Source organism: Bubalus kerabau, chromosome 6 (assembly GCF_029407905.1).
Source record: "Bubalus kerabau isolate K-KA32 ecotype Philippines breed swamp buffalo chromosome 6, PCC_UOA_SB_1v2, whole genome shotgun sequence".
Taxonomy (NCBI): domain Eukaryota; kingdom Metazoa; phylum Chordata; class Mammalia; order Artiodactyla; family Bovidae; genus Bubalus; species Bubalus kerabau.
Window position 1 is genome coordinate 53,002,315 of NC_073629.1, and position 288,358 is coordinate 53,290,672.

At 38.5% G+C, this 288,358-nt stretch overlaps 1 protein-coding gene, 1 long non-coding RNA gene and 2 pseudogenes across 22 annotated transcripts in view; 3 read left to right on the forward strand and 1 right to left on the reverse strand.

Annotated features, from left to right (window-relative positions):
* The first annotated feature begins 88,957 nt into the window (after nt 1-88,957).
* On the forward strand, nt 88,958-219,457 carry ZNF644 (zinc finger protein 644). Of its 21 annotated transcripts, XM_055585188.1 has the most exons (9): nt 119,139-119,571; nt 119,759-119,862; nt 120,350-120,950; nt 150,208-150,265; nt 160,873-160,933; nt 196,963-200,000; nt 200,182-200,787; nt 216,848-216,950; nt 217,746-219,457. In XM_055585188.1, exons 5-9 carry the CDS (start codon nt 160,890-160,892, stop codon nt 217,936-217,938), a joined length of 3,984 nt encoding a protein of 1,327 aa, XP_055441163.1. In that variant the 5' UTR covers nt 119,139-119,571; nt 119,759-119,862; nt 120,350-120,950; nt 150,208-150,265; nt 160,873-160,889; the 3' UTR covers nt 217,939-219,457. The 21 variants fall into 21 exon arrangements, with proteins under 21 accessions (XP_055441175.1, XP_055441165.1, XP_055441169.1 ...); XM_055585190.1 differs by lacking the exons at nt 119,139-119,571; nt 150,208-150,265 and adding an exon at nt 118,857-119,127; XM_055585187.1 differs by lacking the exon at nt 150,208-150,265.
* Nucleotides 95,859-97,983, forward strand: LOC129655148 (ATP synthase subunit alpha, mitochondrial-like; annotated as a pseudogene).
* Nucleotides 168,702-169,226, reverse strand: LOC129655149 (ferritin light chain-like; annotated as a pseudogene).
* A 61,180-nt stretch (nt 219,458-280,637) lies between the features above and the next one.
* LOC129655150 (uncharacterized) overlaps nt 280,638-288,358 on the forward strand; it is a 12,962-nt gene continuing 5,241 nt past the window's right edge. Inside the window, exon 1 of the long non-coding RNA XR_008715787.1 lies at nt 280,638-280,809. This is a non-coding gene — a long non-coding RNA (uncharacterized LOC129655150). The remainder of the gene's footprint in view (nt 280,810-288,358) is intronic.

A 288,358-nucleotide genomic window follows, 5' to 3' on the forward strand; every position in this document is an offset into this window, starting at 1 on the left:
GTGACACATGAGCTAACTTTGGAAGGAGAAAGAGGAGTCAACTCAGGTGAGAAAAATGGAAAGACCCTCCCATCAGAGTGAAGAGAGGAACAAGCAGATCGGGGTGGCTGGAGGCTAAAGTGGGTGCTGGAGATAGTAGAAGCTGATGATGAGGCTGGAGAGATTGGGAACTAGAGGGTGCAGGGCCTCGTGTGCCATGCTAAAAACGTGAGCTTGGAGAACAGGAGCCATCAGTAGGGTTTGCAGTAGAGAAATGTTCAGTCAAATGTGCAGCCTGGAGAAGCCCTTCAGGGGCTAGCTGGGTGGAGGGTGGGTTGGAGTGGGCAGGCCTGAAGGAGATTGTCTGACTTGCTACCTTGAGGTTTGTTCCTATGCCTTTCCCAGGTTACTGGTGATCACTAGGACTCCCCAAGACCTAGGTTACCAGAGTCATGCTGATGGTCCACACGTGGCCACCAAACATCCACCCCTCCTCCCATGTTAGCTCTTCTTAGTCACCCAGGTATTTCCCTCACCCCAAGTCCATGTACTTCAGGGGAATCTTGGCTGCTTCCGTGGGGCGTGAAACTCAGGCTCCAGTGAACGAACACAGCTCCATCCCCCAATCACTGTGTTTGCTTTCAGAAAGGGCAAGCGATTTGATTCAGGCTGCTGAGATCCAAGGCAGCATTTGGGGGGACGGCACAAAGGCGGGGGTGAAAGTTTCATTCTAGAAGGTGAAACATGCAGATACGAGGGCTTGATCTGCTGCGACCGTTTTCCAGCAGAAGGGAAGGCAGTCCTAGGACAAAGCTGGCTGGAGAGCAGAAAACATCAGGAAAGCAGACCCAAGACCCCGCTGATAGAAGGGAGTCAGATCAAGCCAGACCTGAAGCACATAACCCTTTCCTCAGAACAAATCCCTGGACTTTTCAATTACATAAGCCAGCAAGTTTCCTGTTTTCTAAACTTTTATTTTCTTGTTCTCAAAATCTCAGTGCTCAGGGGCAATAATCTAGGTCACAGTGGCCAGAACCGACCGTTTCTCAACATGTAAAAAAATTACTGGAGGTTTTCCTGACATCGTTTTTTAAAACTTAAAAGAATTTTAAATCCATTTTACGTAGCTCTCTGCACTTTTCACTTTCATGCATTGGAGGAGGAAATGGCAACCCACTCCAGTGTTCTTGCCTGGAGAATCCCAGGGACGGCGGGGCCTGGTGGGCTGCCGTCTATGGGGTCGCACAGAGTCGGACACGACTGAAGCGACTTAGCAGCAGCAGCAGCTGCTGGCAGAAACTTGCCTCTCCAATCGTCGTGTCTGAGTCCCTTTAACGCAGTGGTGTGCTGCCACCTGCTGGTCACAGCGCAGAAGACCGAACCCCAGAACGTAGATTGAGATTGTTAACGATGGGAAACGGCCTGAAGACCAGCATGGGGAATAAAGGAGAAATTCATTTTCTGCTAATGGATATTTAAGAGATGTTTAAATTTCAGCTAGCATGCAATATTTTTGTAATTAGAAAAAAAAATAGGCGTTCACTTTGGGAAATATAATATTTCCTATCTTGTCATGTTTATTGTATGCTCCGTTGCCTTTGACTCTTTGTGACCCCCATGGACTGGAGCCCACCAGGCTCTTCTGTCCATGGAATTTTCCAGGCAAGAATATCGGAGTGGGTAATCATTTCCTTCTCCCAGGGATCTTCCCGACCCAGGGATCGAACTCACATCTGTTGCATCTCCTACATTGGCAGGTGTTTTCTTTACCACTGCAACACCTGTGATGTTGATTATACTTGGCTATTTACATCAATACCTGCTATTTCCTTGAAGAGCAACAACCACAACAACCACCCCTCAACAAAAACTCCTCTTTTCCAGAACATCTGGGGGCACGCACACACACACACACACCACACACACCACACATACCACACACACCCCCCACACACACACACCCCACACACACACCACACATACACACCACACATACACCACACTCACACACCACACACACACACACCTGGGTATACACACACCACACACATCACCCACACCACACACACACACACACACACACACACACCTGGGTATACACACACCACACACATCACCCACACCACACACACACACACACACACACACACTCTTTGCCCCTACTAACTCTGCCTGAATCAGCAACTACTTATTTTTACTCTCTTTTCCTAGGCAGACAGCCCATTTTATGTGGGTTGGATCTTGTAGGCAGAAATCAGATCCTAGTCCAGTGTCTTTCTGTTCAGGAAACACTGATCAAGCTCTCCAAGCACTCTCCTTGGAGTCTCTCTGTAAGCTTGATGCAAGGAATAGCTACAGACTGCCCCCCCTCCACCAACCCTGTGAAGGATGGGACTTGATGGCTGCTCACTATAAAAATTCTCTTTGCAATCCTTTGTCTTTTCCAAGTGGTTAAGGAATTTGAGTCATTTTCCCTGTTTTGATACTACTTTAAAATTTCTGCACAGAAAATTTAGCATCTATTGGATTCATACCTTATACAAAACTGAAATAGTAAGAATTAGATCACAGAGTCCCTTCTGGCCTCCGCTTCAGGTGGTCCTGACTAGAACCAGGAGACTAGCAGCGGCTGCATCCCACCAGCAGGTGGCGCCCAAATCAGCCTTATTGCCAGTGCTCTGCCTAGGACTGAGCTTGGAGCCGGTGCCCCCACCATCGCCTTTCCCCCAAATCCTCCTCCACTACAACCGCCTTCAGCTCGACAGTGTTCTCGCCTAGCGGTTACCTGGGCTTTGGCTTCTCTTCCCCAGTTAGCCCTGAAATTCACAGAGGCCCTGTTAACCTGCCCGAGATCTTTTCCTGTGTTGCCCCTACCCCCACCCCCTCGCCTCTGGCTGGGGCTGACTTGGCTGGGCACTTCCTAGATGGACTTCTACATTCTGCTCCGCAGAGGAGCACCTTGCATTAATGTGACCACACCCAAGCTTGGATTGCCCAGGTCCCTTTGGACAGTCAACCAGACTCACAGGAGTTCACTCTGTGGCCCAGCTTGTTTTCCCGGGATCCTTCCCAGCTGGTCCAGAAACTTCTTCCTTCCTTGCTTCAGTGCTGAGGCTGCTCCAGTACATGTTCGTTTATGGCCTGGAGCCTGCAAGACCCAATATGGTCTGGTCCTCTCCCAACCTCATCTCTTAACCTTTCTTTTCTCACCAACCACATTGACTTCCTCCTTTCCTCAGATATGTTCAAAGCTGCAGGAAACAGCTCACATCTGCCACAGGGCCTTAGCACCACTTTCCCCTCTGCCTTCTGCACTCCAACTCATGGCCACTCCTATCTTACCATTCAGGTCTCAGCTCCAAGTCACCTCCTCAGAGAAGCCTTCCCTAAATGTTCTTAGCTAGACTAGTGACCACCATCACTTTGTAGCTCCTCCCCTGTTGTCTTTATATGCTTGTCACTGTCTGAAAATTTCTGATTATATATACTTTTTTAACTTGTGTATTATCCATATAAATAAGCTGTCAGGGAACTCACCTGCCTTGTTCACTGGTGTGTCCCCAACATTGAAAACAGCATGGCCTGTAAAAATATTGCATCACTGTGCTGAACACCCAAAACTAATTTAATATTGTAAATCAACTATACTTCAATAAAACATCTTGATATAGATATTTTTAAATAAAAATTTAAAAAATAAATTATGTAAAGTTTAAAAAATAAAATTAAATTAAAATAAAAAAATTAAATAAAAATTTAAAAAATAAAGCAGAGCATGGCCCTCATGGAACATACTCAGTATTTATGGAGTGAATGACATGTGCCTCAGGCCAGCCTGGCTGAGTGTCGTATCCCCTGCATCTACAGTTCAGTTCATCTGCCTAAAACAGCGCTACATCAGCTACACCCAACTGCATTTCTTAGTCTTCACCCCCTGCATATTGGTAGAACCTCCAGGCGCCCTTGGAAGCCAACCATCCCATTATTTGAAGAGTCTTCAACTTGAGCCCACTAAACTGCTAGATGGTCCCTGACGACTCCCTCCTGTCCCGTGGTGAGGCGGGGTGTCTGTTGCTAAGGTTGCACCAGCTCCAAGCAGGTACCCAGGCCTGCCATGGCTGCCATCACCCTCAGATGTCACCCACATTGTGTGAGGTCACCTTTCCCTGTGTCACAGCTGGGTGTTGAGGGCTCCATGGTATGGACAGCCCCTGCCCCTGCCCTGTGTTAAACTGCTTCTTGTGACCAGCATGTCCTTCTCCATTTTCTCCATCTCTCATTCTTTAGAAATTAGCATTCATGACTGCTATGGACTGAATGTTTGTGTCCCCCAAAATGCATATGCTAAAATCCTGATCCTCAAAGATGATGGTATTGGAAGCTGGGGCCTTGAGAGGTGATTAGGTTTTGATGATAGAGCCTCATGAATGCTATTAGTACTTACAGGTGGTGCAGTGGCACAGAATCCTCTGGCCAGCGCAGGAGACACAGGAGACACAAGAGACACAAGAGAAACAGGTTCAATCCCTGGGTCAGGAAGATCCTCTGGAGGAGGAAATGCAACCCACTCCAGTACTCTTGCCTGGAGAATCCCATGGACAGAGGATCCTGGTGGGCCACAGTCCCCGGGGTCACAAAGGGTCGGACACAACTATTCACGCATGCTTTTATACAAGAGACCCCACCAAGCTCCCTCGTCCCTCCTGCCACTTGAGGACACAAGGAGAGGTCTGTGACCTGGAAGAGGGCCCCCACCTGACCATGCTGGCACCCCGAGCTCAGACTTCCAGCCTCCAGAGCTGTTAGCAGTGCATTTCTGCTGTTTACCAGCCACCCAGACTGAGATAGGAGCTGTGAAACCGCAGTGGACTTGGAGCAGGAGACCCGCAGCACGCTTACCTGCGTGGGGTGCGGTGCTCGCATCTTGGTCCATCTTGCCCAGCCTCCTCAGCACTCTGTCTCCTGAGCCCCATGGATCTCTGCTGGCTGGTTACACCAGGCACCTTACGACCCCTCTGCTGTGGGCACTGGAGTCAAGTGTATGTGGGCTCAAACCCTGGCTTCCCCACTCACTAGCGCTGTGTGACCTAGGGCAAGAGGCTGACCTCTCTGAGCCTCGGTCACCTCTTCTGTAAAACGAGGTTGATAATAGTATCAGGCCCATAGGGTTGCTCATATGAGGTGCCTATGAAATAGCCAGTGTACACAAAGACTTTTCTAAAGGGCCTGGCAGGGAGTTATCATCTATCAACTGCAAAACCCTAGGCTGCTTCCAGCATTACTCTCATCTCTGGGTAGAAGCTACGTTTGGAGACAGGAACTAATTTCCTGCAACTTTCTATTCCTGCACCTAGACTGGTGCTTCATGCACAGTGGCTGCTCAGATATCTGCTGAAGTAAGTTATTTGATAGCACTAAATTTTCTCTTCTCATTTAGATTTTATCTTTGCAGAAGATAAAAATTACATTGTTTTATAGCATGACTTTATAGTTGTGAAATATAAATAACATAAAATTCACCATGTTAACGGTTTTTAACTGCACAGTCAGTGGCATTAAAAACAGTCACCTTGTTGTGCAACTGTGTGGTTTATTTTAAACCCTAGCAGCCAGCATGTGACCAGGACTAGAAGCTGAGTCTAAAGTAGATATGGATATAAAGTAGATACTCAGTGGATATGAATAAAGGAACCTCCACCAGCAAATTGACTCCATTTAAATAGGGACTCTTCCCGTCCACCTGTACTCAGCAGAGTCCCTGGACATAGTCGGTGCTCAATTAATGTGAAATGAGCCACCAGCAGACATTGCAAACTGGGGGGGAAACAAGACAGGGCCTTCAGACAGCTACTTAAGACCCAGAAAGTTGTTTTTGTTTTCAGTGTGTGTGTTGTTGTTGGTTTTTTTTTTTTAATATTTATTTATTTGTCTGTGCTGAGTCTTAGTTGCAGCCCATAAGATCTTTAGTTGCGGCATGTGGGATCTAGTTCCCTGACCAAGGACTGAACCCGGGGCCTCCTGTATTGGGAGCAGAGAGTCAGACCCAGGACCACCAAGGAAGTCCTGTTCTTTAGTGTTTATCAAGCATTTTGAATAAGTTGCCATCACACATACACACACACACACACACACACACACACACACACACACACACAAATCCGTATTGTGGAATGAAAAACTAGAAGACTCTGGCAACTCTGGACCTGGATTCTCGGGTGGCAGCACCTCTTTTGCTGAAAGATGCTGCCCTGAGGACGGGCCGTGTGCTCTCCGGGCCACTGTTACTGGCCCACGATTACTCCCCTGATCCTTTGGGTATCTGAGTTTGAGATCCCTGCATTAGAGTCAGAAGAAAGGGGCTTGAGGCTCACTTCAACTTAACAGTAAGTCAGTCAGCCCTTTGCACCGCCACGTCTTCATCTGTAAGATGGGAAAGACGGCAGCGTCTTCACCAGGTTTTTCTGAAAGGTATTACAGGATAACGTACAGGAAGTAAGAAAATCCAAAGGCTGCTATATAAACAACAGTCCTCTTTCACGGGCCTACTGTGCCCCAGTCTTGTGTGCTCACACTGAGGATGTATGGCTTTGCCTGCCATTTGGCACTGCTGGGTTCTTGCACATCAAATACTCACCAGGGAAGACACAAGCATCTGGAAGAGCTGGGGCGCTCTCTGGTTAGCACACAGCAGCTGACGGCTACCCTTGCCACCTGAAAGTCCTCTCAAGGCCTTCGCCAATGCCCTGCCAGGCGAGGGAGGGAGGCAGTTGAGAGCAGCTGATGCAAGCACAGGCCTGCTCTCCAGCATCTCCATCTGAGACCTTTCAACACACCAGGCAGTGGCCAGACCGGCACCTGACCCCATATTACCCGTCAGCGCAGGAATGCACTGCTCATTCACTACATCTTCAAACCAGCTCCTGTGATACAATTTTGGGCATCAAAGCACCACCAGTTTCCCTCTCTTCCTTTAGAACCACGGCTTGGTTTCTGGGGTGACGTTGCAGCCACAAAAGCTAGAGGAAATAAGAGCACTTTCCCTTTAAGTCCTTTTGACAAACTCCTTTCTCCCCATTCACCTCAAAGCTCAGGTCAACTGTGTTTCATTAGGAGCATCTTGATACTGAAAAAGAATTCAAGACAGGCAATAAATAGAAAGGTAAGTCAGGTGATATACGGTTTTGAAATAAAACAAGTTTGCATAGTAACTGGTTCCAGATTGCCTTACAGTCTTGCTTGGCAGGTAGAGATATATTCCTGATAGTGAACCAGATGTCACACTTGCTTTTCTAAGACGTTTGCTTTTATCTCCAGCAGTTCCTGATGGAATAGATACAAAGGAAAGACTAGAGCCTTGTTTAAGCATCCTGACACCGGAGAGGATCTGATCATCTAAGAGTCTCCAATCTAGGTCTTAACAGCTTTCAAAAATCAAACACGTTAAAACAAAACAAAAGCACTGAGAGGCAATTGAGGATTTCGCCAGCCTCTGTGTAAGGATAGATAAGGGCAAGAACCACCTACAGTAAGAGATGTGCGGTTTAGCTCTTCTAGAAGAAAATAAGGCCTCCAGAAATTGGTTACTGGATTTGGAGAGAAAAGGCGGAGTCATTTGACAACACTTCATTGTAACAATGAACCCGGAAACTCCTCTGAGACCTCTTTTAGCCAGGAGTGGCAGCCTCCTCCCACCGCCCCAGATGGATGGCAACATCCTGCCCTGGCCTTTCCTGCAGCTCCCTTTCATTCTCTCCCCTTGATGGCTCAGACAGTAACGACTCTGCCCGCAATGCAGGAGACCTGGGTTCAATCCCTGGGTCGGGAAGATCCCCTAGAGAAGAGAATGGCTACTCACTCCAGTATTCTTGCCTGAAGAATTCTATGGACAGAGAAGCCTCGTGGGTTACAGTCCATGGGACTGGACACGACTGAGCAACTAACACTTACTTTTTTCACTTCTCTCCAGTGCAGTCTTGGTTGGACTTTCTGGATTAGCAAATGCCAAGTGCTCAGGCTCCTGGCCAGTCATACAAACTCTTTGCAGACTGGTGCAGGCAGGGCAGCACGGCACCGAGCCCCTCAGCAGTGCTAACACACAGACCTTCCCTTCGTACCTCTGTCATTAACAGAAACCAGCTCCCAACTCCTGGTCCCAGAGCCTCTGAGCTCAAGATCTCCAGAGAGACTGTCCATCCTGCTCTGTCAGCTCAGGGCAGACAGGAGCATCTCCTCTGACCATGCTGTCTGGTCTCACTCTGAAGTCAGGGGGTGCACAGTGGAGTGGCCATGGGCTGGCTAGACGCTCTGCCAGGAAGCTGACACTAAACCTGACTTTTTAAAATTGTATTTATTTATTTTTAATTGATGATTATTTTACAGTATTGGTTTTATTTCTGTCATAAATCAGTATGAATTAGCCATAGACGTACGTATGTGCACTCCCTCTTGAAACTCCCTCCCACTTCCCAGCTTTCCCCACCCCCTAGGTTGTTACAGGGCCCTGGTATGAGTTTCCTGCCTGCCTCAGCTCTGATCAGTTCTATGGGGAAAGCTCTGTGGAGAGTGACTCCCAGAAGAGAGGCAGCATTTATGGGGGATGGGAGCCTGAGTGGTGAATTTAGGGGCTGTGGTTGGGATGGGGTTGTATTCGTTTTTGATTGCTGTGTAACGAATTACCACAAACCGAGCGGCTGAAAACAGTACAAATGTGTGATCTGTGGGTAGGAAGTCTGACAACAGGTCTCACTGGGCTAAGTCAAGGTGTCGGCAGGGCTGAGGTCTTTCTGCGGGAGAATCTGTTTCCTTGCCTTTTCCAGCCTCCGAGGCCACCGCCATTTCCTGCCTTGTGGCCCCTCCTCCACCTTCAAAGGCAGCTGTGTTGCTTGCTCTTAGCACCCTTCTGTCATCACAACTTTCTTTCCTGACCACAAAAGGAAAGGTTCTCCACTTCTAAGGACTTACTGGGCTCTTCTGGATCATTCGGAGTCATCTCTCCATCTCATCATCCTTAACTTGAGTCCTATCTGCAAAGTACCTTATTGTGGGTTGAATTGTGTCTCCCAGATTCAAAGCTGGAAGTCTTCAACCCCAGAATGTGAACTTATTTGAAAATCGAATCGTAATGTAGTCAGTGAAGATTTTGTCCTGAAGGGCAGGCCTTAGTCCAATATGATTGATTTCCTTATTGAAAGAGGAAATTTGGACCCAGACACAGACACACATAAAGGCAAGATGATGCAAAGAAACACAAGGAGAAGGTCCAAGTCCAGGAGAGAGGCCTGGAACAGACAGTCCAGGAGAGAGGCCTGGAACAGACAGAGGCTTTCCTCACAGCCCTCAGAAGGACCCATCTTGATTTTGAACCTGTAGCCTCCAGAACTGTGAGAAACTAAATTTCTGTGGTTTAAACCACCCAGTTTGTGGTACTTTGTTACAGCAGCCTCAGCAAACCAATAGACCCCTTCTGCCACGCAAGATAACATATTCCCAGGCCCTAGGGATTAGGACACGGACGTCTCTGGGAGGTCATTATCCTGCTGACCAGAGGTCTCATCAGTGGATCCCAGTCAGTGTTATTCATTTGACTTTGTCTTAGGACTGTCCTCAGTGGCTCTCGTACCATAAATTAAATAACAGACTGGATCATAGACTTGTTGCTCAAATAAACACCCCTGAAAGCATGAGAGGAGACTCAAACAACTGGGCCTTGTATGGGAAGCCCGTCCAGCTTCAGACACTGTACTTTTTGTGAGCTACATGCAAAGGTGCTGGCATTTACTGCCATTTTTGAGAGGGAGACATTGTGTTTGCAGAATTCAGTGAATTGGACATTATTGGCTATTTTCTCAGAACAAATAAAAACGAATAGCAGCGATGTCAGCAAAATAGTGAGATAGGAGTTTTCTCTTGTATTTCCACCAAAGGGCAGCAGTTAAGACAGTCGCCCACAGAGGAGAGTGCCTTTGTCGCCATTCAGGAGTCTGGTGAAGAAGGTCCACACAGCATCGGAGGAAAAACAAATCCAACACCAGACACATTGAAGAGGGTAAGAGGAAGAGTTTGGAGCTGTATGGATTCACTCATATGTGGAATTTAAAAAAAGAGAGAGAAGGAAAAACTGGAACTCTAGAAACAGAGAGTAGAATGGTGGTTACTGGGGGCCAGTGCGGTGGGGAAGATGGGGAGGTGATGGTAATAGGGTACAAGTCTTCCGTGATGGGATGAGCACACTCCGGGGAGCTAACATACAGTGTGGTGACTGTAGCTCAAAGCACTGTGTTTGTGCTTGGAAGTTGCTAAGAGAGTAAACCTTACCTGCCACCACACAAGAAAGGTAACTACGTGTGAGGGGTGGATGTGTTAATGAACCTAATTATGGTAATCACTTCACAGATATGTCAAATCATCATATTGTAGCTTTAAATATATACAATTTTGTCAATTACACTCCAATATAGCGGAACAAAGGTTATAAGAATCTTGAAATTGCAGAATCCAAATAATTATGAAGATTCACTACTCTCCTCCATATTTCATCTGTTTATGAAAAATATAGTTTTTAAAATGTGTAAACAAGGACTTCTCTGGCTGTCCAATGGTTGAGACCCTGTGCTTCCAACACAGCGGGTGCAGGTCCAATCCCCAGTTGCAAAAGTAAGATCCTACAGGCTGCTACAGTGTAGCCAGAAAAAAAAATGTGTAAACATAAAAAAAAGAAACCAAGAAACTGCTATCCACTATGTTACCCTCACTGCACAAGAGAGGTTGCCTCCCCTAGATGACAATGAGTAAGCGTCCCTCTCGGCTCTTTAGAGCCATCCCACCACCCACAGGTGGACCATGAAGAGGTCAGCAGGGACCCTTTGCCCTGCTTGTGGGTTTAGTTAGGCCAGATGCCAGAGGGCAGAAACTGACATAATATAATAGTATGTAAGATAAGAAAACAGCGGATTAACCAGACGAGTAAATCTGTGGCTGATAATACAACAACGGGCTCATGCTTACTGCAAAAAAAACTGTCCACCTTCTCCATTTCCCCTGCCATTACCTTCAGCACGTCCTTCTCCTCTTTGATTTGGACCTGCAATATTCCTAGGGCTTCTCAGGTGGCTCAGGGGTAAAGAATCCACCTGCCAATGCAGGAGAAACAGGAGACAGGAGTTCAATCCCTGGGTCAGGAAGATCCCCTGGAGAAGGAAATGGCAACCCACTCCAGTATTCCTGCTTGGGAAATCCCATGGACAGAGGAGTCTGGTCCATGGGGTCGCAAGGAGTTGGACACAATTTAGCATGCAACAATATTCCTACTTGTTTCCCTGTTTTGGTCCCTTGCTGCTTTTCATCCTCTAGCTGTTGCATTTAAAATCTGGAAAAAGAAAAGCAAACACAGGCATACACACAGACACACACATCTGACAGTGTCATTCACCTGCTTAGGCTTTTAAATGTCCGGAGTCCCCCATAACCCAGAAAGCCCAAGTTTCTAACTGCAGCGTACGAGGCCCACTCCAAGTGGATTGAGCCTGCTTTTCCAACTTCATCTTTCACTGTGCAACAGGGGGAGAGCCTATTTCAGAGTTTCCAAAAGTCTGGTCACTCTGCACTAGAACTAGCATTCTTGAGTCCTTGTGAAAAGTCCCAGTCCTCATGACTCAGAGTCTTAACAAGCACCTGAAGCAATGCTTACGTGTGCAAAGCTGGGGGCCTCTATAATCAAGGGTCATGGTTCTGTTTCCCTCAGTCTCAAACACCGTTCTCCTCTGTGTCCACTTCCTCTTTTGAGGTAATGATCACAGGGCATCTTCTCCTTCTCAAGTGAAATACATTTCCCCCTCTTTCTATCCTTCTAACACTTTATACAGACCATCATAACACAGCTTTGCTCTACAGATGTTTGCTGCAGATCTGTCTCTCCTGCCGAATGAAGAATTCCTTGTCGTTAGGAACCATATCTTGTTCGTTGTTTCCCCCTGAGTAACTACACAGTTTCTCTGTATAGCTGACCATTTTTCCCTTTCGCCTTGGCCACTTAATGTGCTTAGAGTCAAATTCACAGCTCAGGTATCACAATTACGAAGGCTGTCATTGGCCGTGTATCCATGTCTTCTTTTCACCCTAGACGTGACCTATTTTAATTTATATTTGCCTTGCCCAGAGTTTTCAAAACCTGTATTTGGCCATTTTATTTTATATGTTTCTGCTATGAGCTGCCTCAGATCCTTTCTGGAAGAAGGTGAGAGGGAGATAAATTATTCATCTCAGTATTCCTACCACCCAGGACAGCATCTGGCAGATAGAAAATACTCAATAACGTTTTGTTAAATTTAATCAAAGGAATAAAGTTATGTGGATTCTGTGACAATTATTGGACTCATCACTTAGAAGACTTTCTTCTTGCTTATTTCTGATTTTTACTGCAGTGCTCAAGAGCTAACACTGCTAGGAGAGGGTCTGATGGACCAGGATCTGTTATAACACAAAATTCATTTGATTTCAGCAACTTAATTAGCTCAATTTTCCACCTTGGTCTATGTGCAACCTATTTTAGGAACTCAAGCTACTCAGAAACACTGTAATCTAGAATTAATCTTACGAGATGGTGAACAGGGAGCAATCTGCCAGGAATTTGGCAACGGAAGCAAGGATAACATGTCTCAGTCAACAGGGAGAGAGGTGTGCAGACGAGGTTGCACAGGGTGGAGCAGGGGCCGGCGCACAGGGGGCTGAGGAAAGGTCTCAGAGATGCGGAGGTGCCTCAGGAGACGGTGGTCCAGCAAGTGTGAGGAGCCATGCGGAGGAGCAAAGCTCCTGTTTCCTGAAGACACAGCCCTGTGCTGTCCCCAGGTGCTGCTGGAAAGGTGAGTGTGTCAAAGATGTCAACGTCAAATAATAAAACTATGAAGAGATAAGTGAAACATCTTGAAAAAGGAAAAAAAGTCACTTTTTTAAAAGTTGACATCTAATGTTTTCTTAAGAAAAGCTATCTTTTCCATCCTTAAGCATTATAGCTGAAGAAATAACGGCAGCACCCAAATCTCTTTAAATTGGAAATTTTTTTCCAGGAAACACACGAACATGTGTGGTCTTGTCACCTCAACTCTCTCAGCAAGTCCCTCACGCTTCCAGTTAGCTATTTTCAAAGCATCGTTCAATTGGAATTTTTTTTGCTTTGAAGAAAAATAAAGGGAAGCTAATCTATCAATTGTTACGCAGCCAACGATGTATAAAACCACGTCTTATTTAAATTTGCTTCCAATGTCTTTGTTTCAATCTAAAACATTGATTCAGTGTGTTTTCTCTGTGAAAACCTAGAGAATCTGAGATCATTCTTTAAACAACATAAAAGAAAAGTACTGATATTAAACAATGAAAATGGGAAGTTTGTCAAAATGAGTTTGCTTACATTATTAGCATGATATCCGGCCCATTATAACAAAACATGGCTCTTTTCCCCCAAGTGAAATTAACAGAGGAACCGTGAGCTATAGTTTGGGATACCTGCTGTGCTCATGCTGTCCTAGGTCACTGAGTTACTAGTCCTGGCTGAGGGTTTGGTCTCAGTCTCAAAGGATTAGGTGTTAAGGGTAGGGCAGTCACCCAGTCAGCTGAGTTAAGGGGGCCTGGTTACCTGGGGTCTGAGGGTCAACTGGCAGGTTATCCCTGGTGGCTCAGACAGTAAAGAATCCACCTGCAATTTGGGAGACCTGGATTCAATCCCTGGGTCAGGAAGATCTCCTGGGGAAGGGAATGGCTACCCACTCCAGTATTCTTGCCTGGAGAATTGCATGGACAGAGGAGCCTGGCGGGCTGCAGTCCATGAGGTTGCAAAGAGTCAGACACAACTGAATGACTAACACTTCCACACTTTCACACTGATGGGTTATGTCAGAGTAGGATCAGGGCCAGGGGTTATGTGTCAGCCCCTCCAAGGCAGAGGCCTCCTGCTCAGCCGCAGCAGAGCGGAGAGTCCTACATGTTCCTAGTCTGTCAGCCCCAGCCAGTGGCACCAATCCCCTCATTCTTAACCCATGGACCACACTGTGTGTTCAGGCAAACAGTCAATTCAGAGGAACCTAGTATGTGCCGTGAGATTAGCCTGCCTTCTGCAAGCCTGGGGATGCAGGTAGGGCAACTTGGAAGCCTCTCTGTGCCCTTGAGGCTGTCTGCGCCTTCTTTTAATCCTTCTGCAACCCCCTAATTTCTGAAATCTTGTCACTGCTTCTAAACACTTCCTCTGCAATGCTCTTGTTTCCCATCTGCAACCTCAGCTCCTCCATGACACCTTGTCAAACTTGGGCCAGCCCCATGTGTGCATGCATGCATGCTCAGTCCTTCAGTTGTGTCCAGCTCTTCATGACTTCATGGACTGTGGCCCAGCAGGCTCCTCTGTCCTTGGCATTTCCCAGGCAAGAACACTGACCTGGGTTGCCATTTCCTTCTCTGGGGGATCTTCCCGACCCAGGGATCAAACCCTCGTCTCTTGCACCTTCTGTACTAGCAGTGGAGTTCTCTAGGACTGTACCACCTGGGAAGCCCCAGGCCAGCCCCATCCCAGAGCCCATGTCTGACTTGAAAAACAGATGCACCGCTTCCCTTCTCACATTTAAAACCAGGGACCTGTCTGGTTCATCCTTGCTTCAGTCCAAGTCCCTAATAATTCCCTTCCATGCTGTCTCATGTCTCTCAAAACTGCTCCTGTTACAAAATCAGATCATAATATGGGAATGGCACCACATTCCTATGTGGACAGCTCAAAATGCAAGAGTATTGACATTCCAGGGCCACTTGTGATGAAGGGCAGATGAGAGCTGATAAATACGTATTTCCTTCTTTCATCCCCTGTGGACGTTCTAAAACACTCTTCATATGGATCCTCAGAAAATTCCACAGGGTCAAGACCTATTGCCCATGCTGTGGTCAACGTAGCAACAAATCCTTTTGTTGGCTTCCCTTCCTTCTCTGTTGCTTTTCCCTCACTCCCGCCCCCTGCGGCCACATTCTCAAGTAAACTACTTGTATGTAAGCCTTTGTCTCAGGCTCTGATTTTAAGGGGACTAGGGAGGTGGGCAGAAAATAAGTGACCATTTTTTGAGACCACCACTCCACTCGAGTAGTATAGCTCCCTGCTATGGACTACAGTGATTTTTTTTTTGTCTCTATTCAGTTTTTTCATCCTGAAGACATGATAGGATCCTAAACCTCCTTCTTCTTTCAAAGTCACTACAGATTTAAGTGTCATGAAAAGATTAGGAGGAAGATCTGATCTTGGCAGAACATAGCCAACATCTCAGCCAAAGCCTTGGTAAGGGCGGGGCCTCCATAAGGCAGATGAAGATGTGAATTTGGATAGAAAATAAGAGCTACTCCTGCTATGAAGATATAATAATTATTTTGGGAAGAAGACTCTCTCAGGACTGACATAGCATGCAAAGATTATTGCTCATCACATAAATGCAGGCATCTGGGCTGAGGCTGCAAGTCTATCTTCAACCTGCTCCCTTGGGCTTCTCCACATCTCTCTCCCGGTAGCAGTCAAGGGTCCAGACCCCTTGTTTCCTTAAACGATGGTTACTTTTAATCAACATCATTGCCTCTTCTCCCCATATACACTCTCAATTAGTAGGAGGGCAGTGTCATCACTGTAGTCTGAAGATGTGCCGAGGGAAATCAGGAAGATGAAACAAATCAAGAGAATCCCCACTGCTGCCCCATTTGCATCTTATCTCAGCAGCTGAGGTGTACAGTGAACATCCCCGAGTGCCTTCCTTGATTTCCCTCCAACTTCTTGAGCACGGGCAGAACAGGAGTGTGCCAGCCTCTTACCAAGCTCTGAAATAACATTTATTCCTTTTTCCAGATGCTTATTTAGAGGTGATTTTATATGGAGACTTTCTGCTAAAATGGGTGTTATCTTTCCAATTATTTTCATTCTGTTGACCTGTATTTACTTTTGGATGAAATAGTTTATTCTTTAAGAATCCCAGACTTGGAATAAAATCGTGGTACCTATAATAAATTACACAAAAGACACTTCCTGTTTTTCTCCTAAATCTAATGGTAATCTAATGATCGCTCATGAGTACCCCAAATCACTGCAGCCAGAATCATCTCAGTGGTCATTAACCTGATGTCAAAACCAGACAAAGACATTATAAGAGAAGAAAATTACAGACATATATGCCTCCTTTAAGAATGTGCAAAACTCCTTAACAAAATTGACGTCATAACTAAGTGGGGTTTATCCTAGACTTGTGAGATTAGTCACATGAAAGAAATCAATTAGTATAATTCACCACAACAAAAACTAAAAAAAAAAAAACAAACCACGTATGCTCATCATAATAAATATTTTAAAAGCATTTGAGAAAATTCAACATCCATTTACTATTTTAAAAATATATATTCTAGCAAAGAGGGAATGGAAGAGGATGCTTTCAAACTGATAACGAGGATATCATCTCAAAAAAATTACTGCTAATTCACCGGGCTTAATGGTAAAAGAGTGTATGTTTTACCTTTAAGACCAGAAACAAGGAAAGGTTGTCAGCTGTCACCACTTCTGTTCAGCATTGTTTTGGAGATCTTAGAGTAATAAAGCAAGAAAAAGAAACAAAGTCTACAGCATGTAGACTGTAAAAGAATAACTAAAGCTGTCTTTGTTTGCAAAATTGTCCCTAATCATTCATGATAGACAAACCTTAGATATCTACAAACTAGAGAAATAGTTCTTGCAAACCTACAAAACAGATTTTGTGACATAGACTCTTTGTGACACTATGGAGTGTAGAACGTCAAGCTCCTCTGTCCATGGGATTTTCTAGGCAACAATACTAGAGTAGTCTGTCATTTCCGACTCCAGGGGATCTTCCTGACTCAGGTATTGAACCCATGTCCCTTGTGTCTCCTGCATTGGCAGATGGATTCTTTACCAACTGCACCACCTGGGAAGCCCCGCAAAACAGATTACCGGAGCTAATTAATAAGACAGTTTAGTGAAGCTGTAGGATATAAGGTCAATATACAAAAGTCATTTGTTTTCCTCTATACTAGCAATAAACAATCAAAAATTGAAATTATATCATTTAGAATCCTATCAAAAATATGAAATACTTAGAGATAAACTTAACAAGCTACATATAAGACCAGGTCAATGAAAACCATATACCATTATTGACGGAGTTAAAGAACACCTAAAAAGTGGAGAGATGTAGCATGCTAATGGATTAAAAGATTTAATATTGTACAGTCTTCCCAAATTAATCTATAGATTCAATGTAATCTCATCAAAAATACCATTTTTTTTTTTGTAGAAAGTGACAAGCTGATTCTTAAGTTTATACGAAAGTACAAAGGGCCTAGAAATAGCAAAAACAATTTTGGAAAAGAACAAAGTTGCAAAACTTATGCTACCTGATTTTAAGGTGTATCATGAAACTACAATTACCAAGAGACTATGGTATTGGCATAGACATGCAGATCAATGTAATAGAACAGAGAGTCTAGAAATAGACCCATAAATATAGGGTCAGTTAATTTTTGATGGGGATACCAATGCAGTTCAATAGGTAAAGGATAATCTTTTCAATAAGTGATGCTTAGGAAAAAAAGAAAGAGAAAGAGAAAGGAAGAAGAGAAAAGGGAAAAAAAGGAAGAAAGAAAAAGATTTTGACCAATATACCATCAGATCAGATCAGTCGCTCAGTCGTGTCCGACTCTTTGCGACCCCATGAATCGCAGCATGCCAGGCCTCCCTGTCCATCACCAACTCCCAGAGTTCACTCAGACTCATGTCCATCGAGTCAGTGATGCCATCCAGCCATCTCATCCTCTGTCGTCCCCTTCTCCTCTTGCCCCCAATCCCTCCCAGCATCAGAGTCTTTTCCAATGAGTCAACTCTTCACATGAGGTGGCCAAAGTACTGGAGTTTCAGCTTCAGCATCATTCCTTCCAAAGAAATCCCAGGGCTGATCTCCTTCAGAATGCACTGGTTGGATCTCCTGGCAGTCTAAGAGACTCTCAAGAGTCTTCTCCAACACCACAGTTCAAAAGCATCAATTCTTCGGCACTCAGCCTTCTTCACAGTCCAACTTTCACATCCATACATGACCACAGGAAAAACCATAGCCTTGACTAGACGAACCTTTGTTGGCAAAGTAATGTCTCTGCTTTTCAATATGCTATCTAGGTTGGTCATAACTTTCCTTCCAAGGAGTAAGTGTCTTTTAATTTCATGGCTGCAGTCACCATCTGCAGTGATTTTGGAGCCCAGAAAAATAAAGTCTGACACTGTTTCCACTGTTTCCCTATCTATTTCCCATGAAGTGATGGGACCAGATGCCATAATCTTCGTTTTCTGAATGTTGAGCTTTAAGCCAACTTTTTCACTCTCCACTTTCACCTTCATCAAGAGGCTTTTTAGTTCCTCTTCACTTTCTGCCATAAGGATGGTGTCATCTGCACATCTGAGGTTATTGATATTTCTCCTGGCAATCTTGATTCCAGCTTGTGTTTCTTCCAGTCCAGCGTTTCTCATGATGTACTCTGCATATACGTTAAACAAGCAGGGTGACAATATACAGCCTTGACGTACTCCTTTTCCTATTTGGAACCAGTCTGTTGTTCCGTGTCCAGTTCTAACTGTTGCTTCCTGACCTGCATACAAATTTCTCAAGAGGCAGGTCAGGTGGTCTGGTATTCCCATCTCTTTCAGAATTTTCCACAGTTTATTGTGATCCACACAGTCAAAGGCTTTGGCATAGTCAATAAAGCAGAAATAGATGTTTTTCTGGAACTCTCTTGCTTTTTCCATGATCCAGCAGATGTTGGCAATTTGATCTCTGGTTCCTCGGCCTTTTCTAAAACCAGCTTGAACATCTGGAAGTTCACGGTTCATATATTGCTGAAGCCTGGCTTGGAGAATTTTAAGCATTAATTTACTAGCGTGTGAGATGAGTGCAATTGTGCGGTAGTTTGAGCATTCTTTGGCATTGCCTTTCTTTGGGATTGGAATGAAAACTGACCTTTTCCGGTCCTGTGGCCACTGCTGAGTTTTCCAAATTTGCTGGCAGATTGAGTGCAACACTTCCACAGCATCATCTTTCAGGATTTGAAATAGCTCAACTGGAATTCCATCACCTTCACTAGCTTTGTTCGTAGTGATGCTTTCTAAGGCCCACTTGACTTCACATTCCAGGATATCTGGCTCTAGGTCAGTGATCACACCATCGTGATTATCTGGGTCATGAAGATCTTTTTTGTATAGTTCTTCTGTGTATTCTTGCCACCTCTTCTTAATATCTTCTGCTTCTGTTAGGTCCATACCATTTCTGTCCTTTATCGAGCCCATCAATATTAAAAAAAAATTTGAAATTTGAAATGGATAATAAACCTAAATGTAAGAAATAACACTATTAAAATTCTGGGGAAAAAAGCACAGAATGAAAGCTGAATGACCTAGGATTTGGAAGATATATATATCGGAGAAGGCAATGGCACCCCACTCCAGTACTCTTGCTTGGAAAATTCCATGGACGGAGGAGCCTTTAGGCTGCAGTCCATGGGGTCGCTGAGAGTCAGACATGACTGAGCGACTTCACTTTCACTTTTCACTTTCATGCATTGGAGAAGGAAATGGCAGCCCACTCCAGTGTTCTTGCCTGGAGAATCCCAGGGATAGAGGAGCCTGATGGGCTGCCGTCTATGGGGTCGCACAGAGTCGGACACGACTGAAGTGACTTAGCATAATATATATATATATATATATATATATTTATATTTATATGGAATAGCTTCTAAAATATATATATATTTTATTGCTTTATTGAATTTTGCTGTTTTCTACCAAACCTCAACATGAATCAGTCATAGGTGTACATATATCCCCTCCCTTTTAAAACTCCTTCCCATATCCCTCCCTATCCCTCCCCTCTAGGTTGATATAGCACCCCTGTTTGAGTTTTCTGAGCCATACAGCAAATTTCCCTTGGCTATCTATTTTACATATGGTAATGTAAGCATGTTACTCTTTCCATACATCTCACCCCCTCCTCCCCTGTCCCCATGTCTATAAGTCTATTCCCTATGTCTGTTTCTCCATTGTTGCCCTGTAAATAAATTCTTCAGTGCTATCTTTCTAGATTCCATATATATGTGTTAGAACACGGTATTTATTTTTCTCTTTCTGACTCACTTAACTCTGTATAATAGGTTCTAGGTTCATCCACCTCATTAGAACCGACTCAAATGTGTTCCTTTTCATGGCTGAGTAACATTCCATTGTATAAATACACACCACAACTTCTTTATCCATTCATCTGTCGATGGACATCTAGGTTGCTTCCAAGTTCTAGCTATTGTAAATAGTGCTGCAGTGAACAATGGGATACATGTGTCTTTTTCAATTTTGGTTTCCTCAGGGTATACGCCTAGGAGTGGGATTGCTGGGTCATATGGTGGTTTTATTCCTAGTTTTTTAAGGAATCTCCATATCGTTTTCCATAGTGGCTGTATCAATTTACATTCCCACCAACAGTGCAAGAGTGTTCCTTTTCTCCACACCCTTTCCAGCATTTATTGTTTGTAGACTTTTTGATGAGGGCCAGTCTAACCAGTCTAACCTGTTTTAGGTGATATCTCATTGTAGTTTTGATTTCCATTTCTCTAATAATGAGTGATGTTGAGCATCTTTTCCTGTGTTTGTTAGCCATCTATCTGTAGGTCTTCTTTGGAGAAATGTCTGTTTAGGTCTTTTCCCCACTTTTTGATTGGGTTGTTTTTCTGGTATTGAGTTGTATGAACTGCTTGTATATTTTGGAAATTAATCCTTTGTCAGTTGTTTCATTTGCTGTTTTCTCCCATTCTGAGAGTTTTCTTTTCACCTTGCTTATAGTTTCCTTTGCTGTGCAAAAGCTTTTAAGTTTAATCAGGTCCCACTTGTTTACTTTTGTTTTTATTTCCATTACTCTAGGAGGTGGGTCATAGAGGAGCTTGCTTTGATTTATGTCATTGAGTGTTCTGTCTATGTTTTCCTCTAAGAGTTTTATAGTTTCTGGTCTTATATTTGGGTCTTTAGTCCATTTTTAGTTTATCTTTGTGTGTGCTGTTAGGAAGTGTTCTAATTTCATTCTTTTACATGTAGCTGTCCAGTTTTCCCAGCACCATTTACTGAAGAGGCTGTCTTTGCTCCATTGTATATTCTTGATTCCTTTGTCAAAAATAAAGTACCCATAGGTGCATGGGTTTATTTCTGGGCTTTCTATCTTGCTCCATTGGTCTATATTTCTGTTTTTGTGCCAGTACCATACTGTCTTGATGACTGTAGCTTTGTAGTATAACCTGAAGTCAGGAAGCTTGATTCCTCCAGTTCCATTCTTCTTTCTCAAGACTGCTTTGGCTGTTCGGGGTCTTTTGTGTTTCCATATGAACCGTGAAATTTTTTGTTCTAGTTCTGTGAAAAATGCCATTGGTAATTTGATAGGGATCGCATTAAATCTGTAGATTGCATTTGGTAGTATAGTCATTTTCATAATGTGTATTCTTCCTACCCAGGAACATGGAATATCTATCTCTCCATCTGTTTATGTCATCTTTGATTTCTTTCATTAGTGTCTTATAATTTTCTGTGTACAGTTCCTTTTTCTCCTTAAGTAAGTTTATTCCTAGATATTTAATTCTTTTTGTTGCAATGGTGAATGGGATTGATTCCTTAATTGCTCTTTCTGATTTTTCATTATTAGTATATAGAAATGCAAATGATTTCTGTGTATTGATTTTGTATCCTGAAACTTTGCTAAATTCACTGATTAGCTCTAGTAATTTTCTGATACTATCTTTAGGGTTTTCTATGTACAGTATCGTGTCATCTGCAAAGAGTGAGAGCTTGACTTCTTCTTTTCTGATCTAGATTCCTTTTATTTCTGTTTCTTCTCTGATTGCAGCAGCTAGGATTTCCAGGACTATGTTGAATAATATTGGTGAAAGTGGACACTCTTGTCTTGTTCCTGATCTTAGGAGGAATGCTTTCAGCTTTTCACCATTGAGAATAATGTTTGCTGTAGGCTTATCATTCAGTTCAGTTATATATGGCCGTTACTATGTTGAGGTAGGTTTCTTCTATGCTCATTTTTTGAAGAGTTTTAATCATAAATAGGTGCTGATTTTTTTCAAAGGCTTTTTCTGCATCTATTGAGATGATCATATGGTTTTTATCTTTCAGTTTGTTAATATGGTGTATCACATTGATTGATTTGCATGTATTGAAGAACACTTGCATCCCTAGAATAAACCCAACTTGATCATGGTGTATGAGCTTTTTGATGTGTTGCTAAATTCTGTTTGCTAAAATTTTGTTGAAGATTTTTTCATCTATGTTCATCAGTGATATTGGCCTGTAGTTTTCTTTTTGTGTGTTGTCTTTGTCTGATTTTGGTATCAAGGTGATGGTGGCCTCGTAGAATGAGTTTGGAAATGTTCCTTCCTCTGCAATTTTTTGAAAGAGTTTTAGAAGGATAGGCATTAGCTCTTCTCTAAATGTTTGATAGAATTCTCCTGTGAAACCATCCGGTCCTGGGCTTTTGTTTTTGGGGAGATTTTTGATCACAGCTTCAATTTCAGTGCTTATAATTGGGTTGTTCATAATTTCTATTTCTTCCTGTTTCAGTCTTGGAAGATTGAACTTTTCTAAGAATCTGTCCATTTCTTCCAGGTTATCTATTTTATTGCCATATAGTTGTTCATAATAGTCTCTTATAATCATTTGTATTTCTGCATTGTCTATTGTAACATCTCCTTTTTCATTTCTAATTTTGTTGATTTGATTCTTCTCTCTTTTTTCCTAGATGAATCTGGCTAAGGGTTTGTCAATTTTGTTTATCTTCTCAAAGAACCAGCTTTTAGTTTAATTAATCTTTACTATTGTTTCTTTCATTTCCTTTTCATATATTTCTGCTCGGATCTTTATGATTTCTTTCCATTTACTAATTTTGGGTTTTTTTCCTTCTTTTTCCAGTTGCTTTAGGTATAAAGTCAGATTGTCTATTCAATGTTTTTCTTGTTTCTTGAGGTAGGATTGTATTGGCATAAACTTCCCTTTTAGAACTGCTTTTGCTGCATCCCATAGGTTTTGAGTTGTTGTGTTCTCATTGTTTTGTTTCTAGAAAATTTTTTATTCCCTTTTGATTTCTTCAGTAACCTGTTGGTTATCTGGAAATGTTTTGTTTAATCTCCATGTGTTTGTGTTTCTTACAGTTTTTTTCTTGTAATTGATATCTGTCTCATAGTGTTGTGGTCAGAGAAGATGCTTGATACGATTTCCATTTTCTTAAATTTACTGAGGTTTGATTTGTGACCCAAGATGTGGTCTATCCTGGAGAATGTTCCATGTGCACTTGAAAAGAAGGTGTATTCTCCTGCATTTGGGTGGAATGTCCTGAAGATAACAATGAGACCCAGCTCATCTAATGTATCATTTAAGACTTGTATTTCCTTATTAATTTTCTGTTTTGATGATCTGTCCATTGATGTGAGTGGGGTGTTAAAGTCTCCTACTATTATTGTGTTACTGTCAGTTTCTCCTTTTATGTCTGTTCGTATTTGTCTTATGTATTGAAGTGCCCTTATGTTGGGTGCATAGATATTTATGATTGTTATGTCTTCCTCTTGGATTGATCCCTTGATCATTTTGTAGTGTCCTTCCTTATCTCTTGTAATCTTCTTTATTTTAAGGTCTATTTTGTCTGATATGAGGATTGCTACTCCAGCTTTCTTTTGCTTCCTATTTGCATGAAATATATTTTTCCATCCTCTCACTTTCAGTCTATATGTGTCTTGAGGTCTGAAGTGGCTTTCTTGTAGACAGCATATATATGGTCTTGTTTTTGTATCCATTCAGCCAGTCTGTGTCTTTTGGTTGGAGCATTTAATCCATTTACATTTAAAGTAATTATTGATATATATGTTCCTATTGCCATTTTCTAATTGTTTGGGGTTGATTTTGTAGATCTTTTTTCTTCTGTTGTATTTCTTGACTATACGAGTCCATTTAACATTTGTTGCAAAGCTGGTTTCGTGGTACTGAATTCTCTTAACTTTTGCTTGTCTGAAGAGCTTTTAACTTCTCCATCAGTTTTGAATGAGATCCTTGCTGGGTACAGTAATCTTGGTTGTAGATTTTTCCCTTTCAGTACTTTAAATATATCCTGCCATTCCCTTCTGGTCTGCAGAATTTCTATTGAAAGATCAGTTGTTAAGCATATGGGGTTTCCTTTGTATGTTACTTTTTGCTTCTCCCTTGCTGCTTTTAATATTCTTTCTTTGTGTTTAGTCTTTATTAGTTTGATTAGTATGTGTCTTGGCATGTTTCTCCTTGGGTTTTTCCTATATGGGACTCTTTGTGCCTCTTGGACTTGATTGATTGTTTCCTTTTCCATGTTGGGGAAATTTTCAACTATAATCTCTTCAAAAATTTTCCCATATGTTTCTTTTTCTCTTCTTCTTCTGGGACCTCTATAATTCAAATGTTGGTACATTTGATATGGTCCCAGAGGTCTCTGAGACTGCCCTCAGCTCTTTTCATTCTTTTACTTTATTCTACTCTTCAGAAGTTATTTCTACCATTTTATCTTCCAGCTCACTGATTCATCCTTCTGCTTCAGATATTCTGCTATTGATTCATTCTATAGTGTTTTTAATTTCAGTAATTGTGTTGTTTATCTCTGTATGCTTATTCTTTAATTCTTCTAGGTCTTTGTTAGTTGATTCTTGCATTTTCTCCATTTTGTTGTCAAGGTTTTTGATCATCTTTACTATCATTATTCTGAATTCTTTTTCAGGTAATTTTTGTATTTCCTCTTCATTTATTTGGACTTCTGTGTTTCTAGTTTGTTCCTTCATTTGTGCAGTATTTCTCTGCTTTTTCATTTTTTTTTTCAAGTTATTATATTTGAAGTCTCCTTTTCCCAGCCTTCAAGGAAAGTTGAATTCTTTCCTTGAAGAAGGTTGAATTCTTTCTTTCTTCTGGTTTTTGTCCTCCTAAGGTTGGTTCAGTGGTTTGTGTGAGCTTCGTATAGGGTGAGATTTGTGCTGAGTTTTTGTTTGCTTTTCCTCTGATGGGCAAGGCTGAGTGAGGTGGTACTCTTGTCTGCTGTATTTTTGTTTTGTTTGTTGTTTGGATGAGGCATCCTACGGGGGTGCTACTGGCGGTTGGGTGATGCCAGGTCTTGTATTCAAGTGGTTTCCTTTGTGTGAGTTCTCACTATTTGATACTGCCTAGGGTTAGTTCTCTGATAGTCTAGGGTCTTAGAGTCAGTGCTCCCACTCCAAAGGCTCAGGGTTTGATCGTTCCCTAGGACGACCTCCAACACTGCTGATCTCTGGACCTGCTGTGGGGGCAGCTCAGATTCTAATCTCATCCTACTCCTGTGTGTTCTTGCCTCCAAAGTCCACAGCTATCAGGGCTAGTGTGTTTTCTTTTGTGGGAGCTCTCAGTGTCCTTTTATATATTCCATAGACACAGAGTCTGCCTAGTTGATCATGTGGATTTAATCTGCAGCTTGTACAGCTGGTGGGAAGGTTTTGGGTCTTCTTCCTTAGCCACACTGCCCCTGGGTTTCAATTGTGGTTTTATTTCCACTTCTGCATGTGGGCTGTCCACTGGAGTTTAGCTCCTGAGGCTGCCCTGAAGGGCTTGGGTTTGCCCTTGTGAGGGCCAGGTGTGGTGGTGGTGCAGCTGCTTTGGTCACAGGGTTTCTGGCAGCACCAGGTACTCAGGGGGGTTGGCGGCTAGGGTAGTAGGAAATATAGTGCTCTAGAAGGGTATGGCAACCAGTATTGGCCAATATGCTCCAGTGTTCTTGCCTGGAGAACCCCCTTTCTGACAGACAAGCCTGGCAGGCCACACTCTACAAGGTCACAAAGAGTTGGACAGGACCGAAGTGACCCTGCATGCATAAACACAAGACTTTTTTTTTTTTGCCTGTGGCAGCTCTGCCCCAATGAGAGATGAGTGTGAAGGTGGTGCAGCTGTTTGGCTTGTGGGGACCCTGGTGGCGCCAAGTGTGCAGGGACACATACTGCCTTCGTGGCAGGAGTTACGGCCCTGTCAGAGTCTTTTTTCGAGCCTCTTGTAGCTGACAATCAGAAGTCCTCTTTGGCCAGTCTTTCCCTGTAGCTCTGCTGGTTCAGGCACTTAGAGGGATCCCTTGCCTGGGGTCCTTCTCTGTTGTTTTATGCATCAGGCACATAGAGGGGGCCCCCCTGACTTGGGTCCTACTCTGTAGATTGGCACATCAGACACTTAATGGGGCATGCTGGGTGGGGTCTTACTCTGTAGTTCAGTGTATTTGATAGGCCAGCCACACTATTGTTCAGCTGCTGAGGAGAGAGAGAGGCTATGGTGATGACCACCCCGTACACATGACTCAGCAGTATTGCCTTGCTTCCATGGCTGCCTGGCTTTCCTCCATGGGGATTTCCCACCATGATCTCCTCCCTCACATCCCCTCAATCTGTCTCTCCACAGTCAACAGCAGCCCTCGCCCTGGCATTGCTCCACAGTCGCTAACCTCCAGCTCCCAGCCACTGCCCCTTCCAGGAGACCCGCGTTCCTGCCTGGCATATGTATGGCTGTGGCAAGGATTGTCTGATTCTCATTCCATTTATGCTGCCACAGATCAGCTGTTTCACTCTCAGCCTTAAATGTTTCTTCTCTGACTCAGTCAATCGCCCCACTGTGAGGATCGGACCCCTGCTTCAGTTCCCCAACCCGCCGAGGGCAGGTCCAGTCCTACTAACACTCCTGTTTCCCCCCCTAGTTCCTTTGTCCTACCGAGTTTTCCGTGGTTCTATATATTCTTTTCCACCAGTCAAGTACTCCTGTCCTCTCCCAGCTGGTGTTCTGAATGCACTTCTGTGTCTGAAGGTGTATTCCTGATGTATCTGTGGAAAGAGAGGTATTCCACGTCCACCTACTCCTCCACCATCTTGTTCTCCCCTGGAAGATATTTTTTAAATGTTACTCAAAGAACACAAAATAGGAGAAACAGATGGGGAAAAAATATCAATTTTGGACTTCACCCAGATTCAAAGTGCTTTCTCTTCAAAAGGGATTGTTAAGAAAATAAAAAGGCAAGTCATAGAGAGAGAAGTATTTATAAATCATGTTATACATAAAGAACTTCTACAGTGGTGTCTTAGTCTACTTGACTACCATAACAAAATTGCACAGACTGGGTGGCTTAAACACAAAACTTTATTTTCTCACTACACTAGATGCTAGAAGTCTAAGGTTACGGTGCCAGCATATTGAGTTTTGGTGAGAAATCTCTTCCTGGCTTGCAGAGGGCTCCCTTCTCACCATGTCCTCACATGGCAGATTAAAAGAGACTCAGCTCTTTGGTGTATTTTTATAAGGGGGCTAATCCCATCACAAGGGCCCCATCTTCATGGCTTCATCTAAACTTAACAACCTCCAAAGGCCCCCACATCCAAGTACCATCACACTAGGGGTTTGGTTTTCAATATATGAACTGGTGTGGAGGAGGATACAGTCAGTCCACATCAAGTAGGAAAACAAACAATCCAATTAAAAATGGGGAGACATGGTATCTCATTGTGATTTCAATTTGCATGCAGAACTACCAGTGATTTTGAGAATATATTCTAGTGTTCACTCACTATTCCTAGTTTCCTTTCTGATGCTTTTAATGGAATATGTTGCTTTTGTTTTTGTTATTGATTTGTAGATGCTCTTTATATCTTTGGATGCTAATTCTTATTATTTATACACCTTGAAAATATCTTCTCCTATTATACAGTTTGTCTTTTCAGCTGTATAATACTTTTGGTGAAACATAGTCCTTAATAAAATCCAACTTATTGATGGTTTTCTTTATGATTTCCTATTCTTATAATTTTAAATTCTCTAGTCCAATGATGTAAGATATTAATCTAAGATTTCTCTTAAGAATTAAAATATTATATTTCATATTTAAACCATAAAAAATGGGGAGAAAGATTTGAACAGTCACCCCACCAAGAAGATAATACAGATGGCAAATGAGTGCATGAAAATATGTTCTACAGGATTAGATACAGGAAATGCACACTAAAACCAAGATAAAACACAACTACACACTCACTAGAATGGCTATAATAAAGAAGATAGATAATATCAAGTTTGGGAAGGATGTTGAAGATTGGAATCCTCATACATTCCTTGTGGGAATGTAAAATGGCAGAGCCAATTTGGAAAACAATTTGAGATTTGTTTTTAAAATTAAGCAACAATTTACCATCATATCAGACCAGATCAGTCGCTCAGTTGTGTCCGACTCTTTGCGACCCCATGAATCGCAGCACGCCGGGCCTCCCTGTCCATCACCAACTCCCGGAGTTCACTCAGACTTGCATCCATCGAGTCAGTGATGCCATCCAGCCATCTCATCCTCTGTCGTCCCCTTCTCCTCCTGCCCCCAATCCCTCCCAGCATCAGAGTCTTTTCCAATGAGTCAACTTTTCCCATGAGGTGGCCAAAGTACTGGAGTTTCAGCTTTAGCATCATTCCTTCCAAAGAAATCCCAGGGCTGATCGCCTTTAGAATGGACTGGTTGGATCTCCTTGCAGTCCAAGGGACTCTCAAGAGTCTTCTCTAACACCACAGTTCAAAAGCATCAATTCTTTGGCGCTCAGCCTTCTTCACAGTCCAACTCTCACATCCATACATGACCACAGGAAAAACCATAGCCTTGACTAGACGAACCTTTGTTGGCAAAGTAATGTCTCTGCTTTTCAATATGCTATCTAGGTTGGTCATAACTTTCCTTCCAAGGAGTAAGCGTCTTTTAATTTCATGGCTGCAGTCACCATCTGTAGTGATTTTGGAGCCCAGAAAAATAAAGTCTGACAATGTTTCCAATGTTTCCCCATCTATTTCCCATGAAGTGATGGGACCACAATTTACCATATGGACCAGCTATTGTAAGTCTAGATATTTACAAAGAGAAATGAAAGAATATGTCCATCCAAAGACTGGTACATGAATTGTCATTGTAGCATTATTTACAATGGCCAAAAAAGTAGAAACAATTAAATGTCCATGAACTTGTGAATGGATAAACATATTGTTCAGTTCAGTTCAGTCACTCAGTGGTGTCCAACTCTTTGCGACCCCATGAACTGCAGCACGCCAGGCCTCCCTGTCCATCACCAGCTCCTGGAGTTCACTCAAACTCACGTCCGTCAAGTAGGTGATGCCATCAAGCCATCTCATCCTCTGTCGTCCCCTTCTCCTCCTGACCCCAATCTCTCCCAGGATCAGGGTCCTTTCCAATGAGTCAACTCTTCGCATGAGGTGGCCAAAGTATTAGAGTTTCAGCTTCAGCATCAGTCCTTCCAATGAACACCCAGGACTGATCTCCTTTAGGATGGACTGATTGGATCATCTTGCAGTCAAAGGGACTCTAGCCTTCACTAGACAGACCTTAGTTGACAAAGTAATATCTCTGCTTTTCAATATGCTATCTAGGTTGGTCATAACTTTCCTTCCAAGGAGTAAGCGTCTTTTAATTTCATGGCTGCAATCACCATCTGTAGTGATTTTGGAGCCCAGAAAAATAAAGTCTGACACTGTTTCCACTGTTTCCCCATCTATTTCCCATGAAGTGATGGGACCAGATGCCATGATCTTAGTTTTCTGAATGTTGAGCTTTAAGCCAACTTTTTCACTCTCCTCTTTCACTTTCATCAAGAAGCTCTTTAGTTCCTCTTCCCTTTCTGCCATAAGGGTGGTGTCATCTGCATATCTGAGGTTATTGATATTTCTCCCAGCAATCTTGATTTCAGCTTGTGCTTCTTCCAGCCCAGCGTTTCTCATGATGTACTCTGCATAGGAGTTAAATAAGCAGGGTGACAATATACAGCCTTGATGTACTCCTTTCCTATTTGGAACCAGTCTGTTGTTCCATGTCCAGTTCTAACTGTTGCTTCCTGAGCTGCACATAGGTTCCTCAAGAAGCAGGTCAGGTGGTCTGGTATTCCCATCTCTTTCAGAATTTTCCACAGTTTCTTGTGATCCACACGGTCAAAGGCTTTTGCATAGTCAATAAAGCAGAAATAGATGTTTTTCTGGAACTCTCTTGCTTTTTCCATGATCCAGCAGATGTTGGCAATTTGATCTCTGGTTCCTCGGCCTTTTCTAAAACCAGCTTGAACATCTGGAGGTTCATGGTTCATATATTGCTGAAGCCTGGCTTGTAGAATTTTGAGCATTAATTTACTAGCGTGTGAGATGAGTGCAATTGTGTGGTAATTTGAGCATTATGTAGCATTGCATTTCTTACGGATTGGAATGAAAACTGACCTTTTCTAGTTCCGTGGCCACTTCTGAGTTTTCCAAATTTGCTGGCATACTGACTGCAGCACTTTCACAACATCATCTTTCATGATATGAAAGAGCTCCACTGGAATTCCATCACCTCCACTAGCTTTGTTCATAGTGATGCTTTCTAAGGCCCACTTGACTTCACATTCCAGGATATCTGGAATTCCATCACCTCCACTAGCTTTGTTCATAGTGATGCTTTCTAAGGCCCACTTGACTTCACATTCCAGGATATCTGGCTCTAGGTGAGTGATCACACCATTGTGATTATCTGGGTCGTGAAGATCTTTTTTGTATAGTTCTTCTGTGTATTCTTGCCACCTCTTCTTAATATCTTCTGCTTCTGTTAGGTCCATACAAATTGTAGTATATTCCTATATTGGAGTACTATTTAGCAATAAGGAGTAAGTTACTCATAAATGCAAAAAGGACCAAATGTCAAAGGCATTATATATGTGAAAGAAATCAAACACAATTGACAACATATCTATAATTCCAATTATATGAAATTGTGGAAAGGGAAAACCTGATTGAAAGCTGTTGGCAGGAACTAAAGAGTGGGAACTAAGTATTAACTGTGAAGGGGCACAAAGAAACTTTAGGTAGTGATGAAACTCTTCTTTACCCTGATTGTGGTAATTACAGGACTGTGTGTGTATGTGTTCAGAGAAGGCAATGGCACCCCACTCCAGTACTCTTGCCTGGAAAATCCCATGGGCGGAGGAGCCTGGTGGGCTGCAGTCCATGGGGTCGCTAAGAGTCGGACACGACTGAGCAACTTCCCTTTCACTTTTCACTTTCATGCATTGGAGAAGGAAATGGCAATCCATTCCAGTGTTCTTGCCTGGAGAATCCCAGGGACGGGGGAGCCTGGTGGGCTGCAGTCTGTGGGGTTGCACAGAGTCGGACACGACTGAAGTGACTTAGCAGCAGCAGCAACGTGTGTGTGTTAGTAGCTCAGTCATGTCCAACTCTTGGCAAGCCTATGGACTGTAGCCCACCAGGCTCCTCTGTCCATGGGATTCTCCAAGAAAGAATACTGGAGTGGGTTGCCATTCCCTCCTCTAGGGGATCTTCCCAACCCAGGAATCGAATTCATGTCTCCAGCGTTACAGGTGTATTCTTTACCATCTGAGCCACCAGAGAATCCACCAGAGAAGCCACCATGGAAGTGCCTGTTACACATATACTGTGAGAAGTTATCAAATCACACAGTTAAAACTGGTCAATTTTATTATATTTAAATTATACATCAATAAATCTGACAGAAGAAGAAGGTGAGGTGGATGGGGAGGAAGTAAATGAGGAGGAGGATGGCAGTAACACCACTGCCCACTGTTACCACCATCACCAAGTAGGAATGATACTATATATGAGCTCAAGACTTTCTATAGTGCTATAGTAATCAAGATGGATGGTACTGGTGAGCAGATCGACCTAGAGATCAATGAACCAGAGTGCCTGGCTACCAGGAGCTCATTACCACCACATCTACAGGGGCTGGGGATACGTGCTAAAGACCACTGAGCACTCTGTTCATTTCTTTTCTCTCTTTTAAGTGTGGAATGAGGAACCTAATCCTTATACAACTAACAGAATAAAGATCAACAAATTGGAGAAGGACATGGCAACCCACTCCAGTATTCTTGCCTGGAGAATTCCATGGACAGAGGATCCTGGTGTGTTACGGTCCATGGGGTTGCAATGAGTCAGACACGACTGAGCTACTAACACACACACACATACACAATCTTAACTGGAAGGATACACAGATGATAGTGACTATCCAGTTTACCATACAGGAATCCTGCCCATTTTAGAGCTGTTAGGGTATAAGTGTACAATGTGGAGAGCCTTCCTGAGAATGGAAATTTAATTCACAGGATGCAGAGCTAAGACTAAAGGGAGGGACAGAACCTCCTGTGTGATATTGGGCTCCTGGATCTAGCTATACCTGAAGCCAACATCTCCTTGGACTGCCTAATTATTTGAACTAATAAATCCCACTTGCGTATAAGCAAGTTTGAGTTGGGTTTCTCTTCCTTGTAAAGAAAGAGTCCTGAGTGAGACACGTGTACTCTGGAGCGACACTAGTGAAGCACTGACTTATGCACATATTAACTGGGAGCCGTAGGGCAGATCTTTTAAAGCTCTGGCCCAGGATTCTGACCTCTAAGTAGAAGAAGTTGGAACAGGACAGGAGTTTCTCAGAAGACTTGCACAAAGCTAAGGCACTACAGTGACTTCAGTGGGAATGAGGAAAGGGCACAATAAAGGACCCCAGCTTCTGCCTCAACTCAACTAAATTTCTTTTCAATGTTGAAATCACATACAGAGTTTGATTTGAAAAAACTTCCTTTGTTTTACAAAAATGCAAAACTCTGTGATCTCCGCTAGTTCCAAAAATTCCAACATTGTCTGTTGATTTCTGACAGGTGGTGAAGCACAGGGCCTCGCACTACAGTTTTTCAGACTCCTGGAGTCTGAATCCACTTTACCCCTTACTATTTGTGTGACCTTGAACAAGCTTCTCTGTGGCTTGGTTTCTTCATCAGTAGAACACAAGCAATAATAGTACCTACTCCAAAGTATTGTTGTAAGGGTTAATTGACAATATATGAAAAACCCTTCCGTCTATGTCTGGCACCTGGCACATGCCCAATAACTGCCAATAACTGTTAGCAACAGTGATGACAATGACGATGATGATAGGCCTGGGAGGTCACAGTGAATCTGGTTTGGCTTCATCAGCTCACCAAGAAGTAAGCTGGAAAAAAGAGACAAAAGTCAGGTCACCAATTTATTCCCTGTAATTATGTCAGTAGGTTGGGGGTAGTGAAAGATTTGGCCTCTGTTCTGTTTCATTTTTAATGTAATCATCTTTTCAGCTAATGACTTGTCAAATAATAATTGTGTGCGTGGTTTAAATAAAATTTTTCCATACTATGTTAATAGCATATATACATTTATGAATTAAGAAAATTAATAAAAACAGAAATATTAACGCATTGGTAAACCTAACCACCAAAGACAAATGCTATTAACATTTGATTATTGCATATTTGATTTGGAGTATTTTATTCCAGGTTTTCTTTTGTCATTTAAAAATGTATATAAATACATATGGAAAACTTTATATATATATTGTGATGTGTGTGTCCTTTTCTCAAATAAGGTTATATTATGAGTAATTTTTCATGAATTAAATGTCTTTTGAAAACATTTTTTCTTTTAATAATTCATCATTTGGCTCTATTATAATTTATTTGCTAAGTTCCCTATAATTGAATCTTTCAATAGTTTTACTTTGAATCTAATATAAATCAGATCAGATCAGATCAGTCGCTCAGTCGTGTCCGACTCTTTGCGACCCCATGAATCGCAGCACACCAGGCCTCAGACTCACGTCCATAGAGTCAGTGATGCCATCCAGCCATCTCATCCTCTGTTGTCCCCTTCTCCTCCTGCCCCCAATCCCTCCCAGCATCAGAGTCTCTTCCAATGAGTCAACTCTTCACATGAGGTGGCCAAAGTACTGGAGTTTCAGCTTTAGCATCATTCCTTCCAAAGAAATCCCAGGGCTGATCGCCTTTAGAATGGACTGGTTGGATCTCCTTGCAGTCCAAGGGACTCTCAAGAGTCTTCTCCAACACCACAGTTCAAAAGCATCAATTCTTCGGTGCTCAGCCTTCTTCACAGTCCAACTCTCACATCCATACATGACCACAGGAAAAACCATAGCCTTGACTAGCCGGACCTTTGTTGGCAAAGTAATGTCTCTGCTTTTGAATATGCTATCTAGGTTGGTCATAACTTTCCTTCCAAGGAGTAAGCGTCTTATAATTTCATGGCTGCAGTCACCATCTGCAGTGATTTTGGAGCCCAGAAAAATAAAGTCTGACACTGTGTTCACTGTTTCCCCATCTATTTCCCATGAAGTAGTGGGACCGGATGCCATGATCTTCATTTTCTGAATGTTGAGCTTTAAGCCAGCTTTTTCACTCTCCTCTTTCACTTTCATCAAGAGGCTTTTTAGTTCCTCTTCACTTTCATGCTGTGATAAACATACCTGACTGGGATACTATTCCCAAAGGTGGAATTTCTGAGTCAAAGCCTGTGATCACATATAAGGCTTCTGATACATATCATCAAATAGTTTTTCAGAAAGTTTGTACCAACTTACACGCAGCACTGAACATCTGTAAACAGCAATTGTTAGAAATTGTAACTACTGATTTTCGTTATAAGGACAAGTCAGGGAATCAAGCTGTTGATTGAGAGAGCTTTGTTTGAGAGAGTAAATTTATTTATTTATTTTTTCTTTTTTCCCTATCATTTCTTTTTTTTTTTAAATTTTATTTTATTTTAAACTTTACATAATTGTATTAGTTTTGCCAAATATCATAATGAATCTGCCACAGGTATACATGTGTTCCCCATTCTGAACCCTCCTCCCTCCTCCCTCCCCGAGAGAGTAAATTTAAAGTTTATGAAACTAAGATTTTTAGGGCCAGAACCCTTAAAATTTACAAACTTTGTTTTAAAATCATTCTTATTGCAGTGTAAGATGAGAACTTCATCATATTACACAAGGACTCAGTTTACTAACTACAAAATAAAGAAAAACTATTATTATTATGTTAACTGCAACTTCTTAGCCAAGACTTTCATGCCACGCATCATAAAGGGCCAACATCCTATCACTTCAATAGAGTGGCCAATAGTGTGATTCCATGGGTATCACATGATGTTGACTTCATTCTGGTTCTTGAACAGTGAATGCTTTCTGACTTAGAGCAGCAGCCTCTGGTTCATTAGACATGAACACTTGAATTCAAGTGTGAAAGACAATATGAAAATATTCCTTACATGTCTTTCCTTCAAGCCCTGGGAACCTTAAGTAGGAAAGTATACCAAGGTGCAATTCTGTGATTGGGATACTGAAAGTTGAAAAGCAAAATGGCATCATCTAGAATTTAAAATAACATTTTAAGGCTCAATTTCGGTTCCCTAGGGCAGTGGTTGTGTGCTGCTTGACTCTCCACTTCCCCATGAAACCTGAATATGGAGCTGATGCGATCATTTCTCAGCCTCCTTTTCCTCAGCATGTCTTTGCTAGTATTAACATATAATTATTTGTGCCTCTCTTACTCTGCAAGGTTTCCAATTTCCCTCACCCCTCACACTTGAGAAACAGAGTAATGATTCTGAATTCTGACCTCTCTTTTCTCCCTAGGTTCCTTTAGATCAGAGGAGTCAGGCTTAAACTGTAACTGAAGTCTTAGTTTTTCTACTGACTGAAAGCTATCTGGAGTTTGACTCTCTCTGCCAAGGGTCTAACCAAGGAATTCTGCCAACCTTTGGACCAGGGAGAAATTCCTTAAGGAAGGAATACCTGACTCCACATAACAACCCGGGGAAAGAGCGGAAGTCTAGCCCCAGATACCCTTTGAATTTGTCCCTTTGAAAATTCATTTCTTTGTTTTCTGGGTTTTTTTTGCAGCAAGTAAGACATATTTTTTTCCTTTTAATTATAAAGGTAAAACAACGTATCATAACAAAACAAAATCAAATACAATAGAACTATAAAAAGTAAAATTCTACACTCACCCAATTTATATATATAAAACAATATATATATATACACACACACACACAATTTGCATTTTACCCACTGTGTATAATTTTTTTCATTTCTTTGTTTTCTATTTCATATTGCCAAGTCACGCCCAGGCGTATGTTTGAGGATGTGGGAGGGGTGGGGAGAAGTCAGGGGATGTCAGGACTGGAGCATAGGTGCATTGAGGGGAAAGCCCTGTCTACCCACAAGCCTCTGAGTCCCACATGGAGAGTTCAACAAATATTCGTGGACTGTACCAAGTTTCGAGCACATACCTTAAAAAGTAACAACCTGTTGTTGTATGATGAGCAGTTCCAGGCACTGTGATTATTTCTAATTATTACAAGAACTCTCTTTGGCAGGTGAATCATTATTCCCACTGTACAGATAAGGAAACTGAGGCCTGAAGTAGTTAAGAGACTTGGTCAAAGTCACTGAACTAGTTTAAGGGACTGGATCAAATAGTTTTTGCAGAGTGCTGAGCTGCAGGGCGGAGCATAAGTCAAACTCCAGGAAAAGAAGGGAAAGGGCAGCAGGCATCTCTCTTTAAGGGCTTAGCAAAGCGCCTTTCCCAGCCAAGTCTCTACTCAGGCACCGAGGCAATTGTGTCATTGTCAGAGAGGAAGGAATCATTGACCTCCTTTTCAGACTCTCAGCTCTCTGAGACCATTTAGGTCCATTAGGAAGTGGGTGGGAAGGGCCAAGACCCAGAATGGCTCTCCTCACTGCTTATCTGAGGCTTTACCCACCCTGAAGAGATCAGCTAAAGATTAGAAAAGCTCATTGTACCCATCAAGAAAGGCAAGCTGTTATGACCACACCACAAGTATCGGTTGCTTGATGCAATAAGAATTTTTCTCATTTGTGTCACAATCCAATGTAGGTAGGAGGTGGGCCTTCCCTCTGGGCTGGCCCTCTTTCGTGGCTCTTGTCGTCCTTGGTGTTCTCTCCATTCAGCCAGTAAATGAAAAAAGAGCAAATCTTGCATCTGGGAGGGTTTAGCAGGCCAGGCCTGGAAGGGGTCCACCTTGCTTTCATTGTCCAGAATTCAATCAGGTGGCCACAGCTAGCTGCATGGGAGGCTGGAGAATGTAGTCTGATTGTGTGCTCAGAAAGCAGAGCACTCAGGAATTCGCGTGGCGGTGCAGTGATGAAGACTCTGCACTCCCAGTGCAAAGGGTGTGGGTTTGATCCCTGGTCGGGGAACTAGGATCCTATATGTTGTGTGGTACCGGCCAAGAAAATTAAAAACACAGGGCACTTATTGACACTTGTGGGTTTTAGAAGTCTCCTCTAAGAGCAGCAGCTATCCAGGGGCCAGTTCTCATTTTGCAGTTTTGTCCTGAATTTATCACAGGCACTAGAATTTTAGGTCCCTATAACATATTATATACTCGAACGTACTGGGTATACTTTTCTTTGAGGTCACTGCAATTAGCATGCTCATAGACAGGGTTGGGATAGAAGGGGTTAGTGGCAGTTTCAAGTAGCTAAAAAAATTTTTGTGGCTCTTCAGGGCTTTTTGTCGTATTTTGGTTGCTGATTGACTGGGTTCTGACATGTTTTACTTTGTTTTTTGTTTGTTTGTTTTGCTGACATTAATTGTAAATTTACTGCATGCCGAATGCTGTACATGTGTTATCTTTGTTAATCCTCATAGCATCCCTGGGAGGTGAGTACCAGTATCCTGCCCATTTTACACGTGACCATGGACGCTTAACCAGGTTATGAGACTGACCAGGGTCACAAAACTGTAGGTGTGAGATTTGAGATTTTAACCCAGGTCTCCAGGTGGTGCAGTGGTAAAGAATCGTCTGCAAATAGAGGAGATGCAAAAGACTCAGTTTCTATCCGTGGGTCAGGAAGATCCACTAGAGTAGGAAATGACAAACCACCCCAGTATTCTTGCCTGAAAACTTCCACAGACAGAGGAACCTGGCAGGCTATGGGCCAGGGGGTCACAAACAGGGGGACACAACGGAGCACAAAGACACACACACACAAACACACACTGCCACTCCAGACCCTGTGCCATGTACTCCATTCAGCTCTGGCTGGCAAACTGGCCAAAGCTGGAGCCCAATCCAAGCCTGGGATGGTTCTCTGATGTCCATACACCTCTGCTGTGCAAGGCGACAGCTGTTGACACATTGAGGTCACCTTGTGTCCCTCTATTGAAGAAAGCTGCGGAGGCGTATAGGCTTCTACTAACGTACTGACCAGGCTTCTACTGACGTACTGACCAGGAAGGGCTTGTCAGTGTTGCAGCAAGTCTTCCTTGAGTACCAAACACGTGCTTTCATGTTCATACATTTTGGTCCAAAAAATTTTTAAGATTAATCTCTTCCCAAATTAATTCATTTTTGTTCACTGCCCCCCAAATCTCCTAAATAATTTTTAATTCAGTGGGATATTTCAAAAGGAATGCTGTAGCAGCTCTCTTAAACCACCATGGTTACAGGCTAGTCAGATCTTTCATTACATGCTTTTAAATACTTAGGATGCCCTGGGAGTGAAGCACTGGGTCAATTAGGGCAAACTGACTAAAGGTTAATTTAACAGAGCCCTGAGCAGATGCTCTGCCAGTCCTTGAGGCTTGATGGTCTAACAAGCTGAGCTACTCTGTGTAAACACCATTAAAACTATAACTGGACCTGGGTGGTAGACTTGCCTCACCTTTAGAGAATCATTTAAAGAACCCTATTAGGGGAAACCATTGAATGGGAGAGTGGGGAGCAGAAGTCAGAGAAGGGGGCTGTTGAGCTATTGAACTCTAATGAACTATAAACAAGAGCTTATTATAAGTCCTACTCCCAGTACTGTCAGCACGTGACTTCCCTTGAGGTTTTCTCTATAAGCAGACCTTAATCACACACCTGTCTTTCTATGGCATCATGCCACTCCACTTGCCTCTGGCTCAAGTAACTGGAAGGTGTGAAGAACAGATTTTGAGACCACAGTGCTTTAAAAATGGATTTGATTACACAAGGGGGACTTAAGCAGCATGAGCCTGAGACCACTCAGAGGTGGTCCCATGGCTCAGGAGTCAGGCGTGGAGCTGCTTCCAGTCCCATGCACTCTTTTCCAGCAGTGACAGCCATCATGGCGACCCACAGCCATATGTTAATTTCTCAGGGACTCATTACTTGGTTTTCAAGTTATTCCCATGAAAGTAGGGGGAACCCCATGAGCACTTGAGTATCCTTCTTGTCTGGCTCTATGGGTCTATATCCTGGCTGCGTATCAGAATCACAAGGGTAGTTGCTCAGAATACTGATACCTGGGGCCCTCCCTAGAGAGATGGTATTTTTCCACAAGCTTGCTGGGAGGACCTAATGTACAGCACAGGCTGAGAACCATGGGAATGCCCCCTACCCTTCTCCAGAAGGGTGGGGTGGTTTGGCCCTGGACATCTTGGATATAGAATAGAAAGGAGACGGGTCTAAGAGCTGCTTCTGTGGCCAACAGCAGCCACAACAGCAGACATTTAGGCTGTACCTAAACGTCTTCCTGGACAGGGAAGATGGTGGGGTTAAATAATCCTTGGGCAGCTCCCAACCCAAGTCCTTTGCCTTTGCTTCTTTCTGCCACATTGCTTTACTTCTCGCCATATGACAATTTAATGAACACTTACTGAATGTTTTCTATATGCCAGGTGCTGGGCTGGACACTGTAGAGAGAAAGCAGGAGAAAGAAATGATCATTGTCCTCACAGAATTTACCAATCTTCACCAGGGAAGCAAATGCATTTGTACTGAAATCAGCTTCCTAACTAATAAAACTCTTATTAAAGGTTCCAAGGGATGAGATAAAAACAGAACTACATAATATTGTCAAATATTATTAGTGTCTTTACATGTGTACACACACACACACACACACACACACACACACAGACTTTTTCAGAAACAGGAAACAGCTGATCATAGATATTTTAGGTACCAGTCACAAGCCTGCTATCTTTTTAATATGGAACCTGTTTGTGGGAAAACCTGGGTGAGTGAAAGTTTAGTTAATGTCCCAGAGTCATTCAAGTTAGTCCCAAATGAACAGGAACCTCCACTAGGCCTTTTCACATGATTTTTTCAAAACATTTATTCAGTCAACTAAGATTTGAGTCCTAGTATGTACCAGACACCACGCCAGACACTGAAAACATAATAGTGAGCCCCTAAAGCCCATCCCTACTCCATCAGTGCTTAAAATCTAGCAAGGAAGACAGATGTGGATGTAAAATGACTATTGCAGTAAGTGAAGGTATATGGGTTTCCCTGGTGGCTCAGTTGGTAAAGAATCCGCCTGCAGAGTGGGAAACCTGGGTTCGATCTCTGAGTTGGGAAGATCCCTTGGAGGAGGGCATGGCAACCCACTCCAGTATTCTTGCCTGGAGAATCCCCACGGACAGAGGAACCTGGCGGGCTGCAGTCCATGAGGTCACAAAGAGTTGGATACGACTTTGAGTGACACAGCACAGCACAAAGTGGAGGTGTATATGAGGTATGTGAGAATGTTAAAAGGGAAACAGACCTAGGAGGTCAAAGAAGGATCCCTGAGAGTCTGGCCATGAACCTGGGCATCATATCTACAATGTGATGGCCTGGTAATGAGGTTGGGGAGGGGGTATATTCTAGCCAGAAAGAAAGTAGGAGTGAATTACTGAGGATGGGCTGGATTGCTGGTTCTCAAAGTGCAGTCTTCATTCTACTGTGAGTACCAGATATCCTTCCAGAGGTTCCTCAAGGCCAACATTATAATTTATAAATATATGAAGATGTTATTGCCCTTTTCAGCTGGACTGACATTTGCACTGATGATATAAAAGCACTGGAGGGAGGCACTGCTGAGCCCTGAGCACAAACTGAGGCAGTGGCACCAGACTATACTCACAGCCACTGCATTCTTTTTCCATGCACTTGTGGGGACAGGGGGAGTGAGCCTTATTTAGAAATGCCTTTAATTAAGCAGTAAAAGTGATTTCTTTTATTAAATCACTATCCTTGAGTACACATCTTTTCAATAGTCACTGTGACAAATGGGGGGTGTGCACAAAGCACTCCTAACTGCATACAGAAATCCCATGGCTGTTCGGAGGAAAAGCACTTGTTTGATTTTTTGAGTTGTAAATGGAACTGGCTGCTTTTATCATGGAACACAGTTTTTACTTGAAAAAGAACTACTGACAAACTATGCTTATTCCATCTTGGGTTCTTGGCAGGTTTGTTTTTTTTTCTTTTTTTTTGAGAATGAATAAAGTGAATCTGTCACTTCAAGGAAAATAACTGACAGTGTTTGTTGCCAAAGATAAAATTCAAGCTTTCAAACAAAAATTAGAATTTTAGAAAACTTGCAGCCACTGTTATGAGCTTGACAGTTTCCCAATACTTACTCTGGTGTGATGAATGATGATGCTAATTAATATGATTTTAAAATATTATATAATGAAGTATGTCAACATTTGGAATATCTATATAAGTCAATGAACCAATTTTTCCCAAGTAACTAGTGCATAAGGTCACCAAATCATGCTTGGCTGAATGATCCATTCAAAGGGCAAGATACTCTAATGGATTTTAACGCTAACAGAGTATGGAAAATTCATTGATATTGTTGCAGAGTTCGTGTTATGATTAGCTTTTTAAAAACTACCACTTGTCAAATTTTGATGTAGTATCCAAAAAGAATATTCACAAGCATCAGAAAAGACTATTAAAATACACCTCTTTGAAACTGCATTATCTGTGTGCAGCCAGATTTTCTTCTGTACCTTAGCACAACAGAATGGACTGCAACTGATTGAATGCAGGAGTGATATGAGAATCCAGTCTTCTTCAATTAATTCAGAGATTTGTAAAAAAGTAAAATAGGATCATTCTTCCTAGTTTCCTTTGAAAGCTATTTCTCATAAAACTTGTTGTTTATGTTAAATAATGGTTGTATTGTTATTTTAAAAGGAATTAATATGTACATATTAAAAAATTTCTTTCAAAGTCTCAGTTTTAATATCTGATACGGAAATATTACAGGATGTTATCCACAGAAGTAAAAGCTCTTTAGGATTATCAGTAATTTTTAAGACTTTAAAGAGGTCCTGAGACTCAAATGTTTGAGAACTGCTGGACTAAATTATCTTGTGGTAATGAAATTTCTTGAATCTCAGTGGCTAAACAGAACAAATGTTTATTTCCCTGACATGCACAGACAACCAGGCAGCTCTCTAAAGACAGCTGTTCTCGCAGCTCTCTAAAGACAGCTGTTCTCCATGTGCTGACTCAGCAACCAGGTTCCTCCAGCCTGTGGTTCTGCTTTCTCAACATATGGCCTCCATGACTGCAGCTGTAGAAGAGAAAGCTGGATGATGGCACACCAGCTCCTAACTCTTCTGCTACGTGTCACTTCAACTCACAGCTAACTCAGCAGAACTGGTCACATGGCCCCACCCAACTGCAAGTGGGCTGGGAAATGTCAGGAAGTTTGTGAATATCTGGTGAGCAGCAAATAGCTCTTAACATGGCAATAAAAAGAGCTTGTGTTTAGAACTTGTAATGAGAAGCTCTGTTGGAAGAACTGATGGAGCACATAAAGTAAGGTGAAGTCTAGTACAAGAAAAGGCAGGAGACACCTGTAGGGGCCAGACTCTGCTGACTGGCCTCATAAGCTAAGATAAAGATTGTGGGCCTTTTCAGAGCAACCAGAAGACCGTAGGTGTTTTATTTCATTTATTTACTAATTTTTTTGGCCGTGCCACACAGCTTACAAAGTTCCCCAACCAGGTATTGAAGCTGTACTCTCGCTAGTAAAGTGTGGAGTCCTAACCACTGGACTGCCAGGGAATTTCCTAAGGTGGATGTTTTAAACCACAGGTGACAATAATCAGCTCTATCTGTTGATGAAACTCTATAGTTATAGAAGGAAACGAATATAGGGAGACAGGAATGGAAGCAGCAAGGTGCTATGCTGATGAATCAGATCTTTGGGGAAAAACAAAAGCCTTGATTTCTGGTACTTGACAATTTCTGTAGAGTAAATTCCCCCACCAAGGCCAGTTTCAAGCTTATCAATTTGATGTGCCAAACACAGAGTTAGGATGCTGCTGCTACTGCTGCTAAGTTGCTTCAGTCGTGTCCGACTCTGTGCGACCCCAGAGACAGCAGCCCACCAGGCTCCCCCGTCCCTGGGATTCTCCAGGCAAGAACACTGGAGTGGGCTGCCATTTCCTTCTCCAATGCAGGACAGTGAAAAGTGAAAGTGAAGTCACTCAGTCGTGTCTGACTCTTAGCGATCCCATGGACTGCAGCCCACCAGGCTCCTCCATCCACGGGATTTTCCAGGCAAGAGTACTGGAGTGGGGTGCCACTGCCTTCTCCAAGTTAGGATGAGACACACACAATCAACTTTGTGAGCCAGCAGAGTGCGTTTGGTGCCACCAAGGCAAGAAAGCTAGTTAGGAGGCTGGTGCAGATGAAAGATGATGGTACTCTAAATTTTCCTTTCCCCTGAGCACACAGCTGGAACTAACCTCACCTCCTATGCACATGAGTGCCTGAAACCTGCCTTCACCACCACCTCCACCACAAAATACCACCAAGACTTTCCAACTATCACTACGACAGACCTATATCCTTTATGAATCTTCCCAAACCATGCTTGCAAACACCCTCAGATTTCTGGCATAGCCTTCCTTCGCAGCTGTTGCAAGGACAGGACAGCCCAGAAAGCTGCCAGAAGGGCCCTGCTTGTGTTTTCAGCCCCCCTTGATTTACATGAAATGATTCACAAGAATCAAAACAGTTACAGTCTATAACTACAGGTTACAAAAACGTTTTTGTAAGCTTGTGAACAGGGTGAAAACTTCAGTTTACTGGCTCAGCAGGAAAAAATCCGCCTGCAATGCAAGAGACTTGGGTTCAATCCCTGGGTCAGGAAGATACCCTGGAGAAGGAAATGGCAACCCACTCCAATATTCCTGCCTGGGAAATTCCATGGGCAGAAGAGCCTGGCAGGCCACAGTCCATGGGGTTGCAAAAGAGTTGGACATGACTTAGGGACTAAACAATAATAATGACAACAAACAACACTGAAAGGAAGCAACCAGATGCCTGTCTTACAAGGATGAAGAGTGGAATGAGGGTCCCAACCCAGGGCGATCTCATGGAAGTTACCAGTTACCTGAGGCTTGCAGCAGCAGCCAGACATGCCCCCTCCTCTATCCAAGCTTGGGTTTAGTCAGCTCACCCAGACTGTTTTTTCCTTCTGCCTTCCTCTCTGCTCAAGTTTCCAGAGCAGAATAACAGCTTGTGTGCACCGGAAATGGAGTCCAGGGTGCTGGTACTTAAATAACTCTGCCTCTAAACACAACAGGTGTCGCTCACAATCTAGCTCTCAAATTTTAACTGTTTCCCCCTCCCAGAGGGCCATATGGATGTTTTATTTCAAGAGCCTGCCTCACTGAAATAATTATCCCCTCTGCTCTCCCTTCCTTCTTCTCATTGTCTTTTTTCTCTTCACATAAAGCCACAGGCTGAAGCCTTCCTCAGCAGCTTCACCCCACCCCCACCCCAACACATCCCCGATGGTTCTGGAAGTTACTGACCCATGAGCAGACTGAAACGTTGCTGTGCTGTCTCCAAAGTTCTTTCCTCTTGGACAAACCTGTAGGACAAAACTCCCAACAGAAATGAGGGACTCCAACCAAGTTCAGTCATAATATCGGCATCTCCATTAATAAATAAGTGGTGTTAGTTGCTCAGTTGTGTCCGACTCTTTGCGGCCCCATTGACCATAGTTTCTATCCATGGAATTCTCCAGGCAAGAATACTGGAGTGGGTTGCCATTCCCTTCTCCAGGGGATCTTCCCAACCCAGGGATTGAGCCCAGGTCTCCAGCATTGCAGGTATATTCTTCACTGTCTAAACCACCAGGGATGGATCAGACGGTAAAAGAATCTCCATTAGTGGTCTCACATGAAACCCAGATCACCAGACACTGGAGTATTCATATAAAGGCAAACAAAGGTAGATGTGTAGGCACATAGCGAAGAAAATGCCACAGAAACCTATGTACCACCAAATGCAAACATTCTCTCTCGAGATAAATTAGAAGTTTGAGACTGAATAGCAGGAATTTAAAATTTTCTGTTTTAGGAATTTGAGTTTTTATCCCTATATTCACTGAAATCACTAATCAAGCAGAAGACCTGAAAGCAAAAGAGGATATATACCACTTTATTTTTCTGCAGTCGCTTAATCCAATAGCCTTAAAAATGCAGGTACAAATCCCATGTGACTAGACCGAGAGCCCAGCTTCTTCTACAGCTAAGTAAGAACATCTTTAAAAAGATGGTCTCTTATCGCCACTGTTTGGTGAAATAAAGCATGTTTTAACATCACATGTTTCCGTGAATTTGGCATGATGAAAACTCACTGCATTATATGTTTTTATGACCAACTAGACAGCATATTAAAAAGCAGAGACATTACTTTGTCAACAAAGGTCCGTCTAGTCAAGGCTATGGTTTTTCCAGTGGTCATGTATGGATGTGAGAGTTGGACTCTAAAGAAAGCTGAGTGCTGAAGAATTGATGCTTTTGAACTGTGGTGTTGGAGAAGACTCTTGAGAGTCCCTTGGACTGCAAGGAGATCCAACCAGTCCATCCTAAAGAAGATCAGTCCTGGGTGTTCATTGGAAGGACTCATGTTGAAGCTGAAACTCCAATACTTTGGCCACCTGATGCGAAGAGCTGACTCATTTGAAAAGACCCTGATGCTGGGAAAGATTGAGGGCAGGAGGAGAAGGGGATGACAGAGGATGAGATGGTTGGATGGCATCACCGACTCAATGGACATGGGTTTGGGTGGACTCCGGGAATTGGTGATGGACAGTGAAGCCTGGCGTGCTGCAGTTCATGGGGTCACAAAGAGTCAGACACAACTGAGCGACTGAACTGAACTGAACTGAGACAAGGAAAGGTGAAAATTATCATCCACTTAACAGTATTTGAGAACCCAAATCTCAGAGCATCCAATACAATCTAAGAGAAGTAGATGGTATATAGTAGGTAACCCCTTTGGACCTGTGGAGAGATGAAGTCTCAGAAGGATCAAACAACTAGCCAAAGTCACACAACTAGTAATGTCAGAGCTAAAGTTCAAACCCAAGATGCAACTCTTTCTGTGAAAAGAAGGCCAGAAGGATAACAGCAGATTTTCCAATGCCCAATATTGAATAAACTTTAGTAGGCCTGTTCCTCCGGCTGTATCAGGCAATTTTCCTGTTATGTGGTTTTTTTTTTTTATTTCACAAAGAGGCCTACTACCAGGTAAAGAGATTCTGGAGTAGACTGCATCCCCCTTGTAAATTATTAGCTTCCTTGATTACAAATCAACCTCATAGAGTTTGGCTATCATGGATCAATTTCCTGAGGCCTCTGAGGCACTGCTGGGGAAATGAAGAATGCGTTGTAGTGTTTTTAGACCTGAAAAACCTGATTTTCCAGTCATAGACCTCAGAGGCAATGAACATGCTAGCAAGCAGTAACAGGGTTGTGGGGAACACTCTGGTTACCTGTGACCAAGTATGGGTGCACACCATCCACTGGCCAGCGGGATGGGTCTCCAGTAGGTCTTTTCAGCTGGGTGATGCTGGTACTGACTGTGACCTTGGGCATGTCACTACACCCTCAGTCCACCTGCAGTTTCTTCATCTATGAATGCCAAGGATTTGGATAAAATTGTCTTGAAGGGCTTCTTCAAGGTTGGCAAACAAAAACAACAGCAGCAACCAGTGACACTGACAGGATATTTTCTACTGCAACTACAGGGATCAAGCATTCCTGCTGTCAGGTTACACACGATCTGGGAACGAGGCAAGCCCTCTTTCCTTCATTTTTTTCCCCACTTATTTTTGTCCTCCACTTTCACCAGTCCTCAGCAAGACAATAACTGGGCCAGCCAAAGCCATCGTGCTTTGAGGAGTTCCCATGCTTGATTGTGTGTGTGTAGATGGCTCAATGGTAAAGAATCCACCTGCCAATGCAGGAGACATGGGTTTGATCCCTGGGTGGGGAAGATCCCCAGGAGAAGGAAATGGAAACCCACTCCAGTATTCTTGCCTGGGAAATCCCATGGACAAAGGAGCCTGGTGGGCTATAGACCATGGGCTTGCAAAGAGTCGGACACGACTGAGTGACTGAACAAAAACAACATGCTTGGCTGAAAGGAGGAAATGGCGATGCTTCACATAGTCAGCAGTGCATAGCATCCTACAAGCACTCACTGAGTGGTAATGTTATCACAGGCCTGTGTCTACTGCTTGATCACCTCCACTCATTTAAAAGTGTGACCTAAGCTCACAGCCCCAAAATGTCCCCAGAAGGGACTTGTTTCCCACCCAACTGGTTAGCTACTATTATCACACAGCCTCAGCCTTCTTATTCCTCTGTGTCCCATGGGCTTGGGCCTCGAGGTGACTCACAGCCAATCAGAAGCATGCCAACGTTCCCAGTTCCCAGGGGCATGGCCTCTGGATGCTCCTAAGTTCAGCACTGGAACAAACCTAGGTGGGCTCTATTGCAGCAGTTGGGGAAGCGGAGGAGAGAGGGGCAGGGAGAAGGACCCAGTATCCTTCCAATAGTGACCCTGGCCTCTAACTTCCTGTCTCCTGTGGTGGCCACTAGAGGCAAATACCATTCATTCCATTGCCTTCATCCTGTCCTTCTCTCTCTCCCTTCCTCCTGCTCTTAGGCAGTGTGTGGATTCAGGGTGGAGAGAAGTCATGTTTGTACCCCACACATGTACCACTAGTGTTGGGGTTGTGAGTAGTTCCATGGGAGGGCAACTGGGTAACAGAGGGAGAGAAGAACTATTTTTCAGTATATATCCTTTCACATAACTTTATACCAAGAGCATGAAATGCTTGTTCAATAAAATAAGTTTTTTTTTTTTTTAATTTAAATAATGTTTAATTAAAGTCATCTGACACAGATCTGATTCTATTTTCTGTTAGGGAAATCTTGGTGTTTCTTTGGTTTTGGTTTTTTTTCTTTTAATGTATATCAGATACCATCTCCAAGTTTCAGGTCAAAAATATTCTTTCTGTATCCATCTAAAGTCACTTTTGGTGGTCTGCCTTGAAACCACTGAGTATATCAAAGAAGAGAGTTTGGAGAGTTGAAAAGAGGACAGGATTTAAAGTAAAGCCAACTTAAGTCTGAGTCCTGGTTCTACTATTTACTGGCTTGAGTAGGATTCTCAAGTTCATAAGGCTCAGTTTCTTCATCTCTCTAAAAGAAAATCAAGTTAACCTCCTTATGTAAATCACAGAGTGCAGAACATATTCTCTGGAATTAGGTTCGATTCCTGCAACTGTCACATCTTGTCTCATCTCTTGAAGTTTCACTTTCTTCATCTGTAAAATGGGGATACTAATAGTGTTGGCCTGAATTTTAAATGAGATGATGCATGGAACATCCTCAGTAAAATAAACTGTGCAGGGAAATAGCCACTTAATTTTTGCTCTTCCTATCAGGATGTTCTTGTGAGAATAAAGTAAGATGAAGTACCTGGTCCTAAAAAAACATGCATGTGTATTTTCAAAATTTATTTCCCCCTAGATTCTTTGTTGTGTGTGTGGAGAAATTCCCTGCTATCCGGCCTTTTAAACTGCTCTCTGTATTCATGAATTCAGTCTTCTTTTGCCTGCTCATTATAATGCTCTTCTGTGAAGAAATCAGACTTACCAGGTGGTTCAGTGGTAAATAATCCACCGGCCAATGCAGGAGACCCAAGAGATGTGGGTTCAATCCCTGGGTCAGGAAGATGCCCCGGAGTAGGAAATGGCAACCCACTACAGTATTCTTGCTGGAAACTTCCATGGACAGAGGAACTTGGTGGGCTACAATCCGTGGGGTCACAAAGAGTTGGACACAACTGAGCATGCACACACACGAAGTAATCAACTGGAATGACTAAGAAGGAGAACTCAAAACTTCTCTAATGTGGGCCAATTCTTTGAAGTTTCATCAGTCCATGCATCCATCCATTCATCTATTCATCCACTGAAAATGGCTGGTCCTGGGATTGCAGAACTGATTAGCACAGATGTGGTCCTTCCCCTCAGCCATGAGGAAGTAGCCTCTCTGAGGAAGTCAGATGTGAGGAAGGTATAAACCCCATCTTCTGTTGCATTCTCAGACTAAGACGCTTGTAAGAAAGTTGCATTTACTCACCAAATACCCGCTAAGTTTTGGGCTGAGTATCCAGGAAAAACTCCAATTAAATAAATTACAGTTCCACAGACAAAAGTGGGAAAGGCAGCCCCTTTAATGTTATGTATCTAAGAATCACTCTTACTCTGAGGTTAATGATGCCATTCCCTCAGAGCTTATATAACATACAGCAACTTATTGGTATTTCAGGCATTGTGGGCCTGAATGAAAATGCCAGAGAAAAGTCCAGAATTTTTCAGATTTCCTTTACTCTCAGGCTAATGTTCATCCTGTAGGGGTACCTGAGACTGAATGTGGCCAAGCAGGCTAATGGATTTGGAAACAGCAAAGAGCCATCCAAATACAAGGCATAAGTGCCACTATTGCAGCTGCCGCCAAGAGCTTCTGGTGACCTCAGTCTGGGTTTGTATGACTGGAGTTGGATGGAATTACATCTCAGCCGCTCAGTCAGTCAACAGTAACAGAGCGTCCCCTGACTGCCAGTGCTGGGATACTGCCCTGATAAGGAAGACTGAGGAGACTCTCTAGACAGAGGAGGTGGGGCCGTAAGCGAGGATGCAGGACATTCCAACAAAGCAGAGGGCTTAGGCCTGTGATGCTGAACTTGCTCAAAGTGAACTCCGATAAGGTCTTCCTGTGTCTAGAGCCATGCTGCCTGCTTGTTCACAGAGCTGGTCAGAAGGCAGCGTGATGGAAAGAAGGACACAGGGGGCCAGGGAAACACGGGATAAGCTCACAGCGCTCGATGACACATCAGTATACGTGTCTAGAGCTCAGACTGTTTAGTCATTGAGGGAGGAATTGTGAAAAAAAAGGTAAAAGGATGTCTAAGGACACTCCAGTTCCAAAAGAAGGTCTGATTCAGAATCAGAGAACAGGCACTGCCATAAAGACCCTTCCCATCACTCTGACGTGTACTTGACTGGCTCTAGCTCTCTTTCTCTGTCACACACAAACACAGACACAGACACACACACACACACACATCATTGCTGCAGAGTGAGAACACAGGTCATTGGCTTCCAGTCATGCATTTCATTCCAGTATTACTGAATGACAGTGGTGGGGGGGTCTTCTTGGCCCTCAAAATCCAAGCAAAATTGTATAGTGTCTGCCATATATGTCATGCCCCAATTCCCAGGAGCTGTGGAAGTTGAAGTGTTAGTCATTCAATCATGTCCAACTCTTTGCAAGACCATGAATTTGCCCAACCAGGTTCCTCTGTCCATGGGATTCTCTAGGCAAGAATACTGGAGTGGGTTGCCATTCCTTTCTCCAGGGGATCTTCCTGACTCAGGGATCAAACTCAGGTCTTCCAAATTGCAGGTGAATTCTTTACCGTCTGAGCCACCAGGGAAGCCCAAGAATACTGGAGTGGGTAGCCTATCCCTTCTCCAGGGGAACTTTCTGACCCAGGAATCGAACTGGGGTCTCCTGCATTGCAGCTGGGTTCTTTACCATCTGAATCACCATGGAAGTCCCTCCTGAATATATCTGATACCATATCCGAATATGTGTGCCTATAAGTGACCTCCTCCACCCCTTAGCTCCAGGGCAAAGGATTATGTCATATTTTCCTATGTCTGGTCCCAGTCTGGGTTTCCCTGGTTGCTCAGTGGTTAAGAATCTACCTGCAGAGCAGGAGACGTGGGTTTGATCCCTGAGTTGGGAAGATCCCCTGGTATTTTTGCTAGGAAAATCCCATGAACAGAGGGCTATGGTCCACGGGGTCACAAAGAGTCAGACAGGAATGAGCGACCAAGCAGCAACAGCAGCAGTCCCAGTCTACACCTGGTATCTAGTAAGAGTTCAAAATTATTGGATGAATAATTTCTTCCTAAATAAAATGAAGGGAGGAATGGTGCCAAAGTTTCACTGAGATTACTCTGAATGACAGGTCAAGGCCAACTGAGGAGAAAAATGTGTCGAAGTCAATAAAAGTTGTTTCTCATCCAGGATCTTCCCTGCCCTGTCTGCTTCTGGTACCTTTGAGAGTCCCAGTCCAACCCCAGGCTGCTGAGACATTGACTGGCAACAACATTGTTAATTGGTAGAACTTCAACACATTTGTTCCCCTGACTCAGGCTATTTGCTTTAAGAGGCTTATTCCACTTCCTCTCCACCCTTCCAACTAGATCAAGTAATACTGCTCCACACAGCCCTCCCCGCCCAGGCTAATCCTTTACCCAACCAGATCCAGAACTGACCTCATAGCTCTCTAGCTGGGTTCACTTAACGCTTTGTGAGAACTTGCTTCCACAAACAAACACTCTGCAACTCTTTGCTTCTTGATCTCACCCCACTAGATGCTGAGCATTTTTGTAATTCCTCCCTCAACCCCAGTGCCTAGCTCAATGCTGGAAACACAGGAAGCCTTGGTAAATGTTTGCAAAATGAATGAATAATGAAAAAATGGAGTGTGAGTGCAGTCATTTTGAGGTTCAATGAGCAAAAGTAGCAGAAATGCTTATGGCCAACAAGGAGAGTGTCAAAAAATGTATTAATCAAAGGAAAAGTGGAGTGTTCATTTGGCATTGAGCAGATATGTCATTTGACAAAGCATGCAGAGAGAGGACTGGGTTCTCTAAACACCAACTCAATGTTTTCTCATAGTGTTTTTATCATCTCTGTCAAGTTGTTTTTGTTTGTGTTTTGCAGCCTTTGGGGAATTACAACATTGGGTCATTGTGTGCTGGGTTTCACAATTCTCCCCCTTTCCCATCAAGAGTGTACCATGAGGCACGTACAATGACTGCTTTTTATAAATCCAAGAATGTAAATTATATTAGTTTTGCAAACTTCATGATACTCCTTGGACTTGGACGTAACTGGCAACACCTGCGGCTGTTTCAAAATCAGACCTAAGAATGGTGTCTTCGCAACGTGTTCAGCAGGGCTCCCTCAGTTAAGAAAGAATGCGCAGTTCCCCGCCTACAGGTCTTCTTTAGATGTGCCTCTGCTCCTGGGCTTAGAATTTGTGTTCAATTCAGTAGGAACCTAGGGATCAGTGGCAGGATGGTCCACATTATTGAGGAGTCCAAAACCTAGGCAGAAGTAAGCATTTTCCTTCAAAATAGTCCATTAATTTAGGCAAAGAGTTTTGACTTTAATTATCAAACTAATTGTTTTCTACACATGACTTTGTATAGACCTCTGGCATCCAAAACTAACTACTAGTCACTTAGGACTACTGAGCACTTCAAATGTGGCCAGACTGAATTTTGAAAGCTTAGTACCAAAAAAATCTCAATTTTAACATTGATCACATATTAAAATAACATTTAATGTATTAAGTATATTAAATATATTATTAAAATTAATTATACCTACTCCTTTTTTTAAATGTGGCTACTAGAAAACTTTATATTACACACATGGTTTGCATTATATTTTCACTACAGTGTAGCCAATGCCTGTACATTCTCAGCAGAGTAATGAAGCAAAAAATCATACAGATTGGATCACTAACAGAGTGAAAGAATTTATTCCAGGGGAAAAAAGATAGTCTATTTTAGATAAAAACAAAATTTTGCTTAAATATAAATTCTGCCATGATTTCCATTTCACAGTGCAATCCACCAAATGAGCTAATGCTCAGAGTTTATAACGAATGAAAATCACTGACTATTATAGCATTAGTGGGCACAAAAAAGATGTCAAACTGCCATTTCCTCTTGAATGAAACACCCTACCGAAACCTTTGGACTGTCATGATTGTTTTATGTATTTTCTTCCATCATCTCTGAACTGTGAGCTCCTTAAGAACAGAGACCTTGTGTTAATCATCTGTTGGAGTGGCCACTCAACCTAGTATGCCCAGGAGTGAGGGGTTTCTGGGCCATGGGACTTCCAGAGCTAAAATTAGAGGACAATTAGGATCTGGTTGGTCATCCTAGGAGGGGAAATATCCCCCAAATCCTTCAGTATTCCCTCTGTTTGATATGTGATAAGTGCTCAATAAACGTTAAAAACTTGTCCTGAAAACTGTGGACTTGCTTTGAATGCTTTTCCCATTTGTGTATAGATAGCCCTGATAGAACCGAAGTCCCTTCAAAATTAAGGAAGGATTAGTATGAGGTGTTTTAAAAAACATAACGATTGGCTACTGCATTTGAGACTCCCTGCCCAGTATCAGCACTGCAAGAACTATCTTTGGTTCCTGTCAATGAAACTTTCATCTTCCTCTCCTTGGCTCCATCCCCACCAACTTCACCAGGGCCCTAACCTGCCCCTGCTGACTTAGGGGGCCTTCACCATTGCCAGGATCCTACTCAGGTCTCCTTCACTACTCCTTCAACAACAGCTAGTTGTTTGAGCTAAAAGAGTTCCGATATATATTGTCTATCAAGCAAATGCACTACAGTTGTATGTTTAGGGTGGGGGAGAAATGAGGGAAATATGTGACAGATAAAAGAGCTAAGAAACAAAGAATTCTTTGATCTGCTACTGACTTCATTCAGGAAAAAATATTACTGTACGTGGTACCTGGACTGTGTGACCCTAGCTCAAGGCCATGGAGTGGTTAAGAGCCTGGGCTCCAGAATCACAGTCCTAGGTTTAAATCTAGCTCTGTAAACTGATGAACTTCTCTAGGCTGAGTTTCTTATCTGTACATGGTAACAAGTGTACCCACCTCAATGGCTTATTCTAAAGAGTAAATGGATGGATGTAAGGTGTTCTGTGCAGGTCTTAGCACATAGGAAGTGCTGCATGTAAGCGCCAACCATAATATCCTGTCATTCAAGGCCAAGAGAAAAAATTGGTACAAAGAAAGATTATGGACTTCAGATGAAGATCTAGAAATGTTTTTCAGGCCCATGCAATTGTGATCCTAGACAAGTAATTTAGTCTCTCTGAGCTTCAGTTTACCTTTTTGTCAGGTAGAACCCCATATTGTAGGACTGCTGTGAAAATTAAATAGGACATAATTGAGTTTGGTATCCCAGCACAGAGTGATCAATCAATATAATCAGTAAGATCTTTTTTGTATTCAACTTCTCTCTTTCTCCAATCTGAGAAACCCACCAGCTTTCCTATCTTCCAGCACATTTTGCATTCCCAACTCCCATGTATACAGTCCAGTCCCACTATCTCATCTCTGAAAAATGAGTCTTCCTAGCACTCAGCAACAGCTTGAACACACCTCCTCAAATGTTCTTCCCTCTTCCAGGCAAAGAAAGCAATTCTCTTCTTAGTTAATTGTCCTCTCATTCTATCCACTCTGATAAGTGAAGTGCATTGCTCTTGGATAAAACAGTTAAAAGATACCAGTAATTCATAGAAAATGGAAACATAGAGAAAAGTAATGATAACACAGTGAATTTCATAAACTGATTTACATATCCTTTCTCCTTTTGGAAATTAGTGCTAATTTAAAAAAAAATTTTCTATAAGCATGGTAATGGAGAAGGCAATGGCAGCCCCCTCCAGTCCTCTTGCCTGGAAAATCCCATGGGCGGAGAAGCCTGGTAGGCTGCAGTCCATGGGGTCACGAAGAGTCGGGCACGACTGAGCGACTTCACTTTCACTTTTCACTTTCATGCATTGGAGCAGGAAACGGCAACTCACTCCAGTGTTCTTGCCTGGAGAATCCCAGGGATGGGGGAGCCTGGTGGACTGCCGTCTATGGGGTTGCACAGAGTCGGACACGACTGAAGTGACTTAGTAGCAGCAGCAGCAGCATAAGCATGGTAAAGATATATGATAGCTGCTATTTTTCAAAGTCTTTCCTTGGCAAAATTAAAAGTAGTCAGGCCTGTGTTGATCACCAAAATGTTTTTGGTTTTGTCTATTTGTTTTCCTATTTTACTGGTTGGTAAAAAAACAAAAAAATCTTGGAATTACTTACAGTATACAATAGAAAGAAAAGAAATAAAGGAGATGGAGAAGGAGAGATGTAAGAAGGGCTGGTCAGAATTTGGATTCTCCATGTGACCACCATCTGCTGATTAGATGGGGGCCCCAGTAATTCTGTCTAGGTTGCTAACCAGGTACCCATGTAAGACTGTCTATAGTTAAGAGTACATTTGGCTGTCTGTATCTGTGGGTTCTACATCACAGAGTCAATCAACCACAGATTGAAAATATTTGAAAAAAATTCAGAAAGTTCTAAAAACCAAAACTTGGATTTGCCAGCATGTGCAACTATTTACATATCATTTACATTGTATCAGGTGTTTATACATAATCTAGAGATGATTTGAAGTATACCAGAGGATGTGTATAGATTATATGCAATACTATGTCATATTGTATAAGGGGCTCGAGCACACACAGATTTGGTATCTGTGGAGGGGTCCTGGAACCAACCTCCTACAGACTCTGAAGGACAACTATAAATTCTCTTGCTAGAACCTATGAATGATCATCTCTTTCTACTTTGTAACAGGTAAGGCTGGCTCCACCAGCTCTAAAGGAATGATTTTCAAACTTCAAGGTGCATCACAAATGCCTTAAAAGATAAACTCTGGAATTTAGGGCCCACCCACAGACACTCTGAGTCAGTTCTTTTGGGGTATCTACATTTTAAACAAACATGCTGGAAATTGCTGATGCTGGTAGTCCTCAGGCCAGCCAGACCTTGCAAACACAAATACTGACCGTTCTGCTCTCTCCTGTATCTCCACAGGCTGCCCTGCCCCTGCTGCTGCTGCTGCTTCCAAGTCGCTTCAGTCGTGTTGGACTCTGTGTGACCCCATAGACAGCAGCCCACCAGGCTCCCCTGTCCCTGGGATTCTCCAGGCAAGAACACTGGAGTGGGTTGCCATTTCCTTCTCCAATGCAGGATAGTGAAAAGTGAAAGTGAAGTCGCTCAGTCGTGTCTGACTCTTAGGGACCTCATGGACTGCAGCCCATCAGGCTCCTTCGTCCATGGGATTTTCCAGGCAAGAGTACTGGAGTGGGGTGCCATTGCCTTCTCTGCCCTGCCCGTAGCCTCCATCTTTTCCAGTGTCTGTTCTGATACTACACCTGTTTTCACATTTGTGCTCCTCAGGTTTTCCTTGCAACCTTAGTAATGAAAAGGCTCTGATGGTTCTAGATGGTAAGTTCTTCTACCAAAGTGAGGTCTTATTCCAGGTCTTGGCCATGTAGGAATTTTGAATGTCTCGAGGTCCTGAGACAGAGCAGTACACCTTCTACCTTCTCTGTCGCTATTTCCAACACACATCTGCTGCTAAGTCACTTCAGTTGTGTCCGACTCTGTGGGACCCCATAGACGGCAGCCCACTAGGCTCCTCTGTCCCTGGGATTCACCAGGCAAGAATACTGGAGTGGGTTGCCATTTCCTTCTCCAATGCATGAAAGTGAAAAGTGAAAGTGAAGTCGCTCAGTCGTCCCCGACTCTTAGCGACACCAAGGACTGCAGCCTACCAGGCTCCTCCGTCCGTGGGATTTTCCAGGCACGAGTACTGGAGTGGGGTGCCATTGCCTTCTCTGAACACACATCTAGTGAAAGGTAAATGCTTCTCTGTGCCACTGATGCTGTGTGAGAAACAAGGGCGTTATTTCTTACAACAGGTGTTTCTCACCAGCTCACTCACAATCAGAACTCTGAATTCAGTACCCCAGGTATCCAGAAGCCACAGAAAAGAAAATGTGGCTTAGAGAAGCTTCTACTCTGGTCAGTTTAGAAAAAGCAGAGAAACTAATGTGGAAACTAGCTCTTTTGTTTTATCAAAAATCACTTATTTCATGGAGTTCACCTTTAGCCTTTGTTAATCCATTTTCTGGTTTTAATCACCACTTAGTGTGGCTGTCATTTTAATTTGCAAAACTCTTGACCAATATTCATGCAAATAGACCCCCCAAAAGGAAAAGAACATTTCTTGGGGGCCCCCTCTGGCAGACAGCATTCTGGTGTTGATCCAGAGTCATAAAGACTTTTGAAAACAGTTCACACGTTGGAAAAAGCTCTCAGAGATTGATTTAAAAAATGCCAGCTAGGATGCAACCTCGCTCCTCAAAGACTTGAGTTTCTGGAAAAGTGAATTTTAGGGGCCTAGAAATCCTGAAATAAAACTTAGATTTGGTGAGCTTAGGAAAGATAGGTGAAGCAAAGAATTTCTTTGCTTTACACACAGAAATAATTGAAAAAGGAGGCTGTGAGTAAAGGGTGTGGGGGAAGGGTGTTCATGCCTGTGTTGAAAGAACAGAAAGGGACCATATTTTGCTTTTTAAAATTTTTTCTTGGTACAAGGCAGATGGGCTGTTGATTGACACTAAATAAATCCTTGAATAAATGAATCTCTCTAGCACTGGGGAGGGGGTGATGATGGAGGGAGTGGGGGATGGTGGGAAGTGGCTTGTGCATATGGAACAGATAACTTTTTAAGGAAAGGGGAATTAAAAGCAAGACCCTCAGGGCATTTAATAACTGTGGCATCTTATTCTTGCTTTATGTGATTACTGGGAATTATCTGCTAAAAGCAAGAGCCCAATCTAGTATTTCTGTTTGACTTGCCCTTTCTTTCCTTTCATTTACAACCTTGAGCCTCTTCCATGATTTTCATTTGGTTAATGATGGACAAACCTGGAGTGTGAAAAAGTTTTCTGATCTATGGAAGATTTGACACAACCAATCTTCTCTAAAAAACAGGAACTGCCAGATTCAGCTTTTATAAAATCCCAGATCCCAATCAGAAGCATTTAAAAGCAGATCCATAACATACTCTGCAGCCAGCTGCAGTGGCCTAAAGCACGGAGCCGCGGAGGCTCAGGAGAGCCGGCCGGTGGCAGAACATGGGCTCCAGTCCAGGCCTCAGCAGGAAACGCCAAGCTACTCCATCCCAGGTGATCTCTGCAGAAAACTCAGTGACTCCTGCTTGCGAACCAGGCAAATGCTATGCTTTGTCTCAAACATCACAAATCACCTCAGGGAGAAGCTGTATTTCAAAAAGGAAAGATCTCTTTGGGGGGTTTCTGGAGCCAGAAGGAAAGGGAATTTTAAACCGAAGCCCAGCACAGGGAAAGTTTAAACTCCTAAAACTTCATCTTGGTGATTCCAGACATATGGGATAACCTGAGAAGGCTGAAAAGATCATACATAGTATTCTCAGGAATTGTGATCCCATGGAAAGAGCGAGGACTCTGGAGCCAGTTCCAAAGGGTGCGTTTTGGTTCTGGTCAGTTACTCATGTATAGTTTGACCTGGGACAAAGTATTCAAGTTCTTTAAATCTCAGGACTTTTACATAACACAAATAACATGTCTCTTGCAAGGTTATGGTACTTTTAATACACTGAAATATCCTTCTTTGCTTATATAACAGCTCAGTAAATATTATTTTTCTTTTCCTGCTCCCTCTGCCTTCCTCCCACCTACCCAACAAATACTTAGCTGAACCAAAACATATCACTGCTGCTGTGCCTACATGCCTCAGGAATTTATTTCAGAATGTCATAGAGGGATAGTTTGAAGAAACCTGCTAACTTCAAGGAATTACCTTACCAAATAATTTGGCAAAACTTGCAAACTCTAAGGGCAGCTGTTCCAGGTGGGGACCATAATTTGCACCTGATCTAAAGTATTTCACCACCAGAGAACCTGCTTCACAGTCCTGGTCTAAGTCCCGCTAGAAACAAGAGAAGGCGGGTCCCCACCAAGTCTGTAGTCAGAAGGTGGAAAGCCAGACAAAAGAGAGAAGCTGAGGAGGCAATGGGGACAGTGTGGACCCCAGAGAAGTTAGACAAAAACCCAAGACAGGGGGTGAGCCCACAGGAAGGACATGTGGATTTTAGAGGCAGAGTAAAGTCAAGGGAGGAGTGACTCTTAAGACATCCCCAGGAATTCTGTTGCAGGGACTTGAGAGCAGCAACCTTCTCAGAAGGGTGGTTTGAGGCTATGCTTACATAGGAGTATGTATTAATAAAGTTAACTCACACTTGATACTCATTAAATGGAGGCTGTGCCAGTGGCCCAGCTCAGGCCACAAATCTAAACCTAAGTCACCCTGCATTTACAGGAAACACCAATCACAGTCCTCCAGCTCCACTTTAGCTAGCTTGTCGTTATTGTTGCTGTTTAGTTGCTAAGTCATGTGGGACTCTTGCGACACCATGGACTACAGCCCCCCAGGCTCCTCTATCCATGGGATTTCCCAAGCAAGAATACTGGAGTGGGTTGCCATTTCTTCCTCCAGGGGATCTTGCTGACCCAGGAATTGAACCCACATCTGCACTACAAGCAGATTCTTTACTGCTGAGCACCAGGGCTTTCCTTAGCTAGCTTACCTTGCCCTAGAAAATAGACTTGCTAGCCTTGTAAGGAAATCTCTGACCTCCTAGTCAATCATGCCCTGTTTCCTAGTTGCTGCTTTTATCTGTTCTTGCCCAAAATCCCCTGGGAAGATTGTTCCACTGCTTATAAGGCACTGTACGCCTGCAGTTCATGGATTGTTTTCCCTTAAATGAAGGGCATCACATTTGTAACTAAGTTGTTTTTGTTTTGTCATTTGGCAGTATAAAAATGGGGTAATAACGTCAATGAGACCCAATAAAGATAATGAAAGAAGGAATGATAGAGTTTAAGGGAAGAGGGTAGCTGAAGCTTCTGCTCCTGAGCCTTCCCTGAAAAGAGGGGCAAAGCACAGTGATTGCTAAGACAGAGACTTGGGAAAATGAGCCAGTCCAGTAGAAGAGAGGTGGGGTAGGGGATAGAGTCTGCAACATAGGGAAAATTTCGGCCTAAGAATCTGTATTTTTTAAAGCTTCCCCAAGGATTCAGTTTGGGAGCTTCTCCATCAGTGGCATCCTGTTTTGCATGAGAGTGAGCCAGCATGCCATCTGCCCGGTCTCCAGGCCTTCTCTCATTGTTATGTAAAGCCCATGTCCGTGCTCACAGGGTTTTCTTATGCATAGACATTAACAAAACATTATAGGCACAATTCCTAAGGACCTAGAAAAATGTTTCAGCTCTGAAAAAAAAACCGACTGTAAAATAGGAAAAGAAAATTGGCAAAATTCAAATGAATAAATGTTTGAAAAGAAAATGAAAGTGTTAGTCACTCAGTTGTGTCCAACTCTTTGGGACCACCTCCCTCCTCCACCCCTCCCATGGACTGTAGCTTGCCAGGCTCCTCTGTCCATGGACTTCTCCAGGCCCTTCTCCAGGGATCTTCCCACCTGGGGACCAGGGATTGAACTCTGCTCGCATTGCAGGCAGATTCTTTACCATCTTTAAATGGCTGCAAAATTTAACTTTGTGTCAACTACTTAAATATATCTCAGCTCATATATTGTTGCACATAAACCATTGCCAACTATTTAAACTCTGTTCCTCAGCTGCTTCTTCTATACAATGAGTATGTAATAATGGTACTTTTCTCATAGATAGTTTTTAATGCTCACTTGACATTGGTGGAAATAAACATGATGTTCCATGTAAAGCACGATAGAAAAGGCCCCAGGACACTGTATGCCAGTGTAATGTTATAAATGATATTGTTAGTAATAAGGAAGATGACAATGACGAGAAAAGCATGCATTTGCCATGTAAAACTTGGCAGAGAATTCTGAAGAATTCTCAATATACTAACCACTTATCATACTGATATTACTTTCTCTAAAATACGTTAGCCTGTCAGTCCAAAGCTCTCTATGAATAGACTCCAGCTGATGAGGACCTGTCACAGTGCTTTCAGATCACAAAGTGGGCCACGAATGTTCACATCCATAAGCTTCTTTATTCCTTATTGCTGCCCCTGAAGGTAGGCAGCGAAGGCAGAGTAATGCAATGGGGAGGACTAGGAGAATCAGGCTGACTTGAGGGCTCCCTCTGTGATTTCTAACAAGTCCTTTCACCTTTGTGGGCTCAGTCTGCTCACAGGTGAATCAGGAGAGAATTCCTGCTTTGTGGAATCCACAGCCCTGTGGAAATCAAAAGGGAGGCTGTGTGTCAGAGTGCTAAACCACAGCGCCCACATACAAGTATCTGGCCTGCCCTCATTTTAGGAGATAAGGAAACGAACATTGACAGAAATGGCCTGACATGTGCACAGTCTTTCAAGTGAGAGAGGCAGGACAGGAAACTGGGTCAGTGTGCCTTCCTCCACACAGCACAGCTTCCTGAACCGCTAACATTCCCTGCAGGCTCTTCACCACAGAGGCAGAGAAAGGAGACTAGGGTCACACAGACCCCCGTGATCAGGGTTTTGTAAAGCCGACTTAGCCAATAGATCACTGCATCCTGGCCCCACAGGTCAGGCCACTACCTCTCTGTGGGAAGCATGGCTTCCTGTATCAGCCACTGAGCCAAGCCAGAGACCTTTGGGGATATTTAACTCTTTGCTACATCTCAATTTACCTCGGGGTTGTGAGGTGCAGTGGAGCCTAACATTCCTGCTGATGCACTTGTAGTTATTATGAATTGGAGAATTCATTTCTGCTTGAATTCAAGATGACAACAGCTACCATTTGCTGAGTGTTTCATATCGGTGCTTCACCCACATTATCTCATTCTGTTCTTACCATGGCCCTTTGAGGATGGAGGTGTTATTATTATCCTCATCCTTCAGGTTTGAGAAAATCTGGGTCCTTACAAATTAGGTAATGCTTCCTAGGTCATGTAACCATGTCGGCTGTCTGAGAAGCCAGCCCCCTTTACCACCCCAGGGTTTCACAAGAAATGGCCTGCAGACCACATGCATCAAAATGTGTCCACTACCTCCCTCGTGCCCCCTGACCCCCTGCCCCAGAGTAACCTACTAATCAGATGGTGGTGGGTGGGAACAGTGGCAGCCCAGGAGTTTGCATTTCAATTAGGTCCACAGTTGATTCCCACGATGTCCACATTTAAGAACCAACCAACCATACCCCCTAACCTTCCAGACACATTTTCATCAAAGGACAGGCAGGGAAAGGAGCAGTTCAATTTTCAATTCCAAATACATCTTTGGCATCATCATGGACAAAAAAAGCCAAGTCTCTTTCCCCTTAAAATTTGCTGAATAACCTACACAACTCTCTTTAGTAAGTCTGAGAAGGACAAGGTTGTTCCTGTTGACTGACAGGGATTTTAGCATGAATATTTAATGGGCAGGGCAGCTGGTATACTTGGCTAATGTAATATTTCAAGCTCTACTTTCATACTGAAGGGATTTGCTCTCCCTTAATGCATGTCTACATCCTGTCCGAGTCCTTCCAACAGCATTTTCCACACAGATAATGCCAGTTCAGGGAGCCTCTTTTTCCCAGCTCTCAATTTAAGATAGCACTTATTCTTATCTTGAGATAAAAGTTTTTTTTGTATGCTGATGGAATGCCACTCGGCATTGTCTTGGATTTTATCATTTCCTGTCCAAGCCCTCCATGCCCTCTTGGTTACAATCCATTGACAGAATCAGCTTTGCTGATGTCATTCAGAAGAATCATTGACACTTTTCCTTCTATACCTGTATCTTCCTCCGTCCTTTTCTCTTTTTCTCTCTCTCCTTTCTTTCTACCTCTGCTTTTCTATCTCTCCTTCCAGTCTCTGATGTTTCCCAACTTACAAAATATTTGGGTCCAATATTGTACTTGGGGTTTGTTTAAGCCAATTAGAGAGACAATTACACTTAATGGTGAAAGAGGAAATCCATTCCCCTTTAGATCAGGAAGAAGGCGAGTTCTCCTTTTACCACTTAAATAAATAAATAAATGCATTCACGTTGGAGAGGAATGGGTAAAACTGTCTTCATTCACAAATGGTATATAGAAAATCTCAAAGAATCTACAACAAACCATCAGAACTAATAAACAGTTTGAGTTAGGCCACAAACCAATTGTATTTTTATATATTAACATCAAACAATCCAAAAATAAAATCAAGTAAAAAATTCCATTCACAAATGGAATTCATAGTACCAAAAATATATGTAGGAAAATAAATTTGATAAAAGAAGTGGACGACAAACACTAAAAACAACAAAACATAGACGAAACACATTAAAGAAGATCTAAATAAATGGAAAGCCATTCCAAGTCCATGAATAGGAAGACTCAATTTTGTTCAGTTCAGTTCAGTCCAGTCACTCAGTTACGTCTGACTCCACGACCTCATTTCCTGCAGCATGCCAGGCTTCCCTGTCCATTACAATTCTCTCACAAATTGATTTATAAATTCAACACTTCTATCAAAATCTCAGCAACCTTTTTGCATATATTGACAAATTGATCCCAAAGTTTATATGGAAATGCAAAGGAACTAGAATAGTCAAAACACATTTTTTAAAAAGAACTAAGGTAGAAGACTTATACCACTCTATATCAAAATGTACTATAAAGTCACAGTAGTTAAGACAGTATTGGTCCAAGAGTTTCCATGCAGATCAATAGAACGGGATTGAGAATCCAGAAATACACCTCATATTTAAAGTGATCCGTTTTTTAACAAAGGTGCAAACACAATTCAATAGGCAAACTGTAGCCTTTCCAACAAATAAGCACTGGAATTGGATGCAGAAAAGTGAACTTACTTCACAAAGTACAAAAAAGAAAATTATCTGAAAGACCTCAATATAGGATCACAGACCATATAACAGCTAAAATTATAAAAGTTTCAGAAGAAAATATAAGATAAAATCTTTGTGACTTTGAATGAGGTAGATTTCTTAGATACAATGCCAAAAGCAAGATCATTTAAAAAAATACCAATACATTGCACTTCACCCAAATGAAAAACTTTGCAATGCCAAAAAATTTAAAAGTGCTGTCAATCTGCTAAGGTACTTGTATCTAGAATATAAAACAACTCTTGTAACTCAACAATAAAACAAATAGTGAGGGACTTCCCTGGTGGATCAGTGGTTGGGATTGCACGCTTCCCGCACAGGGGGCTCAGGTTCCATCCTTGATTGGGGAACTAAGATCTCACAAGAAAAACCATGAAAATGTGTGGTAAAGCCAAGAAAATGATAATAAAATAAATTAAAAATTAAAAACAAATAATGAAATTAGAAAACAGGCAGGGAATTTCAATGGATACTTTCCCAAAGATATACAAATGGTGAATATACACATAAAGCGCTACTCAACATCGTTGGGTGTGTGCATGCTAAGTCATTTCAGCAGTGTCTGACTCTTCGTGACCCTGTGGACTATAGCCCATCAGGCTCCTCTGTCCATGTGATTCTCTGTCCATGGAGTGAGTTGCCATTTCTTTCTCCAGGGGATTTTTCTGACCCAGTGATTGAACCTGTCTCCTGTGCCTCCTGCATTGCAAAGAGAATTCTTTATCACTGAAGCCACCTGGGAAGCCCCACTCAACATCACTAGTCATTAGGAAAATGCAAATTGAAACCACAATAAGATACCAAAATTACATCTGCTAGAATGACTAAAATAAAAAAGATAATAGCAAATGTTGGTGAGAAAATAGAACAGCTGGAAGCCACTTATACTGCCAATGGGGATGTAAAATGGTGTCCTCACTTTGGAAAACTATTTGCCAGTTCTTCAAAATGTCAAATATAGTTATCATATTGACCCAGCAGTTCCACTCTTAGATATCTACCCAGGATAAATGAAAATAAATGTCCACACATTTATATAAATGTTTGAAGCAGTATTATTCAAAATAGCCCAAAAAGTAGAAACAATCCAAATCCTCAACTGATGAATGGATAAGCAAAATATATATAGATATATAACAGAATATTATCATCAGTAAGAAAAGAATGAAGCATTGATATATGTTACAACAAGGATGAGCATCTAAAACATTATACTAGGTGAAAGAAGTCAGTCACAAAAGACCACATAGTGTATGACTCATTATTATGAAATGTCCAGAATAGGTGATTCTCTAGAGACAGAAAGTAGATTTCCAATTGCCAGGAGGTAGGCTGAGGGCAAAATGAAGAATGACCACTAAAGGGTATAATTTTTTTTCTAACCCATATCCTCTGAAGTGGAATTGTGGAGTCTTAACCACTGGACAGCCAGGGAAGCCCTAATGATGTTTCTTTTGAGGATGATGAAAATGTTTTAAAATAAGAGTATGGTGATATTGCACAAATATGTAAGCATACTAAAAGCTATTGAAGTATACACTTTAGACAGGTGAACTTTATGGTGTATAAATTATGTCTCAATAACATTTTTTAAAAAACTAATAATAGCAATAATAGCAGACACTGTTAAGAAAATGAAAAGATGAGACAAGTTGGGAGAAAATATTTGCAAATCACATATATGGTAAAGAAGTTCTATCCAGAATAGATAGAGAACATTTATAACTCAATAATGAAAAGACAAATGACCCAATTATAAAACAGGGAAAAGATTTAAGTAGATATTTCATGAAGGAAAACAGACAAATTGCTAAAAAGCATGTGAAAAGATGCTCAACAGCATTAGTCATTAGGGAAATGCAAATTAAAAGTACGATGAGATACTTAATCTCATTAAGTATTAGGCCATCTATTAGGATGGCTAGTATCAAAACGATTATACTCAGTGTTGGGAAAGATACATAGAAATCAGAACACTCAGACTTTGCTGATGAGAATGTAGAATGATACAGCCAATTTAGAAACAGTTTGGCAGTATCTTTAAAAGTTTAACATAAAGTTATCCTAGAGTCCAGTAATTTGCTCCCAAGAATATAAAGAAATGAACACATACATTTACACAAAAGCACCCTTGTGAATCATAGCAGCTTTATCATAGTACCAAACTGGAAATAATCCAAATATCAGCTGATGAAGGATAAACAAATGTGGTAAAATACAAAATATTTTTTCTTTCTTAATATAAGAAATATTTATGTGCAATGTTATTTAGGAAAGGCAGGAAAGAAGAAAGAAAAATAAATGAAGGGTGGGGATGGAAAGATGGAAGGCACAGGAAAGAAGGAAAAAACTACTAAAAAAACTACTCATATTGTTTGGAGACAATTTTTCACAAGCTGAGGCTGATTGCCTTTGTTTCAGATCATCTCTTAAAGGATGACTGTTTAGCAAACAACTGAAAGATTGAGATAGTGCCTTACCTTGGAGCAGAAGAATTATTTGCTTGATGTCTAGTTTAATAAACATAATGTCTCAAATAATGCCATTTGCAATGCCATGGATGGACCTAGAGACTGTCATACAGAGTGAAGTAAATCAGAAAGAAAAAGACAAATATCATATAATATCACTTACATATGGAATCTAGAAAAATGGTACAGATGAACTTATTTAAAAAACAGAAATAGAGTCACAGATGTAGAGAACAAACATGTATATCAAGGAGTGAAGAGGAGGTGGGATGAACTGTGAGATTGGGACTGACATATACACACTATTATATATAAAATAGACAGTTAATGAGAACCTATTATACTGCACAGGGAACTCTACTCAATGCTCCGTGGTGACCTAAATGGGGAGAAAATCTAAAAAAGAGTGGATATATGTATAACTGATTCACTTTGTTGTACAGCAGACCCCAACAGAACATTGTAAAGCAACTATACTCCAATAAAAGTTTAAAAAAAGAACCTATCTCCAGGACAAAAGTTGAGTAGGTTTGCTTACAGCTCATTACAAAAAACTAGGGTTTCCTAAGCTCAGGATTCCTCAATTTTAACATAAACCCTGTGCCTGTGCAGCACACACTTAGGCCCACTTGCATCACCCCTGTGGGACTGGAGGGGCACAGGGAATTGGCACAAACCTGACGCTCCTGCTGCCTTCATTCCGTGAGTAATGAAGTCCTTTCTCCCCGACCCAGGAGGCATGTGTCTTCAGTTAATAGACATGAAACTGTGGCGCATTAACTTTTTAGCTTACAATCAGGGTAAATTATTAGACTTTCCATAGCTATTGACATACAAACTACAACATGGATGAATTTCAAAAATATTGTGATAAGCAAAAAAATAATTGAAAGTGTTAATCACTCAGTCATGTCCGACTCTTTGTGACTCCATGGACCATAGCCCCCCAGGTTCCTCTGTCCATGGAATTCTCCAGGCAAGAATACTGGGGTGGGTAGCCATTCCCTTCTCCGGGGGGTTTTACCAACTCAGGGATCAAACACAGGTCTCCTGCATCAGGCAGATTCTTTATTATCTTGGCCATCAGGGAAGCCCAAGAAGCCAGATGCAAAAGACTACCATTTGGTTCCATTACATGAAACAGCCAGAGAAGCTAAATTCATAGAGAAAGAAAGAAAATCAAGGGTTCCCTTGGGCTGAGAGTGAAAGAAAGATTGATCAAAATGAACATGAATAAACTTTGGGAAAATGATAGAAATATTCTAAAAGTGGTTTGTAGTAATAGCTATGAAGTGTTAGTGTTAGTCGCTCAATCATGTCCAACTCTGTGACCCCATGGACTGTTAGCCCTCCAGGCTCCTCTGTCCAAGGAATTCTTTAGGCAAGAATACTGAAGGGGTGGTCATACCCTTCTCCAGGGGATCTTCCCAAGTCAGGGATCAAACCTGGGTCTCCTGCATTGCAGGCAGATTCTTTACCATCTGAGCCACCAGAGAAGGAATAGCTAGACAAGACTACTAAAAATCATTCAACTGTATGCTTACAGTGGTTGAATATTTTTGGTAATCAAATTATACCTCAATTAAGCTGTTTAAAAAATACAAGAAGATACTATTTCACCCTCACTAGAATAGCTAAAATTTAAAAGACTAGAAGGACCACCCTAGTGATCCAGTGGTTAAAACCCAGCACTTCTAGTGCAGGGGACAGAGGTTCGATCCCCCTATGAACTCCCATGAACCCTATGCTGAGTGGCCAAGAAAAAAAAAAAGCTTATTCAATAATAAAACTGTTAAAAAAACTAAAAAATAAATTTAAAAGATAAAGACTGGCAACAGCATGTGTCTGCAAAAATGTAAAACAATGGGAACACACATGCATTACTGGCAGGAGTATAAAATGGTGCAACCATTTTGAAAAACCATCCACCAGTTTCTTGAAAAGTTAACATACACCAAACCTATGAGCCAGTAATTCTGCTTCCTGGATATCTACCCATGATAAATTAAAATATTACCCAGCATGCTCAGTCATGTCTGACTCTGTGACCCCCATGGACTGTAACCTACCTGATTCCTCTGTCCATGGGATTTTTCCATGCAAGAATGCTGGAGTGGGTTGCCATTTCCTCCTCCAGGGGATCTTCCTGACCTAGTGATCGAACTCAAGTCTCCTGCATCTTCTGCACTGGCAGGCAGGTTCTTTACCACTGAGATACCTGGGAAGCTCTGATCATCAAAGATATGAACTTGAATGTCTATGGCAACTTCATTCATAATTAGTCTAAATTGGAAACCTACCCAAATATTCATCAACAGGTAAAGGGATGAGAGGCTTCCCTCATAGCCATTTGGTAAAGAATCTGCCTGCAATGCAGGAGACCCAGGTTTGATTTCTGGGTCAGGAAGATCCTCTGGAGAAGGAAATGGCAATCCACTCCAGTATTCTTGCCTGGAAAATCCCATGGACAGAGGAGTCTGGTGGGCTACAGTTCCTAGGGTTGCAAAGAGTCAGACACAACTGAGCTACTAACACTAGACTAGACTCAGTTCAGTTCAGTTCAGTTCAGTCCCTCAGTTGTGTCCAACTCTTTGCAACCCCATGAACCCCAGCATGCCAGGCCTCCCTGTCCATCACCAACTCCTGGAGTTTACCCAAACTCATGCCCATCGAGTCGGTGATGCTATTTAACCATCTCATCCTCTGTCATCCCCTTCTCCTCCTGCCCTCAATCTTTCCCAGCATGAGGGTCTTTTCCAATGAGTCAGCTCTTGGCATGAGGTGGCCAAAGTATTGGACTTTCAGCTTCAGCATCAGTCCTTCCAAGGAACACCCAGGACTGATCGCCTTTAGGATGGACTGGTTGGATCTCCTTGCAGTCCAAGGGACTCTCAAGAGTCTTCTCCAACACCACAGTTCAAAAGCATCAATTCTTTGGCACTCAGCTTCCTTCACAGTCCAACTCTCACATCCATACAGGACCACTGAAAAAACCATAGCCTTCACTAGATGGACCTTTCTTGACAAAGTAATGTCTCTGCTTTTTAATATGCTGTCTGAGCAATGGCACCCCACTCCAGTACTCTTGCCTGGAAAATCCCATGGATGGAGGAGCCTGGTAGGCTGCAGTCCACGAGGTCGCTAAGAGTTGGACACGACTGAGCGACTTCACTTTCACTTTTCACTTTCATGCATTGGAGAAGGAAATGGCAACCCACTCCAGTGTTCTTGCCTGGAGAATCCCAGGGACGGCGGAGCCTGGTGGGCTGCCGTCTATGGGGTTGCACAGAGTCGGACACGACTGAAGCGACTTAGCAGCAGTAGCAGCAGCAGCTGCTGCTGCTGCTAACTATGCTGTCTAGGTTGGTCATAACTTTCCTTCTGAGGAGTAAACATCTTTTAATTTCATGGCTGCAATCACCATCTGCAGTGATTTTGGAGCCCAGGAAAATAACATCTCTCATTGTTTCCACTGTTTCCCCATCTATTTGCCATGAAGTGATGAGACCAGATGCCATGATCTTAGTTTTCTGAATGTTGAGCTTTAAGCCAACTTTTTCACCCTCCTCTTTCACTGTCATCAAGAGGCTTTTTAGTTCTTCTTCACTTTCTGCCATAAGGGTTGTGTCATCTGCATATCTGAGGTTATTGATATTTCTCCTGGCAATCTTGATTCCAGCTTGTGCTTCATCTAGCTCAGCGTTTCTCATGATGTACTCTGCATATAAATTAAACAAGCAGGGTGACATTATACAGCTTTGACGTACTCCTTCTCCCATTTGGAACCAGTCTGTTGTTCCATGTCCAGGTCTAATTGTTGCTTCCTGACCTGCATACAGGTTTCTCAAGAGGCAGGTCAGGTGGTCTGGTATTCCCATCTCTTTCAGACTAGACTAGACTAATGCTAGTAAAACCACCACACACTACAAAGCCTTTTCTATTCTTCGAGCCTTTTTTGCCATTACATAATTATATATTGGAAAACAAACAAAAAACAGCAATGTTTTAGGTGCTATAACAGAGGCAGTTACAGAGTGGGAGAATTGGAAAGGAGTACCTTGAGAGTCTGTTGAACTATGAGGACATCAAAGCAGTCAAACCTAAAGGAAACCAGTCCTGAATATTCATTGGCAGGACTGATGCTGAAACTGAAACTACAATATTTTGGCCACCTTCTGCAAAGAAATGACTTTTTGGAAAAGACCCTGATGCTGGGAAAAGTGGAAGGTAGGAGGAGAAGGGAATGAGAGAAGATGAGGTGGTTGGATGGCATCACTGACTTGATGCACATGAGTTTGAGCAAGCTCCAGGAGTTGGTAATGGACAGGGAACCCTGGCATGCTGCAGTCCATGGAGTCAAAAAGAGCCAGACACGACTGAGCGACTGAACTGAACTGAACCACCCAGTTAGACACACTTCAAAGTTTGAGGGTGCAGTCCCCAAGACTGGCCTCGAAAACTGCAAGTTTCCAAAATCACCCTCAGGTTCTAGAATTCATTAGAATGACTCAGAACTCACAGAAAGCTATTACTCTCATAGTTAGAGTTTAATTACAGGGAAAGGATATAGATAAAATCAACCAAAAGAAGAGAAACATAGGTCTGAGTCTGACAGGATTTCAAATTTAAAGTTTTCACTGCCCACTCTCCATGTTGTCAAGATGCATTAATGTGCAATGCATGTGGAGTACTGCCAACCAGAGAAGCTCATCTGAGTTTCAGGGTCCAGAGTTTTCACTGGAGCTTCACTACATAGGCATGCTTGACTGACTGATGGATCACCATGTGGGTGAACTCAGTCTCAATGATGCTGCATGATCTGAACCCCTTACACTATGTCACATGGTTGTGACGAAGTCACATGCTTCTCCTGTGACCAGACCTTACCCTAAGGTTGTTAGATATGGCCAACCTTACCCTAAAGCCTTGTGTGGCCAGCTCCTGCCCGACACAAACACACCTCTGTGACAGTGTCCCCCAGAAGCTGAGGGCAAAGGCTAGACTTTCTCTTTGCATAAAACCAAATTCTTAGTACACAGGACCTAACCCAGATGTAGGAGTCAGCTAGGGTTTATGGTTAGGACTGAGATAAGTTGAAGTGTTATTGAAGTCTATGAAAAGTCTGGCAAAATCCGTACTGGATATATGTATATATATATATATACACACATATATACATATATCTAAGTCATATCTTTACATATTTAAATATTAATGGCAATAATTTTTACCCCTAGACTTTTGTGTTATCCTGGCCACATGTTTCTTCTTTCTCCTGTTACCTCCTTATGAATATTTCATGCTTTCCTAAAATTAGAAGGTTTTTAAGGGTTTGAAAGAAAAACTTGAACTGAAGGTTAAACACATACATTTCACTTTGAAGAAAGTAAAATAATGGCCAAAATCAGGTTCAGAAGTGTCTCTTATTTTAGTAATCTATGTTTTGTCTATATTGCTGTAGATAATTGAGAATTGTCCAAGATGGGTTTTTGGAAATGTTTAATTTTACCTGATTTTTATAAGATAGTCATTTAGCAAAAGAAGTTTTCAAATAATTTCTCATTTCAGCAGTAATAGGTGAGAAAAGAAGATCAAATCCTTGAACTATTTACTTAGCTGAACAGAAATACCCTTTTTTGAAATAATGGATATGCAAGATTTAGCCATTAAAGGGTTAGGGTAAAATGAAAATCCTCTCAGTAATAGTCAAAATATGAGAAAATCTTTCAGGGAAATTAAACACTTGATCAAAAAGAGGAAAGGGTTATTGGTGAGAGCTGAGATTAAACATCAGAGTTTTCTGAGAAGAGACCTCAATTATAAGAAGCAGACAGTTAATAATATCCTCTCAGGGATCTGCTTTTCCTTAAGACATAGCTTTGGGGAGATACAATAGTTTCCTTTTCTTTTTGTTAAAATAGAAAAAGTGCCTCACCTTTGAAAACTGTGAAGAAAACTTTAAAATTTTGAAAAAAAAAAATCAGAACCAAGAAGGAAAGAATTTAGAAGTATGCTTCCAGTGTAATCAAAGAGAAAGTACCACCCCAAATTAGGATCTGTGCGTGCATGCATGCTCAGTCCTGTCCAATTCTTTGCAACCCCATGGACTGTAGCCCACCAGGCTCCTCTCTCTATGGAATTTTCCGGGCAAGAATACTGAAGTGGGTTGCTATGCCCTCCTCCAGGGGAATCTTCCCAACCCAGGAATCAAACCCACGTCTACTGCATTGGCAGGCTGATTCTTTACCACTGCACCACCTGGGAAGCCCAAATTAGGGTCTAAGACGTTTTAAAGTATACTTCCATTAACTATTGTTTTGTAAACTGAAATATAGAAACAAATCAGAAGCAAGATAATAGAGATTCATACTTTTTGCATGAAACTAGCTAAGCACTTTTATGATTTGGGCACTCTGGCTCATAAGAAGACACGAATTCCTAAAATGAGTCAGTTATTTGAAGCCCTAACTCATCACGTGGCTCTAAAGAAAAAGAACCACTTTCTCACACTGCATTTCTCTATTAGGAAGAATGAGAATACTTCACAGTCAAAATGTTACCATCATTATCATTACCCATCATCATCATCAACACAACTACCACACACTAAGTACCAACGATGTGCAGGTGGTATTCCATATGCTTTTCCATAGTTACTTAATTTCATTCTCATAAAGGCACTAAAGGTTAAAGTATTATTATCCCCACTTTTGAGAAAAATCAGGCACTCAGAGAATTCACAGAGTCAGTAAGCAGCAGAGTTAAATTAAAACCTAGTTCTGTGGGCCTTTATATGTCTCCACTCTTCATTCCTGCTGCTGCAGCTCAATGATTTAGTGGTTCCTGGAAGCAATGGTATCTGTACTGCAGCCAGTGTTTAGGATTGGTACTTACCACACTTGTGTTCAGGATTAATTTAGTGCCAGAAAGGGATCAGCCATGACTGTGGGCCTAAGGCTGACAGAAGATGAACCCCACAACTCAATGGGGAATGTGTGAAGCAGATCATCTTAATGTGGTTATGAAAATAATTCTGCTGCAGTTTGGGTCCCAGCAGCAGGTTGACCAATCACTGAACTGGGCTGAATGAACCATTAGGTCCTGAGCCAAATCTCTCTCACACTCTACCCCAACAGCACAGGTCAATAAGAGCTACTTGATACCTCAAAAAATTCAAAGTTCTTTCTATTATTATAAGTCCAGCATGCCTTCTCTTCTAGTATACTCTCAGGTAAGTATACAAAAAGTATTTCATTGATGTATTTAGTCAGAAGGCTTTGGTGGCAGGAGACAAAAATCTCGATTTTTGCCTAAGGAAACATAATCTATTGACTCACATGGCTGAATGGTAAGAAGCGCGAGGGCAGGATAGAGCTGGCTTGAGGAAAGACTGGATGCAAAGGCTCCAGCACCATCAGAGTTGCCTCCCTGTCTCTTCACCCTCAGAGTCCTCTTTGTTTCTTCAAGGGAGGCACTGGTGACTGCAGGCTCACACTCTCAGAGGGCTGCAGGCAGAACCGAGAAAGTATGTGAATCTCTATAGCTTCACTTTGGAAAATCCTAAGAAAGAGTTGTGATGTTTCAGCTTGGGTCATGTGCCAATCTCATGAGCCCATCTCTGGGGCCAGGGATGAAATCACATAAAAATAAGGTCACTGGGACCAGGGTTTAGAGAGCAGCAAAGAGGGGAGGCTCCCCCAGAGAAGGGGAAGACACCCATGTGGACATCAGAATTACCAGCAGAGTCTCTAGTCCTGAAGAAAGTCATGGCAACCCACTCCAGTATTCTTGCCGGAAAAGTCCCATGGACCGAGGCACCTGGCGAGCTACAGTCCATGGGGTCGCAAAGAGTTGGACACCACTGAGCGACTAATACTTGTCTATCCAAGGATCATATTTGAAGCAGGGGCTAGGCACTGAAGTTGGCCTGAAGGTGAAACATTACATGACTCAAAGTCATCCTTGAAAAATTTCTAAAATGGGTACATCGGGGAAGAGGAAGAGGAATAACTAATGAGGCGGGGATCAAAAGACTGAGTGGCAGCCGGGAGCCCCGTGAACAGAGCGAGTGTAGGAAAGCGGCGAATTGGAGGGAGCAGCAGAGACTGACCGGTAGCCAGGCTGATAAGGTTGACAGACGGACGCAGCCCTGGATGGATAACCTGAGAAGGCGCCGGAGAATGTCGCGCTGGTTCCTTCCGCCTTTCCCTTTCGAAGTCAGGATTTTGCCTTTTCCGTGGAGCCCAAGAGAGACTGCTGGCACTTTAGCATAAGCTAAGATTTCCCACTAGGGAAGGAAGATCAACTCAGTTCTGAGAAGGGAGGAAGCAAGCACCCCATCACCATGACGCCTCCATTCTCTCCCATACCAGTCTTTGGCGCCAAACCCAGCCCTTGCCTCACCACCTCCTCTCCTTTCTAGCATGGCGGCTATTTTGACAGTCTGACAGAATAGAGACTGGCATCTCCCAAACTGCCGGCTCCCCATCTGGAACACTGCCGTGTTCTGCGTTGCACCATGATCCTGGATGTGCAAACGGCAGTCGTTTTTGCAGTGATTGTAGTCCTCCCTGCTTGTCAATGTCATACTCGTCTTTTTTCCTGGGAAAACGCCGGTAGGAGACCAGCCACTGGAGCTGATGTAGTATCTTGCTTTGATTTCACCCAGAGAACCTCCAGAAGAAAAAAAAAAATCTAGAGAAAAAAATAAATATTCTTAAGGGGGTGGGGGGGGGCATGGGGGCATGGAAGAGACACATTTAATGAGCTTCAACGTGGCCTTGCTGTGATATGTATGACATCACTATATTTTTTCTGAAAATCTTGTTACCTCTTGTCTTTTAAGTATGTCTATGAATGTAGTTGCTTATTGCTTGAATAAAATTGTTGATAAAGGAAAAAAGCTATCAATCAAATGGGTATATAGTCATAATTCTTAGTCACAATAAGTATTGAAAAACACTGAGTTTGATTAGAGAACAAACTAAGTGTCTATAACTGATGTTTGGGTATTCAAAGGAGCTTGCTTTTAAGACAGTCATCACATCCCTTCCCAAGAATGGGAGATGCAGAGAATATTCTACAATGTGTCCTTCGTAACCACAAGGTACACTCTATTTTTTTTTTTTTTTTTTACTTTCCTTACTTTATTTTTTTTGTTTTGTTTTTGTTTTTTTTTAATTTTATTTTATTTTTAAACTTTACATAACTGTATTAGTTTTGCCAAATATCAAAATGAATCCGCCACAGGTATACATGTGGTCCCCTTCCTGAACCCTCCTCCCTCCTCCCTCCCCATTCCATCCCTCTGGGTCATCCCAGTGCACCAGCCCCAAGCATCCAGTATCGTGCATCGAACCTGGACTGGCAACTCGTTTCATACATGATATTTTACATGTTTCAATGCCATTCTCACAAATCTTCCCACCCTCTCCCTCTCTCACAGAGTCCATAAGACTGTTCTATACATCAGTGTCTCTTTTGCTGTCTCGTACACAGGGTTATTGTTACCATCTTTCTAAATTCCATATATATGCCTTAGTATACTGTATTGGTGTTTTTCTTTCTGGCTTACTTCACTCTGTATAATAGGCTCCAGTTTCATCCACCTCATTAGAACTGATTCAAATGTATTCTTTTTAATGGCTGAATAATACTCCATTGTGTATATGTACCACAGCTTTCTTATCCATTCATCCGCTGATGGACATCTAGGTTGCTTCCATGTCCTGGCTATTATAAACAGTGCTGCGATGAACATTGGGGTACACGTGTCTCTTTCCCTTCTGGTTTCCTCAGTGTGTATGCCCAGCAGTGGGATTGCTGGATCATAATGCAGTTCTATTTCCAGTTTTTTAAGGAATCTCCACACTGTTCTCCATAGTGGCTGTACTAGTTTGCATTCCCACCAACAGTGTAAGAGGGTTCCCTTTTCTCCACACCCTCTCCAGTCTATTTTTTTTTTTAATAGGAATCTTCTTTCACTTTCATGCATATCAATAAAATCATTTGTTGTGACAAAAGAGATAGGTCAAAGTACATAGCACAGAGTCTGATGGTAGAATGTACTCAATAAATGTTTGCTGTGTCCAAATCTTCCTTGAAAGTAGAGAACGTTTTTTGTTTGGAGTGGCATTTCATGTTGAGGCCCCTCTAGACAGCAATCATTTCCTGTTGACTTGGGTTTGGTCACCTGAAAGTCAGTGGAATCACATGTGACAGAAGTTTCTCACAGCATGGGTTTTGTGACAGGAGTGGCAGTGTGAGGGGTATGAAATGACCTAGGATGGCTTGTGAAGCCTGAGTTTCTGCCAAAATTAGCCACGAAGCTCTAGGCTTCAGTTTCCTCACTGGCAAAATCAGGATGCTAATATGTCCCCACCCATAGGGCTGTTGGAGAGGAATTACATTAGATAGCATATAGCTAACAAGCTAGCTTGTATTAAGCTCTAAAATAATGGGATTTCTTTCCTTTCTGGAAAAGGATTACATTGTGCCAAACCTCAGAACACCAATACTCAGAGAGCTGGAATGCCCACTGACACGTCTGGCATGAAATGATTAAAGCAGCAACTTTTGACTTGAGAGCAGAAAGATGGCATGCAGATTTTCATTGCCTTTTCCTTAGGCAGGCAGAGCTATCTTCTCAGTTTCTAACAAGATGCCAAATTATAAATATATTGAATTGTGCCTAGTGAGAGAAAAATTATTTTTTGACTTGGATTTATGTGCGTGCATGCGATGCAATGTTGGTGGAGACAGCTATTGAGTTAGAGAAGCACGTGTTTATTTTGTTTTAGATTAATTTATTTATTTTCGTCTGTGCTGGGTCTTCATAGGTCCAGGCGGGCTTTCTCTAGTTGTGGGGAGTGGGGCTACTCTTTGTTGTGGTGCACGGGCTTCTCACTTCGCAGTGCCTTTTCTTGTTTTGGAGCACAGGCTCTAGGGTGCAGGCTTCAGAAGTTGCAGCACATAGGCTCTATAGTGTGGGTTTAGAAGTTGTGGCACATGGGCTTAGCTGCTCCATGGCATGTGGAATCTTTCCGGACCAGAGATCGAAGCCATGTCCCCTGCATTAGCAGGTGGATTATTATCCACTGTACCACTTGGGAAGTTCCAGCATGTGCTTTTAAAAAGCATCTTGGACACATTGCTGACTGCTACATATATTCATTTGTTCATTCATTTACACTTTATAACTTGTTCTACAAATAATTTTTTTTTAATGTTTTACAGCTTAAAGTTGAATTTCTTCCTTTCCCAACACTGGTATTAACCTCTTTAACCTTTCCTAATTGATTGCTCCAAATTAGTAAACTTTTCATTATAAAGTAGCTTGTATATATATGTGTAATACATATTATGATTATACCATTTGATACCATTAATACCCTTCTGGCCCACAGAAACCCAGATGTGGCATAAATTTTCATAGCACATGGCCCCCAGAAAATACCTGGCCTGAAGATGTAAGCCAACATGGGATTAATTTGAAGTAATTCAATCTCTTGGAAACATTGTCTTATATAATTGCCTTAACATTATAGTACTGATTGGTTAATTCGGATAGAAATGATTTTTTTTGGTAAGTGTAAATTAGAATCCTGTGCTGATTTTGCAAAAGAGATAAGGTTATTCATTTCATTTTAATGACCTTTCAGGACTCTAGTTCAATTGTCAGTGAAATATAAGACTGCCCAGTAAATTGACAACCAGGCTTAATGAGTTTCTTTGGGGGAAATTATTAGTAGACGGCTAAGCCTAAGCAACAACCTTCACTTTAAAAAACATATATCATGTGATATTTATTTTCTTGGGCCATGCATTTCATATCATTGTACAACTCTGGAGTACACATTCCCTAGAACAAATGGAACACTCTTGATTGTTAAATACATTAAAACACCTGCACACAGCAAGGTCCAGGATGAATTTCCAAACTCTACCTAGAAGATGGCGTAGCACATACGCAGGGAAACCAGTTATCCCACTTGAACACAGACACTGTGAATCTAATACATCCACCAGAATACAGGACAAGCACACGAAGATATATTAAAAAGTTTAGGAAATAAGAGACATTTGAAATTTGTCAAATTTGAAATTTGACAAGGCTATGACCTAGCCACTCAGTATACTAGATCCTACCACCTCTTTGCCTTGTTTACATTTCTAATCAGAGAAGTAGCAAGTGAATTGTAATTTGTTTGCCAGAGTGAGAGTGAAAGAGTGGAGTATTCAAGAAAGAGAGACTAGTATATATATATATATATGTGTGTGTGTGTGTGAGTGTTTCTAAAGAGGATGAGGGTACCAAACATAAAGTCAAGTTCAGGAAGTTAAAAAGAAATTGCTACCTTCTTCAGTCTTAATCATTTTAAAAAGAAAGCTATGGGGAAGAGAGATGATGAGAGCACACAATTATTGAATACTAGGCACTCCTCTCGGAGAAGGCAATGGCACCCCACTCCAGTACTCTTGCCTGGAAAATCCCATGGACAGAGGAGCCTAGTGGGCTGCTGTCTATGGGGTCACACAGAGTCAGACATGACTGAAGCAACTTAGCAGCAGCAGCAGCAGCAGGCACTCCTCTGACTCCTACTGTATATTTATATTTTATCTCATTAAATTGTTATGACTACCTGAGAAGTACCTATCATTATCCTACTTTTGAAGGGAAAAAAAAAAACAACAACCCTGAAGTTCAGACAGGTTCAATGACTTGCCCAAAGTCCCCCAATTTTTAAGTGGCAGGGCTAGGGTTTGAACCTAGGCCTGGTCCAGTTCTTTTCTTTTCTTGTTTTTAAATTGAGATGTAATTGAGATATAACTGCACAACTTTAAGGTATATGACATTTGATTTGATACATTTGCAATACTGCAATATGATTAGCTGCTGCTGCTGCTAAGTCGCTTCAGTTGTGTTCGACTCTGTGCGACCCCATAGACCTACCAGGCTCCCCCGTCCCTGGGATTCTCCAGGCAAGAACACTGGAGTGGGTTGCCATTTCCTTCTCCAATGCATGAAAGTGAAAAGTGAAAGTTATCTAACAATTCTATCATGTCACATAATTATCATTTCTTTTTTTTTTTGTAAGAAAAATTAGGATTAGTCTCTTAGCAACTTTGAAGTTTATAGTACAGTATTGTTGACTACAGTTACTATTGACTATAGCTACATTGGGCTTCCCTGGTGGCTCAGTGGTAAAGAATCCACCTGCAATGCAGGAGCTGCAGGAGACATGGGTTCAATCCCTGGGTCAGGAAGTTCCTCTGGAGGAGGGAATGGCAAGCCACTCCAGTATTCTTGCCTGGAGAATCCCATGGACAGAGGAGCCTGGCGGGCTATAGTTCATAGGGTCTCAAAGAATCAGACATGACTGAAGCAACTTAGCACGTGTGCATAGTTACATTAGATCTCCAGACTTATTTATCTACTGGTTGCAAGTTCATAACCTTAAACAACATCTCCCCAATTCTCCAATTCCCCAGCCCCAAGTAACCACCATTCTATGCTCTGATTCTGTGAGTTTGGCTGTTTAGGATTCCACCCATAAGTGAGATCATGTAGAATTTGTTTTTCTCATTCTGACTTACCTCGCTTAGTATAATGCTGTCAAGGTCCATCCAGGTTGTTATAAGTGTCAGGATTTTCTTCTTTCTTGTGGCCAAATAATATTCCATTGTATATATATTTACACACCACATCTTCTTTATCCATTCATCCATTGACAGACACTTAAGTCGTTTCCATATCTTGGCAATTGTATTGCTGTGATAAACAAGAGAATGCAGCTATCTTTTCAATAACTCATTTTCATTTCCTTTGGATATATTTCCCAATGTAGGATTGGTAGATTGTATGCTAAGCAGGATTTTTGCAAACAGGGAGATGTTGATAATATAGCTACTCTCTGAAATATTTTCTCTGAAAAGAGTGAAAATGCTGCCTACTGAGGTATCTCACACCAAACATGATTCTGAGTTACACCCAGTCACGGTTATAAAAGGCAAGCTGAAGCCGTTAACATGTTAGCTCTTTTGTGGAGAGTGACTTTCCAATACCAGAAAAGTGTACTGAACAGAACTGAGGTGAAATTGTTCTTGTACTCTATTCAGAGAAGGATTTTTGTTTAAGTTTCTTTGGTAAACTATTTGATAGAAGAAACTGAGGTACAGCATTTGTTCCTATAGTACAGTTTTAGAACTGAAAAACAGCTTCCATCACCCAAGTGTTTCCCTGCCAATATAAAACACAGCACAGGGAAACTGTGAACAGCAAGATTCACAGAGGGGGTTGCCTCTGTAGAGGTGACTTTATTCTGATATATAGTCCAGAGGGCCCAGGTTTCCTGCCCCTGGGTCCACATTTACTTTCCCTGCTCTTCTCCTGCAGCACCCCTCCCCCACTCTGAGACAACTGATTCCATCAGACATTTTTAAGCTATTTATAGTGAAATGAGAGAACACACAGGGTCACAAAATAGAAATTTGGTAACTATTTTAATATTGAATCTTTTGGCCCCTCCTTCATGTCACGTCTAACACCCCATCTCCCTTCCCCAGAGTCAAGGTTTTCTCAATCATTTCTAGCCTCCTTTTCTAGTGAACTCAGGTTTCCTCTCTCAGGCCCAGAGTCCTGGCCTCAGGGAAAGCAATCTTGTCATTTAAATCTCAGCTCTCTCCCTGCCCCTAGTCCCACCCAATCTATTAGTGTAGCCATTTCAACCTGGTTTTCCACAGCCAGTGCCATGCTAGAGCCAACTCATACTGTCTTGAAAGAGGTGATTGTAAAATTTTCAGGAAATTTGCAAGCAAGGTATGGTTATTATTAAAAATTATATACACTTACAATTAAGAAAATTATATAAAGATAATAAATAACAAAAACTCATCACTTCTTATTTTTACTACATTTTTTATGTGATTTTATTTTTTATGTGATTAACATTATTTACAGCTATTATATCTGTATGGCGGAAATACTACATAACAGTGTGCCACTGGGCATCTCTTCCCGTCTGAGATCAATGACATCACACTGGTAGCTTGAAGTTTGACATGGTGGAAGTATTTACATCACTGCTACAAATCAGGGTTCCTCCTACCATACTCTCTGAAAGCAGCTGTGATGTATTTACCAGCATTACATTATGCAGGTCAATGGGAAAACCCACCTATTCTCTCTACAGTGAAGAAAACCACAGAGTGCTACATTTTGTAATGAGTTTAAAGTCACAGTGGTCCATTTCAGTGGGAGCCTCAGTGCCGCTCTACAATCTTACTATGATTTTCTGATCAGTTTTCTGTGCTATGCTCCATACTTTTTTTTTTACTTTCTCTGCTTCCCTCCAGCATGTAACCCTCCCCCTCCTTCCTCCTTCCTCTCAAAGTGAGTGAAAGTCGCCGAGTCCTGTCTGAGTCTTTGTGACCCCATGGACTTCTCCAGGCCAGAATACTGGAGTGGGTAGCCTTTCCCTTCCTCTCAAAAGACTGTGTAAATTCCTACTTCACAGAGAAAACAGAAGCCATCCAAGAAATGCTGGTTTAACTTCCTGGCTCCAAATCCTCAAGTTAACTGTGTGTGCGCCTTGCCTTTTCCTCTTAAAATAAGATAGGTATCCCTCTCTCTAAGGCTTATTTTCCCATCTGAGTCCTGGTCCCAGGTACTTCTGCCTCTTCAAGAGCTTCCTTTTCTTCTTTATCCTGACATCTGTGTCTTGTACTTTCCTTTCTCTGTTGTCTCATCTCTTGCAGTATTTTAACTCCTATAGCTCTGTCCCATCTAAGCAAACAAACATTCTCAGTCTCACGTCTTTCTATACCTACTGCCTTACCTCTTCCTTTCACTTCACAGCCAGACTTGAAAACATTCATCCAAACTCTTCCAGTCTACTTCCTTTTCTCCTTCTCCCCTCAACCTGTTGCAAACTGATTTCCTTCGAAGTTCCACTGAAATGTGTTAATGCCTCCAGTGGACTCCAAGTTACTAAGTCAAATAGCAAATTCTATGTCTTTATTTTACGTGATTTCTCTCTAACATTTGAACAGGTTTGACTCTCTACATTTGAATCACTCCCTTTTTGAAATTCCTTATTCCCTTGGTCTCTAGGACATCACCCTCCACTTCTTCCCCTTATGCTTCTACAGCCACTACTTAACCTTCTTTGAACTTTCCTTTCCTCTTTCTTTGGGGGTAAGGGAAGTATCTAGAAAAACAAATTTTCTTGATAAAAGCTGGCAGTGATTTTTCTGTATTACTCTTCTTCTTACTGTGATTATCATCAGCAGCAAAACAACCATCAGTCCTTCCAGACACAACTGGATGAGAGGAGGAGAAAAAAAATTCTAAAGTGTGTCTATATTATTAGAAAGTAGTGGAACCAAGGATGGAAACCAACACTTATTGATATTTATTGTTAAATGTCAGCATTATGTTAGACATAGGTCTTCTCTTGTGGCTCAGCTGTTACAGAATCCACCTGCAATACGGGAGACCTGGGTTCAATCCCTGGGTTGGGAAGATCCCCTGGAAATCCCACTGGCTACCCACTCCAGTATTCTGGCCTGGAGAATTCCATGGACTGTATAGTCCATGGGGTTGCAAAGAGTTGGACACGATTGAGCAAACTTCACTTTATGTTAGACGTTCATACATAATCCTTCTTAATATTTACAGTTATGCTGCTGCTGCTGCTGCTAAGTCACTTCAGTCGTGTCCGACTCTGTGTGATCCCATAGACGGCAGCCCACCAGGCTCCTCCGCCTCTGGGATTCTCCAGGCAAGAACACTGGAGTGGGTTGCCATTTCCTTCTCCAATGCATGAAAGTGAAAAGTGAAAGGGAAGTTGCTCAGTCGTGTCCAACTCTTAGCGACCCAGTGGACTGCAGCCTACCAGGCTCCTCCACCCATGGGATTTTCCAGGCAAGAGTTCTGGAGTGGGGTGCCATTGCCTTCTCTGTTTACAGTTATACTATAAGGTAAATATTATCAATATCATTTTACAAGTGATAGAATTGTTTATGTTGTTTTTTTTTTTAAATCAGTACTATCTTTTTGTTGTTATTGGCTGTGCTGCATGGTTTGTGGGATCTTAGTTCCCTAACTAGGAATATTATCTTTTTGTTGTGATTGGCCATGCTGCATGGCTGTGGGATTTAGTTCCCCAACTAGGACTGAACCCAGGCCCTTGGCAGTGAAAAGAGCCGAGTCCTAACTACTAGGCCATCAGGGAATTCCCCCTACTATTTTTTTCTTTTAAAATAAATTTGTTTAAATAGCCCACAACCCCTGGGCTAGTAAGTAGCAGAGGCAGAATTTAAACCTGCTTCTTCTGACAGAGGGCTTCCCTGGTGGCTAAAGCATCTGCTGGCAATGTGGGAGACCTGGGTTTGATCCCTGGGCGGGAAAGATCCCCTGGAGAAGGAAATGGCAACCCACTCCAGTACTCTTGCCTGGGAAATCCCATGGACAGAGGAGACCATGGGGTCGCAGAGAGTCGGACACGACTGAGCGACTTCACTTTTCTTCTGACTCCCAGGACAGTGCTCTTTCCAGAGATAGCCTACCTCATCTCATCTGCTCTTGGTTTATAGGGATTCTGTGGAAAGCAACTAAATGCTTCTTTTGAGTGTGTTAATTTTGGGGAGAAATGTCTTATCATCATTCAGGAGCAATGGGTTGGTAGTCAGACTTGATGGCCTCCAGGGAAGACTTTCCAGCATGTCAGTAACTCACCAAGCACTTCACAAGCAGGTTATTTTCAGCCCTGCTGTCTGAGAAACTATATTCTTGCCAGTGCATCCAGCAACAATTTCTAGGGGACAGACTCATAACAGTGAACTCAAAAGACTGGTATATAAAACAGACTACAAATTTATATAAATATCAAAATTCTGATATTCATATACTATGAGATATGAAATATCTCTATGAAATATATATGAAATATCTCTATGAAAGTATGAAAATATCTCTAGGAAAAATTTAAAAATTTTTGTAAAGTAAGTTTTTTAAAATTTATTTTTAATTGGAGGATAATTGCTTTATAGTATTGTGTTGGCTTCTGCCATACAACAATGTGAATCAACCATAAGCATAGGTATGTCTACTCCCTCTTGAACCTCTCCACCAACTCCTTACCTGATTCCACCCCTCTAGGTATTAGCACATATATATGGGATCTATAAAAACAGTACTGATAAGCCAATCTGCAGGACAGAAATAGAGATGCAGACATAGAGAACAGACTTCGGACACAGTTGGGCAATTAGAGGGTGTGATAGATTGAGAAAGTAGCATTGAAACAGATATATTACCATATGTAAAATAGACAGCTAATGGGAAGTTGCTGTGTAACACAGGTAGCTCAACCTGGTGCTCTATGTAAAGTAAGTTTTTAATCCTCAAGTTATTAAGAAACTGAGCAAGGAAGCAGAGCCACGTGAGCCACATTGATTTCTTTCTTGCTGGAGCAATTGAACTACCTTCTTGCTAACAGAAGGGAGGATGGAGAACAAATGTCAGGTACCCTTTCCCTTTAGTTTAGGGTAGATATCTCAAGGCAAGTTCACAGTCTGTGAGCCTCCAGGTTGACCATTCATCCCCTTTCTGCTTACATAATATGTTTTGTATCACTCAGATGATATAAATTTGGGCTGAAAAATAGCACAAATGCTAGCTTGTGACTACAAGTTTCATAGAAATGTTCTCTTCTCCTCCCTAGACCCTCAGAACTGGGGCAACTCTCCTTATCTTCCCTAGTGATGAGTGTTGGGGGAGTTACTTCTGGGTCATCCTACCCTGGGGTCTAGCCCTTTGAGTAGTCGGACACGACTGAGCGACTGAACTGAACTTACCATTTAGAGTAGCTTGGGTGTCTCATTAGCTGAAACTATGAAAAGTGCCTCTTAATTTCCCACTTTGAGCAAATACCCTCAGAGCAAAAGTAACTTTGGTTTTCAGCTACACACAGGATTCCTACCTTCACTTGGATTTTGGCCTGCTAATTTCTTACCTAATGGTAGGATGATTTAAAGAAGATACTTAAAAACATATTTTATGCAGCATTTTCAGTGGTTTTTAGCAGGAAGAATAGTTCAAATAACCCATCCTCATAGTTCTAATATTAACATGTTAGTACTCAATAAAAGGTTACTGATATCTTGTCTAAATGGACTGAGGTGATCTACAAACATGGTCAGTCAAATCTGAGTGCCACAGAATTGGAGCTTGCTTAACAGTGTCTCTGAAAGTGTGCTCTGTCTGTATCCTTTGCCAGAAATGCAGATTCTGGACCCCATTCTAGACCTACTGATTAGAATCTGGGAGATCAACTCGTCTCTGCATTTTATAAGCTCTGCAGGTAATTATGAGCACTGAAGTTTAGAACTATTGAACTAAGTAAGGCATGGTTCTAAATTAGATCTCATACATTCTCAGAAATGCCTCTATTTCTAAAACCTTCTCACCTGGAATATGCATTAGCAAAGCATTCATTTATAAGAGAAAGATTATTTCTCAGCACATCTTATCATTTTCTTTATATTTTTAACACATATTCATAACGGATTCTTCGTAGCATACTTAAATTACCATAAGGAGTGTATAAAACATTAAAAATCCTAAGAAGGCATGACAACATAGCCTTCATAAAAATCTAGAAACTGGAAATCCAATTATCAGTTGGATGGGAGAATTTAGACCACCGACTATCATTTAAATCACAAACCTAGTCTTCCTAATCAGCATAAAGCCTTTTACAGCTGCAACAAAAATAAAATAGAAATAACACAAAAGGGACTTTCTTGATAGATGAAAGAATTATATAGTATATGGATTATATTTTTCTGTAGTAGTGTTTTTCTTTGTTTATTTACTGCCACAAATATAACCTTAATTTCTTTATTTGAAGTCTTATCCAAGAATTTATATTCATATAACCTCTGATTTCTGTGGAAGTCAGACTTTGGAAAGAACTACAAAAAATGATAATTTATTATAAAAGTATCCTTATTTGAGGATTTCTGCAATGCAGGAGACCCCAGTTTGATTCCTGGGTTGGGAAGTTCTCCTGGAGAAGAGATAGGCTACCCTCTCTGATATTCTTGGGCTTCCCTGGTGGCTCAGATGGTAAAGAATCTGACTGCAATGTGGGAGACCTGAATTTGATCCCTGGGTTAGGAAGATCTCCTGGAGGAGGGCATGGCAACCTACTCCAGTATTCTTCCCTGGAGAATCCCCATGGACAAAAGAGCCTGGTGGGCTATACTCCATGGGGTCACAAAGAGTCGGACACGATGGAGCGACTAAGCACAGCACAGCATCCTTATTTGCACATGTTTTTTCTCCTCTTCAGTTCAGTTCAGTTCAGTTGCTCAGTCGTGTCCAACTCCTTGAGACACCATGAATCACAGCACGCCAGGCCTCCCTGTCCATCACCAACTCCCAGAGTTCACTCAAACTCATGTCCATCGAGTCGGTGATGCCATCCAGCCATCTCATCCTCTGTCGTCCCCTTCTCCTCCTGCCCCCAATCCCTCCCAGAATCAGAGTCTTTTCCAATGAGTCAACTCTTCGCATGAGTTGGCCAAAGTATTGGAGTTTCAGCTTCAGCATCAGTCCTTCCAATGAACACCCAGGACTGATCTCCTTTAGGATGGACTGGTTGGATCTCCTTGCAGTCCAAGGGACTCTCAAGAGTCTTTTCCAACACCACAGTTCAAAAGCATCAATTCTTTGGCGCTCAGCTTTCTTCACAGTCCAACTCTCACATCCATACATGACCACTGGAAAAACCAAAGCCTTGACTAGACAGACCTTTGTTGGAAAAGTAATATCTCTGCTTTTCAGTTTCTCTTCTTAGTATCTGGAAATTCATGTGGATAGATATGTGACAACATAGCATAGAAATATTAATGGTAGGATTTGAGAAGTATATATATGGGTATTCATGGTAATAATATTCTTTCAACTTTGCTTTATGTTTGAAAATTTTCATGACCAAATATTTCTGATAGAAAGCTCATAGGCACATACAGCTAGTCCCTGCATGCTGGTCAGTGATGACTTTATCACAGCCCTACAGTGCCACATTTCTCCCTCTCCTGAGAGCATCCTTCCCCTCCCTTGTTCGCCTGACCAAAGTCTATACTTTGTTTAAGACTCAGTTCAAGGATCAGAACTTGGGACTTCCCTTGTGGTCCAGTGTTTAAGAATTGGCCTTCCAGTGCATGGTGTAAGGGTTAGATCCCTGAACAGGGAACTAAGATCCCACAAGTCATGGGGCAGCTAACCCCATACTCTGCAACTGTACTCAGCCCCCACACCCTGGAGCCCCTGCCCCTCTTGAGTGCTATAACTCCTGAGCCTACATCCTGCAATGAAAGATCCCATGTGCTACAACTAAGATCCGATGCAGCCAAATGAATAAATATTTTTAAAAGAGCAACAAGCAATGCTACCTTCAAGAATTAAAAAAAAAGAGAGAGATCTGGACTTTTTTAATACCCCCGACTCAACACAGATCTGGTCATCACTTCATTCTTCTGTACCATACCTTACACACCCCACATACTTGGCCTAAATCAACACACATAGTTCTCTTGCAGTTTTAGAGGTCAAAAGTCCAAAATCAGTTTCACTGAGTCAAAATCAAGGTATTGACAGAGCTAATTCCTTCCAGAGGTTCTAGTAGAGGATCCATTCAGTTCAGTTCAGTTCAGTCACTCAGTTGTGTCCAACTCTTTGCAACCCCATGGGCTGCAGCACAGTAGGCCTCCCTTCCATCACCAACTCCTGGAGCTTACTCAAACTCATGTCTATCGAGTCGGTGATGCCATCCAACCATCTCATCCTCTGTTGTCCACTTCTCCTGCCTTCAATCTTTGCCAGGATCAAGGTCTTTTCAAATGAATCAGTTCTTTGCATCAGGTGGCCAAAGTATTGGGGTTGCTTTACCTTTTTCGGCTTCTAGTGGCCCCCTATATTCCTTGACTTGTGGCCTCTTTCTCCATCTTCCAAGGGCATCTCCAATCTCTGCTTTTAGACTCACATTGCCTTCTCTGTGTAGTAAAATATTCCTCTTCCCTCCTCATAACTATTATGACACTTATGATTATTATATTTAGGGTCCACAGGGATAATCTAGGTTAATGTCCCCATCTCAAAATCCTTAACTTAATCATATCTGCAAAATCCTATGTAATATTCATAGGTTTGGGGCATTAGAAATTTGATGTCTTTGTTCAGCCTGCTAAATTGATTTTTTGGTGTAAGAATTTAACTTACAGGCATGGTTAATTTATTCTGAAAGTCTACAATGTTCTTACTTTTTAATATTCTTTATTTAACTTTTTTTTCCTGGTACATGTATTTAGGGTATGAGCAAATAATAATATAAACATCGCAAACAGTAAAAGTACAAGACTGGATCAAATGGACATTTCAGAATATTTTGAAAATCATGAGCCTGAAAATACAGACAGAATTTTAGAACCAGGATTTATATTAGACTACGTCCCCTCCCATTCTTTGCCAAACATACACAAATATCCCTTCACAGGTGCAAACCCTAGAGCCATATTTAGTCTACGGGATTTCACCCACAGTTGATTGGATAAGGAATAGACACATCAGCCTGGGCCAATCAGATTCTTTCTTTCATGAAATTCAGAATTTTGTATTTAGAGATGATTTATAATCAATCTTGCTAGCACCTAACTCAGGTAGCAGTCCCTTGGCACACACATGAGAAAGCAGAGAAAGAGGTCTACAGAGTACAGAGAAAGAAATGAGAGGACGTATGGTTCACAGAGAAAGAAACAGGGTAGGTGGTTCTGGGCTGTTTCCAGGTGCTAGTTCTTCATGAAGTGCAATGGTATATTGTATCCCTCTGTTTCTTGAAATAGTCCTATGGTCTACAACTCTCTCCATGTTCTTCTCTCTCTCTTATATTTTTCCTTCCTTTTCTTCTTTTCTCACTTCAGCTAAAAATATTTATTATGACAGAGTAGAATCTTTACTGGTGCACTCTATTCTGGCATTAGAACAGAGACAGTGGTTGTGAATTTACGCTCCAAAACATAGAAATTTCTTGTATCTTACATTTAATGAAAAATTAATCCACATTGGAAGAGTAAAACTATTTTACAATGATTTCTAAGTAAAATTGCACATTTGAGGGATAAAGTCAGGATACGAATTTATAGGGAAATTCTTTTTGCTACTTTTATTTTTTATCTTCTAATACCATACTCTGAACTCATTATCTATAGGTTATGATGTTTAAAAAAACCCATTTTTCTATAGCTAAGTGGATTTTTGTTTTCCTTTGCTCTTAAAAAATGAATTCAGATTTGAAAAATCTGAATTTTGATGCTTTCTTTATATCTAGAGATTATTTCAAAGTTTAGTGGTCAGAGGAAAAGCTTTCTCTAATTTTTATGTCTTCATTTTGATTTTCATAAGAGGTAATTTTTTGAAATTGTTTTCTTCTTTTCTGCTTTGAACACTAATTAGGCACAAATGACAACCGAATTATTGCCTCAGGTATTAACCTTTATGCTGCTGCTGCTGCTGCTAAGATGCTTCAGTCGTGTCTGACTCTGTGCAACTCCATAGACAGCAGCCCACCAGGCTCTCCTGCCCCTGGGATTCTCCAGGCAAGAACACTGGAGTGGGTTGCCATTTCCTTCTCCAATGCATGAAAGTGAAAAGTGAAAGTGAAGTCGCTCAGTCGTATCCGACTCTCAGCGACCCCATGGACCGCAGCCTACCAGGCTCCTCCATCCATATTATTTTCCAGGCAAGAGTACTGGAGTGGGGTGCCATTGCCTTCTCCGATTAACCTTTATACTTGTAATCTATTATGAATAAATGAGTATCTCTGCCTGGAAACCAAAGTGGGATCTCAGGTTTGTCCCATGAAGCTTTGTGAGATATTAAAAGCAATAGCAAACAAAACTTAAAATTTTTAAATCTCTTTACTTTTGTTATTGTCTCAAAGGCTTGTATAATGTAGAAATTCTTCTGCATATTTGATAGAACAATATAAAACCACTGCTTATTTATTATTTTTGACTTATAACAATGGCAACTGCATATTGTTCAACCTAAAAGCTTCTTTGTTTAATCATATATAATTTTGGTCTGTTTGAGAAATTCTTTCCATTGTTTTGTTTGTATTATCTATCTGTTCTTGGACATTTTCTATTTGGTGAAATGTTCATGGCTATGAAATGTAGTTTTTGTTCTTAGCAGTGAAATGAACAAGTTTTTTTGTTTCTCTTTTATATTATAAAATAATTTTTTAATATAAGCCAAATGTGTTTGTGTAGATTAAATTCTAAGAGATTACTTTTGTTTTAAAACCTTTCTTTCTTAGACAGTTCTCCAGTTTTTGCTTCCTTCTCTGTGCTTGAATGAGGGACATCTGTTTCTGTTTTCAGTGTTCTTTGGTTACAAGATGAACTAGTATATCAAAGTTCTCCTCCTTCAGCAAGGAAAGAATGCTTTAGTTTTATTTTTTATTTCCTTTTATTTATTTTCATTGGTTTAAGAATGACAAATATTGTACAAAAAGGATGATCTGCTCCCTGAAAAAATTTAAATAATAGGAAGCACAAAGTGAAAGCCCTCCTTTCATCTGCTTTATTTCTACTCCCTAGTTGGTGTGAATGTGAATCCTTTCAGACTTTTTCCTATATATATACATATGTGCACATATGAAAGTATGTATGTGTATGTCTGTATTATCAGAAATGAGGTCATACTAAAAAGATCAGTATAAACCTGAATTTAACCCATTAATAAATGGTGAAAACATATCCAGGTTGGTATATACAAATCTACCTTTATTGACTACAATTGTATGAATGTGTCATAATTTATCTTGCCACTCCCCACTGAAGGAGATGTAGATAATTTTCAATATTTTGCTGCAACAGCAAACATTGCAATGAACATTGAGATACCTCTGTATTCTTTCTGTATTTCTCTATTCTTTCTATTCCAGAGGTGGATTTAATGGAGTCAACAGTCTACATTGCTTAAACTTTTCAAAGGTGCTACCAAAATTGCTCTCCATGGAGGAAACTGTACCAGTTTAAACTTCTCTCGATGTTGTATGAAAGTACTCTTTTTCCCTCTACTGTTGCTTTTACTAGAAACTATCAATCTTTAACATATTTCCTAGCCTGACAGGTACAAATTGGTATCTCACTGTAATTTTTCTGTATTGTTTTCCTAACCACTAGTGAGATTAAGCATTTCTTTAAATTTTTATTTCATTTTGGCTGTGCTGGGTCTTGGTTGCTGCCCATGGGCTTTCCCTAGTTGCAGTGAGCAGGGGCTACTCTCTAGTTGTGATGCACAGGTTTCACATGGAGGTGGCCTCTCTGTTGTGGAGCCTGGGCTCTAGGGCACACGGGCTTCAGTAGTTGCAGCATATGGGCTGAGTAATTGTGGCTCCTGGGCTCTAGAGCACAGGCTCAATAGTTGTGGCACAGAGGCTTAGTTGCTCCATGCATGTGGGATCTTCCTGGACCAGAGATTGAGTACTTCTTCACCACTGAGCCACCAGGGACACCCAAGATTAAGCATTTTCAAAGTATATCTGTTGATCATTTGTATTTTTTTTTTTTTTTTTTTGCTATAAGTTGCCTATTCATAACCTTTGTTAGTTATCTATTACTGCATTACATTACTGAAAATTTAATGGCTTGAACAACACACATTTATCATCTCATAGTTCTGTGGGTCAGGGTCTGGCACAGCTTAACTGAGCCCTCTGCTTTAAGTCTCTTTACAAGACTGTGGTTTCATCTGAAAGTTTAACTAAGGAAGGAGCCACTTCCAAGCTCCTGTGGTTGTTGGCCGAATTCAATTCCTCAGGAACTGTTCAAATGAGAGTCTCAGTTCCTTGATTTCTGTTGGCCAGAAACCACTCTCACTTCCTTACTATGTGGGCCTTTCTAACATGGCAACTCAATTCATCAGAGTGTGTGAGCCGAGAAGCAATAGACAGCTAGCAAGACAGAGGTCACCGTCTTGTGGAACCTAATCACAGAAATGATTTCCCATCGTCATTGCTGTATTTTATTGGATCCTGGCACGTGTAAGAAATTACACAATGGGTGTGCGTATCCGGAGACAAAGATTATTGTAGACCATTTTAGAGGGGGAAGTGACAATCCTCTTCGGTATTCTTGCCTGGCAAATTCCATGGACAGAGGAGCCTATAAGGCTATATAGTCCATGAGGTTGCAAAGAGTTGGACAACTGAGCGTGCATGCACCACATATTTTTTGCCCATTTTTCAGTAGGGCTATGTGTCTTTTATTTATTGATTGGCTAGAGTTCTTTTTTATTTTTTTAGTATAATGGGTGCTGCTGCTGCTGCTGCTCAGTCACTTCAGTCGCGTCTGACTCTGTGCGACCCCATAGACGGCAGCCCACCAGGCCTCACCGTCCCTGGGATTCTCCAGGCAAGAACACTGGAGTGGGCTGCCATTTCCTTCTCCAATGCATGAAAGTGAAAAGTGAAAGGGAAGTCGCTCAGTCGTGTCCGACTCTTTGCGACCCCATGGACTACAGCCCACCAGGCTCCTCCGTCCATGGCAAGAGTTCCGGAGTGGGATGCCATCGCCTTTTCTGATATAATGGCAAGAGTTCTTTATATTCTATAGATATATTTGTGTAGTGGTGGTAGTAGTGGTGTATGTGTGTATGTGTGTGTAGACAGAATAATTTATTCCAGGACTAGCTATCTAACTTTTATTTAGTTACTCTTTTCCTTTATAGCTTCTGAATTTTGTTTCTTCTTTAAGAAGTTCATTCTGTCCCCATACTTTTTAGATTTTATATTTTCTTATAATACTTTTTAATTTTGTTAAAATATATTTAGATATTTAAGTCAAATGGAATTGATTTTCCTATGATATGTAAGTGAAAAATCTACTTCGCCAAAAGAACAATTTACCTAGCATCATTTATCAAACAGTTTATTTTATTTTTAAGAATTAAGTTCTTTTTAAAGGTTTGTATATGTATATCTAATTTATTCATACAATGGGATGATATACTAACAGTTTTTGATTATGTTTTAATTTTTTTGTGAGATGTCCTCTAATGTTGGTACTAAGTACTTTCAACCATTTAACTAAATGTATTTTGGAAAGATAATGGCTCTGGGTTATTCTGTTTCTGATAGTTACATCTGTGCACCTGAGGTAAGTTACTTCCCCTTTTCTTCTACCTCTGATTAACTCCAAATATACCTCTTTGGGGCACTTATTCTCAGTTGTTAGTTACTGTGTAATTAGTCTGTCTCCTCCCATTAAACCATAAGTTCCATAGACTAGGTACTTCTTTGATTTTGGCTTATTCTTGAATTCCCAGTTCTTAGCTGAGGGCTCAGCACATAGTAGATGCTCAAAAATAATTTTTTTGGTAAATATATACATGCATACATTATTGAATAACTGAATGTAATTTAACCTCTTTGGACCACTAATCTGTCCATCTATAAAATGAAGAAATCATGGCAGATGAATTCATTCATCCATTCAAAAACTTTTTATGTGCCCACTGAAAGGTCTGTAGTCCCCTTTAGAGAGGCAAAATACAATGGAAAAATATACCTAGAACATGTATTATATTTGTTCACATCTATCCATTTATCTCTCTCCTTTCTATATATAAAATTTCTTTTTACTATAAATGTTAATTATCATTGGGCTATTATTAAATTCCCTTTAATGTTGAATAAATTATTAAATATGAAAAAATATTTTAATCCTAATAAATTCTACCGTGAGTAGCATTATCATAGTTGATTTTTTTTGAAATGTGTCCATTTATATTTTAAGAAGTGTTATAGATTTACGAATGTAGTTGGGTTAGCTTTATATCTTTTTCTTTTTATTTATAGTGAACTCTTCGTGTTTTCTTTGTAAATGAAGCTGATAACATGAATATAACAGATATAAAGTGTTTATATTTGTTGTGTCTCATTTATTTCTTTCTCATTCTGCAGTTCTGTAACTGGAGCTGCAGAGTGTTATATTTTATTTTCTGCAGGCTACTGCTTGCTCTTTTTCTTTAGTGTACCTTAGTGAAAATGGGTTTTGCTTCCTCAAATAGAAAAATTTTAAAGAAAAACTGTTTTTCACTCTTCATAAGGAAGGTTCACTGTTGTTGCTGTTTCATTTATTAAAGCTGCCTTTTCCATCCAGTATTTTTCAATATATTAACAGACAACAGTATTTCTTAAAATCTTCCAGTATTTGATATTTGAGTGGCATTCATTAATTTATGTAAACTATCTGGTTTGGATAATTATATTCATTTCATGATAATTTACTTTATCAATAAAATTCAGCAAGAAAAGGCTTAAACAATGATTTATAAAAACAGCAATATGTTCACCTTCATGTACTGAAAATGCTATATAAATAATTTTTCCAGAATTTTCTAATGGTCTTTCAATAACTAAAAACTATTCAGCACTTGAGCACTTATTTTCTATAAGATTATATATTTAGTACTGATGATGATGGACAAATTAAATGACCCTTTCTTATAAGTATCCTGTTGCTGCTGCTGCTAAGTCGCTTTAGTTGTGTCCGACTCTGTGCGACCCCATAGATGGCAGCCCAACAGGCTCCGCCATCCCTGGGATTCTCCAGGCAAGAACACTGGAATGGGTTGCCATTTCCTTCTCCAATGCATGAAAGTGAAAAGTGAAAGTAAAGTCGCTCAGTAAGTGTCTGACTCTTTGTGACCCCATGGACTGCAGCCTACCAGGCTCCTCCATCCATGGGATTTTCCAGGCAAGAGTACTGGAGTGGGGTGCCATTGCCTTCTTCAGTATCCTAAACACAGCACAGCTGATATCCTATATCTCAGCACAGCTGAGAATGATTTTGACCCACTGACCTCTGCAACCTACTCACAGCACTCTCACTGCATCTCTTTCTCCCATAGTAAACTACTGGTGTCAGTATATTCTGAATAGCTCAGAGCATTTCCTTGAGAGCAGCCCCTCACCTGCCTATGACCCTTTATTCACCTGTAACTAGTAGCTATAGGAGAAATCCATTTTCCTTTAAGATTATAGTACTAATAAATAATAAACTATTTGAGAAAAGGGGGAAAGTGTTGTTGATTATTTTTTGATAATAAAAATGATGTTCACAGATATCTAAATACTATGTTCAAGAATTGGAAGACTAAATATTGTTGAGATGGCAATTTTCTCCAAACTGATCTATAGATTCAATGCAAAGCAATCCTTAACAAAATCTCAGGAAGCATTTTTTTTTTAGTAGAAATTGAAGCTGACCCTAAATTTATGTGAAAATGCAAAGAAACTAGAATAGCTAAAACAATTTTGAAAAATAAAAAACACATTGGAAGACTTTCATACCTTATTTCAGGATGATACTGTGAAGCTATAGTAATCATAACAATATGGTTTCAGCATAAGGGTAGACATACAGATCAATGCAACAAAATAGAAAGTCACAATTAGACATAGGTTAACTGATTTTTTTTTGACAAAGGTGCTGAATTAAATCAATAGGAAAGAAAAAAAATTTTTTTTCAAATAATGGTACTAGTATAATTAGACATCTTTATGCAAACAAAACAAAATTTTGATTCTTACCTCACTCATACACAAAACTTAACTCAAAATATATCAGTCTATAATATATAATAGATCTAAATATAAGAGCTAAAACTCTGAAACTTTTAGAAGAAAACATGGGAAAAAATTTGTAACCTTGGGTAAGCAATAATTTCTAAGATATGACACAAAAAGCACAAATAATAAAATTTAAAAATGGATAAATTTCAAGTTATCCAAATTAAAAATTTTTGCTTTTCTCAGGGCACCATTTAAAAATTAAAAAGACAAGCCATAGACTGAGAGAAATTATTTGTAAGACATATGTTTTATAAAGGAGTTGTATCCAAAGTACATAAAGAACTCTTACAACTCAACAACAAAGAGAATTCAACACAAAACATGGGCAAAAGATTTGAATAATCACTTCACTCAAGAAGATGTACAGACTAAATAAACATATGAAAAGATGCCCAGAACCGTTAGTCATATTAGATAAGTGCAAATTAATATCACAACGATATACTGCCACACACTCACTAGAATGGCTAAAGTAGAAAACTGACAATACCAAGTGTTGAAAAGGATTTGAAAAAACTGGAGCCATCACACACTACTTTGGAACAATTTAGCAGTTTCTTTAAAATTACTGTATAGTCGGTCTCTAGGCTACAAGTGCAGAGGAAGCACTAGAGAAGGAGCAGCCGAGGATGTTGTCTGTGTGGGTCACTGCAGCGGTGGGCCTTGCCCTCCCTTGGCAGACCAAGCTGGTCTCCAAAAATGCTCTGGGATGATCCTTCATTGCTGCAAGGAGCCTTCATGCCTCTCGTTCTCATCTTCAGATGACTGGCACTGCTGAGGTGTCCTCTCTTCTTGAAGAGCATATTCTTACAGCTGATGCCTCTGCTGATCTTAAAGAGACTGGGTATGTTTTACATATTGGTGATGATACTGCCCATGTACATGGACTAAGAAATGTTCAAGCAAAAGAAATGGTAGGGTTTTATTCAGGTTAAAGGGTATGTCTCTGAACTTGGAAGCTAATAATATTGGTGTTGTTGTGTTTGGAAATGATAAACTAGTAAAGGAATGAGCTACTGTGATGAGAACTGGAGCTATTATAGATGTTCCAGTTGGTGAGGAGCTGTTGGATCCTGTAGTAGATGCCCTTGGTAATGCCATTGATGGAAGGGGTCCAGTTGGTTCCAAGGTCCAAAGGCAAATTGGCCTGAAAGCCCCTAGGATCATTCTTCAAATCTCTATGTGGGAATCAATGCAGACTGGCATCAAGGCTGTGGACAGCTTGGTGCTGATTGGTTGTGGTCGACATGAGCTGATTATTGGTGACCGACAGACTGGCAAACATCATTGCTATTGACACAATCATTAACTAGAAACGATTCAACAATGGAAATAATGAAAAGAAGAAGCTATACTGCATCCACGTTGCCATTGGTCAAAAGAGATCCACTGTTGCCCAATTAATAAAGACACTTACAGATGCATATACCATGAAGTACACCATTGTGGTGTCAGCTACTACTTCAGACGCTGCCCACTTCAGTAGCTGGTTTCTTATTTTGTATGTCCCATGGGAGAATATTTTAGGGATAATGGCAAACATGATTTGATCACTTATGATGACTTATCCAAATAGGCTGTTGCTTATTATCGATGTCTCTGCTGTTCTGCTGACCCACTGGTCATGAGGCCTATCCTGGTGATGTCTTCTACCTATACTCCAGTCTGCTAGAGAGCAGCTGAAATGAATGATGCTTTTGGTGGCTGCTCCTTGACCGCTTTACCAGTCACAGAAACACAAATTGGTGATGTGTCTGCTTACATTCCAAGGAATATCATTTTCATCACTGATGGACAGATCTTGGAAACAGAATTATTCTAGAAAGGTATCCATCCTGCCATTAATGCTGGTTTGTCTATATCCTGCATCAGATCTGCTGCCCAAACCAGGGCCTTGGAATAGGTGGCAGGTACTGTGAAACTGGATTCATCCTCCTCAAACTCACTATAATAATGATCTTCTTGCTGATAGCTCTCAAATGTCTATCTCCAGCCCAGGCTGCATCCTTGAGCCCCAGATCTGTATGTACAACTGTCAGCTTGACATTTCTATATCTTTTCTTAAAGTTATCTCAAACTTTGCTTGCTCCAGATTCTGAATGTGTGAGTTCTTACTGCCCCATCTGAAAAAAGAGAAAAACAGAAGGAAGGAAAGAATAACACTGTAATCCATGCAGTTGTATAACCTGGAAATCTAAGTCATCATTGTTCATTGTCTCCTCTCTCCTCCAACCCCCATCTGAGCTCGGAATAAATTAAGCAATAAGAGTGAGGAAAATAGAAATCAATGTGTCAGTTTTCCTACTGATGAAGGCCAGACTGAAGAATGTGGTATAAGTGTGTGGCAAAAATGAGTTTCCAAACCCCAGCTTTAGGAAGATTTACCTATCCTGTCCCTGATAGCACCAGAGCCCTGGAGCCCTCTCCTTAGAAGGACAGGCTCTTTATAAAAAAACTTGCCCCTCTGCAGACCAAGAGCCCATGCTCACTGCAGGCAGTCCAGGCTTAAAGAAAAAAGAGGAAAGGCTGAAACTTGCAAGCCCAGTTACTCACTCAAGCTCATCAATCATGTGAAAGGAGTATGAGATGAGGCAAGAAGAAGCCAGGAAATTTTAAGGAAAATACCTTTTCGTGGAAACCAGAAGAGTAGGGAGGCATCAGTCTCCTCATACATTGCAGTATCAAAGCCTATTGATTTCATGTCCAAAATATCTCTGACAGCATTACCTTCTCTCCATTTCTATTACCACTTCCCTGATTCAAGCTAATATCTCTCAGCTAGATCTCTGCAATAGCCTTCTTACCATTTTAACTACTGGAAAAAACTGTTCTCACCTCTTTCCTATCTGTTCTCCACACATCACCCAAAGTGATTTTCACAAGGCAAATCTGATCGTATTTTTTTCTTCCCATCCTTTCTCCTTTCTCCCTTATCCATGGTTCTTGGACCTAGAGTAGGGGATTGAGAAGATTTCTATGGGGATGTGACTTCTTAATGAGACCATAAGAATGACTGAGTATAGTTAGATGAAAAAAACAGGGAGCAAAGCACTGCAGGCCCAGGGAACAACAAATAGGAAAATGTAAAAGGTAAGCAATAGCCTGGATAGAGTGTCCCGGCAAAAGAAAATTTCAGAATGACTGGAAATAGGAGAGTGATAAGCAGACAGCTTGGTAAAGAGTTTGGAATTTTTCCCAAGGGCAGTGGGAAGGCTTTGAAGGGCTTTAAATAAGGTAATGACATAGATGGATTTGCATTTTCTGGCTGCTCTGTGGATACTGGATTAGGTGGGAAAGCAGTAGATGAAATGTGGGGACACAATATGAAAGTCATGCTTTCTGGTGGTGTCAGTGAGGATAGTGAGACAGCCATCTATATCTAAGAGGTAGAGAGAATAGACTTGGTGATGCGATGATTGAGGGAGAGGGTAGAGTCAGGAATGACTGCCAGGTTTTTCACTTGTAGAGCACTTGAGAGGATGAGAGTACATTTACTGGGAAAGGGTGCATTGGAAGGGGCTTTGGAAAGGAGACAAGCTGGTTTTGGACATTCTAATTTTGAGGTGTTCTTAAGACAACCAAGTGAAGATATTCACTAAATAACTGCAAATATGAGTAAGTTGGAAATAAGAGGAGTTTGTAAGAGAGAGCTGACATGGATATAAAAATTGAGGAGTTATAATTTAGATAGCAATTTAAACCCCAATAAAATTATTGATGATGAATGAGATGCTTAAGGAGAGCAAATGAATTGAGAAAAGCATCTTAGACAATCTTGAGGAACTCCAGCAAATAGTGGTAAAGGAGAAAGACCCCACAAAGGAGACTGAGATGGACCTACCAGAGACACTGCAGTAAAACCAGGAGTGTGCAGTGCCACAGAAGTCAAGGGAACTCTGTTTTTAAGATGAAGTACCCTCTTATACTAATGGTCCAATTTCTACCATCTACATCTCAGTTTCTAGAAAGAAACAGATCTAAAATATTTTCATACACTGAGGCTTTTGTGTTCCATCTTCCTGGAATGTTCTTTTTCTGCTTTTGGAAAAAGAAAAAAAAAGTTTTGTGTTTTTTAAACTTGTTTTTTTATTATTGTTTCTTAGGGCACCTTTCACAATTTACTAGTCAATTGCTTCTTTGTTTCATCATGACCAGCATAATACCTGACACACAGTGGGAGTTCAATGAATGTTAGTTGAATGAATGAATGACTGAATCAATCATATAAATATTATTAAGGATTTCTATCACTTATTGAATATTTACTATTTCTGGACACTTGTGCTAGTGCTTGATTTATAATAACTCTTTTAAGCCTTACAAAAACCCTATGAACGTGCATGATTATCCCCATTTCGTAGACGACAAAGCTGGGGTAAGAGAGAAGTAACTTCTTCAAAGTCACGTAGTTCTTAAGTTGCAGAGCTGCAATTCACAAACAAGCCTGCCTGATTCCAAAGTCCATTCTTTTAACTGCCATCTCTCCCTAGAGAAGTAAACATTCACATTTTACAGACATCTGTGGAGGAGACATTTTTCAACTGGCAGCTTTCCCAGTTCATCTCAAATCATAGCACATAATCAACAGCCTGCTCTTGTTCCAAGAATGCTTTATTTTGAGCCTCTACTGAGTCGCCCTCCCTACCTGAAAAACAGTAAGATTTTCTTTCATTCCCTCACCTAAAGCTGCCTGCTTGATTAAACCCTGGCTTCCTAAGCAGGAGGTCTCTCTTGGGATCAATACCCTACTTCTCTTTTCCCCTTCCTTACAGTTCTTATCCTACTTGATTTATAGGAATATCTAAGAATCCTTAGCTTGAAGTGCCCAGAGTGGTTTCCTACATAGCAACTCCTAGTTTTGGACTGTAGTCAACATACTGGAATGTGAGCTTTATGAGGGCAGGGACCTTGTCAATCTTGTTCATAGAATTGTGCCCAGTGTCATGAACAAGTGTGATTTCCAGTATCCAGTGGGAACATGATAGATAAAAGTTGACTGAATCAATCTGATGGTGGTGTAGTCCCAAACTTGGCTTTCACAGCAAGATAGACATGCTGCGCTCTGGTGCTTTACAGAGGGTAAAATCACAAACTCATGGATGCCAAGTACCTATCAAAAGCTCAACTGAGAAAAACCATTTTCATGAAGATTTGCCTGAAGGCTCTGCTGGTCAATGCTTTTAGATACAAAAGGAATCCGTGAGGGGAGACAGAGTGAGTTGGCTTTGGGAGGAGGGGAAATTCTTCACAAGTCACCGTAGAAAATTCACAAAGTAATCTGTTTTAAGAATGAATTAAAGTTATTTATATAAGTATTCTCTGGTTATTTATCTAAATAATAATGATGGGGAGCACACATAGTAAGTAATAAGCTCTAAGAATTTCCCGTCTTAACTGTTAGGGCTCCAAAAAGCTGGGGGAAATTATGAATTCCAAAACAAATCTTCATTGCAGGGAAGGAGCTTGATCAAATTACAATAAATTCATGGATCTTCTCTTATTTTCAGTGCACATTTCAGCAGTTTCTTCTGGCAAGATGCTTGCAGGCAAAATATTAATAGTTAGCTAGATGTAATCTTTACCCTCATTATGAAGACTGACCATTCTGGAATCGCCAGTCAGATTCTTTATCACAGATGACTATGTGGAGAATAAAATGCATTGACCTGTGATTTGTGGAAATATATTGCACATGATTAGTTTTCCTATAAAAAATCCATTATTTCCCATCGGATAGAGAGATTAATACTTTATCTCTTAATGGATCTTGCAGGCAGAGTCCCCTTTTTCCATTATGTTACTTACAAAAATTTCATTGTCACAAGAAATCTTCCCTCGGGGGCTATTACAAAGCCATTTTGTTTTTCTGCACAATTCAAAATTTGTTGCTTTTTTGGTACTAGTGCTTATTTGCAACATTTTTTTCTTATTAGTCAGGTTGGCTATCACTGCTCTTTTCCAAAGCCTACTGCCAAGCTCATCAATTTCTATTCCCAACCCTTAGGGATATGTTTTTCCCCTTTTCACTAAAAGAAACATCCATTATGCATTTGTGCATATTTTTTATTTAAAATTTTTGGATCACAACAACAGGAGAGGAAAGAACACACATGTATCTTTTTTATACCCCTTTCTCCCCTTATCACTGCTGTTTAGCTGTGTCTCCTTGTAGTGTCCTCACTGACTGAATATTGATAATCATCTTTTGACATTGTATACTGGCTTCTGGCCCCCAATTTTTATCTCATATGGAATTTCTCAGTATTCAAAACAGACTTACAAAAGTAGGAAAAAAAAACCTCTTACTTTTCTATCTCCCCTTAAAGCATACATAATGTGATTCCTAAGTCAACATTCCTTATATATAAATACACATATGTGTATTTAACTGTTTTGCATCTGGTAGCTCTCTTTTAAGAGGTTAAATAAATAAATGTTACTTCCATTTGATGCAGTAGTGCTACATTCTTTACTATGTAAAGATTTCTTGTGTGTGTTAGTCACTCAGTCATGTTTGACTCTTTGTAACTCCTTGGACTGGAGCCCACCAGGCTCTTCTGTCCATGGAATTCTCCAGGCAAGAATACTGGAGCGGGTTGCCATTCCCTTCTCCAGAGGATCTTCCCAACCCAGGGATCGAACCTGGGTCTCCTGCATTGCAGGCAGATTCTTTACCACCAGGGAAAAGAATAATAGGTATGAACATAAATATCTTGTGCTGCTGCTGCTAAATCACTTCAGTCGTGTCCGACTCTTTGCGAGTCTATGAACTGTAGCCCACCAGGCTCTGCTGTCCATGGGATTCTCCAGGCAAGAATGCTGGAGTGGATTGCCATGCCCGCCTTCTGGGGATCTTTCCAACCCAGGGATTGAACCTGCATCTCTTATATCTCCTGCATTGGCAGCAGTTTCTTTACCACAAGTGCCACTTGGGAAGCCAAGTACTAGGTGCTGTGTGCATTTCCTTGGGGTTGGCCCTTGAGTCTCTAGTTATAGATCCTAGAAATTCAGTGTTGGCTTTAACAGCCCACAATACATTCTCAAAAGGAAGAACATAACATGGGTCCTATAGATCCTAGTTATAAATCCTAGGAATTCAGGGAGCTTTCTCAGCTCACAATACATTCTCAAAAGGAGGAACATAGCATGGGTCCAGTAAAATGGGTCCAGAAAATGGAACATTCAATGGAGCCATCTTGATGATAGGTGGCCAAATGATCTGTATGAGTTCCAGGTGTGACCTATAATTGGGAAGAGTCTGGTGCCCTGATGTCTGCAGGGTGGAATTTGGAAGAACAAATTGCTTATTTAGGCATGGAAGCCTGAAAACAGGGACCATATACATTTAGACTACTGTGTATTCAGTGTCTTAGCACCTCACACCTGAGTCAAAGGGGCTCAAGAGATATTTATTGGATGAATGAATGAATAAATGAAAAAATCTTTTGGCATGTATGGCAAAATGGTGAAGCAGTTGCTGTAGAAATCTGAGCACTCAAAAGATTAAAGAAGCTTCTGGAACATAAGTGTTCAAAGAAGTGAGAGGCCTGACTCTTCCTTCATTTGTACTGCTGACATGTGCTGGAGAAAATTACATAATGATACAGAAGTGATGTCACTACAGATTCTTGGCTTCCAATATCAAGAAAAAATCCCAATACTGCCCAAACGCAAAGGGTCTGGATGATCCACTTTTCACAGAAGCTGCTTCAAAATTGCTCCACTATCTGCGAGCCTTCTGTTTACCTCCTTCAGATCAATTTGTACAGAAAGAATGCTGCCAGTTTTATGGAGAAAATGGATAGCACCTAAGCAAAAGAAATAATTTCATCTGCCTGACCTCACAAGTAGAAACGTGTCAAATAGAAGTGTTATTTCTCCCTGTCCAAGCCTAATTCGAGTACCCTCCATTCTACCCCTTCAAGGGGCTCACTATTTCCATTATTATTCTCTTTTACAAATTTTTAAATGAGTCTTATTGAAACCCTTTTTTTGAAACAATAAACTGTATGTATTGGGTTGGCCATAAAGTTTCTTTGGAAGACTTCCCTGATGGTCCAGTGGTTGGGAGTCTGCCTCTCAATGCAGGGGATGTAGGTTCAATCCTTAGTCAGGGAGCTAAGATCCTGCAGGCCGCAGAGCAGCTGGGCCCCTGCACCACAACTAGAAAGTCTGCATGCCACAATTAAGTCCTGATGCAGCCAGATAATTAATTAATTAAAAACAAGCAAAAAAACCTTCCATTTTTAAAGTAAAAATAAAAGACAACGTTTTTCGTTTTCAGAAAAGATGTTATTGATCACTGTCATTTGTTCAACATTATTGAACAAAACAATTCACTGTTTTGTTCCACTACTTTCTGCCATTTTTCAGTCAAATTCAAAAGTTCATCTTCCCGAAACTTTTTATCTTTTTGAGCAAAGAACAGTTCCAAAGTACCTTTTACAGTTTTCCAGGGAATTGAAGTTTTCTCTATTAAGAGAATTTTATAAAGACTAAAATAAATGGACATTTGCAGGTACAATGTCTGGTGAATGGCGGGTCAACCAGAACTTCCCAGCCAAGCTGTTTTCGCCTGGTCATCAGAGAACCATGCGGTCTTATATTCTACTGACGGAAGATAATGCATTTTCTGTTGACTAATTCCAGATGCTTTTCATCTAGTGCTGCCTTTAGCTGATCTAACTGGGAGCAGTACTTGTTGGAGTTAATCATTCGATTTTCCAGAAGGAGCTTGTAATAGAAGACTCCCTTCCAATCCCACCACATATCCTTCTTTGGATGAAGACTGGCCTTTGGTGCGATTGCTGGTGGTTCATTTAGCTTGCCCCAAGATCTCTTCTATTCCATATTATTATACAGTATCAACTTTTCATCATCTGGCATGATTTGTTTTAAACACAGCACATTTTCTTTACATTTAAGTAGAGAATCTCATGAGGAAATATGGCCAAAAAGGTTTTTTTGCTCAATTTACGTGGAATGAAAACATCAAAATGATTAACATAAGCAAGCTGGTGCAAATGCAGTGCTGGATTTAGATATTGTGAGCATGTTGGCTATCTCCTGCATGGTACAACATTTTTTCAGTTAATATCTTGATTTGATCACTATCAATCTCAGCTTGTCTACCCGACTGTGGAGCATCATCCAGCAAGAAGTCTCCAGCATGAAACTTCACAAACTACTTTTGACACATTCAATCAGTCACAGCACCTTCTCAATGCATAAATCCTTTTTTTTTTTTTTTGCATTTCAGTTTCACTTTTATCTTTGTTGAAATAATAAAGCATAATATGCCAAAATGTTACTTTATTCTTCCATCTTCAATGTTAAAATGGTTACACAAAAATTCACTGGTTTTGATAAGTACTTTTTAAATGCACACTGATATGACAGCTGTCACAATACAATCTAACACAATTGTTTCAAATGAAGTCATCTGATGGAGCCATCTTATGGAAAAACTGAATGAACCTTTTGGACAACTCAATATTTAAAGTGTACAGTTTGATAAATTTTTACCTATATCTATACCTTTGACGACATCATTTCAAGATAATAAATATATCCATCACCCCAAACATATCCGTGTGCCCCTCTCTAATCCCCACCCCCACTCCTGTTTTCTTTTTCCTCCACAGTAGGCAACCACCAAACTAATCTGTTTGGTTTTTTGCCACTGTAGATTAATTTGTATTTTCTAGAGTTTCATATAAAGAGAATCATACAGTAAATATTCCTCTTAGGGGTTGGCCTTATATATTCACTTACTGATGGATGGTTTTTCCAGTAGTCATGTATGGATGTGAGAGTTGGACTATAAAGAAAGCTGAGCCCAGAAGAATTGATGCTTTTGAACTGTGGTGTTGGAGAAGACTCTTGAGAGTCCCTTGGACTGCAAGATCCAACCAGTCCCTCCTAAAAGAAATCAGTCTGGAATATTCATTGGAAGGACTAATGCTGAAGCTGAAACTCCAATATTTTGACCATCTAATGCGAAGAACTGACTCATTGGAAAAGACCCTGATGCTGGGAAAGATTGAAGGTGGGAGGAGAAGGGGACAATAGAGGATGAGATGGTTGGATGGCATCACCGACTCAATGGACATGAGTTTGAGTAAACTCCAGGAGTTGGTGATGGACAGGGAGGCCTGATGTGCTGCAGTCCATGGGGTGGCAAAAAGTTGGACACGACTGAATGACTGAACTGAACTGAACTGATTTCCAATTTTAGGCTTTTATAAATAAAGCTACTAGATACATTTTTGTACAAGTCTTTGTGTGGGTGTATATTTTTTATCTTGGGTAAATACCCAGAAGTGAAAGGAATAAATCATATTCTTTAACATTTTAAAGAAATGGCCAAGTTTTTTTCAAGGTTGTTGTATCATTTTACACTTCCATAAGCAGTGTAGTAGAGTTTCAATTTCTATACAACCTGGCCAATACTTGTTAATTTTAGCCGTTCTTACAGGTGTGTGTTGATAGCTCACTGTGGTTTTAATTTGCATTTCCCTGGTGGCTAATGATATTTTCTGGTGCTTATTTGACATCGGTGTATCTTCTTTAGGCCTTCCTGGTGGCTCAGATGGTAAAGAATCTGCCTGCTAAGCATGAGACCTGGGTTTGATCCAGGGGTTAGGAAGATCCCCTGGAGAAGGGAATGGCAAACCACTCCAGTAATCTTCCCTGGAGAATCCCCATGGACAGGGCAGCCTGATAGGCTAGAGTCCATGGAATCGCAAAGAGTTGAACACGACTGAGCGACTAATACTTTCTCTTTATCTTTGGTGAATTACCTGTTAATTATTTTGCCCAATTTTCACTAGGTCATTTGTTTAATGGTTGAGTTTTGATCATTCTTTATATATTACAGATATAAATTCTTTATCAATTATATTATTTTCAAGTAGTTTCTCCCAGTCTGTGGGTTGTCTTTTCATTCTCTTAACAGTCTTTTGAAGAATGAAAAAGAATTCTAATTTTGATAAAGTCTATTTTATCAGATTTTTTTCGTTTATAAATCATGTTTTTGGTGTCATATTCCAGAAAACTTTGCCTAACTCTAGCTCATATGTTTTTCTCCTAAAAGTTTTTCAGTTTATATTTTATAATATTTTTGTGATTCATTTTGAGTTAATTTTTATATACTGATCAAAGTTTGAGTTTTTGCTTATGGATAATCAATTCTTCAGTATCAGTTGTTGAAAATAATACTCTTTCTCCACTGAATTGTCTTTCACCTTTGCCAAAATTCAATTGACCATGCATTCATGGATGTATATCTTGGGTCCTCTATTCTTTTCCATTAATCTATTTGTCTATTATAATGCCACAGTGTCTTGAGTATTATTTTCCATGACAGTTATGTCATAGACTACTTGCCAGCTTACAAATTTGTTTTCTTTGTATCAGGTTCGCATCCATGATCCAGTCAGCTACAGTTGAATGTTAGAGGGAGTTGGCTTACAAAGTACAAAGCAGGGCTGCTAAGGACCACCTCTCCATATGGCTGAGAGCAGGAATTTTCTTTAACATATGTCATGCTTATACAGGCACCAGAGTCTATCCTGCAAACATTCCATTCTCTCTCTACATCCAGTTTTACTCCTTTTAATAAATTTCTAATACTGTAGATCTTTCTAAAATATAAATCTGATCATAAAATTTCTTTTGAAAAATCCATCAATGGTTTCCCATTGTCTTTAGGATAAAGTCCAAGTGCTTATCCCTTGCAATCCAACTCTGCTTCCCTTCCCAGTTTCAATACTTACTACTTTCCACTTTCCACTTGTGTGCTATACACTTGCCATGTGAATTACTTACAGTTCTTCAAATATGCCACACTCTCTCACTCAGATATTTTTCATGTTGTTTCCTCTGCATAGGATACTTTCTCTCAACTCTTTCTCCCCAGCTAGCTTTTATAAGTCTTTTAGATCTCAGTTTAGATATAACATCAATTTAGTTCAATAAATATTTACTAAGTAACTTACATGAGTTAGGAGGCTTCCCTGGTAGCTCAGAGGTTAAAGCATCTGTCTGGAATGTGGGAGACCCAGGTTCGATCCCTAGGTCGGGAAAATCCCCTGGAGAAGGAAGTGGCAACCCACTCCAGTACTCTTGCCTGGAGAATCCCATGGAGGGAGGAGCCTGGTAGGCTACGGTCCATGGGGTCGCAAAGAGTTGGACATGACTGAACGACTTCACTTTCACTTTCACTTTCATATGAGTTAAGAACTCTGTTATGAGTAAGGACTATAATATGAACATCTAATACACCCTCATATTATATATAGTCTAAAGAGGGAAGTGACATCAAGCAATAATTATAGTTAAATCTAAATCTACAATGATGAAGAAAATAGCATGTAGTAAAATAATATTCCTGATAATGCAAAACCATCTATCAGAATTCTGGCCATTCATCCTGTCCTCTGCCCAATTCCCATTTTCCAATGTGGTGGGCTAAAGTTCTTGCCTTGGGATAGAAAGAAGCAACGTAAAAGGGAAGAAATGGAATTCTGCATTCCCAGAATAATTCTTCATTATTCTCCCAACCCAATCTTCCTGGATTAGTCAGCTCAATTGGCTGCCAAGTAACTGGAATCAGTGATGTGTTCCTGGAATTCCCAGCTTGTCACTGAACCTGGAATCATTCCCAGTATATTTAAACTGGAACAGTCAAGCATCAGTAGTTTGCTCCAAACTCTGAGACCAGGATAGATATTGACCACACAGCCAGATACCTGGAATTCTAGCCAGCAACTAAATAGGCTTACTTCTGTCATTTCATTAACCTCATAATAATATGACCTTGTAATTTATGAAATTGAATTTTTGGGCCCTATTTGTTCAGTTTTAGTGGGTTTTACTATACACATAAGACTAGTATAACAAAAGGAGAGCATGTGTGCTAGCTGTGGTGTGAGGTAAGGAAGCGAGGGAAAGCCTCTCAGAGGGATATTTAACTGAAACTTGAAGAATGAGCAGGAGTTAACCCAGGTGGAGTAGGAAGATGGTCCTCAGCAGAGAAAGACTTCTCCAGGAAGCCTTTCTTTGTCCTCTACACTAACTTAGATGCTCCTCCTCCATGTTTCTAAGGCCCTCCTGGTACTTCTACTACCTAACACTCATCACACATATAACAATGTCTTTTTCTTTCAGTTCAGTTCAGTTGCTCAGTCATGTCTGACTCTTTGTAACCCCAAGGACTGCAGCATGCCAGGCTTCCCTATCCATTACCAACTCCTGGAGCTTACTTAAAAACTCATGTCTATCAAGTCGGTCACGCCATCCAACCATCTCATCCTCTGGCATCCCCTTCTCCTCTTGCCTTCAATCTTTCCCACCATAAGGGTCTTTTCCAATGAGTCAGTTCTTCACATCAGGTAGCCAAAGTATTGGAGTTTCAGCTTCAGCATCAGTTCTTCCAATGAATATTCTGGACTGATTTCCTTTAGGATGGACTGGTTGGATCTCCTTGCAGTCCAAGGGACTATCAAGGGTATTCTCCAACACCACAGTTCAAAAACATCAATTCTTTGGCACTCAGCTTTCTTTATAGTCCAACTCTCACATCTATACATGACTACTGGAAAAATCATAGTTTTGACTAGATGGACCTTTGTTGGCAAAGTAATGTCTTTGCTTTTTAATATGCTGTCTAGGTTGGTTATAGCTTTTCATCCAAGGAGCAAGTATCTTTGAATTTCATGGCCACAATCAGTGATTTTGGAGCCCCCAAAAATAGTCTTTCACTGTCTCCATTATTTCCCCATCTATTTGCCATGAAATGATGGGACCAGATGCCATGATCTTCGTTTTCTGAATGTTGAGCCTTAAGCCAACTTTTTCACTCTCCTCTTTCACTTTCATCACGAGGCTCTTTAGTTCTTCTTCACTTTCTGCCATAAGGGTGGTGTCATCTGCATATCTGAGATTATTGATATTTCTCCTGGCAGTCTTGATTCCAGCTTGTGATTCCTCCAGCCCAGCGTTTCTCATGATGTACTCTGCATATAAGTTAAATAAGCAGGTGACAATATACAGCCTTGACGTACTCCTTTTCCTATTTGGAACCAGTCTGTTGTTACATGTCCGTTGCTTCCTGACCTACATACAGGTTTCTCAAGAGGCAGTTCAGGTGGTCTGGTATTCCCATCTCTTTCAGAATTTTCCACAGTTTCTTGTGATCCACACAGTCAAAGGCTTTGGCATAGTCAATAAAGCAAAAATAGATGTTTTTCTGGAACTCTCTTGCTTTTTCCATGATCCACTGGATGTTGGCAATTTGATCTCTGGTTCCTCTGCCTTTTCTAAAACCAACTTGGACATCTGGAAGCTCACAGTTCATGTATTGCTGAAGCCTGGCTTGGAGAATTTTGAGCATTACTTTACTAGCGTGAGAGATGAGTGCAATTGTGTGGTAGTTTGAGCATTCTTTGGCATTGCCTTTCTTTGGGATTGGAATGAAGACGGACCTTTTCCAATCCTGTGGCCGCTGCTGAGTTTTACAAATTTGCTGGAATATTGAGTGTCAGCACTTGTACAGCATCATCTTTTAGGATTTGAAATAGCTCAACTAGAATTCCATCACCTCCACTAGCTTTGTTCTTAGTGATGCTTTCTAAGGCCCACTTGACTTCACATTCCAGGATATCTGGCTCTATGTGAGTGATTACATTATCATGATTATCTGGGTCATGAAGATCTTTTTTGTACAGTTCTTCTGTGTATTCTTGCCATATCTTCTTAATATCTTCTGCTTCTGTTAGGTCCATACCATTTCTGTCCTTTATTGAGCCCATCTTTGCATGAAATGTTCTCTTAGTATCTCCAATTTTCTTGAAGAGATCTCTAGTCTTTCCCATTCTGTTGTTTTCCTCTATTTTTTTGCATTGATTGCTGAGGAAGGCTTTTTTAATCTCTCCTTGCTATTCTTTGGAACTCTGCCTTCAAATAGGTATATCTTTCCTTTTCTCCTTTGCTTTTCACTTCTCTTGTTTTCACAGCTATTTGTAAGGCCTCTTCAGACAGCCATTTTGCTTTTTTGCATTTCTTTTTCTTGGGGATGGTCTTGATCCCTGTCTCCTGTACAATGTCACAAACCTCCGTCCATGGTTTATCAGGCACTCTGTCTATCAAATCTAGTCCTTTAAATCTATTTTTTCACTTCTACTGTATAATCATAATGGATTTGATTTAGGTCATACCTGAATGGTCTAGAGTTTTTCCCCACTTTTTCAATTTAAGTCTGAATTTGGCAATAAGGAGTTCATGATCTGAGCCACAGTCAGCTCCTGGCCTTGTTTTTGCTGACGGTATAGAGCTTCTCCATCTTTGGCTGCAAAGAATCTTATCAGTCTGATTTTGGTGTTGGCCATCTGGTGATGTCCATGTGTAGAGTCTTCTCTTGTGTTTTTGGAAGAGGGTGTTTACTATGACCAGTGCATTCTCTCTGGCAAAACTCTATTAGTCTTTGCCCTGCTTCATTCTGTACTCCAAGACCTGTTACTCTAGGTGTTTCTTGACTTCCTACTTTTGCATTCCAGTCCCCTATAATGAAAAGGACATCTTTTTTTGGGTGTTAGTTCTGAAAGGTCTTGTAGGTCTTCATGGAACCGTTCAACTTCAGCTTCTTCAGCATTACTGGTCCAGGCATAAACTTGGATTTTTGTGATATTGAACGGTTTGCCTTGGAAACGAACAGAGATCATTCTGTCATTTTTGAGATTGCATCCAAGTACTGCATTTTGGACTCTCTCGTTGACTATGATGGCTACTCCATTTCTTCTAAGGGATTCTTGCCCACAGTAGTAGATATAATGGTCATCTGAGTTGAATTCACGCATTCCAGTCCATTTTAATTCTCTGATTCCTAGAATGTCAATGTTCACTCTTGCCATCTCCTGTTTGACCACTTCCAATTTGCCTTGATTCATGGACCTAACATTCCAGGTTCCTATGCAATATTGCTCTTTAAAGTATTGGACCTTGCTTCTATCACCAGTCATATCCATAACTGGGTGTTGTTTTTGCTTTGGCTCCATCCCTTCATTCTTTCTGGAGTTATTTATTCACCAATCTCCAGTAGCAAATTGGGCACCTACTGACCTGGGGAGTTCATCTTTCAGTGTCCTATCTTTTTGCCTTTTCATACTGTTCATGGGGCTCTCAAGGCACTAGGACCTTGTTGCCTGTAAATTCCCTTTGTATGAAATAGGAAAGAGCCATTCAACAAAGATCCTGTCTGAGCAAAGAGATTGAAAAAGTTAATTCTCTGTGCCAAAGAATTAGGCATAGGCTGATGCAGGCCCACCTGTGCAAGAATTGCTTCACAAGAAAAGGCACTTTGTGGGAAGAAAACGGCATCCTTTCCTGAAGAGCAATTTAGCCCTGTTCTAAGGGACAAGAACTGGTGAGTGGAGAACAGGCTGGAATTTAGCCCTAAGCACTTTGGCTAAGAATTTTTGTGCAGGGCAGAAACTCCACAACTGCACACAGTGACCGTGGATTTTTCACTACATTCTCAGCAATGACTAGTAAAGGGCATGACATACAACAGGTAAATATTAAAAAGCAGCCCATAAACATAAAAGCTTAGATTAGGGCCCCTAGTACTGCCTTAGTACCATTGTATATTCCAGATGTGTATTATCAGCTAATGACTATGGCAAAAAATGGCTGTGTCACATGGGAGGCAGTCATGTCCAGCAGAAGGCTCATCAGTAGCCGCTGAAGATAGTTTGTCATATCAAGGAGTAATGAAGTAGCTGGTAGGACCTGTTCCTAGTTTACATGAGAAATTTTCAAGGAAATTTATAGGGGTTTTAGGGTCCTGCAGTAAAAAGTGTGACAAGGCCAGTGAAGGTTTCTTCTGGGTTACTTTAGAAGGAAAGAATGCAATTGTGTATAAACTATCCTCCAATGTTCTATATCTCTTGGGAACTTAGCTCAATTATAACAGCCTGTTCAGAGAATGAATTGAGGAGACTAAACTTGGATATAGATTTGAACTTAAGAGAAACACCAATACAGTATACTAACACATATATATGGAATTTAGAAAGATGGTAACAATAACCCTGTGTACGAGACAGCAAAAGAGACACTGATGTATAGAACAGTCTTATGGACTCTGTGGGAGAGGGAGAAGGTGGGAAGATTTGGGAGAATGGCATTGAAACATGTAAAATATCATGTATGAAACGAGTTGCCAGTCCAGGTTCGATGCACGATACTGGATGCTTGGGGCTGGTGCACTGGGACGACCCAGAGATTGGTATGGGGAGGGAGGAGGGAGGAGGGTTCAGGATGGGGAACACATGTATACCTGTGGCGGGTTCATTTTGATATTTGGCAAAACTAATACAATTATGTAAAGTTTAAAAATAAAATAAAATTAAAAAAAAAAAACCAAAACCAAAAAAAAAAAAAAAGATTTGAACTTAGACAGTAAGCTAGAATATACTGCAACAACAACTAAATTTGTGAAAGTTGATTTACCAAAAAAGACAGGGGAATTTCTAAAGAAATGTCTGGTAATTATTCGAAGATATCACTCACTGAAAAGCGTGCCATGGCCACCTCATGCGAAGAGTTGACTCACTGGAAAAGACTCTGATACTGGGAGGGATTGGGGGCAGGAGGAGAAGGGAACGATAGAGGATGAGATGGCTGGATGGCATCACTGACTCGATGGACGTGAGTCTGAGTGAACTCCAGGAGTTGATGATGGACAGGGAGGACTGGCGTGCTGCGATTCATGGGGTTGCAAAGAGTCGGACACGACTGAGCGACTGAACTGAATTGAACTGAAGCAAGGAAAAAATGCCAATACAAACTATGATTTTTAAAACATATCTCGATTTCAGAAATGTTATAATAATTTTTTAAAAAATGTTACAGAACTGGTGAAATATAGATTATAAAATATAGATTATAAAATCACATTTTTGTGCTTCTAATATACTGCTATATATCTTTAAGGAAAACATAAATTATTTCCCTGTGAGAGCAAAGTAACGGTTCAAGTTCCCTTGACAGGTACATCTTCATGGCAGAGTACAGTTTGTTATCAAAATTTCATAATACCATCTGTTAAGATCATTTTCATATAATTCCATGCTCATTGAACAAGTAATTTGGTGTTCCTGGAACCCTTCTCTACAGGGGAAAGACTATGTTGACCAATCTGCCAGAATATTCCATTACACTTGGCAGTCACAACTTTTACTGTAAATTAATATATCACCATGTGATTTATACATTAGTTTTCATAAGTTTCATGCCTCTGAGCTCAGTTAATTCTATTCTAGCTGATTTTCAACCTGCAAAGCTAAGAGCTAAACTCTAGAGGAAACGACTCCATAGCATTATCACCATGTGAGGCACTAGTTGAAGCTCTTTGTCAACTTTAAAACACAAATAGCACTTTGAGCATGTGACTTTTGATCTATTTGACCAGAAGATATTTGAGAGCTGAGTGTCTATTTACCTTCACATCTTCCACAGGGCCCAGTATAATGCTCAGAAACTGAAGGTACCACATGGATATTAGAAGAGAGATGGCTCTACATTTCAGTGCATCTCTCAGGTATGCCTGGAGGCGGGCAACAGTCATTCTACATTGATGGTGATGTATGGCACTCAAAAATGAACCTGAATATGAATTTACAAGAGTTTTTAATGTCTTGGAATGAAAACGTGAAGAAAAAAATGAAGATGACAGTATCATGTTATGGGGACTTTGCAGGAGGCTCAGTGGTAAAGAATCTGCTTGCAGTGCAGGAGATACAAGTTTGATCTCTAGGTCGGTAAGATCCCCTGGAGAAGGAAATGGCAACCCACTCCAGTATTCTTGCCTGGGAAATCCCATGGACAGAGGAGCCTGACAGGCTGCAGTTCATGGGGTTGCAAAAATTCAGACACGACTGAGTGACTGAGCATAGCACTATCATGTTCTATTTTCAGACCTGCATTTCTAATTTGAACTTAGTGTTTTGTAAATCTATTTTTTAAAGGTTGCAATGACCATTCTTTTCCTTCTTACATGTTTAGAAAATTTAAGTAAATGATACATGATAGAGACTATAATGTTCATTTTGGTGGCTCAGATGGTTAAGTATCTGTCTACAATGTGGGAGACCCGGGTTCGATCCCTGGGTTGGGAAGATCTCCTGGAGAAGGAAATGGCAGTCCACTCTAGTACTATTGCCTGGAAAATCCCATGGACAGAGGAGCCTGGTAGGCTACAGTCCATGGGGTCGAAAAGAGTCGGACACGACTGAGTGACTTCACTTTCACTTTCACAGTTGCCTAGAAATATCAAAGTCCAATTTCTATTTATTACCGTGTAGCTAAAGAAACATATTTGTATACTTACATCTCCCAGTTATTGATTACCAAGGAAATCAACACATATAACACAATACTTTGGCTTACTATTTTATGTTCATTTTCTTTAGTAAAACACACGAGATGGCTGAAATTATGGATGCCCTTTTTGCTTGGATGGATCTCAACCAAATATTCTGAAACATCTGGAATCTCTCACTCTAGAAAAAATAAACAATAAAAGCATTTCTCAAGTTTAATGTGTGTGAAAGTTCGATGTAGAGAGAGCCTTCTTACCAGGAGAACTCTGGCAAGTTAGTTGTCAAGAATCCTTAAGCTGTGGTACCTATAGCTTGAGATTAGTCTAATCACTTCATCTTGTCAGGTTTCCAGAGTTGATCAGACTGTTGCTATTTCCCCTTTTTCCTTTTCATTTGTCCCTGAACCCACAGTGGACTGAGCCACTCCACTGACCTTGCTTTTACCAAGGTCACCAAAGATCTTGGACACCCAATAAATTCTGCTTACTTATGTAATGTCTCTGCTGCATTTACTCAGAACGTGCAGACCCTGCTTTGTGCTCACCAGTCCCATTTCCTTTTCCTCCAGGGCATACAGCTCAACTACACTTCTCAGCCGCTGCCTGCAGTTAAGTGGGGCCACGTGACTAGATGCTGACTAGTGGAAAGTGAGAAGTGATGTGTGCCACTTCTGGGCTTGGCCCTTCAACTTTCTACACTCATGATTCTCCATGTGTGTTCTCTCTCTTTCCAGGGGATCTGGTAGAGGATGCTAAGACCCTAGAGGAGGGCAAAGCCAGATGACAGAATGAACCTAGGTATTTAAATAGCTGCTTTGAGGCATGCCCTCCCCTTCCTAATAACTTCAGTGGAGTGTGATGAGACTAAGAAATGAAATTTTACTGTGTTAAGCCATTGAGATTTGAGATTATCATATTTGTAAGCTGTTACCAATACTTCCTTGGCTTCTGTGATGCTACACCCTTGCCTAAATTTCATATCCATTTATCCCTTCATTTCTTATTTTCTTGGACTGCTCTACTCATTCCTTAAATATTTTTTTAATCTGCATTTCCCTAGCCCACTGTTTTCTTCCTCTACATATGTTCTGTGAACAAGTCCACATACTCTCCTGGTTTACTTCTGATATGCTAGTGAGTTAGAGTAGTAAACATGTTCCCAAATATTAGATATAATTTTTACTAAATAAGTGTATACTAAATCTATTTTGTATCATTTAATGAAGCTTTGTTTTAATGACTTTGAAATCTTTATTATCTATTTCCTCATCTCCCCCATTATGCGATAAATTTAGAGTTTATCATATCTTTTTTCTAGTTCTTTTATTGGACTATAAAAGCTTTTCATCTACTCAACTATTATTTATTGAATATGTGCAAGGAACTGTCTTATTCCTTTCTTGCTGACACCTAGAACAGTGTCTTGCATGGTGCAGGCAATTGGTGAATGTTGATTGAACTGAATAGAATTATTTATTGCATGGGCTTCCTTGGTGGCTGAGACGGTAAAGAATCTGCCAACAATGCGGAAGACCTGGGTTCAATCCCTGGGTTTGCAAAGATACCCTGGAGAAGGACATGGCAACCCACTCCAGTACTCTTCCCTGGAGAATCCACATAGATTATTGGTGAGCTACAGTCCATGGAGGTCACAAAGAGTCAGACACGACTGAGCAGCTAAGAATGCACACACATTTATTGCATACTTGCTGTGTAAAATCTGCTATGTAAAATCTCTTTGCTGGAGCTAGTGTGAGACAAAAATAAATAAATGGCTTGATCTCTGTTTACTCTCTTCATCTCTCTCTATGTCAAACATCCTCCTACTTCCACCCCAATTAGCAAATGTTTCCTATCATTTGCAGTTCCAGAAATGATTCACAATTTTGGTACTAAGAGGTAGGTTCTCTTAGAGTGAGGTCCTAAGATAAATCCAAACTTTGACTTGATTTTATTACTAGGATACTTTTTTTTTATATTAAACTACAGTTGGTTTACAATGTTGTATTAATTTCTGCTATAAATAGTAGATTAATTGATGTTTCATTCTTTTTTCTCTGCCTACATTTCAGAAGTATTGGAATGTGGAGAATTAACTGTTTTTATCTACCATGAAATTGCATTTTCTTTTTGCTTAGGTCATTTGAGACTATATGTATCTTTACTTTGTATCTTTTATTGGGTAATTCCATTCACTGGAATAATACATTCATATATTGTACTGATACTGTCAGGTTTTAACACTAATTACCAGTAGCCAATTTTGCTTTTCCTTTCTTCCTTGTTTTCAAGGATTCTTCACCAGGTGTATTCATCTGTGCTTTGTGAATTTTCTCCCGAGATGTTTTCATCTTGGTTTTCATTCTCAACTGCATTTTTTTTTTAATGTCTTTAAATATTTTGGCTTAGAGCCACATAACTGATCCTTGGATTTTTCGACTTGCAATTTTCTTTTCTTTTTTGCAATACCTTATTCAAAATGTTTGCCCTTTTCAAGGTTTCTCTCACTAAGAGAAAGTTTTTTGACAGCTATTTTGTTTATAAAGAATTTCACCAACCATTACTACTTTTACTATTACAATTATTATTATTATTACTTATACTACTAATATTATTTCTATAGTATTACAGTTTAGTTGCTTAATTCTAGTATAAACAAAAAGTTTCATTAGTGAGACAAGTTTCTGATCATGGTTGAGTTCTAAGTGACTCTATTTGCTGGTAGTGTGCTCTGATGCCCATCAGTCAGTCAGGGGTGTACATTCACAACAGAGTTTTATTGTTGGTAACTGCTTTGGTAGTGATAAATGTTATAAGAATTTCCATAGTACATTATAATTTTATTTATTGTAAGTCCAATAGTAAACTCAGAATGTCCAATTTTAATGGATTCTGCAAATAAAATAACTCACAAGGCAACTCCCCCAAATTGGTCAAAAATATACATTTTATTGCTTATCTATTTGTGTAAATGAAGAAGAAAAATTTGTATTTTGAAAGAGTCCAGTCCAAGACTGTGTGACGCTGAGAAAATTACCTAACATCTCTTTGCTTCATTAGGTTTTAATGAAATTAAATGAGTTAGAACAATGCTTGGTAAATAGTAAGCACTCCAAAGTGTTAGCTATTATTATTAACTAATTCAGCAAGTATAAATACCTGTCATTTGGAATCTATGTTTGCTGATAATGATGATGAAGTCACCATCCTATAGGAAAGAGAATGTTTCTCATTCTCGTCAAATATTTGCAATTACGGTGTATTCCTCTGAATGCCAATAACATCTAATGAAAGCTCTTTTTTTTCAAGTGAGAACCCAGAGATTCAGAACAGTCAAAGAACTTAGTAGTAAGGCAGGACTAGTAGATTCCTCAGGGACTTTTGATTCGTGTCAAACATGTTAGCAACTTTTTGTTGGCTCAGTTTAAAAGCAAAGAGAGTAACTCTTCATCAGTGTTTCTCAAAGTGTGGTTTATGAGGCTGTCCTCAGACTCTGAGGTGGATACTTGTTTAAAGTTTTTTTAGAACTCCCTAGGCTAATTGTTTGAAGGGTAACCAGTGTATCAGGTGTTTCTTATGTAACTTTAATTTGGAGACTCACAGCAAGTTCAGTAATGCAGGGAGAAAGTATCCTCACAGAATCAAATTGGACCAAAGCCAGGGCACCTTTTAGGGCAGGCCTTCCTACCCTAACTGAGATACTACGTTTGATGCTCTGCTTGTTCATCAAGCATCTCCCAACAATTGGTCCCCTTAAGATCCAGAAAACTTCTTCTGCCATGATTCTACAGTTGTGATCGGCAATCTTGGGTTCTTTAGCTGTTTTCCTCAACAGTAGGAAGAGAAAAGGAATTGTGCCACTCTCGTGATCGTGGAACTCAAATATGGGTCTGTTCCACCTTAAAGGGCCTAGGCTTGCCTAAGTGTTTGGGTCTTGCAGAGTTTGGGCACCACCATATTTGGAGCGTGCCTACTTTGGGGCGGGAACCTCCTTGAGAGTGATTAGGTCAGCGCTGGGGGAGGTGACCTTGTTGGGTTTCTGGCACCCGAGAACAGTAGTGCACTGTTTCTGCTGCCCGGGTTGGTGTAATTGGCCCAGACGCTCCACCACCGCGAGGCCGCCCAGGAGCTCCTCGCTGGCCGCCCCCGCGGCCCGTAGGTCGGTAAGAGGCGGGAAAGCAGCGCGCCTGCGCCGTGGGAACCGGGGCCGCAGGCGAAAAGCGGGGAGCGGAGGGGGGCCGTTGGAGCCGAGAAGCGTACAGAGCGGCGTGTGACGCGGGGACGCCGCGCGCTCCCAACGTCGCCCCGGTTTGACGCACACGGCACCAAACTGTGAGTTTCAGGGGTTATTTGGTCGGAATCGCCGGGACCCGTGTGGGTTTGGGGCCTCTGGGCTGTGGCGGCGCGGGACTGGGGGTGGCGGAAGAACTTGGGGGACCCGGCCTTCGGCGCTCGGGCCCGGGGAGCTACGCCCTAGGCTGGGTCCCAACCATCCAAAAGGACGCATTTTGCCGCACAGGCTAAGATGGCGGCGGCGGCCGAGGAGGCGGAGTTGGTGCTACACAAGGAGCCCGGGCCCCGGGTTCGGGGAGGCGGCGGCCGCGGGGGGCGGCGGAACCTGAGGTGAGCGGCGGTCGCCGCCGCGGGGCGGGACTCGGCGGAGGTGGGGAGGGGGGACTTTACCACGGCGGCGTCGGAGGATCCGGTAGCGGACACAAAGGGGTTGAGCTGGGCACTAGACTTGGGGGTTTTGTTTAGTCACATGAAGCCGAGCAGCCAGTGAGCAGTAGGGGGAAGGGGGCCGAGATCTGGCGGCTTGGGGAGCCTGGCGGTCGCCATTGCAATGCACTGAGTAACGGGGCGGTCCGAGAGCAGTCACCAACCCCCTCTCTTCGGGGCTGCTCCGTCTCGGCCAGAAGCGTAGGCTCTGGCGTTAACTGTATACACCCCTCCCCTAACGTGGGACCAGGACCGCATAGCCCTCCCCTCCCCGTGTTCTGCAAGATCTTATGCCGCTAGGTGCCTGGGAAGTAACAGCAAGAGGTAAATCGCTCAAAGTGGGTTGCCAGGGGCTTGGTGGGTGTCCAGCTAAAGCTTTTTGCTTCTCCAGGTCTGATTCCCTGGCCTTTGTGTCCCTGGGAGCTTAATCTCTGCCAGAGGGAAGCAGGTGTGCTCCACTTCTCCCGTGAACCTGAAGATGAGTTGTCCCAGACCCTTCTCAGTGATTGGAAACTTAGGTGGTGGAACTAACGGTTTCTTGTTACGAGACTTCCACAGACGACTTTCGTGTTGGGATCCATCCATGGTTTAGCAACATTAGTGGAAAACTTTTCTTGAACTGTTTAAGTAACATTGATACAAATTTAGTTGTTAGAAAACTTTCATGTCTAGAGTTAAGATTTTGTGTGGTCCTTGAGAAGTATTCAACGAGAGAAACACAGTTGAGGTCCTTGATGGTCCTGTTTCTTATACAAGTTAATAATATCGTCAGCAGAAATAACCAGAACACCATCATCTATTCTGGCCAGTCCTAACTAATGCCAGGCTTGTTGCATCCGGATGATAGATTAGATTTGCCTTAATAGTATATTGCCTCTCTGCAGTAGTTCAGTTACATAGTTTTGGTCCCACAAGAAAAAGAGCATTTCAAAAAATAGACAACTCAAATTTCTCAAAGAAAGGAAATCTGCTGTTTGCCTTCATTCATATGTGTAAGTATCCAGGAAACTTGATGGCAGCAATATTTACATCCATCGATTTTTGTAAGGAAAAATTAGTGTTTATAAAGAAGTTACAATTTAGTTGAGATATTTTAATAGGTAAAGCATGAAGCCTTGACTAGTATTAATGTACATTGCTAGTATATATTTACATTGCTGTCAAAATCATGGTGGTGGTGTGAGTTTTAATTTCTAACATAATTTAAAATTATATAGCACCTACATCTATAGCATACTTTGTATATTTGTAATATTTCTAAATACAAAATTTGGAAACAACTAATGTTTTGGCCAGGTCACATTAACAAGTTAAATTACTTTACTGAAGGGATAGTTAAACATACTTATATAACTAACTTTAGATGTGTTTGAATTGAAATTTGAACTTTTCAGCATCTCTTAAAACTTTGATTTTCCTTGTTTTATGTTGCCCCCTCTTTTAACTTTTCTCCTAATAGAGAACAATCTTGTATTAATGAGAGATACATTATTATCAGCAAAATTATTATTGAATCATATAGTTTTAGCTTAGAAGGAATCTTAGAGAACAACTAGTGTTACCCTCTTTTACAATATTTTGAGGGCCAAAGATGATTGCGTTAAGGGCATAATGGAAAATCGTCTCTCAACTTCCATCTCATTGGTCTTTTCATTGGTCACATTGCTGGGATAAGGAGGTGACCATCTGCAACTAATCATGGTTATAAAACAAAACAAGGGAGTATGTTTGAGAGTACTTGTTATTTAGATACTGTTATACTGATGAGAAATTCTGTGATGGTAATTGAAAACGTGTATTTAACTTGATACGGTGACGTTTTAAAGTGACTTCCAAAGTGAAACAAATTCAGATAAAAAATACAGGCATATCAGATAATTTCAAAGCAATGTTGCTTTTGAATTTTGAGGTTTCCAAAATAATCTTGACTTAGAAACTTAACAAAACAGGTAGGTTGATAAACTTCTGGAAAGTTTGAAGTAATTGCAGTTACTACCAGTTATTACGTAAGAAATGAGGTAGATGCTAATGCCTTTCATTTTCTAATAGCATTTTAGTTGGATAAATGGACATGCCACTTTGACCACGTTAAAAGCAACTTAAGACTAACTAGTGTACTGTTGAATAGTAAATCTGTAAGATCTTTTAGGAATTCAACAAGTAGTAAAATCATTTATGATGGGGCCCCACAGTTATCTTTAACATCTATGGATATCATGTTTAACAACAACAGGTACATTGTCTTTAGGTTTTAAAGCTTTTATGGGTCATTTAAAGCTCATTTCGGACAAGGCAATGGCACCCCACTCCAGTACTCTTGCCTGGAAAATCCCATGGACGGAGGAGCCTGGTGGGCTGCAGTCCATGGGGTCGCTAAGAGTTGGACACGACTGAGCAACTTCACTTTCACTTTTCACTTTCATGCATTGGAGAAGGAAATGGCAACCCACTCCAGTGTTCTTGCCTGGAGAATCCCAGGGACGGGGGAGCCTGTTGGGCTGCCGTCTATGGGGTCGCACAGAGTCAGACACGACTGAAGCGACTTAGCAGCAGCTAAGGCTCATTTAAATTATTGATTCTTCTAGGAAACTTGATATATTAATTTGCAACACTATGTGAGTGGATTTATATATACTTTGGTCTTGTGATAATTAGGAATACTTCTGATTATTTGTAATTATGAAGTGAGTCTGTTGCCCGCAAACATCAAACTTTTTGCAGGTTTAATTTGTCATTTGAGTTATAAGAAAGGGAGAATATTTTATTGTAGTTGAGTTGAGACTGTACTGGGTAACAGGAGGGGAAAATACAGACTCAAGGACAATTACTTGAAGTGGTGGAGTTACTTGTCATTTAAACAGTTTAAAGAAATTGGTTGTTAGAAGAGATCAGGTTCATCTTTCTTTCACCCCAAATGCATTGCTAGTATATAGGGTTACTTATTTAGGCTCTTCTCAGAATGTGATTCGAAGGGAAAGCAGGGGATCTCATTCTTGTGGAGATGCTTTTCTCATGACTGCTTTTCAGGCATATATTAAGGCAGCTAGCTGTAGCAAGCTGAATCCAGAAATTGGAATGTTGAATTACCTAGCCCTAATTTTATAGAACACTGCTGCTGCTAAGTTGCTTCAGTCGTGTCCGACTCTGTGTGACCCCATAGACAGCAGCCCACCAGGCTCCCTCGTCCCTGGGATTCTCCAGGCAAGAACAACTGGAGTGGGTTGCCATTTCCTTCTCCAATGTGTGAAAGTGAAAAGTGAAAGTGAAGTCGCTCAGTCGTGTCCGACCCTCAGCGACCCCATGGACTGCAGCCTTCCAGGCTCCTCCGTCCATGGGATTTTCCAGGCAAGAGTACTGGAGTGGGGTGCCATTGCCTTCTCTGATCGAACACTAGTTTTAGCAGTTTTTTTTTAAGTTTTTAATTTATAGTTTATAAAACATGCTAATAAAGGATGGATAGTATAATATTTTAGATATTCAAATTAACTTTTTTTAACATTTGTTATTAATCTCTCTGGTATAGTCTGCTTTGTAAATATTAAACAAAATTATGTAGCACTGACTGAAGCAGTTCCAGAAGTCAAGTCTTTTAATTGGGTTTATTAGGTGGGAATAGCTGCTTTTGATAGTTCCATTTGCACCATTGAATTTTGAGAGAACTGAGAGTAATGAAATTGAGACTAATCAAACTGATTCTAGCACTAGCTCACCCTGCTGGTTGACTAAAGTATTTCTCTTCTTCCCCCTCTTAAAACAAAATGAAACACCAAGATAAAGATCCCTTGAAATCTCAAAGCCAGAGCACTAAATTCAGTTCGTGGTCTTCAGATAGATGGAGTCTACAGGAAAAAAGTGTATTTTTCTCTCTAGGGCCTCACTTGCTGTTCTGTTTAATTTTTTTCTTAGATCTGCTGAAGCTAAACTGCCAAGTTACTATTATCTTTGAATTTACTACGAACTCTTATATGATTAGAAGGAGTTAGTGTGTTTTTGTTCCGTTAGGTTAAAAATAAAAGGTAGACTACCGAGAAATGTTAGCAGTCCTGTGAGACAACTTTTCAGGAGAAAAGTCCAGGAGGAATTTCCAAGAGGATTTCAAGAGGAAGAGAAGAAGAATTTTAGGGCAGCAGCAGCAGTGCATACTTCTCTTAGATGAGGGAAAGTGAGACTGTATTGAGATTACTGTTTCAAAGCGATTGCCCTTGCACTCTTCCTCTACCAGTCTTTTGCCCTACCTGTCTGTAAGCTGTAACCTTCCCATTTCATTTGGAATTCTTGGAACTCTGATTTTGTAAGTAACTTTGTGAAAAGTATAGATGAGTGATTTGTTCCTTGAAATTTGATTCCTGTTGTGGTATAAGTGATGTTGGTTAGAGTAATGAATATAAAGTTTTAGATATTAGCCTTTTTAGTATGTATGTCATTCATTGAGGTTGAAAATGCAGTTTTATTTATTTTTTTAAATTGAAATGTAGTTGATGTACCATATTATTTTAGTTTCAGGTGTACAACATAGTGGTCAACATTTATGGAATGATCACTACAATAAGTCTAGTAACTATCAGACTGCATACAAAGTTATTATAATATTATTGACCATATTTCTTATGCTGTATACTACTTCCCCATGACTTACTTATTTTATAACTAGAAGTTTGTGCCTTTTAATTTCCTTCACCTATTTTGCCCATGCCCTTCCCCACTCTGGCAATCACTCTATTCTCTGTATCTATGAGAAAACACAGCTTTTAAAAGACTTTGTACAAAGTCAGGAAACTAAATATGTTAATGAGTCAAAAGGATAATTTTAAAATAAAGTGCCTAATAAAGTGTGATTAAAGCACCGTTTTTAAAGTGTATTTACCTGTTTTATATCAATTATTTTTCTGATATTTATAAAAGATGAAAAATTTTACCCTTTTTTCCAGAGTATTTACCCTTTTACTTGAAAGCATAATATTTTTTTCATCAGTTTATTGAAGAAGATGTTAAACATAACTAGTACTTTCAAAACACCACAATTATTGGGGAAGGGGATGAATCCTAATTATTGTTGAATAGTTTGTGCAGGATGGGAGGATAAGGTTTAAAAAGAGGAAGTATTGATGTAAAACTGGTGGGATTAAGATCTAGCTCTGTGAGCACTAGGCAAGTAGATTGAATAATAATACCTTCATAGAGGTTTGGGTTTATATTACATAATTCATGTAGTAAAGCCCTTAGTTTTCTGGTATGCAGTGAATGCTGAATAAATATTAACTATTGAAATAATAATAGTTATTATCACCATTGTTTAATTGTTTTCGCTACAGTAACTTGACTGGAGAAGGAAATGGCAACCCACTCCAGTATTCTTGCCTAGCAAATCCCTTGGACAGAGGAACCTGGTGGGCTGCAGTCCATAGGGTGGTAAAAGAGTTGGACACAACTTGGCAACTAAACAACAACAGTATCTTGAAATTTTCACCTGTTAGTGATCTGAAGCTGTATACTTTTTTAGTGTTCCGTTTTGAGGCTTATGTCTTCAAAGGAATATAGGCACCAAAGTGTGGCATCTTCAGTTCTAGCAGCTAAAGCTGTAACCAGCGTTAATATTTCAGGAACACGTTTTCTTTTATGACTATCAAGTGATGAAAATAATAATAATGCATTTGAGAATGAGTGCATTTTAGTTCTTCCCAGCCAGTGTGTTGGTTTACTTTGTTACAACATCCTCAGTTTCTTCACTACCCTTTAGATTTTGACCATGAGGATTGTGGTAAGTATTAGTAGAGAGAAGGGCGAGAGTGGCTATGGATATTTGTGTGTAAAGTACATATAAACCCCAGATGAGAGTGAGGAGTGGCTTAAGCAGAAGCAGGATTGAGAAGAAGAATGTTACCTTCTCACTGCTTAGTCTGACTTAGTCAGGGGAATTCCCTCAAGTAGCATTTCCTTTTGGTGTTTCCCTCTCCATACTTTTTGTTTTATACATGTCTATGCTGGTTTAGTCTTAAACTTATTTCCCAATCTTTAAGTTTTTCTTATACCACCTACTTCCCCCACTACCAATACAATTTTTAAACTTTAAAGAAAATTGTAAAAGGCAGCTAGTAAAAGTATTTTTTAAGTTCACATGAGGAGAGGTGCGAGTATGAAATATTAGAAATTTAGTATTTGTTTAAAAAATACTTTCAATAGTTTGGAAAAGGAAGACAGGGGAAGTCACCCATAATCTTGTCACCACTATATAATCATTCGTATTAAAGGAAAGGAAGATGAGACTGACATTAATTAAGCATCTATTATTATTCCTTATAATGATGCTACTTTATAATATATATATTTATATTATATATTCCCATTTCATATGCAGGGAAACAAACTCAGATTTAGGTCATATAGACAGTAAACAGTAGAGCAGCCAAGTTTGAATGTAGGTATATTTTGGCTACAGATGAGACCTTTCTGTTCTGTCTTCCTATCCTTTCATTCCGTATATCTGCCATTTTACCTTATTATATAATTTGTAAGTTTTGTTTCCTGCTTATGAAACTTAACCTTATGAAAGCATTTTTCTGCCTACCCTCATTTCAGTTGGTGTCTTATTGCTCACATTGTTTATTCATACCCCCAAATAAAGGTTCTTTGTCTTGGGTGCTGGACGTGGTACAGTGATATTGGTCAAAATGGAAGCTGCTTTTTTCTTTAGTGAGTGACTAAGATGAAAAATAATCTAGCTTAATTAGAACTAATACTCTGGGATTAGAAATTTTATGAGTTTAATAGTACTGTCTGTTTGGTGAGACATTTAACACAAAATGGATATGTATAAGGAGAAGGCAATGGCACCCCACTCCAGTACTTTTGCCTGGAAAATCCCATGGATGGAGAAGCCTGGTAGGCTGCAGTCCATGGGGTCGCTAGAGTCAGACACGACTGAGCGACTTCACTTTCACTTTTCACTTTCCTGCATTGGAGAAGGAAATGGCAACCCACTCCAGTGTTCTTGCCTGGAGAATCCCAGGGACGGGGGAGCCTGGTGGGCTGCCGTCTATGGGGTCGCACAGAGTCGGACTCGACTGAAGTGACTTAGCAGCAGCAGCAGCAGCAGGATATGTAAAAAATGTAGGTAACATTTTAACAGTTTATAGCCAAATGAAAACAAAACTTTAAAAATATTTTTATACTCTGAAGTGTCTTAAGTTTCCTTGTTTAAAAATCTTTAAAATTGATATTAAAATTAAATAGGCACTTAAATCAACAGAATACTAGTTGATTTTAATATATAATATGTATATAATATTTAGTATATATATAATCTTTAGTATATAAAAAGAGAATGGGTTTAATATTGAATTTCTTGCACTCATTGGGTGGATGCCAAATAAATCTATAATCTATAAATAGGTTGTATAGGTCAGTACTGGCAGGTAGAAATATGTTGAGCCACAATGTGATTTAAATTTTTTTATAGCCACATTAAAAGATAAGTAAAATTAACATTTTTGACTCATTTTATTTAACCCCATATATCCAAATATTGTTATTTCAGCATGTACACATTATTGAGATACTTTACATTCTTTTTTTTCACACCAAGTCTTCAAAATCCAGTGTGTTACCTACTTAAAGGACGTCCTGGCTCAGACCAGCCAGACTCAGGTGCTCATTAGCCGTGTTTTGGACAGTGCAGATGTAGATAGTAAGTTCTGTACAAGTACCGAGAAAGGATAAAGTAGAAACTGAACTGTGTCTTAAGGATAGTTGCTAAAAGAGTATGCTGGGGAAAGAACATTCCCGTAAAGAAGTGATGGGAATTAAAAGAGGAGACATTATTAGAACCAAATAATAGGGTGGCTTGAATCCAGCTTAGGGATTTGGTTTCTCTGTGTGTGTGTGTGTGTTAGATAAATGTTGGAGGTTGCCTAATCCCGTGTTTTGCACATGAGCAGTTAATGAATATTGAATTATTAAGTGAATTAATATGAGGCAGAGTTTAAGAAAAGTGCTGGCAGAATACTAACAAAGCCTTGTGGGTCTTATAGCGGGAAAGAGTTGCATTTAGGGACTATTGGTGTTCTGTGATTAGAAATATGATGGAGAAAGGATGAGAATTGAGAAAAGGTTTTTAGATTTTACCATTATTGGTGACTTGTTTTTAAATGTTTTACTTATATATAATTTACATATATTTAACTGCACAAATCTTATGAATACAAGTAAATGAAATTCCACAAATAAAAACACCCAGTAACTTCAACCTAGATCAAGATGAAGAACATTTTCTGCACTGAAAAAGGTGCCTTGTGCCCTTCCTATTAATTCTCCCTCAAAGAAGTAACCACTTTTCTGACCGCCATCATCAGAAATAGGTTTGGCTTGTTTTCAAACTTGCTAATGGCATATTCGTCCTTTCCCAGTGTAGTGAGAGTTGATGCCTGAATCTGTCTCTTTACTATTATTGGCATTGTTGGATGAATTTGGAGATAAATTAGATGATAGGTAGTTTGTACTGTAGGCCTTTTTTTTTCCCAGTGTGATATATATCAACATCAGAGATGTTTTTTAGTTTTCATTAATAGTAACCCTTGAGAGGTTTTATAACAAGAAAATTTGTTTAGAATGCAGAGATTTGTATTGCCTCCATAGGTAACATAGTTGTCTGGCTTGCTTTCATTACAGTATCCTCTAGGCATATAGCCAAGAAGTAGGTAGAAGAGGTCTTGGATTGCCTCCTTATATAGCTGCTTTTTGGAACCTCTTTATTAGTAGCTTCTAGGCATTATGTAAGTTAGCTTTCATGCATTTCAGGTTGCTTAATAAGGTATTTGAGTATTTCTGATTGTGATTGTAGGGATAGAAATAAATTTTTGTACTTTCGTTTACAGGCAAGTATCCAATCTCAACCAGAAAGATTTTGCTGTTTAAAAAGTGTAAAGAACGAGAATGCTACCTTCAGAGAGTTGCACAAAAGTTTGAATGGTTAAAATCTATGAAGGACACTTTGTAAACTGATCTGCAGTGGAATTATTGATCATGGTTTTCACTTGTGCTTCAATAATTTTTTTGCAAATGGGATTAATGGTTACAGCATTGATTTTTCATGACTTGAGCACTGTAAACCTTATTGTAGTGTAACAATTGGTGCTTTTGGGAGAAAGATTTTTTCTGAAACATGTATTCTTATAATAAAGTTATAAAAAGTACATAACAATGAAAATATGTATCTTCACATTCTAGTATGCTGAGTTTTGAGGAATAGATGTGTTTTGTAAATTGTGCAGATGTGGACATGAAAATACTTTCTTGTTAATGTTTGGATTATGAATATTTTTGAGCTTATGAATGAAAGTATTTATATGAAGTTTTGTTGTTTGGAATTTGTACCAAGTTTGCTTAATAATTTCTTGCTCGAAGAATTTTGTTATCTTGAAGAAATAAAACTCATCTGTGAACTATTATTATGTAGGTTTTGTATTTGTGAAGTATAGAGGTCAAAATTGATTAGACATTGAAAAATATATTATCCTTAAAATACTAAGAATTTATATAATAGCTTTTGGGGACTAGATTTAGAATATTACAAACAAAATAATTAGCATGCTGTTATAGCTTTAAGACCTGACTTCTGTGTGTAGAAAGATAATATTTAAGGGAAAGTTCTATGTTTGTGTTTTGAAAAAATGAATGTTATATTTGAATTTGGTTTTGGGAGATGTAATTTTTTTGTTTTCAGAAAAACCTTTTAACTGTGGTTGTGTTTCTCCCAGCCTTCTCTTGTTTTAACTGGGTTAATTATTGTATAAAATTCATTTAGTATCACGCTAGGATAAGAATGCAGATATATAAAGCAAATGATGTGGTTCCTGCTCCAGAGAGGTCATTATCTAAGATACAACTTGAAGAGTGCTTAATAATGAAATATTTGAATTACTGGATTTACACAAGATGATATGACCAGTGTGTAGTAAGACTGTGAAAGCTTCCTGGGAAAAGTACTTTTTAACCTAGATTTTGAGTAAGTGATATTTATAGATTGGTGGAGAAGGAAGGGAGTATCAGCTAGGGTGAAGGTTTGTTAAAAAGCACAGAGATGGGAATTGTGGAATGCAAGTATTTTCCTTGTTTGAAGTAGAGACTGTTTTAAATGAATGTGATAAAAAGTAAAGCTTATAAGGTTGTGACCTGAGCTGGAGGAATCTAAAAAAGTTTGTGTTAGAAATAAGGAGTTCTACTAAAGGCCATTGAACAGAAATACATGAAGAAAAATGAGAAAGATCAGCAGCCAGATATGATATGATTAGAGAAGAGATTAAAGTGAGAAGGGCCAGTTAGGGATCATTATCTTGGTGAATGGTAGACAGGGTATATTAAGAGTAAGAATGGATAGTTTTAAAATAAAACAGGTGAAAATGTGGCTTCTAAGTTTGTAGTATAAAGTTAATATAAGAATGGAGCTATTTTATTAATACTATCTTTTGGTGTTGAAAATAAACTTATGTGGAGACACAGTTTACATATAAGTTACTAATACTAATTGAGATAAAATTTGCTTTATATTAAAAAACTTAGGAGCTTTTTTAACTTTAACTTATGAGCTTTAAAAAAAAACTTTGACAACTAAGACCAAGAAAGTTATGCTATAGTGGTATTTTTTAAAAATTGTTAGTACTGTCAACTATAGAAATATTTGAGATGAATAGTAAGAGATTGTAATTGTATTGTTGAGTTTTGAGTTATAATAGTACATTTAAGGCATGCCTTAAGGGATATTCTAATTGGAATGGGAGTTGGTATGAAAACAGAAGATAATAAAAATGAATAATCTGGACTACCAGTGTTTAAATTTTTTAGAAATAGATGTTGTTTTAATATTTGGAAGCAGTTGTGAACGCACTGCTCTTATTGGGGGAATCCCTAAAATGTAGTTCCCGCTGGGCAATAGTAGTTTCTGGTATTTAAGATGTGAGATGTTTGTCTTTACTGGGGTTTTTAAGAGTTCTTAAGTTGAATGTATACTGTTGTTTTAGAAGGGGCATCCCCAGTGGCTCAGTGGTAAAGAATCCGCCTGCCAGTGTAGGAGATGCAAGAGACGTGGGTTTGATCCCTGGGTGGGAAAGATCTTCTGGAGGAGGGCATGGCAACCCACTCCAGTATTATTGCCTAGAAAATTCCATTGTCAGAGAAGTCTGGCAGGCTACTGTCCAGGGGGTTGCAAAGACTTGGATACAATTGACCGAACATGCATGCATTGTCTTACAATGAGTATGATTATTAGAAAATATGAAAAATAGAATTATAAAATATGAAAAAATATAAAAATAATATAGTTTTAAAAGTATATTTCTGTCTCTTTTAGAGTTAGTAAATAGAACAGAGTTTAGAAGTTAATAGAGTCTTGGAGTTTTAAGATAGTATGTTAGTCTTATAACAAGTTTATATTTTAACCATTCTCATAGTTAATATAGGCTTAACTTTAGTTAGTAAAGAAGTTACTGTGGTTTCTGGCACCATGATAATATAGGGAGGTACATTTGACTTCATCCAAGTTACTTGTTGAGACAAATCAGGTAAAGCAAAGGACAATAGTTTGTCCCCTGCTGTCAGTGGGAAAGGAAATGGAGAAGGAAATGGCAACCCACTCCAATGGGAAAGGAAATTGGAGAAGGAAATGGCAACCCACTCCAGTGTTCTTGCCTGGAGAATCCCAGAGATGGGGGAGCCTAGTGGGCTGCCGTCTATAGGGTCGTACAGAGTCGGGCACGACTGAAGCGACTTAGCAGCAGCAGTCAGTGGGAAAAAGCATTTTTATCTGTATCACTGAGATTGGAGTTTCTATGTAGACAGGGTGGTAAAGGATGACAGCAGAACTATGTACTGTTCCATGAATATTGGATGATCTAGTGGTTTGGGAATAGGAAACTTGCCTGAAAACCTTGCCCTGAACCTCATTCTTGAATAGTTCCATATTTATACTTTTTGTGGCTGCAAACTTACTGGAAATAGACCCATCCTTACCTGTGTTCTCTGTCATAGGCCTCTGCATGCTCATAAGCAGCGAAAAATTACAACATAAATAAGGAGAGCCAGCAGTTTAAACAGGATGGAAACTAGAAAACCAAATTGACTATTCCATATATTTTGATCCTACTGAAACAGCTCATACAGGAGGGAGGTAGAAGAGGAGATAGAGGTATCTCTCTGGCTGTGGTGGAATCAAAGTCTTATGCTATGGCAGTGAATGTCTTAATGGTGGCATTGCCATTAGAGTGATACAAATGGTATCCTAAGTAGATGTCCTTTGGTGTGATATTGCTTGCCTGATTATCTCCTGGCTTACCTCCTTTTCCACGCCTTATTTCCCAGCTTTCTGTCAAGTTTGGTTACCCAGTACCCTTCTAACAGCTTTTTCTTAATTTAATTGGAATAGATTTCTTTCCCACTCTCCTCCCCTTTATAAATTGCATTATAATTTTTATGTGGTTTTATAAGAGTTAGAGGTGGTAGAAATACAAAGAAGAACTGTACAAAAAAGAGCTTCATGACCAAGATAATCACAATGGTGTGATCACTCACCTAGAGCCAGACATCCTGGAATGTGAAGTCAAGTGGGCCTTAGAAAGCATCACTACGAACAAAGCTAGTGGTGGTGATGGAATTCCAGTTGAGCTATTTCAAATCCTGAAAGATGATGCTGTGAAAGTGCTGCACTCAATCTGCCAGCAAATCTGGAAAACTCAGCAGTGGCCACAGGACTGGAAAAGGTCAGTTTTCATTCCAATCCCAAAGAAAGGCAATGCCAACGAATGCTCAAACTACCACACAGTTGCACTCATTTCACACGCTAGTAAAGTAATGCTCAAAATTCTCCAAGCCAGGCTTCAGCAATAGGTGAACCGTGAACTTCCAGATGTTCAAGCTGGTTTTAGAAAAGGCCGAGGAACCAGAGATCAAATTGCCAACATCTGCTGGATCATGGAAAAAGCAAGAGAGTTCCAGAAAAACATCTATTTTTGCTTCATTGACTATGCCAAAGCCTTTGACTGTGTGGATCACAATAAACTGTGGAAAATTCTGAAAGAGATGGGAATACCAGACCACCTGACCTGCCTCTTGAGAAACCTGTATGCAGGTCAGGAAGCAACAGTTAGAATTGGACATGGAACAACAGACTGGTTCCAAATAGGAAAAGGAGTCTGTCAAGGCAGTATATTGTCACCCTGCTAGTTTAACTTATATGCAGAGTACATCATGAGAAACGCTGGGCTGGAAGAAGAAATCTCAATAACCTCAGATATGCAGATGACACTACCCTTATGGCAGAAAGTGAAGAGGAACTAAAAAGCCTCTTGATGAAAGTGAAAGTGGAGAGTGAAAAAGTTGGCTTAAAGCTCAGCATTCAGAAAACGAAGATCATGGCATCTGGTCCCATCACTTTATGGGAAATAGATGGGGAAACAGTGGAAACAGTGTCAGACTTTATTCTTTTGGGCTCCAGAATCCCTGCAGATGGTGACTGCAGCCATGAAATTAAAAGACGCTTACTCCTTTAAAGGAGAGTTATGACCAACCTAGATAGCATATTCAAAAGCAGAGACATTACTTTGCCAACAAAGGTCCATCTAGTCAAGGCTATGGTTTTTCCTGTGGTCATGTATGGATGTGAGAGTTGGACTGTGAAGAAAGTTGAGCGCCGAAGACTTAATGCTTTTGAACTGTGGTGTTGGAGAAGACTCTTGAGAGTCCCTTGGACTGCAAGGAGATCCAACCAGTCCATTCTGAAGGAGATCAGCCCTGGGATTTCTTTGGAAGGAATGATGCTAAAGCTGAAACTAGTACTTTTGCCACCTCATGCGAAGAGCTAACTCATTGGAAAAGACTGTGATGCCTGGAGGGATTGGGGGCAGGAGGAGAAGGGGACGACAGAGGATGAGATGGCTGGATGGCATCACTGACTCGATGGACATGAGTCTGGGTGAACTCCGGGAGTTGGTGATGGACAGGGAGGCCTGGCGTGCTGTGATTCATGGGGTCGCAAAGAGTCAGACACGACTGAGCAACTGAACAGAACTGATAACAGTTTTATCTAAGTAAAAATAGCAAATGTTTGAAATGAATGGCAAAAATAATACTAGACATTCATATCAAGCAAAGGCTAAAACTTTTCTAGTCCAAAACCTTTGAATGAGAAAAAGAGAATTTTTTTTTAATTAATAAAAAATTAGACCACTAAACAATAGTAGGCTTGAGTGTTTCTGTGATAAACTCAAATAGCATTGAAACATGAAGTAGTGTTTTTAGAGAAATTGGTAACATCAGTCTTTTTCAGGAGATTTTAAATTACTTCTCAGAATTTAATAGATCAAGTAAACAAAAATTAAGGCTATGAAGATTTGGATAGCAATATGCTTTATCTAACAGGTATATGTCAAACTTTGTTCCCAATAAATACACATTTTTTCCAATTTATGTCAATTAAAAAAATTTTTTTAATGTCTTGGGCTTCAAAGAGAATTTGAAATTTTAAATAAGAGAAATTGTGTAAGTCAATATATTTTGACTACATTATAGAAAAGCTAGTTGTTAAAGCTAAAGTGATTTTAACTATTTGGGTGATTAAAACTGTATCCTACTCAAACTTGAGCCTAAATTTCATACTATTTAAAAAGGAGCAACAGGGAAGAAGACATGCCACATCAAAACTGGTGAAATGGATATCTTTTTAAACATAGTGGATTAAATAACCATTTATTTTGAAATCAACCCCCTTGTAGAATTATAATAATTTTTTTTAAAGCATAAGGTATCAAGGAAAAAACTGGAAAGTTGATCACAGAAGTAAAACTCTGGAAGCTGGAAAGCAGCAACTTTGTACCACTAAGAAAACTCAACTTTCCACTTTTGGTGGGAAAGGCCTAGAATGGTCTAGAATTGTGCTGTTGAACCCTGTGGTGCTTCAGGAATTAGTGGCTGCAGGTACCTTAGAAGAATTGTCTAAGAGTTAATAACAAATTAACAACCCTCATGGTGCCAAGAAGATATTTCTTACCTTTATCAAGGTTTCCTCTCTGATACTCTGTTCTTGAACAGTAGGCAAGCTCAGGTTAAGAGTGTCACACTCAGAAACAGAATTGAGAAGAATTTTACATGTTAAACTAGGAATCATCGAGTCTTCTCCTGGTTCTGAAAATACTAACATCAAGCTTCTGCCCCCAAAGGTAAGATTGGAAGAGTCATTCTGTTATAGCAAACTGATGAGGAAGAGGGACCAACAGATAATAACAGATGAGGATCCACCAGGAAAATCATCAGACTGATCATCTCACATTGACACTACCTATTAACAGAGAATTTCAAGGCAACTTTTTTTTTGAATCTTTTCCATTATAGTTTACCATAGGATATTGGCTATAGTTCTGTGTGCTACATAGTATAGGACTCTGTTGATGCACTCCATACATAGTAACCTGCCTCTGCCAACCTCAAACTCAGTCTAGTCCTCCCTTCCCTGCTGCAACCTGTAAATTTTTTTTTTCTTTTAATATTTCTGGGACTGTTTCTATTTTGTAAGCGAGTTCATTTGTATCGTATTTTAGATTCCATATATAAGTGATAGTATCAGTCTTTCTGTGTCAGAGTTCATTTATAATTGTGTGATAGTCTCTGGGTTCATTGACTAGACAACTTTTAGGTTTTTCATTTTAAACATTTTTTCATTTTAAAATATGAGATTAAGGATGACTAAGAGGAAGTGGATAGAAACTTTATTATAATAGTTTTAAAACTTAAGTTTTAAAAGAAAACTTTAAAAAGTTACCGATAATTTTGGAAATAAGGGGATAATTATATCTTTGAAATGAGAAAGGATATGAAGAGTCAATCCTTAGAAAACAAGCTCTTAGACATTTAGAATATGAAATACTTAACAGAAGAGTTAGAAATTTAGGATGTTAAATTTCTAGTAGAATGTTGGAAGGTAAAATTGAGAAAAGCTTTCACAAAACAGGACAAAAGAGTTGTGAGTTGTAAGAGAAAATAAAGCTAGAGGATCACTCTTGGCAAGTTCAACATATGAAAAATCAGAATTACAGAATGGGAGGAAATGGATGGAGGAAGTTATTTAAGAATAATTCCACAAAAATCTTGAGTTTCCACATTAGAAGGATTCATAGCATGCACAGCATAGTGACTCAGAAAAAAACCAAACAACATGATAGAATTTCAGGCATCAGAAACAGGGAAATTCCTAAAAGCTTTTGTTTATGGACAATATAATAGAGATTAGGAATCAGTATCTTTGGAAAAATAATAATGATAATGCCTCAGAATCCTAAAGGAAAAGTTATTTCCAAACTACTAATTCTGTACCTTCCCAAAGCTGTCAAATGTGGGAGTAAATACACAGAACATATGAGGTTGTTAGAATACTTACTTCAAATGCACCATCTCTCTCAGTAATTTACTAGAGGACCCGGGCTCTATCAGAATGATTGGGTGAATCAAAAAGAGGAGGGATCCAGGAAATAAGATTTAGCACAGGAAAATGATGATGGTGCAGGGAGATGCAAGGAAGGTGGCTGTGCAGCAGGTCTGAAGAATAATTAGTTCATCAGGAGGACAAAAGGATCTAGATGATATATCTTCAAGAAACATACACAAAAGAAAAAAGATTTTTGTGAGTTTATTTGTAAGGGATATTTGTAGTTTTGTTTTCCTGTGTTTGAGAAGGATCGGTGTCAGTTCTTTGAATGTTTGGTTTAAAGGTAGCTGTCACCAGAGAAGCCATCTGGTCCTTGCTTTCTTAGTGGGAAGTTTTTTCATCACTTAGTCTCTTGTTATTTGGGATTTCCAGTGTCTTCTTGAATCAGTTCTGGCAGTTTGCTTTTTTTACCCACAGAAATTCGTCCATTTCACGTGGGTTACTTTATGCCTTGCCATTCAGTTGTTTGTACCCTTCCCTTATAATCCTTTGTATTTCTTGTTATAAAGCCAGTATTAAAACTGGCCTTTCATTCTTGATTGTAATACAGGCATACCTTGAGATAGTTAGGTTTGGTTCCAGATCACCACAGTAAAGCAAGTAACATGAATTTTTTGGTTTCGCAGTGCATATACAAGTTATGTTTATATGATACTGAAGTGAATTAAGTGTGTGACAGCATTATGTCTTAGAAACAGTATGCTGCTGCTGGCTGCTAAGTCGCTTCAGTCATGTCCGACTCTGTGCGACCCCAGAGACGGCAGCCCACCAGGCTCCCCCATCCCTGGGATTCTCCAGGCAAGAACACTGGAGTGGGTTGCCATTTCCTTCTTCAATGCATGAAAGTGAAAAGTGAAAGTGAAGTTGCTTAGTCGTGTCCAACTCTTCGCAACCCCATGGACTGCAGCCTACCGGGCTCCTCCGTCCATGGGATTTTCCAGGCAAGAGTACTGGAGTGGGGTGCCATTGCCTTCTCCATAGAAACAGTATACATACTTTAAAAAACTTTATTATTAAGCATTATCATTCATCAGGTTGCAGCCTTTCTGCTGGTTGACTGTCTTGCCTCAGTGTTGATGGTCTTGCCTCAATTTGATCAGGGAGGTTGGTTGCTGAAGGCTGGAGTGGTTGTGGCAGTTCTTAAAATAACAGTGAAGCTTGCTGCATTGATTGACTCTTCCTTTCACTTGAACACTTAGAGGCCATTGTAGAATTATTAACTGGCCTAATTTCAATATTGTTGTGTCTCAGGGAATGGGGAGACCTGAGGGGAGAGAGATACGAGAACAGTCAGTGGAGCCACCAGAATACACGGTATTAAGTTTACTGTCTTACATGAGCATGGTTTCTGGTGCCCCCAGACAATTTATGATAGTAACATTAAAGATGATTGATCAAAGGTAGCAAAAAATAATAGTGGAAAAAGTTTGAAATACTGCAAGAATTACCAAAGTGTGACACAGAGACACAAAGTAAGCAATGCTGTTGGAAAAATGGTGCTGATAGACTTGTTTCATGCAGGGTCACTATAAACCTTCAGCTTGTTTAAAAAAAAAAAGACAGTAGCTGTGAAGCTCAATAAAATAGGGTGTGGTGGTGGTGGTTTAGCTTGTTTAATTTGTCTTTTTTTCTTTTTTTTTTAATTAAGCCCTAGCTGAAGGTTTGTCAATTTTGTTGGTATTTTTAAAAATCCAACTTTTGATTTCATTGTTTTTATTTTTAAAAATTCTCTTTCATTTCTGCTATAGTCTTTATTGTTTCCTTTCTTCTGTTTGCTTTGGGTTTAATTTGCTCTCTTTCTGGTTTCTTAAGATGGATGGTTAGATTATTGATACCTCCTTTTAAAGTAGATATGTGTAGCTATAAATTTCCCTTTAATCACTGCTGCTACTTCATCTCATCAGTTTTAGTGTGTTGTGTTTTTGTTTTCATCTCAACGTATTTTATAGTTTCTCATGTGACTTCTTTGATCTAAGGAATATTTAGGAATCTTTTGCTTAATTTCCATGTATTTGTTAATTTTCCAAATTTTCTTCTGTTACTGATGTCTAGTTTCATTCTATTGTGGTTGGAGAACATACTTTGTATGATCTGATTCCTTTTAAATGTGTTGTTTTATGGCTTAACATACGGTCTGTATACTGGAGAATGTTCTATGTATGCTTGAGAAAAAAGTGTTTTCTGCTTTTTTTGAGTATTCTGTAGTTACCTGTTAGATCTGGTTGGTTTATAGTGTTTAAGTCCTTTTTCTGATTGGTCTCCTATCTGGTTCTTTCTGTTACTGAAAGTGAGGCACAGAAGTCTCCGTCTGTTTTTGCTTTTGTCTGTTGTCTATTTCTCCTTTCAGTTCTGTAAGTTTCTTCTTCATGTATTTTGTGGCTTTGTTAGGAGTATATATATTTACAGTTTATCCATAATTTTTGATGAATTGAACCTTTTTTCTTATAAAACGTTCTTTGTCTTTAGTAATGATTTTTTTCCCTTCGTGTCTTGTGTCTGAAAATAATATAACCACTAGAGTGGCTGTCTTTTGGTTACTCTTTGCACTGGATATCTTTTTCTGTCCTTTCACTTTTAAATTCTTTGAATCTTGTCTCCTTTTATTTTTTTTTAAATTTTATTTTATTTTTAAACTTTACAAAATTGTATTAGTTTTGCCAGATATTTCTTTCTTTCTTTCTTTTTCTTTTTTTTTTATTTGTCTCCTTTAAAAAATTTATTTTTGGCTTTACTGGGTCTTCCTTGCCTTGTGTGGGCTTTCTCTATTTGTGGTGAGTGGGGACTGCTCTTTGTTGTGTTGCGAGGGCTTCTCATTGTGGTGGCTTCTCTTGTGGAACACAGGTTCTAGGCTCATGGGCTTCAGTAGTTGCTGCATATGGGCTCAGTAGTTGTTGTGTGCAGGCTCAGGGCACAGGGGCTTCAGTAGTTGTGGTGTGCAGGCTTGGCAGTTGCTGCTGGCGGGCTCTATTAGTTGTGTCACAGTGGGCTTAGTTGCTCCACAAAATGGAATCTTCCTGGCCCAGGGATTGAACCGGTGTGGTCTGCATTGGCAGGTGGATTCTTATCCACTGTACCACCAGGGAAGTTCCTAAAATATGTCCCTTGTAAGCAGCATATAGTTGGATTGTGTTCTTTTACCCATTCTACCAAATGTCTGCTTTTTGATTGGAATACCCAATTAATTTGCATTTAATTCCAATAATGTAGAATTTATGTCTTCCATTTTGCTATTTGTTTTCTATATGTCTTAAAATTTTTTCCTGGCTTTCTTCTTCTATTGTTACTTTTCATTGTGCCATGCAAATTGTTTTTCCATGGCTTTTAACTCCAACAGGAGAAGAAACAGTCAACAATTTTTTAAATTAGACTTTTATATTATCAAGTTACCTTTCCCATGCTTTTTTTTTTTAATTTGTTTTTGAAGGATAATTGCTTTACAATATTATGTTGGTTTCTGTCATACATCAACATGAATCAGGCGTAGGTATACATATGTCCCCTCCCTTATGAACTTCTCTCCCACCTGCCACCCCACCCCACCCCTAAGTTGTCACAGAGCGTTGGTTTGAGTTCCCTGAGTCATATAGCAAATTCCCACTGGTTATCTATTTTACATATGGTAGTATATATATTTCCATGCTACTTTCTCCATTTGTCCCACCCTCTCCTTCCCTGCCCCCCATGTCCATAAGTCTGTTCTCTATGTCTGGATCTCCATTGCTGCCCTGTAAATAGGTTCATCAGTACCATCTTTCTAGTTTCCATATATATGCATTAGTATGTGATATTTGTTTTTCTCTTTCTGACTTACTTCATGCTGTATAATAGGCTCTAAGTTTAACCACCTCATTAGTGCTGACTCAAATGCATTCCTTTTTATGGGTGAGTAATATAGTCCAATGGCACCCCACTCCAGTACTCTTGCCTGGAAAATCCCATGGACAGAGGAGCCTGGTAGGCTGCAGTCCATGGAGTTGCTAAGAGTCGGACACAACTGAGCGACTTCACTTTCACTTTTCACTTTCACGCATTGGAGAAGGAAATGGCAACCCACTCCAGTGTTCTTGCCTGGAGAATCCCAGGGACGGGGGAGCGCGGTGGGCTACTGTCTTTGGGGTCGCACAGAGTCAGACACGACTGAAGCAACTTACCAGCAGCAGCAGCAGAGTCCATTTTGTGTGTGTGTGTGTATACATATACATATATGTGTATAAATCAGCTTCTTTGTCCGTTCATCTGTTGATGGGCATCTAGGTTGCCTCCATGCCCTAGCTATTGTGAATAATGCTGCAGTGAACACTGGGTGCCATGCTCATGAATTCTTCATGTGTATTCAAGTTACTCACCATTGTCCTGTGATTCCAGCCTGAAGTATACTTATACTCTCTTAGTATTTCTTGTACAACAGATCTGCTGCTGAAACCTTGTAGTGAATTTTTCATTTTCATGATTGTATTTTTAGGCTTTTATTTTGTTCTTTTTCATGATTTCTATCTCCTTATTCATATTTTCTGTTTGTGAGACATCCATCTTATATTTTTCTTTAGTTCTTTTGACATAGATTTCCTTTAGTAGTTCTTAGAACATGTTTAAAATGGCTGATTTGTAGCTTTGTTCACTAAGTCCAATGTCTGCGTTTCCTCAGAGACAGTTTCACTTGCCTTTTTTTCATGTGTATGAGCCATACATTTTTAAAATGTCATTTTTTTTGTTGCTGTTGAAAGCTACATTTTAAATAATATGGCAGCTCTGATGATTAGATACTCTTTCTTTCCGAGCATTTGTTTTTGTTACTGTTTGTTGCTGTTAGCTAGTTTAGTGATTTTTCAGAACTAATTCTGTAAAATATATATTCTTTGCCTTGTATGGCCACTGAAATGTCTCTACTCAGTTAGCTTAGTGGTCAGCCGATAATTGGACAGTGCCTGAGACGAGTACGTTTCCCAGTTTTGTTTAGAGGCTCTGTGTGTATGTTTGTTGGGGCACAGCTTTAGCACTCAACCAGGAAATTTGTTACTTAGCTTTTACCCTTTGTTTCCTGATGTGCAGAGCTTCCAGGTTAGCCAGAGGTGTGCACTTAAGGCTTTCTCAGGCCCTTCCTGATCATGTGCACAGCCTGCAGCTTGTGTGTGGCTCTGGGCATACATTTGACTATGTAGATTGTCAGGAATATTTTAGAGCTTTTCTAAGCCCCATTTTTTCTTTTCAAACTTCTTGGTTAGTCTATTGTTGGTCTCATCTGTTATCCTCTGCCTCAGTCAGCTATAACATGGTACAATTGCTTGCAGTTGTTTTTGACAAATGCCTTTGGGGAAAAGGCTTTTTTTGCACTGAGTACACTCTTAGGATAGCTTTGGGAGTGGGGTCTTCCAGGAAACCACCAGACATGTCAAATAATGAACAGTCCTCTGAGGATGCAGTAGTAAAGGAACTGTTGCCCTTATCTGCCCCTCTTGGGTAACTACCAGGCTGCTGGTTTTCACCAGACTTGTGGACTGTTGGTTTTCAAATCTACTGTGTTGGGAGGATGGGAATAGGGCAGAATCGATGCCACAGAGTTTGCTGGTCTCATCAAGATTAGCCATCTTTCTTGAATAAGCTCTCCCCAGATTGCTGCAAGCCATTGGTTAATTTCTAGTGTTAGGAAAATGTTGACTGTTTTTGTCAAGTTTTCTTTTTCGTGTTATGGAGATGATTTTCCAATGTCCTTATTTTCGTATTTTTACTGATGTCTTACTGCTGAATTTTCAAGGTACTTTTATATTTTAGATATGAGTGTTTTGTCAGGTATGTGACTTGTACACATTTTCTCCAAATCTGTCACTAGCTTTTTAATCCTCTTCATAGACTCTCTTACCAACTAAAATATTTTGTTTTGATGAAGTCTAGTTTATCAGATTTTAATTCTAAGGATCATGCATTTGTTATTTCTAAGAACATGTTTCTATCTTTAGAGCCCAATGATTTTTTTCTGTCTTCTACAAGATTAACACTATTATATTTTACACGTAAACCTATAATCTGCTTTGAAATAAACACTGATATAGAGTGTCAGATTTGAGTCAATGTTTTTTTTTTTTTCTCTCCACATATATCCAGTTGTTCCAGCACCATTTGTTGTAAAGACTTTTTTTCTTATTGAATTGCGTTTGCAATTTTGTCAAGAAATCAGTTAGCCCTCTTCAAGTAGGACTGTGGTATAATTTGGGGGAGGTTACAGAGGGATGGATTTAAGAAAATAAAAATCATTTTCTTAAATAGGAAAATAATAAGATCCAAAAATGAAAAATCAAAATATGAATGTATTTAGAAATTGGGGTGGAGAAGGCAATGGCACCCCACTCCAGTACTCCTGCCTGGAAAATCTCATGGACGGAGCAGCCTGGTAGGCTGCAGTCCATGGGGTCGCTGAGGGTCGGACACGACTGAGCGATTTGACTTTTTTTCACTTTCATGCATTGGAGAAGGAAATGGCAACCCACTCCAGTGTTCTTGCCTGGAGAATCCCAGAGATGGGGGAGCCTGGTGGGCTGCCATCTATGGGGTCACACAGAGTCGGACACGACTGAAGTGACTTAGCAGCAGCAGAAATTGGGGTGGGACTTCACTGGTTCTGTTTTTCATAACATGCTTTATTTGATTTTTAAAATATGTATTTGTATATATTTGATTAAAATAAAAACAAAATACTGTAGGATAATGTTAACACCTTACTTAGGGGAACGTCCAAAGCCTTAAATGTCTATATTTTCAGTTTTGAAACATTTTTTTTACTGTGGAAAGAATGCTCAGAATAGTACATGGAGAAAAGGTCCAACTTAAGTATTCAAAAGTACATGTGTGCTTAATCACCCATGTCAAAAATTAAAACATTGCCAGATCCTCTACTTTCCTTCTCTGCTGGGGAATTACCCTCCTATGTTTTCTGATACTAATTTTTTTGCCTTACATTTTTGCCATCAAAAAACACATTTTTGACATATTTTCTGTTAATGAAATTTATACAAACAGATTCTGGCTTTTCCAGCTTTATGAGATTTAGTCCTATTGTTGCATATGACTGTAGCTGATTAATTTTCATTGCTGTACAATATATTAATACTCCATAGTTCATTCTGTTTTTGGTGGAAGTTTGACTTGTTTCCATTTTTAGACAGTTGTAAATAATGCTATGCATTTACTTGTACATGTCTCCTAGTACACACATGCACACCTGTATGTTTAGTAAATACCTAGGAATTTAATAGCTTGGTTTTAGAGTGGAGAACCCTATGGACAAAGGAGCCTGGTGGGCTGTAGTCCATAGAGTCACGAAGAGTCAGACATGACTGAAGTGAGTAAGCACACAGAGTATATGTTCTATTTCAGAAGCTATTCAACAATTTTTTTCCTGAAGTGTTTGTAGCAGTTTATAATCATCAGCAGAGTTCCTTTTGTACTGTATCTTCTGCAGCACTTTATATTGTTAATATTTAATTTTAGTCATACTAGAGGGTATGGTGCACTGTCTCTTAGTGGTTTTACTTTCTATTTCCCTGATTGCAAATGTGATTGAATACCTTGTTAATATGTTTCTGACAAGATTTCATAATTACTTTGTGTGTATTTCAAAAGAATGTGTAATCTTCAGTTTTTTGGGTGCAGTATTTATGTGTTTGTTAAGTCATTTTGTTAATCATGTTGTTCAAAACTTCTACATCCCTACCAGGTTAATTTCTGCATACTGGGTCTATTAGAGAGAGATGTTAAAATCTTCTACTGTGGTTATGGATTTGCTTTGCTGTCCATTTTTAGTTTATATATTGGAATCTGTATGGTTGGGGAACATAAATTTAGAATTGTTTCATGTTTCTGATGAGTTAAAACTTTTACCATTGTTGATTCTTATTATCTTTGGTGATACTTTTTGCTTTGAAGTCTACTTTTATTGCTAATAACACAGCTACACAAACCTTCTTATAGTTAATGTTTGTGTGGTTTGTTTTCTCCCTACAACCATTTATTTAAAATTTTTCTGCCCCCTTATGTTTTACAACTGTTTTATGTATACACCATATCATTGTTGTTTTACTTTCAGTCCCATCTAACACTTAGTCTTTTAATTATAAATTAATGGTTATCAGGATTTAAATTATCTTATTATGTGCTTTCTATTTATTGTGACTGTTGTATTATTTTTCTCAAGAATGCTGTCTTTTTTTTGTTCACTTATTTTATTACTTGTTCCTTTCCCCATTTTTTTTTAAACTATTTTGTCTGCTAGCCACAAATCTAATTTTTGTTTATTGGAAAATACTTGTTTTTCTTTTTTGAAGAGTAGCATCACTGAACATGAAGATGTTCCAGTATCCGCTTTTTTTCTGGTGACAAGTCAGCCATTAGTTGCATTGTCATTTCTCATATATAACCAGTCACTTTTTTCTGGCTGCACTTAAGGTATTTTTTTGGCCTTTAGTAGATAGACTATGTATGATATATATGTAGAAGTGATTCTTCATATTCATCATACTTGGGTTTGTTGAGATTCTTGGATCTACAAGGTAATATTTTATACCAAATTTGAGATGTTTTTGTTCATTATTTCTTTAGGAAAAATTATTGTGTACCTTTTTTACTCTTCTTGCTCTCTTTCTGTTAAATCTTATTGTACGTACATGTTGAATTGAGTTTCATCTATTTTGAACTGCCTGATAGTGTCCTCCTATACTGGTCTCTGAGACTCTCAATTTTTCTTCAGTAGTTTTAACTCTGTGTTTTTTGGATTGAATAGTTTTATTGGTCTATCTTCAAGCTCACCAATTCTTGCTTCTTCCATCTCTAATCACCTCCTTATGGTAAATTTTTATTTTAGTTATTTTTTTTTTGGTCAGCTTTTTCTTTCTTATAGTCTCTTTTTGAATGTGTGTTCTTTTAATTCTCATACTTAAAATAGCTGCTTGGAGTTCTTTATATGCTAACACTTAGATTCTATATTCAGAGTACTCAGAATTGTATCTCTTAACACCCCTTTTTTCCTGAATATGGATCACTGTTTCCTGTTTCTTTGCAAATCATGCAGTTTTTGCCTGAAAAGTGAACTTTATGATTATGTTTCAGTGACTGGACTCTTAATGTTCTGAGAATTCTTGGGTGAAGTTTATAGACAGATTTTGAGGCTTGCTTATGGTTTACCTATTTCTAGAGATTCTGCTGATCCCAACTGTTCTGCTGGACTTGGATTCTGTCCTCTGACATTTCAACCTTGTAGGGCTTCAGCTTTTGCTGCCAAAACTGTGCACAGTGGAATGTATCCTGTTGAAGAAACATCACACTCACAGTAAAGCTCTGTTCAAGTGTAAGCTTTCTCTCCAGCCTCTGTCAGCTTTTTCCCCTCAACTTCTTCAGTTTTCCTCTGTGCATACATAGTTTTATCAGTCATCCAGTGATTTAGGCAAAGTTTATCCTGAGAATTTTTGTTAGATTTCTCTTTTGGTTCTCTCACTGCCATGCTTTCTCCATTTAAATTTCCAGTTGCTTTTCCATGCCTCAATTCTGAGCCCTGAGATGATGTTATCTTTCTCCAGAGATAATTTTTGTTTGCTTATGCTACTCCTGGAGTCTCTAACATTCTGGGGTTACCTTACTTACGTGTTAAGGATTGAGGTTTTTTTGTGTTTTTTTTTTTTTTAATCTGGCTACTTAAATGTCTTCAGGTGGGGTTGCAGTGTATGCAAGAACTTTTTTTTACTTCTGGTTCACTAGAGTACTATCTTTTAGGAACTCGACTCAAAGAGTGGGCAACATTTACTTTGGTTTTAACCAGTTCTGAACCTTGCGATCTCAGTTTGATCCCACTAGCTCTAGTGCAGTGTCAGAAATAGTGATCAGGTTCTCAACTGAATCATCTGGATTAGCAAATAAGCCCAAGGTAAAAGCATCCTTAGGTGCTAGGTTTATATCTCTAGGTCACCATCTTGCCTTGGATCTTGGCCTGATCATTCTTTACTGTTGTATTAGCTTTTTGATGCCACCAAATTGACATTTTTTAATATTTTGCTGTTTTTTTCTAGTTGGTCTCAATGAGTCAGTTGATAAATATGACCTATTCCGCTGTTATTGCAGCTATTTGAATTGACATGTTTGAATCAATGGATGTAAATGATAGGATAATGTCTCCATCCCTTGACTTTGATTTTTTTCCTGTGGTGAATTCATTCCTAAGCGTGTTACCTCCACGAGGTGGCAAAGATGGACACTACCTGCTGTGATCTACATCATTGTCATAGCCATTATTTCCACTGAAGAGTATACCTTTCCCAGTAGTCCTTGCAGGTATCATAAGAAGGATTCCAAATTTCCCATTCTTGGCTACATTGCCATCCATAATATAATAATGGTAGCTAGGAGCAAAAGGCACTCTGATCAGTCTAGGTATCATTTGTTCATCCCTTGATCCAGGAGCTTAAGATGGGTGCAGTTGTAACAGTTACGTATTAATACTGTTTCCCAAAGGAAGATACCATTAGCATAAATAGGAAAAAGAATGTTGGGCAAAGAAGCAGATTGTTCTGTAACAGTTTTTATAGATTTATAGCATATCCTGAAAGATTTGATTGTATTGTTGGATCCAGTAAAACTACCTTGCAACACAATTTTGTGAGAGATTGTAGTTGACTGATAACTTGTTAAAATTATTTTGCTCAGTTGTGTATCTCTGAGACTGACAAACTGTGACAGATATTTTCTAGAGTCACTGTTAGTAAAAGAATTAAAGAGACTTTTATTCCTCCTTTTCCCATTGTTTTCAAAAGTTGAGAGACCTACATCGGTTGTTAATCTGCAGTGACTCCTTCTAGGGATAAGAATAATATGGTATCTTTAAAATAGGGTTGCTCTACCAGATGGCTATTGCTGTGTAATAAATTACTCTAGAACTTGACATAAAACAAACATTTATTATTAGAGTAAGTCTATGAATCAGGCAGTATTTCTCGTCTTGGTAGGGCTCGTTTAAGTCTGCATTCAGAACCAGGTCAGGAGAATGATTCTGCCACTATTGGATGGGGGTTCTCTAGGATGGACTGTTGTGGGACATCTGGGCTTTCCTCTTGTCCTCTAGCAGGTTAGAGTGGGTTTGTTCTCATGGTAGTAGAAGGATTGCAAGAGAACAGCGACATACATGGCCTCTTGAAGCCTAGCTCAGAACTGGCAAACTGTGACATTTGCTACATTCTGTTGATCTTCCTTAAAAGGTCAAGCCTGGAGTAAACAGGGTTATGGAAAGATCTCTTGGTAGTGTTAGTCGCTCAGTCATGTCTGACTCTCTTTGTGACCCCATGGACTGTAGTCCACCAGGCTCCTCCCTCCATAGAATTCTCCAGACAAGAATATTGGAGTGGGTAGCCATTCCCTTCTCCAGGGGATTTTCCTGACCCAGGGATTGAACCTAAGTCTTCTGCACTGCAGACAGATTCTTTACAGGTAGTCTGAGTGACCAAGGAAACCCATCTCTTTGTAGGGGAAACTGCAAAGTCTCATTGCCAAGTGCATTATTCATATACCTCATGAATAATGAATGGGATGGTACAGAATTGGGGTTATTTTTGCAGACACGCTTTTGATTCATGCTGTAGAATTTTTGATGTTATTTTGTTCTAGATTGCTCCCCATTATATTTCAGTAGGAATTGTGTTTAAGAGTAGAAGTTGTTACAAGTGTAAATTAAATACATTGATCTGTCCAGTAGTCAAGATGACTTATACTTGTTTCATGGAATGTGTCTGATGGGGTTTTGTAAGCATTGTTCATCATGGACTGAGTTATCAATTGTAGGTAATTGAAATGTCTGTTGTAGTACCAGTTGTAAGTATTAATAGATGATTATACTGTTACTCTTTTGATTATAAATGACAATTTCTTGTGTTTATTATTATCATTATTATTATATTAACCTTCTTAATTGACTTTATTTTCCCCTGCATATTATTCTTTGCATATTGTGATATTTTAAACAGATTTATTGAAGTACAATTGATATATACTAAATCACACAGGTTTAAAGTGTGCAATTTGAATAGATTTGATATCTGTATATACCCATGAAGTCATCACAAGATAATAAACATATCCTTTATCTTCTGAAGTTTCCTTGTGCCCCTTTGTAATCTTTTCCTATTTATTGCTTCTTCTGTAATGCACAATGACTGATCTGCTTTCTGTCACTTGATACATTAGTTTGAATTTTCCAGAATTTTATGTGGATGAAGCTGTGCATTGTGAGATCTTTTTGTCTGCTTTTTTCCACTCAGCATGAGTATTTTCACATACATCTGTGTTGCATGTGTCATTAGTTAAATTCTACTTTGTTCATTGTATATACCTTAAGGCTTTATATGTTGTTGGATATTTTCCCCTCAGCTTTTGGCTGTTACAAATAAAGATGATCATTTGTATGTAAGCCTTTGTGTGAACATATGCTTTGTTTCTTTGGGTAAACACCTACTAAGTGTTTGATATTTTAAGATATGGTGATACTGTTTTTACAAAGTGATTGTACCATTTTATCTTCCTGCATGTATGTATTAGCATTTCAGTTGTGTAGTGATAACTCGTTGTGGTTTTAACTTGCATTTCCATGTTGACAAATAATACTAAGCATGTTTTCATGTACTTATTTTTCATTCATGTATCTTTGATGAAGTGCTGCTTCAAATCTTCTGCCTGTTTTATAATTTAGTTGTTTTTTTTTGTTATAATTGAGGTTTTAAAAACAGATTTATTTATTGGTGGATATAATTGACACATTTAAAGTGTATAGTATGATAAGTTCATATATATACACACACACATACACACATAACATATACTCAGGAAGTCATCACTACAACCAAGATAATGAATATATTTATCACCCGCAAAAGTTTCCTCTTGCCACTTTGTAATTCTTTCTTTTCAGCTGCATTCCCCTTTTGGGTATGATCTAGATCTGTAGAATTTTGTATTATGAAACTGAAACTCTACCATTAAAGCACAATTTTTTATCCCCCTCATCCTTAACCCTTGGCCGCCACCTTTCTGCTCTTTTGTTCTGTCATCTTGACTATGTAAAATACCTCATATGAGTGAAATCATACAATATTTATTTTGTAATTGGCTTATTTCACTTAGCATAATGTTCTCAAGTTCATCCATGATGTAGCATGTAACAAGATTTTCTTCATTTTTAAAGACTACTTAATATTCCATTGTATGTATATACCATATTTCCTTTATTCATTCATCTGCTGCTGAGCATTGAGTTTGCTTCTATCTCTTGAATAATGCCACAGGACACATGAGTATATAAATATCTCTTTGAGATCCTGTTGTACTTTGAATTATTTTGGTATATACCCAAAGCTAAGAATACTGGGTCATATGCTAATTCTGTTTTTAATTTTTTGAGATACTGCTTTACTATTTTCTGTAATTGTACCATTTTACATTCCCCCCTACATTACACAAGAATTCCAATTCTCTGTATCCTTTCCAGCACTTATTATTTTCTATTTTGGTAGTGGCCATTTTATTGAGATATGAAATATCTCATTGTGGTTTTGATTTGCATTTTTCTTAGGATTAGCAGCGTTGAACATCTTTTCATATATTCTCTTCACATTTGTATATTTGTCTATTCAGATCTTTTACCTGTTTTTAAATAGGATTGTTTTTGTATTTTTGTTGTTGAGTTGTAAATGTTACTTACATATTTTGGATATTTAACCCCTTACCAAAAATATGATTTGTAAAAATTTTTTCTCATTCTGTAGATTGCCTGTTCACTGTATTGGTTGATTCCTTTGATGAAGAGGAATTTTTAATTTTGAGGTAGTCTGCCTTGTCTATTTTTGCTTTTGTTGTCTCTGCTTTTGGTGTCATATTCAAGAAATCAATGCCCAAAACTCAGTGTCATGAAACTTTTGGCCTTTTTCTTCTCAGGATTTTAGCTGTCATGTTTAGGTCTTTGATCTGTTTTAAGTTTATTTTTTAATGTTGTGTTAGGTAAAGATCCACCTTCATTCTTTTGCATATTTTGATCCAGTTTCCCAGCATTATTTGTTGAAGAGACGTCCTTTCCCTGTTGTGTACTGTTGACATCATTATCAAAAATCATTTGACCACACATGCATGAGTTTATTTCTGGACTCACTCTTCTCTTTCTTTGGTTTATATGTCTGACTTTATGTCAGTCCCACACTGTCTTGCTTACTGTTGCTTTGTAATATGTTTTGAAATGAGGAAGTGTGAGACTTAATATGTAGAAACACAACTGATATTTGTGTGTTGTTTTTATATCCTGCAAAATTGCTGAGACCATTTACTAGCTTTAACATTTTTAAAGAATCTTCAGGATTTTCTATGTATAAGATCATGTCATCAGCAAATGGGTAACTTTACTTCCTTATTTCTAATTTGTGTGCCTTTTATTTTAATTTTTTCCTGTCTAATTGCTCTGGTTTGTACTTCTAGTACTGTGTTGAATAGAAGTAGCAAATGTGGGCATCCTTACCACCTTTTTGCTCTCAAAAAGCTTTCAATCTTTCGCTAGAGTATGATGTTAATGGTTGATTTTTCTCATGTGACTTTTACTGTGTTGAAGTGGTTTCCTTCTGTTAATAGTTTATTGCATGTCCTTACCTGAAATGATTTTGAGTTTTGTCAAATGTTTTTTTCCCCATCGAGATGGTCACTTGGTTTCTGTCCTTCCTTCTATTAATATGATGCGTTTCATCAATTGATTTTTGTCTCTTGAACCATCCTTGCTTTCCAGGAGTAAATCCAGTTTGGTCATGGTGAATATCATTCAGTTTGCTGGTGTTTTGTTGAGGAGTTTTGCAAATACTCATATATGTCTGTAGTTTTCTTGTTGTGTCTTTGTCTGTGGTATCACATACTGCTGATCTCATTACTCTTAATGAGAATGAGTTTGCATATGTTTTTTTTTTTTTTTTTTTTTTTTTTTTTTTTTTCCATTTATTAATGTTTATTTATTTTTTTTTTTTAATTTTATTTTATTTTTAAACTTTACATAACTGTATTAGATTTGCCAAATATCAAAATGAATCCGCCACAGGTTTACATGTGTTCCCCATCCTGAACCCTCCTCCCTCCTCCCTCCCCATTCCATCCCTCTGGGTCGTCCCAGTGCACCAGCCCCAAGCATCCAGTATCGTGCATCGAACCTGGACTGGCAACTCATTTCATACATGATATTTTACATGTTTCAATGCCATACTCCCAAATCTTCCCACCCTCTCCCTCTCCCACAGAGTCCATAAGACTGTTCTATACATCAGTGTCTCTTTTGCTGTCTCGTATTCAGGGTTATTGTTACCATCTTTCTAAATTCCATATATATGCGTTAGTATACTGTATTGGTGTTTTTCTTTCTGGCTTACTTCACTCTGTATAATAGGCTCCAGTTTCATCCACCTCATTAGAACTGATTCAAATGTATTCTTTTTAATGGCTGAATAATACTCCATTGTGTATATGTACCACAGCTTTCTTATCCATTCATCTGCTGATGGACATCTAGGTTGCTTCCATGTCCTGGCTATTATAAACAGTGCTGCGATGAACATTGGGGTACTCGTGTCTCTTTCCCTTCTGGTTTTCTCAGTGTGTATGCCCAGCAGTGGGATTGCTGGATCATAAGGCAGGTCTATTTCCAGTTTTTTAAGGAATCTCCACACTGTTCTCCATAGTGGCTGTACTAGTTTGCATTCCCACCAACAGTGTAAGAGGGTTCCCTTTTCTCCACACCCTCTCCAGCATTTATTACTTGTAGACTTTTGGATTGCAGCCATTCTGACTGGTGTGAAATGGTACCTCATAGTGGTTTTGATTTGCATTTCTCTGATAATGAGTGATGTTGAGCATCTTTTCATGTGTTTGTTAGCCATCTGTATGTCTTCTTTGGAGAAATGTCTATTTAGTTCTTTGGCCCATTTTTTGATTGGGTCATTTATTTTTCTGGAGTTGAGCTGTAGGAGTTGCTTGTATATTCTGGAGATTAGTTGTTTGTCAGTTGCTTCATTTGCTATTATCTTCTCCCATTCTGAAGGCTGTCTTTTCACCTTGCTAATAGTTTCCTTTGATGTGCAGAAGCTTTTAAGGTTAATTAGGTCCCATTTGTTTATTTTTGCTTTTATTTCCAATATTCTGGGAGGTGGGTCATAGAGGATCCTGCTGTGATGTATGTCAGAGAGTGTTTTGCCTATGTTCTCCTCTAGGAGTTTTATAGTTTCTGGTCTTACGTTTAGATCTTTAATCCATTTTGAGTTTATTTTTGTGTATGGTGTTAGAAAGTGTTCTAGTTTCATTCTTTTACAAGTGGTTGACCAGAGTTCCCAGCACCACTTGTTAAAGAGATTGTCTTTAATCCATTGTATATTCTTGCCTCCTTTGTCGAAGATAAGGTGTCCATATGTGCGTGGATTTATCTCTGGGCTTTCTATTTTGTTCCATTGATCTATATTTCTGTCTTTGTGCCAGTACCATACTGTCTTGATAACTGTGGCTTTGTAGTAGAGCCTGAAGTCAGGTAGGTTGATTCCTCCTGTTCCATTCTTCTTTCTCAAGATCGCTTTGGCTATTCGAGGTTTTTTGTTTTTCCATACAAATTGTGAAATTATTTGTTCTAGCTCTGTGAAGAATGCTGTTGGTAGCTTGATAGGGATTGCATTGAATCTATAGATTGCTTTGGGTAGTATACTCATTTTCACTACATTGATTCTTCCAATCCATGAACATGGTATATTTCTCCATCTGTTAGTGTCCTCTTTGATTTCTTTCACCAGTGTTTTATAGTTTTCTATATATAGGTCTTTAGTTTCTTTAGGTAGATATATTCCTAAGTATTTTATTCTTTCCGTTGCAATGGTGAATGGAATTGTTTCCTTAATTTCTCTTTCTGTTTTCTCATTATTAGTGTATAGGAATGCAAGGGATTTCTGTGTGTTGATTTTATATCCTGCAACTTTACTATAGTCATTGATTAGTTCTAGTAATTTTCTGGTGGAGTCTTTAGGGTTTTCTATGTAGAGGATCATGTCATCTGCAAACAGTGAGAGCTTTACTTCTTCTTTTCCAATTTGGATTCCTTTTATTTCTTTTTCTGCTCTGATTGCTGTGGCCAAAACTTCCAAAACTATGTTGAATAGTAATGGTGAAAGTGGGCACCCTTGTCTTGTTCCTGACTTTAGAGGAAATGCTTTCAATTTTTCACCATTGAGGATAATGTTTGCTGTGGGTTTGTCATATATAGCTTTGATTATGTTGAGGTATGTTCCTTCTATTCCTGCTTTCTGGAGAGTTTTTATCATGAATGGATGTTGAATTTTGTCAAAGGCTTTCTCTGCATCTATTGAGATAATCATATGGTTTTTATTTTTCAATTTGTTAATGTGGTGTATTACATTGATTGATTTGCGGATATTGAAGAATCCTTGCATCCCTGGGATAAAGCCCACTTGGTCATGGTGTATGATCTTTTTAATGTGTTGTTGGATTCTGATTGCTAGAATTTTGTTAAGGATTTTTGCATCTATGTTCATCAGTGATATTGGCCTGTAGTTTTCTTTTTTTGTGGGATCTTTGTCAGGTTTTGGTATTAGGGTGATGGTGGCCTCATAGAATGAGTTTGGAAGTTTACCATCCTCTGCAATTTTCTGGAAGAGTTTGAGCAGGATAGGTGTTAGCTCTTCTCTAAATTTTTGGTAGAATTCAGCTGTGAAGCCGTCTGGACCTGGGCTTTTGTTTGCTGGAAGATTTTTTATTACAGTTTCAATTTCCGTGCTTGTGATGGGTCTGTTAAGATTTTCTATTTCTTCCTGATCGAGTTTTGGAAAGTTGTACTTTTCTAAGAATTTGTCCATTTCTTCCTCGTTGTCCATTTTATTGGCATATAATTGCTGATAGTAGTCTCTTATGATCCTTTGTATTTCTGTGTTGTCTGTTGTGATCTCTCCATTTTCATTTCTAATTTTATTGATTTGATTTTTCTCCCTTTGTTTCTTGATGAGTCTGGCTAATGGTTTGTCAATTTTATTTATCCTTTCAAAAAACCAGCTTTTGGTTTTGTTGATTTTTGCTATGGTCTCTTTTGTTTCTTTTGCATTTATTTCTGCTCTAATTTTTAAGATTTCTTTCCTTCTACTAACCCTGGGGTTCTTCATTTCTTCCTTTTCTAGTTGCTTTAGGTGTAGAGTTAGGTTATTTATTTGACTTTTTTCTTGTTTCTTGAGGTGTGCCTGTATTGCTATGAACTTTCCCCTTAGGACTGCTTTTACCGTGTCCCACAGGTTTTGGGTTGTTGTGTTTTCATTTTCATTCGTTTCTATGCAAATTTTGATTTCTTTTTTGATTTCTTCTGTGATTTGTTGGTTATTCAGCAGCGTGTTGTTCAGCCTCCATATGTTGGATTTTTTAATAGTTTTTCTCCTGTAATTGAGATCTAATCTTACTGCATTGTGGTCAGAAAAGATGCTTGGAATGATTTCTATTTTTTTGAATTTACCAAGGCTAGCTTTATGGCCCAGGATGTGATCTATCCTGGAGAAGGTTCCATGTGCGCTTGAGAAGAAGGTGAAATTCATTGTTTTGGGATGAAATGTCCTATAGATATCAATTAGGTCTAACTGGTCTATTGTATCGTTTAAAGTTTGTGTTTCCTTGTTAATTTTCTGTTTAGTTGATCTATCCATAGGTGTGAGTGGGGTATTAAAGTCTCCCACTATTATTGTGTTATTGTTAATTTCTTCTTTCATACTTGTTAGCATTTGTCTTACATACTGCGGTGCTCCCGTGTTGGGTGCATATATATTTATAATTGTTATATCTTCTTCTTGGATTGATCCTTTGATCATTATGTAGTGACCATCTTTGTCTCTTTTCACAGTCTTTGTTTTAAAGTCTATTTTATCTGATATGAGTATTGCTACTCCTGCTTTCTTTTGGTCCCTATTCGCATGGAAAATCTTTTTCCAGCCCTTCACTTTCAGTCTGTATGTGTCCCCTGTTTTGAGGTGGGTCTCTTGTAGACAACATATGCAGGGGTCTTGTTTTTGTATCCATTCAGCCAGTCTTTGTCTTTTGGCATATGTTCTTTTGTGTTCAGTTTTTTAGAAGAGTTTGAGGACAATTCTTGCTTAAATAGTTGGTAGAATTACTCAGTGAAATCATCTGGTTCTTCATTGAGAGGGTTTTGATTATTGCTTCAGTCTCCTTACCTAGTTATAGATCTGTTCAGATTTTTTAGTGCTTCATGATTCGGTCATCATAGATTGTGTGTTTATTGGTATATAATTGTTCATAGTAATCTCATAATTCTTTGGCATTTGTTGTAATGTCCCCTCTTTTATTTATGATTTTGTTTGAATAATCTCTCTTATTTTCTTAGTCTAAGAATTTGTCAGTTTTGTTGATTAAAAAAAACAACTCATTTTTTACTAACTTTTGGTTTTCTTATTTAAGTATAAAGTTAAGCTGATGATTTAAGATCTTCTTTTTTTAAATGTGAGCATATAAACTTTCCTCTTAGTACTGCTGTCACTGTATCCCATTAGTTTTGGTATGTTGGGTTTTCAAAATATTTTCTAAATTCCCTTGTGATTTATTCTTCGACCCATTGGTTGTTTAAGAGTTAGTTGTTTCGTTTGCTGTATTTATGGATCTTATTTTCCTTTTGCTGTTGATTTTTAGCTTCATTCCATTGTTGTGAGAGAAGATAGTTGGCATGAGTTTAGTCTTAAATCTGGTAAGATGTTTTGTGGCCTACTTTACATATATTTTTGCTGTTATCTGCATTTGGGGTTTCATTCTGAAGCTGTTTCTAATTTGTCAGTGTTTAATTTTCTGAAATATGTTCATGCCTTTTCTGTACACTGAAAATACTTGAAAAATGAAGACATTACTTATTAGAAATTTTAGATTTATAGAAAATTTGAATAGAAAGTATAGAGTTCCCACTCTACCCTTCCTCCCCCATGGACACTTTGTTTTCTGTATTAACAACTTACCTTAATATGGTACAATTGTTACAATTAGTGAACCAATATTGTTACATCATTATTAACTAAAGATCATAGTTTATTCAGATTTTCTTACTTTTTACCTAATGTTATTTTTCTCTTCCAGGATCCCATTCAGGAAACTGCATTACATTTAGTTGTCATTTCTCATTAGACTTTTTAAGACTGTATTTTGGATGACTTTGACAGTTTTGAGGAATATTGATTAGGTATATTATAGGATTTTTCTCTATCAGAATTTGTCTGATGTTTTTCTCAAGATTAGAGTGGGATTGTGGGTTTTAGGGAGGATATATTTGACATTTTAGTGAAATAAAACCAGCTCTATCAGTTACTTAAGTGTTCTTTCTGTATCTCCTTCCAGTATTCACCTAAAGACTATCCTAATTATATTATACTTTAGGTATGGATTTAAAGGGAACTTTCTGTCTATTAGTAACTCATCCTTGTCTGACTGTTTGTGACCTCATGGACTATATAGCCCACCGGGCTCCCCTGTCCATGGAATTCTCCAGGCAAGAATACTGGAGTGAGTTGCCATGACCTTGTCTAGGGGATCTTCCCAACTCAGGGATCATATGCAGGTTTCCTGCATTGCAGGCAGATTCTTTACCATTTGAGCCACCAGGGAAGCCTACTTCCTATCAAACTTCCTTATAAGATACTCCCTTTAAACAAGATAGTGTTTATAATGGCCTGGTTTGTCTCTTTGAGGAAGAAATACAATTAAAAATGGGTTTTTCCCAGACTTTGAAATATAACTGTGAACAGAGCAAGATAAAGAAGTTGAACTGTTAAACTCTTAAAGAATCAGCCTGCCAATGTAAGAGACCTGGGTTCAATCCCTGGGTTGGGAAGATCCCCTTGGAGAAGGGAATGACTATCCACTTCAGTATTCTTGTCTGGATAATCCCATGGACAGAGGACCCTGGTGGACTACAGTCCATGGGGTTGGAAAGTGTCGGACACGACTGAGTGACTAGCACACAAATTCAAAAAATTAGTTATTGTGTGTAATATTTGTATATGCTTTTGTGCAAACATATGTATCTTTTTGGGAGAAGGCAATGGCACCCCACTGCAGTACTTGTGCCTGGAAAATCCCATGGACGGAGGAGCCTGGTGGGCTGCAGTCCATGGGGTCGCTAAGGGTCGGACATGACTAAGCGACTTCACTTTTACTTTTCACTTTCTTGCATTGGAGAAGGAAATGGCAACCTACTCCAGTGTTCTTGCCTGGAGAATCCCAGGGACGGAGGAGCCTGGTGGGTTGCCGTCTGTGGGGTCACACAGAGTCGGACACGACTGAAGTGACTTAGCAGCAGCAGCGTATCTTTTTGTATTAGTTGGCTAGGGCTACTGTAATAAAAGACCACAGACTAGGTGGCTTAAACTACAGAAATACATTGTCTCACAACTCTAGAGGCTAAAAGTCCAAGATTTGATCGTTAGGTTTGGCTTCCCCTGAGGCCTCTGTCCTTGCAGATGTCAGTCTTCTCACTATGTCTTCACAGGGCCTTTGCTCTGTGCCTATATCCCTGGTATCTCTCTCTTGTTAATTAATGTAAGAACACCAGTCATATTGGGAACACCAGTCATATTGGGTTAGGGCCCTATCCTTATGACCCTATTTAACCTTTATTACCTCCTTACAGGCCCTGTCTCCAAATATAAATTATATTGGGAGTTAGAGCTTCAACATACAAATTTTATAGGGACACAGTTCAGTCTGTAACAAGTTTTATATAGTGTTTCTGATTTATCTCCCAGAGAACTTGGCATCTTCAGTATGTTTATTTTCTAGGCTGCTCTCACAAATTACCACAAACTAGATTGCTTGAAATAACAGAAATTTAATTCTGTCACAGTTCTGAAAGCCAGAAGTCTGAAATCAGTATCACTGGGCAGAAGTCAAGGTGTCATCAGTGATGTTCTCTGTATAGGAGAATCTGTTCCTTTCCTTGTCCCAATTCCTGGCTATGTCTGCAGTCTTCAAGGCCAGTGTTTTCTAATCTCTCTGCTCTGACTTCACCTTCTCAGTGTGTCATCAAATTTTTCTATGTCTCCCACTTTATAAGTGATTGCATTTAGGGCCCACGTAGATAATCCAGGATAGTCTCTCCATCTCAAAATCTTTAACGTAAATCACACCTGCAAAGACTTTTTTTCCCTCTTGCCATATAAAATAAACTTCACAGATTTGAGGGAGTAGGATGTGGATATCTTTTGTAGGACCGTTTTTTAGCCTATCATATTGAGCATCTCATAGTGGACTTGTGATGTTCTCAATTTGATTTATGGTTTAGTTTGTAATAGGTCTCTATACAGTTTTGGGTGGGTGAAGGCTGGTGGCAGTGGGTGGTAGAATATTTTCATCTCTTCTAAACATTATGTGTGAAACTGGATGTCTGTGTTCAGTGGGTGGTCCAAGAAGTATCAGCATCAGCATGACCTTAGGAAGTTCAGAAATCCAAAATGGTCAGCTGGACTTCTCTTGTGGCTCAGCTGGTAAAGAATCTGCCTGCAATGAAGGGTTCATTTCCTGTGTTGGGAAGATTTCCCTGAAGAAGGGAAAGACTACCCACTCCAGTATTCTGGCCTGGAGAGTTCCTTGGACTGTATAGAGTCCTCGGGGTCGCAAAGAGTTGGTCGGACAGGACTGAGTGATTTTCACTTTCACAGTCTTAGACTTGCTAAATCAGGAGCTCTGAGAGTAGAGCCTAGCCATGTTTGCATAGTAAGCCTTCTGGGTGATTCCCATGTACACTGAAGTTTGAGAACCACTTTTCTAGACTGTAGACATTATTAATGTTAAAACCATATTCACCTTCCTCTACAATGTTTTTTCTGCTTAATGCTAACACTTAAATTAGTCTAGCATCATCGTCCACAAACTGTTTTCTGTAGAGATAGAAACATGTAGTACCAAATCTTAGTACTATTCCTCAGTGAAATTAATTCATTTACTCAATAAAAGGTTGCACCGGGCTCATTGTCAGTTGTATGTTTACTTAGATGTAGTCATTTTATAAAGTAACGTTACTGACATCCAGAAATGATAGGAATTTTTTCTCTAGTCTTTAAACATGTGAATTGAATTCATTAGATTGAATTTTACTTTCCTACCTTCTGTATCCTATGTACATGTGGGGATACAATGTAAAATTTCTAATCTTTCAGTTTGCCTACACTACATTGTTAGGCTTTTATTATGTGCTATCCAGTGAAAGTGCTGAAGTGAGATTAATTATTTTGCTCAATGTGTCCACAGTGTAGTTCAGAAAACCCACAAGTAAACAGTTTATATAGAGCTATCACTAGTTGCTATTTGAGAAAACACTAGTTGTAATTGAGAAACAGCTTCACATAGTTAAAGAAATTAAAGAAGGATCTGCCAGGGTGACTAAACTAAATATTGAAAAACTAGTATAAGGGTGTTAGCAAGGCTAAGGAGAAATAAAAAGTAAGTATAGTTCACCATGCGAAAAGGCTGAGAGAGCTTAAGGGCTCTTCTGGGAGTTGAAGGGGTTTCGTAAAAACATGAAGTGAGGAAGAGAGTAAAGATTAGAGAGATGAGATGAGACAGGTCACTGGTGAGTACTATGAAAGACTTGAGGCATAGATGTGATTCTTCAGGGTAGCCATTGGAAAATGATTACCTATAGCATTTGGGAAGGATAAATTGAGTGCATAGTGAGTCTAGAAATACAACAGTTACAGTAATCTAGGTGAGAACAGTAGTAGCTGTGGTGGTGACAGAATAAAAATTCAGAAGAGTAACAAGCTGATTTTCAGGAAGGGCGAAAGCTGAAGTGTAGAATTCAGAGTAGAATATATTAAGTTTCAGAATTTGTGGAGTGTGATAAACTTAGGGGTAGGTAGATTTTTGACAAGTAAATTTTCAGTGGAGTGTTAGATTGAAGGTCACATTATACTGTATTAAAGGTTAAATTGAGGAAGCAAGAGTGTATCAATATTCACTATTCTCTACAGTTATCTTCCCTGGCATTTAGTAAATGTTTAATCAATGTTAGCCATTATTGTGGCTACTATTAATATATACTTTTATGACATCTCTTTTTTTTTTAACTTTTTGATGTATTTTTGGCATGTATGTAATATTAGATAAGCATTGACATAGAAGTGTGTGTTTTATTCAGAAATATTTTAATTATTGTTATTTGCCATACTATTAATATTAATGGAAACAAGAGCACTAAGAAGTTTGTTTCTCATTTGAATAGATAATTATTCCTCAAAGGTAGCTGGCAATAGTTTCTTGAAAGTTACTGTAATAATTTAATTTATGGTTGTTAATTTAAAAAATAGTATATCATAGATATAATTATTCATACCTGAAGCAGAAAAACTAAATGATTGCCTTTACATGTATTCTTTCAGGTTTGATTTAATTTCGAATGAGATTGTTCTTGCAGCAAGATGTTAATAAGACAAAATCTAGGTAAGTAGAAGATGACTTTGTTAAATATTACAAATCAAAATAGGAATAATACAAAAATTTATGTTTAAAAAGCATACCTCCAAATCCAAAGCAACGAGTCTTTAAATAAAATTTTAAAATACAAAGAAACAGCTTTTTGATGCACTTGGTCCATTTGATTTGATGGAAGTAAAAACACAGCTGTCAAATAGTAGAACTACATTCTTAATTTTCCTCCTTTTATATTGTGATTAACTTAAGTATGCGGTTTCCAGTGACCCTTAAACATGTTTGAAAATCAAGTTGATATTTGGTTTAGCTACTTGGAATCCAGCTCAATAAGAGATTTGCTTAGATTTCTTTGGTGTTCCCTTCTTAAACTTCTTGAGTCATCTTTGCTTGTGTAAAATTTACTTTCTTATTTCCATTAACAGAACACTTCCACAGTTATTTAAATTTGTCAAATTATGACTTTTTACATTAATGTAATGTTCAGAGTTATAAATGATTGTTTTAATATTTTTTGTATTTCTACTGAATAACTTCTGATATAGCATTCATATTTATTTTAATTTTTTAAGACTGTCAACTTTAGAATTGAATTGTGATCATGTACTTTTGGTCTGATATGTGAAAGATTGCTTTTTTAATAATATAAATTAAGATGTTAAAAGGATACATTTACTAATCTGTTGGTAAGTGAACGTGGCTTCAGGATATAAACAGATGAAAAAGAATACTTTGATTACATTAAAATTAACTCAGGTCTTTCTGAATCTAACTAGATGTTTCAGCTGTCAAAACCTTAGCTGATCTCAGTGGTTTAAAAAAAAAGCCTAGGATGAGAAGTGCTGTAGTTGAGTAATGTGCAATTAAATAGTGTATTCTCAGTTAGTGGTTTAGTCATAATTTGACGGTACGTTTCCATTTTATTGGTATTATGCTGTAATAATAGTGGTAATTTGGAGAATACTTACTATATTAAGTGCTTCTCATGCCTTATTAGTCTTTACAGTGCATCTTATAAGGTAGATACTGATGTCTAGAAAATTTTAATTTTTTGGTTAATAGTGAACTATTTCCTTTTTTTTTTAAGAAACCATTTTCACAGCATTTATTATAAGGAACATTTGCCTGTATATCTTTCTGAAGTTAGTTGAATACAGTGTTTATTAGGGTGTTTATTCTGATTTCTTACAAGTTAGATATTGCTCATGGGATGACACTGGTTTTAACTAACTCTGGTTTTGTGTGTGCTCAGTTGCTCAGTTATGTTGACTCTTTGTGGTTCCATGGACTGTAGCCTGTCAGGCTCCTCTGTCCATGGAATTTTCCAGCAAGAATATTGGAGTAGGTTGACATTTCCTCCTGCAGAGGATCTTCCTCGCCCAGGCACTGAATCCAAGTCTTCTGTATTGGCAGGCGGATTCTTTACCACTGCACCACCATTTTATTCCAGCACAATTACATATGCATTTCCTTTTTTGTTAAGGTATACTTTACATTTTTATTAGATTATGTATGGTAAAATGTGGAAATTTTAAAGTGTAGAGCTAAATAAGTTTTTTACATGTATAACCACTGTGTAATTTAAGATGTCTAACACTCATTGTCTCAGAAAGTTCCTCGTGCTCTTTCCTTTCCAATCTAGTAGCCTTTCCCCCAAGGTGAGCATCTTTCTAAATTCTGTCAGCATAGCCTAGTTTTGCCTGTTTTTGAATTTTATGTACATAGAATTATATAATATATACTCCTATACCTGGCTGTTTTCATTTAACACAAATGTTTCATCCATATTGTTGCATTAGCAGTTTATTATTTTTTATTGCTAAGTAATATTCTATTGTGTTAACATAAATTTAGGTTTTCTCTGTAATTTTGTTTCTTGTATTCTCCATGTCTCTGACCTCACTTGCCAACTTTCTACATTGCTTTCTTTCTGCTAGTTGTCTCCTTCTTTGTCCCCCATTACCTGCACAGTAAAATGTAAACTCATAACATGTTATATAATTATCTCATTGCAGCTATTCTAGAATTATCTGAATAAACTAAGCATGATGTTTATATTCTCAGTTTTAGTTCCATGTATATGTTGTCATTGTTCCCCTACTTGTCTCCCCAACTGTCAATATATTTTCTCCTGGTTGTCAGCTTATCTCTTGAAATAGTTCATCTCAAGCATCATCTTGTCGTTTGAGCCAGACCTGTCCATTCCACAGTAGTCTGTTTTCTTTACTAGACTGTGAGTTCTTTGAGGGTCAAGACCATCTCCATGGAAAAGAAATGCAAAAAAGGAAAATGGCTGTCTGAGGAGGCCTTACAAACAGCTGTGAAAAGAGAAGCGAAAAGCAAAGGAGAAAAGAAAAGATATAAGCATCTGAATGCAGAGTTTCAAAGAATAGCAAGGAGAGATAAGAAAACCTTCCTCAGTGATCAATGCAAAGAAATAGAGGAAAACAACAGAATGAAAAAGATTAGAGATCTCTTCAAGAAAATTAGAGATACCAAGGGAACATTTCATGCAAAGATGGGCTCAATAAAGGACAGAAATGGTATAGACCTAACAGAAGCAGGAGATACTAAAAAGAAGTGGCAAGAATACACAGAAGAACTGTACAAAAAAAATCTTCACGACCCAGATAATCATGATGGTGTAATCACTAACCTAGAGCCAGACATCCCGGAATGTGAAGTCAAATAGGCCTTAGAAAGCATCACTATGACAAAGCTAGTGGAGGTGATGGAATTCCAGTTGAGCTATTTCAAATCCTGAAAGATGATGCTATGAAAATGCTACACTCAATATGCCAGCACATTTGTAAAACTCAGCAGTGGCAACAGGACTGAAAAAGGTCAGTCTTCATTCCAATCCCAAAGGCAATTCCAAAGAATGCTCAAACTACCACACAGTTGCACTCATCTTACATGATAATAAATAAATGCTCAAAATTCTCCAAGCCAGGCTTCAGCAATACGTGAACCGTGAACTTCCAAAGGTTCAAGCTGGTTTTAGGAGGAACCAGAGATCAAATTGCCAACATCCGTTGGATTGTCGAAAAAGCAAGAGAGTTCCAGAGAAACATCTATTTCTGCTTTATTGACTATGCCAAAGCTTTTGACTGTGTGGATCACAAGAAACTGTGGAAAATTCTGAAAGAGATGGGAATACCAGACCACCTGACCTGCCTCTTAAGAAACCTATATGCAGGTCAGGAAGCAACAGTTAGAAGTGGACATGGAACAACAGACTGGTTCCAAATAGGAAAAGGAGTACATCAAGGCTGTATATTGTCACCCTGCTTGTTTAACTTATATGCAGAGTACATCATGAGAAATGCTGGGCTGGATGAAGTACAAGCTGGAATCAAGATTGCCGGGAGAAATTTCAATAACCTCAGATATGCAGATGACACCACCCTTATGGCAGAAAGTGAAGAGGAACTAAAAAGCCTCTTGATGAAAGTGAAAGAGGAGAGTGAAAAAGTTGGCTTAAAGCTCAGCATTCAGAAAACGAAGATCATGGCATCTGGTCCCATCACTTCATGGGGAATAGATGGGGAAACAGTGGAAACAGTGTCAAACTTTATTTTTCTGGGCTCCCAAATCACTGCAGATGTTGATTGCAGCCATGAAATTAAAAGACGCTTACTCCTTTGAAGGAAAGTTATGACCAACCTAGATAGAATATTGAAAAGCAGAGACATTATTTTGCCAACAAAGGTCTGTCTAGTCAAGGCTATGGTTTTTCCAGTGGTCATGTATGGATGTGAGAGTTGGACTGTGAAGAAAGCTGAGCACTGAAGAATTGAACTGTGAAAGCTGAGCACTGCTTTTGAACTGTGGTGTTGGAAAAGACTCTTGAGAGTCCCTTGGACTGCAAGGAGATCCAACCAGTCCATTCTAAAGGAGATCAGTCCTAGGTGTTCATTGGAAGGACTGATGCTAAAGCTGAAACTCCAATACTTTGGCCACCTCATGCGCAGAGTTGACTCTTCGGAAAAGACTGTGACGCTGGGAGGGATTGGGGGCAGGAGGAGAAGGGGACGACAGAGGATGAGATGGCTGGATGGCATTACCGACTCTATGGACATGAGGTTGAGTAAACTCCGGGAGTTGGTGATGGACAGGGAGGCCTGGCATGCTGTGATTCATGGGGTCGCAAAGAGTCGGACACAACTGAGCGACTGAACTGAAGTGAACTGAACCATCTATATCTTATTTATCTTAGTAGCACAGTGTCAGAATGCTATGTGAACTTAGTGATTTGTTACTCACAGAACAGCCAGTAGAATTCTCTCTCTAACAAATAAGGGTTCAGAGTACTGGCTGGAATGGGATAAGGGCATTGCACTTCAGTTGCTGTTAGACTGTAAGAAGGAGTCAGTGAAGGCAATCCGAAGAAAGGCATTTTGGAAAGAGAAATAAAATATTCTCCTAGTCTCCTTTCAGTCCAGTTGGAATAAAATGGCTAATAATGTTCTTAGTCGAGACGTTAAGGAATATTGAGTGTCATTGTTGATTTTGATTATTCTTTCCAAATGCATTAATACATGTTATGGAAATTGGAGTGTTTGCTACTAATGTTTTCTTTGTGAGTTTCTGCTAGATAGACTAATACAAATAGAAGATTAGAAATCCTGATCACATCTTTAAGAAGTGAAGAAAAGTTTTCCTCATGTTCCTGAGGGTAAAAAACTACTGGAGAGGAGGAAAAAAATTGAATCATAGTCTGGAATTGTAATAACATTATTGATTCCTGTGGCTTAGGAAGCTTGTTATTTGCTGAGAAGTATTTTTAAAGATTTTGTCTTATCATTATATTTGGTAATTTATATAAACATTTTACTTTTTAAAATAAAACTGTAAAAAAATTTAAAGCATTTTGCATTAGTTTTCTTAATTGAGGTTTGAAATTGGGCTAGTTGGGTTGGCTATCATAGTCACCTGGGGGGTTATTATGCCTGAAGCTTTATTGCCTTCTACAAAGTCCAAAGGAAGGAGAGGTTCTCCCCCACTGGGATCAATTTGTTGCTTTCTCTTTCTGCAGCTTCTGCCATTAAGCTTGAACACAGGGTTGGGCATTGACCCCATCTCATGCTGTTCCTTCTGTCTTCTTACCTGTAAGAATTTTTCTTAGACACAGATTCTTATTGAATGTAGAACCTTGGCTGTTTCTTTTATTTCACCCTGTATGTGAAGTATGTTTAGTTTTGTTATTGATAAAAGTTTACTCTTGAGATTGCTTGATTTATGTGTCTCTAGAGGTATTAGACCAGCTTTTCTTCTCAGAGGCTGATAGGTATACCTCAGGTTCAGACTCTTCCTTTTCATTTTGTACTTCAATATTTAACACAGTCAGATAGTGCTAAGCTTTTTCATTTTGCATAATTCTTGAATCCATAGATTTAAAGTTCTTTATGAATGTCTTATATTAGCTTTATTTCTGTTACTAACCTTTCTGTGCTTCCTTTCTGTAGTAGCACTGTAGATGTGCTTCCCATTGTTGTACTGTGGAAAAGAAAACTTTTTAATTAATAAAATTGTTTCTCATTCTACATAAGATTGCATAATATACATCAGACCTTTTCCAGATAAATTGCAAATAACATTTAGTATTTTCAGAGCTTTATTTTGTATATAAAAGCCACATTTGCTTATATGTGTGAACAGATAGTAGAGCAATGCTTAAAATAAGAAGTTAAACTCTCCTCTCATTCAGCACCATACTCCCCATACTAAAAATGGCTGGTATGTATTCTGCATTGTTTTCTGACTGTTTACCGATATATCGTGGACATTTTTTCATATATGTGTTACATCAGCTATTTTATTGAGTCTCTTACAAATCACTTTAAGGAATTTGGATTAGCAGACTCCTATTCAAGGAGTTTAAGTATGAAGAAGTGCTGTGGTCAGATCTGGGTTTTTGAAACATGGAGAATTAAAATGGAGAACAAATTAGCGAAGAAACTAGATTGGAATCAGAATGACCAGTTTGCAGGGGGAGGCTGCTGGCCTGTCTTTAGAGTGGTGGTAATGGAAAAGATGTAATTCGATTTGAGAGAGATTTAGACGAGAAAATAAGTCAACTTTGGTGTTTAGTTGCAATGAAATTTTGGTGGTAGGAGAGTAAGGAAAGAGTTGAGGATAGTATCTATGTTTCTGGCCTGGCAGTAGTACAATATTCACAGATAGGAACTGTGGAGACGAAGCAGGTTTATAAAGAACAAGAGTGAAATTTTAGCTATATTGAGCTTGGAGAGCATTAAGTAGCTCAAGACATTTGAGTGGAAATGTCATGTGGCAGTTAGTTACAAGTGGCCTGTAACTTAAAGAGATCTGAGAGTCATCAGCATTAAATTTTCATAATATTTCACAAATTAATTTTTTATTTCGATATCTTTTTGTAAGATAGCTCTGCAAAGCATCTTTGTATATGAAATAATTCAGTTGACCTAAAATTTTTTGAAAATGACTTGCTCTGTATAAATTTATGAGCTGCTATTTTTATTAGAGATTCTGGTCTGTGCTTATTCTTAATTAAACAAGATTTAATATCGTTAATGAACAATTAATCATACTGTTGATTGCAATAGTCTTACCAAAGATACTTGAACAGCCTAAGGATATATTAAACATGTTGAATCTTGGGTTTCCATTAATAGTGTCTAATATATAAATGTGAATTCTGATATTTGATAATGTAAGTATTTTCCTGCCTGTGTAACAGTTTAGGTTAAAATGGTCATGAAGTCTTTAGGTTAATTGTGATTCAACAAATTGTTAAGAAAAAAGGTATATGTCACAGTAGGACTTTGCCTACTTCGTTCACCATTGTATACTCACCGTCTGGAGCAGCTCTTAGCACAGAGGTACTCAATAAATGTTTGTTGAATAATCAATTAGTGTTTGTATGTAACATTCTTAGTCCAGAAGTTAAGTAAGACTCCCTTTAACATATCTCATAGGGTAGATCTAACAGTGATGAACTTTCTCAGCTTTTAATCTTGAACTGTCTTACCTCCTCTTTCAATTTTGAAGTATAATTTTGCTAAGGATAGAATTCTTGATTGACAAGTATTTTCTTTCAGCACTTTGTAAATATCATGTCATTGCTTTCTGGCTTCCATAGTTTCTGATGACGAATTACCTTCTAATCTTAATATAGACCTCTTGTATATGACCCCTGCCTCTCCATGCTGCTTTTATTATTCATTCCTTGTCTTTGGATTTTGACAGTATTATGTTAATATGACTTTGTCTAGATCTCTGTATTTATCCTGTTTGGATTTTGTTGAGTTTATTGTTTGATTAAATTCATTGCTTCTCAGGTTTTGTATGTTTATGGCCATTAATTTTTGAAATATTCTTTCTGCCTCTTGTCTCATCTACTTCTTTGTCTCTCATTATAAATGTGTTGATACACTTGGCAGTGTCCATGGGTCTCTTAACTGCAGTTCATTTCTCTTTATTCTTTTTTCTACTTCTGAGACTGCATAATTTCAGTTGACCTACTTTGACATTCACTGAATGTTTATTCTGCTTGCTCAAATCTACTTTTGAAAGCCCACTAGTGAATTTTTCAATTTAATCATTGTTTAGCCCTAGAATTTTGGTTTAGTTTTTTTTTTTTTTTTTCCTTTGCTGCAAAAAGCTTTATTGTTTCCATTTGGTCCAAGGCTTGAGAGGGCTCCAGGGTGTTAAAATGTTGCCTAAGGCTGCAGAGAGGGCCTTCAGGCAGCCCTGATATGAGGGAAGCTCCTCAGAGGCCACTGGGCTCTAGAGGCTTCTAGTCATGCTTGAGGGTGAGCCTTTCGAAGAGATATTCACCCAACCCAGCCTGGGGACCAGCCAGCCTGCAGAGGTTGGTCAAGGGGTCACCTATCTTCTTGATGAGTTTCACCTCTTCATCTAGGGAATGGTTCTCCAGGAGGTCACAGATGTGGGGGTTTGTGCGGGCAGAACCCAGGCCACGCAGATACAAAAGGGCCTAGTTCAGGTTCTTTTCTATGAGAAGGGCAGCTTCCATAGCACCCTGGGTTTTACCCCACTTATCTTGAAATGGCTTCTGCAAGTCCAGAAAGAGGGTGAAACTGCCATGCTGGTTTTACCTTTTCAAGAGATGCTCCATGCACTGCCACTTCTCCTTGGCCAATTTGTGAAAAATCTGGCCCACACCCTTCAGAGCCATATCCTCTTAGTCGAAATAGCCCAGAGAGAGGTAATTGTAGGAGGCTCACAGATGCATGTTGACCAGGCAGTTGAAGGCAGACTCCACCTCAGTGAAATAATTCTGATGAATCTGGGAACTCATGGTTGATTGGTGATAAGGCGTTAATTAAGCTCAAAAAATGGTGGCTGGTCGTGGTGATCACAGACAGCTTCTGAAGGTTACACATGGAAAAATGGTTAGAGGGTGGTCAGAGGCTGGAGCACAGGAGCATCCCTGGGTCTGCTCTGTCCAAGCACTGTTAAAATGAGACAGATCCACAGGACTGCCGAGTGCACTTCCTGTTTAGTTCCTTTTTATAAGTATTTATTTTATTTATTTCTCTTTATTGATATTTTCTGTATTGACACACTGTTTTCCTGGTTTCCTTTAGTTCTTTCACCATGATTTCTTTGATCTTTTTGAGCATGTTTACAACTGCCAGTTTAAAAACTTTGCCCAATAAGTTCCTTCATAAACAATTGCTATTGATTTTTTTTCCCTCTGAATGGGACATACTTTCTTGTTTCTTTAACATGCCTTGTAATTTTTTTCTTGAAAGTTGGACTTTTGAAATAACATAATGTTGTAGCTCTAGAAATTAGGTTCCTTTCTCTCATGGCTTCTTGTTGTTGTTTAATTTGATTTATATCCTTTCTCTAAAATTTTTAACTGTATTTTTGTCATGTGTCTCTGAAGTCACTGTTCCTTTAGTTTGCGGTCACCTGCTGGTCCAACAAAAATTTCCTTAAAATGCCTGGAACCAAGGAAAGAGAAAAAAATAAAATAGAGAAAAAAATGTAAGAAGATAAAACTTTTTCCAGTCATTGCATATTGACTTTATTTTTAGATACTTCTACAGTTCTTAGCCAGGTTACTTATAACTCTGCATTAACCTTCACTTCTTGTTCCCATTGAGCTTGAAGACTAGCTAGAGGTGGAAGCTTAGGGTTTTTTCAGGTCTTTTCTGAACTGGCATTCTGCTCTAGGCATTGGCATGAGTTTCTGGATTCCCAGCTTTATACACAGACTTTTCACAGCCCTCTTCACCAATGTATTTCTTTTCAGCTTTTCCTCCCAGTCTTTCTAACATCCTCTGATTTGCTGCTTTTCTCTTTTGAGGCATTTTTGAGTTAGATGAAACAAAGATGGGCATTTCTTCAGTCTTTTATCCAACCCTTGGACTGGCCAAAGCAAATATACATACTCTTTTGGAACAAGGTCTGCTCTGTTCTTTGGAGAACCAGGTCCTCAGAACAGTAATGCTGAGTAATGTCTTTTTGACTTTAACTGTGCAAGAGGTTTGAGCCAAGCTAAGTTTAAATGTCACAAAGCTCTCCTACCATTTTTTTAAAGTCATTTTTATTCTAAATTTTAAATTTATAATTGATTTTAATTTATTTTATTTTATTTTTAAACTTTACATAATTGTATTAGTTTTGCCAAATATCAAAATGAATCCGCCACAGGTATACATGTGTTCCCCATCCTGAACCTCCTCCCTCCCCATACCATCCCTCTGGGTCGTCCCAGTGCACTAGCCCCAAGCATCCAGTATCGTGCATCGAACCTGGACTGGCAACTCGTTTCATACATGATATTTTACATATTTCAATGCCATTCTCCCAAATCTTCCCACCCTCTCCCTCTCCCACAGAGTCCATAAGACTGTTCTATACATCAGTGTCTCTTTTGCTGTCTCGTACACAGGGTTATTGTTACCATCTTTCTAAATTCCATATATATGTGTTAGTATACTGTATTGGTGTTTTTCTTTCCGGCTTACTTCACTCTGTATAATAGGCTCCAGTTTCATCCACCTCATTAGAAGTGATTCAAATGTATTCTTTTTAATGGCTGAGTAATACTCCATTGTGTATATGTACCATAGCTTTCTTATCCATTCATCTGCTGATGTACATCTAGGTTGCTTCCATATCCTGGCTATTATAAACAGTGCTGCGATGAACATTGGAAATAAAAGCAAAAATAAACAAATGGGACCTAATTAACCTTAAAAGCTTCTGCACATCAAAGGAAACTATTAGCAAGGTGAAAAGACAGCCTTCAGAACGGGAGGAAATAATAGCAAATGAAGCAACTGACAAACAACTAATCTCGAGAATATACAAGCAACTCCTACAGCTCAACTCCAGAAAAATAAATGACCCAATCAAAAAATGGGCCAAAGAACTAAATAGACATTTCTCCAAAGAAGACATACAGATGGCTCACAAACACATGAAAAGATGCTCAACCTCACTCATTATCAGAGAAATGCAAATCAAAACCACTATGAGGTACCATTTCACACCAGTCAGAATGGCTGCGATCCAAAAGTCTACAAGTAATAAATGCTGGAGAGGGTGTGGAGAAAAGGGAACCCTCTTACACTGTTGGTGGGAATGCAAACTAGTACAGCCACTATGGAGAACAGTGTGGAGATTCCTTAAAAAACTGGAAATAGAATTGCCTTATGATCCAGCAATCCCACTGCTGGGCATACACACTGAGGAAACCAGAAGGGAAAGAGACACGTGTACCCCTAATTTAAAAATCAATTGATCAGTTGAGTTTGAGGAGCCATTATTTTATCTTTGTCATCCTAAAGATAGATATTTGGGAGCATTGTTTTTTTTTTTATATATAATAGAATTCTGGATATGTCTCTGAGCTAGAAGAGGATGTACTGCAAGTTCATAGAGCTAACTTACACTATCAGATATGCTCCATCTGTGCTTGTGAGCTCAGTTGTGTCCGACTCTGCGACCCCATGGACTGTAACCCACCAGGCTCCTCTGTCTATGGGATTTTCCAGGCAAGAATACTGGAGTGGTTTGCCATTTCCTTCTCCATCTCCTACCATTTTAAAATTGGTTTTTCTTGATTCAGCATTCACTTTGTTGCTTCAGTCCATTTACTGTTTTCCGAGTTTGGAAAAAGTTGTTTCTGACAGTTTGGGTTTTTTATTTTATTTTATTTTTCCTTCTGATCTTTCTTTGAAAGGACAGGCCCTTGAATTTCTTTACTGTATTTGACAGAGTTGAATTTCCTTACTGTATTCATCAGAGTTCTCCAGAGAAACAGAACCAGGAGAGAGAGAGAGAGAGAGCACGTGTGTGTGTGTGTGTGTGTGTGTGTGTGTGTGTGTGTGTATGTATGGAAAGAGATTTATTTCAAGAAATTAGCTCATTTGAAAATGAGGCTGGAAGTCCAAAGTCTATAAGGTAGGCTAGCAGGCTGGACACCCAGGGAAGCGCTAATATTATGATTCAAATCTGAAGACTTTCAGGCTAAAGACTTGGGAAAGAGCAGATGTTGGAGCTCAAGTCTAAAGGCCGTGTGCTGTAGAATTCTCTAGTACCCAAGGGAAGTCAGTTTTTCATTCTCTCCAGGCCTTCACCTGATTAGATGAGAAACACTCATATTATGGAAGATAATCTGTTCAGAGTATAGCAATTTAAATGTGAATTTCATATATAAAACCTTCACTGAAATTTCCTGAATGATGTTTGACTACATATTTGGACACTATGGCCCAGCCAAGTTGACGTAAAATTAGCCATCACTCCATTTTAACTAACACCCTTCAATTGATTTGTGTGTGTTTTATCTTGTATTCTGTGACCTCACTATTCTCACTTCTTAGTTCCCCAAGTTTTTTTTGTCTACTTCTTGAAATTTTTTGTGTAGGCATTGAGGTGTTACGTGCAAATAGGGACAGTTTTATTTTTTCCTTTCCAATGTATATGCTTTTGTTTCCTTTTCTTGCCTTTTTGCAGTGGTTAGAACTCCAGTAGATATGTAGAATTAGAGTGGTAAGATTGGACATTCTTGGTTTAGAAGATTTTAGAAGGAAAGCCTTCAGGCTTTGTACCATTAAATATATGTTAGCTGTAGGTGTTCTTAGATGCTCTTTTTCAAATTGAAGTAGTTTCCCTTTATTCCACCTGCTGAAAATTCTTACCATGAATGAGTGTCAGGTTTTCAGTTGATACGCTCATGTTATTTAAAATAAATTTCCAATTTGGAAGTCTCCAGTGTTATTTAAACTAATTTTCCAGTTTGGAAGTCTCCAGTGAAATCTTCTTGGCCTAGAGGTTTCTTTTTGGGGAGTTTTACAGTTTAAATGCAATGCCCTTAATAGCTATTGGGCTATTTAAAATTAATTTCATATTGAATGAGTTATGGTATGTTGTGTTTTTCAAGATATTAGACTTATTTCATCAAATTGTTAAAGTTAGTTTTGTAAAGTTTTTCATCATTTCAGTTCAGTCATTCAGTCATGTTTGACTCTTTGCCACCCCATGAACCGCAGCACTCCAGGCCTCCCTGTCCGTCACCAACTCCCGGAGTCCACCCAAACACATGTCCATTGAGTTGGTGATGCCATCCAACCATCTCATCCTCTGTCATCCCCTTCTCCTCCTGCCTTCAATCTTTCCCAGCATCAGGGTCTTTTCAAATGAGTCAGCTCTTCGCATCAGGTGGCCAAAGTATTGGAGTTTCAGCTTCAACATCAGTCCTTTCAATGAACACCCAGGACTGATCTCCTTTAGGATGGACTGGTTGGATTTCCTTGCAGTCCAAGGGACTCTCAAGAGTCTCCTCCAACACCACAGTTCAAAAGCACCAATTCTTCTGTGCTCAGCCCTCTTTATAGTCCAACTCTCACATCCGTACATGACAACTGGAAAAACCATAGCCTTGACTAGACGGACCTTTGTTGACAAAGTAATGTCTCTGCTTTTTAATATGCTGATATGCCCTTATTAATTGTTATAGTGTCTGTAGGGTATATGGTGTTATCTCCTGTTTCATTATTAAATTGATCATTTTTGTTTTTTAAAAATCTTCATCATTCTTGCTGGAAGTTTGTTGATTTTATTGATTTTTTTCGTATAACTAGCTTTTTGTTTCAGTGATTTTTCTGTTTTCAGTTTCATTTATTTCTGCTGTTATATTTATTGTTTCCTTCTTTTTGCTTGCTTTGGATTTATATTTCTGTCCTTTTTCTTTTAAAATTTAGCAGTTCATGGTATAAATTTAAATATCTCTTTCAGCATTGCTTTAGCTGCATCTCATATTTTGGCAAGTTCTATTTTCATTAAATTCTCCTTTTAAAAATTTTTTTTGAGAATTTTTGAGCCATGGATTATTTAGAAGTATTTTGTTTAGTTTTCAGTTATTTGGGATTTTCCTTTTATTTTTCTAGAACCAATTTCTAGTTTGATTACCAATCTTTTAAATTTGTTCAGGTTTATTTTATTGCTGAAGATATTGTCTATTTTCATAAATGGTTTATAGCCACTTGGATAAAATATGTATTTCTCTGTTGCTTGGTAGTGTTTTAAGTGTGTCAGTTAGATCCTGCTTGTTGATTGTGTTCAGAGTTTTTTTATTCTTACTGATTTTCTTTTTAGCGGTTGTATCAGTTGTGGGAAAAGAGTGTTAAAAGTCTCTACAACAGTTACGGATTGTCCTTTTCCTGTCTATCAGTTTTTGTTTAGTGTATTTCAAGGTTCTGTTGTTTGGTATATACACATTTAGGATCATTGTCTTCCTGGTGGATCCTTTTATTATTATTTAGTGTTTTCTTGATCACTGGTAATTTTCTTTGTTCTGATACTATTTTACCAGCTATTAATGTTTGCATGTCATATCTTTTTCCATTCTTTTATTTTCAGCCTACTTATGTCATTGAATTTGAAATGAGTTTCTTATAAGCTGCATATAGTAGGGTTGTGGTTCTTTTAATCTGTCATTTTCTTTCTTTTGACTGATATATTTAGATTATTTACATGTGAAGTAATTTTTGATATGTTTTCTCAGGTTGTTGTTCTTCTTTCTTCCTTGCCTTATGGTTTACATAAGAACAGTTTTTTAGGGATTCCTTTTTGTTTTCCTGTGTCCAGTACATTTTTGATGTCTCTCTGTGCGTCCTAATATTTCTTCATAAAGACACTACCAGATTAAATTAGGGGCTACCCTTGTTACCTCTTTTAAACTTACTTACCTCTTTAAAGGTCTTGTCTCCAAATATGGCTAAATTCTGAGATATTGGGGCTTAAGGCTTCCAGTATATGATGGAGGAAGGTGGGGTGGAGACATAATTTAGTCTATAACAGTAAGTTCCAAATGTTCTCTTTTATAACTGAATTAAAGAGTTAAGTGAAATTACTTGGATTTTTTAAACGAATTTTTAACCATTCTTTTAGAGTGTAATAACAAGAGGTAAGGCATCAAGTCAGATATGTACCTTGCAGTTATCTGAGGTAGATAGGTATGCATCTGTGTCATCTGAGAGGTATATTAAAGGACTTAGAACAAAGTACTTCAATCTGGGAGAGAGTTGTAGTCTTTTATATCATTTATGATATAAATTTGTTTTAAAAGTGCATTTTGCCCTATTACCATTTATGATATTGTCATAAGGAAACAGTAAATGTTTGTACTATATGCCAAATTTATACAATTCAATCCAGAGATAGTTACTATTTAGGCACCTGAAAGCTAATGATAGGGCAGTATATGTTGTGGAGATTTATATTATTCATGTTTAGTTGAAACGGTAGAATTGTTAGTAGAAATATTCAGTAAGCTTTTTATCTTTTGTGTACACAGTGATGACCAGGGAGAGTCTACCTAGACACATGCAATACGACTAGAGAAGACAATTGAAGTTAATAAAAAGAAAATTTGCTTTAATTTCCAAAATTGGTTGATTGCTGACTTTATTGTTCACTTATAGTTAGCTTGCTTTGTCTGTACCCCTTTATCAGTATTCACGCACCTTCTCAATGTTTAAAAACACAGCATATATAGCAGAAGGCATGATGCACATTCTCTTGCCTCAGTTCAGTGGGTGCTATACCATAATCAATAGAATATTTGAAAGACATTAGTGCTCTGAAAGGATCAGTTCTTCAAAAGCATATGATAAAGGAACTTGACATAGAGTGTTTGAGGAAAACTTCCTAGAGTAAGTGATATTTAGAGCTTTGATCTGAAAGAAGATTATGAGCTAAGGTTAATTAAATTTATGTGAAAGCATGCTTGGTGGGGGAGAGCAGAGAATTCAAGACCAAAGAAACTGCATCTGCAGAGGTCCTGTGATGAGAAGGAAGATATTGGGAAATTTGAGAGGGCCAGTGTGGTTGAATCCCTAAGAACTGTTAGGAGGAGAATGTGTGACAAAACTGGAAATGTAGGCAGAACCCAGTGTAGCCATTTTAGCTGTTAAAGATTTGGGACTATGTCCTGGTAGAGAGGAAAATGTCATGTTCCACAGAAGAGTAAGAAGCTTGAAAAGATCATTTTGCCTATATGTGTGAAGAATTGGTTAGAAATGAACCAACAAGTCCAATTAGAAGGCACAGATGCATTAATTTTGTAAAATTCTGCTTATGGTAGACCACGAAGTAGTCACTTCAAGGACTCTTTTAGATGCCAGGGGTGTATTAAGTGAACAAAACATTAGCCTCTACCCTCAGTGGGGAAGAGGAAACAGATAGTCAAATAACTATATAATCTTTCAGGTATTTGTAAGTATTGTTACGTATGTATGAAGAAGTATGAAGTGAAAGTCGCTCAGTCGTGGCCGACTGTGTGACCCCATGGACTGTACAGTCCCTGGAATTCTCTAGGCCAGAATACTAGAGTGGGTAGCCTTTCCCTTCTCCAGGAGCCCTTTCCAACCCAGGGATCGAACCCAGGTCTCCCACATTGCAGCCGGATTCTTTACGAGCCACAAGGGAAGCCCAAGAATACTGGAATGGGCAGCCCAGGAATCAAACCGGGGTTTCCTGCATTGCAGGAGGATTCTTTACCAACTGATCTATCAGGAAAGCCCTAAGTATTGTGAAGAAAAGTAAAATTAGATAAGGGGATAAAGAGTGACTAAGAGTGCTGTGTTATTAAGGATGGATCTAAGAACTGAGAAGGAGATGACCGGAACTGAAGAAATGGATTTACACATATATTTGGAGGAAGAACTTCAGGCAGAGAACATTAAGTGCTAAGTGCAAAGTATGTTGGGCCTGGTCAAGGAATAACAAGAAGGCCAGTGTAGGTGAGGTACAGTGAGAAAAGGGAGAGCATTTAGGAGATGTGGTCTAGGACTAAGTGCATTATTATTGGGTTGGACAAGAACTACGTAACACTTACCACTTTGATATTTTAAACATTAACTTTATACTTAAATTTAGTTATTTCTTTTGCTAGTAATAGTTCATTAAATTAAAATAGTATTATTAAAGTTCTGAACTTAATTCCAGTGTGTGGGCAGGGGGTTTCCTCACACCACCGAGCATTTCTCCAGACACCAGTTATTGTTCAACTATTCAGTTCAGTCCTGATACCCAGAGATCACACACACACACACACACACACACACACACATACACACACACACGCTTCAGAGGCCAGGTGCCAGCCCAGGTTGTCATCTATGGTGCAGCCTGTTTGGTTACAGATTGGAGGTTATCACGATTCTGTCCTTGGACTTCAGATGCTAGTTGCAAGTCCAGGTTTTTACCTGTTCTTCTAGCCAACTGGCTCTAAATCAGAGCTTCTCATGACCCCCTCCTTCGGTTTCAATTAATTTGTTAAAGTGGCTCACAGAATTTAGGAAATCTATTTACTCTCTAGATTACCAGATTATTATAAAAGGATACAACTTAGAAACAACCAGATGGAAAAGATGCATAGAGTAAGGTATGTGGGAAAGGGGCACAGAGCTTCCATGCTTTAGGTGCTCCGCTCTCAGCACCTCCATGTGTTCAACAGCCCAGAAGCCCTCTCTGCCTCATCCTTTTGGGTATTTACGGAATCTGCATCACATAGGCATGATTGATTAAATCATTGACCGTTATTTTGGATCCATCTTTCAGCCCCGACTCCCTTACCTGGGGGCGAGGGAGTTTGGACTGAAAGTCCAGAATCACAGGGTAGCAGATGATGAAACCTTCAGGTCTTTTACTGTGTGTGTTTTCATTAGTTTCTAGGGCAATATAAGTCTCTCAAAAAAATATGGAATTAAAAAACAAGCAACATACACCTGAAACTAACACAACATTGTAAATCAACTCTACTTCAATAAAAATTTTTAAGAAGCAACAACAAGGGAAGTCTGTAGCCCTATATTCACAGTTCCTTGCTTTCTGTGAAAAATAGAAGTTTGAAAGTGTAAGACCATTGCAGTAATACATATAACTTTTTTCTTAAAAGATTGACCTGTTGTGTTTTTAAACTTTTATACTAAGGTATTTCACAGTCTTATTTACTTTATTAAGATTGATTTTTCCATACCAGTATTATATTCCAGTATAACATTTTCTATTGCTTCAGAGTGGTGTTTTGAAAAAAGAATTTGCTACCACTTGGTGGCACTACTTGGCTTAAAATTGAATCAGATTGTGTGCTGTATGCAGTTCCACTTAAATGATTAAATTCAGAGGGGCTCTATTTGATACTAAGCAGCTTAATATTATAAATGTTTAATTCTTATTTTGTAAATAAAATAGTAATTGGTGTTGTAAAACTTCATTTTATTAAAATGTTGTATGGAATATAAAAACAACCCAAGTCTTAGTTTGATGGTGAGGGAAGCATGCAAATTTTTGATAGAAACCTCCTTTCGCTCAAGCATTATTTATATTCTGCCTTAAACCTCTATGTGTTTAAATGTTATAAAAATATATTTTTAATATTAGAAAAACAAACATCTTCAACTTTCCTTTAATGTTAATATTTTCCAAGACATGTATTTTATTTTGTCATATGTAAGCTAAGAAATTAGATTTTTTTAGGTGATCAAAATAAATGACACATACAGGAAAACAAACTTAAATATACTTTGTCTTCCTGCAACATACTGAAAACTCATGCAGTCCTTTTTAATATATTTTATTTGTTTTATTAAATTAGGCAAAGGATCTTGAAGTGTAAGATGTGGAAGTTTATGACGTCTCCAGACATGATTTTTACTCTTAAATAATTGATATGTAGTACTGTAATAGCTGAAGTATTTGTGTAATTTGTTTTGTGGGTTGCATGTACAGCATATAAAAGATAATGCCCCACATCTTTTATTTTTTGGCCACATTGTTTGGCTTGCTAGATCTTAGTTCCCTGACTAGGGATCAAACCCCTGCCCCTCTCAGTGAAAGTGCCAGGTCTCAACCACTGGACCGCCAGGGAATTCCTCCCCACACTCCATGTCTTTTTTAAAATTGAAATGTACTACATAAAGGAAACTGTAAAAAGTTTACAGCTGAATGAATCATCGCAAAGTAAACACTATGACCACCATAGATTCAAGAAATTGAATACTGCCAGCAGCCTCCTATGCTTCCTTTCCCAAGCACTCTCCCTTTCCTATTTCTTGGAGTAACCACTACCTGGCTTCAAAAAATATAACTTTTTTAAAACCTGTTTTTGGAGTTTTATAAAAACAGAATTATATAGTATTATTTTGTTTTGTTATGTTTGGGAGATTCATGTATGTTATCAGATATATATGGCTATAGCTCCCTCATACTATTCAATCACCATCTATTTTACTGTTGGACATTTGGGTTAGATAATGCCGTCATGAACATTCTTACAAATGTTTTTTGGGGTACATGTGCAACATTTATGTGGGGTATGTACCAGTAGTATATACCCAGTAGAATAGCTGGGTCATTTGTGTATATATGTTCAAATTTAGGAGATAATAAAAGGATTGTTTTCACAGTCATTGTTCCTACCTATCCCATCAACAGAATATGAAGGTTCCTATTTCTCTGTAGTCTCACCAACACTTAGCATTAATAGCCTCTTTAATTTTAGTTCTTTTGTAGGATACATTTCTGTGATTTTAAATGAGATTGAGTACTTTTTCTTAAATTTATTGGCTGCCTGAATATCTTCCTTTTTATTATTGTTACTATTGAGTTCTCTACATTACTGATTTATATGAGTTATGTATTCTATGAGTGCCTTTTTTTCCTGTTGGACTTTCTGTTCTTTTCCTTCTGTTTTTAGGAGGTTTTTTTGTTTTGTTTTGTTTTTAATATGCTAGGTATAAATGCTTTGTTAGAAAGATATATCTATTTTCCTGATTTTCACCCTCTTAATGTTACCTTTTAATGAAAGGAAGGTCTTAATTTTAATATAGTCCACTTTATCATTGTCTTCATGTATAGTCACTGCTCCTTGTGTCTAATTAAGATGGCTTTCTCTGCTCCAAGAATATGAAGATATTATCTTATGTTATCTTCTAGAACTGGTTCTCAATAGAGACAATTCCCCTCACCCTCATCCCACACCTTCCATGCCCTGGGTAGGACATTTGGCTGTGTTCAGAGACCTTAGTTTTCACAGCTGGGTGGGTGGAGTACTCCAGGCGTCTAGTGGGTCGGCTACTAAACATTCTGCAATCCACAGAATGCTATATATTCTACAATGCACAGCACAGTTAACTTAGCCCCAGTGTCACTAGTCCTGAGGTTGAGGGACATTGTCCTAGAGGCTTTATTATTTTGCTTTCTACTTTCTACCTAGAACTGATTATTGTATATTATGTTGTATATTGTTTATGATGCACTTAGATTTATCTGATACCTGGAATTTATTCTGGGTATTATATGAGGTATAGAGGACACTTTTTCTTTTTTTCTTATGTATATATATTTTATACAGCACCATTTGTTGAAAAGATTGTTTCCCAGCTGCTCTGCAATACTACCTTTCTCGTGTATCAAATGACCATATATGTATGAGTCTGTTTCTGGGCTCTTTTTTCATTTTCCATTGGTCTACTTTATCTACCCTTGCACCAAAGCTATGCTGTTTTAATTTACATAGTATTATAACAAGTCTTTATGTTCAGTAAGGCAAGTTTTCCTACCTTGTTCTTCTTGGCTCTTTGCAGTTCCATATAAATTTTTGCTGTCACATTATCAGTTTTACAGAAATTGAATTGAGAAAGAGTTGGCATCTTTATGTTACTAAATCTTCCAATCCATGAGTGTCATATTATTCTTTCATTTATTTAGGCCATTGAATCTCAAACCCTGTGTTCTTAAGATCCATTTAAACTCTAAAAAAAAATTTTTTAATGTGGTTGTATCAGTGTTTCTCATCTTCAGCACAGTTAACATTTAGGGCCAGGTAATGGTTTGTTTTGGAGAGTAAGAATGTCCCTTTAAATGCTAACATAATGCAATTTTGTGAAAAATACACATTCTAAAATAAAATTTAGTGAGAAAGGTACATTTTTTTATTTCAAATTGCTTTCCTGTCTAGCTTAATGAACGACAGCTGGATTTTCATATCTGCTTCTGCTTTAATCTGTTGGATTATCAGAAGCCTATCATATATAGACTCTGGGAAACTTGTACACCCGTGGGAGAATGAGAGTGAAAAAGTAAAATAAGGTCTTTAGTATTATGAAAATAGTTATGATTTTGAGAATCTCCTGAAAGGGATACCCAGGGGTCCACAGAGCATGCTTTTGGGAGCTGCTGCCTTAGAGATTGCAACATGCATCCTTGACCTATAAGAGTCTAATTAAGTTACCTTATAGCTTTCCAGATAATATGAGGAATTCCATTAATCACCCTGTCACCTCTTGCTCTATTTGTTTGCTATGATATTCATCTGTGTTCAACTCCATATATATTTTAAGCACATGAGACCGTTATCATTTTAGATTTTAGCTTTTAAATCTAGTTTAGATTTACCTGTTTGCAGTCATTTCCCCTTTTTGAACAACTCCCTTTAGTATATACTTTGATGTAGATTTGTGCTGGGAAATTCTTGTTTTTGCTTTCTGGTCATGTTCTGTATTTCACTTTCACTTTTGAATGATAAATTTTTCTTACTGGTTAGAATGCTAGGTTCGGAGAAGGCAGTGGCACCCACTTCAGTACTCTTGCCTGGGAAATCCCATGGATGGAGGAGCCTGGTAGGCTGCAGTCCATGGGGTGGCGAAGAGTCAGACAGGGCTGAGCAACTTCACTTGCACTTTTCACTTTCATGCATTGGAGAAGGAAATGGTAACCCACTCCAGTGTTCTTGCCTGGAGAATCCCAGGGATGAGGGAGCCTGGTGGGCTGCCGTCTATGGGGTCACACAGAGTTGGACACGACTGAAGCAACTTAGCAGCAGCAGCAGAATGCTAGGTTGGTCATTATTTTCTTTTAACTAGGCTATTATCCCTTTATGTTCTGGCTTCTGTTATTTCTATTGAGAAATTAGTTGCTCGTCTCATCAATACCTTCCAACCAAAAGGACCAGCAAAGAAAACCTGTAGTTGAACATGGTTTTTGTTTGTTGAAGTGAGAGATTCCTCATACTAAAGGGAATTTTGGGCTGTCTTTTTAAGAGGGTATTAGAAACTATTATAGGTTTGGACTTTGGTTGGGTAATTTGGTGGCTCAGAGGATAAAGCGTCTGCCTGCAATGCAGGAGACCTGGGTTCGATCCCTGGGTTGGGAAGATCCCCTGGAGAAGGAAATGGCAACCCACCCCAGTATTCTTGCCTGGAGAATCCCATGGACAGAGGAGCCTGGCGGGCTACAGTCCACGGGGTTGCAAAGAGTCGGACACGACTGAGCAACTTCACTCACTCACTCAAGGAAATAGAAGTTTACTCTAAATTAGATCTTGTCAGAACATGGGCACATATTACGACTGCTGCTGCTGCTAAGTTGCTTCAGTCATGTCCAACTCTTCATGACCCCATGGTCTGCAGCCTACCAGGCTCCTCCATCCATGGGATTTTCCAGGCAAGAGTACTGGAGTGGGTCGCCATTGCCTTCTCTGATTATGACTACTATCTTTTTTTAAATTCAGGTGAAATTTACATAACATACAATTAATCATTTTAAGTGCACAATTCAGTGGTATTTAGTATATTCACAGTGTTATGCAATCACCAGCTCTCTCATTTTAAAGGTGTTTCAACACCCTGTAGTTGTTAAGTAATAATTTCCAATCCTCTCCTTCCAGTATCACCATGTACTCTTTACTTTCTGTCTCTATGGATTTGCCTATTCTCTCTATTTCAAGTGAAAGGAATCGTAGAATGATTCTTGATGTCTGGCTTATTTCACTTAACATATTTTCAGGGTTCATCCAAGTTCATCCAAGTGTAGCATGCTCTTTGTTTCTTTTTTTGACTGTTATGAATAGTGATGCTATAAAGTGCATGTACAATTTTCTGTGTATGTAAATTTCACTTCTCCTGGATATATATCTTGGAGTTGAATAGCTGGGTTGTATGGTAATTCTGTGTTACCTTTTTTTAAGAACCCAGATGGTTTTCCACAACAGGTGCACTGTGTCATTTCTCACCAGCAGTGTATGAGGTCTCTCTTTCTTCACATTCACATCAACACTTGTTGTTTTCTAGTTTTTTTTTTTTTTAATTAAGCTGTCTATTCTAATGTGTGTGTCTCTCAGTCATGTCCGACTCTTTGCAACCCCATGGTCTGTCCAGGGGATTCTCCAGGCAAGAATACTGGTGTGAGTTGCCATTCCCTTTTCCAGGGGATCTTCCCAACCCAGTGATTGGACCCGGGTCTCTTGCATTGCAGGCAGATTCTTTACCATCTTAGCTACAAGGAAAGCCCTATGGGTGTGAAGTGGTATCTTACTGTGGTTTTCATTTGTGTTTTCTTCATGACCAAGATGGTGAACATCTTAGTCTTATTAGCCATTTGTTTATCTTCATTTGACAAATGTCTGTATAAAGTCCTGTGCCCATTTTAAAAATTGTTTTTTTTCTTTCTGTTGTTGAGCTGTTTATATACTCCGGACATTAAACCCTTATCAAATATATCTTGATAATATCCATTGCACAACAAAAGTTTTGGTGAAGTCCAAATTACCTATTGTTTTTTTTCATATGTTCATTGTGCTTTTGGTGTCACATCTAAGAATCCATTGCCAAATACAACATCATAAAGGTCCATACCTTATGCCTTATTCTAAGAACATAATAGTTTTAGTTCTTATGTTTATATAGTTGTTCTGTTTTGATTTAGTTTTTGTTCACAAAATGAGGCAGCGGTTCAGCTTCATTTTTTTTTTTTTTTTTTTTTTTTTTACATGTGATCATCCAGTTTTCCCAGGACCAAATGTTGAAAGACTTCTTTCTCCCTGAATAGTCTTGCCACCTTTGTTAAGAATTGATTGGCCACAGATGTTTGGGCTTATTTCTGGATTCTCAAATGTATTCCATTGGTCTGTCTACCCTTATTCCGGTACCATGCTGATTACTTTAGCTATGTTAATAAATTTTAAAATTATTGTGAGTCCCCTTACTTTATTTATTTTTCAATATTGCTTTTGCTCTTTAGGGCCCTTCACAGTTTAATATGAATTTTAAGATCAGCTTATCTATTTCTATTTTGAAAAGCCATTAGAATTTTTATAGAGATTGCATTAAATCTGTAGATCACTTTGGAAAGTATTGCCATATTAACAATGTTTTGTTTCCTAGTCCATAAACATAGGATGGCTTTCCATTTAGTTAGGGCTTCTTTAATTTCTTTCAGCAATACTTTGTAATTTTTCAATGTATTAAGACTTTCACCTTCTTGGTTACATTTATTCCTAGATATTTTACTTTGAATGCTTTTATAAATAGTATTGTTTTCTTAATTTCCTTTTTGGATCATACATTGCTGGCATAGGGAAACACAGTTGATTTATATTTGTTTATCTTATATGTGCAAGTTTGCTGAATTTCTGTAATATGTTAACTCTAGTAAGTTTGTGTGTGTGCATGTGTAATCTGGACTTTCTATACAGACATAATTTGTTTTATTACATTTTGCTTTATTGTGTTTACAGATACTGTGTTTTTTTATGAATTGAAGGTTTGTGGCAACCTTGTGTTGAGCAAGTCTCTTAGCACCAGTTTACCAAGAGCATTTGCTCATTTGATGTTTCTGCTACATTTTGGTAATTTTTGGAATTTTCAAACTATCCAATAACATTGCATGCTACAGAGAAATTGTTCATGAAAGGAAGAAATGGTTCATGAAAAGCTGAAGCTACCTCAGCCTTTAGCAGCCACCTCTCTGATCAGTCAGCCCCCATCAACACTGAGACAAGACCTTCTACCAGCAAAAAGGTTACAGTTTGATAAAGGCTGAGATGATGATTACCTTTTTTTTTTTTTTTAGCAATAGTGTTTTTTAATTAAGGTATATTCATTGCTTTCTTTGACACATAATGCTGTGTTACATTTAATTGACTGTAATTGACTCTTGAAAAGCCAGGGGATTGGTGTGCTGATCATCTGCACAGTTGAAAATCCAAGTATAACTTATAGTTGGACCTCCATAGCCAAGGTTCCTCTTCTACAGATTCAACCAACCTTGAATTATGTAGTACTGTAGTATTTACTAGTATATAGTAGTATTTACTATTGAAAAAAATTTGCATGCAGGTGAATCTGTGCAGTTCAAACCCATGTTGTTCAAGGGTCAGCTATATAGTGTAATGATAACTTTTATATTTACTGGGAAACCAAAAATTTGTCTCTCTCTGTTACAATATTCCCTTTTAAGCAGTGGTCTGGAAGTGAACACCAGATATCTCCAGGGCATTCCTGTGTATAGAATCATGTCATCTGCAGATAGGTGGTTTTACTTCTTTCCAATTAGGATGCCTTTTACTTGTTTTACTTGCATAATTGCTATGCCTAGAACTTCTAGTACAATGTTGAATAGCTATGGTAAAAGCAGGCAGTCTTGTCTTAGGAGGAAAACTTTGTCTTTCACCATTGATGAGTATGTTAGCTGTGAGTTTTTCATGGATACCTTTTACCATTTTAAGGAAATTCACTTCTAGTCTAGTTTGCTGAGTGTTTTTAATCATGAAACAGTGTTGGATTTTGTCAAGTGATCTTTCTGCATCTGTTGAGCTGATTGTTTAGTTTATTCCTTTCTTCTATTAATATATAACATTGATCACTTCACTTAAATTGAACCACCTTTGCATTTGTGGAGTAATTCCACTCAGTTATGATATACAGTCATCTTTGTGGTTTTTCTGGGATTCTATCTTCTTCCTTCTGAGATACAATCCTCTGCCTTTGCATTCTGATTAATTTTCTATGATTGTGGTATTTGTTCTGGAAACTGCAGGATTGTAATTCTTGTTTCTTCTGTCTGCACTCTGGTGGATAAGGCTTGTGCAAGCTTCCTGATGGGAGGGACTGGCATGGGAAAAACTGGGTCTTGCTTGCTCTGGTGGGTAGGGCCATGCTTAGTAAGACTTTAATCCAGTTGTCTGCTGAGGAGAGGGACTGCAGTTCAGTTCAGTCACTCAGTCGTGTCTGACTCTTTGCGAATCCATGAATCGCAGCACGCCAGGCCTCCCTGTCCATCACCAACTCCCGGAGTCTACTCAAACTCATGTCCATAGAGTCGGTGATGCCATCCAGCCATCTCATCCTCTGTCATCATCCCCTTCTCCTCCTGACCCCAATCCCTCCCAGTATCAGTCTTTTCCAATGAGTCAACTCTTTACATGAGGTGGCCAAAGTATTGGAGTGTCAGCTTCAGCATCAGTCCTTCCAGTGAACACCCAGGACTGATCTCCTTTAGGATGGACTGGTTGGACCTCCTTGCAGTCCAAGGGACTCTCAAGAGTCTTCTCCAACACCACATTTCAAAAGCATCAAGTCTTTGGCGCTCAACTTTCTTCACAGTCCAACTCTCACATCCATACATGACCACTGGAAAAACCATAGCCTTGACTAGACGGACCTTTGTTGGCAAAGTAATATCTCTGCTTTTGAATATGCTATCTAGGTTGGTCATAACTTTCCTTCCCAGGAGTAAGCATCCTTTAATTTTATGGCTGCAATCACCATCTGCAGTGATTTTGGAGCCCCCCAAAATAAAGTCTGCCTCTGTTTCCACTGTTTCCCCATCTGTTTGCCATGAAGTGATAGGACCTGATGCCATGATCTCGGTTTTCTGAATGTTGAGCTTTAAGCCAACTTTTTCACTCTCCTTTTTCACTTTCATCAAGAGGCTCTTTAGTTCCTCATTTTCTGCCATAATTTATGTACATGGTCTTACTTAATCCTCACAATCCTACAGAAGGTTTCACTCTTATTTTATTGATAAAGCAACATGAAGTTGAAGGAAAGTGGAGTAATTTTGTCTGAAGGCTAAACACTGTGGAGCTGTTTTTCAAACTGAGGCAGATCTGCCTCAAAAGAGTGATTGTCTCAGCACCGCAGTATAAAATTTAGCTAAAACCCTCTCTTTTCTGTGAGACTTTTCTTAGCCATGTTATTTTATAGAACCTTCTACTTCCCTTGAACTGTAAACTGTATAATTCAAATTATGCAGTGGGGAAATAATGTGTTGCTGTTTATTGATACAAACAGTTTTTTGTATGTATGCGTTCCATATAATCTTACTCAGATAACAGTGCAGTTAAAAAAAAAAACTATCAGCAATACTGATAGTTTGGATTAGTTAGTGTAAGGAATAATTATAATTTTCCCTGAAATACCTCAAAATCTGTTTCAGTCACCTTTCATAAAACAGTAGTGTACTATTGATAACATTTTGGCTTAATGGTTTGGATAAATTGGAAATTATGCAGTCTGTCTCTGATGGTTCAAAATTACTACCTTGACCATGACTTAAGTCTTTTTCCATATGAGTGAACCTGATTCAGTCTTCACCAGGAACTAAATCTGGCCACGGCAGTGAAGGTGCCAAATCCTAACCACTAGACCACCAGGAAATTCCCAGGAATTTCTTTTAAATCATAATTGTTTGAAAATAGTTCTGTGTTTGATCATTAATAAGTTTTATGTTTTCTAAATATAATGTAGTGTTTTCTGTAACATTTTGGTGAAATTTTATAGTTACTTAAATTCACAGTAAATAAATGTTCCAGTACTCTTGCCTGGGAAATCCCGTGGACGGAGGTAGGCTCCGGTCTGGTAGGCTGCAGTCCATGGGGTCGCTGAGTTGAACATGACTGAGCGACTTCACTTTCACTTTTCACTTTCATGCATTGGAGAAGGAAATGGCAACCCACTCCAGTGTTCTTACCTGGAGAATCCCAGGGACGGGGGAGCCTGATGGGCTGCCGTCTATGGAGTTGCACAGAGTTGGACACGACTGCAGCGACTTAGCAGCAGCAGCAGCAGCAGCCTTCACAAAAATACATTCTTTTCTTTTTTAAAGATAGTGATATAAGAGAGACCAGGGTAAGTTTAAGGCATGAAACTGGGCACTGAAAGCTGGTGCTTTGGGACAAGACAGCCCAGAGGGATAGGATAGGGGTGGGTGGGAGGGGGTTCAGGACTGGAAAGACACGTGTTTACCTGTAGCTGATTCATGTTGATGTATGGCAAAAACCATCACAATATTGTGAAGTAATTATCCTCCAATTAAAATAATTTTAAAAATATTTGAAAAAAATAGAGGTGCATACCTTGTTTAAAGGAAAGCAAATTTCTTATATTTGGATTTTTTACCATCCTGAATGAAGATAATTATAGAGTAGTGGTTACCTTGGAATCTTTTTCTCAGAAGATAATTGGAATCTTGAAGGCTGACTTTATTTTATTTATTTGCCTTTGGCTGCACTGGGTCTTCGTTGCTGTGTGTAGGCTTTCTCTAGTTGTGGTGAGTGAGGGCTGCTCTCTAGATGCTTTGTATGAGCTGCTTATCGCGGTGGCTTCTCTTCCTGCGGAGCGTAGGCTCTAGGGCGCATGGGCGTCAGTAGTTGTGGCGCACTGACCTAGTTGCCCTATGGCCTGTGGAATCGTCCTGCATCAGGGATCAAACCTGTGTCCCCTGCATTGAAAGACACATTCTTAACTACTGGACCACCAGAGAAGTCCCTTGAGGCTGATTTCAGAGAAAAGAAAAACGATAAGTTGAGTAAATGGTAAATTCAATAATTTATGTCTAATAAAAAGATTTTATAGAAAATAAAACTTCTAGTTTTGTTTCATTTTTCTAGTTCTCAATGAAAGTGTGACAGTTTCCCATCTAAATATATGTAAATTTGAATTTATTTAATAGTGTTTAAATGTATTATAGGTGAAAGGTTAAGTGCTTATTACAGAATTATGATCTGAACTCCCCTTTCAATAAAATTAAATTGTAACTCAGGGAAATAATTTATTCTCCAGATGTGAAGATGTTTCTGTTTACTTCCCACTAGGCCTTAAATAATTTTGTGCTTCTTAAATATGATTAATTAATATATTATTGCCAAATGAATTAATGGAACTTTTATAATGAGAGTTTTACTTTAACCATTAAAATCCACAAATTTTTTTAATGTACCTACAGTTGAGTATGTGAAGCTTTGAATTTGAAAGAGTTACCAAAATTGTTTGACTATTACTAAGTTGCTTCAGTCATGTCCAACTCTTTGCGATCCTATGGACTGTAGCCCACCAGGCTCCTCTGTCCAGAGGATTCTCCAGGCAGGAATACTGGAGTGGGTTGCCATGCCCTTCTCTACTTTGAACATTAGAAATAAACTAACATAACATTTCTTGTGTTCCAGGCAGTATATTAAGGTACAATTATTTCTTCAACTGTTGTAAGGAATTCTTTCAAAGCCACAGTTGTTTGCATTTGCAGTCATGTCACTAACTTTGATGTGCTTACTTCAGTGGACATTAATCCTGTAGAATTGTATGTGGCTAGAGTAGAAGTTTCAACAGCAGCCCTTAGAACATTCTTTTGTATTTGTGTCTTTTATTATTATTATTTTTTTGTTTTGGTTGCCCTGGGTCTTCGTTGCTGCATGCAGACTTTCCTCTAGCAGCAGTGAGTGGGGCTACTCGTGGTTGCAGTGTGCAGGGTTCTCATTGCAGTGGCTTCTTGTTGCAGAGCACAGGCTCTAGGCTCAGGAGTTTAGTAGTTGCAGCGTGCAGGCTCAGTAGTTCTGGAGCACTAGAGTGCACAGACTTCAGTAGTTTTGGCGTGCAGGCTCAGTAGGTTGTGGGTTTTGGGCTCTAGAGCACAGCCTAAGTAGTTGTGGCGCACGGGCCTACTTGTTATGCATCATGTGGGATCTTCTTGGACCATGTCCCCTGCACTAGTAGGTGGATTCTTATCCACTGTATCACCACAGAAGTCCAGAATATTCTTAATTTTTGAGTTTTTGAACAAATTCCTAGCCTTTTCTAATAACCACTAAACAAAAAGACATCTGACATTGATTATGATTCTGTCCTCAAAAATTTCCTTTCTCATGTTCTTTGTCTCTTGCTGATTATTGTGAAATGTGTAGGCACAGTAACTTTTTAATGGTAAATTTCTCTTTGCCCTTGAAGAATTCTTTTCTGAAGCATTCCATATGCATCTATAATACTAATCTTACCACTTTGGGTATTTTTTTATTATCTATATTTTCACTTCTTATAATTGTATGTCTGTCTTCCTAGGATTTCTAACACTTGCACTTCTTTTGCACTTATTGGATATGGTGGGTTTATAAAATATCTCAAAATTAAGCAGAAATAGGAAGCTCATCATAGACCGAAGAATACTGAAAGACCTGAAATAAAATGATTTATGGCAGTTTAACACTTTTTTGGTGGAGGACAGAGTTGACACATTATCTAGTAGTGTGGCATTGATGCATTTTTGACTGCTATTAACTATTAATATAAAACTGTGGTCAAAAGTTTGACTGGTTTGAAAGTCATATGAAGGAACTTGCTCATTTTAATTTTTAAAAAAACATGACTTGTTCTTGTTGGAGCTATGTGAATATGTGTGTCCTTTACCCTGTCAAAACTGAAATGATCACTTACCTTGTTCTAACTATATATGAAAGCTCAAAAACATGACAGTCAGTCATTCTGTGCTGAATATGACTTAATGCTCTCCTTTGGTTGCAGCTGTAATTTATTACCTTGCCTCTTCCGGTTGCAGAATTCCTCATTACAGAATTAATCTTTTATTAGTGAATGTGCATTTTTTTCTACTACTGTTGCATCTCATTATTATATGATTTTACCAGGTTGTTAAAGTTACACCTTTGTGGGCCCTCTTCTTTTATCCTCCTTGCATAAACCTGCTTCAGTTTGCCATATAGCAGCTTCTTGAGATGTGTACTTTGCTATAAGAATTGTTCTGTATTATTACGTGTTTATGGCTTAGTATCTTACTATTTGTAACATCTTCCTATTAAATAATGAGGATAATACATGGTATCAGGAACATAACTCTTCAACAAGTTCAGTGTAATTTTGTGTTAGGTGGTAGAATTAGATCATTAGTTTGTCATGGCAGTGCCACATGCTGCTGTCAAGAAAGCATTATGTACCCAGTGTTTTTTATTTTTGGTGATGTCAATAGAAAATACGTCTGTAAGTGGAGTTTTCATGATGCATATAGCTCTGTGACCTCAATGTGCTAGTCATTTAATGCCATAATTCATTGTTGAAGAATCAGCTTATCAACATATTGCAAGTTAACTTGATTATTTCAGGTAATTTTGAATTGAGAGAATATTTTTAAAGTTCAGTAGGAGAAGGCGATGGCACCCCACTCCAGTATTCTTGCCTGGAAAATCCCATGGACGGAGAGCCTAATAGGCTGCAGTCCATGGGGTCGCTAGGAGTCGGACACGACTGAGTGACTTCACTTTCGCTTTTCACTTTCATGCATTGGAGAAGGGAATGGCAACCCACTCCAGGGTTCTTGCCTGGAGAATCCCAGGGACAGGGGAGCCTGGTGGGCTGCCGTCTATGGGGTCACATAGAGTCGGAAACAACTGAAGTGACTTAGCAACAGCAGTATATATTTAACTTTTGTTTTTAGCTCATTATTTAAAATAATGTAAAGTGTTAATAGTGTAATAACCAAACATTAAACATGCATAGTATATATAAGAAAGGGCCTTAGAAAACATCTTGTCCAATCTCCAATGCCATATTTCCTTCCACAGTGTTCTGACAAATAGTCCAGCCTGCTGAGTCATTCAATTCAATCTTAACAGCCGTTTGAAATGCTGAATGGTTCCTGTTTCTACTTCTTAATCTTTAGATAAAACCACATCTTTATGATTCAAGCATATTGATTATATATTATTCCTTCTATATGCCAAACCTTAAAACATTTGAAGATTGTTAATTGTATTGGCAAATTGGTTAAACATACCAAGTTTTCTCTTCATTCATTATGTTATATGCTGGATACCCTTATGAATGTTCACTATTTTTTTTAAGAGTTTCCTCTCAATGTGACATCCTGCTTAGGATACTACGTGGATGATATGGTTATATACAGTACACTCTGTCTTCACTTGATTGTACACTAGGTGAGACAGGTATATATATGTGTGTGTGTGTGTGTGTGTGTGTATATTTGTATATTGTGTATAGTATATCTGGCTTAAATACTGAAGTAATTTTAGGTCTAATGTTTCAGTTAACTGAGGTTTGTTTTGGAGTTAGAATGACAATTAACCCAACCTCATGTATGTCTAACTGAAGTTGTCATGTGTTCTCAAGGATAATTTCAACGAACATGGGATTTGTAAAATCTGACAGATCCTAACTGTAACTCAGCTAATGGGCAACATTATAATTTATTTATAGCTATGCAATATAGTTATTAATGAACTAATGTAGAAATGAGGGCAAATTGTACTGTGTTTTGTGAGAAATCATACTTCATGACAAAGGTTGGCATTATGTAATAAGTACCCACAAAATATTAACCTACTTACAATAAATACAATTAATAATGTACATAAAAGAATGAAATTAAGCTAATTTTCTATCAAAAAAAGAATTATTCATGAACAGAAAGTGGACAGCATAGATTTGATGACAGGAAGGTTGTATCTAATCTGAATTACTGAGTGACCTAGGAAGCTTGCTCAGAGGGATTACAGAATAATTATGTTAATATGCAATTATCACCTCATTTCTTCTATAGTAACCTCAAGATGTAGTGTAGTGAGGGTGTTATAGCAAGTGCTGATAGTTTGCAAAAATACTGATGTTTGAGATTTCTGAGACAATAAGTCTAGCTTGAGGCATATAAGTGATGATCTGTCATCTTGAAGACAGATCTGACCTTTGTACTTTTTTTTTTTAATGCTCTTAGTAGTATATAACTACAGGCAGTTATAGCTGTAGAACTCATTATATTTCCTAGAACCTGAAATGTGTTTTATGTAGATTTAAAATTCCATTTGCAGCTTTTCATTAAGTGTGTGAATTTTTTAAATAACAGTTTACAATTCAGTTAAAAGAAAAATTCTATAGTTATATGATTACATGGAGGAGGACACAGTGATAGTATTTAAACATTTAATAAAAAGATTCTAATTGATACAGCAATTTCATTGAAATTTAGAGAGGCCAAACAATATAACATTAATTTGTTTATTTTAATTTAGTAGTTTCTCTTTTTTAAACTTAATGAATAATGCCTACCTTCAGATATGTCCCTTCCTTTGTTATGTTGACATAAGCTGATATTTATAACTCTGTTATATGTATTTAACTGTATAGAGATTGTTGAAAAATCTGTTTGAGAGTGTGTGAAATTAGTTTATAGGTCAAAAAATGTTTTCTTGCCTGGATTCTCCTCCATAAACGTCCTGAATGTAGGGAAATAATTTATGATGTCAAAATTCTGAATCAGTGCAACACATATTGATGATCCATTATTCTTTATTGTATCTCAGTGCAATAGCTTTGAGTCTTGAATGCTGTTAAGAAAAAATGTATCTTGAATATATCTTTTCATTTTTAGAAATATATTCTGAAAATTAAGCCAGGAAGATTTTTTATGGTTGCTAAAATACTAGCTTACTTATTCAGTTTCTTATAGCATATTTTTAGACTGATGTGATAGATTTTTAATATTAATGTACTAATAAAATTTTTTTCTTAAAAAGAATGACTCCTCTGTTCTGAGCAGAGATAGTCTTGGAGACAAGTAAGGTGCATTTCACTAAGTAGATGTAAAGGAAAACTTTGATTGTTAAAGACCTCATTTTATATTTTCACAATATTCAATTTTATCTTGTCTTTTACTACATGTATTTTGTATGTTAAAAAATTTGTTATACATATATACTCTGTTTTTGAGCAAAACACTTTGATATCTTCCAATTTATGGAAGCTCTTATAAAGCCATTCTAGTAATGAGAATGCAATCTCCAAGCCGACATGATATTCTCATAGTTTGTCACCCTGCTGTTCAGGGGGTACCAATGAAGTTGCTTTAAATGGGAAGCGTCTGTTCCATCTCTGAACCTCTAACACCAGAACAGATGGGTGGAACATGGAACATGGAAGGTTTTACCTCTGAGGTGGTAACAGTGAAGCCACTCATTAACACTGAATTTACCACTTTGTTAGCAACGTTGCTTCCTGTTGAGAAAAGCTAATATAGGCTTTCAGATTGACTGAGCATATATTTGTCTACCTCTGTGATTATAATAAGTTGGAATAGAAAGTAAGTGTCTTACAGGCTAATTTTTTAAAAAGAAAGATTTGTTGTCCATTTCTGATTTATGTGGTTGTTCCTATTTGGGCGTTTTACTTTTTCTACTTAATAAGAAACATCATTAATGAGTAGTAGTATAGCATCATGATTTGCTTTCCTTTTCATTGACATTTGCACGCTCCTTCCTAACACATGTTTATGTGCTGCCCATTTTTAACTTCTGTGTATGTGATGTAGAAACTCCTGCTGGGTGCTGCATTAGCACCATTTTGGAGTGATATCATTGAATATGATCTTACTTGAAGTCTGTTTTTATTACTGTGGAAATTTGCCAATCTCAAAACAGAATTCTAAGACCTATGAAGGTCAGAAAAATAATTGTTGGTATAAGTGATAATGCCAAAGAAAGATATTTGTAGTATTTGTTGTATTAAAGAACATATCTTGTGGAAGGTATAAGGTCATATTTATAAGAGCTGCTTTAAGTTGTGAAATAAGAAGAAAATACTTAGAAGCAGTTCTTTTATTCTTTAACTAGATTTAATGTTTTACAAAATATATGTTTGGTATATAAAATAAATTATAAATAATAAACTTCATTGAAAATGTTTTCATTTCTAAATAGCAATTAAAGCTCCTGCTGTTCTAAATAAAATTACTCATTATACAAATAAGAATACTATAAAAGAAAAATGATAGACTTTATTCTTTATCTGAGAGCAGGAACTTTGGCACGTTTGCTACTGAACCCCTATTACTAGAGCAGTGTGTGGCACATAGTAGGGGCTCAATAAATATTTGTAACATTAATAAATTATACTTAATACTAGGTGCAAAAGGAAAAGAAATATGGAATATTATGCCAGTACTTCAAATAATTAAATATGTGGGGTTGCCAAATAGCAGGTTTGTAAATTGCACTTGATGATTATTAGATATTTTGAAAGCCTTGCTATAACTGCTGAGTTAAGAAATCAGAAACTTGATGGAATTTCCAATATTTAAATGAGATACCCAAATTTCATAAGAAGAAAACTAGTTTTCAGAAACTTTTGAATTGATTTTGCAGTTGTGTTTTTATTCATTTACCACATTAGTGCTTTATTCAACAAATATTCCTGAGCACCTATGCCAAGTATCTTGTTAGGTTCTAAGAGTTCACTATCCCTACCCTCAGAGAGCTTACATTCTTCCAAGGTAACGGCTATATAGTGTGACCATTTCTAAGAGCAAAATAAGAACAGAGTACAAGGAAATTCTTAATACTGGGGGCAGTATTTATAGCCATGGAATGTTTGTCTTCCAAACTTTCAGAAGTCTTCTTTTAAAATATTCTGCTGTCCTCTCATAACAGTTAAATATATTATCAAAAGCATTTAGTACCTATGGCTGATTCTTGTTGATGTATGACAGAAAACAACAAAATTCTATAAAGCAATTATCCTTCAATTAGAAATTTTTTTTAAATGCCTAGAAAATATTATCTACATTTTATATGAAATAAATGAAAGAATTTACCATGCATTTATGATGTTTTCAGATTAGAGTAAAAACTTTTAAGTCATTGCAGTAGACTGTCAGATCATAAAATGGGATAACTTCCTATTAGGGAATGCTTTGAATTTGGGGACTCAAGTTATGAAAGTTTAAAGAAGCATAAAGCTTCTTGATTTTAACTTTACAAATTTAGAATGAAGGATAATTTACATAAGGATAGAATGAAACCCAGTGAATGAAATGTTTTTTAAATTAGTAGAATTTTAGGAGAATGTGAAATACTGAGAGCAGAACAGTCTTATTTTAAATTAAAAAATATAGTTTCATGCATTAGTCATTGTTGTTGATAGCACATAAGTACATTCAAGTAAGCTTCTTTACTGATTGGTGTTTTGTTACCTTTATGGAGTTTGAAGTGACAAAAGTTTTACTTTTGTGTAATATGTAATACTTTACATTATTCTCTAGTGTAGAATGTCCACAATAAATTTACTTAGGTAAGATAATTTTTTTTTATTAACAATCTCATATATAAGATTTTAGATTTTTTTTTCAGTCTGTAGCATATTCATTTATATTGTGTGTGTCTCTGTGTGTGTCTGTGTGTGTGTGTGTTTATGTTGCTTTGCTCTACACATTTTGTATATATACAGTTTGGGGGTGTTGTTGCCTAATTCAAAGGAAAAATTAACCTCTGCAACACTAAAAATCTTTCACTTTCTTCAAGTGTTTCTTCATTCTTGAAAAATTATTAGGGTCTTAATATAATGAATAGAATTAAGCTACTAAAAATGTGTACTTTCAACTCTCCATGCGTTCTAAGGATAATTTTTCTTTCATGCAAATCTAAAATTTTTTTTTCCATTTTCTAGACTAAATGTGTTAAATGGGCTTACCAACAATATGGATGATTTGAAGATAAACACCGATGTTACTGGTGCTAAAGAAGAACTCCTAGATGACAACAGTTTTATATCAGACAAAGAGAGTGGAGTTCATAAACCAAAAGATTGTCAAGCATCATTTCAGAAAAACAATACATTCACTTTGCCTGAAGAACTGTCAAAGGACAAATCTGAAAAAGCCTTAAGTGGAGGCCAGTCTACTCTGTTTATACATGCTGGTGCTCCTACTGTTTCTAGTGAAAACTTTATTTTGCCTAAGGGAGCTGCTGTTAATGGACCAGTTTCACACTCCTCCTTAACTAAGACTTCCAATATGAATAAAGGCAGTGTTTCGTTAACCACTGGACAGCCTGTGGATCAGCCAACAACAGAATCTTGTTCAGGTTTGAAGGTGGCAGCCGATCTTCAGCTGTCTACACCACAGAAAGCAAGTCAACATCAAGTTTTATTTTTATTATCAGATGTAGCACATGCTAAGAATCCAACCCATTCCATTAAAAAACTACCTACCTCTGCTTCAATTGGTTGTGACATTCAGAATTCAGTAGGGAGTGGTATAAAGTCAGATAGCACTTTAATAAATCAAGTAGAGGTGGGTGAGGATAGTGAAGATTTATTGGTAAAAAATGATTGTGTCAGTACATTAACAGGAATTTCCTCAGGTACAGATGAATTTAGGTCAGACAATGATACAAACTGGGATCCCCAAAAAGAGTTCATTCAGTTTCTTATAACTAATGACGACACAGTAGATAAAGCTCCAGTTCACTCTAAAGTAGGTCTGGAAAAAAAGAGAAAGCGAAAAATGGATGTAAGCAAGATAACTCGTTATACCGAAGATTGCTTTAGTGATTCTAACTGTGTACCCAATAAGTCAAAAATGCTAGAAGTAGACTTTATGGAACAGAATGAAGATGTGCAAGCAATAGACTCACGGACATATGCATTATCACAAGTGAAACCTGAATCAGCTGATGAAGACTTGGAATCCGTGGATACTTTTCAACATCTAATTTTTAACTCAGATAAGTGTGGAGAAGACAGTTCACCTGTTCATACTAGCACTTTTCTTTCAAATACCTTAAAAAAGAAATGTGAAGAAAGTGATTCCGAGTCACCTGTTACTTTCAGCACCGAAGAGCCATCATTCTACCCCTGTACAAAGTGCAATGTGAATTTTAGGGAGAAAAAGCATCTCCACAGGCATATGATGTATCATTTAGATGGGAATAGTCACTTTCGTCATCTTAATGTCCCAAGGCCATATGCTTGTAGAGAATGTGGACGGACATTTCGAGATCGTAACTCACTGCTAAAGCATATGATTATTCACCAAGAAAGAAGACAGAAATTGATGGAGGAAATACGTGAATTGAAAGAACTTCAGGATGAAGGAAGAAGTGCACGATTACAATGCCCTCAGTGTGTGTTTGGTACCAATTGCCCTAAAACATTTGTGCAACATGCTAAAACCCATGAAAAAGATAAAAGGTACTACTGCTGTGAAGAGTGTAACTTTATGGCAGTGACAGAAAATGAGCTGGAATGCCATCGAGGAATTGCCCATGGAGCAGTGGTAAAATGCCCTATTGTCAGTTCTGATGTAGTCCAGAGAAAAACACACAAAAAAGCATTCATGAAAGACCCCATAATAGGATCATCGAAAAAATCGGCTACCTATATATGTAAGATGTGTCCTTTTACTACTTCAGTCAGGAGTATTTTTAAAAAACACATGGAGTACTTGCATTCATCATCATGCATTGATTCATTTGGCAGTCCTCTTGGGCTTGATAAAAGAAAAAGTGACATAATTGAAGAACCTATAGATACTGATAGTCCTAAACCATTAACTAAACAACAGTCAACAACATTTCCAAAGAACTCTGCTTTAAAACAAGACGTAAAGCGAACATTTGGATCATCCTCACAATCAAGTAATTTTTCAAAATTCCATAAACGGCCACACAGAATACAAAAGGCTCGGAAAAGCATTGCCCAGTCGGGTGTAAATGTGTGCAGTCAAAACAGTTCTCCTCACAAGACTGTTATGATTAAAAGCAGCATTGACCAAAAACCTAAGTATTTCCATCAGACAGCAAAAGAAAAATCTAATGCCAAGGCAAATAGCAACTATTTATATAGACATAAATATGAAAACTACAGAATGATCAAAAAATCAGGTGAATCATATCCTCTGCATTTCAAAAAAGAGGAAGCTAATTCATTAAATTCTTTACATCTGTTTTCATCAAGTAATTCTCACAACAATAGTTTTATTTCAGACCCTCATAACTCTGACACCAAAAGGCCAGAAAGCTTCAAAGACCACAGGCGTGTAGCTGTAAAGAGAGTAGTTAAGGAATCTAAGAAGGAAAGTTCTGTTGGAGGAGAAGACTTGGATAGCTATCCAGATTTCTTGCATAAGATGACTGTTGTTGTTTTGCAAAAACTTAATTCTACCGAAAAGAAAGATAGCTATGAAACAGAAGATGAAAGTTCCTGGGACAATGTTGAGCTAGGTGACTACACTACACAGACTATAGAAGATGAAACCTATCATGATATTAATCAAGAACATGTAAACATATTCCCTCTATTTAAAAGCAAGGTGGAAGGTCAACAGTCTGGAGAAAATGCTACACTTAGTTATGATCAGAATGATGGCTTTTATTTTGAATATTATGAAGATGGTGGAACCAATAACTTTTTGCATGAGATTCATGATCCTCAGCATTTAGAAAATGCAGAAACTGCATTGTCAAAGCATAGTTCTGTTTTTCACTGGACTGATTTGTCTCTTGAGAAGAAATCGTGTCCTTACTGCCCAGCAACATTTGAAACAGGTGTTGGGTTGTCAAATCATGTCAGGGGACATCTTCACAGAGCAGGATTAAGCTATGAAGCCCGCCATGTTGTATCACCAGAACAAATAGCCACAAGTGACAAAATGCAGCATTTCAAAAGAACTGGCACAGGAACACCTATTAAGCGAGTTAGAAAAGGTAAGTTTTCACGTGGATAATTTGGGCTAGTATGTCCATATTCGAATTCAAAGGATTTGAAGGTTTTGCTCAAATTTGACCTTCATTAGAATCACATAATTTCATATTTCAGAGTTAATTTGTTTCGAGGAGTTCAATTTATAAAAAAATTCTGATATTACTCTTAAAAATTTTTTTTTAGCTATAGAGAAGTCTGAAACCACTTCTGAACACACTTGTCAGCTCTGTGGTGGTTGGTTTGATACTAAAATTGGATTATCAAATCATGTTAGAGGCCACCTGAAAAGACTTGGAAAGACCAAGTGGGATGCTCACAAATCTCCAATCTGTGTTCTGAATGAGATGATGCAAAATGAAGAAAAATATGAAAAAATCTTAAAGGCATTGAACAGTCGTCGTATTATTCCTCGACCATTTGTAGCTCAAAAACTTGCATCAAATGATGACTTTCTATCTCAAAATGTTATACCTCTTGAAGCATACCGTAATGGCCTAAAGACTGAAGCTTTGTCAGTGTCTGCATCAGAGGAAGAAGGGCTGAGTTTCTTAAATGAATATGATGAAACTAAACCAGAACTGCCCAGTGGAAAAAAGAATCAGTCTCTTACACTCATAGAACTGCTTAAAAATAAAAGGATGGGAGAAGAAAAGAATTCTTCTGTTTCTCCTCAAAAGATCCATAATCAAACTGCAAGAAAGAGGTTTGTTCAGAAATGTGTTCTTCCACTAAATGAAGATAGTCCATTGATGTATCAGCCACAAAAAATGGACTTCACTATGCACTCAGGTAAGAGGACATTTATGACTATCTTACATAACTTAAACACAATTATGTTTACCTTAGTGGAACATGTATATAAAATACTTTCTCAGAATCCTTTATTTAAGCTGCTTTTTTGCAGAACAGAGATTGGTTACACTGTTATTTCTATATAAATCATCAGTTGATGTTCATCAGCATTGGAGTCTCTGTGCCTCATTTCTTGGTCACAGTGCAAGGTGAGAACAAAAGCAAAAACAAAAAACTGATCTATAAAAATAAAATTCGTCATGGACGGGTGATGGTTCTTTGGATGGGAGGTTGACATTGTTCAGAAGCATAGTGTTACTGAAAAGGCTGTCATATTTTTGCCAGTGCTCCAGAGTGATTTTGTTTTCAAGATTGTAGTTGTCTAGGTTTTCCTCCTGCGTAGGTCAAACAAACAGAATGGATTGGTGTTTGTCGTGTGTTGCCATTAACCCAAAGAAACTTCCTCCCTCTCTAATCCCTCATTGTATTGTGAGATAGTTTGGTTTTGGAGGACTGTTGTGAGTATAAAACATTTATTTGGGATTTTAGATTTTACAACACGTTCTATTTGAACAGAATAGATGGTTTAACCTAATAGTTGTGCACCCATATTTTTTCTTTTTCAAAGGAATATTTTGTATGAGTTGGCAAATGATGTGGCAGATAAAGTTGCCAAGCTTTATTTGGTATTGCTAAGTCTGGTTTTAGACTAGAGAAATGTTGTGTCTGTATAGGTTTCTTTTGGATGTTAAGGATGCTGAAGATTAGTTTAGATGATACCATAATTTTAGCCCTAGGTTGAAAGTAAAAGTAACTTGTCAGTGAATTAATAATGAATAAAATTACTATAATGTTGGTTTGTTTACTTTGGGCAGATATTGGGATATTCTAAATATTTGTATTGCAGATTTGATTTGAGGAAAGATTGTCTTGTATCGTAAGTGGTCTGAAAAACAATTTATCTTGTATGGGCTTCTGGTTAATAGGGGTCTTTCTTTTGTACAGAGTCTTTCAAAGCTAATATTTCAACATTTTTCAAAGGGATAAAATGTAAGCAAGATGTGGCAGTTATGTTGGCCAAGGTATAGTACACTTCAGAGAGGGGAAAGTGTATCTGTGGCTATCACAATATTTGTTGAAAAAAACCGGTTGAAATGTGTTTGGAGTGTGAGGGCTGTCTGAGAAGATAGGAGTTTCTTATTGCTTCAACATGTTTTCTTTACTGTGATGACTGAGATGTTAGCTTGTTGATCATTTATTTAGCACAAAGATTTTAGGAAAAAACTTCAGATCATTAACTTTCATTATTGATTGCTCATTCAGAGTAATGAACATAAAATGCCCTGAATAAAATGTTGTGTCTAACAGCTGTTCAGTGGTGTGTTTTACCACCTTTTCTCCCAGCCTTCATCAGAAAGCCTAATTTAGTATTGAGCCTTTTACGGTTTTGTGGGTAAAACACTTTAATTACCACTTTGTCAACTAGACTTTTTAATTTTTTTTTTTTTATTGATAATGTTGTAAACTTTGAAACTTCTCAACAGAACTGTGCAATTCAAATCACAGGATTGTATTTTAGGTTTAGGAAATGATCTGCGTAACACAGAAATCTGCAAGAAAGTGATAATAGGTATTAAATCCAAAGATACCCAGGGGTACAAGACAGCTCCTCTTCTCCCCTTCCAAAAGAGCATGGGTTGCCTCTAAATACTAACTACAAACTAATAATAGTTAACTTAATTTCCCCTCCATTTCTTAAGCTAATTCATTGAACGTTTTTTAAAACCATCTTTATTGTGGTACTTTTCTTCACGCTTTTACCTAAGAAAATTTCACTTTTTGAAGTGAGAACTGGATTATAGTTTTCTTTTGAATGATAGGTATGCCTGTGAAGCTTAGAACATGTGTGCATTGCAATACGACGTTTACAAGTGCTGTTAGCCTGTCCAACCACTTACGCGCTTATGCACGAAAGAAGAGTGCTGGACTTTTGACTGGTACAGGTATGTTTGAACAGATAACACAGCAAGTCTGTTTGATACAATACACTTTTTTTTCCCTCACCAGACTGGTGCTAGTTCAGATGATATTTATGGCTTTCTTTTGTAAGCAGCAGTTGAGTCTGAACACACATTAAATTTCAGCAACTTGTAAACTATTGGATATAATTTTAATTAATTTATTTTTTTTCATTTAGCTCTTATTGGCTTGATTTGAGGAAAAAGTAACCCAATAGAGGTGTGGAAACTTTTGAGTCTACATTATTTTTATTGATTTTTAAATTATTACTATTTTTACATTTATTTTTGTTAGTAGATTCTAGTAAGACACCTCTCTTTGGTAAAAAAGAATTCTAGCTTAGGGAAATGCTTTATTTGGCAAGGATATTATAGTGAAATTTCAGATACGTAGCTAGATTAGAAAAAGAAGCAAACGAATAAGTCTTCATTAGTCTATAGATCAACTTTTTGAAGGGGCTAGCCTTAATAATGGCCTGTGTTTATGACTGAATAAATTTTTCATTTAATGCCCCTAAGCTATATTTAGCATTAATAAATATAGCTATGCACATAAATGTTACCATGCACATTTCTGTGTTATTTTTGGTTGGTTAGCCCAACCTTGCAGATACCTTTTCATATGGCTAGCTTGTGAAAATTTTATTAGCTTACTCATATGTAATACTGCTTCTTAAATCCTATGGAATGCCTTGCTCATTTTGTTTGTAGCCTTTCAAGCAACCTTGCTTTAGCAAACTCCATCTCTCTGACATCTTAAAATACTCTCTTTTCTAAATAGATCTACATAAATCCTTTTGCCTAAAAATCTCTTTCCAGGCTTTTTGTTTCTCTTGCTCTTTTAGATCACTGCCTTCTGCTTTCTTCTAGTTGTTTATCCAGCTTTTTTATTCTTCCTCATGTCTTCCTATGGCTTACATTCAGTATGTTCTTGCCACCAAAGAAGCACTTGTAGTCACACTAGTGTCTTTCTTCTGCTTCTTTGCTTTATCCTGACTTAATATATCACTGACTTGGGGTGACTACTGACCATTTATATTAAAAGGAGGGAAGTAGAGTGAGCTTTACTTTACTGGATTAGTCCTCATACTGTGACATTTTAGTTACTTCTAGCTTCATCAGTCTTGAAAGGTGATTGCAGACATTAGAGGCAGGGGACAGTGAAAATAAGAGGCTGTAGAAGCAGGAAATCATTATTGTTATCATAGCCACTAATTTATATTGAACACTTCTATGCATTAGACACTATGCCGCATGCAACTTACATGCATAACATTTAATCTTCACAACCACCATTTTAGTTGTACATGTTATAATGATCTGTATTTTATAGGAAACTAGAGCTTTAGAGAACTTAAGCAAGTTGTCCAAAACTTATGCAGCTGATAGCAGACTTGAAATTTCAATCAAGGCTGTGTTATCCCGAGGCCTTTGTTTTTAATCACTGTTACTTATTACATACAGAGTGACAGCAATGGAAAATCCTAAAAGTGAAGTTGGGTTCAAGGTGAGGAGCATTCTGGTGAAGAGTCTAATTAGAAGGAGCAGGGAGAGTAGTTCCCTGATGGCCTAGTGGTTAGGAGTCTGGGCTTCACTGCAATGACTCAGGTTCAGTTCTTGGTTGAAGAACTGAGATCCTGCAAGATGCATGGTGTGATCAAGAAAGAAAGGAAAAAAAGAAAGAGAGAACATGCAATCTAATACAGGCCTATCCCAAGAAATGAGTTAGGCCTGCATTAGATTTCAGATGACTTTAGAAAATGTTCCATTCTGACTATTTGGGCACATTACATAAATATTCACGGGGCATGGAGGTGGGGGGGAGTCTCTCCAGTCTAGATTTTGTAGTCCATTAAAAAATGCCTTTATCTCATCTGAAGATCCTCAGAACATAGTATTAATTGCTAATAAATAACTGATCATAACCTTCCATTGACCGAGAGTGCATTCTCATGAGCACTTTATCATCTAAAAAATTTCATTAGTTGGGAAAAAATACAAGATAAATGGGGATACATTTTTGTGGGCATCAGGAAAGGGGATGCTGTGTTTAAATGTTATTAAATACTAACCAAAATACCTATCAGAAGTGTTAAAAATATAAAAGTGTGTATTAGGCAGTCCTAGGGCAAAGAGAAGGGAAATGAAAAGATGAAGAAAAGTGGTGTTTTCCACAGCCCCCATCCACTCAAAAAATATAAAAATCCCATGGTCCCTTGGAAATTCTGAAACATTTCCCCTGCTTTTAAAAATCTTGACCAGTAGAGCTACATAGAAGATATTTTTGCTGCTTATTCATGCCAGTAAGAAGTTTTTATCAGCTTTATTAATGTTTTTTGTTTTCTAAGTGGAGAATTCTGTATTACATTTATAAACTCCACATACCTATTCTCTTCTTCAATATCAGTTTCACTGGTATAAAATAATGGTCCCAGCCTATTATCCTGAGGGTTCCACTGAGTTACTATAAGGCATTCATCAATTTATATGAGTAAAAGGCATTATTTTTTAAGAATATGTAGATGCTGTTTTGAGGAATAAACTACAGAATCATTTTTTTTTAATTTACCTTAATCCAGGTATATCACAAAACTGAAACAACATAAAGGGAAAATAAGTAGAACTGAAACCTCTATTCTCCTAGTCCAAGCAGATTTGATTGATGTGTATTTTTAATTATGTGGCCTACTTTGGAAGAAAAACCATAGATCCTTGATGAAATGATCAAGGCATGCTTTGATTCCTGTAGTAGAATAAACTCCCAAGCCTTCTTAGAAGCCACCAGCTCCTGGCCTTGTCTTTGGGAACTGGTGGCTTTTTGAGAAAGAGAAATATTCCAGCTATCCTGAAGAGAATGAAAAGGATGCTCCTCTGTTTCTCAAATATTTATTTACTGATGACTCAAATACTTCTAATGTGATAGTTCTCTATTCTTTTGGGGAGGTGGTTATTGACATTTTTGAGACTTCACTATGACCCCCATCCCAGAAACATGTATTTTATCATCCATAGATAAAATATTTTCTATATGTAGGCTTTATATATAGATGATAACCATTGAAGGTTTTCATCCATGGGCCCTTCCTCTGGTAAAAACTAAGAAAGAGGAGATGCCAACTAAAAATGAAGTAGAAAGAATACAGAACTGGGGGAATCTGGAGCCCTAAGAAATCTTTGTGTGTGTGTGTGTGTGTGTGTGTGTGTGTGTGTGTGTAAAACAGTTACAAGATGCCAGAATTATCTAACACCAAACTCATTTCAGTGATCACAGATATAAATCCTAATTTAAGTAAAAGGAAATAATGAAGAAGGTAGGAAAGTTTGGAAATTAAGGACATGGAAGAAGTAGGCATACTAGAAACAGAGTTCAGTTGTCAAAAAAGAGTAAACTTCACAGATTTAAATTTTGTCCAGAACTGACCTAGTTTATCATCCATTGGGCATTTCCAGGCAAGAGTACCGGAGTGGGTAAATTCAAGATATACTTCTTACTCAATAATTTTTTTTCCAGTTAATATAGACTATACTATTATTGGTAGACTTCTTTTTCAGGTTTTGTTCTCTATAGATTGTTTTACATGTCCGTACAGATTTTTTTCCTGGTTGATTTTTTGTATAGTCTAATAAGAACATTATTAATTTTCATTAAAAATTAGAAATTTCATGCAATTTATTTTAAATGATTTTGGACTTTTTTTACTTTATTGGCTTTTGTATTTAATAATCTTTTAATTAGTTAAATGGTATCTTTTTTATACTGGCAGTATTTGAAATGGTATATTTACTAAGCTACTAACAGAGTGACTGAGTAATAGTGCCTCTTTCACTCTCATAAGTGTACTGGATTGCACAATAAATTAGAGGGTCACTCTGGTTATTAAAATTTTTAATATTTGAAATTATTCAAGATAAAGTGAATTGTGTCAACTTAATCTGTATTTAGAAATAAAAAATTTTGAGGTCAAAGTAAAAGTAAATTTTTGACAGATAAAGAAAGGAAAATAATTGGAGTTCAGGTAGAGAGAATGTTGTGAAAGGAAATATATCTAAGATGAATGCATGTTTGTATGATGCTTTTCTGTGGTAACAGCAATCTGTCATCTCCTAAAAAGAAGAAAACATAACAGTGATACTCAGTATTTTTATTGGAATTCCATTTTACATCTTGACCCTGTATATTCATACATATATACATTCATACATATATATACTTGTTCACTCATTCACTCACCTGAATTGAGTATGATGTACTCTGATATTTTCTGTTGTATTCTTTCTCATTAAAAATTAATGCTGGTCATGACCCAGTGAACTGATTTCTACCCAGTGAGAAGCCACTACCCACACAGACTGAAAACACTTCCCTTAAGTGTCTCGTTTAGAAACTAATACTGATTAGAATCAACAATAATAGTAGTTTGGAAATCATAACACTCCTCTGTGGCAGCAAGTGAATTTTCTTTACTCATACTCAAATGTTTGTCTGTAGATCATGTTTTTTAATCAACTTCTCACCTTTAGCATTTAAAGTATTAATAAATTGGGAATTTCTAGATACTTAAAATTAATGCAAGAAAAATAGTTTTACATATGCAGATATTTAGGAGGAAAACTTCATTTCATTATCTTCAGAATACTTCCCATGATAACATTGTGAAAATAAAGCATGATCGTTGCTGTTCTACAACAACAGACTCATCATCATAATTAAAGAATCACTTTTCCAATGAAGAAAAAAATAACTTGAATTTATACTCAGTCCTTTCAGTCAATACCACTAATGTAATGTATCTACATTCTTTTTTAGTAAATTCACTTTTATTTTTCATGCCATCCACTTTTAAGCAAACCAGTGGATCATATGTTACTTCATGTTCTGTAGGAGTTCAAGTTCTTTAGTCTAGGCCTCCTTTCAAGGGGAGCTGGGAATTAAATTGGGTTTGTTTTTCCTTGATGCCTTTACTATTTGTTTCATTGTTAGATAGAGCCTCAAAAAGAAAGAAAAAGAAAAAAAGAAAAGATAGTTCATGCTGGTATATAATGTTTAATATGGGTAAGAAAAATCAGCAGTCATATTCATTCAACAAAAATTTTAGTCATTAACTTTTGTACCAGGACTGTGCTAGCTCTGAACCTATAAAGAACTTGGACTCCAACTGCAGAAACATAATGATGGTGATCTGGTAGGACAAGGACAAATAACACTGTTACAGAAGGCTTTGTGAGGTTTCAGCTAGACCCTGAGTGTGAAGGCTGAGTAGCTTGAGGAAGAAGAGATGAAGTGTAGGACATTCCAGGTAAAGAGAACAACATAGTATGGGATAAAGGGATGGAATTTGGAATTCAGCAGTTTTTCTTTTGGGAGAATTAGTTATAGGTGTTTGGAAAGATGATAATGCCAGAAAGGTGGGGTTTGATACTTTGAGTGCTTGCTAAAAATGTTAAGAAGTCACTGAAGAATATTTTAAATAAGGAAATGACATGTTACAATTTCTGTTTTAAAAAAAGTGTTCCTCATGACACTGAAAGATGGGTTTCCGTAATTTCCTGGCTATAATTTATCTCTGCGGTACTACTCTTCATTAAGGGTATATATCTGTATATTTGTTTGCACAGTAATGTATGATTTATTTAGGATTAGCCACATAGGAATTGTTCAAGTTGAGAAAATTTTCTAGGTAATAGAAGACTAGTGTCAAAGTTAATTTTATCCTAACCACTTTGCGATGGTGGTGTTTCTAAACGGTTATTCTTACTTCGGCCTGAGTATAATTTAATTATTTGAGTATTTAGAGTCACCTTAACGGATGCTAATTGTTCCATAGGCCAGCAAAAATTGGGCTATTTGCCCACAATGTGAAAAGGTGATTGGCTGATTTATTCACTAATTCAATTAACATTTTCTTCAAGGTGGTTTGTGTATTACGCTAAGTACTAAAGAGATAAATTGGATGTTACAGTATGATATAAGTAAAACACATGTTGAGTACCAAGTTACAGGTGTACATGAAATACTTTAGGAAGTTCAGATGAAGAAGTTCCTTTCAACTAGACTAGGGCCAAGCAGGGCTTTTGGAAATAGCATCTGATTTGGACCTTGAAAGATTGTTAATTGAAATGGAAATGGGAGTTGGGGAAGGGAAGGAGCATACCTGCAAAGAAACAACTTGGAACTGTGTGAGATGTTTGACAGGTAAAGGACATAGAATGCTATTAATAGAATGCTAACCCATAGTGTTGGAATTAGTTTTGTTGAGCAGCCAGTAAAGACTTTTTTAAACGAATTTGTGTGAAACTTTTAAAACTCCTTTTTTTAGGAGTTTTAAAGGATTTGGTGGGGAAGTGGAGAAATTGTAGATGAGTTCATTTTAAGAGTCCTGATTCAGGATAATGGCAGTTGGAATGTAAAGGAGAAATAAAAATGCTGTGGCGGATTCATTTTGATATTTGGCAAAACTAATACAATTATGTAAAGTTTAAAAATAAAATAAAATTAAAATAAAAAAAATAAAGACAGTGAAAATAGTGTAAAAAAAATGCATAAGATTGTGGAATTTAATTAAGTAGAACTTGGCAGATTATTTAGAGGTAGAAGAGTAAGGGGAAAGATGGAGATGGCTCAGAGTTTTAAGCTTTGTTATTGAGAAGATGGTTATACCAGTACAGTTAATGAATCTGCTACTGGGGAGTTTGGTAAGAGAAGGATAACCTTCATTCTCTGGCCATCATTTAATCTAGTAACACATCATTATCTAGCTGTCTACTGTTAACAAAGCAAACAATCACACTTAACTGAATCAGTACATTTGTTTTTAGGAGAATGGAGCCTAAGAGTTTTGTAGTATTATAGCATAAAATGGGAGCCTGCTGGGCTGCTGTCTGTGGGGTTGCAGAGTCGGACACGACTGAAGCGACTTAGCAGCAGCAGCATGAAATATTTCTGTTTGATGATGCCTGCTTTTTTACTAGTCATAGGTTATACAGTTTAGGAACTCTGTTTGACTGATAATCTTTTTTGACCAAATCTTGTTTTTCATAAAAGTCCTAACTAGTCTCCTAGCATTCCTGTCAGTTCTGTGGCTTACTCATTTTCTGAGTTTTGATTTTTCTTAACAGTTGATTTAATCTGGATCTGACAGTTTTTATGTTTGAATTTTTAAACTTGTCTGATATCTTTATAACCTCAGTTCTCATGTTGTGTTTGCTATGATTTCTATTCTAACATAAATCTCTTGAATGCTGTTTATAATATGAATATGAAATAAAATGTAGTAGATTTTATAATAATACTGTATGTTCCTGGCCAGATGTAAACTGTAGATAAATCTACTTTAAGTGGTTTTATGGAAATAGTAAAATAATACACAGATTTTCTCTTTTGGAGGTTAGAGCAAGAGGATGGCTTGTTGAGACTGGTGGTCCCTCACTAAAGAAGTGGAAAAGTGAGGTTTACTGTTTCTTTGTTGTGTCTAGAGTTTGAGGAATAAGGTTAATTCTTGTGTCCAGCACTTAAAGTGTGTTTAATTGTGGCCTTAGCTAGAAGTTAGCTAAACCAGAAATTACCAAGTCAACACTGTGTTTAATAATAGTTTAGATTTTGGCTGGAGTGTAAAAAATACTTCAAAATGATAAAAAGTTAAAGGATCTATTGAGATTGTGGATTTGTGACATTTAGATTTACTATTATAATTATTCTGAGCTCTATTTGCACATGATTATAGTAAAGATAATTTAACAAAGTTTTAAATAAGGTCATTTCCTTACTTAACTCATTTTTACAGGAACAATCACTTAATTCCAATAAATATGAAATGATAATTTGGAAATACTGACACTTTTAGAGACCAGGGAATGGGATTGTATTCAGGTGATTCTAAACGTGATTTAGAACAGATTTGTCATTATCTATTTTAATGTTTATTCCAGTTTTAGGTATGTCTTAGTCTTAGATAAGAGATTGATATTAAGTGCCTATTGTGTTGAGTAAAACAGCATGCAAATCCAATCTACCTTAAGGAGAAATTTTAAAGTTGTTTTCTTATCTTTTACCACAGAGAGGTAAAATATATTTGCTTTCCTGTTTACTCTTAACTAAACAATAAACAATTTGTACCTGGGGTACTATTAGCTTTTAGCTTTTTGCAACCTAGAAAGAACCCACTCCAGGACTCTTGCCTGGAAAATCCCATGGACAGGGGAGCCTGGTAGGCTGCAGTCCATGGGGTCGCAAACAGTCGGACACGACTGAGCGACTTCACTTTCACTGTTCACTTTCATGCATTGGAGAAGGAAATGACAACCCCCTCCAGTGTTCTTGCCTGGAGAATCCCAGGGACAGGGGAGCCTGGTGGGCTGCTGTCTATGGGGTCGCACAGAGTCGGACACGACTGAGATGACTTAGCAGCAAGACTAGTCTGCCTGCAATTTCTGTCTATAAAAATGTGTGATAAAGTTTCATATTTATGTTTAGCTTTCCCCTTTGCACTGATAATACTCAAATATTATTTTACTAGTCATTCCCTCTACTTTGAAATAGCAGAGGTTTCTAGATATGAATATATGTACTTTTTCTTGTCCCAAATAGATAACTTCTCTGAACCAAGCACATAAGGCTGTTGCTACTATTAATATTAATACAGCCTCGTACTTTGTAGGGCAAACTCAAGCCACCTGAATCCTCTAGACTGATACTAAGCCATAAACTTGAAGGAAAGGAAATCAGTTTTTCAAATATTCTTCACTTCATCCTCTTCCAAGTAAAATGTTGAATTGTGTAGTACCTAATTAACTTTGCCATAATTGCTCTGTGATCCTAGGTTAGTTACTGTTTCTCATTATTGAGAATGGAAACTTTAAAAATTAATGGAAGTAACTTAGGGCACTAAAAATAAATCCAGTTTTAGAGTGAAAATATCAAGGGAGAATGATGGTGAAAATATACTTCTGAGGTTGCTAGTTGTGAATTATATATGTTTAATTCCAATTGGAAGGGGAACATTGCTTTCATAACAATGAACTACTTAAGCTGCTTTATATGTACATTTTGGGAATAATAACTGGTTTGTTTATGGCACTGGTTTATTTATGGTTTGTTTTTGGTAGGTAGGACCAAAGACTTGGTGTTGGGAGTAGGGACATCCTTTCCATTTTTAATGGGCTACAGACAGTGGGATTTAATAGTTTTTTCTCTTGATAGGTTTTTTTTTTTTAATGGGCCAAGAGATCAAGAGGTGGAACTGAGGTTAGCCTTTCTCATTTGGGGTAGTTGCTACTCAGGATCTAGAACTGGCTACATAATTTGCAAGATACAGTGCAAAGTGAAATTATAGTACTTCATCTTCAGAAATTATTAGGAATATCCAGACTGTAACAACAGAGCATTAAACCATGTTTGGGATGCTGTGTGACTGCACAAGTTGTACACCCACGAAGTCTGTCTTATAAGTACTTTTTGCAAAGAGAAAAGTATACACTGAAGAAAAAAGAATTTAGGTTCTCAACAAATGATTTCCCCAAACCCACATCCTTATTTTATACAAGCTAACATGTTTCTCTTCACCCCCTTAGTTGGGGCTGAGGGGAAGAAAATGCTGTTTGCACAGTCTTTTGTGTGCTTGGGGCTTATGGGCCTTGAAGGATAATGGCAGCAACTAGAATTGAGTTTGTTTATTCATCTCACACCTCTGCGCCTCTTGGAACGTATGTATCTTCTTCCCACATCACCACTGGCATTACCTCCATCAGCAGCTTGTTAATGGTGCTAGGAATGTTGACTTATCTGTTCATGTCATTTTAATCCCTGCTGTTTTCCCGAATGAGCTCATAGCTACCATTGGCCTGCCCACCTTATACAGGTCAACTAGATGGAGAAGAAATTGTCTCTAGAAGGGATATATGTGTGTGTGTGTGTGTGTGTGTGTGTGTGTATACACACACACTCTAGAATGCCTCTTATTCTGGATGTGTGTAACGTGGCCCTTGTATTAGGTTTGACTTTACTCTAAATATGGCAACAATCAGGTAGGAACAAAACAGATGAAATAGGGCTTTTGACTAAATGGGTAGGGAAGGATGATAGCAGATAACAATATTTTGGTGATGAATGTTAATTTAGTTACAGTGTTAGTTCTTTACCATAGAGGCTTCAGATGTTTTTAAGAAAAAAACTTCATTCTTTGAGGTCATTTGTGTAGTGAATTAAAAAGAAAATGAAATTCACTGAAGCAATTGTGTATATAATGGGCAGAAAGGTGGAAGTGGCAAAAGGACTTATGTTAGAACCCAAAGTAAATTACTTTTCTTGTATATAAAGCTAATCTGTGTACAAAGCTGTGTATAAAGCTGTCTCAGAAAGCAGGCTTGAATTTATCATATTATTTATTGATTTGCTTTTCACTGATCCGGTTTAGTTCTTTAGACACAACTGTTGTAGTTTGTAGTATAGCAGTTGGATGTTCTTTTTGAGGGCTCATAGTCTGTTGTATTTCTGTCTCATTCCTATTTATCATAACAGCTAGCTGTTTTACTGAAAGGTGTATTCTAAAAAATATTTATATGGCCTTACAGCTCAACTCAATTTATTCTTCTTAAAAGTAAAATATTACTACCAGTAGCAATGTGGATCCTTTATAAATCAGATAACTGCAAAGTGTTTTTTTTTTTACAGTCTAATAGTTAAAATTGATCACTTCAAACATTATCTGCCACCCTAAATAGGAAGATTTGAGTGATTGGGTTTATTCATTTCTGAAGAAGCAGTTATACTCAAGGAGAAAAAAATTAAGAATTTCCAAAACTAATTTAGTATTTTTTGTAAATTTCAAGTATACAAACAATGCTAGATTTAAAATACTTTGAAAGAGAAAAACGGTATATGTCTGGTTTGGTTTTTGACAGTAACAAATAAGGGCAAATAAAATTGTAAAGAAAGCCTTTGTATTAATATAACATTATCTATTTGGCAGATTATTCATATAAATAACTTCAATAAACTTTTAGTTTGTTTGTCAGAAATATTGATGAGCCCTTAATACTAAAACTGACTTCTGTTAGTGATGTTGTTTTAATGTTCTAATGATTTCTGGTACAGTCCAGAATGAAATGGCTTTTCCCTTGAGGTAATAAAATCTGTTTTGAGAACATTTGTGTAATTGTCTTGTTTGTACATCATCTTTTTCGTTTAGTGGAACATTTTGTGTTAATCATCTTTTTAATGTAGAGATTACCATATAGATGTCCCTTTTGTGTGCATATTTATAATATGTTAAATATTCTTACATATTTTTCTAAAATTTTGGGCAGTATTGTAAGGGTGACAGTTGGATGTTGTTATTAGAAAAAAAAATATTCCTGTTAAATGTATTCATATTTTATGTTCTAACATAAATGACATTTCAGGGGATAAGAAATTTTAAAGTGATGATGGAGATATTAAGATAATAGAGATATTTAAGTGTAATTACCAGAGGCCTCTGGTTTTTAACATTTTAACTTTATGGACAAGTTTCCAAGGATTCTCAATACTTGTTATTCCCTAAACTTATTTAGAACTCTTAAGTACTAGAGATTCTCAATCATATGCTGACAGAGTTGTCCTACTTTCCAAAGTCATAATACCTTCAAATATTAATTACAACAAAAACTATGGTATTCTCATTTAAAATTTAGATCTGATCATTCATAAGACAGCTTAAACTTCAGAGTTTCTAGAATTCATATAATATCAAAAATCAGAAAAATTCTTGTTTGCCTCTGTTAAAGTCAAAAACATTTCTACACCTCTGAGTAAATATTTCCAGTTCCATTTTTTTAAAGTATCACAGCATCTAAATGTAATTTAAATGTTTTATAACCGACTGGTCAATCATTCTTTTACATACTTTCCCATCACCCTCTGTCCCTCTCCCTCAATTTGCTTTACACACCCAACATTATGGCACTCTGTAAACAAATATTTAAAGGATGGTTACAATATATTTTATTTGTATCTGACAGTAATTTATTTACATTTTAGAAGAAATTTGAATACAATGTGGCAATTTTGACAACACAGGAAGCTTATCAAAGATTCTGTCTGTAATCTCATGATACACCAAATGGTTCTCCTGTTCCATGTAACAGAGACAGGGATTGTGTGTGGTTTACCTTATACATAGGAAAAGAGGAGCTGACATCTAGTAGCACTTAGCCCTTTTTGAGTTCCTTAAACTCTTGTGGTGTATGAATTTCTTTGAAATTCACCTAAATTCAAGTTGCTTACCAAAGCAACTAGGAAGAAAAATGTGCTGATTAGAGAGTATGTGTTACCTCATTCTTTCTACTGGTTGTGAAGAACCTAGTTTCTACATGCAAGCTAGACTGGCAAGTGAAGAAAAGTGTGACTGCTAGCAACATGTTCATTTAAACAAATGATGCAGAAGTGTTCTACAGGAACTATAGTATATATTACACAGTGGTAGAACAAATTTATGTTCGTATGCTGTTTAAATGTCAAAGGTTAAATTACTGGGTTTTTCTTTATTTTTCGTTGCAGAAGTATTCATTGAGTTCCTACCATGTGCCAGGCTCTTGAATGAGCTAACTAATGAGAACCTTGTAAGATTTTTCTGTTCCAGATTTTGGTTGTTTAGCTTTGAAGCAGCCATTCTTAAATACTTAACTTGAATTCCTGTAGTTCTTTACTTACTAGATTCTTCTTCTGAGGATAAACAGAGCAAGACTGTGAGACCTAGATTTTTCTTTTAAAGAGGCAAGTGACAGGAAGCAAAAGACAGTGGCTTGAATGAGATTTAGGCTTCTCATGGTTTTTAATTTTCTATATGACATTTCTTTTAGCATTGCCACTTGACTACTGTAAGAAACAGTAGTCTGTTTACTGGTTTTGTAATAGTAGCATCTGTTCTTTTGGAACCTGGACTTTGAAAACTCATTTCACACAATCATTGAATAGCCAATTCCTATTCTCTCTTCCCTAGAATTTTTCCAGGGCATTTCACATGACAGGTTAACAGAAGAAAATTCATTTGGACAACTCTTCTGTTACATTTGTTTCCCTTCCCCCTTGGGCCCTTAGAGATAAATTCTTACCATCTCTTCCTGCTAATTGACCAGCAGCACCCTGGAATACTATCATCACTTTGTCCAAAGGAATGGTGTAGTTGTATTTAAAGAATAAAATGTTATGTCCCATCTGTTCCTACCTATTAAAAAAATCTTTTTTCTTTATTAAATTAGATTTTTTAAAATAAATGATTAAAGGAGAAGTCAAGTAACAGAAATTTCAAGAACAGTTAGCACTAGAATTTTGATGCACTTTAACATAAAAATCTTTTTTTCCCCTTTTTAATCACATTTTTTAAAATAGAAAATAATGTAACAAATAGTCATCATTTAATTTGTGTTACATTTGTTAACTTATGTGAGATAATCTGGATCTATTTTTCTAGTAAAATAGAACCTATGCTTGTATATACAATACAGATTGAGTTTAAAAATGAAAGTTGAGCATTCTTTGTCCTTTCAAATGTAGGGCTAGCTTATAATTTTAAGAGCTATTTATTGTAAAATTCAAAATGAATTGCATTGAACTTTTTACTAAGTTTTCAAAGTATGTGAAATCTGATTAATGGAGAAGTAATCAAATGCAAACTTGATGATCTTATATAAGATGTTATAGTTTTCCTGGAAGTAAGATTTAACCAGGTGTTAAAATAATGTATTATATGATTGTAAGAGAAAAGATTGCCATTGCTGTGGTAATTGACCACTTTAGTAATTTTAAGTTATTTTAGTTTTATCTTCTCAGTTCTGATTTGGTATGGTTAAGCATTATTTGAAAAATGAGTACAAGAAGTGTATATGCTGATAATATTACTGCTATTAGAGAACCAGCTGCAAAGTTAGTGCATGCTTCAGGGACTACAAATGAATGCAGACATTTTCTAACTTGATTTAGATGGTCTGACCTCCCAAGAAGTATCTGTATGTATGTGTACTTAGAATATGTAAGAAATGTTAAGTCTTTTTCTTCCCCTTTTTAGCCTTAGATTGTAAGCAAAAGAAATCAAGGTCAAGATCCGGAAGCAAGAAGAAACTTTTAACATTACCTCATGGTGCTGACGAGGTTTACATTCTCCGATGCAGGTATATGCCTATATTACCTAATCTGCTCAGTTTCTTCAGATTTTGCTTTGAGACGTACTAGTTATTTTGTTTGAGATTTTTCATTTTTGACTGAAGGTGCATTCTCAAAAATCAAGTTACAAATGAACTTTCAGAGACAGACTTAAAATCTTATATGGCTCATAATATGCTGTACTTCAACAACTAATCAAGTTTTTTATATTAGCTAAGGGCCTCTATGATATTGTGATTTGTAAAAGTGGCTTTTTTTGTTGTGTTTTATTCGTGTTCTTTGTTTCCTTTAATTTGATGGTTTTCAAATTGTCTTGAGTTCCTGCTTATTGGAAGTATATTTTCTCTCCACTTGTACTTCTGAGTGTAGATATACAGACTCATTCACACCTCCTTCCATACTCGTCCTCATGCAGTTTAAGGAATTCTAAATTGAAGAGTGCATTTTTTTCTTTTGGAAAAAAAAAAAAAAGTAGTGCATTTTGGAATTAAGGTGTGTAGATGTTAAGACCTTTTAATTAATTTTCATAGTAATGTTCCCATCTCTGCATGTATTACTAGAGTTAGTATGAATTGGAGGTTTTGATATTACATTTAATCATTTTGACCTCACAAGTATTTAGAAACTGTTGTCTAGTACTATCTTCAGTATAAAGTTTGCCCTTTGTGTTGATGAATTTTATGGGAATTGGGTTTTTTGGGAGGGGGGAATTGGTTTTAAATAAAGGGAATTGGTTATGTTAAGAGATGTTAAATAAAGGGAATTGGTCATGTTAAGAGAACTGTTATCAACTTCTTCTATAGGTTTTGTGGCCTAGTCTTTCGTGGACCATTGTCTGTTCAGGAAGACTGGATTAAGCACTTACAACGACACATTGTAAACGCTAATCTTCCACGGACTGGAGCTGGCATGGTGGAAGTCACATCACTACTCAAAAAGCCTGCCTCCATTACAGAAACTTCATTTTCTCTACTAATGGCAGAAGCAGCTTCATAGAACAAGAAAACCTTTTAAATAGAAAATTTGAATTGGATGTAAATTTGAAATTCTTTGTCTTTTTTTTTCAAAGCCACATTAAATTATCCATTTATAAATACTAAAGCAGGAAAATGGGGAAAAGTGAATGACAGTGACATCAGAGCAAATTGAGTACTTCGAACAGTAAGTAGTCTCTATATTTTATATAGGATGGAAGAGGTTCTAAGGTTTACTACATTTAGTCAGTTAACTGTGTTCACTCAATGAAAGATCAGTACATGTAAGCAGTTATTAATAAACTGTTGCACATGGATACTTTAAGACAGACTAATTGGAAAATTATGTTTTCTGCAGTGTTACCAGAATCAAGGTTCTGTTTATTCCCCACAAGACTTGCATTGAAAAATAAGATATTATATTTTGTTTGTATATATTTAGTGTTTTGTATAATACCAGGAACTGCTAATTAAATTTACTCAACTTAGGGCATTAAATATCATGTACTTCATAGTTTGAGACTGTTCACTCAAATAGGGCAGAGTACTATTCTATCTAGACGTGTAAGTGTTTTTTTTAAATCACATGGAACGGTTTTTTTTTTTATACTAAAAAGTGGAGGGAGATTTGTTTAAAAACAAGTATTTCTAAAAGAAATATGTACATAGTCCTGGAAATTATTTGTGGTAAGGAAATATTCTTTACTCCAGTTGCATTTCTCAGACAATAAAGTGGTGCATCCATGCTACCTCCTACTTTGTCAACAAAGATGCTATTTACCCTTTACATTTTTGTATCATAATAGATTTTAAAAAAATCTAATATTCTTTATTGCAAGACATCCTTTTGTTAACAGATTTGTTTCTTTTTAATGTTTTACCTGAAATTTGACATGCTTACAGGACAGGTTTGCCTCTTTATTTAACGTTGTAGAAATGTAATTAATAAACAATGCTCACTACACGGTTTAGAATAGACTTTCTCATTTATAGTCTCTTCCAAATTTGATCAGTTAACAAAACTTAATACACCAATTGAAATATTTCTACATATGATGAGAATGTTTACAATTTAAATTTTAGAACTTGTTTTGGATGTGATTATATGTACGAAAATCGTGTAACACTATTGCTCATGCTAAGAACCGACATAATGGAATTACTGAAATAAATGTGCTGTGAGGAATGGAAAATATGGTGCAGATGTCTTGGTCATGATAAATTGTGGTTCTCCTTTTAAATTCCTTCCAAAAACAGATTAGTTCTTTTAATCTGAAATCAGATTCCTTTACAAATAACAGTTTTTGTATGCAAGCACCATTTCATTTTATTTCATGTAGTATGGCTAATACTATAGTTGAAACAAGGATATGCATTGATACTTTTCTTCGTATGTAAATAAAGTTAAAAGCAGTTAAAATAAGGAGTATTTTGGTAGAGTATATATACATACCTCACTGCCAGTGAAATTGCTTTCCTATGATATATCTCCTTACCAGAAAAATGTCTAAATAAAAAAAGACTTAAGAAAATTATAATGTCTATAGTGTGAAACATTCTTACTTTTATCATTGGTAGAAATTGTCCACTTGAGGTTGTGTTTCATTTGATTTATGTTGTTTATACATAGCTGGTTACTTTATTCACACACTTGATATGTAAAATTAGGAAATTGAACTAAATGAATCATTCCCAACCAATGGTCTCCTGATCCCTGGAGTATATAGTAGATAGGAAAAAGTATTTGTATAAAATTATTTTCATTTTGCCAAAGATGTAATAGAAAAACTGTATGTGTCTCTATAATGATGAGTCTAACTAAAACATCAAATTTCATTAACTTTTGACTGAAAATATACTAAGTCTGTTTTTACCAGTATTCTCGTATTAGGTTTCATTGATATAAATATATTCTATATTCAAATAGAATATATTTTTTAAATTGGAAGTCATACTACTGCATAGTAAGTAGTATTCAGAAATTAAGTGGTAAAAAAAGAATCCTGGCAGGAAGACTAGCAATCACCAGAGCCCCTTTCAACTCTAATTTTTATAGTTCTTTGTTTGATTTTATTAAACCAGCTGTCAAGCTGTAGGAATACAAGTAGAATAGGTAGTTTGACCACAGCTTTCATAAGCAAACAGATTAAATTTTTTACATTAAACTATTTTTAAAACAATGTTTCTTCAGGATGTAAGAAAGAATTAAATTATCAAATATAGTAATTCAAATTGGAAACAGTAAGCCAGAGAGATTCCTGAAAAGTAAATTAAACAAAGAACATTTCTCATAATAAAGATACTTGGGTTACAGAAATTTTTTAATTTCTTGGGGAGCACAGTTCATCTTTCATTTGGCAACTAGAAAGTTAATGATATATTTTCATTTGGCTTCCACTAAAAAATTATGAAATGTTGTTTTAAGTTATATGATAGACTTTCATGTTAAAGCATGTGCTACTTCAGTATTCAGTATTGCCAAATTGTCTTTTACAGTTATTTTATCATTGCCTAAGATATTTGAGCTTCTTTTTCTTTTTTTAAATAGTATTGATTTATTTAATAGCATTAAAATAAAAAAAGTTAACCTCTTCAAATTAGTATTTTCCACTATGCTTCTTTAGAATAGATTAGAACCATGGCATAGCTAATATCTCTATTTTAGATTTCAATTTAATTAGATAGATTTTTTAAAGGACATACATATAACCTCTCAGGGACTGTACAGTTGAAACATACTGATCCAAAATATAGCTTTGATTTTTTTTTTCTTACTAAGAAAGTGTAATATCTGCTCATTTTAGAAATATTTAGAAAATGAAAAATGGGTAATATCACTTGTGGTACTACTACTCAAACACATTTATTGGGTTGACCAAAAAGTTCATTTGGATTTTTCCATAAGATCTTACAGAAAGCCAGAACAAACTTTTCGGCCAATCTGATACTTTTAACAGCTTGTTAATGTTTCTTTCTCTTGTCTTATTGTTTGAGTGTAGTTATAAATGTAATTATTATAAAGTATCCACCCCAGTATCCCATTTTCCCAAGTTTATTTGAAATATAAGTGCTGCATTGTATAGACTAATCTCTGATACTTGATCTTGAGCATTTTCCACCACCAACAACCAGTTCTTTGATTCTCCAAACAATAGTTGGGTGTCCAACAGTTTAAGTCAATTCTGACATTAATTACTTGGAGTTAATGTCAGACTCCACAGGTTAAAGGGGTCAGTCCCAAAAGACTGCCCACACTTCAGATGCCAGTCACAAATATCGGGTCACCCATACTTGAGATGACTGGCTATAAATCAAAGGTTGCCATGACTGACTCTTCAGGTTTGATAATTTGCTAGAATGGCTCACAGAACTCAGAAAAAGACTTGACATTACCAGTTTATTATAAAGAACATAACTCAGGAACAGTGAAATGGAAGAGATGCATAGGGCAAGGTATGCTAGGAAGGAAGGTGGCATGGAGCTTCTATGCACTTTCTGGGTGTACCACCCTACCAGCACCTTGATGTGTTCACCAACCCAGTAACTCATCCCTTAGGGGGGTTATTATGGAGGTTTCATTGTTAGGCTTTATTGATTAAATAATTGGCCATTGGTGATTAACTTAGTCTCTAGCTCCTTTTCTCTCCCTGGTGGTTTCAGGAGGTGGTGGGACAGAAAATTCCAACCCTCTAATCCTCATGCCTTGGTCTTTCTGGTGACCCACTCCCATTCTGAAGCTATCTGGGGGCCCCCAGCCACCTCTCATGTCATTAGCATTTAAAAGACACTTTGATCACCCTGGAGATCTTGAGAGTTTTAGGAGATATGTGCCAGGAACCAGGGACAAAGACCAAATATTTATTTTTATATCACACCAGATGTAACACTTCTATGAGACAAAAACTAGTCAACATCAATAATATTTCAAACCATGAACTATAATTAGCATTCACCCCTGGTATGGAAGATAGCTATCCAATTTGTTTCAACAATGGGAATTTGGTGGGTTTTTTTTGAGGGCCAGTTACTGATGTTTAGTCAATAGCTTATAACTGATTTCTTGATTCTTTAGCCTATTTATAGACATAGGTACAACGTTGTTCTTTCTTGACTACTTTGATGACAAATAATTGAATATTTTTAATTGCTTAGGTAGACAACAGTAATAAGTAAAATTTAATTGATACCTCATTCTTAAGTCAGAAGTCAAGATGAACAGAGTGGTTATACTCTAATGTTACAGAGTTTTTCCTTGTTATTAAAGTTTTAGACAAAGTTTTATACATTCTCCACATTAAAAATTTGTTGTATTTCTATTCTAGTCTTGTTTTTCTGTTTTATAGACTATTCCTTTTTAAAAAAAACATGAAATCATGATCATGCTGTGTAGAAATTAACCATTTATTTATTCTCTAAGCTGTAGATCCATAAGCATTTTCATACCACTAAGTATTATTCCTAAGTATGCTTTAAATTTTTGCATAATGTACCATCATACCACATATTATTGCACCTCCATTGTTGATCATTTTATGTTGTCTCTAGGATTTTGGTATTTTAAAGAGTGCTTTTGATCAACATTCCTATAGTGCATTGTACACTATACACATCCAAAATTATTTTTACGATGAATTTCTAGTAGTAGAATTGATAGATTAAAGAGTTGGATATGGCTCACATATTTGAGGTTTTATATATGAATGTTCCAAATTGTTGTACAGAAGGGCCATATAACTTTATGCTCCTACCTGCAGCTTATGAGTATCAGGCTTACAATTCCTCTTGTCCTTGCCATTGTAGTCTTTAAAACTTTGCTTATTTTGGTAAAAAGTAGTATCTTGTCCATCTTTAAGTGACAAATGAAAACAAAGGAAGTGAATTTTTTATCACAAAGGCATTAACTTTCTGATTTAAAATAATATGAATACATGTGAATATGATCTACTAGATGATGTGTTTAAAATTACTTCAACTCTGATTTTATAGTAGACCAGTGGTATAATAGGGAGTATAAGTGCCCTATACTCCGTAGTCTTTCAAGAGATCTTTGATTATTATTTATTCCAAAAGCTTGTTTGTGTATCAATATGCGTTCTTCTGTGAGTTCCACAGCACTTCTCAGATACTCAAATTGGGCCATGACCACCACCACCACCACCACCACCCCCTCACCCCGCCTCCAGAAGTAAAGAATAGCTATTTTGAAAGTGTTAGTGTTGCCATATCAACTGTCAAGTGGTTTATATTTTTATTACAATTTAGGCAAATTCCCAAAAATCTTCTGACATAGATTTTTTTAATATGGTAGAAAGAAGAGATAGTGTGAAGTTTTGCCTCTTCTGAACAAATTGGTAAAACAGATAATTATTTGTTTTTTAAAACTAGTATTTGATTTCTTAAAGATATAAACCTAGAGAATTAGTTCTTTCTTAAACTATTAAGGTCATCCTCTGATTTTTATTTTTCTATTGATTGGCAGATTTCAACAAATACTTTAAGTAAGGAGCTTTTAGATAATGTTTAGTCCTATTTATAACTTAAAACTTAAAAAATTTTTTTAATTTCATTTATAAAGTCAATATATTGGTTATGTTTTGATAATCTTGGTACCCTGATTTAAAACCTTCTTAAGTACATAAATATATTTTATAAATAAAATAAACTTAATAAATATGCAGAACCTTAAATTCTCTTGAATATTTCAATGCCTCATATAACTTGCAAGTCAAAGTTGACTACTCAACTACACATTTTAAGTAAAATTTGGAAAGTTGAACTATAATAGGCCAGTTTTCTTTTTTTTTAATATAAATGTATTTATTTTAATTGGAGGCTAATTACTTTACAGTATTATAGTGGTATTGCCATACATTGACATGTCTTGCCAGATTACTTTTTGATGTAAAGTTCTAAGCATATGACCATTTAAAGATACAGATTCTTTACCACAGAGCCACCTGGAAAGCCATTTTAATCACCATAAGAACAGAATGTAGAACATTGACAGCACTCCCAGTTCTCCATCCCAATTAAATTCACCCCCTCCCATTCCTGTTATTCTGACTTTTCTAATATACAAGTTGATATCTAGGAATGCATATAGTTTAGTTTTGCATGTTTTTTTTTCTTTTACAGAAGTGGAATTAATACCATATGTATTCTTTTGTGACTCATTCCCAGTTAATGTTATCTTTGGAATTCATCTTTATTTTTCCCATAGCTGTAGTTTATTCATTTTGTTGTATATTATTACATGTCTATATATGACACCATTTAATTATTCATTTTATTATTGATAAACATTAAGGTTGTCTTTGCATGTTTCTTGACTTTTAAAAGCTGTGAAGCTATGAACGAACATTCTTGTCTGTCTTTTAAACATCTGCAAGTTTCTCTAGGGTGGTATATGCCAAAGAGTAGAGTTTTTTGATCATAGAGTATATGCCTCTTAGACAAAGCCAGCCTGTTTTCCAAGATGATTGTACACATTTATACTCTCATGAGGAATTCATAAGAGTTCTTGTTCCTCCCTGTCTTCAATGATACAATTGTCAGACTTAAATTTTTGCCAGTTGGTGAGTGTTAATGATATTTCATTGTGAATTTAATTTACGTTCCCCTAATTTCTATCAGATTGAATAATAACCTTTTTTATGTTTGTTTATTTTTCCTCTTTTGAGAAATAAATTGACAAATTGCCCATTTTTTTTCTGTTGGAGTATCTGTATTATTTCATATTGATACATAGGAATTCCACTAATTCTTAGGTTATTATGTGTTGTAGGTATCTTCTACTTTGTCAGTCTATTTTTCCAGTTGCAATTATAGCGACTATTGATGAACAATTCTTATAATTAGATACATCCTTTTGAATGTTCCTATTTAAAGATGCATATGTTCTCTTAATATTTGAAGGATATTTTTATTGGCTATAGAATTCTATCTAAAGTGGCAGTTATTTTCCCCCTGCATATTGAAGTTATCATCCACTATTTTCTGCCTCATTCTTGCAAGTTCATCTGTTACTCATTTTAAAATAACCTGTCCTATATTTTTTTAGCTACTTTCAAGATCTTTATCTTTAGTTTTCTAAAGTTTTTACTATGAAATGTCCTGTTGGGAATGCCTTTTGTTATTGCCAAGTTTGGGAACTCCGCTGGGCTTCTGGAAATTTCCTAGACCTTGTCTATAAAGTTATTTTTTCTGCCTCACTTTCTAGCTCCCTTATTCTTCTGGAACTCCAATTGATGTGTGTTAAATCCTTCTCACTTGCATCCTCTGGATTTTTTATCTTCTCTTCCCTACTTCTATCTTTATATTTTGGTGTTATATTCTAGATCATTTCTTTTAATTTATCTTCCAGCTTACTGATTTTCTCAGTTACTGTTAAATCTCATCCACTGAGATCTTAATTTTGGTTATGATTTTTTTTCAGATGTAGAATTTCTGTTGGTTTTTTTTTCAGATATGCTTTTCTATTGTTTCTAGTATCCTACTTGAATATTTTATCTTTGAATATGGTCTACATGATTGCTTTTATCTTCTGCCTCTGATAATTCCAGAATATAAAATAATTATGGATCCAAGTTTATTGATAGTTGCCTTTTCTATTTCTTGTTCATGGTGTCTTGTTTTCTTGTGTGCCTTCATGTTTAACAACATGGTGAACATTATATTTGGAAACTATTATAGAGCTATGTTGAAGTCTGGTATTGTCCCTCATAGGGTTTTCATTTACTCCTGTCAGGTGCCTCGAGATACTGCCAGTTTAGAACACCTTAGTCCAGGTTCAAGGTTTGCATTTCTCTGGCCTATCCAGATGACCCAAAGTCAGATTGTAAGAGCTGTGTCATGGGAAGGTTATAGAAAGGTTTGCATACTGCTGGTTTCACCTTTTACCCTGTGAATATAGTTTTATTTTCCTAGCCCAAGGCCATTGAATATGTGACTTAGTTTCATAACTCTCTCTTCCATATAGGACGTGTCTTCAGGGCAGGAATAAAAAGTTTCATTATTGGGTAATACTCTTGACTTTCTTGTCTCCTCTTCAAGTTTGGCATGGTAATTCTTTTTTATCTCGACACTTCTTTAATGCTTATATGACTTTTTTTTTTCCTATTCAACTTTCTTAGTTGACCCCAGTGAGAGAGAATTTATCCAGATTATTTAGTCTACCGTTATCAGAATCAGAATATAAAATAAGTTTTAAGTGCAGGTATTTTATAGGTTTTGCTCACTTCTGCTTTCCTAGATGAGTCCTGATAAAATATTATGCATCCAGTCACTATTCATTGAATGATTAAGTGAGTAAGCTATTATTTTAAAGAAAATTTAAATTTCTTAAGGGGTACATTTCCCTTTTTTTCCTCTTAAAAATAAAATTTGGCTAATCTTAAGAGTTTTTCTTTTCCAGATGTATTTTAGAATTAGTTCATCAAATTCTATTTGAAACCTGAGATTTTACCTAGAACTGCACTGAGTTTATTTTTAATTAATTTTTATTAGGGTATAGTTGATTTACAATGTTGTGTTTCTGCTGTACAACAAAATGAATCAGTTATACATATACGTATATCTAATCATTTTTAGATTCTATTCACATATAGGTCATTACAGAGTACTGAGTAGAGTTCCCTATGCTGTACAATAGGTTTTTATTAGTTATCTATTTTATATATAGTAGGGTATATATTGGAGAAGGAAATGGCAACCCACTCCAGTGTTCTTGCCTGGAGAATCCCACGGACAGGGGAGCCTGGTGGGCTGCTGTCTTATGGGGTCGCACAGAGTCGGACACGACTGAGGTGATTTTGCAGCAGGGTATATATGTTAATCTCAATCTCTCAATTTATCCTTTCTCCCCTCTTTTCCCCCTTGTAGAAAGAATTTGTGGAAATGGGAAAACATGAGACTTCCTTTTTAAGAACATGGTATATTTTTCCAGTTATCTTCATTTTTTTATGTCTTACAGTAGTCTTACCATTTCTTTGTAAAGAATTGTATGTTAAAGATTTTATTTCTATATATTTGTTTTTGTTGCTACTGTGAATGGATTTTTCTCACATTTTTCTTATTGAAATTGCTGATGTAAAGGGAAATTATTGATTCTGTGTACAGCAGTCTTATTCATATCTTTCCACATTGCTCAATCAACTCTGTTACATATCTCTAATATTTTTTTAATTAGTTTTCTTGAAATTTCTAAGTTGCCAGTTGTAATATCTGTAAATTGTGACATTTATCTCTTGCTTTCAAATATTTATCCTTTGTCAAGGACTTCCAGTACAACAGTGAACATTAATGGTGATAGCTGGCATTTCTCATATTCCTGATTGTAACTGGAGTACTTTTCTTTTATCGTTAAATATAATTTTCCTGAAAGTTTCTTTTAGACACAGTTTATTGAGTTAAAAACAATTTGTTTCTTATTGGGTAAGAGTTTTTATGTGGTTTTGTTTGTTTGTGTTTTTGGCTGTGCCACATGACTTGTGGGATCTTAGTTCCCTGATCAGGGATTCAACCCAGGCCAAAGCAATGAAAGCAACTGAGTCATATTCACTGGACCACCAGGGAATTCCTATGTGTGTTTTTTTAATTTTATTTTATTTTATAAAAAATGGACTTTTGTTCTTAACAAATTGTTTCTTCTGCCTTTGTTGAGATGTAGAAAATCATGTGATTTTTTTTCTTTAATTTATTGATGTCAATAAAATTTATTAATAGGCTTTTAAACATTGGACCATCCTTAAATTTCTCCTTAGTCATGACATGTTGCTTAATACTAGGAACTTGATTTGCTTTTGTGTCAATGAAGAATTTTTTCATGTGTATTAGTGATATTAGCCTTTACTTTTCTTCTGCTGTATTTTTCTGGATTTGGTATCCAAGTTACGTTAACCTCATAAAATGAGTTGGGAAGTTTAAATTTGTCTATACTCTGAAAGAGTTTTCATAACAGACAATATTGATTTCTTAAGAATTTGACAATACTTATTCATAAACTCATATGAGCTGTTAACTTTTGAGAGAGAGATATTTTGACTCCTTTTACTGTTTTGTTTATAATTAAAGGTTGTTAGGTTTTTTTCTCTCCCTTTGAGCCAATTTTAGTTTTGTTTTTCTTAGAGGAGTATACATTTCTTATAGATTTTCTAAAAATTTAGAATAGTTTGTACATAGTATATTTCTTTTTTTAATTTTATTTTATTTTTAAACTTTACATAATTGTATTAGTTTTGCCAAATATCAAAATGAACCCGCCACAGGTATACATGTGTTCCCCATCCTGAACCCTCCTCCCTCCTCCCTCCCCATACCATCCCTCTGGGTCGTCCCAGTGCACCAGCCCCAAGCATCCGGTATCGTGCATCGAACCTGGACTGGCAACTCGTTTCATACATGATATTTTACATGTTTCAATGCCATTCTCCCAAATCTTCCCACCCTCTCCCTCTCCCACAGAGTCCATAAGACTGTTCTATACATCAGTGTCTCTTTTGCTGTCTTGTACACAGGGTTATTGTTACCATCTTTCTAAATTCCATATATATGTGTTAGTATACTGTATTGGTATTTTTCTTTCTGGCTTACTTCACTCTGTATATTTCTTGCAGAGCTTCCCTGGTGGCTCAGCAGTAAAGAATCTGTCTGCTAATTCAGGAAAAGCAAGTTCGATCCTTGCATCAGGAAAATACAGTACAGAAGGAAATAGCAATCCACTCCAGTATTGTTGCCTAGAAAATCTCATAGACAGAGGAGCCTGGTGGGCTATAGTTCATGGGGTCGTGAAGAGTCGGACACAGCTTAGCAACTAAACAACAACAATATTTCTTACAAGTTATTTAGTCCCCATATCTGTCCATTTTCTCTTCTTTTTTGCTATGTAGTACAGCTTGTGAGATCTTAGTTCCCTGACTAGCAAATGAAACAAGGCCACAGCAGTGAAAGCACCAAGTCCTAATTCTGGACCTCCAGGGAATTTCCAGTGTTTACTTCTACTTTATTGTTTTTCTTTATTTTATTTTATTTTTTTTTAGGCAAATCAGTGTTACAGCTCTATTTTATTTAGAAGATAGCAGGAGAGTGAGAGAGAGAGAAAAGAGTGCACGCACGTGGGAGAGAGAGTCCGAGAGAAAGCGCTTTGGCTCCTCCTTTTATATGTTTTTTTCCTCCACCTGGGCCTGCCCTATGCAAATTGGGCTTAGCCAGGAGTGCTGTTTGTTCTGTTCGATCTGCCTGAAGTCTTCACTCTGGTCCTCAGGCCTTCCTTGTCTTAGCCACCGCCATTTTGGACTCCTTTTCCCTATTCTACCTACCTAACATTCCCCCCTCAAGAGATGGGAGGCCCAATTCTTTGGGAATAGGGGCATCAAGGTCTTTCTGGCTACTTCCTGCTGAACTGGGGCGGTGAGGTATATTGGGCCTCCCCCTCTTGCTAGTCTCAATCTTCAGAGCCCTTATAGCGGTGTCCAAGGGTGTGTGATATACTCCATGGTTAGCTGTAGTTTTGTATCTTTGTTGAACTGGCACTGCATGTTGGTAGCTGGTTGACCTGGGCAGGGACAACTTGCTGAAGGTTTTTTATCTATCTACCTATCTCTGTATTTCTCAGTATATAAAGTTATCCCTGTTGTTTATTATTGTACATTTAAACTTTGATTTTCTTTTTAACCAATTTCTCTTGTGTCTGAAAATAGTGTATAATACCTGGCCTTTGGGGTACAGAATTTTTTACATATATTATATATTTTTATCATGATTTAACTTCTTTAGGGCAGATATTACAACGTCAAAATCTATCTTGTGTGTCTCTTACTTTTTCTTTTACATTTTTCATCCCCTTGTTTTTTTTTACACTGTGCCCTGGGAGAATTCCTTAGCTCCTTCTTCCAACACACTGACTATAAAGCTAAGTTCATTCTGCTACTTGGCCCATCTGTTGAGTTGTTTTAAGGTTTGGTGTCTTGGTGTGTTTGTTTTTATACTTATTTTTTCTAAGATCTTTATTTGTTCTTAAAGGCCTATTTATCTCATGGTTGTGATTTCCTCTTTGCCTTCTAAAGATATTAATTGTACACGTTTTTAAGACTTTTCGCCCTATTGATTGTTTTCTTAGGGATTTAGTTCTATCTGTTGAGTTCGATGCCCTTTTGTGGTGTTGGTTTCCCTCAATATTTGGTAATTCTTTGCTTCTTTGCTCACTTACGTTTCACGTTTCTTGTTAGTCTTTCAGCAAATGTTCTATAAATTCAGCCTGTTTCTAGTGATTATAAAGACTACGACTAGTATCAAGTCTTCTAGAAGTGTAAACTTTGTTTCTTTTTTGGTATTGTAGAGCAATATCATGCCTCTCCCTTAAAAGGATCCCAACATCTGGAGTCCTTGTCATCTTTTGTAACTGTCTTCCCACGCATAGTCTGGTTTAAGATTTCCTCCTTCAGTCAGATTCCATTTACCTTCTGGTATTTTTTCCAGGAATTACACATAATTTATGATTAATCAAAATATACTTTCTTCTTTTCCAGTACTTTAAATTTTTTCATTGTGTCAGTTTTTAGGAAATAGAGGATCCTGTAATACATATTTGATCCAAACTTCAGAAGTTAATCCATAAATTATTGCATATATAACTTTCTTGATTCCCCTAGATCTCTTCCCCAGTAATTTTTGTCACTGGTAAACTTTTCAGTATAATACAGTTCAGAAGAGAGAGTTCTACATGAAAGTCCTTTTTTGATTGATAGAACAGTTCATGCAAATTGAACTGGAATGTTACTTCCCTAAACCGTTATGAAATCATATTACAAAACATGGTACTTCTGCTTCAGAAAACTGTTCTTTTTAGCTCCCTCAAATCTTTCTCTTCTGAGTATAATGAATAAGTCAATTCTTCCAGAAAAGGGGAGCAGTGCTTTCTTTTTTTTATTTTTTTTATTTTTAAACTTTACATAACTGTATTAGTTTTGCCAAATATCAAAATGAATCCGCCCCAGGTATACATGTGCTCCCCATCCCGAACCCCCCTCCCTCCTCCCTCCCCATTCCATCCCTCTGGGTCGTCCCAGTGCACTAGCCCCAAGCATCCAGTATCGTGCATCGAACCTGGACTGGCAACTCATTTCATACATGATATTTTACATGTTTCAATGCCATTCTCCCAAATCTTCCCACCCTCTCCCTCTCCCACAGAGTCCATAAGACTGTTCTATACATCAGTGTCTCTTTTGCTGTCTTGTACACAGGGTTATTGTTACCATCTTTCTAAATTCCATATATATGCGTTAGTATACTGTATTGGTGTTTTTCTTTCTGGCTTACTTCACTCTGTATAATAGGCTCCAGTTTCATCCACCTCATTAGAACTGATTCAAATGTATTCTCTTTAATGGCTGAATAATACTCCATTGTGTATATGTACCACAGCTTTCTTATGCATTCATCTGCTGATGGACATCTAGGTTGCTTCCATGTCCTGGCTATTATAAACAGTGCTGCGATGAACACTGGGGTACACGTGTCTCTTTCCCTTCTGGTTTCCTCAGTGTGTATGCCCAGCAGTGGGATTGCTGGATCATAAGGCAGGTCTATTTCCAGTTTTTTAAGGAATCTCCACACTGTTCTCCATAGTGGCTGTACTAGTTTGTATTCCCACCAACAGTGTAAGAGGGTTCCCTTTTCTCCACACCCTCTCCAGCATTTATTACTTGTAGACTTTTGGATCGCAGCCATTCTGACTGGTGTGAAATGGTATCTCATAGTGGTTTTGATTTGCATTTCTCTGATAATGAGTGATGTTGAGCATCTTTTCATGTGTTTGTTAGCCATCTGTATGTCTTCTTTGGAGAAATGTCTATTTAGTTCTTTGGCCCATTTTTTGATTGGGTCATTTATTTTTCTGGAGTTGAGCTGTAGGAGTTGCTTGTATATTCTCGAGATTAGTTGTTTGTCAGTTGCTTCATTTGCTATTATCTTCTCCCATTCTGAAGGCTGCCTTTTCACCTTGCTAATAGTTTCCTTTGATGTGCAGAAGCTTTTAAGGTTAATTAGGTCCCATTTGTTTATTTTTGCTTTTATTTCCAATATTCTGGGAGGTGGGTCATAGAGGATCCTGCTGTGATGTATGTCAGAGAGTGTTTTGCCTATGTTCTCCTCTAGGAGTTTTATAGTTTCTGGTCTTACGTTGAGATCTTTAATCCATTTTGAGTTTATTTTTGTGTATGGTGTTAGAAAGTGCTCTAGTTTCATTCTTTTACAAGTGGTTGACCACATTTCCCAGCACCACTTGTTAAAGAGATTGTCTTTAATCCATTGTAAATTCTTGCCTCCTTTGTCAAAGATAAGGTGTCCATATGTGCGTGGATTTATCTCTGGGCTTTCTATTTTGTTCCATTGATCTATATTTCTGTCTTTGTGCCAGTACCATACCGTCTTGATAACTGTGGCTTTGTAGTAGAGCCTGAAGTCAGGTAGGTTGATTCCTCCAGTTCCGTTCTTCTTTCTCAAGATAGCTTTGGCTATTCGAGGTTTTTTGTATTTCCATACAAATTGTGAAATTATTTGTTCTAGCTCTGTGAAGAATGCTGTTGGTAGCTTGATAGGGATTGCATTGAATCTATAGATTGCTTTGGGTAGTATACTCATTTTCACTATATTGATTCTTCCAATCCATGAACATGGTATATTTCTCCATCTGTTAGTGTCCTCTTTGATTTCTTTCACCAGTGTTTTATAGTTTTCTATATATAGGTCTTTAGTTTCTTTAGGTATATATATTCCTAAGTATTTTATTCTTTCCATTGCAATGGTGAATGGAATTGTTTCCTTAATTTCTCTTTCTATTTTCTCATTATTAGTGTATAGGAATGCAAGGGATTTCTGGGTGTTGATTTTATATCCTGCAACTTTACTATAGTCATTGATTAGTTCTAGTAATTTTCTGGTGGAGTCTTTAGGGTTTTCTATGTAGAGGATCATGTCATCTGCAAACAGTGAGAGCTTTACTTCTTCTTTTCCAATTTGGATTCCTTTTATTTCTTTTTCTGTTCTGATTGCTGTGGCCAAAACTTCCAAAACTATGTTGAATAGTAATGGTGAAAGTGGGCACCCTTGTCTTGTTCCTGACTTTAGAGGAAATGCTTTCAATTTTTCACCATTGAGGATAATGTTTGCTGTGGGTTTGTCATATATAGCTTTGATTATGTTGAGGTATGTTCCTTCTATTCCTGCTTTCTGGAGAGTTTTTATCATAAATGGATGTTGAATTTTGTCAAAGGCTTTCTCTGCATCTATTGAGATAATCATATGGTTTTTATTTTTCAATTTGTTAATGTGGTGTATTACAATGATTGATTTGCGGATATTGAAGGATCCTTGCATCCCTGGGATAAAGCCCACTTGGTCATGGTGTATGATCTTTTTAATGTGTTGTTGGATTCTGATTGCTAGAATTTTGTTAAAGATTTTTGCATCTATGTTCATGCTTTCTATTCACTGCAGTCACTAGATATATATATAAACACTTCATGAAGATAAATGGAAATAGATAAGGAATGAAAACATTTTTTAGGAGTTAATTTAAGACATAGATGATTAAAATGAGTAAATTTTTTGTGTGTGATTAACATTTTATATTCTGCTTTTTAATTTTTTATTTGATTGTTATAAGGGGGTGACATTTATTGTTATTCATTTCTGTTTGCTCAAAGTGACCAAGCTGCTAATTTGAAATACCTGTTGGGGCCATTTCAGAACTGGAGCATTATTTACCAAAGGTGAAAAATATTATGTGAACATGGTTTTTCAAGACCTGTGCTATTATTTTATATTTGCAAGACCTTTGGAAGATCCATAGACGATGAGACCACTTCTCACCCAGAAGGCCAATACAAAAAGGAATTAAGGCTATTCACTGAGAAGATGGGAAAAACTTATGTTCTTGCATATGTAATTCTGAACATACGTTTTCTCTATTAGACATCAGGTACTATTGTATTTCCTCTTCTCACAACACAACAGGCGATGCTTTCTCCATGGGACTAAAGCCAGTATGGCTCTGTGAATTGATAATTAGGAGCTCTAGTTGAGTGCACAGTCTGCTACGTGACATAGAGTACACAAATCAGTGCCTCACGTCATTACTGGTAAAATCAAAGGGTTCTAAATGGTAATATTGGCACAACAGTAAGTTTTATTTTGTCCTCATGACCCATTTTCTGGATGGTCTACTGAATTAAAAAACATAAAATGCAGTATATACTAAAGAAGTGAATAGATTTAGTCAGGGCTCACCTTATAAAAGATCTTCCAATAAATTTCATATTTTATCTAACTCTTCAGAGGAAAGAAAGGTCTGATCCTCTTTGTTCATCATTGCTACTTCTAGACTTTTCTTTCTCTCTCTCTCTCTCAAAAATCCCTAGCTGTGAAGCTCACGCTATCAGACTGTACTACTCACTCCTCCCTGTTGCAGTTACCAGTCCCCCAGTATGCCGTAGTCTTGAAGGTTTTTAGCTGCAGGTCAGTCTCTGCAACACTCTCACAGTCCATGAGAAGGTGACGTTAGAGCAAATTGCTGAAGAAGATGAGGGAGGTAGGGTAAGTGTATGGGCTGAGGGAGAAACAGGTGCAAAGACTGAATGAGAGCACGTTCAGTGTGCTGCAGGAACACAGGAAGGCCAGTTATGTTTGGACAAAAGCAAGTGGGAAGTAGGAGATAACATTAGAGAAATAATGGAGATTTGGGTTCATGTAGGACCCTTCTGTGCCACGATTAGGCATGTAAGATCATAAGATCTCTGTAACGAGTTATCCTTTGCTATTTCAGTCTCACACTTGCATGATCATACCCTAAACTTTTCTATGTCCATAACCGCAGCTCTGGTTTTTTTTCTGTTTCAGTATTCCTGAAAGTGAAGTGAAAGTCTTTCAGTTGTGTCTGACTCTTTGCAACCCCATGGACTATACAGTCCATGGATTTCTCTAGGCCAGAATACTAGAGTGGGTAGCCTTTCCCCTCTCCAGGGGATCTTCCCAACCCAGGGATCAAACCCAGGTCTCCCACATTGCAGGCTGATTCTTTACCACCTGAGCCACAGGGGAAGCCCAAGAATACTGGAATGGATAGCCTATCCCTTCTCCAGTGTATCTTCCCAACCCAGGAATCACACTGGGGTCTCTTGCATTGCAGGCAGATTCTTTACCAACTGCCTGCAATTGGTATCAGTATTCCTAGTCTCTGAATTACCATTTCTTGCCTTCCAATTTTATTCTCTCATGAACTCTGACTCTGTAATACCTCAGCCCCACCAGGGCCTAAAATCTGATTTTACCACCTTTTTATTTGATTCTCAGTCTCTCCATCTACTACCCCTCTTGTTACCCCTTACTGCTTACCCAAATTTTATTCCTTAGTCATTTATCAAGATCACTCTTGTAATCACTCATCCCTTGTCCCTCTCTCACTTTGTATATTCTCTTGGCAAAATCCCAACCCTAATTAAACCAACTTTCCACACTTCATGTTTTTTCTCCCTATCTTTTAAAAAACCCTCTTTTGTCTACTAGCCATTTCTGCTTTTCCTTTTAAAGCAAAACTCCTTGTCAGAGCCAGATATAATAATCATGATAACATTTATCATGCACTTGCTATGTGCCAGGCAGTGTTCCAAATATTTTACATATATTAATCTTATTTTATTGTCATAGCAAAGTAGAAAATGAAGTAGAGAATATCATCTTTTACAATGAAAAGAAAGCATGAAGAGCTTCCTTTCCCAACAGCTGGTAAGTAGTGAAGCTAGAATTGAGTTCCAGGCAGTCTGGCATCAGAGCCTGTGCTCTTTAACTATTAAGACCAAACCAAAGTATATTCTAAATCCCAGTTGTCAGACACGTTAGCATCATACTCGAGTTTCCAAGAATGACCACAACCCACCTCAGTCCTCATTCTTCTTGAGTGGTGGTGGTAATAGGTTGAAGCTGCTGGGCTGTGGTGTTTTAAGGTAGAGTTTTTCATGTAACCTTAAGTTTAAAATTGTTTTTAGGCTGAGGGCTCTCACTCTCTTGTGATCTTGAGGCTTTAACCCTTTTTAAAAATTTCTTTTTGCTTTGCATTTCTCTTTTACACTGCACCCAAGTTTGTTGATAAAGGGCTCAAGGCTGCCTCTCTCTGGTTGAAGTTCATTGTATGCCAAACAGGAACCAGAGTTGGGTTCATGGAAAGGGAGTTGTAGAAAAGACTTTCTGATCCTGATTTCTTTATTTGAGTTGTCCTCTCTGCAGAACTTCATGCTCAGATAATCGCTTGTAATCCATTATTTATTTGTTACGTTCTATGTCATCTTTGAGAGGGAAGAATTTAGATAAACATCTAGTATGGATATTTTGTAAATAACTACTGATTTAGAAATTTTTAAATACTAAAGCCTCAAGAGCAGTTAAGTTTTTAAGTTAAGAACAAAGGAACATCAGAAACACTCTGGCTGACTAACCTCATTCTCCTTGACAGAAATGGCCAAGGTCACATGCCCTTTGCTAAACCGTTACTGGCAAGGAGAAACCATCCTTATGATTGACTTTTCCCTTTTTTCCTGGGTACAGGTTGCAGAGTCAGCCACAGTCCCTAGGGAGAAAATGCAATCATTTCCCAAGTGATGTCTATTCACTGTGGAAGTTTTATTTCTTAGAAAACATAAAGCTGAATAATTTTGCCACACTGGCCTAAACTTGATGAACAAACCCCATTGATCATTTAGGGATAATATCTGAAACGTTTACCTCTTTGGTTCTAAAGAAAATGTATAACTTGATAGAGATTTGACTTAGAAGTGTTCAATACTGTATTCTTTGGGGTGAGTTGATCTTTTATACTAGATATCTGTCTTAGAGCTTTGTCCTAATCACTTTTAGTAAATAAAGTATTTTGGCCAAAGCTTTGACTTGATACAGCTTGATCATAGATACAACAGTTGTATCTATGTTGGCTGCTGCCACTTCTTAATATAAGAAAGGTCTTTTTACGTGTGTTAAATGTAAATACTAATCCTTATAACAGGTCCTTCATGTTGATGCCAGTACTGTGGATGAGGACAAAATCATATTTATACTAAGAAATACTCCAGATGAATTATGGATTGAGTAGAATCCATAGAAAAAATAATAAGAGGTTTGACGAGGCTGAACAGGTCAAAGTCTGATTTCTGAAAGTGAAGATCAGAGAGTAAAACTAGCATTAGGGAGTGTAAGGAAGGAAACTTTGTTTAGAGCAGTTTCAAACTCAATCCAGTGGATATGCTTGAAGAGCCAACAAGAAAAAAAAACCACAAACTTTGCTTCCTTGCAGACTGAGGGCAAGGGAGGTATTCTGGGGGTGGGAGGGAGATTGTTAAAACTGATGCAAGAAGAAAGAGAACTTAAGTTTCAAGAGTAGCTCTGTTTCTTCACATTTCTACTAATTTTCACATAATTCTCTGATTCTGTAACACTATTAGAAACACTCAGATGACAAATACAACTTCAGTTAATGTTTACTTTTACTGAATAAATACAGTTTTCCCTTGACCAGAAGAAAGAACAGTACTGTGAAGACAGAAGACCTTTCTCCATAACCTAAATAAAAAAAATGGATGGTATTTCCCACTGCGGTCAGTTGATGATGGTGAAATGACAATGGCAATGCTGAAGGCATATTTGAGGGTAGTGTTTGGAGGAAGGAAGTTGGGCGTAGGGAAAAAAGTATAAATCAAGTATTGTAACTTGATCTTTAGACCTGAGTTGTTCCCTACTTTAGCAAACACAAAACCCTGAATTCATATTGTTTTTAGTCACTAGATTGGACTATATGATCTCTTGTTCTTCTACCTCTAAAATTTTGTAGTTATAACAGAAAGTATCCATGCTAACACTAATAAAATAGCCTGAACAGTATCAAGAATATGAAATATAGCTTATAGAGTATAGTGTCCTTTTATTTAACTTTATGCTGAACTGTAGGTTTATGTAATGATTTTTCCCCCCTGAGGTAAATGATTTTTACCTCAGAAAGGTTTGCAGAGTTCATTTTGGCAAAGATAAAAGGCAGAACTGATAACGTATCATATCGCCACATGGAGGCCAGCAATTAGACATAAAGCCAGACAACAATCACAAGGAGAGCCATAAATAAAAGAGAATCTTAATGTGATTTAAATACCGTGACTGAGTTGCATTCAGTGTCAGCCTGGTCACCAAGTCCAGTGTGACATCATCTTCTATAGAGATGTAGTCTAGCAAAAGACTTCTGCATCCACCATCTGGCCCCTGACTCAGTGAGCACATTTCACTGAATGACACATAACCCGGTGGGATGCACCAAATTTACTTAAACATGAGCACATCCTCTTCTCATAACAAAGGCTGGACATGACCCTAATTTTGTATTCTGTAAACAATGTTGTAGAAATTATTAAAACAAGTCTTCTGGGTAGGCCTATAAACATATACTGATTTTGATTACTTTGTCAAAGCCACAATTTCACAAAATACAGATTTCAGTTTAAATAGAGAAGCCAATTAAATGTGTCTTTAAAATTCATTCTCTATATGGTAAAATATCAAGTGAAAAAGAATCAATTTGTGACTAGGTAATCTGATCCTCCAATACAAGAGTTTGAGCAGAAAGTTCCAAAAATTAGAGTTTCTGTTCTCTGTCACAAGCTTCTGAGAAGTGTGCCAAATGAGCACCACTGAAGAAAAATTGCTCAAAAATTTTGACTTTTTAGTTTATATTTTCAACTTCAGTTTCAGGCATGTTCCAGAATAAAGGTAATCAGATCCAGTTTTTTCAGTCTCTGAGAGAGTTTACTGGGCTTCTTTTATTCTGTATTACTTTGGAAATATTTCACATTTCCGGATGATTTGCCTACAGAAAGTATTTTTCCTTTAAGTACATCTTTGGCATTCCTCAGACTGCTCATTTTTTTTTTTTTTTTTTTTTTTTTACTGATTCTTGGGAGGGAAGGAGACTATATTGTAGCCTCTTCTATTATTTAAAAAGCACTGCAACTCTACAGATCCCTAGTTAATACTCAAGACTTTTTGATGGTCTGTGGCATCCTCTCTGACAAAGATAAATGTTAAAGCAAGAGCATTATGGGGAAATTGGAACTAAAAATAACTAAAAGTAACCATTTTTTCCTCACAAAGTTATATAAAACTATAGAGTTGGCCAAAAAGTTCACTCAGATTTTTCTGTAACATCTTACAGAAAAACCCAAATGAACTTTTTGGCTACCCCAGTACAACCCTTTGTTGGAATAATATAAGAAAACTTTACTTAGGAACTGAGGTGCAGTTAATAGATATAACAGGAAATAAAATAGCATTATTTAGACACAGGAAATTCAAAGAAGAAGGAAAAGCATATCTTTATAAATGAGCAGAAATTTTAAATGATGTGAGAAAGAAGAAATATTAATGCAAAGTTCATGTAAACTGTTAATTAGAAACTTACAGTGGAAATAGAGCATGTGACTAATAAGGTAAGAAATAATGTAAAATCCTGGGAAAGCCTACTTAAGCTAGACCTCTTCAGGGCTACAGCACTGATAATATTTCATGTTTCAAGAATTGACCTGAAGGGCAGTGAGGTGTTGAAGGTGGCAGAAACGCCTCATAATGTTACATTTCAAATGTCTATAGTCTCTTAGACTTCATAGTCTGGTAAACACTGAACTTAGGCTAGGTAAAAAAATCCTTAATTCATAAACTCATTTAAAAGAGCACCAGGCTGGGTAATAGCAGTGTTAACATTTTTAAAGAATGAAACCTATTCAGACAGTCTGATACTGGACTGTAAGCTTCTGTCTTGAATGTAAACCACATCTGAATATTAAAGGTCACTCTAGGGAAGATGGTGATGAGCTAGCTCCTCTTTTTCTCCCCTGAGTTCCAAATAATAAGAGATGAGCATAAGCTTCAGCGTGAAGGATCTGGGCAGAGAATAAGAAAGAATATTGATCATTGAAGGTGGGGTACTGAAGGAATCTTATTCTCTTCAAAAGTTACTACTTGGCTTAAAAAAAAAAAGTTATTACTATCTACTGTCTATCCCCAAATAGTTACTGTTTGTGATGTAAGTAGCCTGGTGGAAAGAGATGTAATGAATTAATGCAAGAAGTAGGAAGTCTCCGAACTGGAGACTTTCTCAACGCAAATACCAAATAACATAAGATAAAAGCATAAAAATACAAAACCACACAAATGAGACACAGACTTCCCAGGTAGCCCTAGTGGGAAAGAACCCACTTGGGAATGCAGGGGATACAAGAGATGTGTTTTTGATCTCCAGATCGGGAAGATCCCCTGGAAAAGAGAATGGCAACCCACTCCAGTATTTCTTGCCTGGAGAATTTCATGGAAAGAAACCTGGTGGGCTACAGTCCATGAAGTCGCAGAGTCGGACACGACTGAGCGACTAACACTTTCATAGATCTACATAATAACAGCTTTTAGCTAATTAAGCTCTCTGAAAACATTCTGCTTTTGGATAGCATAGGAGTTTGCATTTTTAGCTTTGTCATTTAACACAATTTTGAACTGAGTCAGAGTCTCATTAGCAACTATGATCTGTATACAGTTTGTAGAACAGCCTTCTAGAGAAAGTTTTCAAACAAACATTTGGCATCAACAGAATGTTTCTAATCAAACTGTCAGTGTTATTCATAGTACAGCCTTCGACTTCCAGAATATTGTCTATCTTAAAGACTCTGAGAATCCTAGGGCAGTAGACCAATGCCAGGTGAATTACACTGAGGGCTTGGGTCCTGGGCAACTAGAATCCTGAGAACTAGGTTGCCCTGACTGAGATTGAACTGTTTCTGCTGGAATAGATACAGGAAGATATCTGTGGTATTTTAGATTAGAATTTTGGAACTTCACACAACTCATTAAAAATCATACCTGCTGTGCCTATAGAATCACAGATTCAACGTAAGAATAATGTGTTCAAAAAGTTTTAGCCCTGTGCAGTGGTGTGCTAGTTAAAATATCTGGTTTTCCTCACAAGGAGTGTGTGTGTTGCTAGGGAAGGCAGGGGTACACAGGTGTCTGATTTGTAGCATTTGCCAATTTCTATAATGTAAATGTCCCACCATAGCCAATTGCCAGCTACCAGATTGACATCAGTGTCAGCAAAGTTGGGAAGAGATGTGCAGAATCATTGCTCATTGCTCCATCAGACCTGTGGTCCTTGTCAAATGCATGTAGAGCACAGAAGTTCAGAAGCATCAGTTTGTGTTATTTAATGACAGCCATCATTGTCATTATCAAGTAGAACTTCTCCGTTCCACCTTGTGACAAATGCTCTAAAAGCAGACCTAGCATATGGCTTCTCCTCCATCTGAGAGCTGTGACTTGAGTCCTAAACACTTTAGTATTTAACAGAAGATTTCCCCAGTAATGCCCTTTGTAGTAATATTACCCAGTTCCTTATATGTTCTGGCTTTTATAATCAGAAAATGAAATGTTTACAAGTCAACAGAACAAATGCTTAGGGGCAGTAAGTGCTCCTTCAGATCAGAAAAATAATTTTGAGGCATGTTTTATTTTGGATTTTAATATTTTGGGTGTTAAAAAGGCTGATAACACACCAAGAAACACTGCTTACCATTTGATAGAAAAACTGACTGTAAACAAACATTTGACAGCAGTCTCCATTTGCTTATTTTTGAAACAGTAGAACTATATTACATTAAAATATCAGTTCATGGCCCACCTCCTATCTTTATTCCCAGACCTGTGCATATCTTTGTAACCCCAGGATACATGTATCTCTTATCTTGAATCTCTCTGTAAAAGATTTCTTGCAAAACAAAAGGGCATTAGCTTCCCCAGTGCCAAAATGCCCAAATGGCTTGGGTTCCTACCCATAAAATATATTCACACTTACTTATAAATTCTGCACTGTGTATTTAAAAAGCGGAAACCATTTGGCAAATTGCCAAAAACTTCCCCTGAATATTGGAGGAGAAAGCAGATGGATTCTTAGGACACAGTAGTTCCAATCATGATATGGTTAATAAATTAGTGGTAATGTTGATAATAACACATTGCCACTTACAATGAATGAACTTTTTGCATGTATGTACCTCTGGCTACATAATGCTGAATAACATTAGTAACATAAAATGTCATTGTCCAGTCTCAGGGCCTCTACCAGTGATTAACATGTATGTATTCAGTAAGTAGGTGATAGGTGCCTTCTGTGGTGAGGCATTATGGAGTCTGTCAAGATGAATTAAGATTATTATTATTTGACTCACGGTGGCCAAGATTTGGAAATGCTCACACATATTTAGACTATGAAATTCTTAGTTCCTTTCATTTATCACTGGGAGAGACTTTTAAGTTTAAATAAGTCATTACCATGGTCCTAATAAGACTTTTCTTCTTAGGTTTGGCTGGTTGGTTTTTTGTTTTTGGCTGGTTGTTTTTTAGTGTATGTAATAACTCAATCCCAGTTGATCAACACATCCCTAAGTCAACAAATTTGATATACCACATGTCTAAGGTCATACTCAGGGTTTATTTCTTCACTGAATTTTTCCCCAGCAGTAACAGTTAATGACAGTGTGATGCAGTCATCTTAATTGCTATGAGTTAGCACAGCTCTCCTCCATTGCTGTGGGTTAATAATGAACTGGATTCATTGGCTGATTCTGATATAGCTGACATCACATGTCACTGACAGTGTGCCATTGTAGAAAAGGATTAGGAAAAGGAGAGGGAAGATGCAAAAGAAAAGCAAACTTCAGTCAACACATTAAGACATTCTAATTCAATTATTTCAGTCTGTGCCCAAGGAAAATGAGCCAAATGAAAAAATTACAGAGCACCTCCTAATCATTTGCTGTAACATTAGGTGCTTTTTCTCCTCTGATATTAAAAAAAAATCAATGGTAGAAGTGAGTTATGAATTACATTATTTTGAGGCTTCACAGTAAAGCTTTCTGTAAATCTTACAGTCAGACCTCCTGCTCAGTCCACTCTGTGGTACTAGACAATAGCTAAGGTACCTTTGACATCTAGAGTTGTAAGCTCCACATATGAATGAAAAGTTTTTGAGGAAACCATACTGCTCCTTAATCATCTTACTGGGGCTGGTGATGGCTACCTGACTCAAGTGACACTGTTACTAATGAACTTTGAAACATGATGAAGCAGTGACTCTCCTTGGGGACAAGGGATGTACTGACAACCTAGGTGTTCCTCTGGGATATCTGTACTCTCCAAATCTTCAGACGATGTTGTTAGGAAGTGAAAAGCTCTTTAAAGGAATCAGATATTCCCAGAAATCTGCTCAGTGTCATGGTCTTACAGCCCAAAATATCCTCACTGGAGTTTTTCCAAGAAAAATCTTTTCCTCTGATTTCTGGGATGCATGGTCAGGCTTGGGCCTCTGCTGGGATGTGTAGGTGTAGATACTTGATTTTCAAACATGTGTTTAGTTGCTAAGTCGTATCTGTCTCCATCACGACTGCATAGACTGTAGCGCACCAGGCCCACTCTGGCTAAATGCAGGCACATTTAGCCACCAGGGTTGCCCCAGTCTCTAGGGAGAACCAAATCTGGAGCCCCTGTTGTGACTTTCTCTCTTCTGTGTTACAACCGCAGAAGCCAGAGCAAATGGTATGGTTTGTGTATAGAACCACCAGATGGCAGTGTGTGGAGAATGAAAGAGCATTTATAACCTCTGCAGGATGGATGCTAGTTTAAGTTGTCCTGGTTTCTTAAGGACTTTCTTAAACATCTCAGCCCAGTGATCAAGAAGGAAAAAGAAAAATAATTGCTTACTTTCAGTGGTGGAAATTACCTTTGTAAGCTTGTAGTGCTGTGGTTTGATGACATTTCTGAAACTACCAGAAACCCATTTATAATTAAATTACATGGGGTAAGGAACGGGAAGAGACAGAGAGATCCTAACAAAAATTAAATACTAAATTGGGGTGAACCAGGAGGACGCATCAGAAGGTAGAAATATGGAAGAAAATTGTTTCTACCAAGTACTAATGTTACCCATTTATCTAAGAAGAGAAGATCACTTCTTATTCGTGGTGTAATCAGGTGGAGCCATACAAAAATTATGCTACTCAGGATCTGTGACCTGCAAAAATGATCATTGCGTGTGGTTCAACTTAAAACGAAAAACTATTGGACACAGGGTAAATTTGTAAAATATGTAAAAAACACACTAAAATATTCCATGACTTACTCGTAGTAGGGTGCTAGAAAGACAATAATCCAAAATAAATTTTTTAAAAACACTACAGTCAGTTCTTTAATTTGAAAAAATTCTAATCCAAAATGCTATATGCTCAGGGATGATTTAAGAAAACTGCAAGTTTGCAAGGTTTGTTTTTGTTTTTTTTTTTTTTGGAGAGAGAGAGAAAGCAAGTCTAGTTAAGCAAGTATTTTGTATTAACCCCAAAGAAATATAACACCAAGCAGTGTTTTCCATTTTTAAAATTTTAGCTATAGAATAGACTAGATGAAGAGTGGTCATGTGCTGGTGAGCATTAGTCTTTTTGCACTGATGGTGCAAAGCCTCCTGGGCGTGGCCTTTCCCACCCACAATGTAGCCTTGTCCTGTGATGCCATCCACAGGTCCTCTGCCACCTGACAGTTTCATGGGTGTCTGCAAGCAACCAAGGATTGGGCTTGGCTGTGCCAGCCTGCCCTGGTCTGTCCCTGGGCACAAGTGGCATGTGGACTCCTGTCATTTTTCATCCATGATTTCTGGATCATTTAGACTAGCTTTTGTGTTTGCTAACAGATCATAAAAGACCACAGAAAATAATGAAGGGTACTTTTTGGTTGTAAACATAGGAACGTAGTAGGCTTACCATTTGAAAGGAATATTGAGTAGAAGTACATACTTTTTTCTATAAAATTTAAGGATAATCTGATGATAAAGGGAGAGGCAAAATGGTATCTTAATGGCATTTTTATGGGGTAAAAAGGAAAAAACTATATTTTTCAAAAATATGAGAAAATACTATGAAAACACTAATTCCTTAGAATAGTTCTGGTAAAGATAGGTATTTATAAAGTACTTGACAGTGTACATAACCCTCCTTATAGTGCTCCTATGACATGGAGTCATTCTGATTTTATAGAGTAACAAATAGAGGTATATTCCTAGAGCTTTAATAACTTCTCCAGTGTCATAAACAGTATGCCAAACAAACAAGTTTCAAATCCAGGTTTTGCTGAAGTTTAGTATGTGATGGAAGGCAAAAAAATCTGTGCTTTGGTAATCAAACCCACCTCAGTATTGTTTTCTTTTTGTTAACTTCATTTCTTATCTTCAGATTAACTACTTCAGTTTCATCATCTGAAAAGTAATTAATGATAACTCCTCCTTTAGAAAGTCATTGTGAAGATTAAAAAGAATATGTAGGAGAGTGCCTAGATCATTGTAGGTACTCAAAAAATGGTAACTACTTTTCTTGGCATTTCACTCATAGGAGTACAAAATTCTGCCAACTATTCCTTTGTAGAGCTTCCAAACTAATAACGTGAATGAAGGAAATCTAACATCACAAACCTGTTAAAAACAACAGTAGCAAACTATTTTAAAACCGTAGTATTTTTGGACCCAGAAAAAAACAATTGTATAATGCTGCAGTGTCCAATATAATGGCTACCAGCCACATATGACAGTTGAAGCTTAAATTAGTTAAAATTAAATTTAAGTCAGTTCTTCAGTCATACTAACAAAAGAAAATATAATGTTAACCTTTCATTTCCAGGTAAAGAAATTGAAAATTTCTACTTAATATGTTCAGTTCAATATTCTTGTCTCCTCTTACCCTCAGTCACCACCAGTTTACTTTCTATTAATACCTTTGCTACAGTGTCTTCATAAATGGTAGAAACCATTAAATACCTGTAAGTTATCAATCACTTATCTGGCAGTTGATAGTAGGTATCAGCTGGAACCATTGCCAACCCTGTTGACCAAATACTGCATAAGGCCTCACCCTATAACCTGTGATTTCTTAAAATATGGCTACTTTACAAGAGCAAGAATTCCAAAAGAGAAACGGGTAGATGCTGTATCATTTTCTCTAACCTAGCCTCAGAAGTCGAAGCTACACATCAGCAGTCTGTCTTACTCTGTTCATTAGAAGTGAGTCACTAAAGATGGCCCGTATTCAAGGGGAGAGGATTTACACAGTGTGTCACAAGTTACTTCATTCCTACTGCTTATAAAATATCTTCATCATTCCTTAGAACTCCCCCAAAGCCTTTCATCTTATTACAATGTCAGGATGAGGTTCAGGTTCAGGATTTTGTCACCTAAGTCAGAACCAGAGGCAGACAAGGCTCTTTGAATGTGGTTCCCTAAGTACAGCTCTGAAAACTTGTGAGCTGAAAAGTGAACTTTCCCATTCCCATCAATATTACAGTGATGGGGCAGGATAACTATAGACCCTCCCATTCAAAAAGAGAAAACAGGAGGAACACACATTATTGTTCTGTTGTTGTTGTTCAGCTGCTAAGTTGTGTCCGACTCTTTGCGACTCCATTGACTGCAGCACTCCAGGCTTCCCTGTCCTTCACTGTCTTCCAGAGTTCACTCAAACTCACAATCATTGAGTCAGTAATGCCATCCAATCATCTTATCCTCTGTCGCCCCCTTCTCTTGCTCTCAATCTTTCCCAGCATGAGGGTCTTTTCTAGCGAGTTGGCTCTTCACCTCAGGTTGGCAAAGTGTTGGAGCTTCAGCATCAGTCCTTCCAATGAATATTCAAGGTTGATTTCCTTTAGGATTGACTGGTTTGATCTCCCTGCTTGTCCAATGGACTCTCAGGAGTCTTCTCCAGCACCACAGTTTGAAAGCATTAATTCTAAAGCACTCACCCTTCTTTATGGTCCAACTCTCAGATCCATACATGACTGCTGGAAAAATCATAGCTTTGACTATATGCACTTTTGTCAGCAAAGTGATGTCTCTGCTTTTTGATACGTTGTCTGGGTTTGTCATAGCTTTTCTTCCAAGGAGCAAACATTTTTATTTCATGGCTACAGTCATGGTCCTTAGTGATTTTTGAGTCCAAGAAGATAAAATCTGCCATCCAAGAAGATCAAAGATCCCATCTGCCATCTTTTTCCCCATCTACTTGCCATGAAGTGATGGGACCAGATGCCATGATCTTAGTTTTTGAATGTTGAGCTTTAGGCCAGCTTTTTAACCTCTCCTCTTTCACCCTCATCAAGAGGCTCTTTAGTTCCTCTTCACTTTCTGCCATTAGCGAGGTGGTATCTGCATATCTGAGGTGGTTGATATTTCTCCAGCAGTCTTGATTCCAGCCTGTGATACATCCAGCCTAGCATTTCACATGGTATACTCTGCATATAAGTAAAATAAGCAGGGTGACAATGTACAGTGTTGATGAACTCCTTTCCCAATTTGGAACCGGTCCATTGTTCCATGTCTGGTTCTAACTGTTGTTTCTTGACCTGCATACAGGTTTCTGAGGAGACAACCAAGATGGTCTGGTATTCCCGTCTCTTTAAGAATTTTCCACAGTTTGTTGTGATCCACATACTCAAAGGCGTTAGCATAGTTAATGAAGTAGATGTTTTTCTGAAATTCCCTTGCTTTTTCTAGGATCCAACAGATGTTGGCAATTTAATCTTTGGTTCTAAATCCAGCTTGTACATCTGGGATTTTTTTGTTTATGTACTGTGGAAGCCTAGCTTGAAGGATTTTGAGAATTACTGTCTAGCATGTGAAATGAGCGCAACTGTAATGTAGTTTGAACATTCTTTGGCATTACCTTTCTTTGGGATAGAATGAAAACTGACCTTTTCCAGTCCTACGGCCACTGCTGAGTTTTCCAAATTTGCTGGCATATTGCGTGCAGCACTTTAACAGCATTGTCTTCTGGGATTTGAAATCACTCAGCTGGAATTCCTTCACCTTCACTAGCTTTGTTCATAATAATACTTCCCAAGGTCCACTTAACTTCACGCTCCAGGATATCTGGCTCTAGGTGAGTGATAACACCATCGTGGTTATCTGAGTCAATAAGACCTTTTTTGTGTATAGTTCTTCTGTATAATCTTGCCACCTCTTCTTAATCTCTTCTGTTTCTGTTAGGTCCTTACTGTCTTTATCCTTTATTGTGCTCATCTTTGCATGAAATGTTCTCTTGATATCTCCAGTTTTCTTGAAGAGATCCTTCCCATTCTATTGTTTTCTTCTATTTCTTTACTTTGTTCACTTAAGAAGGCTTTCTTATCTCTCCTTGCTATTCTCTAGAACTATGCATTCAGTTGGGTGTATGTTTCCCTTCCTCCTTTACCTTTTACCTCTTTTTCTCAGCTATTTGTCAGGCCTCCTCAGACAACCATTTTATTTTCTTGCATTTCTTTTTCTTTGGAATTTGGTCACTGCATCCTGTACAGTGTTAGAAACCTCCTTCCATAGTTCTTCAGGCACTGCATTTACTAGATCTAGTCCCTTGAATCTGTTCATCACCCCCAGTATATAATCGTTAAGGGATTAGATTTGGGTCACACCTGAATGGTCTGGTGACTTTTCCTACTTCTTCAGTTTAAGCCTGAATTTTGCAATAAGGAGTTCATGATCTGAGCTACATCCCACATCAGGCCTTGCTTTTGCTGACTGTATAGAACTTCTCTGTTTTTGGCTGCTAAGAATATAATCAGTCTGATTTCGGTATTGACCATCTGGTGATATCCATGTGTAGAGTCATCCAGTGTTGTTGGAAAAGGATGTTTGCTATGACAAAGTTTGTTCTCTTGACAAAACTCTCTTAGCTTTTGCCCTGCTTCATTCTGTACTCCAAGGCCTAACTTGCCTGTGACTCCAGGTATCTCTTGACTTCCTACTTTTGAATTCCAATCCTCTATGATGAAAAAGATCCTTTTTTGGCGTTAGTTCTAGAAACTCTTGCAGGTCTTCATAGAACCATTCCGCTTCTTTGGCATTAGTGGTTGGGGCATAGGCTTGGGTTACTGTAATGTTGAATGGTTTGCCTTGGAAACAAACCGAGATCATTCTGCCATTATTGAGATTTCCCCCATGTACTGCGTTTCGGATTCTTTTGTTGACTGTGAGGGCTTCTCCAGTTCTTTAAGGGATTCTTGCCCACAATAATAGATATAATGGACATCTGAATTTAATTTGCCCATTCCTGTCCACTTTAGTTCACTGATTCCTAAAATGTCGATGTTCACTCTTGCCATCTCCTGCTTGACCACATCCAATTTACCTTGATTCATGGACCTAACATTCCAGGTTCCTATGCAATATTAGTCTTACAGCATCAGACTTTGCTTTTGCCACTAGACACATCCACAGCTGAGCATTGTTTCTGCTCTGGCCCAGACTCTTCATTCTTTCTGGAGCTATTTCTCCACTCTTCTCCAGTAGTATATTGGACATCTACTGACCTAGGGGACTCATCATCTGGTGTCATATTTTTTGCCTTTTCATACTGTTAATGGTTCTCGAGGCAAGAATACTGAAGTGGTTTGCCATTCTCTTCTCCAGTGTATCACATTTTGTCAGAATCCACCATTACCCATCCATCTTGGATGGCCCTGCACGGCATGGATCATAGCTTCATTGAGTTACACAAGGCTTTGATCCATGTGATCATTTTGGTTAGCTTTCTGTGATTGCAGCCTCTAACCATTGCTTGGTAGCCATTCTGAAATCCAGCAGGGCACGTGTTCTTTCTTGATTAGAGCTTAGTCATACTACATGGGAATGATTCTACACAGTTCTTGGGCTTTTCCCACTGGACTTTTTTGAGGGGGTATCTTCTTGAACTTAAGAATAATCCTTTCTTACACATAAGAAATGATTCATAATGCAGCTAGGTAGATTTCCTACCCTGCTTCCTGCTCTTACTAGTTCAGGGGTCCACACATTTTCTTTCAAATTGTAATGAGTCAATCCATTATACAAAAGCAGCACTCACAAATCATGTCACAAGAAGCTATTTTCTACCTTGGACTTCTTAAAAGTCTCCCATGGAACAATGACTATGAGATCCTTTAAAGACCTATTTTTTAACAGAGAGGGTCTGTACTTGTGGTACACTCTTACCTAAAGGATTTTTGTTGTCTGTTTGAAACATCACTTAAGCCTTTCTGTGGTTTTATCAAAAGTCTTATAGTCATATGCTGAGCTGCAATTTATATCATATTTTCCTGACAGCACCCCAGGTTTAAATTCTGCCCAGAAGTCACTTCTTAATTTTAGCAATATTTACATCTGGAAAATCTGAAAATGATAAGCAGATTTATTTTTTAGCAACAAGCCCTTGTTACTGTATTCAGTTCAGTTCAGTCTCTCAGTCATGTCCAACTCTTTGCAACCCCATGAACTGCAGCACTCCAGGCCTCCCTGTCCATCACCAACTCCCGGAGCCTACCCAAACCCGTGTCCATTGAGTTGGTGATACCATCCAACCATCTCATCCTCTGTCGTCCCCTTCTCCTCCTGCCCTAAATCTTTCCCAGCATCAGGGTCTTTTTAAATGAGTCAGCTCTTCGCATCAGGTGGCCAAAGTATTGGAATTTCAGCTTCAACATCAGTCCTTCCAATGAACACCCAGGACTGATTTCCTTTAGGATGGAATGGTTGAATCTCCTTGTAGTCAAGGGACTCTCAAGAGTCTTCTCCAACACCACAGTTCAAAAGCATCAATTCTTCAGCACTCAGCTTGCTTTACAGTCCAACTATCACATCCATACATGACCACTGGAAAAACCATAGCCTTGACTAGATGGACCGTTGTTGGCAGAATAATGTCTCTGCTTTTTAATATGCTGTCTAGGTTGGTCATAACTTTCCTTCCAAGGAGTAAGCATCTTTTTATTTCATGGCTGCAGTCACCATCTGCAGTGATTTTGGAGCCCAGAAAAATAAAGTCTGCCACTGTTTCCACTGTTTCCCCATCTATTTGCCATGAAGTGATGGGACCAGCTGCCATTATCGTCGTTTTCTGAATGTTTAGCTTTAAGCCAACTTTTTCACTCTCCTCTTTCACTTTCATCAAAAGGCTCTTTAGTTCTTCTCTTTCTTCCATAAGGGTGGTGTCATCTGCATATCTGAGGTTATTGATACTTCTGGCAATCTTGATTCTAGCTTGTACTTCATCCAGCCCAGCATTTCTCATGATGTACTCTGCATATAAGTTATATAAGCAGGGTGACAATATATGGCCTTTCCCAATTTGGAACCAGTCTGTTGTTCCATGTCCAGTTCTAACTGTTGCTTCCTGACCTGCATACAGGTTTCTCAAGAGGCAGGTCAGGTAGTCTGGTATTCCCATCTCTTTCAGAATTTTCCACAGTTTATTGTGATCCACACAGTCAAAGGCTTTGGCACAGTCAGTAAAGCAGAAATAGATGTTTTTCCTGAACTCTTTTGCTTTTTTGATGATCCACTGGATCTTGACAATTTGATCTCTGGTTCCTCTGCCTTTTCTAAAACAAGCTTGAATTTCTGAAAGTTCACGTATTGCTCGTATTGCACGTATTCTGGAAGTTCATGTATTGCTGAAGCCTGGCTTGGAGAATTTTGAGCATTACTTTACTAGCATGTGAGATGAGTGCAATTGTGCGGTAGTTTGAGCATTCTTTGGCATTGCCTTTCTTTGGGATTGGAATGAAAACTGACCTTTTCCAGTCCTGTGGCCACTGCTGAGTTTTCCAAATTTGCTGGCATATTGAGTGCAGCACTTTCACAGCATCATCTTTCAGGATTTGGAATAGCTCAACTGAGATTCCATCACCTCCACTAGCTTTGTTCATAGTGATGCTTTCTAAGCCCCACTTGACTTCACATTCCAGGATGTCTGGCTCTAGGTGAGTGATCACACCATCCTGATTAACTGGGTCATGAAGCTCTTTTTTGTACAGTTCTTCTGTGTATTCTTGCCACCTCTTCTTAATGTCTTCTGCTTCTGTCAGGTCCATACCATTTCTGTCCTTTATTGAGCCCATCTTTGTTATTGTATAGTTAAGATCATTCTTTAGCTTCTTGCTCTCCTCTTGCATTTTACTGGAAGCAGCCAAAAGAACCCAAGCAGCAACTTGAACACTTTACCTTGAAATCTTCTTAGCTAGGACATCCAGTTTACTATGTGTGTTTCCTAGTTTCTGTGTTACTGAGAGTAAACTTTTAGCACTATACAGCAAATATCCCCTTTTCTTAATTTCCAATAACATTTCTTGCTTTGTTTTAGTTCCTCACTGCAGCATCCTTGAGGGTCATCAGGTTTCCACTAGGACTATCTTTGAAGTTATTTTGTCTTTTATTAACACTCCCACCCAAAGCCACTACCAAAATTTAGGTTTTTGGTTATAGCAGCACATCTCTTCTAGGTCCCTGGGTGGATCCCAAATATCTATAGTTGTATTAGCCACTAAAAGATTTAATGGTTTAAAACAAGAAAACTGATTATATATCTCAATGGCAACAAACAACCTGATTAAAATGGGCAAAGAGTATGAATAGATATTTCCCTAAAAAAGACATACAAATGGCCAAAAGGTACATGAAAAGGTGTTTACCATCCTTATTGTCAGGAAAATGCAAGTAAAAATCACAATGAGATATCTGTCACCTCACACCTGATAGGATGGCTATTATCAACATGAGTGTTGGTAAGGATGTAAAGAAAAGGGATGCTTGTACACTGTTGGTTAGAATGTAAATAGGTACAGCCATTAAAGAAAGCAGTATCAGTTAATTTCAGTTCAGTTGCTCAGTTGTGTCCGACTCTATGTGACCCCATGGACTGCAGCACGCCAGGCTTCACTGTCTATCACCAACTCCTGAGCTTGCTCAAACTCATGTCCATCAAGTTGTTGATGCCATTGGAAAACAATATAAAGGTTCCTTTAAAAATTAACAGTAGAATGACCATATGATTTAGCTATGCATCTTCTGGGCAGTATATCAAAAGGAAATAAAATCAGTGTCATAAAGAGATATCTGCACTTCCATCTTGATCACAGCATTATTCACAACAGCCAAGATATGGAAACAAAACATGAGTGTTCCTTGATGGGTGAATGGATAACGAAGTTGTGATATATAAATGTTATTGTGATACAAAAATGTTGCCATTTGCAACAGCATGGATGAAAGGAGAACATTATACTAACTGAAATAAGTCAGACACAGAAAGAAAAATGCCACATGATCTCACTTATGCATAGAACCTAAAAAAGTTTAATTCATGGAAGCAGAGTGAAGAACAATGGTAGAGGTGGGGGAAATGGGGAGATGTTGGCCAAAGACTAAAGAGTTGCAGTGATGTAGGGTGAATGAGTCTGGAGAGCTAATGTACCATATGATGACTATAGTTATTACTGTATTGAATACTGTAAATTTGCCACAAAAGTTGATTTCAGGTGCTCTGACCACAGGGAAAAGTAACTATATGAAGAAATGGACATGTTAATTAGCTTGACTGTAGTAATCACTTTATTATGTATATGTATTTCAAAACACCAAGTTGTACACCTTAAACATATATCATTTTTATTAAATAAATACATAATAAAGCATTGTTTTTAGCCTTGAAATGTCACTTTGAGCAGGGCTCAGTCAGGGAACACTAACCCCTTCTCCAGTTAGTGTTAGCTGGGGCTCCTCAGTGGCAAATCTACTGAAGTCTCAATTCACTCACATGTCTGGTGGTTAATACTGGCTGGCAGCTTGAACTTTGGCTGGGGTTGCCTTGAACACCATCATGTAGCCTTTCCATATATTCTGGACGTTCTTCCAAAGTGTCGGCTATCACCATTTATCACTCAGTCCAAGAATTTGTGTCTCAAGAAGGAGCCTGGTGGAAACTGTATCACCGTATCTCCCCATTCTTCAGCTCAGCAGCAGCCTTGAAAGCAATAGCCCACATTCCAGGTAACTCAGGAAGAAAAACAGACTCCATTCCCAGAGAACTGTCATTATTTGAACTGTCTGGTGACTTAGATACAAGCTTCTAACTTGACTCAGAGCTTGAGCAGTGCTAGATCTGCTACACTGGTGATGTTTGTTGAAATACGTATAGGCAAAGCTTTTAGTTGATTCAGACAGTGGTGATAACAGTTCAGACAAACAGTGTATTAATGAAAAAGCTTGGAAGAAAAGGCTGGGGAATGCCATGTCCAGAAGGGTTTTTGAAAGCTGTTGACATGTTTCTGGAAATCTAGAAGGCCACACATGCATAGGGCTGTGTGCATGCTCAGGAACACCCAAGAAGACCCTAGGCTATTACTTTTGGCTGATCTGGAGACTGCACAAGCAGAACGTGAAGGCTAAGGCAGAGTTGTAAACTGCTTGATTGAGTCCTGAAGTTATCCTCAACACACAGAGCCTCTCAGCAAAGACCAATACTTTGTGGTTGCAGGCATTTAAGGAAATCTGAGTGCAGTTATCATCTGACCACTAAACTAACCAAGCAGAATATCAGTGGCATCACAGAACAGAGAGTACAGCTTTACTAGATTAGTTCAGACAAGTCACTAAGCAAATAATAACAGACCCTAAGGAAAGAGAGAGAATCTGATTACCAGATTTGCCACATTATAATATTTAACACTGCCAGTTTTCAAAAAAACAAATGATGAGGCATGTCAGGAAATAAAAAAGTATAACTAACTGCTCAGGAAGAACAGTAATCAATAGAAAGTGTCCAGAAGAAGCCCAGATATTGAACTTTCTCAACAGAAACATCAAATCAGCTTTTAAAAATGTGTTCAAAGGAAACTACATTTAAAGAACTAAAGAAAAGTGTGAAAATGATGTCTCACAAATGAAGGGTATTAATAGAAATTATAAAAAAGTAATTCTGCAGTTGAAAGGTGCAATAATAAAGTTTTAGTGGAATGGCTCAACAACATTCAGCTAGAAGAATGAATCATATTCAGTAGAAATCAGTAATAGGAAAAAACCTGAGAAGTTTACAAATATATGAAAATATATTTCTAAGCTGTTCTGGTTGGCACAGTGGCAAATAATTCACATGCCAGTACAGGAAACACAAGAGACGTGGGTTCAGTCCCTATGGGGGAAGATTCCCTGGAGTAGGAAATGGCAACCCACTCTAGTATTCTTGTCTGAAAAATTCCATGGACAGAAGAGCCTGGTGGGCTACAGTCCATGGGTTTGCAAAGACTCAGACACAACTGAGTAACTGAGCACACACAAAGAACCAACGGGTCAAAGACAAAAATCACAGGGAAATTATAAAATACTTTGAGATATGCAGAAATGAAACCACAAAATACAAATGTCATGGAATGCAACAAAAGCATAAGTAGTAAAAAGTAAAGTGTCACTATACATGTCTACGTTAAAAAATGAAGAAAGATCTCAAATCAATAACCTAACCTCTGTCTTAAGGAACTAGAAAAAGAAAACCCAAAGTAGGCATACAGAGGAAATAATGGAAATAGAGGGAGAATTAATGAAATAAATAATAGAAATACAGTAGGTAAAATCAGCATAACTAAAAGTTGTATCTTTGAAGGAAACCAACAAAATGGATAAAACTCCAGATAAGTCGAGAAAAACAAGACATATTACTGAAGTCAAAACGAAAAAGAAAGCATTACTACATACCTTACAGAAATAAAGAGGATATAGGGGAATACTATAGGCATGCCAACAAATTAGGCAACTAGATGAAATGGATAAGTTCCTAGCAACCAAAACTGATTCTGGAAGAAATAGAAATCCTGAATAGACCTGTAAAAAGTAAAGAGATAGAGTCTGTAGTCAAAAAATTGCAACAAAGAAAAGCCCAAGACTAGATGGCCTCTCTGTTGGATTCTTCCACATGTCTACAGAAGAATTTGCATCTATTTTCAAACTCTTCCCAAAAAAGGAAAAGAGGAAATACTTCATAACACATTCTATGAGGCCAGAAGTATCCTAATAGCAAGGCCAAAGACATGATAAGAAAAAAATTAAAGAACAGTTTTCTTATAGATGTGAAAATCCTCAACAAAATACTTCCTAACCTCATCCAGCAGCATATAAAAGGATTATACATCATGACTAAGTGGCATTTCTGCTAGGAATGGAAAGTTGATTCAAAATATGAAAATTATGTATTGCACAATATTAATAGAATAAAGGAGGAAAAACACATGTTCATCTTAATGGATGAAGAAAGAGCATTTGGCAGAATCCTTCTATATAAGGTAAATAGGTGTAAGATGTGATATCGAGAGCATACAGTGCAGAGAAAAGAGAGGTAAAAATGTAGGCTTGTGGCATGCAATTGAAGTTATCAGCTTAAAATAGACTATATTTTATGTAAACCCCATGGTAACCACAAAGAAAATACCTGTAGAAGTTACTCAAAAGAAAAAGGAATCAAAGCCTATGAAATGCAAAACACACAAAATGAAATACAAAAGAAGACAGCAAGAGAAAAAAATGATAAAATAATTATAAGACAACAAATGTCAAAAAGTAAGTCCTTTCCTATCTATAAATTAAATGCAAATGGATTAAACTCCCCAATCAGAAGAAATAGAGTGGCTGAATGGATTTCTTAAAAAATTAGATCCAACCATAAGTTGTTTACAAGAAATTTACTTTGAATTCGAGGGCACAAATAAGTGAAAGTGAAGAGATGGAAAAAGACATTCCATACAAGTGGTAACCAAAAGAAAGCATAAGTGACTGTACTTATATCAGACAGAATAAGACTTTTAAGTCGAAATCTGTCTCTAGAGACAAAGAATGTCATTATATAATGATAAAAGGGTCAATTCAAAGGAAGATACAACAATTTTAAGCATATCGGGACACCCAAATAAATATAATATTGACAGATCTAAATGGAGAAATTGAGAGCAATGCCATAGCTGTAAGAGACTTCAGTACCCCACTTTCTATAATGGATAGAACATCCAGACAGAAAATCAGTTAAAAAACAGAAACTGAACAATACTGTAGAAAAAATGAACTTAACAGGATGTATATACATAACTTTTCTGACAATGGTAGAAGAATATATGTTTTTCTCAAGTACGCATGGAACATTCTCCTAGATAGATGGCCCAAAAAGATCACAAAAAAGTTTTAACAAACTTAAAAAGATTAAAATCATACCAAGTATCATTTCTAAGGACAATGGAATAAAACTACAAGAAAATTCAGAAGTACAAAAAATAAACAATACATTCTTGAAGAACCTATGGTGAGATGCAGTCAAAAGGGAATTCTTTAAAATATCCAAGATAAACAAAAATGAAAACATACCAAAACTTAGAAAGTGCAGAAAAGCAGCACGAAGATGTTTATAGCAATAAACACTTATATTAAATAAGGAAAAACATCTCAACCCAGGTTTATGCCTCCAAGAGCTTGAAAAAGAACAAATTAAGCCCAATGTTAGCAGAAGAAAGAAAATAAGTATTACGCAGAAATTTTAAAAAAGAAATAGGAAAAAAATCAACAAAACTAAGAATTACTTTTTGAAAAGGTAAAACTGACAAACCCTTAGGTAGACCAAGAGAAAAGACTACTCAAAGTCAGAAGTGAAAGAGAGACATCATAGTGCATGTCTCAAAAATCAAGAGATTGTTATGAGCCATCATATGTCAATAAATTGGGTAACCTAGGGAAAAGGGATAAATTCCTAGAAACATAAACCTATCAAGACTGAACCAATAACAAATATGAAGATTGAATCAGTCATCAAACAAAACCACAGGACAGATGGTTTCATAGGTGAATTTTGCCAACATTCAAAGAATTAATAACCAATCCTTCCTAAGGAAACACTACCAAACTCATTTTATGAAGCCAGCATCACGATAGCAAAGTCAGACAAAAATGTCACAAGAAAAGAAAATTATAAACCAATATCCCTGATGAATATAGATGCAAAATCCTTGACAAAATACTAGCAAACAGAATTCAACATCACATTAGAAGGATTATACGCCATGATCAAATAGGATTTATCCCTGGAATATAAGGATGTTTCCACTTAATGAAAATCAATAAATGTGATAAAACACATTAATAGAATAAAAGGTGAAAACCACACTATCATCTCAATAGATGCAGAAGAAGCAAGAAGAAAAAAGCCAGAGGTATCACACTGCTTTGCTTTAAACTACAGTAATCAAAACAGTGTTGGCATAAAAACAGACATGTAAACCAATAGAAAAGGATAAAGAGCCCAGAAATAAGTGCACACATTTATGGTCAGTTAATCTTCAACAAATGTGCCGAGTATACACAATGCAGAAATGATAATCTCTTTAGTAAGTGGTGTGGAGAATAAATATCCACATGCAGAAGAATGAAATTGGACATCTCACATCAAATACAAAAATCAATTCAAATGGGTTAAATACTTTAAGACCTGAAATTATGAAGCTATTAGAAGAAAACATAGGCAAAAATGCTTCTTAACATTGATCTTGGCTACAAAATACCAAAAGTACTGGCAACAGAAACAAAAATAGACAAGTGAGATTGCATCAAACTAAAAAGCTTCTGTGGAGCAAAGGAAACAACTGAGTGAAAAAGCAACCTATGGAATAGAAAATATTTGCAACCCATGTATCTGACAAGGAGTTAATATCCAAAATATATAAGGAAATTATACATCTCAATGGCAAATGAACAGCAATTTTTTTTTAAGTAGGCAAAGGACCCAAATAGACATTTCTCAAAAGAAGACATACAAATATACAAATGGCCGAAAGTGCATGAAAATGTAATCATCATCACTAGTCATCAGGAAAAGCATACCTGTTAGAATGGCTGTTACAAAAGACAAGAGATAACAAATGTTAAGAAGGCTGTGAGGAGAAGGGAAGGAACCCTTGTGTACTGTTGGTACAAATGTAACTTGGTACAGCCATCATGGAAAATAGTTTTAATTTTTAAAAATTAAATATTAATTTTTAAAAATGGAACTACTGTATGATCCAGCAATCCCTCTTCTGGTATATGGCCAATGAGAATTAAATCACTATCACAAAAGACATACCTGCACTTCCATGTTCATTGCAGCGTTATTCACTGTATCTAAGATATGGAAACACCACAGTAATATTATTCAGCCTTTAAAAAGGAGGAAATCCTTCATTTGCAGCAGCATGGATGAAGGTGGAGGGCATTATGCTATGCAAAATAAACCAGACAGGGAAAGAAATACAGCATGATCTCACTTGTGTGAAATCTAAAACTGTCAAACTCATAGCAGAGATTAGAATCATGGTTACCAGAGGGCAGAACGCTAGTGGAAGTGGGGGAAATGGGAAATATTGGTCAAAGGGTGAAAAATTTCACTTACGTCAGATGAATGAGTTCTAGAGTTCTAATGTACAGCATGGTGACTACAGTTATTACAGTCAGCAATTCTGTGTTTTTTGTATACTTGAAATTTGCCAAGAGGGTAAATCTTGTGTTTTAGTTCTCCATATCCACACACAAATGGCAACCATATGAGGAAATGGATACATTAATTAGCTTGATTGTGGTATCATTTTACAAATACATACATTTCATTTGTGCTGACTGTACCTCAATAAAGCTGAAAAAATACATAACATTCTTTCATGATTGAACACTCAACAAACAAGAAATATAAGGGAACTTCCTCAATCTGATAAAGGGCATCTATGAAAAATACACAGATAACATCATACTTATTGGAAAAAGAGTGAAAGCTTTGCCCCTAATATCAGGAACAAGACAGATATGTCTGCTGTCTCCATTTCTGTTTAACCTTGTACTGAAGATTCTAGACAGGGCAGTTAGTAAAGAAAAAGGCACTCAGATTGGGAAAAAGGAAGTAAAATGATCTCGTGTGACATGAAGGTACATATATAGAAAATCTTAAAACTCTTGACAGGGTGCCAAGGCCATTCAATGGGGAAAGAATAGTCTCAACAAATGGTGATGATACAAACAGCTATCTTCATACTGGGCCACTGCCACATACCATTTAACTCAAATGGATCAACAATCTAAATGTAAAAAACTTTAAAAACTCTTGAGAGGAAATGTGTAAATCTTTGTGACTTTGGTTTTTTTTTTTAAGTTTTCTAAAAATAAGAGCTTTATTGAGATATAATTCACATATAAAATTCATAGCCGCTGCCACCCCATCACCACCTCTCGCCTTTTTTTTTAATTTTATTTTATTTTTAAACTTTACATAATTGTATTAGTTTTGCCAAATATCAAAATGAATCCGCCACAGGTATACATGTGTTCCCCATCCTGAACCCTCCTCCCTCCTCCCTCCCCATTCCATCCCTCTGGGTCATCCCAGTGCACCAGCCCCAAGCATCCAGTGGAAACAGTTCCTTTGATATGGCAAAACATAAAAACAACAACAAAAAACATAAATTGGGCTTCACTGAAATTAAAAGCTTTTGTTATCAAAAGGACATTATCAAGAAAGTGAAAAGACAACCCACAGAACAGTAGAAAAGTGTTTGCAAATCATATACCTGATAAGGATCTAATATACAGAATATATGAAGAATGCTTGCACTTCAATAACAAACAAACAACCCAATTTGAAAATAAGCAAGGAAATCAAATAGACATTTCACCAAAGAAGATTGACAAATGGCCAATAAGCACACAGAAAGGTGCGCAACACCTTTTTTTTTTTTTTTTTTTGCATTAAGTTAGGGAAATGCAAACCAAACCCATGAGATATCACTTTATACCCACTCAGTCAGTTCAGTCACTCAGTCATGTCCAACTCTTTGCGACCCCATGAATCGCAGTATGCCAGGCCTCCCTGTCCATCACCAACTCCTGGAGTTCACCCAGACTCATGTCCATCGAGTCAGTGATGCCATCCAGCCATCTCATCCTCTGTTGTCCTCTTCTCCTCCTGCCCCCAATCCCTCCCAGCATCAGGGTCTTTGCCAATGAGTCAACTCTTCGCATGAGGTGGCCAAAGTACTGGAGTTTCAGCTTCAGCATCAGTCCTTCCAGTGAACACCCAGGACTGATCTCCTTTAGAATGAACTGGTTGAGGATACTCTAATAAAAAAAAAAAAAAAAAAGGCAATAAAATGTGTTGGCAAGGATGTGGAGAAATTGGAACCTTTGTATATTGCTGGTAGAATTGTAAAATGGTGCAGCCACTTTGTAAAACAGTTTGGCAGTTCCTGAAAAAAGAAGAAAACACATTTACAAAAAAATTTGCATATAAATTTTCTTAATAACATTATTTCTAATAGCCAAAAAGTGGAAACAACCCAAATATCCATCAGTTGATGAATGGATAAACTAAATGGGTATGTTTGTACAATGAAACAACATCGTCAGAATGAACGAAGTACTGATACGTGCTAAAACATGGGTGCATCTTGAAAACATACTAAGTGAAAGGAGCCAGACACAAACAGCCAAATTACTGTATGAGTCCATGTATGAAATTTCCAGAGTAGGCAAATCTGCAGAAACAGAAAGTAGATTGATGGTTGCCAGGGAGTTGGGAGAGGGGCATGGAATAGGGGAGAGGAGGAGTGACTACTAACAGGTAATGGGGTTTCTTTTTGGTGTGAAAAAAAAGTTCTGAAATTAAGAGTTGTGATTGATGATTGTACATAATTGTGAATATTACTAAAAACCCCTGAATTGTACACTTTAAGATGTTGAATTCTATGTATGTGAATTATGTCTCAATTTTTCAAATTATGAAAGTGAAATCAGGGAAGGAGAGTAAGATTCCACCTCTTGTTGGAAGGAGTATCAAATAATTTGTTGGGCAAATGTTTCCAACTCACACATACTACACATGCATCAGAATGGCCACAATTAAAAAAAACTGACAGCAGGCTTTTCTGGTGGTCTAGTGGTTAAGAATCAGCCTTGCAATGCAAGGGACACTGGTTCAGTCACTGCTCCGGGAAGATCCCGCATGCCGCGGGGCAGCTGAGCCTGTGTGCCACAATTACCAAGCCTGTGCTCTGGAGCCTGGGAGCCACGACTACTGAGCCCACCTGCTGCAGCCACTGAAACCCGGGCACCCTAGAGCCTGTGCTCTGCAATGAGAGAAGCCACTGCAGTGAGAAGCCCGCTACCTCAATTAGAGAGTAGCCCCAGCTCTCCACAACTAGAGAAAGCCCATGCTCAGCACAACCAAAAATAAGTATTTTTTTAAAAAGACTGACAGTAAAGTTTGGTGAAGATACAGAGCAACCAAAACTCTCACACATTGTTGATGAGATTGTAAAATGACATGACACAACCACTTTGGAAAACATCAGTTTCTTATAAAATTAAACGTGCTTACCCTCAGGGCATGGGAACCCACTTCAGTATTCTTGCCTGAAGAATCCCATGGACAGAGGAGCCTGGTGGGCTACAGTCCATAGGTCGCCGAGTCAGACACAACTGAAGTGGCTTAGTACACACATACTGTGACCCATGATATATTTACCACGACAATCACATTCCTAGGAAAAATAAAAACATATATCCACACAAAGAATTATACTAGACTTGAATTTATACAAGTATGGATAACAGCTTCATGCATTGCAATTCAAAGTGGAAAATAACCCAGCTGTCTGTTCACAATATTGAATAAATAAACCGTGGTTTCTCCAAACGGTAGAATACGACTCAGCAATTAAAAAAAAAAAACAAAACACCAACAACAAAATGATACATGAAAAGCAGAAGTAAAGTTCAAAAGCAAGCTGATGAAAATAAGCCAGACACAAAGAACATAAGAAATAGTTCCTATTTATACAAAACTATAGAAAAATTAATGTATAGTGACACATCAGTGGTTGCCTGGAGTAGAGGTTAGATGTTTTGACTGCAAAGGGACACAAAGGAGTTTGGGGGCTGATGAAATATTTATATCTTGATCCATTGCAGTGGTTACACAAATTTGTCAAAATACATAGAAATGCACACTTGTGAGTATGTTTTATTGTATGTAGATTACATCTCAGTAAAGCTAAGGAAAAAGGATAAATCTAGACTCCAGATACTTTTTATCATCTATACTGTTTCAATCCTGATTAAAGTCACCATCATTTTTCACCTGGCTCATTGCAATAGACTTCTAACTTTTCCCTATTCTTGCCCTTTTTCAGTCTATTCCCTGCACAGAATTCAGATGATTCTATTAAATCCCAAGTAACATCACAAAAGTTGGCTTAAAGCTCAACATTCAGAAAACGAAGATCATGGCATCTGGGCCCATCACTTCATGGCAAATAGATGGGGAAACAGTGGAAACAGTGGCAGACTTTATTTATTTGGGCTCCAAAATCACTGCAGATGGTGACTGCAGCCATGAAATTAAAAGACGCTTACTCCTTGGAAAAAAAGTTATGACCAACCTAGATAGCATATTCAAAAGCAGAGACATTACTTTGCCAACAAAGGTCCATCTAGTCAAGGCTATGGTTTTTCCAGTGGTCATGTATGGATGTGAGAGTTGGACTGTGAAGAAAGCTGAGCGCCGAAGACTTGATGCTTTTGAACTGTGGTGTTGGAGAAGACTCTTGAGAGTCCCTTGGACTGCAAGGAGATCCAACCAGTCCATTCTGAAGGAGATCAGCCCTGGGTGTTCTTTGGAAGGAATGATGCTAAAGCTGAAACTGCAGTTCTTTGGCCACTTCATGCGAAGAGTTGACTCATTGGAAAAGACTCTGATGCTGGGAGGGATTGGGGGCAGGAGGAGAAGGGGACGACAGAGGATGAGATGGCTGGATGGCATCACCAACTCGATGGACATGAGTTTGAGTGAACTCCAGGAGTTGGTGATGGACAGGGAGGCTTGGCGTGCTGCGATTCATGGGGTCGCAGAGTCGGACACGACTGAGCGACCGAACTGAACTGAAATCACATAACCATTGCAATACTCCAATGGCTTCCAAATTTACTTTAAGCATATACCAAAGTAAACCAATTTACAGTAACCCTTTGTGTGGTCTGCCTCCATTCTTCACCACCACCATCTGCCTGCCTCCTCTTTTACTCCAGCCATTCTGGCCACTTCATTGCTTTTTGAACACACCAGAGACATTCTTCCTCAAACCTGTGTACTGCTGTTCCTTCGGCTTTGGATGCTTTTCCTTGGCATCTCTACATGGCTCTTTTTCTCATTTCTTTCAGGTCTTTAATTCAAATGTCCCCTTTCCTGCAAGGCCTTCCTTGACTGCAGTATTTAAAATCCCAAGCTCTTCTCCCTGGGTTTAAAGAAAATACGTCAATTTGGGGAGATGTTTTGGTGGCTCAGATGGTAAAGAGTCTGTCCGCAATGCAGAATGCCCACAATTCAATCCCTGAGTCAGGAAGATGGCTTGGAGAAGGGCATAGCAACCCACTCCAGTCTTCTTTCCTGGAGAATCCCATGGACAGAGGAGCTTGGAGGACTACAGGTCCATAAGATCGCAAAGCATTGGACACAACTGAAGCAACTTACTTTACTTTTTTCTTACAAAGTAAATAGCAAATAATATGAAAATAATTGTTTGATTATTTTTTTCCTTTGTGAAGGAAATGTTAGGTTAAGGCTCTGCTTAACATCTAACTGTGTAGGAGCTCAAATTTGTACTAATTCAATTTGTTGTTGTTGTTGTTTAGTTTCTAAGTTGTGTCTGACTCTTTTGTGACCCCATGGACTGTAGCCCACCAGGCTCCTCTGTCCATGGGATTTCCTAGGCAAGAATACTGGAGTGGGTTGTCATTTCCTTCTCCAGGGCATCTTTCCGAACCTGGAATCAAACCTGCATCTCCTGCATTTGCAGGCAGATTCTTTACTACTGAAGCCACCTGGGAATGACCTATAAATTCAGAGATGCCTCTGATAAAACTCATATGAACCTCAACATTTTTCATAGCCTTGGAGAGCTTCAAGGTAAGAATAGTTGTTTAGTTGTGAAGTGGGAATCGCACTGGAAGTTGCCAGTGCTCTCAGCAGCATGGCCCAATGGTAGGAGACCAAAGTTCCCATGCCACATAGATTGCTGAGACTTGGGCTATTCATTCCAAACAGAAAGAGCATAAGTTGGCCAGGATTGCTTTTTGAAGACAGAAATATGCCCAACATATTCTTAACCAGAAAGAGTTGTTGGCAACAGAGTTCCTCCCCTTCCTATCTCTCCTCCCCACCACCGCCAACCCAAAGAGTTGATCAGTAGTTACCAATACTTTAAAAAAACAAAACCACCCTTCAGGGACTGTGGAAACCTGAAAAAACAAAAAAACAAAAAACAAAAACCTGTATATTGGAAAAATTAGAGAAATCCTTTGTTTTTTATGGCATCAAATAGAGAAACTGTGAAGACCAGACTTTACATGGAGACTGAGAATAAATTTATGCCTAAGGCCAACTGAGAAAGAAATTCGTGTTGTTAAGTGCATATTTAATATAAATGATTTCTAAAGTATTCATAACCCCCCCAAACTGTATAATGTAATGACTAGTGTTCTCAAAGATATAAATTATTCTCAAATGAGAGCTCCTTCTTAGGAGAAAGAAAGGTCCAGAATTACCATGGCAGGAGTTCTCAAACTTGATTTGGAATGAAATGATTAGTAAATGGGAGTGGTGGGGGCTCTACAGGACAGTGACCTCAAAAGGGGAGCCAAGGTGCAGGAGTAGAAGAAGGGGTGGGGCTTCAGTGGTAAAGAATCCACCTGCCAGTGCAGGAGACATGGGTTTGAGCCCTGGGTCAGGTGGATCCCACATGCCACAGGGCAACTAAGCCCATGTACCACAACTACCTGAGCCTGAGTTCTACAGCCCAGGAGCCATAGCTGCTGAGCCCATGTGCTGCAACTACTGAAGCCCAAACACCCTAGAGCCTGTGCTCTGCAACAAGAGAAGCCACCACAATGAGAGGCCCTCGCACAACAACTAGAGAGTGGCCCCTGTTACCAGCAACTAGAGAAAAGCCTGTGCAGCAAAGAAGACCCAGCACAGTCAAATAAATGAATAAATTTTTTAAAAAGAAGAAGGAAAAGGATTCTGGATCAGGGGGAAAAGGACTTGGTTAGCATTACATATATGCCAGGAATAAAAAATACATACATTAAATAAAAACTGTTTTCTTGTTACCACAGGACCTTGTCACTGCTGGGCCTGGAGGTAAGAAGTGGTGGGAATTGGAAATGCTTAGATCACTCCACATTCCTGATAATCAGGGAAGTGCAAATCAAAACCACAATATCACCTCACACCTGTCAAAATGGCTGTCATCAAAAAGAACACAAATAACAAATGTTGGCAAGAATGTGGAGAAATTTTAACTCTTGTACACTATTGGTAGGAATGTGAATTGGTACAACCACTATAGAAAACAGTATGGAAATTCCACAAAAAACTAAAAATAGAACTACCATATGATCCAGCAATTCTATTCCTGGATATATATATCTCAAAAAACAAAACATTAATTTGAAACGATACATGCACCCAGTATGCATAGCAGCATTCTGTACAATAGCCAAGATACAGAAGCAACCTAAGTGTCCAACAGGTAAGTGGATAAAGAAGATGTGATTGTATATATATGTATATATATATATGTATATGTATACACATAATGAAATGAAAGAGAAATCTCACAGTTTTATCAAAGCAAATAATAAATGTGGAAAGAATAATAAAATTTTAAAAATGCTTTATTGGCTGTTGTCATAATAATCTCTGATCCATGCAATAATTATTAATAAATATAAAAATCAGTGGGTGAAAGTGTAAGGAGTAACAAAATAATTGTTATTGTTCAGTTGCCAAGTCATGTCTGACTCTGCGACTCCATGGACTGCAGCACGCCAGGCCTCCCTGACCTCACCATCTCCCAGAGTTTGCCTAAGTTCATGTTCATTGAATCTGCGATGCCATCCAGTTATCAAAACAAAAATAATTACACAGTCTCAATTTAGCTCTTCATAAGAGACTTGATAATTACAAAAGGTAAAATACTAACTTTGCAGTGGAGAATCCGGGCAAGCACACTTTAACCAATTAATCCCAGTCACAAGACTAATCAACAGCATGTACCTCCTGATGTGATCCTTTAAGGAGAACTTTAAATCACCGTATCACCTCTGACGTGCTCCTGCCAAAAGTCCATAATATGAATCTGAAAATGAGAAAACATCACACAAATCCAAATTGAGGGATATTCTACAAATAACTGCACTATACTTTTTAAAAATATCAAGGTCTTGAAAAACAAGATTCAATAACTTGAGATTAAGGAGACTAATGTGATGTGACAACCAAATGTAATGCATTCAGTCTTGGATATTCTTTTGCTATAAAATCATTACTGGGACAGTTGGCAAAATTTGAATAAAGTGTTGATTAGAGAATAGTTTTGTTTCATTTTCATATTTTAATAGTTTTATATCTTAAAATAAACATAATATGCTTTTAAAAACATATCTGAAACTGGCAATATTATCAGCTAAACTTATAATATCTGTTGAGAATAACAAATGGGAGATTGTTCATATGATCATTTAAAAAATGGACAACAGACTTGACTAGACATATCTCTAAAAAAGAAATACAGATAGCCAAGGAGCACATTAAAAATGCTCAACACTACTAGCCTTAAGGGAATGCAAGCCAAAACCACAGTCACAGCCATTAGGATGAAGAAAGAGAGACAGAGGTAAGGGAAGAAAAAGGAAAGAAAGGAAAAAGTAACAAGTGTTGGTGATGATGTGGAAAAATTAGAACCCTTGTGAAGTATTGGTGGGAATGTAAAATGATACAGCTGCTAGGGAAACAGCATGATGGTTTTTTAAAAAGTTAAAAATAGAATTATCATATGATCCAATAATTTCACTTCTCAGTATCAAGCCAAAAGAATTGAAAGCAAGGTCTTAAAGAGATATTTGTACACCCATGTTCACAGGAGCATTATTCACAATAGCCAAGAGCTGAAAGCAACTTGAATGTCCACAGATGAATGAACAAACACAATGTGGTGAGTATTGTGAGTGCTCCCTCACTCAGTCATGTCCAACTCTTTGTGACCCCATGGACTATAGCCCACCAGGCTCCTCTGTCCATGGAATTTCCCAGGCAAGAACACTGGAGTGAATTGCAATTTCCAGGTAATCTTCCTACCCAGGGACTGAACCCACATCTCCTGCATCTCCTGTAACAGAGGAGCCTGGCATGCTGCAGTCCATGGGGTTGCAAAAAGTCGGACATGACTTACCGACTGAACAACAACAACTTGTTAAATTAACTTACTAATTAAGTTTATCTACAAATAGCTATGACAAAGATATTTATATCCCTTCCTTTTGAAACCTTATGCATTTTTTTTCTTGCATTATTGTCCTGGCTAGAAACTCCAGTGCCACATAGTAAGAAGAGTGGACATTGTTGCCTTGTTCCTAATCTCAGGATATACTGTCACTATGTGTGATATTGAAAGTGAAAGTCGCTCAGTTGTGTCCGACTCTGCAACCCCAGAGACTGTACTGCCCATGGAATTCTCCAGGCCAGAATACTGGAGTGGGTAGTCTTTCCCTTCTCTAGGGGATCTTCCCAACCCAGGGATCGAACCCAGGTTTCCCGCATTTCAGGCAGATTCTTTACCAGCTGAGCCACAAGGGAAACCCGTGTATGATATTAGCTGTTTCTTTTCCATAGATGCTATACAGAAAAAAACTTTCGTATTCTGTCTTCTCACAGAACAGTCTTTTTTGATACTTCAGTTCTGACACTTCTGTGTACTTCACCAAATGTACATGGGTTTTTCTTCACACAAAGCAATTCTCTGATTCTCCAGACTCAGCCTGGGTGTCCTGCAATTTAACTCAATCCTCACACTGTCTACCTGGAGATAGAATCAGGTCCCATTGGCAAAGGGCTCACAGTTCCTCAAGAGTGCCCCCACTTCAGATGCAAGTCCAGGTTATCATGTGTGCATCTGACCGACCAGCTGTAAATCAGAGCTTCAGGAAAATACTTGACTTACCAGACTACCAGTTTATTGTAAAAGGATATAGCTCAGGAATAGCCAGATGGAAGAGACACATAGGGAAAGATATTGGGGAGGAGTGCAAAACATCCATGCTTTTATCAGGACACACTTCCTCCCAGCATCTCCATGTGTTCACCAACCCAGTGAACACCATAAAGCTCTCTGAACAACCCCCTCCCCCAACACACACACACTCACCACTGTACTTCAGAATTTTTATGGAATTTTCACTTTTTTTTGAATTTTCATTAAATAGGCATGATTGATTAAGTCATTGGCTATTGGTGATTAATTGAATCCCTTTTCCTTCCTTGAGGGGGTTAGAGAGAGGTGTGGGAGACAGAGGAAAGTTCCAATCCTCTAATTACATAGTTGGTTCCCCTGGCAATCAGTCCCCATCTTAGGGTGAACTAAGGACTTTCCAAAATCACCTTATTAACATAAACTCAGATGTGGTTGAAAGGAGCTTGTATGAATAACAAAATATACTCATTTCACCTTTATGCTCTAGAGCTATTTCAGAAACTGAGAACAAAAGCTAAGTATTGTAACAAAACATGGTCTTTGAGCTCTTATCACTTAGGAAATTACAAGTGTTCTGTGCCAGGAACCACAGACAAAACCCAAAATATATATTTCTCAATATAGCACAGATTCAGCTAACATAGTTTAGTTTGCTGAAAATTTTGATTATGAATGGGTATTGAATTTTATCAAATAATTTTTCTGTTTATTGAGATGTTCAAATGGTTTTTCTCATTTATTTTTGTTAATGTGCTAAATTACAGTGATTTTCAAATGACAGACTAACTTTGAATTCCTGGGGTAAACTTCACTTGATTATGACCTCATGCATCCCTAGTACATATTACTGACTTTAATGTTAATACTTTGTTACTGAGTTTTGCATCTATTGTTCAGTCACTTAGTCACATCTGACTCTTTGCAATCCCATGAACTGCATGCAGTACACCAGGTTAGCATTACAGGTTAGCATTCTAGGGAATATCTAGCTTGCACTTTTATTTTTTTCTAATGACTTTTAAGGTTTTGGTATCAGAGTTATGCTGGTCTCATAAAAGGAGTTTGAAATGGTTTTCTTTATATTTTATGATTGATATCATTGCTACTTTTAAGATGTGATGGAACTTCACAGTGATACCAACAGAGACTACAGTTCAGTTTTATTATTTTAATGATGAATTCAATTCCTTAGATATATATGGGCTTATTCAGGCATTCTCATATTATACATCAGTTTTGATAAGTTTTTTTTTTTAAGGAATTTGTCTCTCTATAAAATAACTAAGAAGGACCTACTGTATAACACAGGAGATTGTACTCAGTGTTTTGTAATAACCTACAAGGGAAAAGAATCTGAAAATTACATATACATAATAATTATATATATATACATATATAAATATGACTGAATCACTTTGCCATATACCTGAAACTAGCACAATGTTATAAACCAAGTATACTTCCATTTTTAAAAAGTTGAAAAAAGAAATTTGCCTATGTTGTCAAAAATAGACTTAAAGGTTGTCCATGATATTTCCTTATTATCACTTTGATGTCTGTAGGATTTGAGGTGATATCATCTCTTTAATTCTTCACATTTTAAATTTGTGTTTTCTTTTTTCTTGATCAGCCTAGCTAGAGGTTTATCAATTTTATCAATCTTTTCAAAGAGCCACATGTTGGCTGTGTTAATTTATTTAATTTTTCTATGTGGTTGATCTCTGCTTTTACCTTAATTTCTTTATTATTTTCTAAATAAAAATACTTACTTTAGATTTAGGGGCTTCTCTGGTGACTCAGTGGTAAAGAATCCACCTGCCAGTGTGGGAGACGTGGGTTCAATTCCTGGGTGGAGAAGATCCCCCGGAGGAGAAAATGGCAAACCATTCCAGTGTTCTTTTGACTGAGAAATATCATGGACTGAGGAGCCTGGTGGGCTATAGTCCACAGGGTTGGAAAAGAGTCAGACACAATTTAGCAACTACACAACAACAGTTCTAGATTTAATATCTTTTCCCAGTTTCTTAAAGGAGAAATTTAGGTAATTGACTTTAGACCTTTTTTTCATCAGTTCAAAATATTTTCTAATTTTCCTTGTGATTTCTTCTTTGACCCATGGGTTATTAGAAGTGTGTTATTTGTTAATAGTTTCCAAATATTTGAGGGATTTTTAAAATATCTTATTATTGTTGATTTCTAATTTCATTCTTTTGTGGTCAGAAAACACACTTTGTATGATTTAGTTCATTCAGACTTTACTGAAACATATTTTATGGGCTAGCATATAGTCTATCTAAATTTATGTGCCCTTGAAAGTAATGTATGGCCTGCAGTTGTCGGGTATAATGTCTCTCATAAATGCCAAGTATATCAAAGTGGTTGATTGTATTGTTCAGATTTTCTATATTCTTAATGATTTGGGGGTTCTAGTTGTTGAGGGGCATTAAAATCTTTATAATTCTGGATTATATACTTTTCTCTTTAGTTCTATCAGTGTTTGTTTAATGTATTTTGAAACTCTTATTCAGATACACACACTTAATTGTAATGTCTTTCTGATGAACTAATCCTTTTATCATGGTGAAATATTACTTACCGTCTCTGGCAATATTTCTTGTCTTGAAGTCTTTGTGCAATATTAATGCAGTAATTCCAGTTTCATATGCTTACTATTTTCATAGTATATTTTTCCATTTTATAATTTCAACCAATCAGTATCTTTTATTTGAATGACACCTCTGTTCTAGATATTATATTGTAGTATGTTCTACTTATCTATTGCTTTGTAGCAAACTACTACAAATCTTAGATGCTTACATAATAATCATTTTATTTCTCAGGATTGTTTGTGCAGGACTTGGCTGTGCAGTTCTGCTCTTTTGTGTTGGGTTCTTCACTTGGCTGCATCCATTTGAACCGAGCTGGAAGATCCAAGAAGTTTCACTCACTTGAAACTTGTCTTTGTCCAAGAGGCTAGTTTAGGCTTATCATGGTTTGATGTCCTCAGGGTCTTTCAGCTTTTTACATGATAGCTGGCTTCGAAGAGGTAATGTCATCAAAATGGTTATTCTAAGTTCATGTGTACCTTTTTCTTCCTTGTTAACAGAAACAATATTTGTTCAGGTAATTTATTTTCAGCCCTGGTATCCTTTAGGGGAGGCTGTGCCCATCTCTATTCCCAGAGGATGGAAATAGATGTTTAATAACCTAATCATGATAACTCTGTTCTTCTTGCCTGGGACTAGTTTAGAAATAGACCTGTGACACAATTCTGAATGAGGTTTAAGGTAGAGTCAGAAGATGGGCCTCTAGGAAAGTGTTCCTCGGGTCTCAAAAAGAGACACAACAGATGAATGTCCCTTTTTTCTAATGCTGGATATTATTATTTGCATATGACACCTGGAATTGCCTAGCCATCTTTCCTCCATGAAGGAAGGACATAAAAGGACAAGCCAAACATCCTGTGATCTCCTAAGAGAAATATGGAAAAAAAATCTGGGTCCTTACTGAGATACTAAATCAATCAACCTTGGAACCACAATATTTCCCCCTCCCCCAGTTTTATTGAGATACAATTGACATATAAGATTGTATCCATTTAAGGCATAGAACATAATGATTTGTTATATGTGTTATTGTTTAGTCACTAAGTCATGTCCTCTCTTTCATGACCCCATAGACTGTAGCCTGCCAGATTCCTCTGTCCATGGGATTTCCCAGGCAAGAATACTGGAGTGGGTTGCAGTTGCCATTTCCTTTTTCAGGGAATCTTCCCAACTCAAGGATCAAACCCATGTCTTCTGCATTGCAGGTGGATTCTTTACCACTGAGCCACCCAGGAAGCCTTTGTTATATGTACATCTTGTGAAATTATTACTGCAATAAGATAGGTTAACATTGGTCACCTCATATAGTTACAAACATCTTTTCCTTGTGATGAGAACTTTTAATTTTTACTAACTTAGCAATTTTCACATATACAATACAATATTGTTAACTACAGACACCATGCTATACACAGTATCCCCAGAACTTATTTTTTCTTATAACTGGAAGTATATACCTTTTGACCACCTTCCCCTACTTCTCCCAGCCCCTCCTACCATCTTAGGCAACCACCAGACTGTTCTCTGTCTCTGTAAGTTCAGTTATTTTAGGTTCCACATAGAAGTGAAATGATCATACTGTATTTGTCTTTCTCTCTGGCTTATTTCACTTAGCATGATGCCTTCAAGGACTATCCCTGTTGTCACAAATGGGAGAACCATGAGATTTTTTTTTCTTTTAGATTTTGCCCTTCTATTTTGTAAAATAAATTTTATATGCAGCCTAAAGCATTCTGAAGGATATGAGGAAGAGGTTAAAATAGAAATGAAATGGAACCCAGAGTTATTAATCTTCTATTAAATAGTATAATTTTAGGGTAGGTTATTGGAGAGATGTTTAATACATTTAAATCCACACTACAAGTTACAAAAGAGCAAAACACACAGTATGAATATAATCAAATTAAAAGCCAAAGAAATAAAATTACTTTTTTTCCTCCAAATGGGATCATTACTTTTCAACTGGTGCCAGCAACAGAACCACCATTGCATAGAGCTGGGGGTAAAATTCATGTTGTCAGAAAAGATTATCTTGAAGTTAAAATCACGATGACTAAGATCACATCTTTCAGCATTTCAATCAAATCAAAGATGTGGGTTTAAAAATCGACAACTGCCTGGAGTAGGAAATGGCAACCCACTCCAGTACTCTTGCCTGGAAAATCCCATGGACAGAGGAGCCTGGTAGGCTACAGTCCATGGGGTCGCAGAGTCCGACAGGACTGAGCGACTTCACTTTCAGTGTCTTCATAGACACGTGCAACGAGGTAGTAAATAGTTTAAAATAAATGATGCCATTGCCTTCTCCGAAAATAAATAAATGAGGAAGTCATTTATTAATAAACAATTTTTTTAAATCCATAACTGGTTTGTAAAGATAGGATTCAGAAGAAAAACCTAAAAGAAGCTCCAAATGACTAGATCTTAGTAGAGCGCAGTCATGTTTATCACAACTAGTGCTGTGTCTTAATCATAGATATATCTGTTTATTGACAGTCATATGACCGTAACTGTTATAATTTGAATAAGTTTCATAAAAAGCCTGTTTAGATTCACTCACTTTTTTTGACTTTTAAGGAAGAGAAATGCTTAAGATATTGGGGCCAAAGCATGATTTTGCTCACTTTTCATGTTGTCTTGTCAAGTAAGGATATTAATTAAAAGCATCTTTCACCTGCTGTCATCATTATTTATTTTAAAAAATGACATTTAACTCACCAAAAGGATATAATCTTGGATTTCTAAAAGATTACGTTTTGCTTTGTAAAATCACATGAATTTAATTTTGTTCATGTATTTATCACAGACAGCTGAAACTTCTTTGTGGATTGGCATGAGCCTGCAGACATGTAGAAACCATTGATTTCAATTATTTTCTCCCAGATTTATTATAGACTGGAAAATGTTTACTTCATCCTTCTACACTTAAAATTAGCTCTTGTGCTTCTTCATTCAGTGACTATTTACTGTGTCTATGACATGCAAGATCTCATGGCAGTCACCGTGGAGAGCCTCAAAATGTGTAAGACCTAGCCCCTGGCCTTTAGCTGCCGATGGCTTGGCCACAAGATGTGTCACAGAACCAGGTGGATCGTGTGTTCTCTGCACCAAGTGTTTTATATTTATTAAAGTCTAAATGCCAGTAGATTTTCTTTTCTTTTTAGTTCTAGCTTAATTTCTTTCAAGTCTCCAACTTATATGTCTTTACTAATAGGCAGTCGAACAGTTAGCAGTGTGGGTTTTGATAGCTCTAGGAAGCCAGAAATGCAGTGTCGTAAGGAGTGAAACTAATCAAAGGCCATAAAGGGACCATTACAGGAGAGTGTGAAGACTGCACCATCCTGTGAATGGGAGCCCAGCCACTCATGGACTCTCATCTTCTGTCCATTCTTCCAGCTCCTCACAGAGACCTCTCTTTAGCTCTCTTTGAGCTAAATGGCTGGGGAAGCACCCCTGTTATTTCTGTGCTTTATGATTCATCTAACCCTCAGAACTCTCTTTTAAGGATGTCTGAATTTGATCAAGACCATAACATGATTATGTTCTCACTACAAGTGGACTGTGAACTAAATGTATCAAGTTGGCTGCCAAGATCAATAGCCTTCCCTCTTTTTTTTCTTTTTCTTTCTTTTTTTTTTTTAAGCCAAGTTTCCTTCAGCAGAGGCCATTAGCAGACATTTTATCCATAACTCCGCACAGAGTCCTCACACAGCATTTGCTGAACTTGTCTAGTGGGCAAAATTAGCTTCAACCCCTTGCTAATTTGGCTCCAGAATAAACAGCTCTTGTTTCTAAAGCAAACGCTGAGCCATGTTTGAGAGTTTTGAAAGGATCGGCTAAGGGGAAGAGTGCTTAAACAAAACTAGTGATTTCCATTAACACACACCCAACGGCACCTCTACATTATGTTCAAGTTTTTCTTTCTACTATAAAACAGGGCTTCCCTGGTGGCTCAGATGATAAAGAATCTGTCTATAATGCAGTAGCCCCAGGTTCGACTACTGGGTTGGGAAGACCCCCTGGAGAAGGAAATGGCTACCCACTCCAGTATTCTTGCCTAGAGAATTCCATGGACAAAGACAGGGAGTCTGGCGGGCTATAGTCCATGGGGTCGCAGAGTCAGACACGACTGAGCGACTAACACTTTGACAAAACAGATCAACACAGGTAAGCAGAAGCAATAAAATATTATTAGCTCTGTCAAAATTTGACAGGACTTTTTGAAAGCCAGTCTATTTTGATTTAATCCCAACTTTTTTTTTTCTTTTCTGTGAGCTTGTTTTGTAATACATAAACATTTAAAACACTTTCTTTCCAAAGTGGTCCTCCTCAAGTATCTTTTCTAAATGGTATATCAGGTCCCAATTGGTTAATTGGCAATGCTAACTCCCAGTTTATATAACATGCAAGGCTAGGTATTATTGAAGCACTGATCGCCTATTTGGGGTTATTTAAAGAAAACACCCTAGAAATGGACTTCTTCTTACATATACTCAGTGTGATTTTCAAACACCATTGTCAGGAAATACAACCAATCCCTGAAACTTTTTTCCCCTGGGTTATCAGAGCCCGAGACAATTGATGACATTACATCGGTCGTTCATTTTAGATTCGTGGAGCCCACAAAAATCAATAGTTTTCCATTATCAGGTCCAGCTGGGTCACTAGTCTGTCAATGAGCTGTTACAATTGCTGTACAGGGGTGAGTCTGACCAGTCAATTGCTGCTGACAAGAGGAAAACATGCTGACAGCCACGGGAACAAGTCAGAACACAGATTTGCACTTCAGTTTGCCATCCAAAGAGACTCAGAGCAAGGCCATTTTCAAGACGTAGGGCACACTCCATGGGAGGCCTAGGGGAGGGGCTCCCCGCCTTGGTTTTATAGTGCAAGTGCCTAAGGGCGCGTCCTTGCTCCAGTCAGTATCTCCGGTAGAGACTATCTGTAGTCACTGCCTTTGTTAGTCAGAGGGCACCGACCAGCCAGAATTGTCCCTAAACACCATCTTCTACCCCATATTGTACCCAGAGCAAGAGTGGAAGGAAGGAACTCTACTTTTACCACCACTGACTCAGATGTAACTCTGTGTGTGTGTGTGTGTGTGTGTGTGTGTGTATATATATACATACACTGGGGAATATAAAAACCTAAAGAGGAAGTAAATGGCCAAAGGCACCAAATATGAACAAATATGACTAATGACTAAATGTATTGCAAATGAATATTGACTGAAGGACGGAAGATCCCCTGGTGTTGGTATATAGGCTATTCCCTTGTTGTCTCATTATTTGTAACATCATCTATACTTTGATCTCATCTTGAGATATTTTACTAAACCAAGCGTCTCTCTCATTGGTGTCTCATCTACAGCCCTCTGTTTGATGCAGTGGGCAGCAAGGGGAGCCAAGTTCTAGTGTTGCCCTGCCCATAATAGGAAGTGTTGGGACAGAATGGTCAGCTCTGATAAGTATATGAACTGCCCCACATTAATGAAATGGAGACATGCTTGCCTTACCTACTATGTCCCAAGGTTGTCAGGAGAATCCAAAACAAGATCAATTGAGAGTAAGCTCTGCCCAAGTAAGTGACTCTCTGTGTGTGTGTGTGTGTGTGTGTGTGTGTGTAATCTATCCACACACATGTTCAGAAGCAACTGAAAGAAGTCCTTCTTTTTCCAGAATAATTCACTTTTGGACTAGATTGAATGCTTTCCTTCTTTAGAAATGAAAGTCTCTCAGTCATGTCCGACTCTTTGCGACTGCATGGACTGTCCAGACCCCATGGACTGCAGCCTGCCAGGTTCCTCTGTCCATGGAATTCTCCAGACAAGAATACTGGAGTGGGTAGCCATTCCCTTCTCCAGGGGATCTTCCCAACCCAGGAAGCGAACCCAGGTCTCCCTCATTGAAGGTGGATTTTTTACTCTCCAAGCCACCAGAGAAGCCTAGGTTCTTTAGAAGAGCCCATGACTAATCCATTATGTATTCCATCATGAGAGAAAGTCAAAAGTCAGAGGACAGCTCTGAAGGTCTTAATGGGTTTTGTGGCTCTCTAGTTGGTGGAGAAGAGGGTTGAGAAGTTAGCAGAATAGACACACACTATCTGGGTTCCTGCAGGTTGAGAGGCTTCCAAAGCAACATGAAGCTGTGCACCTCACCCTAGTTTTGTTTCAGACATCAAACTTATGAGCTCAAATGATAAATATTTTTAATTTGTTTCAATATTATGATTTTTAATGTTTCACTTTTATTAATATCTTTCAAGTATTTAATTCTAGCCTTTTTAAAAAAATGCCTCCGGTCTTGGGTTTGATTCTTTTGGAAATCAACATTCACGTGTGTTCCATCATCAAACAAAACTGATAATCAACTGTGTTACTGGAATCCAACCAGCTAGGGTTTTTTTCCTTTCCTTTTTTTATTACACCACCAAAAAAATCATTTTCTTTAAATGAGTAAAAAAAAAAGTAGTTTTAACAAGAGCAAATTTGCTCATAATTAGATGAACCAGTCTTATGTCTTCCAGCACTTGGAAGCATGAAATTCATCAGAACTCTCATAGCATTAATTAAAAAGAATTTATGTTTTTTTAATAAAATGCTTCATGTTTTAGCTCCTTTATTCCTCCACGAAATGTGATTATGTGGGGGCTGAAGGGAATTCAGGTTAATATGTTGACACACTTAACAATGCAGGGTCAGGTTGCACAATACGCTTCACTGGTTTAGTTCACTACACCCCCTGACAGGGCCTAATCATCCCCTGCCCTAAAGGCAGAGGGAAAGAGAGGATTTTAATTACTGCTCTGTATGCAAGTTTGCCAGCATTAAATTGAGACATAATTAGGCCTCTGAATTTTAATAATTGTCCTAGCTAATTGGGCAGACAAGTACGTTATGCAGCATGGCGTGATTAGATAATTAGTATTTCCAAATGACAAAATTGGGCTCTTGATTACAAATTCTACATGAAGGGGGAAAAAGGTAGCAAGCAGATCTTTACAAGTCTATTAAGGGAGAGTTTAGCGATGTTGGTAATTTAAAGTCTATTAGGAAGCAACATTTCATTTTCAGAGCCTGAGGTCTGGGACAAGGGCCTCTGGCCAGCTATGGCTCCTACTTAAGGCTTCTCTCCAGGGAGCTCTGTTTTCCCTGGGGTCTGTTGCATCTACCCTACCCCTCCACCTCCATCCAAACTTGGCAGTCATCACTGACCTTGGGTAAGGTCTCTTTGGCTAGACACCAGATGGCAGGTGATAAGTCTGAAAAAGAAATCGTGGAATGCGGGGAGGGTAGAACAGAGAAAGGGTAATCTACCCAGGTCTGGTGTATCTATAGTGTCTTTCCTTTGCACAGAGCTGTCATTTCATTCTTCTCCCAGAATTCACCACTCATTTAATCATCAGCTCCATCACAACCTTTTTGGTGAGAAATCTTAAATCAAAATCTTAAATGTTTGAGGTATTCTATTAAAGCACAGTGCCTGACATGAAGTAAGTGCTTAATAAATATTAGCTCTTAAATTAATTACTTTGGAAGGTATAAGGTGGTTTGTAGAAGAAAGTTCTGGGTCTGGCTTTTTGCTATGCTGGTACTCAAATGAGGCAAGGGTCCCCAGCCCCCTTGCTTTCTGAGAGAATGATGCAGTGCCCCATTTATGCTCGGGGAGACCCAATGGTAACAGCTGCACCTACAACTCAAATACCTAACCAGACTTCTTTTCTCTCCATTCTTCAGAGGTTGGAATTGCAGACAAGTACTGCCATGCAGAAATCATGGGGGCAGTTAACTTAAAAAAAAAAAAAAATGCAGAGTAAACTATGCATCCTACCCCACCTGTGACTCACTCTCATGTCATCTTATTGCCCACAGAGGCATACTAGAAACACTTCTAGCTTCTAAATTTTTCTCACAACCATCAGTAGGCTGGGCTCTAGAGCTGTTTTTCAGGCAAGAGAACAATTAACTGGATACAAACCAGAATCCTTCTTAAAAATGATTGATAGGTGGTTGGTGGATGACACTGTGATGAAAGTTAGGGGAAACTTGGAAGTTCTGAATGTATTCATATATTCATATACATCACTGAGGATGACCAGGAAGAAAATAACAATGTCTCCATGGCTTGATCCAGTCAAGACAGCCTACCAGACCGAGTGAGAATTTCTTAAGACTTTCTCAGAACTTAGTGCCATCTCATCTTATGAATGATGGAAGCGTTCTGGCCGAGATTTCGGTTCAGAGAGCAGGGTTCTCTCCGTGGGTAATGTTTGTGTCACCCTGGCATAATCTCTACAGTACATAACACCTAAATAACAGAGAGAGGAGGGCAACACCCTGAGATTTGAGGAAAAAAAGAGACAAGTATAGAATGACGTTTTGCTAGAAATTTAGAAGGAAAGAGTAAGACATCATTTTCCAGGATGGTACTGAAAACAGGGGAAAACGGAGTGTGCGATCCTCATGCTTGAACTGCATCTCAAAGAAACCATCCCCTCTTGGGGCTTCGAGTCTCCCTGTTGCTCACAGGGACGCTGTTCCCCGGTCACAGGAGCAGCCAGAACTGGCGCTGAGCTCTCGCCCTCACTGCACTTTCCAGATGCCAGGAGGAAACATCATCCTTTGTAGGATGGTGGGAGAGGTAATTGTCAAAAGAACGTCCCCTCCCCCCATCCCTCAATGTTGGGGCTTCTTTCCCGCTCTTTTTGAAGAAGCGCGTTTATGACTGATCGCTCAACACCTTGTTGGTTCTGATTGCAGAACACACACCTTATAAATATACGATAACCATCCTGTAATAGTGTGACAATTTACTTCACAGTGCGTTTCGGGCTGCTAATTGATCGTTTCAGTCCAGGGACGATTTGGAATAAATTATAGCCATCAAAAGGATATCACAGCTCATTTTGGTGGAAGGATTTCCACGTCGCCTCGCGTTAGTCAGAGAACCGATTGCTCCCGGCGGGCAGAGAGGAGGGGAGGGAACCGGCCCGGGAAAGGAGTGGCGGGGTGGGGTGGGGGGAGCGGGACAGGGCGGGGCCTAAGGGCCCGATGGGCGGACCCTGCGGGGCGGGGCGGGGCGGGGCGATGGGCGGGGCCGCCGGCGGCTGCAGGTCCGCTGCTGGACGGTAGAGGCCTCCCTTCCGAGGCGGCGGCGCGGATGCTACCTGCTGGCGCTGGGCACCCGGGCGCGAGCCCTCGCGTCTTTCCCGGTGAAGTCCCTGCGCGGCGCGGCCCAGCCAGGCCCAGTGTGAGTATTCCCCGCGCGCTCCCCTCCCGCAGGCGGAGCGCCCGTTTATCTGAAGTGAAAGTCTCCGTCGGGCAGAGGGGCCGGGGTGCTCGCGTGACGGCATCTCACCCCCCGCTGGAGGCTTCCTGTCGGCGGGGTTCCCCGCGGGAGCGGACGCGGTAACGTGGACCGCCACTCTCTGGACTCACGGAAAGGGAGTAGCGAGGCGGGGAGGCGCCGCGGCGCCGCGGGGGGCTTTGTAGTTGGGGCCCATGGCTTCTGTAGCCCTGGTTCTCACGCCGCAGCTGGGGAGGGACGCGTGCGGAGCGTCTTGGCCGCGGAGGGAGCCTCGCCCACCAGCACCAGCAGAAGAGGGCGAGGAGGGGACTGGCGGGTCGGCGCCCGGACGTGCTGCCGAGGTCGCGAGAGCGGCGGGTCACGCGCCGTGGAAGGCGGCGAGAGCGCGGCTTGAAACTCTGCCCCGGATGCGGAGGCCACGCCGAGCCACCGGCCCTGGACCCCACTCCGTCGGATCAGCTTCTCCAGCCCGCCCCGCAGGCCGCCGCGCCCGCGTTTCCATTTCGTTTCTCGCAAAGAGTGTGCCGTCGCGTGGTGGTCATGGAGAAGGGAACTCCTATTCCTACATAGGATTCGGCTTTGAAAAAAGAGTATTTTCCTATTTCTGTCGCAGGCACTTGCCAGTCTGGCCTTCCCCTCCCCCGCCCACGAGACCTCCGGGCAACTTTCATTTTCTTCCTAAATTAGTCCGTAAGGAAGATTGTGGCCCTTTGCTCACTTGTAGCAGACTCCACCCACTACCCCCCACCCCCGAATTCGTGCGCTCCAAGTCTTTTCGTTTTTTAGTCCTCTGTCACGCTAATAAATTTTGTCAATCTAGGGCACGGATGGGTCCATGCAGGCAATTTTGACAGCAGTCATCATACCAAGCTATTATGAAGTGTGATGTCAGTTTGGAGGACGGATAATATATGTCAGTTCTTGACACGCTTATCTTACAAGGAAACATCTGAGACCATCAGTAAGAGGCATTTTAATTCACACACCAAAAATATTTTGTATTTGGTTGACATCTTTCAAAATGCTGAAAGTAGCATTTATCATTTTGTAGGTATTTATCAATGTACTCACAAAAGCCCCCATAGGAAGGAGGAGGGTTTTGTCTTGGTCCTGTTCTATCACATAAACCAAGGAACAGAGATGTTATGTGTCCTACCCAATAAATAGTCCGTATAAGCCAGTGATACAGCCGTATTTATGAGACCAAGCCGTGTATTTATTCTTATACCAAGACCATGTATTTATTCTTCTAAAACTGGAATAATGGAAAAGGGAAGAAACTGGTTATGTTTATATCTCTGTTGTGAAAGATAATTGTCTGCTAGCTTAAATAAGAAACCTTATGCTTTTAAAGCACAAGTGCTGTGTGAAATGATCCATTTATCTCAGGTATGGAAATCAGGTAAATTTTCTGTAAAACCCAGTCTTAATTATTACTTCAAAAGTATGGCTTGGGTCCTAATGAATGAATTCTGAAATCTAAAGTGATCCAAATCTAAGCAGATGCTTAGGCTTGATATTATGTAATAGTCAGCAACTTTATTTACATGGACCAGATCCCATGGGAGTTAGTTTTATAATGCACTCTGCCTGTGTTCACCCAAGATACAGTTTTCTTTTCAATTCATTAATTCAGTAACTATTCATTATACCTATAATCTGTCAGCTTCACTTTGCCATTGAACATGATCCCTATAGGCATTTAATGCATAATTGTTGAAATGTAACTGAAATGTGGAAAATATGTATGTCTTCTTCAGGCTCAAGGAATATTACTATAAAAGAGTTAAAAACCTGTGGCCTTTCATTCATATGAAAAATTGTATTGAGTATTCTCAAGTAGTAAATTAAAAGAAGAAAAATTAGAAATCAGAAAGTTTTCTCCAGTCTGTGCCCTATTCACAATACCATTTTTTTTCTCCTTAAGATTTTCAAAACAAAGTTTAAAGGACCTGCATGATTGAATGGGTTTATGATGTTCTTTTAATAATTTTAGAATATGTAACTTTTCCTTAAAAAGGCTTAATTTTTATGATGATATGCTGAACTAGCTCATGCTATGTGAGTGAAGCACTCTGTTTTTAGTTAAAATCAAAACTGCATATCCTGTTGCCCTCTAACCTGAAGTAAGAATTACCTGCAATTAAGCAAAGAAACACATGCCAAGTGTTTACACCTGTTTAAAGTTCATTTTCATTGGCTTGATAAAAATGGAAAAACATATCCAATATGTTTATCTCAATTATTTGCAGTTTCATCCCAAACAATATGAGATCCTTGAATATCAAAGATATTTTTGTGTGACATTTGTAAGATGCACCTAAAGAGTGTAAAATTTTGTTAAGTGCAATAATGAAAAATGTTAAGGATAATTTTATTCTTAACGCTAATATTGTGCTGTAGGGATGAAATTGAGTAAAAGATATGACTGTAAACTAATTCAGTCCACAGTTATCAGAACTTACACATACATTTTAGTGTCCTTATCCAACTAGTCATCTTGGAAGTCTGTCACTTACTGAAATGATGATTCCATTGTTGCCACTGTTGACACTTCATTTTGAAGCTCTTCATTTGGGCACTCTTCAGCACCCACAGCACATCTTGTTAAAAGTTTTGGAAGTGGAAAATCATAGTCCTTTAAAGCCTTTCTGTGCCCTGAAGAGTTGGGTGATCAAGTCAGTGAATATAATTGGAAGTCAAAACAATTGGAAAGACTATTAGATGTCTTTCTTGAGTAGTTTTTAAACTAGTTCTAAAGTTATTATATAAATGTAGTTTGAACATTGGTAGCACCACTGGAATAAAAGTAGCTGCCAAGGGAAAGCTCTGAGAAAACTGTCCATTTGGAGCTTACAGCATCTCTTTGATTATCAATGACTTATTAATCTAACAATCATATACATCTCTAGTACAATGGAATGTAGTATGAGTGGTAGTAACGTTAGGCACTCAGTCATGTCTGACTTTGCAATCCCACAGGCTGTAGCCTACCAGGTTTCTCTGTCCACGGGATCCTCCATCAAGAATACTGGAGTGGTTGCCATTCCCTTCTCCAGAGGATCTTCCCAACCCAAGAAGCGAACCCAGCTCTCCTGCATTGCAGGCAGATTCTTGACCATCTGAGCTACAGGGAAATCCATTGGAATGCAGTATAGAGACACCTTATTTCAGAAAGCTTTATTGTTAAGAATTTGATCTAGATTTTATAAGAGTTCAATTTTGCTGATATGATTATAGAAGCTGTTAAATTCTGGAATATGGGATTCAGTAGGAAAAATCCAAGATGGGCTAAAATCAGAATTACCCTATATACTTCTCTGGGCTTCCCAGGTGATGCTAGTGGTAAAGAACCTGCCTGCCAGTGCAGATGTAAGAGACGTGGGTTTGATCCCTGGGTTGGGAAAATCACCTGGAGTAGGAAATGGCAACCCACTCCAGTATTCCTGCCTGGAGGATCCCATGGATAGAGGAACCTGGGAGGCTATAGTCCATAGAGTTGCACAGAGTCAGACACGACTGAAGCAACTTAGCATTACACACATGCATATACTTCTCTAGATTAGGCGCCCCACATTCCTTGAAATATAGGAATCACACTCAGTTAAGAAATCAAACTTAACCTGTATTCTATTTAGTGAGCAAGGCATTTGCCACAAAAAAAAAAAAAAACCTCAGTGACCCTTCAACTGTAGGTGAAGTCTAACTTGTAGGTTGAAACATTTGTCATTTTTAAGTAGATGGTTGTGAATAGAGACCCAAAGTATGTATACACACACACACATATATAGTGGAACCACTGTATATACACAGTATACACACAGTGGAACCACTGTGTGCTGCTGTAAGCTAACAATATGCTATGTGCTGTGCAAAATACAGAATCATGAAACTCCTTACTCTAAATTTAAATTCTTAACGATAGTCAAGACCAGAAAATGGGAGATGCGGTAGAAAGACACTCAAGGAAAAGAGAGGGGGAGATAGGAAGAGATGGGTCATGGGGCTTTTGAATGATAATTAGTTGAATTCACTTAAGAGACGTGCTTTCCAAAAGCCACTGGCAAATAATTTAAAATCTGAGGAAATAATTCAAATTCAACACCAGCTGAGACTGTATGGAGAACCAAGAAAAGCAGAAAGAATGTAATTAGGTGAGTAGGAATTTTTCTAAGAATTCAGATCTAATATCTTTAGTATTATATAGAGGGCCACAGGATCATTAGTGATTAGCAGGGATCCAGACTGTAATGATCAGGAGAGATCAAGACCAGAGGACAAAGATGAAAGAGTCCTCCTGCTTAAACTGAATGTTGCAAATGCTGATGCAACTTACAGAGAGAAGGTCAACCAGCAGACAAAGAAATAGGGCAACAGTGCCAAATCGTCAAATATGTTACCCTCTTTCACCCCAGAGTTGATGGGATATGGGGATTAACCAAGCTTGAGCTGAGACAAAAAAGAAGATCCTTATTTCAACCATTTATAAGATCTGGAACTTTGAGTTTTGTCTGCTTTGATGAGTTTGGTTATTGCTTAGAAATTAGGGAAGGGGACCTGCTGGGCTCTGGATATCAGAGATATACCCAACTAAAAGGTCAGTAAACAAGGTGGAGAGATCCAGTTCTGGATTTTTTCTGGGGAAAAGACTTGTCTACTAGCAGACAAAATGGCTTCCTAAACTTTATGTTACAAGTATCAAGAAGTGTCAGGTACCCAGCAAATCCTCAGAATATTCTATAGATTTAAAGAACCATCCAGATATTTAATTTGACTCTAAATGTTAAATTTTGTATGTAGTGTTTATAGTTTCAGGATTGGGGTGGAGGACTCTTTGTATGGCCAGGTGGTTATTTTTTTACAAGTCTGGTTAGTATAGCTTGAGGCCCATCTCTTTCAGAGAGAGGTTACTGGTTTTAGAGTTGTAGAATTCACGTGGATCAAGAATATAGAAACAACAGGAAATCGCCCTGAGAATTGGGAAATACCATATTGTAGAAAGTATCCTGGACTAGGAATAGGGACTAGGTTTATCATGTACCAGTTGTGTTACTTGAGGCAGATTTTCATTTTCTCATAGGCAAAATGTATATAGTACATTTATTTCAAGGGTGGTTTTGAGCCTTATCTGAGATGAAATAAATGGAAGGTCTGGGGTTATTAAATGCTGTGTGTGTGCAAGCTTTTGTGTGTCACAACATGGGTTTTGTAGATCAAGGTAAGGGTTGTAGCTGTTGAGCTGTCCAGATATTTAAAACCAAAATGTAAGTGAAGATGGAAACCTGTCTTTGGGAATTTAGGAGAACAGACTAGTTTTCACATGAATACTAGAGAACAGTGAATCATAGTCATTATTCCCCCTTTTCTGAAATTTATAGGAAGTACCCTGTTGCCTTTGTAAGACGTTTTTGTTTGTTTGTTTTGGACCTGTTGGAAATAAAGAAACCTGTTAGCTTGCTTGATGCTGTCAAGGCCACATCTTCAGCACTGGCAGTGAAGCCGCAGTCTCCATGTGGGGAGAAGTAGCCAAGCATCTAGGCCTTGATTCTTGTACTCTCAGAAGTTCTTTTCTTAGAGAGTTTATGCATCCCTGTTGCCACCTACATGTCTTAGAAGAAAGCAAGCAAGAAACTAGATGGAGTGCCACGTATTGGTCAGCCCTGAATATTTCTTGCAATTGTTATTCTTCCACAGCAGCAGGCCATTAGAAAAGTTCTCTTTGATTTTCTCCTGTGTATTTAAAAGGTAGAAGCTTGCTTGGGACAGGGTAGTCTGCCTCGTGGGATTGCAAAGAGCTGGACGTGACTGAGCACATGTATACACATCTCAGCGACACACCAGTACAGATACACACAGTGGTGTCACTGGCTCCCACCAACCGGGGGTGGGGAGGGGGGATGGTTCCTAGAGAGAAGGGGAGAATAGAAGGGGTGGCTTGGGGTGGATACACTCACTCTTTCTTCTGTTGAGTTTCAGAGTCTACCCCACTAAAGAGGCAAACAGTGCCCTTACCTTAAGACATAGTTAGAGGGTATTTTCTGGAGGTTTACTGAGTATCCTCCACACATCGACACTTCATTAATTCACGTTGTGTGAAACAAAATGTGTTTGAGCCACTACAATGTATTGGTTAAGGAAGAGGAACATTTGACTCAGATGGCTGTGTTTGAATATCAGATCTGCTACTTCTTGCTTAGTGGCTTGGGCAAGTTTCTTAATCTCTCTGAGCCCTGAGCACCAGTTTATGTGCAAAAGGATAATAATAACAGTGTCTACTTTTTAGGATTATTGTGCATGAAGGTGCTCAACAAATGGAAGCTATATCATTAGGCTCTGGAGAGTGAGGAAGATAAAGAAATACAAGGCAAATTCCCCTCTTCAGGGAGCTTACAGTATGGTTGGAAGGGACTGCGAAAATGAAAACTGACGTAACAGTACAGGGCAGAGAATAGGAGTGCTGAGTAAAAGCTGCAGATAATGACGGGTTCAGCAGGCTGCCGAGGACTAGGATGATAGTGAAAGATTTCAAGACAGAGGTGGAAATTTCTCTCTGGGATTTGTAGGCTGGGTGGGATTCAGATATGTATACTGGAGTTGAGAAGGCGTCCCAGATGGCAAGGAGAACACACGGTACTGCAGGAGTGAGAGTATGTCACATGGAAAGTAAACCAGTTTCTAAGCCAGACAGAGAAGCGTAAGAATCCTGTCTTTGCTGAGATCTTAGTTGGACAAGTACCTTAATTTCTTTAGTCTCAGTTTCTCCAGTCCTAAAATGGGTATAATCATACTGCATTAAATTGAAGGGAACTGAGATAATGTTTGTAAGGCCTAACATGTGCTTGCCACCTCACAAGTATTCAATAAAATGAAGATAATTCATGTGTTTTCAGGGAACAACAGGGGATCTGTCTTCCTGAAGAGCTGTCTTGCTGGTGTAGGCTAGTAGTGGAAAACAAGTCAGAAAAGGCCAGTTAGTGCCTATGGGCAGGGCGGAGGGGAGGCTTAAAGGCCGACTGAAGGAGCTGGGTGGGGTTGTTATATACTGTCAGCACTCGTGAGGCTTTTGAGTGCAGTGCGGGTTTAGGAGAAATTAATCTCAAGGCACTCTGAAGGCTGTTTTGGGGGGAAGGAAGAAACTCGCACATGTGTAAAGTATTAAGGGTCTAGATTAGGATAGTGGTAAGGTTATTAGTGGCTTCCCTGATGGCTCAGTGGTAAAGAATTCGCCTACCAATGTAGGAGACTCAGGTTCAGTCTCTAGGTGGGAAAGATCCCCCTGGAGAAGAAAATGGCAACCCACTCCAGTATTCCTGCCTGGGAAATCCCATGGACAGAGGAGCCTGGCAGGCTACAGTCCATAGGGTCACAAAAGAGTCAGACATGACTTAGTGACTAAACAATAACAAAAGTTATTAGACCAGGTTGATGTGATCTCTTTAAAGTTTCTTTTGTAAAAGGAGATTAGAGTTCAGCAGTTTTCCAGAATAAAATC

Excerpts from the sequence above, each read along its gene's own strand:
- ZNF644 (XM_055585200.1), top strand. The coding sequence starts at position 160,890 with ATGAGATTGTTCTTGCAGCAAGATGTTAATAAGACAAAATCTAG. Across the intron at positions 200,001-200,181 it reads TATTAAGCGAGTTAGAAAAG|CTATAGAGAAGTCTGAAACC; the intron begins GTAAGTTTTCAC and ends ATTTTTTTTTAG. Across the intron at positions 216,951-217,745 it reads GTTTACATTCTCCGATGCAG|GTTTTGTGGCCTAGTCTTTC; the intron begins GTATATGCCTAT and ends CTTCTTCTATAG.